Source organism: Salarias fasciatus, chromosome 18 (assembly GCF_902148845.1).
Source record: "Salarias fasciatus chromosome 18, fSalaFa1.1, whole genome shotgun sequence".
NCBI classification, from domain to species: domain Eukaryota; kingdom Metazoa; phylum Chordata; class Actinopteri; order Blenniiformes; family Blenniidae; genus Salarias; species Salarias fasciatus.
The window spans coordinates 20,027,957-20,256,992 of record NC_043762.1 but is presented as its reverse complement, the minus strand read 5'-3'; the positions used below and the strand labels follow the sequence as shown (position 1 = coordinate 20,256,992).

Genomic DNA, 229,036 nt, shown 5'->3' with positions numbered 1-229,036 from the left:
ATCAAAGTTTGGCGACTGGACAACTTACACAGCAGCCACCAATACAAAAATACAATGGTTACTGTACACGAAAGCGACGACACATGCAGTGTTCAATTAGAAAGGAAATAAGACCATATGTAAAATAAGAAATGTCTCAGTAAATAAAATAGATACATTTGTCATTGCTAAGTGCTTGTAAACAAGTAAGGCCTTATATTACACGGTGGATGGCAGCACTTGGTGACACCCAGGTGTTTGGTTGCACCCTTGTCGAGATTGTCCAGCTTACACGCACAGATAAATGCTATCTCACAGCAGTCCAGTGGATAGCACTTTGCTACATGGCTTTAAACCCCCTCCCCTCCCCTTTTTTGAAAAAACCAAAAAAAAAAAAAAAAAACGAGGGCAACAAACTGCTTCGAGCCCCGGCAGTGTTTCAGGACCAGAGAGGCTGCAGCTTGTCAAGAAACATCTCACTTTCCAGTTAATCCTGCAGCTCTCTCTCTCGTCCAGGGCCTGTTTGTTCCTGCAGCGCAATCAAAATGTCTGTTAGTGCAGGATGCATGAAGTCCTTCCATTTTTTTTTTTTCATTTTTTTGGTTACAGAAAGGCAGATGTCCCTCAGAGCGCACCGAGCGCCTCAGTACGCCTGGACCTGGTTCGGCAGCAGCTGGCATCCGCTGCTCACATGGTTCATGACCTTCTGCTTGAGCTGGGCCACTTGCTCCCGGAGGACGCTGGCCGTGGAGGCCAGCTCGGTGTTCTGCGTCTTCAGCGTCTTCACCTTGTCCTCCAGCCGGGAGATGCGCTCCAGCTTCCTCTTGCGGCACTTGGACGCGGCTATCCGGTTCCGCAGCTTCTTCCTCTCCGCCTTGATGCGCTCCTGGTTGTCCATGTCGATGGGGGACAGAGGGGGGCTCTCCCCGAAGCTCTGCATGTCCGGCACGGTCTGCGGCTCGTCTTTCACCGCGCCGACCGTCTGGAGTCGTGACAGCGCGGCCGCCGCCGCCGCCGCCTGCTGCTGCTGCGCGCCGCTCAGATGAGCCGCCGGGGGCGGCGGGAAGGGGATGGTGTCCGTGGAGTAGTTGATGGTGGTGGCGCCCAGCGGACTGGCCGCGTAGCCGTTCAGGGTGGTGTAGACCGGGAGGTCTGACGCCTGGAGCCCCGCCGGGCCGCCGCCGCCGCCCGCCGCCGCGGCCGATCCGAGCAGCTCCAGCCGGTCCACGGAGACGCAGCCGGCCTCGCTCAGCTGGTTCTGCTTGTGGAGGTCCTCCAGCGCCTTCACGAAGCCCTCCGCGAACTCCTGCTCGTCGCTGGCCGACTTGGGGTAGAGGAACTGGGAGGCGGGGTTGCCGGAGGAGACCAGCCCGTTGGACTGGATGATGAGGCGCTCCAGGTCCGGGGAGGTCAGCTTCAGGAGACCCAGGTCCGGGGAGTTGAGGAGTCCGTCCGTGTCCCGGAGCGGGTTCGCTTTCAGCTCGGAGTTCTGCTCTTCCAGGTTCAGATTGATGTCCTTCTTCATCATCGTGCTGTGGGGGTAGAAGCCGGGGAGCCTCGGGGTGTTGAGCGCGGTGCCTGGGTAGAGGCTCGTTTCCATTCTACACCCTCATCAGAGGGAGAGCGGCGCGTCACGCACTCAGGGTCGAAGAGCCGTCACTTCCCGGCATGAGGAAACCATCTGATCCTTGTTTTTTAGCCGATCCGATTTCCTTATTCCACGTTTCCTTCGTGTTGTTGGGTCTCTGGAGGTGTCGCCCACCCGGAGGGTCTCTGGTGCGTCTCTCTCTCTCGCGCGCGCCCTCAGATATTGTCTTTTCCCGATGGCACGACTGCTATGCGCAGCGCCAGACCTCGCTCGCTTTCTAGCCCTAAAAATTCCATTATGTCACTCCAGAGCGCGGAGATTGGCCCAAAATGACGTTGGTTTCCGGTTCGATTTGAATAAGGGGCAGAGCCGGTCTTTATTGCCATGGAGACTTTAGGTAAACTACAAACAGTGCAATGCATTGTGGTTTGATGTCATAGCATAAAAAAGCTCAGGGTCGCCAAAAGTGAGCAGAGACTGGGCGGGGAAGGTGTAAGAGGCGAGAGCCAGGGAAAGGAAGAACACAAGGAACAGGCTCTACAGAAAATGTTCCTCCCAGTCAGGCGAGGCGCAGCCACGGACAGAAAAGAGCAAGAAAGATTAGAATATGACAGAAGACAGTGAGAGGATCACTGTAAAACTTCAAATATGCTCTAACAGTTGTACTTTTTAATAAAAAAAAAAAAAGGTAGACACAACATAGAAAAACATGAAATCTTATGTTGTTTTCCTCCTAAGGAAAGATATTACAAATAAATGTCTATATAAAAAAAACCCTCACATCTCCCATGGAAGATCACTGTGTGCCTCATGACAACAAAACAAGGTCTATTGACGACAAACTACTCCCGAGTCTCTATAAAAACTTCCCTCGTGTCTTGAAGGTGTTTTTTGGTCAACATGAGATAGAAAAAGGGGAAGGAAACAGTGAGGGCAAAATGAGGAAACCGGTTGATTGAAAGTAGTTTGTGGAAAAGGTTCGTGTTCTGACTGCTGAAACAAGCAGGCTGTGTTTTCATGGCTTTCATGGCCGGAGGGGGGATGCACCGCGGCCCGGAGCGTCTGCATGTGTTCCACAAATAGATGCAGCTTTTTTGTGTCACAATGAGACAGGAAACAGTGACATTACAATATAGCGATGAAACTATTCATAAAAGTGTAGTGGATGTAGTGGATTTAAAGGATGAGAGGCGTCGGATAGCTTCAACGCAGCATACAGTAGATATGAGCAGGGAGCTACAGTATGTTGTTCCGCCCAGAGATCCAGAGACGGCTCAGACGTCAGCAGGCCGTCTGCATCAGCACCACACAGCAGAGGGCATCATTAGTTTCCATGGCAACACCGACACTGCGAGTGACGCAGGCGGGCTGGAGAAAGAAAGGTGAATGGGTTGGAGGAGGAGGAGGGGCTCCCGGTGACTGCAGTGCAGGCTGTGGAGGCGGTTGGTGGAGGCGTCGTGTGTGTCTGTGGTTCACAGGCAGAAATCAGTGATGAGCGCCGGCTTCACGACATGAATGGAAGCGTTTGAATCATTCTTCACGTATAATGCCCTGCTGAGCCCACAGTCGGTGGTATAGGATAATCTGTGAGTCATTTCACTGGCCTGGGGTGTGGACTCTCTCAAAGCTGTCAGTGTGAGGCCAGTCCTGCAAACTCAGGTACTGAAGTGTGTTAGAGGTTGTGTGAGAGACAGTTCCTCCCTTCCCCGGACTGAGAGGTATGCTTTGATTGCAGCTGAGAAGGGAGAGGCTTGCTGGGCATGTTGAGGAACGCCCCGAGTCACACTCTCAGCGCTACAGAGCTCACATTCACACGTGGGAGCTGCCCTGCGAGCAAGACCCCTGATCAGCCGTACTGAGGCAGCTGGCTGGGGGTGGCATGTGTATGTGCGTGTGTGTGTGTGTGTGTGTGGCTTGTTAGAGGCTGTTTTCCCTCCTAATCTACAATCTATTTGATCATTCACAGCTTGTATTCCACCCAGATCAGGAATTTGATTTGTCTTTGTTCACTGAACCACAGTGGAGGGACGCATGTCCGTGTCCAGTAGGGGGCAGTGTGATCCTCCACGTCTGGTGTGACGTTTCCTCTCAGCTGTGAGGCAGAAGAAGAGAAAACAGCCAGCGCAGACAATCCCGGGATCTTTGTGCAGGATATCTGATCCCTTTAATATTCATCTGTAGCAATCCCAGCCATACCCACTGAGAACAATGGCCAATAAGAAGAAAGTAGTGGTGACAGGTGAGAGGTCTGGATCGGTCAGTTGGAAGTATTTCTTTATTGTTGCTCCATCGCTGCTGAATCTCACCGATGTCGCCTTTTATTTGTATATGTCTGAGCCGCACAGCTTAAACGATTCAAAGTGTTCAGATTGCATCAGAAATGTGCTTTGGAAAGTAAATAGTGAGCAGGGAGTGAGGCTCGCGTGAGTCCGGAACAGCCTGCCTCTGCTGTGTGTTTACAACTAATGTTTAACTGGATGCAACCTTTAGACTCTGGATGAAGAGTCCCTTTATCACCCACCTCTGTGTGTGGATGAAAGATAAACTCATTCTCTGACTCCAAAATAATTTTTTTTTTTTGTAATTTTTACATCATTTCTACATTTGAATACCAGCGTTGATTCTTTTTTTTTTCCCCCTCAGGGTTTGAGCCATTTGGAGATCATGCAGTAAACTCCAGCTGGGTGGCAGTCCAGGTAATAATGATGATAATAATAATAATAATAATAATAACATTTAAAAAGTGTTTCAGATGGATTTATGTTCTGATCAGCCACATTTTAAATTACCCACACTACATTACACACAGTGTGCAGCTCAGGTTGACCTGTGAGAACCTGCAGCTAACGTGGATGAACGCTGTGTGCTCGCAGGAGCTGGAGCGATTAGGACTGGGCGAGGCTGTAGATCTGTACGTGTGTGAGGTGCCGGTTGAATACCAGGCCGTGCAGTGCCTCCTGCCATCTCTGTGGAAAGAACAGCAGCCGCAGGTATTCACGGAGACAGACACCACTGTATTCATGGAGGCACACACCACCGTGCGCACAAGGCAAATGCAAAAGTCCACGGCTCAGTCCAAAGAGCGAGAACTCTGCCTTTCTGATGTGTGAATTCTTGGTCCCGTGTGCAGCTGGTGGTCCATGTGGGGGTTTCCGGGCTCGCCACGACAGTCACTCTGGAGCAGTGCGGCCACAACAAGGGCTACAAGCGCCTGGACAACTGCAGCTTCTGCCCAGCCTCTCAGTGCTGCATGGAGAACGGTCCAGACTGCATCAAGTCCGTCCTGGACATGGAGACCATCTGTGGGAGGGTGAATGAGTCCAACATGGGGATCACTGTGTCTGTGTCCAAGGATGCCGGAAGGTTAGTGGAGTCGCTCCCTCGGGTTAGGATGATTCCCAGCAGGAGGCACTCTCGACACGTCTGACAGGATCAGTGGTCAGCTGTGGGAGGATAAAAAGTTCAGGGCGTGACGAGTGTTTCGTTTCTCTGTACAGGAGTGTGGAGGAAGTGGTGTTACACAGGCCTGTGTTAAAGATAAGCATGTGTGTTTGTTGTCATCTGGAAAAAAAAATCCCTCTGAGCCCTGTGGTGTGTTCAGCGGTGACAGGTTGTTGCTCCCTTCGTTTCCATCTCAGACTGTGATTGTGCCTTCTTTGGTGTGTGTAGGTACCTGTGTGACTACACCTACTACACCTCTCTGTACCTGGGCCGCGGCCGCTCCGCCTTCGTGCATGTGCCCCCGCTGGGGAAACCCTACAGCAGCCAGGAGCTGGGAAGAGGCCTGCAGGCCGTCATACAGGAGATGCTGACCCTGCTGGAGGGGGAAAACACCGAGGGGGGGGACACACACAACAGGCTCTGCTACCACAAACATTAACACCAGCACGGCCGCCGATCGCCACTCGCAGCTCAACAACACGGCCCAGAGCTTCAGAGCCAGGCTAGATTAACATGGAACAACGAGAAGCCAAAAAAGTTGGGTTATTGTCTAGAAGACTCTCTAATGTTTCAACTTAAAAAAACAAAACAAAACAAAAAAAAAACTCCTTTTTTTTTTTATTCACACAAACAAACATTTCCACTCCTTTATAAACCACTGGCCAAACTTTTATTTTTTTTTTAAATCATATTGAAATTTAATTGACCACAATTTAGTCATTTTATTTTTAAGTTTAAATGTTTTAATGATTTGCTTGATTCATCCCTTTTTTTTTTTTTTTTTAAGAGTCCCAACTTTATTGGAAACGAGGGATTCATGTAGGTCATGTTCCAGGTCCCGATGATCCAGTAGAAAATAGCTAAAATATCTATTTAATGTTAAGTTAATGTTTGTGTGCGTGTGTGCGTGTGTGCGCGTGTGCGTGTGTATGTGTGTGTGAGAGAAACTGGGATTGATGAACATGTGATGTATCTGCCTTTGATCTTCCATGACACTGTGAGAATCCAAACACTGAGACTTCTACGGCCCCATTAATGTTAGTGAGTCATTTATTGCTCTGATGTTCTCAGCAAACCTTCACATGGAGTTTTGGAGTTCTGCACTCTTTCGTTGCCACCGTCAGCCTGTTTCAGGATATTTCTCTTCTCTCTCCGCACATCTTCAGAAACATGCTGTCGTTCCTTTGTGTTGCTTGGATTTGCACCAGAAAACTACGACGACGAGAACATGGTGAAAATGTCAAGATTTGTTCTTCTCAGGGAAAATGTTGCGCATGCAATCACCGTTAACAAATGTGAATTTGTAAGTTCTGTGTATGTGAAACGAGGCTTTGCCAGGCAGAGCCAGTGTATCTGTATTAAAGTCCTTCACACAGGCGTGGCTCCGTGTCTTCCTGTCCGCACTCGACTGGTGGTTTGGCTCAAACAGCTGCAATTATGTATTTTGAATCTTTTATGAATGTCATTCCTTTAGCTTTACACATGTTAAAAAAGTTTTAGTGGTATAAAGGACTGATGGAGACCTGGTGGAGCAGATGATCTCTAACCTGCCTCCTCTCAGGGCCTCAATTCACACGAAATCTTTTTAGCGCAAATTCAAAATGATGACTCTTTGCTGATGTTTCCAGTTTAAGAATAATTAACAGACTTGACAGATATTTAACCAGTTTTTGCTTCTGTGATTAAAATTTTCCATTTTTTCTCACTGAAGTCCCTGAATGTGCTCTCTGTGAAACGTTGAGCAGATATTTCCAAACTGAAAGACACACATCAGGAGTGAAGTTTGCTCTGATGCTACTGGAAGTGGGTGCAGCGCAGCGCGCTTATGGTCCGACAGACCTGCTGAACTCGTTCTGACCTGACCTGAAAGAATCCTGATGAACACAGAATTGAAACCCTGCTCACACATCAAGCAATAGACAAAAAAAACACAAGATAATTTCTCTCTTTTTTTATACCAGACACTGTTATTAGCGTGCCATGGAAACGTTCATTTGTCACACGGCTGATTTTAAACTGTGAGATTCAGATTCAGATTCATTTGGACTGAAGTCCTAATGATCACAGTCAAAATGTTTTAAATGCTTGAAACGTTTTATTTTATCTGATGTGTGCTTAAATATTCATATTTTAAAGTCCTTTGCTGTCCTGAGTGATTTCTACATTTAACACTTTTTTTTTCGAATGTTCATGTTCAACAGGAGCCACAGATGAAGATCCAGCTTTAGCATTTTTCACTATATTCATGTCAAGCCCACCTGCTGTATTTAGATTCACTGTGATTGTTGAGGATATGAACGAAACTGTACAGCCTGCAGTCTGCAGCCTTTACAATCAAGCATTAAACATATTTTTTTAACACAAATATTGTTGCATTTATGGAATTGAATAACTACAATTAAGAATGTTTCACCTTAATCACAAGAAAACAAAATGATGATTGAACATGCAAATTCCACACAGAACGGCCAACCAGACATGGACAATGTGATATACTGCTGAGAGATAAAACACCTCTACACCACCGTGTGGCCCCAGGACTGAATAAAGGCTTTGAAAGTGGCCAATAAATGGCATGAATTATATTAAAATATAAGTAAAATTACATATTTGGATTAATACTGATCTGGATCTCCTTCAAAATAAAAAAAAAAATCTTCTGTCCGCAAATCATTGATTCAATTTAAATGAGAAATTCATTCATAATTTCCATCTTTTCTGATGGATCCTGGACACAAATACAATCTGGTTCTCGCACAAAATTAAACCATATCATCCTTTGCATATTATCTGTTGGCCTGTCAGATTGAAGTCAAGCCTGTGAACATACTTTGAGTAATCCCGTCAAACAAACAAACAAACAAACAAACAAACAAACAAACAAACACAAAGCATCGGTAAAAAATTGCAGTGATGTGGGTATTTGTTTATCGTTACTTCCCCCCCTGCTGGGGAAAGGTGGTTTTGTGGGTTAATCCCCGCATGATTAAAGATAAAAACAGGGATCTTCTCCTCTGCGTTGCATAATGAACTTGTGAGTTTTTATTAGAGAGGACTTTTGTGACCATATAAGACCGCCGTTGTTCCGGTTCTGTTCTCACATGTCTCCTTGCCTCCTTCCCTTCTCTCGCTCCCTCTACGGGACGCGGACGTCATGAGGGAGGAGAGGAGACGAGTGCACAGCGTCAACTAAACGGAACGCGGCCGCAGACGAGGCTCTTCCTCTGTCTGCTCTGCTGTGCTACCATCACTGTGGTCATTTTTCTCATCACTAGCCCGTCTCCGCCGGCCTGTTCCTCCCCGGAATAGCAACAGTTGGTGGATTATTGTCGTAACGTTTTGGAGCAGCGCTCATAAGAGGCCAGAAACATGAGTGTCGAGGCGTACGGGCCGAGCTCGCAGACTCTAACGTTCCTGGACACGGAGGAAGCGGAGCTGCTGGGAGCGGACACCCAGGGCTCCGAGTACGACTTCACCGATTTCACCCTGCCGAGCCAGACGCAGACCCAAGGCCAGACCCAGAGCCAGCTGGACGGACAGGTCAGCGGGCTTACGGGCGACACGATGCGTGTCCCGCTGGGTTGAGTCAAACGTGAATTTGCTAATGTTAGCCAACAACATCGACTAGCATGATGACGCCTTACGTCTGTTACCATGCTTTTATCCCGCTAATGGGCTAGCACGCTAAGCTAACTACAGTTAGCACGCTAGCATGTGAAGAATACTGTATGGACCAGCAGGACATGAAGCAGAGCAGTAAGAATCGGAGTTTATCTCTGCTCATTGTGTACAGAGACGACAACACTGGATTTTAAATCCCGGAACGTGATCCAGTCAATGTACATTATCTCATTGTTGATATGACAAAAACCTAGACTGTTATTGACATGTATGTATTAGTCTGACTATAAAGAAATCTGATTTGAACAGTTTCCAACATGTTGGACTATGTCAGTTTATATAAATAAAAGAGCTGTTTGGGCTACATTCAACAATCAGCTTTATTCAGGCAATCAGTAAACTCTAAATCATCTTACAAGTTTTCTGTAAGTGAGTGAAATGGGTTGTCTTCCAGTCCAGATGTTAGTGGTTCAAACCCCCATCTCACCTTGTCTGTATGTTAGAGATTCTTTGAGCAACACTCTGACTCCCAGGTCTTTCCCCCTCTGCATCCACAGGTGAACGGGCCTGACGGCGTGCTGCAGAACGGAGACGACCCCGTGGTGAAAGCCAGTCAGCTGCTGGCAGAGTTGAACTTTGAAGAGGATGAGGAGGACACCTACTACACTAAGGACCTTCCAGTGCATGCCTGCAGGTGAAGAACCGAAGTCGAGAACATCTGTTCATCCTCTGCAGGCCGTTACCACCCTGCAGTTGCAGGAGACCTGATCGGACCCTTCACACAGATGAAACTGAGGGTGCAGGGTGAACCGATCACATGGTTTAACAGTATAGCTTACAGTATGGTTTTATAGTATAATAGCCTGTGTTGAGTGGGACCATTTCTGACAGGTAGATTTTGTTTAAAAAACAAATGATATAAATGTGAAGATTCATATTATGTGCTTGGATTATTTTCCACAATGTGTTGATGGCCATAGTTTATCTTTCATTTTACTGCTCCTGCTGTGATCACACTGTTCTCTGTGGCCCATGAACTAAAATTTAGTTTGAAACCCTCGATGATTTATTTTAGGGTTTTTTTTTTAATTCTTGTGTGTTATAACTTTTAACAATAATTCTCTCTTTAAAATAATTTTTAATGTTCTTCTTAGTTACTGTGGCATCCATGATCCAGCCTGCGTCGTCTACTGCAACACCAGCAAGAAGTGGTTCTGCAATGGTCGTGGAAACACGTCGGGCAGGTAGGATGATCACCTGCTCCACCTGTTAGTATTTAGTTACTTAGAATTGATTTGACTGTTGGTTTTTATGTCTAGTTTTTTCTTCATTATTCAGATTAAGTTGCAATTTAGGTGAATTTTAAAGTGATCCGCTCTAAAATAAGCCACTACCTGTCATTTAGATTTAACATCAGACTGCATCAGTGGTCAATGATGGGGACTTGCTTTTTACTGTTCATCAAGTTTCAATAAATCTCTTCGCGACATTAATGTCATTTTCTTTGGCCTTTAAATTCTAATTACAATAAAATATTCAGGACACGCTGAGTCTGAGGTGTGAGGGCGCATCAGTGGTGCGCAGGTCACCCTCGCTGTTCTCGCAGGAGGAATCTTTTCATCTGGCAGGAGCCTTCACTGTCATTCTTTTCACTTGTAGCCACATTGTTAACCACCTGGTGAGGGCGAAGTCCAAGGAGGTGACCCTTCATAAAGACGGCCCTCTGGGAGAGACGGTCCTGGAGTGCTACAACTGCGGTTGCCGCAACGTCTTCCTGCTGGGCTTCATCCCCGCCAAGGCCGACTCGGTCGTGGTGCTCCTGTGCAGGTAAAGCCAGTTTCGCTGATCGGAAGGTATGGTTCAATTTCTCGAACCGTGTGTGACGCTGTTGCTCCGGGTGTGCGCAGGCAGCCGTGCGCCAGCCAGAGCAGCCTGAAGGACATCAACTGGGACAGCTCACAGTGGCAGCCGCTCATCCAGGACCGTTGCTTCCTCTCCTGGCTAGTGAAAATCCCCTCGGAGCAGGAGCAGCTGCGAGCGCGACAGATCACCGCTCAGCAGATCAACAAGCTGGAGGAGCTCTGGAAGGTAAACTCACCCCAGCATCCCACTGAGTGCTGTGGCAGGGAACATCCTGGACAGATCGGGAGTTTAAATCGCAAACGCAAGCTTGCTTGCTTGTTGTTGTTCCTGTTTTAGGGTTTGTTTTTGTTTTTTTTAATAAAAAAAAATATTTGAACTTTTAAGCTATTCCTAAAATTGTTTTCATGTGGGTGAAATGCAAACATCATGATTGATTTGTTTTCTACTTTGCTTTATTCACTTTTCATAGTTTTTTTTTTGTTCTTGTTCTTGCTCATGCTAATACTATTTATTCTCTCTATGCTCAAAGAGCTGCTTCTTGCAGACATCTTGACACGTCATATTTAGGAAAAATACACGTTTCCAATAATTATGGCTCTTTTATTGTCACCTGACTGAATAATAAGCACAGACACAACACCGTCATCCTGAAACTGAAATCTTTCCTTTTGTTTCTTCTGCCCACTCTTATAATAGTGTAATGTCAAAATGTCTTTTAGGTTTTTAATTGGCATTAAAGAGTTTGTATCTGATGAGTTAATGTAGCTGATCTATTGCTGTTGTATTATTTGTTATATTATTTTCTGTGTCGTCTTATAACCTCATGTGTTTGTTTTTTGCTTTTTGCCCCCTGACAGGAGAATCCCACGGCCACCTTGGAGGACCTGGAGAAGCCTGGAGTGGACGAGGAGCCTCAGCATGTGCTGCTTCGCTATGAGGACGCCTACCAGTACCAGAACATCTTTGGTCCTCTCGTGAAGCTCGAGGCCGATTATGACAAGAAGCTGAAAGAGTCACAGGTACATAAGAGTCTAACAAAATTACTAATCTGCTTTATATTTGTCACTTCTGTCAGAAATGATCCACTTGTTGGTTGTGGCGATGAAAACTATACCTGTGTTTGTAATGTTTGAGCTTGACAGTGTTGCTGTTACGATCAACAGACTCAAGACAACATCACAGTCCGGTGGGATTTAGGCCTGAATAAGAAGAGGATTGCCTATTTCACTCTTCCCAAGACGGACTCCGGTAAGTACTTCGGTTTCAGAAGTTGTGTCAAAGAAAAGAAAAAGAATGGGCTGCATTTGTGTGATCATTTATCACGATTGTGTCACTCTTTGTCAAAATTGACATTTCTAATAATGTATTGGTCCAATTATAAGATGATTCTAAGGTGATTGTTAACTTTGGAAGACAGTAGTTATGTATACTTGTGGCTGTGGTTTTTGTTCTGAAGAGATTTTTGTGTTTTCTGCTCTTTCGTAGACATGCGACTAATGCAGGGAGATGAGATTTGCCTGAGATACAAAGGAGACCTGGCTCCTCCGTGGAAAGGAATTGGACATGTGATCAAAGTCCCTGACAGTATCCTCATGAGGCCCCAGTGAGCTTCTCGTTTTCACTGGAATCCTGGATTTTTACTAACACCTTGTGGTCCCTGCATGAAACTACAACAATATGAGCAGAATCAAAATACTGACAGTCGACAACTTGAGCTGAACAAGCCAGAGATAGGATCTCGGTAGAAGTCCTTTAAGCAGAGGTGTTCAGGTTCTGTACATAATCACACCATCAGTGAACCATTCACACTCTCCTGTAAAGGAAATTGGGAATCATCCAACTGAATGACTGTGTTTTGTGAGAACATGCAAACTCAGTTTGCAGTTTCCTTGACCGGCTGTCCCAGATTACGGTGATGAGATTGCCATCGAGCTGAGGAGCAGCGCCGGGGCTCCGGTGGAGATCCCCCACAACTTCCAGGTCGACTTCGTCTGGAAGTCCACCTCCTTTGACAGGTATTCAAAAACCAACTGAAAGATTTTAAAGCTGTTTGGAAGAAGTTTTACAAACGGCGTGCGTCTGTCGTTTGTGCTGCTGTCGTCCATCCAGGATGCAAAGCGCCCTGAAGACGTTTGCTGTGGACGAGACCTCGGTGTCTGGCTACATCTACCACAAACTGCTGGGACACGAGGTGGAGGACGTGGTCATCAAGTGTCAGCTGCCCAAACGCTTCACCGCCCAAGGCTTACCTGACCTCAACCACTCCCAGGTGAGCTGGAGGCACGGTTGGAATCGCAGCTGAAGATATTTTTCCTTGTATTTTCTTGTTGATGCACAGATTAATACATGTTGTGCTGCAGGTTTATGCTGTGAAGACGGTGCTGCAGCGCCCCCTCAGTCTGATCCAAGGACCGCCCGGCACCGGGAAGACGGTCACTTCTGCCACGATCGTGTACCACCTGGCTCGACAAGGAAATGGGTAAAAAGAAAAAAACTCTGCTGCACAAGTTATGTGCAGTATTATAAAAAAATCTTTATGTAAACAGCGCTGTTTTTGTGGAGTAGGCTTCTTCTAATATCCTGCAGACAGTGAAGTAACTTGCGTCCTCCTCTGCAGGCCCGTGCTGGTTTGTGCTCCCAGCAACATTGCCGTGGATCAGCTCACCGAGAAGATCCACCAGACGGGTCTGAAGGTGGTGCGACTGTGCGCCAAGAGCAGGGAGGCCATCGACTCACCAGTGTCCTTCCTGGCTCTGCACAATCAGACCCGGAACATGGACAGGTAACAGAAAATTTTACATATTTTAACTTGGCTTCACATCGTTAGTCAGTGATCTGCACAGTCCTTACTTGTCCACGGTCTCAGCATTAACCTGATGGCATTGTTTCATGCTTGCAGTATGCCAGAGCTCCAAAAGCTCCAGCAGCTGAAGGATGAGACCGGAGAGCTGTCCTCCTCGGACGAGAAGCGCTACAGAGCTCTGAGACGCACGGCCGAGAGGGAGCTGCTGATGGTACCAACACTCCACTCCAGTATTCTGTTTGTGCTTGAATTAGATAAACATGTAACCGGATACCGTCGAGTTTCAAGAGCAAAGAGAAAATCCTTCGTTCCTTCTCTCATTTCCAGAATGCCGATGTGATCTGCTGCACCTGCGTCGGCGCAGGAGATCCTCGTCTGGCCAAGATGCAGTTCAGATCCATCTTGATCGATGAGAGCACGCAGGCCACTGAACCAGAGTGCATGGTGCCCGTCGTCCTGGGCGCCAAGCAGGTGGGACTCATAGGAGTAAAAGCCTGAATTTCTAACATTTGGCTTATTAAGGTTTTTTTTGTAACTTTGCAACAATCTGCTGATTTGTCTGGTAGCTGATCCTGGTGGGCGATCACTGCCAGCTGGGGCCTGTGGTGATGTGCAAGAAGGCGGCTAAAGCGGGCCTGTCCCAGTCCCTGTTTGAGCGCCTCGTGGTTTTGGGGATCCGGCCGATCCGCCTGCAGGTTCAGTACCGCATGCACCCGGCCCTCAGCGCCTTCCCCTCCAACATCTTCTACGAGGGCTCGCTGCAGAACGGAGTCACTGCCGGTGAGATGCTTTGATTCGCTGAGTTATTCATGATCACTCCACCCAGGTTACAGCTTTAGTTTTTCAGAAACTCCTCCTGTTGATAATGTGAACAAGCCAAATTAAAAGAAAACTATCCATATGTGTATTTCTGAATAGAGCATAATCACCTGAAGTGACTGCAGCTTTAGGCATGAATAATAATAATCCATAGATCCACACGCCTGCAGCCGCTGCTCATATCTGTTCAGCTCCGGTCCTGAGTCGTTTCCTCTTCCCTCCGCAGCCGACCGGGTGAAGAAAGGCTTCGACTTCCAGTGGCCGCAGCCTGACAAGCCCATGTTCTTCTACGTCACCCAAGGCCAGGAGGAAATCGCGAGCTCCGGAACATCTTATCTCAACAGGTTCCTGCTTAATTCTGACATTATGTTGGCAATATGTCGGCATTTTTTCCCTTCAAGCCTTTTTTTTTTTTTTTTTGTGCCAGTTCTATCTGAACACAGCGAACGTTCACTGTTTCGCAGCCAGTCTCTTCAACCACGATCTATAAATAACACATGCAGTCACTGTGGGCACAGGATATCATTTAGATTTCCATCTTAGGGAAGGTTTTCTGAGTTTGCTGCTCGCAGAAGTACCTCAGAGTAATCCAGCTGATGTGTGAGACTTTTTGAATCATTTTAATGGTAATCGATAGCTAAGTTTGTTTTTTGTTTACTGGTCTGATGGCACTCTGACAAATTATTTCACGGTGAAACATGACCAGAAAAGCGTTTAAGTGGTCTTACATCATTTTCTGTTCCATTTTTAATTTGGACTCTTCCGTGGAAGAATGAATCGCTGTTGCTCACCAGGATGTGTGTTCCTGCAGGACTGAGGCTGCCAATGTGGAAAAGATCACCACGCGCTTGCTGAAGGCCGGCGCTAAACCCGATCAGATCGGCATCATCACGCCGTACGAGGGCCAGAGGTCCTACCTGGTGCAGTACATGCAGTTCAGCGGCTCGCTCCATACCAAGCTGTACCAGGTGAAATGTTACGCTGTCCGTTCCTTTACAGACACATGAAATGCCTCATTTCTGCTGGTGTTCATTTAAATACCAAATCCCTCATCTAAACTTTTTTTTCTTTTTCTAATCCTGTGCAGGAGGTGGAAATTGCCAGTGTGGACGCCTTCCAGGGCCGAGAGAAAGACTTCATCATCCTGTCCTGTGTGAGGGCCAATGAGCACCAGGGCATCGGCTTCCTCAATGACCCCAGGCGTCTTAACGTGGCGCTCACCAGGGCCAGGTGAGCAGCAGCCTGATGAAAATGAGCGATCCGGTGTGATCCGGCTCCCGTCGTTCCTTCCTAATGACTCCCCGTTTCGGTCTGGCTGCGGCAGGTACGGCGTGATCATTGTGGGGAATCCCAAAGCGCTGTCCAAGCAGCCTCTGTGGAACCATCTGCTCAATTACTACAAGGAGCAGAAGGTCCTGGTCGAAGGTCCGCTGAACAACCTGAGGGAGAGCCTCATGCAGTTCAGCAAACCCCGCAAGCTGGTCAACACCATCAACCCTGTGAGTTCAGTGTGTGTGTGTGTGTGCAGTGCTTCTGAAATAATTATCTCACATGATAATAACCCATTCATGAGTATTATTTTTTTTTCCTGTTGGATGTCAAAGACGTGGTGTAAAATTTGCACGTACATCTCGACTGAGGAATGAATTTAAGTCTCGATGCCAATCAGCACAGAAGCTAAAACTATTGATCCGTCATGAATACGAACAGGCTTAAAGCGGCGGTGCCCAGTAGGTCGACTGCAATGAACTGGTGGTGTTGAGAGAAAAACAGATGTGATTGTCAGGCTGAGCGCTCTCCTCCTCTGACTGTCATATGACTATTCAGCCGCAATTGGACTCATTAAAGGTGTTGGATCGATCCATTAGTTAATGTCTGAGCTGAGTGGCTCACAGCAGGGGGTGGGGGGGTGACGGAGACCCTTTGAATCTCCTGTTTCCATAGCGATGGTTGACTGACTCCTAATGGCGTCACTGGTTGCCGTTAGCTGCAGCAAAGGTTTAAGATGTGTGAAGGACGCGTTGCGGTCTTTGTAAATGCCATCCTGTTGGTAGCTCCTCAAGATGTTTATGGTCATTCGGAGTTTGTGTGAAAGATCCATGTAGGAAAAAGCAGTCAGAGTGCATTCCTCTTGAATTTTTTTTGTGTAAGTAGATCTAGTTGCAAGGGTTTTTTTTTTTTTTTTTTTTTTTTTTTTTTTTTCTTTTTCGTAATTGTTGCCACTCCTGGTTAATTGTGATTTTCTTTTTCCTCAGGGCGGTCGATTCATGAGCACAGCCATGTACGATGCCCGGGAGGCGCTCATTCCTGGGTCTGTCTATGACCGCAGCAGTAATGGTAAAGTCGCCCTCTGTTCTCCTCACGGATGTTTGTTGACTTTGGCACTTTATTCCAGACCGTTTTAACGTCTTGTTAGAGTCAAATCAATAAACATACGAATAACTTTCTTTTCTTTTTCTTCCCCATTGCAGGACGTTCATCCAACATGTATTTCCAGACCCATGATCAGATCGGTATGATCGGCACCGGACCCGGTCCGATGTCCTCCATGAACCTCCCCATCCCCTTCAACCTGGTGATGCCCCCCATCCCTCCCCCGGGGTACCTGGGCCAGGTCAACGGCCCGTCTGCAGGTGAGAACAGCGTCAAACTGTCAGCCACTCCCACTTCTTCTTTTTCTCAGTATAAAGATTATGAGTTATCCGGTTGACCTTGCTCAGGTCGCGGTGGCGGAATGAAAGGCAAGTCGGGCGGCGGAGGCGGCGGAGGGACTCGAGGCGGCCGCCAGAGGAACCGCAGCAACATGGGAAACCACAGCGGCGGGGGCGGCGGCCCGGACCGCGGCCACATGAGCGGCAGCCAGGCCAGCCAGGACCAGGGCTCGCAGCCCTTCTCCCAGGGGCCGCTGACGCAGGGCTACATCAACATGAGCCAGCCCTCGCAGATGAGCCAGCCCGGCCTCTCGCAGCCCGAGCTCTCCCAGGTTCGTTCACGCTCCAGGACTCGGCGGGTAAACTTCCAGTGGAAAAGCTCTGAAGGCCAAAGCTGCTGGCGCCAGCAGAGAGAGCGCACAGGAACAGACTGTGGATTTGACCCAAAGATCAGTGGAGATAACAGTAAAATGTACTTTGGAGAAAACATCCACCCCTGAGGGCAGAAGCACATCATTAATCAGTATTTTAGTGTGTTACCTGGAACACCTTACTGCCTTTAATAGAAAGATAAATATGTTTAGGATTAACGCAACATTCTTCCAACAAACTTTGAACTTCTGACTGACGCCGCGGTTTGTGCGCTGCATTGAAGGACTGCTTGTTCTTTTTGCCTCCAGCACTAGTTATTCAGCCGTCCTCCGGCTGTGGTCGTGGTTAAACCTCAGGACCTGCCTGGCAGGTCCCCGATGGTCCAACATAATGAATTAGAATGTAAAGTTATGAAACATTCAGAGAGGACTGTGTATTCCCAGGGTTTGTCCAGGTTTCCTACTTTCATAAAAAGTCCGTGTTCCTCTCTTACATGGAAAGTAATGGAGAACTGTGGACTGCTGTGTCTCATCCCCCCCCCCTTCTTGTTTGTCCCATTATAGGACAGTTACCTTGGAGATGAGTTCAAGTCCCAGATCGATGTGGCTTTGTCGCAGGACTCCACCTACCAGGGGGAGCGGGCCTACCAACATGGCGGTGTGACTGGACTGTCCCAGTACTAGACTGTAAGATTCCGCTGCGGGCTGAGCCGACTCATGGTTTAGGGGGAGTGTGTGCTGGCGGGAAAAGACCTTCACGTTCTGACAGGCACATCGCTGTGTTTGCCTTCCAGGTTGCTGAATCGGAGCTGGGCCTGTGTGAAGCTTAGTTCATTGTGATTTTAATCTGGGTAATAACAAAAAAGAACAAACATGGATACCCGTTTTCCACTGCTACAACCGAAGCACCACTGTGTGAAAGTAACAGGAGAGAGACCGTGAGAAACCAACCAATCACAAGAGTGAGAGCGAAGATGGGAGTAGAGCTGGACAGGAAGAGAGCAAGACGGAGCGAGTGGGAGGCTGGTGGAGGAGGGAGCGAGAGAAGGAGGGGGCACTGCTGCTCACACGCCAAGGAGAAAGCTGTCGTCCTCGCAGCGGCGCAGTCGGAGAGGCCAGACCTTCGACGGGTCGAGGAGGGCGAGAGGTCTGAAAGATTCTGGAGGGAGGAAGGGGGAGGAGGACAAAAAAAAAAGGGGCGACTGTGTCACCTTGTCCCCCTGGTGTGCCCCCGAACCCGCGGGGGTCTGCAGGCGGGGATTGTTGGGAATCTTGCTCCAATAGCCGAGAAAGACGGAGAAGAGGTGTCTCACACAAAAAGTCCTCCAAGCTAACTCAACAGGACGTCTCTGTGACTTGGAGGGAAGGAGGGTGGAGGGACGGAGACACGACTCTTGAAGCAGTTGAAATGGCAACTTTTTTAAACTCAAAGCTTGAATTGAGGCTCCGCATCCGATCACATTCTGGACACCCAGGAGAAACATCCGGCGTTTCGAGTGAACTCACAACGTGCTCGTGACCTTGCGCCTCAAAGAGTTCACCACGAAAATTTCGCGGACCGCCATAAGTCACGGGTCTCTTGCTTTTCTTTTTCAGCTTTGAGTTGGAAAGTTTTCTGAATGCCGGCTGTTTTCACCGTGAGCTCGCGCAGGGGGCCGTCTGTCCAGGCAGGTCTTTCGCTAGGTGGTCTGCAAAGAACAAGTGGTGGAATTGGATCTTATAAGTATAAAAGAAAAACATCTTTGTCTCCAGATCTGAGCTCCAAACATCTCCAGATAGTGAGACAATCTTGTTTTTTTTTTTTTTCGTTGTTGTTTTTGTTGTCTTCTGTGTATGTTTTTTTTAGTTGTGCAGAAGAGTGAGAGGAGGCACTGTAACCAGCTTGTAAGTGAATCGAGCCGTCGTTCTTTTCTGCTCACCTCGAAGCACTGAAGCTCGCGGATATGAATCGCCACCACCGCCGACTGAGAGAATCTCCGAGCACCTGATCGACACGGCGAGGAGTTTTCACTGCAGCAGGGTGAAAACCTCCAAGCCCCGCCCCCCCACATGAGAACAAACACGTTGAAGAGAAACTCCACTTTCACCTCTCCGGACTGTGGTGAACGGTGTGGAGACGCCGTCGTAAAGTCACATCCCGTGTGTGAAATGTAACGTAGGCAGAACCTTGCTTTGGGAGCACGCCTCTTGTTTCCTTTCTTCTAGTTTTTTTTTTTGTTGTTTTTTTTGTTCTTTGTTCGAAAAAGTGTTTCAGTGAGAAAATGAATAAACCGTCAGAGCCGTAGTGCAGTCGTGTTGAGGACGGTGCTGTTTCTTCTGCGACTCCGGTCCCTGGTAGCGCTTTTCTTTGTGTATTTTTATTTTTTTTTTTAATCTAGTGTTGTGAGTTCTCGCTTTCTCGTATCGGTATCTACCAGGCTTTTGCTAAACGCTTTCGACCGCCTCGTGTCCGACGCGAAGCTTCTTTACATCCTGCTTTAACCTCCCGACACAGAAAAGCCACAGAGGAAGTGTAAACACACGGACCAAACGTGAACACTTACTGGCGAGTTGTGAATTCATTTGAATTATTATTGGTCAGATTTACTGTTGCCTCTGGTTATTAATGCTCAGAATGATCCAACTTTATAGAGACCCTTTCCGAAAAGATGAGAATATCATGTAGACGTTTTAATTTCATGATTCCATTGAAGAAGTTAAACTTCCATAGATTCAGGGCCCACAATTTAAACAATTTCCGGTATTTGATCATTTTTATGTCATTTGGGCTTCCAGCTTGTAAAACAGGAATTCAAAAATTTAGAATACTGTGGAGTAATTGAATGTTTTAAACGGACTGCTCCAGCCAACTCGTTGAGAGTCCATGGGGTGTCATCAAGATGATCTGATTTTTTGGAAAGTGTCTGCATCGTTAAACAACCTTCTCCAACATGACTTCAATCAGTTCATTGAGCTCTGGAAGATCATGGCAAATGCCGAGGTTTGGGGCGAAAGAATAGCCCCCAAAGTCCACCCAGTAGTTTGAAAACCCTGTTTCAACCGGTTTCAAACTGAAATCTGCAGAAACGAAACCCACTGTGGTGGAAAAGAATCGGAAGAAGGAAACAACCGTTTGCAGGATGACCTCTGCAACCAAAATATTAGCAACGCCTCACAAACTGTGGCCAAGATATGCTTTAAAACTTTAAATCAGCATTTTAAAAGGCGTTTTAGGATAAATGGCTGTTTTAAACATTATTTTTGCTGTTCTGGAAAAGTTAATTAGATTTTATTTTTCTTTATAATTGGGTGTAACAGTAACGCTGACTGCTGTTGGTGCATCGAAAGCCTACACAAGGCATTGAATTACTGTGTGAAAATAAAGACAACTTGTGCACATTTAAAGTCAAACTTTAAAAATAATTTCACAGTAATTAACTTGCACCTGTACTTTTTGCATGTCTTCTGACTTGAGAGTAGTTTTTCCTCTGCTGTGATATTTTGGTTTGCTGTTTAAACTACAACTGATTTTTCTTTTTTTGCCAGTTGGATGCAGCCTATTTAGTTTTTCCTGTCCTCAAACAGATGTTAGTTAGAAACTGCTCTCAAAATCATCCTGTTGATAATTTTGGAAAAATAAAGTTTGCTTCTTTTTGCTCGATGAGTTTGATTCCAGTGTCATTTCTATTTACAGGTGGACCTGAAAACTAGTCATTAAAGTTAGTTTTTGGACTTTGAGAGAAAAGCCACATTACTTAAAATATTTTTGGAGTTTTTTTTTTTTATAAAGGCATCTTTTTTCAGTCCATGCGTGATATAGCAAAAAATATATGGGAGTTTCTTTGAGAAATAAATGAAGACTCATTTTGGGTGCATGAGAAACTTTGGAACAGTAAGGCACATTTAGACAATAAATGCAAATTACCCCCAATAAGAAGCCTGGAAGGACACTGTAAATGTATTATGTGACATATTTTACAATGCTAGTACTAAACTTATTGAAAAACCATGCATACTGCATGATGACAATCAGATTATTCAGTGATCAGACGTTCAGGCCTCTTTCTGAAACGGTGGTGAAGTCTACATTTACTGGACTCGTTCTGTTCCACTGTAACTACCAGAGCCTCGGTGAAGCAGCTGTTTCGGGCCCCAGAAGGGACAACGTCAACTCACAGGTGGCATGTTTTGGTTCACACTTTGGGCAAATTGCTACAGAAAGCAGAGTTTTATTGTAAATCTAAATTTGCCAATAACAGAAACAAAGAACTTACAAAAGTGACTTGGACTTATTTTTTGTAATTTTTTTTAATGATTAATTTATTTTCCCCATTTTTCATTCAAGGATTAGATTTTATGTTGTTTATGTTCAAGAGGAGAGTCGTACATATCATTTCAGGTTCAGTTTTATTCATTTTGTATTATTTGAATGTTTCCATCAGTGGTCTTTGTTGCTGTTTAGAATAGTTTTGAGGAATCTTTTCCACTACAGTTTCCTTGTTTCACATCATCATTTAGTCACAAAAAAAATGTAATAATAATGTTTTGTTGCTTCTCTTTTCCTCTATTAGGTATAATACTTTTGGTTTTTGGTCCAACAGAGTTAGTAACATTTTTAATACTTCAAAACTAAGCAGAATTCAGAACACAGTAGAGTTATTAAAAAGTAAAATAGAAGTTGGTCTGAGTAAAACTGTAAAGTGACTGAACGCTGCCCCCTGCTGGACAACAGAGGCAGGACCTACATTCTCCACGGTGCCCCTTTAAGTCTTTTTAGGTCATGACTTCTCCTTCAGGGGCGGTAATTCATCAAGTCTTAAAACCGGCAGCAGCGAGCAGACCTCCGAGTTCCCCCCGCAGTCCGGACTCTCTCATGCGGGCTGCCTGACTCGCTCTCCCCGCCGCTGTCAGCCGGAGCGGAGCCAAGCAGGAGGGACCGAGCCGCCGGCTGGGTGAGCAGCTGAGCCCCGGGAGACAAAGACTTCTCCTTCCTCCTCCTCCTCCTCCTCCTCCTCTCCGCTCGGACGTACATGGACGCGGGCTCCTCGGAGGTCCGGGTCCGCGGCTGTGCCTCTATCTCCTCCTCCGGCGGGCAGCGCTGAGCGCGTGGCCGGACTCCGCGGCTCCGCTCCGGGCAGGACGGAGCCCGGACCCCCCGCTGAGAGCAGAAGACCTCCAGGAGCATGAAGAGGGAATAAAAATACTGACAGACTCAACGAGGTTTCACACCGAAATGGGGTGAGTGCTGCTTTGTTTCTGGAGGACAAATATTAAATACTACATTTCCTTTCATGATAAACCTGTTGAGTGTATTTCTACATTTTTCTGTTTTCACTCGGTTTCACCAGATTTATTTAAACAGCAGTCTGTCCTTCAGGAGTTCTTCGCTTTGATTTGAAAGGCAGAAATCTTCATACTTCAATTTATTCATTATACAAAAGAATCTGTCAGAGACATTAAGTAGAGCTAAAATACTTAAGAAAGTGTCAGTTTTCTTAACATTTCCTGTTTGTTAATCCTGATTCTTGCAGAAGAGAAGTCTCAGTCACCTTGTAAGATGTTTCCTCACCACAGAGAAAGGTAGGATTTTACAGCTTGTCCTACATTTGATTAATGAATTAATTAAAGTGTTGCTTAACCAGGTGAGTCATTAAGAGCAAATGGGCTGGAAATAGACACAGCCCTGTGAAGGAGAGGGGGAAGAGGCTAAAGGAGGGCCATGTGTGGGCACGGGCTCATTAAAATTACAGATTCTTTATTTATTTTTCTAATGCCCCGTAGTCTGAAATGATGATGAAAACTACACTTCATTTTGCAAAACAGAATCTTGATGTATGCATCAATCCTGTATAGCTGGAGCCAATCAGCTGAAGGTGAAGGTAGGGACACTCTGCAGGTCACCAGTCCAGCACACACACACACACACACACACACACACACACACACACACACACACACACACACACACACACATACACACACACACACACACACACACGCACACACACACACACGCAATCGCACTACAAGTTGTTTACTGTTAGTTAATCTTCTATATGTGCTTTTGTGGGAGGAAATCAGAGAACCTGGAGAGAAAAACCCAGATGTGCACAACATGCAAACTCCATGCTGAAAGGCCAGACCTGGATTCAAACCCTCAACCTTCCAGTTCTGACATATCAGAGGCTCCTTGAACACAAATAGACATTTGAATAAATCATTCACACTATCAGAGGATTGTGCTGCCTGTACATGAACAGTTCTAGTGAGAATTACAATTTATTTATTTTTTTTTTTTTGGTGAAGTGAGCCCAAACGAGACAAGTTTTAGGACTCTTTGAGCAAACTGATTGGCAGCTGTGGTGGAGGTTAGCAGGCAGGGTGGTCGATCTGACTCCAGGTCAGTGCTCGTCCCACCGTCTGAAAAAAGAAATGCAACTTAAGATGGCAAACACACCTTCAGCAATAATGAGGTTTTGTATAGAAATACAGGTATGAATGAAATATGAGCAAAATCAGACAATGAACAAAACAGAAAAGAAATCCAGCAGCAGGAGGTCAGTGTGTCACTGAGGAGATCGCTTCATCTGCTCATCTTCATTATAAAGACGTAGGACTCTGTTTTAAAGACAAAGTCATTCATTCATTCATTCATTCATTCATTCATTCATTCATCCATCCATCCATCCATCCATCTTTCCAGGCAGTTTTCCAGGCCTGGAGAGCTGAGAGGGTGAGAGTCCATCACAGCTCAGCTTGTAGCTTGACCTTTTTTTATTTTACCTGCGTAATGAAAAGACCTGACTGTTGCTGTTTGCACTTTTTGTACATTAAGAAAACCACAATATATTCTTTTTGAATCAATCCTAATCACGTTTGTTACTTAATCTGCCAAAAAAAATTGACCAACAATAAGTCTATTATAGCCAGGTAATTATAATTAATCAAATTCAGACTATTGATCAGAATTATTACAGGAGTTGTAAACTGAAAATATACCAACACTCCTGCGAACACTGTCAACCATGTAATACAGGTATGTTTCAGCTGGCCGTCAAAAGAGTTCACACATGGTCTCTGACAGAAAATTTTGTTAATTTTAAAAAGTGCATTAATTTTGGAGGTATTTTTTTCCTCTTTTGGACTCAATGTCAACAACTTAGATCATCAAATTTACCAAGCTTGCATGTCTTTTCCATTCTTTACCCAGTGATAAGTCTTTTAAAAGTAGTCGCCTTCACAATCTACAGTTTGAAATCGTGAGACCAAAATGGTAATGATAGCAGAATGTAACAGGTGGATTTTCCATTAAATTTTCCAGATGTATTTGTTAATTTATAAGTATCAAGAAACACAGTTTCCAAAAAATTCACATCAAAATTTAGAAATCTTTACTGTTGTTCAGAGCGAGGCATGTACGAAGAAGGAAATCAACTTCTCTTCGGGTTTTTGTGACACTAACACTCGCCACATGAAGATCGTTTTGGTAAATCCTTAACTGTGTGTGTTTGGACTCAAGTGAAAGTGTGTGCTTGTTGCAATAGTCGAGTTGTGAAAATAATCCACTAAAAAGAGTTTGGAGAGGGGAAAGTGAGTCTTATCTTCTAAAAGCCTCGGTGATGGTTTAAATTTATCCGGCGTGATGCTTTCTGCAGCTGTTCTCTGGATCATCTCACACTCAGCTAAAAAGTAAAGATACTAAACTCTAAAAGGTTTTCCATGTGAGTCATTTAAACTGTTTGAAACCTGATTCTATGCAAGAGCTGTTGCAGCACTCATTTGAGTGAGGAGCTTGTGTAGGCCTGGTTTTCCACGCCCCCCCCCCCCCCCGGGTCACATGGGAGCGTGGCAGATTGTGGGTGTTGCACGCCGTGGCAGGAATTAGTGGGGTTCATCTCAGACCGCCGTCTAATCACCACCAGGCTTTATTGCTATTGTGCCATTAGAGCCTAGTGCTAAGTGGAGCGACGGCGTCCATCTGCTGAGGATGAGGGTCAAGTCAACAAGTTCAAGGAATTCACCAGAAAACACGAGCCGACTGGCACACTGTTCTTTTAGATTATGAGGGATGGCTAACGACTGTCGGGAAACACGTGGTCAAAAAGAAGTAGGACCCCGTCTTGACCCCACAGTCACTCTGGGATCTTATATTTCAAACCTCACAAAAATGGGTGAAGCCAGGACACACACACAGTTGGCCAGTCAGCCTGTGTTTGTCTGTTTGATTCCCAGTTGATGGTGTTTGCAAAGCGCTTCACGATGCTCAGGTGCCAGATTCTACCGAGCTGAGTTTGCGGAGGTCATTGCAAGGATGAGTCAACACCACAAGAGCTGAAAATCTCCCATTAGTTGTCAATAAAAAATTAACCAGCAGCTATTTAATTATTCCGAATGCTAAAAACTGTCTGACGCCAGCTTGTCCTTGAAAAGACCTGAATATAGGAGGTAAAAGACATTTTAATTGTCCTCTGATGTTTTGGGACTTTTGAGTTTGAAGCTGTAGGATTTGAAAAATTGCTCTTCTTGTGTTGTTTGACTTTTTTTTTCTTTTTGTTTTTTGAGATGTCTACCAATCAAGTTCTTGTTGAATGGGTCCAAAATATATTTTTAATGTAAACTTAAATTTTTTTGTTGTTGTGGCAGCGCGCAGTGTGGATGATGAATATGGCTATAATTTTTTTAAACTGACAATTATGCAACCTCAAGATAAAGCCAATTTTAATTAAACCATTTTGTGCTTAACTTCTCACTGCCTACAAGGGGCTTTTTATTCCTCTATAAATCCGAATAAAGCCCAGTTCCGCTCTAAAATGACCATGTAAACGCCTGAAAACTTTATTCAGAATTAAGTTTAAATCCGAACAGACCGGCGGGTTAATTCTCCTTTAGAAGCGGAATTCTATGCTCATTAGGCGCGACTTCATTCTGGTTGTTCTGCGCATGCTCCGTCGTGATGACGCAATTTTCCAAGATGGCGGCCCGCAGTCCACATTTCGAATCGTACAGAGACAATCAATTTAACGGCAGTTTTAAAGTAATTGGATATAATGAAACGAGCGGATTGACGGGCGCTTAACAACGCGGATATTTTCGAAGCTGTAACGTAAAAGTTAACTGAGGAAGAAAGACGAGAAAAACGCTGTTTACTTCCGGGAGACGTCAGTACGTCACGACCGCCCCGTCCAATCAGAACGCTTTGCAGACCCTGACGTGAGAGAGGATTTAATCCTTTGTTTTTCCCAGGTATACACGAAAATCATGAATATAATTGAATTGCTTGAGTCAGAATAAACCAATTCCGAATTAAAAACACCATATAACCACATTCATCATTGCACTGTTCAAGGCATTATACATGTTTTCACTCCCAGACCGTGGGGCTTTGAGGCAACAGGTTCTCCTTGCGATCCATCCCGAGGACTGGATTCACACATTTTCAATAAAAAGCTCTGCTAAGCAGCAGATCCACTCAGACTGAGGGGATTACAGCGGGGGTGATCATCTCCCACACCACTGGAGCCGTCCACACAACATCCAGAATGTGCACAGACAGCATGCTGGAGTTTGTGTGTCACTAATGGGGTCAGATATAAATGCACTGTTACAGACCAAAATAATACAGTTCAGATGGGAATAGCCACAGCATTCTGTCCTGGTTCTTTACCGTTTCACACTTTAACCTGGCACCTTTATGGCAGCTCTCCTCTAGGGATGGAGGTGTTTAGCGAGATCAATACAGGACGAATGCATAAAACAGACTGTCACCCACTTAACCGTATGTTTGCACTGTGGGAGGAAACCCGTGTATGCTCAGCGAGAACATGGTAACTCTGCACAGAAAGGCCCCACGCTTTGTACTGTGAAGCATCAGGAGTATAAATAAGAAAACGTTCTTTCTGTTCAAGGCCAACTGAAGACTGAGAGAGGATCTGAAGCAGTAGATGACCGTGAGCGTTGTAGCTCATCTCGCTCCATGGCAGTCCAGTGAGTTAGTTGTGTGTTTGGGTGTGTTTCCCTGGTATCCAGGATCCGTCTCTGAGCAGAGCGCCGAGGCTGAACGACTCAGGAGAAGGTTCACAGCCCTCCAGTCATTTAGCCGCTGAACCTGAACTCTGTGTGAATGAATGATGCCCGGAAAGTCTGAGAGGAAGCCGAATGGCGATTCCACTTTTCTTCCTGGACTTACAAGATTAGAATAATGAAGGGTTTCCTCTTGAAGCTCAGGACACAGTTGATTCAAGTACAGCTTCTCGATAATTAATCTTTTGCTGTTAATTCCTTCTACCTCAGTTTGAGAAGATTCCAGTTAGAGTTCAGACCTCTCTATGCAGAGTTTGCATGTTCTCTCTGTGAGTTTCTTTCAGGGTAGTTTTGGCTCCTCGCGGTATAAAAGACGTCATCAAGGTGCATTTAAGTTGAGAATCCACTAGAAAGGCATAATTTTCAAATAACTCTAAAAATCTAACAAACTGAGAAAACAGTCTCAGGTCGCTTCCCTTTGCTTCCTCCTCCAGGGAGCAGCCGATCTTCAGCACCCGGGCTCATGTTTTCCAGATCGACCCCACCACCAAGAGGAACTGGATACCGGCCAGCAAGCACGCCGTCACCGTGTCCTTCTTCTACGATGCCAACCGCAACGTCTACCGCATCATCAGCGTGGGAGGGACCAAGGTGCGTGGTTAAACTCCAGTTTTAACTCCAGTCCAGATGAGATGATCGGTTCACATTTTCATCATGAAGCTTCTTTAATCTGAACCAATCATTGTCCTTGTTCAGAAACAGGTTAGAAATATCTATAGCATGAGTGAATAAATCAGCATCCAGAGCCTTTTCTTTGCATGGCGGTGGATTTAGATCATCAGGAAGAGACCACATCACACGCTGAAGGGTGGGGGCAGGGCAGGGGTAGGGTGGAGGGGTCTATCTGATCTCTTCTTAGCACCTCTTGTGTGACCCACATTCCCAGCTCCCAGAAGGCCTTGCGGGGTGGCAGTTGGTCGCTCAGCAGCCCGACGCTGCCAGGACTGGTGTCTGGCTCTACGATAATCTTCGCTGCCGCTGCCTCGGTCCAGCGCGTTACGTCAAGCATGTCACCGCGGAAACGCAGGGTTCATGTAATCGTTGGTCGGACGGTGGAAGCAGGAAAAAAAACGCTTCTTCCTAAGCTGATGCTGCCCTGCAATTCTGGGATTTTAAATCGCTCCATTACTGTAACACCGCAGATGACGTAAAAAGGTTTATAAATAAGTCTGCGCTGATATTTTGTCTTATGTGAAATGAAGGGAAACGGCAGTTTTGGCCGCTTCCCTCTCAGTGAGGTGATGAACCTGGTGGACATGCTGTGACGGTGCGTCTGCTCTGAATTCACTTCAGACAATAGAAATTTGTTATAATCCCATTTTTCTGGACAAAACCAAAACATATGTTCGCTAAACAACACGTACATTTCAACAGGAAAAAAAAAATTACAAGCTAAACGCCAAATTCCCAATAGAGAGATCCTGCTGATGGCAGTTTAAATGCTGTTCGTCTCTTTGGATTTTTAAATGCTTTTCTTTGCGTCTGTCAAGTGGTGAAACTCATGACTGGCAGAGAGTTAAAAAACACAAACTGAAGCATTATGGAACAAAATGAGCCAAACTGTGGTGATGATTTGTTGTCCTTTATGCAAATTAACATCTTTTTTTACCCGGATTCAACTCAGTTGTCTTAATTTATCACCAAGAAGAAAACATCTTGTGAAAAGAAACATTTCAGGCCTTGATTGGGAAACGTATTTCCCAGCATGCACCCCTTTACCACATTATGATAAATTAAGTTTTAAATGCGGGGTGAAATGAGTACTTGTGAGGAATAAAATGTTGAGTTTTAGAACTGTTTTGGGTAGAATGTATTATTCAAAATGCAACAAGGACACATTAAAATGTGTAAACATTTAAATTCAGTGTGAAAGATTTAGAGCGAGTGTCACCTTTGAAATGAAAGCATCTGGATGATTCACGTTAAGGTTCTGGTCTGTGTGTTTTATTTATTTAGTTCTTGCCCTTCATGGAGGTTGAGGTTCTTAATCAGCAGCCTGCTGTAGTTAATCATCTGAGTGGGACTTATAAAGTTTATTTTTCCATCTTAGATTTTGCAGTTTGGTTTGTTTGATCTGTCTTTTTTAATGTTCATGCAGACGTTTTCTGTCTCTGCTTCCACAGGCGATCATCAACTGCACGGTCACCCCCAGCATGACCTTCACCAAGACGTCCCAGAAGTTTGGCCAGTGGGCCGACAGCAGGGCCAACACCGTGTACGGCCTGGGATTCGCCACAGAGCAGCAACTGCATCAGGTGAGAAACAAAAACAAACAAACAAAGGCTGAGTCGAGGAAAACCTGAAGCAGGTCATGACTCGTCCGGTTCTCCCAAGTTTTCAGAAAAGTTCAAGGAGGTGAAAGATGCGGCTCGTCTGGCGCGAGAGAAGTCGCAGGACAAGGAGCTGGCCAACACTGCGCTCACCATCGCGGCTCCTCAGGTGAGTTTTGCTTTTTGACGGAAACATGAGGGAGCCGGCAGAAACGGCACGTCTGAGCCGCTGTGATGGAGTCAGAGCAGCGATGGAGGGAGAGAAAGAAAGGCGGAAGAAATGTGGGCTGGGTCACTTGTCTCGGAGGGAAGCAAAAGTGAGGAAAACTAGGACGACGGTAAAATTATCCCGCGCCGCTCAGCAGTACACCGAATTCAACGCCTTCTACCCAGAAGCCCCTGCTCGGAAACGCTGTGCCGGTGAAAGAGCTCGGTTCTTTCTGATCAGTGGAGAATAATTGCGCGTCACCTACAGCTGCTTGGTCATGAGGAAAATGGCTTTTCTCTTTTGTAACTCAGAACATATTCACAGCCGTGTTCCTCACACTGTGTCTTTATCGATTTGAGATTTAATAAAGAGAAGTGCTTGTATGATTGATCGCCCGGTGAGCGGGACGGAGTCTGAACCCTGTGCTCTGTGCTCACGTGTTTCTCTGTCTTTCTTTGCGCCTCGTGGATTTCCTCCAGTTCTCTCAGGTGAGTCTTTCATTTGGTTTTGCTGAATTTCAGTCATCCCTGATTATCAGACGGCCGTGTCTGGAGGCCTCCGCTCTTCCTCCTGCTGTCAGTTAGAAGCTAACTGAGGCTCGATAGGTTGTGATTAACATTGCGTCAGATAATATCTGCTTTAATGCTTCCATTTAATAACATAAACACTGTGCTAGATGAGAGAAAGTGTTTCTTCCACCCACTAAGATGCTTTTGGATTAGGCAAAGAAATGATGACTGAACTGTAGAAATCCTCATGTTGAAATGAGGCTGAAATGGCTCCGCTTGCTTTTAGAGGTCAGAGCGAAGGTGAGTAACTACGAGCCATGAATAAAACATGATAAGGACAGGATGAAGACGGGCCGAGGAGCAAAGTGAGACAGATACGTGATTATGAGAATGTGTGGAGAAACCAATTTCCAGGCTAATTTCTATACGAGTCTGGATATTAATATTTCCAGGCTTTTATTATTTTTTTTATCTGCCCATTTGGCCTCACATGACCCACATGTTAATAAGTTATTTTTATCCAAGATTAGCTCTAATGCCTCACTTAGCCTGTATTCAGTCTTTATTTGCTCCCGATCTTAACGGCATTGCCATATTGGACAGATTTTCAGTTTGGCCGGCGAAGTGCATTTACTGATGTGTTCCTTAGGACCTCTCGGACGAACTGCAGTCTCCACCGGTGATGTGTGTGAACGGGCCGGAGGACAAGCTGTTCCGCAGCCAGAGCGCGGACATCACCCTGTCCTCTGAGAAGGAGCGCATTAAGAAGATGCTCTCTGAGGGGTAACTGAGCCAAACACACGCGCAGTGACATGTCCTCCTTTTCTTTTACTCATCCACACTTCTGCAATTCAGCAACTAGAGCTTCGCTTGTTGTTTGAACACACAGTTTGGTGTAAATGCAAACAGATTCAGACACTACTGCGTACGTGCTCAGAACAGCACAAAAACTTCACCTTCATTTTAAAACCACTGACCTTAAATCCAATATATTGAACAGTCAAGCACAGAGAGAACATGCAAACTCCACACAGAAAGTTCAGTCTGGCCTCAAACCCCTGACATTCTGACACCACTTACATGTAATAATAACTATCCACATGAGAAAACGTCAGCCGTATCGTAAAATCACTGCGTGCGGCTGCTCTTTAACAGATGATGCGTCGCTTTTAATTTTCCAGGTATTTTCCAGGTTTTATTGAGTTAATGACAATGTTGTCCCTCAGTTTTGGTTTTTGTGAGAAACATTTGTTGATAAGGAGCTGAGTCATACATTACTTTGTATTTTTTTTGTTCTGTTTTAATATCTGATAAGCATCCCTCCATTCAGGGATCTGAGACACCCACAATGCTTTTATGTCCTGCAGTCCAATTATGACAGCAGAAAGCTGCTCCTGAATGGTTGCCATGGTAAACCGCGGCCTGGGTTCAACTTCGAGCCGTAGTGATGTGAGGAGACAGAGTGAAGGCAAAGGATCAAAGATGCAGCGAGAAGCTGAGCGATTTTTCCACACAAAAACTGGCTGAAACTCAATTATCTCCCCTGTTCACCCTGCAAGTGTTACAAAGTGCTCCCACAAATCAGGAAGAGGCTTGCATCGCAATAATTCAGCCTCTTAGAAATCAACAGTCTTTCTGAAAATGATTGTGAGAGTCTCAGTCTCCATGAAACACCAGATGAGGACAGATGTTTCTGTTGGAATAGTTTGAAAAAACATTACTTTCAGTGTGATTTTTCATTATAGAAACTTAAAAATGGTGTTGACCTTCAGTCTGGATGTACCTGCAGCCTGCAGTCGTACATAAAACCCCCTCAACTGTTTTGTAGCTGGATGACGGTGAACGTGTTAACCAGGCCGTCGGTGTTTCATCTTGTTCCAAAGTCTTGGCAGAAGTACAAATGGCTGCTGCTCCACCGCCGGCTTACAGTATTAATCCTCATATATCAGTGCTTTCATGCACCACTCAGTTTTCACGCTGGACTCCCAGCTGAAGGACGCCACACGGCAAAATCAGGTGCGAACAGGAAAATCTCAGAAATGATCCCGGAACGAGGAAAAACCTCAGCATCGCGCCAATCCAGGCGTTCAACTCAAAATAGGTTCCCACCTCCGACAAGGACAAGTTCACTATTTACAAAACTTAGAAAGACGATTCACAGTGAGGGAGGGAGGGAGGAAGCAGAGTCCCCACAGCGTCGGATCGACCTCCTTTTAACGCCGGCGCCATCGGCTCCGGTCCGATCCAGAGCTGACAGCCGCCACTCAGCGCTCCCTGCAGGGAACACACACTGACGAGAGGGGGGAAAAAAGCAAAAAGAAATGTACTAAATATGACCCAGAAATACATTTAACCTTTAAAATGAGTGTAATACAGTTCATAAAGTTGAGTTTATGGATAAATTACAGCTCTTCTAACATTTTGAGCTGTTTTGAGTGATTTTTTTTTTTTATTTATTTTAAGTGGATTGAGTGAATTTAGACATGTTGATTATTTTAATTCTACGTGTCACTTTAACATTTTATTGGTTGACTTTCATGCCGTTATTGTTTTTAACCTTTCATCTTTTTTAGCCTTCATCGATCTTTTCGAATCAGTCTGAAGAGTGACATTAATGCAGACACACGACTCCCACAGCGAACTCCGAGTCCAAAAATAACCTCTGAGCAGTGAGAGCAGCGCGAAGCACAGCAGGAACATGTGGTTCTTATGAGAACACTAAACTGTCTCAACCAGGAACAACTACAGCAGAATCCAAACTGACGGTGCAGTTTAGTAAAAAAAAAAAAAAAAAAAAAAAAGAGGAAGCATTTCTGTTCCTCAACAGCAGTTTCTGCATTCCAGCTGCTCTTTCAAGAAGAATTCTGTTGCCACTTTTCTATGTTATTTCTTTTTATTGGCGGCGAATGATTCTCTGCTGCTCTTCTCTTTACTCCACTGACTGAAACAAGATGATCTCCTGGTTGATTTGTTTATACAGAGGTGTCAAACGTATGGGACGGGGGCCAAAACTATGGCCCGCTGCAGGTCGACTCCGGCCCACGGGAGGATGGGAGCCCCGGTGTAAATGTGCGACTTTCTGTATTTCAGGTCCATTTGCGAGCTGAACCTGGAGGCCGAGCTCTTCACTCTGCAGGACAGCAACACCAAGCTGGTGGCGGCGCTGCACGAGGCCAACGCAAACGTGGAGCAGTGGAAGAAGCAGCTGGCAGCGTATCAGGGGGAGACCGAACGACTCAGAGAGCAAGTGAGTGTCTGAACTCCGAGGCTCAGCGGCGCTCTGAGTTCAGGAGTACTGAGGGGTGTGGGCGTTTGACAGAGCTGCTGTAATAGAGACGAACAGAAACTATTTGTAATGCAACATTTTCATTTTCTTTCCCAAATCCATTTTATCAATATAGCTCAGCGTTCACCATAGGCATCTTGCAGCGTTTCACATTCCAGTGAAATAGAAAGAGATAAGCGGACAACCCCTCCTGAGCAGGCGACAGTGCAGAAGGAGAAAAAAGAGAATGAAATAATACAAAGACGTTTGTTTAAATTTGAACAATTTAAGAAAAAGTATGAAACTGGGCCAAAGGATCTTTGTTTGTTAAGAGTCAGACGCTGCCCTGTGGCGTCCGGATGTCGCTCTGCAGTGACCTGAGGGTCACGGCTGACTGCTAAGGTCGCACGCTACTGTGGATGAGTGGCTTTCCTGAAGAATCAGACGCTCGGGATGTTGATGGAGTGAAATTCGCTGCCGGGCCCGCTGCTCTCCACTTCTGATGTCTCGGGGGGTTTTTTTTAAGTTGTATGTTCAGAAAAAAAGAAGAGAGCAGCACCTCTTCTAGGCCTTGTGACTTGTGACTTTGGCCATTTTTCCCGGAGAGCTTTAGCCAAGGCGCTCTGACGTTACAGTCACCACGAAGGGAGTTTGGTCCAAACACCTGAAGCCCCTGGAGGCTCTCACGTTTGAATTACCTCTCAGGCTCCAGTGGAAGCAGCGGCCTCTGCCCCCTCCTGTTCCCACCCATCAATAAAAGGTATTTTCACCTCGGGTTCCTCTGGGAGAGACCTGCGCTCAGGCTGACAGCTACAAGCCGCTCTGATTCAACACTTTTTAATACCCTGATCCCCCTCCAGCCGCGCGGTATCGATCGCCACGCCTGAAACACCCCCCCCCCCCCCCCCCCCCCCCCCCCGGCGCTCTGCTGCCGTTTCAATAAGAAACGCTGCTCAATATTTTGGTCCCTGTTAACAAATGAAGTGCGGAGCTGGTCTCCTTCGGACCTGCGTGGCTGAGGGGACCAGCTGGCTGGAAATGGTTCATGCCTCAGGAGGGATGTGAGGGAGAGAGAGGGAGAGCGAGCGAGAGAGAGGGAGGTTTGTAGGACAGCAATATCCTACTTTCAAATGCCCCAGTTAAGAAAAATGAAAAATCACCAGAGGGAGCTGGCATCCACTCTTTTCCTTTTTTTTCTCTCTCTCTCCTCTTCTTTTCATCACTCCTCCTCGTCTCAAACATACGTGGCTTAAAATAATCCAGCAGGGGGCATCTTTTGGAGGTGCCCTCCAAAAGATGTGATTTCTCTCACATTCGTGGGGACAGAATGACAGTGCAGTCAGGACGGCGTTGACGTGTCCTTCGTCTCGGCCTAATAGAAAATGTATCAGGTAAAACAAAAAGAGAGACAGAAACTGAACCCCGTAAAGTGTGCGGCATGGAAGCTTCTCTGGGGGGTTTTAGTCGGAGACATCCGGAGGTCAGAATCCTTTTCCCAGCAGGACGTTTTTCCCAAAAGATTTCTTGGAAGAAAATGGAGGAGAAGTCTATTTGAAGTTAGATTTTGTTGGAGTCAGACCAGCTGCCACCTTCAACCACTGAAAAACCTCAACGGATGAAGCCGTCACAGAGAAAAGCGGTTATCGCTTCTGCTTCTGTCAAAATGTCAGATTTAAAGAGCCATTTAAAAGGTTCTCTGCTGACGTTTGTGTCTTTGTTAAAAGCAGTGAAAGTGATTTGCTGGCTGTATTCATGTTCCGGGGTTAGGCTGAGGTCCCACAGTGTTGGCTGTCCACTGCAGGAGACACAGAGGTGCAGTGGTCGGACCCGTCGCCTCACTCATTCAAGGCTCCTGGTTTGAATCTGCCGGCTGACGGTTTACGTGTTCTTCCTTGTCAAAGCAGTGAAGGAAAAGGCTTTCACAGTTTTCTCTGAGGCGAGCTGGCAGAGCCGGTTCAGTCGTTTAAACACCTGAGGGCAGATTTTGACACACCTGCCTATTTCCTATTCTTTTCACACAACTTGCAGACTCTTAAAAAAGCACAACAGCGCCTCCACCTGCCAGGGAAGTGCAGGATATTCTGGTCCTGGGATGCTGTAGACTTCCTGACACTGTTTTTTGACACGGTTTTTATTTATTTTCTAAATGCTACCCAGTTGGAGTCATTTTGTTTGTGTCTCCACATGTGGATCATTTAATCAAACTTTTTTTAAGCTGTGACTTCAGTGATGAGACTAAAGTGCTCAGACAATAAATCTCGTCTTATCTTATTTTATAGAGAAACTTTGGGGTTCACTGGGAATTCTGTGTGAGCAAATCAAACTAAATTTACAGTCACTGGCTGTGCTGCCAGTCGAGTTTGTGCAACAATAAACATTTACTTTCGGTGAGTTTGAACTGAAGCTCTGCACCTTTCTGTTTGTGTGTGGCGAGTTATTTTTGGCGGCGGCTCCGGTGCCTGTTTATACTGGAACAGAAAGAGGAGCAGACCGCGTGAGATACCGCTGTGCCAAAAGTAACTCTTCTTTCTGTTTGTCTGTGTGTGTGTGTGTGTGTGTGTTTGTGTGTGTGTCTTCCTGTGTGTTTTGTGAGGTGGCTGATCTGGAGGCTCACGTGGGTCAAGGACCCAGCGACCTGCTGAAGGATGAGCTGACTCAGTCCCTGGAGGAGCTGGAAGCTCTGCTCAAGGCCAAAGACGAGGTCGGTCGATACTTTTATTCAACGCTGCCGATGTCAGATTTGGAACAAAGAACACCTCGCCACACGTCGGCACAAAGTTATTCAAATCAGCTGATGGATTTCATGTGTTTCCAGGAAATTCACATTTTGCAAAGCAAGAAAGCAGATTACCACGAGATGGAGCACGACAGAGACGAGGCCATCCGCAGATTACGGGTAGGAAGGGCCACTTTCTTGACAACATGACTGTTACCGTTCTTTTGCTGATCTTCTTCAGAAGTAGAAACACTTTGTTATTTGCCGCCTCTGCTCTCCAGGAGCTGGAGATGCGGAATTCAGAGTTGGAGCGCCGCATCCAGAACACCGAGCAGAACCTGAGTAACTCCCTGGAGGACCGGGACCGCATGGACTCCGAGATCCAAAGGGCCATAGAAATTCTGGACATCAAGATCTTTGACCTTAATGATCTCCGCCAGAGCATGGTGAAGCTCATCGACAAATAGGGAGAGACAGACGAGGAAACCAAGAAGATGAGAAGAAGAAGAAGAAGAAGAAGAAGAAATAAAACACGGAGGCCATCCCCGACCTCCTCAAGCACAAACACACCTCGGCTGCTGGTTTTCTATTGGACGTGCGGCTCTAGCATAGGACTCGGTAGATCTAAGGTAACATTCAATGCAATAACCCACCTTTAAGGTAAGTGCTCGATCAATGCTAAATGTTCCATGTTAGTATCTGGTGCTTGCGGTTTTTCCATAACGGTTTGACCTTTTGTACACACAGTGACAATGCAGTACGTCAGTGTGAATAAACACGAGGCCTTGTAGTTTCATCTTCAGCTCAGCGAACTCTCTTTGAATCCTATGAAGGTGGACTTATGAGGATGGGAAACTCGTGGCGTCGTCTTCATCCGTGCTTAACGTAACTGACACAGGAGCGAGCAGCGTCAGTGTGCGAGTCGAGAAGGTCTAGCTTGAATCTTGATATCGACGCCAAAGATCAAATGTCAGGAGCGGAGAGGGCAATAAGGTCATGTGCTTGTTGTTTCATCCTCATGTAGGAACGTAAGAAAGCTTTAACGATTCAGTGAACTGCTGTAGCTTTAAGTTCATGTCAGTAGATCTAATAAGCAGTTAAAATAAGGATAAATAAGTTTTTTTTTCTTCTCGTGATACAATTCAGTAATGCTAAGTTAGGAAGTAAAATTCTTTAAAGTTAAATTGATCACATAATATAGCAGATTTAAGTTGACTTGAGCTTAGATCATGAGCCTTTATCAAAAACTGACTAAAGTATCTCCATGACGGCTCCACATGGCTCTGACTGGTGTAAGTTTAGGATCCTGTTTCTGCCTTCTGTCGCCTCTCAGCACATTTCCTTTAGCTGTGGACGATGTGCCGTCGGCCTTGAGAGCAGCAGTTCTGTCACCGTCTCCTTCAGCCTGGTCTATAATGCTGTACTTTTTCAAGCCTTACTACTGTTTTACACTGGAACTCTGAGCTGATTCCGCGATGGTTTGGAAATAAAGGCAAAACTCAGCAGTCTGTTGTGTTTGAATGCTTCTTATAACCGAGCTGTTCATGAATTCACTCCTGCATTAACCCATCAATTGTTTAAGCATTGTTAAAAATTCAGCTGAAGTTAAATTGATATTAAGCATCTGTAAGAGTTCTTAGTTTCTAAAATGAATATGGATATAAATAAATATCAGAAAGAGTCCAAAACTACCGCTGATCTGGGACTTTTATTTAAGACTGGAAGAACATATCTTCCACTATGTTTATTTCTTAAAAACAATTACAAGTTTGAAACAATAAAAAATCTCTGTCCACGATCTTATTGTCAAAATTATTTATTGATAATATTTGAAAGTAATATATTACTTACTACTGTGATACAAGGCAATATATTACTCGCAAATAAGAGCAATATCAATTCAGCTTTGGCCAGAACACTGGCAATGAGTGAATTCAGCCGTTCACTTCAGCTTCTTCTTGGGCCTGATGTTGCTGCAGTGCCCACACTTCTTCTTGCGGCAGTTGGTGGCGCGTGAATGCAGGCGAGCGTAGCACCTGAGGGCCGAACACACTTTCAGTCTGAAGCTTCAAAACGTGCATAAACCGCGTCACCTGCTCAGCACAACAGCAGAAAACTGAAACCGAGCTAAGATCCACTTTCAGATCCACTCATTTGATCGATTTGTGGTTTAGTCTGTCCACACCTTGTTTTCTGTTCACCGTCCTGTAACATTTTCCATTATCAGTGAAAATGATACTGTGAGTTTTATGGCTTTTCAGTCAAAAATATGCAGAAAGAGTGGAATAAGTGATACAATTAATCTTGTTTTTCCTGTGGAAACTTGACAAAATTGGGCCTGAAGCTTGGAGTCTGCTCAGGCATATTTAAAACTAACCACATTAATTAAATATGAAACCAAAAGTTATTCAAAGTTATCACATTATGAAGCTACTTTGGTCCCATTTCCTGCTAGCTGGTGTCACCAGCCTCGGTTTTTCTTGGTGTCAGTGGTTTGTGTACATACTTGCGGCAGACCATCTTGTCGCAGTTGTACTTCTGAGCCAGCATTCTCATTGACGGTTCGATGATTCCCCCTCTCAGACGGAGCACGAGGTGGAGAGTCGACTCTGAGGAGAAGAAAAACATCGAATAACCATCGAATAAAGGTCCGAGAGGCACACTGACCCTGACGAGATTCAGCACACCTTTCTGGATGTTATAGTCTGACAGCGTCCGTCCATCCTCCAGTTGCTTCCCAGCAAAGATGAGACGCTGCTGATCAGGAGGGATACCTGGGAAATGAAAAAAACACACACAAATAGAGATTTATATGAATTTATTTCAGGTAATGTATTGCTTATGGGGTTTATTAGAATCTGGGAAAACACAGTGGTGTATTTCGCTCCTATCAGCATGATTACCTTATCAATAAATGATTTGCATTAATCATAAATAAAGAGAGCGTTACAAGCTGGAAGAGAAAGTGAGGCTCTGTGGGATCACACTCCAGCGCAGAAGGTGGTGGTAGTGCACCTCAAAAACCCGTGCCACCCGTCAGTAAACTGAAGAAGAGGAGGAGGAAGAAGAAGAAGAGACCATGGACAGAAGGAGCATAACTTTTTTTTTTGTAATTTAACAAATGCACATTTACAAACAAGGCGGTGGAAAACAGAATAACAATAATAAAGGTGCAATTTCAAGAAGTGTATAAAAAGATTGTTTTTGAAAAGGAACTAAGGCTTGCTTTGTAAATCACAGCTTTCGATGCTGTGGACTAATTCTAATATAGCTTTTCTTCCGTAACTTCAAGGGCTTTTAAATGTAAAAAAAAAAATTCCTTGTGAAGCACAAACAAATTAAGTTTTGGCTTGAGATATTTTGATTCATGAATGAAAAGTTTTACCAATGGTTATGATAGAAATAACCAGTCATCCCTGTTACAACTAATACTTACACCAAAAATAATGTGGAAGTGGAAAAATGCACTGTGAATAAAGCTAATCTTAAAATTTGAATATCGTACACACACACACACACACACACACACACACAGATATATATATATATATATATATATATATATATATATATATATATATATATATATATATATATATATATATACATACATACATACATACATATATAGTAAAAAGCTTCTTTTTTTCAAGTATCAATATCATTGGTTAAAACGGATGGAGAAACAACATCTGATGTTACATTCAAGTAATTTCACATTTGATTTTCATGATTTGATAACACCAAGCTTTACATTTTCCATTTTTATATAGTAAATTTAAAGGTAATCTTTCTGTGTTTGAAATAAATTATGGGGTAAATTAAGTTTTCCATCATTCTGGTTTTTTTTAGATATATTTACATTTTCATTTTTTAATCAAATGTCTAGAAACTTAAAAGTATAGGAATTTTTTATTTCTATTTATTTCGTTTTATTTATTTATTACAAATAATACATGTCAGTACAATTTAATAATGGATAGATTTTGAAGGTTTTTTTACCCTTCAGAAATGTAGAGAAAAGCATTAAGTCTTAGACTAATGGTTTTGTGAGGTCTCAGCAACAGATTTCTGAGAAAGTGAATGGAATTTTTTAAAAGGTTTTTGATAGATCACAAAAGTTTAAAAGTGAGTGTTTCATAATGACAGTATGGAGTAATTCAGGTGGTGAAACTAGTTGTGACAAAGGGGTGGCTCCACTACCTGTTACAGCACGTTCTGTGTGCTTTATATGAAAATTAAAAAAGACAAAACAAAAAAACGTTTAATACATTATTTGCATTTACAAGAATAACACCAACAGATATCGAAACGCCCAAAATCAGAGGAAAAAGACAAATGGAAAAGATGATTAGAAGTAACATGACAGGTTTGAGTGAAATAGTTTTACCTTCCTTGTCCTGGATTTTGGCTTTAACATTCTCGATGGTGTCGCTGGGCTCCACCTCAAGAGTGATAGTTTTTCCTGTCAGGGTTTTCACAAAAATCTGCATCTTCACTCTCTGGAGAAGACAAACGATCACCATAAAGAGAAAACTGATCAAAAGGTGCTGTAAGAAACATTTTCCTGTCAGTTGTTAAGAATATAGTTTTCATAATACTATTCCTGTTATAATACATATTACATTTATACAGTGATTCACAGTGTTACAGCAGTTCCAAGAGACTTTTAAATATTGGTACAGTTCATGCTTGAGGTTTTTTTTTTCTTCTTTTTTTTAAGGCTGTGATTTGGAGGGTTTGAGAAGTTGTATGATCAACAGGTACTTACGTGAAGCAGTGCTTCCTCGAAAAGGAATCAGATGGGCGAGACCTGAGTGTATAAAGAGAGAGAAAACGAGTTCATCCAGTCCAGTGATTAACATGGGAACACACCGGAGGCGGTTTCAGCGTAAATATGCAAAGTCGGTTCCGTTTAGAATCATCTGAATTAGAATGGGCCATAAAAGAAGAAAAAAGAAAGAAAGAAATAATGTCAACAGAGGGGATGGGATCAACCTTCAGCTATAAACATCAATGAGGAGCATAATAAATTCCGGGGAAACGCCCAACAAGTCCATCATGTTGCTTTCTAGTCTCTGTGGCCAGTTGTTATGATGCCCCATGTGCTTGAACCAAGCGCCAGCCTCCGCTCTTGAAACATGAAGATAACGCGGACGTACTAAACGCTATGATTCCTGGAATATTCCAGCAGGGGGCAATGAGCCAGGGTCTCATTGGAACTCATTCGAAATGCCGCTTTTCAGAGTGCAAATAGACATATAAAGCGCCCGGTTTCAGAACATGTTCTGGTCTCTATCACTAGTTTCTACAACCGTGTTGGCTTCACCAGACTCTGATTTTCACATAAATCATCTGTTGATTTTATTTTTCAAGTTAGAGTTTTGTCTAAATCGCCCTATTACAGTGTTCACGCAATACAGGATGGACCAATCACATTTACATCCGGTTTCAAATTCAAGTCACGTTATCCGGAAGTAGGCAACCAGAGGACCGCCGCCATATTGGAGTGAAAACAACCAGTGATACACGGTTTCATTCATATTTGGTAGTACGCGTTCGGTGTTCTTTAACCTTAAAAATGTCGACTGATAAGGATTGCAGGATATTGTTGTGTTGTCAGATCAAGTGGAAAGTCTTGACGTAACACTCAAAGACCGATACCGGGAGAAGCTACGGATTTCAGGCTTGCAGGATGACCCATACTTGATTCCAGCCGGCCTGTTCCAGCCAAGCACGGCTGAGACTGAAGAACTCCCCGATCTGGAGTACGCGGAAATTTACTGTCATCTAATCGACAGTTCTTCGGCGTACACTAAAGCAGCGATGAAGGCGTACAAGAGCCTGGGTTCCTACAAGTATTTTGTTTCCGGCTTTGTCGGGGCACTGCGACAGTATCGAATCGACAACACGGACAATGTTCTAGTGAAGTCTATGGTGCATAGATCTGCTAATTCGCATGTCAGTGTTAAACTCTAGGCCCACATGGACTTGTTCATCATGTTGGGGCTTCTATATGTTCGTTTCTGAGGAAAAGCGGTCAACAACAACATTGAAATGGTCCTATGGACAGAACTATAGTAATTTGTTAAAATGCACTTCCCACATTTCACACACATTCTTGTCTTAAAAGACGGTTTATTTAACAAGTTGGTGAGTGAAGACAGCAGCCACAGTAACCCGGTACTATACCATAATTCTGCTGATTTTTTTTTTACTCTACAGAGTGAAGCAGCAGACACTGAAGTTATTAGATGCAGTGTCTGTGACAAATACAAGCCACTGTTTTAAACCAGCAAATTTCTGACATGATTGTTTTAACGTTCCAGATTGGATAGTTGTTTAGATTCGAATAAAAACATTTTCTTTGATTTAGTGTGCACACGCCGCACACGCATGTACCCCCTCCTCCCCTCCAGCCGGCCATTCAAGTGGCCCTATGCCAACTCAATTTGCTGACCCCTGCTGTAGATAATTAAGATGTTCCAGACTTGTTGAGAATGATTATTTTGTATATAGTTGTGAGCACGTGTCTGTCAATTTTTCATTATTTATTTTTTATTTTTTGTCACACACAGGTGATGCATTCCCAGAAGTTGTCAGAGCCACCCTTGCAACCATGGGTAGTAGTGGATGGATGGTACTGTTCAGGTACCATCTGTTCAGGTTGCACATTGCACCTGCATGGCAGGTTTAGGTGAAACCTGCTCACATGTTGGGGCTACACTTTTTGCCCTGGAAGCTGTGGTGAAGATGAAGAGGAACGTTTTTTGCACTTCACTGCCATGCAGTTGGTTGGCACCTTCCCTGAAGAATGTGGATTATAAAGAAGGGCGGCAAATAAATTTTACCACCTCGGGAACAAAAAGAAAGCGAGGACGTGAGTCACAGCCCCGGAAGAAAGTCAAGAACAGGAATATTCCCCCACCAACCCCTGCAGAAGCTGCTTCTTTCTATATATTACTGCACCAGTCCAATGTGAAGTGCGCAATTCTGGCAAATGTTGCTGAATATGCAGACGACCATGTCCCTTAGACATCAGCACTCAGTTTGCCTCAGCCACTGACTGCTCTTTGCACTGCAGAAAACGAGGTTGATCCCAGCAACTTGGACAAGTTTTGCTAAGAGACCTCCAAAAAAATCCACATATCAGAAGAGCAGGTAAATCAGCATTGTTTTTCCTCTACCAGTACTTATGCATGCATTTTACATTTAAATATTGACAAATAGAATTATTCCAAATATTTGTAACTGTGTGATATATAAGAACTTGATAGATATCTAAAGTTTTTTTTTTATATATTTTGTTGTCCTACAGGCCGGCCTAAGCCAACACGAAACAACAAAGTAACAGCACACTCTGGTTTGAACATGGAGCAGAGTAAAGGTATCTCTCTTCAAGCAGCAGCCAGGACCAACCCAGGAAATCCCTCATTACCCAGTATTGTTGTAATGGCATTAATTGCGATTAATTAATGAGCAGTTGTCTGAATTTTTTTTTTAATTGCTATCAATTGCAGGATTAGGGTTTGAAATTGGCTCAAAGAAAAATAGGGAATACTCAGATGGTGGTATTGTTGTATTGTTTAATTTAATGGAATTGAGCGTTTGAATTTAAACCCTCAATATTCTAACAGTGAGATGAGAACAATAGCCACTATGGCTGCCACCAAATATGTAGATGCACATTTTCATGTGAACAAATCTTCAGTCTGATGACTTTGTCAATAAACAATTTCCATGCTAAAATGTCTCATGCTCCACATTAATGAGAGGATAATAATTGAAGCTAAAATAAATTTTAAAATGAAAAGGCTGGAGGAGGGACCTTAGATCGGAGGGACTGAAGATCACAACTCCAGCCCAGAAGGTGGCGGTAATACAAATGCACCTCAAAAGCTGGCGCTACCCGCCCTTAAAGTGAAGAAAAAGAAAGAGGAGGAGGAGGAGGAGGCGGGGGCGGGGGCGGGGCTCGTGCGTGACTCCGGGCGGAAGTAAGCAATGACGCTCGCTGCGTTAGCTTGGTTAGCTTGGTGGGCATGTGAGCTCCGGCCGTGCCACCGTTGCTACACTGTCCTCGGCTCGATTAAGAGACTTCACCGGCGAGCGGCTGACCGCTGCTGCTGTGGAAATATTTTCAGTCTTTGAACAAACTATCATCCGATACGAGAAGGAGACTGATGGTCAGCGAAGACAGCTGAAAAAAATCTGGAAACCTGAAGCACAGACACTGTCAGATTCGATTCTCATCTGTGATCCTCACCAGAGATTTATGCTAATTTATTTGAAGTAGGTGTGTTAATTCATGTCTTCTACTTATCTTTCTGGAGAAACTATTTTCATTTTGAAGTGGATTTCTTACACTCAGCCTGAGCTCGTATGTTGTCAATTAAAGAGAACAGGAGATATCGCACAAAAAAACTGTTAATGTTCATATTTAAATGTGCATAGTAGTAAAAGTATCTTTTCCACACACATGACTAAGCCTGAATATCATTGCAGGTCTGCAGATGGATGCATCACTTATCATCTGAGGTTTTCGAGAGTTTTTTTTTTTTCAGTCTTCGGATGATGTCTGGGAGGTTTCCTGCCTCTTTTCTCATTGACATATATCAGCTACACCCCCACAAATCAGCAGCTTGAACAGCACCAATACGTGATAAACATGGATGGATGGATGGATCAATCAATCAACTTGCCTTAACAGCTATGATATGTTGGTTTAGTGTGTTTTTGACACACATCACATGAAAGTCCTGGAGCTTTTTAAATTTGATGCACACCTGTATGTAGTTTCAATGTTATACACCTGATTCCACTGAGGTTCATCTGTAAGACATCATCATCTCCTCGATTATTTTGGGAGTCTTTGGATGTTTCCATTTAAGAACAAAGAAACATGCCCTGTGAAGGGAAACAAGTATTGTGTACAAGTGAAGAGAATGTGGACTATGATTACTTATAAACAACATTGTATAAATTGTGTCTTTGTTTTACATGTTCCACCACCTGCTGTGTAACAGATTGACCCTCTGGGATGATAAAGTTAACCCTCTATCTCTGCAGACCTGCCACTGCAGCATGTATCAGCAGAAGAGGCCGTCTGCAACCAGGAGAGGATCTCTGGTCCTGAACAAAAACCAGAACCTCCACAGATTGAAGAGAAACCTGGACCTCCACTCATTAAAGAGGAGCGGGAGGAACTCTGCGCCAGTCAGGAGGGAGATCAGGTTGCGCTGAAGCAGGAACCTGATACCTTGATGGTAACTCTGACTTATGGGGAAAGTGACGGCGAGGCAGAGCCACGCACTGAGGAAGCCGGTGTACAAACTCAGAATCAGTGAGACATCAGGAGCTAAAGCCAGTCTCACCCACGTCAGAGAGGTCATGTGATCCCGACACAGGTGAAAAGTGTGTGAAATGTGACGTTTATGGAAAAGCCTTTAAGGACACGTACCAGATGAAGAGGCATTACAGGATCCACACGGTTGAGAAGCCATACGATTGCAAAATGTGTGGTAAAAGTCTCAGACATAGCGATACTTTGTGGGTCCACATGAGAACTCACACAGGTGAGAAGCCGTACGCCTGTAAGATCTGCTGGAAGGGATTCATTCAGAAGTCACACTTAAAGAGTCACATGAGAATTCACACAGATTTCAAGCCATACACCTGTGTGACCTGTGGTCAAAGTTTTTGACAAAATAGTTCCTTGTTGTGCCACATGACAACTTACACGGGCGAGGAGACCTGCTCGTGCGAATTATGTGGGAAAAGATATATGTGTGCAGGAAACTTGAAAAACTACACGAGGAATCACATGGGGGAGTGGCCGTATCTCTGTAACACCTGTGGGAAAAGATTCACTGACTCATCATCACTGAAAATTAATATGAGAATCCACACGGGTGAGAAGCTGTATTCATGCCAAACCTGTGGGAAGGGTTTCCGTCACAGCTACACTCTGTCCACATGAGGACTCACACGGGTGAGAGGCCGTATCTCTAACACCTGTGGGAAAAAATTCTATCGAGCATCAAATCTGATGATCTGAGTTTTATTCAGCAAGGTCATTTGTTATATCATATGAAAAGTCACTCGGATGAAAAGTTGCAGTCCTGAAGCACCTGCTGCTTAAAAATATCTTGAATTCCTTAAAGACAGAACAAAGACGAGCACGACTTGTACCTTTATTGGTAAATGGACTACACTTAGCGCCTTTTCATCTACATTAGCAGAGACCAAAATGCTTTACACTGCATTATCACATTCACCCATTCACACACACATTCACACGCCGGTGGAGGCGGCTGCCATGCAAGGCGCTCAGTCCACCCACCGGGGGCAATTCAGGGTTCAGTGTCTTGCCCAAGGACACTTTGACATGCAAACAGGGAGAGATCGAACTAATAACCTCCCGACTGTCAAACGACTGCGCTTCCCACTGATCCACAGCTGCCTCTATTATTTATTATTAAAAGTACAGCTGCCGTATTTCATTCACTATCAGGCTGTTATTCAGCATTTATTTGATGTTATACAGCGTGAAGTGCCTCTGAAAAAGAAAGTTTTCTTCTCGTGTTGGCACTAAAACTGCACTTTGCTGTTTACCATTGAATATACCAATAACTATAAGCCTTTCAGCTCCCGTGCCAGCCTTTTTTTTTTTTTTTTGTAATATTTCTTTGGATATTTCCAAATTGCAAAGTTCCTCTTCTCTAATAGTTGACATGCACTGTGCTTCTGCACAGTCATGGTGAAACAACTCAAACAGAAAAACACTCTGAAAGGAGAAGCTGATTATTGAGTATTATTAGCCAATTTCTCTTTAATGTTATAAAAAGCAGTTCCTGCAGGCGTTTATCTTTATCAGAGTAACAGACTGACAAAACTTTAAATTGTGCAAACAATAAAATGTTACTTGATAAATGAAATATACAACGTGTTTCCAGTGTTTTGTGAGTCATTTTCTGATTTGTGACTGTTAACATTTTATTGTTTAATGCTCCAGAGGCAAAGCTGACTGTCGTACATGTTTAGAAAATGATCTGTGGATAAAATTTTCTTCTTACAAATCATTTTTATGTTAATATTTTGTTGCTTATTTAAGCATCCAGTGAGTGTTGTAAATATTAATTTCATTGCTTTGTAATAATGTTCATCAAAAGCCACTGTGCTTCCATCAGTGAGTATTTCTTCACATCGGTCATAATATTGTTTCTGTCAGACACAACTTCTTAATGAGTGTTTCAAAAAAGAGAGAGCTGATTATCTTCTTGATGCACATGCAGTGAATATGAATAGTCACAGTGTGGTGAAGGATGTCATGCTGATTTAATCTGTATTTACATATAAACAACTGCTGCTCAAAATAAAGGTCACAAAGTAGATCGGCGGCTTCTTGTTCTTTGGCTGCTCACGCCAGAGATCACCACAGCAGATTATTGTATTACATTCAGATAGAGTCAGAAAAATGCCAACAGAGGTGAGAAGTGGTAAAGATGTTACAGGAGTGAATCCACACAGATGAAAGGCGATATGTTTGTGAAAGACGTGGGAATCATTTCAGAAGCCTCCACCCTTCAGTGGTAACCGTGTGGGAGAAGATTGACTGATATAACGGCGTTGAAAACACCCGTGAAACACATACAAGTGAGAAGCTGTATTCTTACCAATCATGTGGGAAAAAAAAATCAGCTGTGAGGGTAATTTCTTGTCCGGTATGTCAACTCAGGTGAAAAGGAGGAACAACAGCAGGAAAATCATTTGAAAAGAACACACAGATGAAATACCTGCAGGGAAAGATTTATTTCGGCCAAATAATTTCAGTATAACATGCTATCCTTGAGAAACGTGTGAGAAATGATTCAGAGAAAAAGTAAAATACGTATGCAGCATCACATGAAAAAATATAGGTGTGCATTAAACTAATAATACTTGGATGAAAACTTAAGTATAACTTTAAAAAATGATCAAAATCAAATATTCTCAAATTTATACTGACATTACTGTTTAAAATTGCTCTAATAATGTGATTTTATATTTGCTGGATTGCTGCATGTACAGTGTACCAACAGAAGTATTGTCAAGAACAACCAAACAGTTTTTTTTTTAAATACCTAAAAGCATTTATGTATTTTTAGCCACAGTGTCACTTTGGCCACTTTCTGATGTTTACCCTCAAAATCTGTTTGAGTGATTTCATCTGTTGTTATAGTGAAGTCATTTATACTTTACATTCTTTTCTTATTAGCGTTTGGTTAAACTACTTGTATTTAAAGTGTGTTAATAATACCTTTTTGTTCGTATGTATGATAATTCCACAAAATCTTACTCCCCCTTAACCCCTAACTAAAGTGCTATCTTATTGAAACACCACATCTTGTTAATAAATATTCCAGCATTTCACACATTGTTCTTATTTTCAATCTGTTGATGGGGATGTTTGTGGGTAAACTTCTTGCAAGGAAAATGAATTCTTTGATCAGTGAATATGTGTTTGAAGTGACCGGTCGTGTAAAGTGTACTGACATTGCTGAAGGGCTAAATAAATGATTACAGTATGTTTTGGGTGCACGTCCGTCAAATCGCCAGTAGATGGAGCCAGAATACTTTGTGTTTCCGCTGCAGTTGACTTGTCCATGAGCCTCCTGGCTTCGGTCCCAAAAACATACCTTATGAAAGCTCAACAGGTAAAGACACAAAACCACCATTTACACCATGTTTTGTGTGAGTTTTGGTTATTTTACCCGTTTGTGGTTGTTTTAAGCTTTAGTGCGACTCTGTAGTATTTTTCTCCTCATTTTACATGCTTTTCTTGCCATCACATGTGGCTTCATGTCTTTTCATAGACATCTTGTCTTTGTTTACAGTTATGTTTTTTGTTCTTTTTTGTTGGAATATTATGTTTTTTTCTTTTAATCTGTGATTTTTTTGAAAGGGTTTTCGTTATATTACGGCATATCTGTGTGGCTGCACTGCCTTTTTTATTCATTATGCTCTAGATTAGTTGTTCAGAAAGCTTTTTGTTTATTTTATTTGAGTGACTTTTGTTTGTGCATATCTTTGATGCATTGAATTTGTTGGTGATGGAGTCGTGCACTTGCAGTTGTTTCGAGTCAGTCTGTGGCTGTTTTGAGTATGAATAGTTTTGTGGTTCTTGGTTTTGCATGTCACCATGCATCTCAGTCGCCTTTGTTTCTCTGTAGTCATTGCGTAATGATTCTGCATCCTTATTATTAGTTTTAAATCCGTGCCGATTCTGGTTTTCGTTGCGTTATTCTTCCCTGTGCAGCTTCCTGACCCCTGCAGCTGAACCAGGCTCCAGGTTGACGTCTTCCTCTTTCCCAGGTCCAAAGACTTTACTTGCGCGCTCCCGCCGCGCCTGTCATGCGGGAGCGCGCCCGGTCAGGCTCGCTCCCGGCTCCACGGATGGACTTGCGAGCAGCGGCGGCGGAGGCAGAGAGGGGCAGCCCGCCGGAGATCGTCCCAGCGCCGCGTGTCTCCGCTCACTTCCAGCGGCTCGCGCAGGATTTAACAGCACTTCGTGGGTTTCGCTCACAGAGGCAGGAGAGAGAAAGGACTCGCCGCATCACCCGGACCCCGGTTTAGTGGAAGTTTAAAGCCCGTTTCAGCGAACCCGGGAGAGCGGAACAATGAGGGAGAGCGAGCCGGGCTGCCGGACCGCCGCCGGCTGCTGCCGCTGCAGCTAACGGCTAGCTCGGTGCGGCTGGGCGGTCAGAGCGACCAAACTCTCCCATGACGGAGGTTACGGCGACTTTCAACACTTTGTGAACACCGAACCTCGTTTCCACCAGGATAGCGCCCACTTTCCTGGTGGTTCCTTCACTGAGAAGAAGTTTTTTTTGTTGTTGTTGCCTGTTCGGATATGGAGACGGACTCTCTGCCAGGCGACGTGGAGTCTCTGCACGGCGGACTCAGCCTCCTGGACCCCGTGATGGACCGGATCCTGGTGGACACCGTGTCCCAGCAGCAGGGCTGGCTCCGGGTGTACGGTAAGGAGGAGACAAATGGCGGGCAGGTGTGCCACCGGATGCCCTCCAGGGTTTGTCACAGGGCAGGGTCAGCAGGTAGGGTGGGGAGTTGATGCCGTCCTGAGGCGCAGGTAAACGGCCAAGGCCGAGGCCATGGCGCCCGGCTCCCCCAGCTCCCCCAGCACCGGGGGGGAACCGGAGCTGGAGGCTTCTGGAGCTGCTGCTGTCAGCCGGCAGACACACACACAGCAGCGGATTCCTTCAGTGTTCACTCCGGGTCCCCTCCAGAAGGTGAAAGGTCAGCTGCAGACCACCAGCACCCCCTTCAGCCAAGACCCCTGCAAGACCCATGCTTGAAGACCCTGAAACTCCTCTGTTTCCTTTTAACTTTTCAGTACTTTCATCAATATTCCATCCTGAAATAAACCCATCTCCAACACCAGACAGAATCCCTTGTGCTGATCCCATTTTACTGTTCTTGATGGAATCAGTGCAATACTGTATACTTTCAAAACATATTGAATTACACATTCTCGCTATCTTCCCAGCCTCAGGCTGCATAAATTAAATGACAAAAGGATGTAGCAGGAAGTCACATGCTGACAGGAAGTCGAACGTAACTCATTGTCCTGAAGAGGCTTTCATGGCTAACTCATCCACAGTCCACCAGATAGAAATTGAATTTTCAACAAGAAAGACAAAAAAGTTAGAATTATGATGTTATGGCAGAAGAGTATCCACAGACTGAAGCTGTCTTTGAAGTTGTGCCTAACTTTGTCAGATATTGTCCACACAGAGGTCATCCTGATGATTAAGTTAGATTTATTTTCACCTCATGTGAAGGTCACACATGAGGTGAAAATAGGGGGTCCAGGGGTCAGAGCAGAGTTCAGTGTTGCTTCGTACTGAAAAAGATGTCAAAGCCACAAAATCATTTGGGGTTTATCATGAATGTTTATCAAATCCCATACAGTTTTTTTTAATGGAAAGTTCTTGAACATAAACATTTGTGCCATATAGATCAAGTTAAAGTGTGTTCCTTTGGTTTTGAAAGTGGTTGCATTGCAGCCAATACAAGACTCACTGTTTTAGGTAGAAGTTTTCATGGGAGATGCCTTGTAATTTTAAATTCATTTTAAATATTCATGTTCATCCAAAATTTTTACCCACAGCCACTCAAAACTGTAGTCATTTGAATATCAGTAATTACCCCTCTAAAACATGTTAAATCACCATTACACCTGTAAACAAGGAATTTTCTCAAACTTTATATTTGTTTTTGAGAATAAAGAAATCAAAGTTGACAGACATCCCTTGGTTGATGGGGTCAGTGAACGTGTTGAGACTCGTGTTGAGGAGAGTGTGAATGTTCAGACTCGTGCAGTTGTCCAAATATGACGCAGCGACTGAGTGAATGATCCACACCATGACTCAGTTTTTCTCTGGTGACTTCCACATTGAAGGCCAGTGTTGCAGCTGTTGGAGCTCATGTTCCCCATCTGGGACTTCTGTTCCATTTATTTCTTAAATGAACGTTTCAGAAGACACATTCAGCAGCTGTCAAAGGTGTCGTCATGATGAGGTTGTGTTTCCAACCTGGCTGGAGATCATCCGGTCAGCTTCAAGAGTCTTAGTCGTATCGGTGAATAACGATTTAATGAAAGGGTTTTAAATGTTATGTCACTTTTTACAAGTTAAAATGAGAATATCCACTGTTGGAGTGGAGAATTGCCAACCTTTCTGTGTGACGTTTGCATGTTCTCCCTGTGCGTGGGCTTTCTTAAACTGCCTGAAGGTGTGTGTGAATGTCTGTTTTTCTGAAGCTGTCCTGTGGTGGATTTGAGACCTTAACTTTTGTAGTCAGCTGGGATTGGCCGTGGCTTTGAATGAAATAGTGTAAAAATGTCTGAGATGGATAGTTGCTGAGAAAATGAAGGTACATTTGTATAATCGTAGCATTTAACCACAGTGAATTCAATAACTCGGAATTCATGTAATAATATTTAACTATTGTTTGATAACCTGTTAATTCATACTCCCTAATTGGGATTGAATCCCAGATTTCGGTTGAAAATTAAGTTTCCCTTTAGGAGATTTTCTCCCTGTGAAAAGGATTTCATTAAACCAATCGAAAGCCTGCTTTTCAGTTTACAATCCATAAATCTGTTCAAAGTCTATGTAATGTGAGGCAGACCTACTGAAAGCAGCATTTCAGTCTTTATTTCATATTAAGAGGCTTTCTTTCGGTAGTGGTAGTTCCCTGTGGGCTCGATGCAGTGCAGCTATCTGCACTCGCAGCTCTGCGTGTCAGGATATTTGCCCTGCTTCCACCCCCCACCCCCCCATGGCCCTCCCTCCCCGCCCCCCCATGATGTCAGCCGCTGCTTTGTGCCAGTGATCTCACTCAGCAGGACCTCGGCTCTGGCATCAGGTCCTCGCTGCCATCCACTACGACTCACATTCCTCAAATAGATCCGACAATGGGTGCTGTTGCTGCCCTCAGGTTCACCCACCTCAGGCTCAGGGTGGGGGGGGTGGCGTGTATGAGCGGTGGGTCGTGAGTGAACATGGAGATGTTTCAGTCTGAAGTCACTGGAGGGTGTGGTCAGCTGACGATGATGCTACGCTTCTTGAAACATGAGCTCATCCACTTCTCTTTTTGTTAGGTTTTTTTTTTTTATAGAAATGGATGTAATCACAATATGACCAGTGCTAAATAAAAGGTTTTATAATCATAAATGACCTTTTTGACTAGATTGCCGATTGTAAAGTGATAAAGTGAAGAAGTGAATCATTTGTTCAGCTGAGTAAGGTCACCATTGTCAGAGAGACATTTATGACTTCTTGTTAAATATTAGCTTTTTTTTTTTCCCGCAAACACACAGTGAAGATTAATTTCCGTGTTTCTGTGTGTTTGAATTCACAGCGTTCAAAGGCTGAACTCTGTCACTTTATGGCAGTAATTTCGGGCTTCCTTGTAGCTTATTTCCGGAACTTTGTCTTTGACATTTTAACCTCACTGAAGGAAGTGATGGAGAAGTGTAACCATATCAAAATTACACTATTGCAGATATTTGGATTAGAATCTGTGTGCTCGTTGCACTTACGTTGAAATGTGCTGAGAGCATGATAGTTGGTGAAATAGTGTGAGACTAAATGAAAAATGAATAAAGTATGATTTCATGTAAAATCACTTACACACCACTAGCCACTACCAATTAGCTTCATATCCAGGGAGTTCGATTGGAAATTTCAAAACTTTGACCGTCTACTATTAATTTTTTGTTGCTTCAGAAGCATTTTATTTACATGTTTACAGCATAAAGTAATCCTTTTCAATCAAGCGGCTGTTATGAATTGGTACAGCAGTACTAAATTGTCAAAAATGTGCAGTGTTTATTTGTTTATGAACAATCTATATGTAATACCATGTTCCAAGTTAAACGGCTGCCAAAATGCTTCGGTTTGGGTTGAGTTGCAGTTTTGATGAACATTCTCAATTCTCAATGAGGCATTTTTCATTCAGATAAACTGTTAATTAAACTTGGCGATTGTCTAATTATTTCCCCCTTTCTTAATTAACATCAAGTCGCCTCACAAAGGGAAGCGGTTGTTTTGAATCGGTCTCCGTGTCGGCTCAATGAAAGCATCGACGATGTGCATTATCCGGAGAAAGGCTGGTGTATATAAGCCTATTAAAGCTGACTGACTGCAGCCAGGCGCTTTAACACTGGATTTATCCTTTTTTTTTTTCCCCTTCACGCGCCCCTCTGGCCGAATGGGTGCGGCCGTCGTTCAGGAGTTAAATCGGCTCGGATGAACATGAGAACATATGCTTTATAATTTAATCTCGTGAGGGATTAACGCTCAGCCGTGACAGATGATGCAGGAAACAGACGGACAGGTGCCCGATATTATTTCTCACAACGTGACGCAAAATGTGAAATGTCACATCGTTGGAAGAAGATTGAGGGAAATGTCAGTTGCTGTCAGTCATCATGTCCTCTGATGCTGTTTCAATGTGACTGAGGCTCCTCGCTCCCTTTGAAGGGTCAGCGATCGGGGCAGGAGGGTTTCCCTCCATCTGCTCGGCTCTCGGCGGAGCCGGACTCGCTGGTGGCCGGATACAATCCCGCCTGCTGAGACTCTCAGCAGGCGGGATTGGACAGGGGATTGTGGGAGTTTGTTGTTCGCAGGCCAATTCACACCTGATGTTTCAGCAGGAGCGAGGCGCACCGCCGGAGGATTGGACCACAGCCAGTGAGGCGGATGTTAGATTTATGCCTTCTCTGAGGCTTTGCTTGAAAAATAGACTCATCTAAATTCAGGTTTTATTTCCCCCCCCTGTCATCCAGAATCTGAATTTCTTCAGGGTTTATTTTTTTTGAATTTAGTCTTCTGTATTAAGGAAAGCTGTGTGCTGAGGGGGACTTGTTGAAATATATCAGAGAGGACATAAATTTGTTCGATGCCAAAAAACCCAAATCATTAACAAAACTGAACATGTTGTGAAATTATTATTCCTCTTTGATTCTTCAGGCCATCCTCTTCTCCATCCTCTTTTCGTTGGCATTTTCAATTTTGACAGGGGTTTAAACTATAATAATTTTGTTAAAGGCTTCTACTACATGATTAATTTGTGAGAAGCTATGGATTTTCCCAGACGTTTCTCAGATATTGGTCATTTGCACGATTAGAAGGTCGAAGTTGCTGAGCGATACTCATGAGAGTTTAATCATTCGAATGGGAAACTGCTGAAAAGCTGTTTCTCTGACTCACTGCAAGATTTTGGATTGTTTCTCGGCTTAAAATTCAGTTGTGCATTTTAAAAACTGTCAGTTTCTGTTGACTTAAATGACCCGAAGAAGATTTCTGAGCATTTAAAAGAGATTTTTTTAAATGTGATCACTGCAGTCTATGCACAAGTAGAGCACCGCTCTCTGCCAAACATGTGGCTCACACCCTATTAAATAACACTAAGACGTGGTTCAGAACCCCCAGCATAGCATTGTTTAGTTTTATTTGTCTTGGATTCTGTGAAAAATAGTCTGCTTGGAGTGAAAACGCAGTTTGTCCACATTTTGTCGTTGACAGTCCTCATTTCACAGTTTATTTCATTTTGACTGTAAAACGTGGGCTTGTTTCCATTATAGGGGCCAAGTATTACAGCTCACAAAGATAATGAGTTGCAAATGCTCTCCAGAAACTGTAAAACACATTAATGTGAGTTTCTCGTTTAGCAGGGGATAGGTCTGAATAATGAGTTCTGACTTCTCTATCATTGAGCTGATCTCAAGGCAGTTCTTGAGACTTTCGAAAGTCAAATATTATTACTGTCCTGTACTCGATGAAGTGCTGCAGTTTACTGTAATACTTGAGACAGGATTAACTGAAAGAAACATCTTCTCCCACTCTCAGATGTACAGTGTTGAGCTGAAACAGATTTATAGGAGAGATCAGGAAAATCTCTTCTCAGATGGTTCTCGCTGTAGCATTTCAGATTGAGTTGAGCTGGTATTTTGGTGCCTTCACATCAGCCTGCCACTGGGTGAGTGGGTTCAGGTCCATGTCCTGGTCCTGGGGACAATGGAGGCTGATCAGAGGAGGAAATGGAAAGTTCCTTCCAGGCCTGGCTGTTATCAGGATGGGGGGCGTTGAGACAGGATTTCCCTTCTGAAACAAAACAAGGAGCCCAGCTTCACTGGACCAAAATAAGCTGTGTTCTATTTCAGGACACCAAGTGGAAAAACACAGGATGGGAGATTTAAAGACACTCTCTGAGCCCCAGACTGATAATCATTGATGTGATGTTTTCAGTTATCAGTTTCACCATGAGGTGAAATCGCTTAAAAATCCTAATCAGCTCAGAGCTGGAACGCGCAACGCTGATCTTTGTGAAAGCCACAGAAATGTATTTTCACTACAAAACAACCAATTAGTGACGGAGCACTTCGAGCATCATTCTAATGTATCGCCGTATGTTTTCATTTATTTGATTGGTTTGTGGGCTTCAAAGACTGGAGGCATGCAGCCACTTGAACCATCTCCTCCATGGTCTTTTCCACGTGCTCTGACTGCTGTACGAGCCAGAGAGACTGCCCTGATATAGTGCATACAGCATATATGAGTCTCTAAACATGCTTGTTGTGTCTAATCCCCCTTTTCTAAAGTCATTTGCTTTACACCTCGGTTCTACAGAAGCCTTCTCAGCTCAAACTTGTGGCATGTGTCAGGAGTGAACCCTCCACGCTCTGTTTTTAAATGTTCTATCAAATTGGTTGTATTGAACAAAGCTGTTGTTTTTGTCTCTTAAAATTCTATTTCAGATATTGTTTTGAACTGACTGACTCAGTTTTCTGATCAATGATCAAATGCTAAATTTGATCTGAGACTGCCGATCCCAGGTGATGTTTCATGAGCCGAATGATCCCCTCATAAAGTTGTCATGTTTGACTTACCGACCGAAAAAATTTAAATATCTCTTTTTTTTTCTCTCACTCTGTTTTCTGTTTCTCTTCATCAGAAAGGACAAATCTTAGTAGATCAGGCAGGTTATTATTGTTCCGTTATTATTCCGTTTTGCCTCACAATGAGAGGAGTTTGCATGTTTTTAAACAAGTCATGTGGAATGACATAATTGTTTTGTGTTACCTCCAGTCGGTGGCTGTGTGACTGAATGGTCTTTACACCTCTGTCTGTTGTTTTAGGATCCACCCATGGCTCCCGCAATGAAATTATCTCGTGTCAATGTTTGGATTCTTATGAAACACCTCAGCATCCGTGTGCCGAGCTGAGAGGAAGTTTCCTGGTTGGACTGCCTCGTCAGGTGTCAGGTTCTTGCAGTCCTTAAGAAATAATCCTATTGCCTGCTGGAAGTTGGAAAGCTGTAACTACAGAGCAGAAGTGGATCACTGTGTCACCGTCTGCAGATTAAAGCACGACTCGTGAATGTAAATCGGATTAGACAGTCGTCTGCCGCCATCTCAGATGCTACTGCTGACTGTGTTTAGTGATGAGGCAGAAAACCAAACGCTACAGAGGAAAACCTATTTGCAGACACTTGTAGCTAACCATCTTTCAGAGTGTCTGTTTGTTCTTCCTAATGCTTTCTGTTTGCCATGTGCTTCCTCTTCTTCTCAGCTCAGTGAGCACTGCGCGGCCGCACCTCAGGCTCCATTTATCTGTTGTTCTAGAGCTTTCAGTAATGTCACTTAATCTTCCGCTATCTGTTCCCTGAGTGTAGATGCTCATTTTTAAATTGTGCTCTGTTGACACCAGCTCAGCTTTATGACGTGTGCAGTTCAGTCAGCTCCTCCATGGACCCTCAATATCCACATACACTGATGACTGATACAGTAACAAACGGTGAAAATGCTGCACAGACCAAAGGAAGTCCTCAATCAAAAGACATGAGTGCAGACATTCTGAACACTGACAGTGTTTTCACTAAAACGCTATACTTTGAAGATTTGTTGTTAAGGTTAAGTAATCCCTAAGGCTCTATCACTGGATGGAGGCACCTTAACAACTTGTTTGATCAGTTCTCACATCAACACTTAGGTGAAATCATTTGTTGAGTGATAAATAGTGTGTGGTATGATCCAAACCTCTGCCAGTCACTGAATTAGTCCAGTCATGAACTAATTTCTTTCATGTCAGTGAACTTTAGTAACTCCACTTTGACTTTTTGCTTTTTTTTTTTTTTTATAGACTTGATGCTCCTTTAATCTTCAGAGATTTTGCGTCAAGTTTGTTCCCTCATCGAGTGTTTCACATCGTAACACCAATTTCAAGGCTTGTTAAAAGATGAAACACTCATCGGCCGATCATTAAACAGTGAGGCCTCTGGGCACCAATCAAAGAGCTGGAGATACTTAGATTAACGCAAGTTTTAAAGTGAAATTATAACCTGTTTCTGTTAAAGTGCAAACTGGAAAAACAAGTTGTTTTTCCAAACCTATAATGTAGAGAGACAATAGCATCATGATATGGACTTTTTGAGCAACCCAAGCAATCCAATTTACTTCACTGGGGGAGATCTTGAACTTGATCTTGAACTGTCTTTGAGGCCTTGTCTGTCCTCAGATCAGCGAGTGTTGGCTGTCAGCTCCCATGTGTGAATTGCAGGAGACTTATTCCTGAATTCTGAGGGCCAAGTCCCTCCGACTGCTGATTTATTGGTCATTTTATAGCTGCTGGCTATTTTCAACTGGAGGCCGCTGCCGCTCGTTCTTCTCCTGTTTTCCGGCAGGATGAGGAGCGGACAAAGTGGCGCCCGACCAAACAGCATTACTGTGATTATTCAGTTAATAAAACTCTGCAGTTTGCAACAGAAAAAAAGACCCGTAAAACCCAGGCCCGTGAACTTATTTGTCCTATTTATTTTATCTGAATACAAACATCAGATTACATGGTGACTATGATCAATCAGATTAGTTAATAGGCAGCATATCAATGAAGTAAAACCAAACTGCAGGTTTCAGTGTGAAAATGAAAGCTTTAGAGATGCTTAAAAACTGCAATGGTTTTGAGATGAGAGCTGGGAGACATTTATTTTCAGACAGGCCATCAGATTTAAAGGGAAAGCTCACTGTTTTTGAAGTCCGTGTGAATCTGGTTTGGTACAGAATTCTCCCTTTGTGCGTCTGTGAACAGTGTTTACTTGTTGTGCTGCAGGATTGTAACGGACCGTAACCCTCCATGTGATGCTTCTGATTCAGGATTCTTCACAGGATTGTGGATGACAAAAGTGAGGGTTTTCTTCATGAGCAATGGGAATGGCTTTAGAGTTACTCAACCATCAGATTGCTACAGTGATTCAATGAGCCACTCTACACATTTCAAGATAAACACTAATATTTGATGCTATCAGATTTAAGAATGTGATGCTTTCTCTGTCATGTCCTGCATTAACTTGTTTGACTCTTCCTCAGCCCCTGTACTGTTGCCATGCTAGTCTTTTCATGCATAAAATGAGAAAAGCTGTCAGTAATGTTAATATAAAACCACCCAAAAGCCAACCACTTTAGCAACTCCAGGAATCTACAGATGCTACTTCTCACATCTGATTAAGATTTCACTTTTGAATATTATCATTCCAGTTTTTCTGACTTGAATACATGCAGATCGTAATACCTTTCAATGTCAGCGCCTGGCTGTAATCACATTACTCAGGGATGTCGTGACAGGCTGATGTTAGGTGTACTCTGGTGCTTGAATGCTGGAAATTGTGTGGAAGAATTTAACTTTCCCAGTCTGGTGACTTTCTATTTGCTTTCTGTGTAATTTGTATAATTTGAGAATAGATGATTTCAAAATGGAAGTTTTTTTTTTTTTTTTTTTACAAAGGAAAGTAAATTAAAACAAAAGATGCAACCACCATGAGATGTACAAATTAATGCCAAATATAATTATCTTCTCCCAGAATAAACATGCAGCCCAGTTAATCAGATTTTCAGTGATGTATTTTTTGAGTTTTAATGCGACAAGAGCACAGCCCTGGTTGGATCTTAAAGACTTCTGACAAGTGAAGTCTACTCACAGGTATTGTAGGTTAATCAACCAGGTGTTTTGTTTTTAGTTGATCTTCATTTTAATATTGGGATTAGTTGGTTTAGACTCTACTTTATCTCTTGATGTTGAGAGACTTCAAACCTTCTGGCTTCCTGCCAGCTCGGCGAGTCCTTGGCTCTCTCATAAACTCCTCCTCAGCTTAGCCTTCCTGGGTTTTAACTCTGACCTACATGTCGTCTCGTACACCAGCCGCTTCATTATCCAATAAATGCTGATATGTGGGTCACTTGGGGCAGTGTGCCTTTTGAAGCCTAAGTAGGAAGAATGTTTGCTGGAAGATTTCTGCTTTGAACAGAATCAATTTCAGTTTCCCAACTCGTTTCTTTCTTTTAAAATGGGTTGATATTACAATTAACCCTCTAAAAGCGGTATTATGTTCACGTTTTCAGCTGTTACCTGGTGTCTCAGGTCACATTGCAGAGCCCAAGTGTGTACCTGCTGCAGGTATAAATCCAGTTTTAGTGACGCACCTGGAAATGTCAACACAAACCTTCTTGTTTTCATATGGATCAACTAGCAGAGTAACTCTTGTGCAGGGTTTTGCATCCGGCTTCCTCCTTGCGCTACTGCCGAGCGTTTCCATCATTGAAATGATCAATGGAGTGCAGTGAAGTTACTTTGTGTCCATTGTCTCTGAGGATGGGTTTTCTCAGCAGACCGTGTCTCGGCGGGATGTCGCTCCCGTTTCCTGTCTGCACACACAGGCCTCGGGCCTGACGCAGAGACGAGGGGGGCGTTCTCCAGTCTTTATGCATATTTATGAGATCCCAAATTCTGCTGAGTGCTGACACATTTAACTCTTTACCCCCCCCCCCCATAAAACACTGTTGGGTACTCAGAATAAAGTGTGTTGTGTTGCTGGGTCTCTTCCACGCTGTTTCACTTCCAACTCTGTCAAAGTGCAAAAAACAGTTTCTTATGTTTAAAATTTTCAGATAAAGCTTTTTCATGTCTGCCCTAATTTTTTGAGCTGCTTCTGTGTTCCAGCTCATTTTTATTCTTTATTTTGTCTTTGGTGTTGGGTATTTTTGCTTTATTATTGCAGTTGTTTATAACGATTTTGTTGAAGTTGATGAGTCAGATAACATAACTCCTGTTCTTTTGTTTTGTTGCATTTCTGGTCCAAAATGGTGGCTTTAAGAGTCCAAATTGGAACCGTTCTGTTTCCACCATAAAAAAAAAAGAAAAACAAAAGTTATTAGAGTTGTGATATTTTTACATTTTCCACTTTGATATTTATTCATAAATATCCACAAAAACATTTCTTGATGCAATGCTTGAACAAGTTTTAAAATTTCTTAAATTATTCCAGAGATAAAACATAATGGGAAAAAAAAAATCTGGGCAACATCATGATGTTTGCCAAAGGATATACTGTATATGCAGCTGGTTTGTGATTATTTTACATCAAACTGTGTCAGTTTCAGTAATGACTGAACATTATTTCAGTTAGTTACTAATAAATAAGCCACACAGATGACATGTAGTCCACCAAGCCATGCTGAACATGATGTATGATATATTCTATTAAAAGCCTTTGGTTTCCATCACGTGGCACTTTTTGAACTGTATCACCTCTAGAAAAAAATTCGTGGGAACACATGATACTTTCTAATTCCTCATTTCTGAGTTGGTGAAGTGCTACCACAGTATCAATAATAAGTATTTGTGATGATCTACATTTTTGGATTGATTTTTAAAGCCACAGTTTGTCCTTTGATATCAGTTTGTCACTCTTCAGTAAAATATTAAACAGGAAGTAGAGATTGCACACGTTACCGAGGAAAAACAAGACAACTGACACACAAAGCTGTGTGGTTTCAGTTTCCAGGCCGTTCATACGGGAAACCACACTCTGCTGGTTGCTAAAAGCTGAAAGCTGATTGGTCATGCACAGACACCCGACTTCCTCCCTGGAAGACGCTTGCCAGCCACTCGAGCTGAGCTGTTCCTCTACGTTTGAACAGCTCCCCGACCATCGGACTCTGGTCTTCACAAATCTGCCATAAGGGTTAGTATGTCCATGTTTGAGCGCATTTATTGGCGAACCAGCTGCGCCGGCTGTTTTAGAGGCCTCCATCTGCTTCCTGCTGCCTGGAGGAGGCTAGCGATTACCGGACCATGAGTGAGAGTGGAGCAGTGCTTGAGGGTGGTGAGACTTCAGTCCAGGGTCCCTGCCGGGCTTCGGGCCGCTGCCGCTATCACAGGAAGAACTGGCGCAGTCCCAACCCTCAGCCGCTGGACAGATACAAGTGGAGCACATCTTCCCCTCCTCACCTGCGGCAGTTCAGCACGCTCACAAAACCAGCGCACAGGAGCCAGGATCAGCCTCACGGTGCCAGCCCGGCGAAGCCCGGCTCCCTGCGTAGGATCGTCCCCTACCTCCGGTCAGTGTCTGAGCCTGGAGCCAGCGGCAACAGCCATGAGAGGAGAGCCCTCCGCAAGGCGGGATCAGACGCCGTGGAGAGAGCATCCTCCATCAGCAGCTTCATCAGCTCGCTGTCTCGAAGGTTCATCAGAGTCCTGAGGGACGAAGCGGACGCTGAAGACCGAGAGCCCGGTAGGACAGTTCACCCGAAACCTGCCATCTTCTCTTTAGTCTGTCACTTTAAAACAGGCTTCAGACTTCGATCCACTGATAATATCCCAAGGCACTGCCGTGTCGGTGCTTCGCTCTGGCCCAGCAAAGGACTGGTGCTTGCTAAACACCCATTTTGTGAGCCAGGAGCTGATGCTTCGGTGGTGGAAACACAAAAGAACTGGTGATGAGGTCCAAACCAGCAGTGGAACCAGCCTGGGGGAAAAGGGGTTCGAGTCTCCTCGTTATGTTTACTATGCTGCTGATAGTTACTGCAGCTAAAAGTACCTGGAAATCCTGTTTCATGGTTCCAGTAGGTGGAGGTGGGTCCTCCAACACCACACCTATCAAACTTTAGAAACACACAGATTATTTTATAACCTCATACAGCCTTTATTTAGCTCCGTCTCATCATAATAATGTAATAATGCTGCACACATATAAATGTTATAATTCACTTACGTTGGTCACAGCCTTTTACAGATCAGGTGGTTTTATTTTGTTGCTCTGAACAGTTTTCTGAAATAAATCCATTTGTATCCCGAGTAGGACTGTGAGGAAGAGGCTTCCTCCTCCTCTTCCTCCTCCTCCTGCTGTTGCTGCCGATTGAGAGCTCCAAATCGGCCTGCAGCCGCTTCACATAACATTTACATTCACTCAGAGTTCGTAACGCTCAGCCAAACAGCCGGCTTGAAGGTTAAGTTATGCTAATTGCATTTTCCACTCGAACATCACATGATGTTCAGATGAAGTATATTGAGAAGGTAATGAATGAGGGCTTTCATGCAGAACCCCCTGCTCGCTGCACCAAGTGCCATCAGGTTTACAAACTGACCCTTCTGACTTTATAACAGTTGGGTCATTTAGTAGCATGGATGTCAGCTTTCTAACATAATTAACAATTAAAAAAGGGTCTTTTGGTCTAAAACCTCCATGTGACACATGACATTTTTTAATTTTAACCTTATTAAGACCAAAAGTACCAAGCAGTTAAAGAATTAATCCGCACATAAGAATTTGCTCACATTTGTTTTTGGTTTCATTCAGCTGCAGCGTTTCAGTTGAGATTGACAGAACTTTATGAAAGTGTTTTGTCGACAATGGAGAGGAAATAGTTTGTTGAAGCTGTGAAACAGAAATCCCCCTTCGCCAACATCTGCAGTCAGTGATCCCCAGTCAGTTTCAAGGATGGAACTTTTAGACTAAAATACTGCTTAAAGTTCACACTGTAGATTCTGTGTCTCCCGGATGGAAATATTTATGTTGAAGTCAAAAATTTATGACTGTGTAGAGCGGACCAGTGGATCGGCAAACATGCCGACTACGTGTGTGTGTGTGTGTGTGCTTTAAATAGAAGTGTCTGCATGTCTCCTGCCCATGTTCATTTGCAGAAACTACTTTGAAACATATGATCAGAGAGCATCGGTCCTGGTATGAACAGCAGGGAGTCTCTCTGGGTCATATGGAGGCACACTTGAGTTAGAAACCACAAATGAAAAACTGCGGCCATGTGGAGAACCAATTTATCACCACCGGGTCAAAACCAGGCCCGAGACAGACAGCTGTCCAACAGCTGCTTAATAGTTGTTTTGTCTACATGGTTTACTGTTAAAAACGTTAGCGTGCCTGAACCAGAGCGCCAATTTGTTGGTCCAGACCAGGAAACTGCTTAACAAGTGTGAACATTGTCTTGATCCAACCCTACACCAGTCCTCAAACAAGTCAAAAAAAGAGTTTAAAAAAAGAATTAAAACAAAAACACACTACCTGAGCATTTCAGGGTTTAGGGCCTGTCTCAGAGAAGCAGAAGTTAAACAACCGAACTGAAGTTTACGTGTTCGCTTATCTGAAAGCAGCTCCATACTGAAGCCATAAACACTACTAAAATCAGTCGTTAACCAAAGGTTTTTATCGTCGTAGTCTCAGTCTGGATAAAGTGAAGCAATACTGAAACAGCCTTCTGCAGGACACTAACCGCTCTACTGAACTCTGGCTGCACGTGTCTTTGGGTGAACTGAATGTGTTCTGAAAGCAGAGGTTGGCTTCATGTTCTCTCTGTCCGGTCCTGAACATTCGGTGCCTGAGTTGCCAGCACAGTGCTGCCTATTCACCTCGGCGGCTGCTGTTTACCTGCCAGCACTCAGACTGCCTTTTAAATCAGCCGTGCCACCAGTGTGTTTTCTGGCGATACACGCTTTACAGCCTGGAAAAGCAGCGTTAATATTTCATGTGCAGACACATTAGGGACGGCACATTTTTCAGGAAGCGTATTGCTAGAAGCACCGTTTGGAGTATTAACTGTTCTTTTGATCTGATTCCTCTATTTGAACATTTCTTTTGTTGTTGGCGTTGACTGTTCACCTCATTTGCTGCATTTGCACTGATCAGTGAGGCAACACAAATGGTGGGAATCAATTTTGTCCGTTTGTTTTAATTAAGTGTTATTGTCCAATTGTTTTTCATCAGTGTCTTTGTCCTGCCTTGCTTCGATCTTTTCTTTTCTTTTTTTTTTTTTGCACCTCTCTTAGCCCAGCCTCTCTGATTGGTGCATGTATTTCTGTCGTACACGTGTAGTCATCCATCATGTTGAGATGGTGATGATGCATGTTATCTGTCCCCTCTGAGTGGCCTCAGCGAGCCACAGTCACCGGAGCGTTCAGCCTCACCGTAGATTTAATAGCCGCTATGAGGAAGATGAGAAGGATCGCTCCTGTGATCAAGGATGTAGAAAAAGATGTGATTTTTCTGTCTGAACCAGTGGTTTGTAAGAAACGGTCATTTGCGAGAGCTGGGACATCTGAGCTCTCACGTGCACGGAGTGTGAGTCATCTTGATGCGAAGCTGCAGGAATATTAAGACACGATGAAGGTGGTTGAAAGAACATTCTTTAGACAGCGGGAAAGTGAAGAATAGACAACATAAAACTAACAAATACCTGTTAAATTACATTTGATGTCTGTGTAATTGATGTAAAAAAACAAATTTTTAAAAAAAAAATTGACATTTTTGTTGCATGTTATTCGTGTGTGTGAAAGTACTCTTAAACAAACTGACTGACAATTGCATGAAAACACCATTGTGTTTTTAAACCAGGGCAGCAGAATGTATTGCTAATTCATTGTCATTGCAGTATCGACCCTTACAATATACATATTCCAGAAGACTGAACTGCAGTACATTGCGTTTCCATGAACAATGCTGTGATCTGCATTTCATTATATTTGGCCAATCAGATTGAGCTCTGCTGCCCCAGATTGTGTTGACAATGGCTCTTATTGTTCTCCATCAGTGCATTCATACCTGGTGGCTACAAGCCAATTGCACTGCAATCCTGTTAGTCATACTGCAGTATTTAAGATATTTTCACAAATCACCTACTGCATATCTAACTCGTCTCATGCAGCCCTATTTAAAGTTCAAGCATTGGATGATGAAGCCACAAATAAGCATCATAACACATTCCTATGAACATGAAGACGATTGTAAATGGGTTTGTCATTATGCTGTAATCTGCAGACAGTTTAAAATCTGTGTGAGTTGAGTACGCGGTGAGTCAGCAGTGTGTGTGTGTGTGGTGCACAGTTTAGTGCTTGTACCCAGTGTGGGGTTTTTAGGAAATGTGTGTCAGCTTGAACAGAAAGAGACATAGTGTGAAACTTTCCAGCGTGCCTAGTGCATTCTGGGTATTAGAAACCACAGAACACACACATGCACACACGCACAGTTTCCATGTGAAAATGATCAAATAGCGGAGACTAATTAACCCGTGTGTTTGTGTTGTTGTTGTGGCTCAGGGCATCGTCACAGGAAGGCTGTTAATCAGAGGTGTGTGTGTTTGTGTGTGTGTGTTTTCTAGGCTGACCCAGAGGCCATGAGCGCTGCTCTATAGTGAATGAGCTGTGTGTTTCCATGTTTTTTCTGTATTTGTGACGATTTATTTAGATAGTGACTTCAGTCTGGCTGTCTATTCACACCTTCAGACTGCGGTTAAAACTCTGAGCTGCTTTTTACTCCATGGCTGCTAGTAGTGTAAGACACTTAAAAATGTTATAAAACTGCAGCCAGTCTGCTTTATATCATTTGAAAGCTGTTTGTACATCTGTAGCTGAACAATTCTGAAAGCTTTACCTCGTCTTAACTAGCATTAAAGTTAGATTTGTGCTCACATAGAAACAGCACAGACATGCTGAGACTTGGAATTTGCTCCATCAGGGATGCATGCGTTCAGCTGGTCGAATGAATAAATGGAAGAAATATCTGTTGGTCATGTTCATGGATATTAAGTTACATGTACTGAGGACTGCTGGTGCTTTCAGTGCTCGACAGCCACCCTCGGCCTAATTTGATGCAGTCGAGCTGGAGCCACTGGCCACGGTTACATGATGCTCTTTAATTTGGAATTAATTATTCTCAATTGAATAATTTAAAATGACAGCGTTCTCCTTGGTGTTTACGTGGAAATGGTAATTCCTAATTAAGGTTTACGTAGAAAACACATTTATTCGCCTTTATTAAATTCCGCTTAACATCTCAGGGTTAGGAAGGCCTCTGATTGGACAGGGTGGTAGAGGAAACATATTACTGTCAAACAAACTCCAGTTCTTGCATTTTTTTTACTTTTTTTTTTCTCAATTAACTTTGATTCTACAGCTTCAAAATTTCCACATTTTTATACTTCCATCCATCCACACCTTTCAATATATCTATTATTTCCAAAGTTCCCATTATATAAATCCTCTCCATTCAAGTCCAGCGCTGGCTCCGGGCGGCATCGTGGAATATGTGTATCGTTATGACAGGACACGGAAATGAACCTGCGCACAATGACCAGAATAACTTAAGATGGAATGAAAGTACACATGGTCTAGGAATTATTTAATTCCACTTTAAAGTCAAAATAAACCAGCCACTTCATTCAGGATTAAGTTTATTTTGGAACAATCGTTTTAATTTGTAGTTAGGTGTTTACAAAGTCATTTTAAAGTGGGGTTAAGTTTTATTCAGAATGAAAGGGCAATTAAATCTTATGTAAACGCAAATGTAAATAGACTTTATTGAGGCTTTTAGGCCCCAGTCAAGCTGGTAGAGTGATCGTCTTCCAAATGAAAGGTTGCAGGTTTGATTCCCCGTCTCTTCCTGTTCACATGTCGAAGGCAGCTTAGAGGTTGGAGAATCGGACTGAGGATTGGGAGTTCGCGGATGTGAATTCCACATTGCCACTGCACAGTCACCTCTGTGGCTCCCTGAGAAAGATCCATGACTCCCATCAGCTGCAGTGCACCAATGGCTGCACCTGCACCACCTTGGACACAGGATCAGTCACTGCAAAAAAAGAATTTCCCCAAGGAAATTGATTAAGTATGATTGTTGAGAAGTTTCCAGGTCTTTTTTGGGGATTACCCAAATAGTGTTGTTTAAAAGTGTAGTTTAATCTGACGTTTTGTACTGGCATGTGATGTCAGTTTCAGACAGGTTGAATTTCTTTCTGCTTCGCTGCTTTGTTTTTTTGTTTTTCACTTCTTCCAGTTTCACTCTCAATAAATGAAAGAAATGTTTGTTTCCACACTTTGTTGTATATAATGGGAATTCAGCTTTAAGTTTGGGGTAGAGGTCTAGGCTCCTCACAAACTTCGAACAAGTGCCTGTGCATATGACTCCCTTTTGTATGTAAATGTTCCCTTCACAATAAAAGCCCTCCGTAACAAAAGGGGTCCTGAGCTCATTAACCTTTCAACACAGTGACTTGAAGTAAGTCTCCTGCTGTCAGTTGGGTGGATCACTTCTGTCGATCTGAAAACATGGTTAGTCATCTCATCAGAAGAGTTCCAGAAACTCTGGAATGGGTTTGGGAGTCATTTAGGCTTTAACTTTTCAGGCGAAAACAAATCGTCTTTTTCCATTTGTAATTACTTCAGTGTTGACAGGTTCATCTCTTGGACACCACTTATCATCCCAATTTATAATTTACAGTTAAATTTTTGAAGACTTAGGATGCTCATTAAATTTTGACACTTCCAAGATGTCAGCACAAAATCTGTAAATGATTGTGATTTCAGCAAGATTAATACATTGGGAGTCTTTTCAAGACTGTGATTAAACATGTAAAATTCAGCAGTACATGTGATTAGAAACACACTCTGCTTGCCTTTGTAGGTTTATGTAAAGTCCCAGGTTCTGTGTTTTCTGTTTTCTGTTTTTGTATTTTGAGTTTAAAGTTTAGGTATGTCTGCTCATGTTGTCTGAATGAGTGAAATCTGTATTTTGCATGTAAAACATTCAGAGGATTTGCTCTTCTGGATCATAGCAGTGAAGGACTAAAGGTAGCTAGAATTCTTGAATTCTTTGTTTTCGTATGTTTTGTTGTAGCAGTGTCAACTGGTTTTTGAGTATCTACATTTGACTGCAGTACATAATGTGTTCCTGTGTACACGCTGACAGAGCACCTGCTGGTGCTTTGATGAATATTCTGTTGAAAAAATGCGGAGGCACTGAGAAGGAATGAAGGTAAAACTTAAGATTTCATACACATGACAGTAAACTCAGTAATAAGCTACATTGTACACTTTATTTGCCGTCATATTCTGCATTCCTGTCCTTGTATTTTGAATAGCAGAGATGCTCTTTCATATATTTTTATTTATTTGTCTTGAAATGTCTAATTTCTGCTGTTGTCACAGCATTTCTTTCTGTTGTTCTTTTGGTGAGAAACAACAGACCTCCGACATACATGGCTCTTTGGAAGCGCCCTCCGTCCTCTGCTGCTCCCGTCAGTCTGATAGGAGGTGACACCGCTGTTCACCTTTGACCCCTGAGACCGACCCCCCCCATGCATTCAGTCGCCTTGATTGACACTCGAGTGAGAGAATCTGCTTTGTAGATGCAAATGCAGGAGTGTCCTGCCGATGTCAGCGCGTTTAAATATTAAACAGTCACTGTCGCTTCAGGCCGAGCAGCAAAGAGCCGCCGTGGTGGAAAAGGTTGAGCATGGGGCCGAACTCGAAGATAACAAAATCTTACTGATTATAGGTTTTTACAGCACAGTCCCTCTGTCTCTACTGAGGTTCACGTGTTTTACAAAAGCAGCAGGTAGTGGAGGCGCAAATATAGTCTGGTGGATTCATCCAGTTATCTTCAGCTGATTTCTATGTAAAACTAATTGCAATATTTTTATTTTTTTCAAGAACCGTGAATGTGTGTTTATCCTGCTGTTTTTGGAGAGGATGCTTTTGAAAGCCTCATCAGTCTGCCAATAAGGAGCTTTTTCTATTACCCACTAAAAAACATATCTGCTCCTGGAGCCATTTATTCTAGAAAGTGGAGGGGTCTAAAGATGGAGCTAAGATAAAGTGAACAAACTGAAGTTATCCGAAGTGATAAACTTAAGATGGGAACAGACGACATGCATCTGCTTCAATGTAAAGATTTTTATTTGTTTGTATATTGCTCTCATAGTGAGATTCTTGAAATTACTGAGAGTTAATGTAGATTGCAAAAATGAGGTAACTGAAATGCATATAAACAACATTAATGTTTTGACTATTGAGAAATCGTTTTTGCTTTTTATGCAGGGAAACATCTTGATGTTGAGATCAGCCAATGAATCACACATCCTCCCTGTGGTGCTCACAGTTCTTATCTATTGGACACTTCCTGTACCCTGATAACTCCAATCTGGTATTAGTTACATAAGCAACTGTTTGCTTAGAAGGAGCTGATATGTTAATAATATATTCATTATTAGTTTGCACAAACTGAACAATGACACTTTCATTTTTGTAGTTTTGAACCTAATAGTTGAGTACCAGCGATAAACAACCCTCTCTGAAATCCCCAGGGTTGAAATGTCATAAAGCTGACCTCCAGCGCAGATAAAATCTGTCCCAAAGTGTCCCTTTAAGTGGCGTGTGGAGCTGTTACCAGAATAGTGTTGATGTTTCTGTGTGGCTGAGCTGAGTGCTGTGTCTGTCCTCTCCGGAGAGCCTCTCTGCTTATCAGAGCGGAGCTGCAGCCTTCGCTCACAATCAGCTGCTGCAGGACGAGATTCGCCTGCCGACACTGATTTATTCTCCGTCCAGACCTGCAGTCAAAGAGCGCGCTTCATACGCCACATTTTTAGCGTTCAACAGCCCGGAGAGCAGCAGTGACTGACGCTGCCTTCTCCCGGTTTTTTTTTTTTTTTTATTTGTTAACTTTTGTTTTACGGGTTCTGTTACTAATGGGCTAAAAATGAGCTGCTGTTCAGCTGTAAATTACAGGATGTTTCCAGAACCTCCCACACAGCTGAGAGCCGATTTCATGGGAATGGAGCTTATGTGAGTTACCACATGTACAGAGGTTACGCTACTTTTCAATTGCTTTACATTTTTCAGAAGCGAAGTTTAGAACCCAAAGTTGTTCAGATCATTGACCAATAGGGTAAAATGAAGTTCTATGAAGTTCTGTCTTCCAAGTTTTCCATTTAAATTTGTGTGAATCCAGTGATTTGAGAACAATTAGTTGTTAAAATTTCACTCACAAAGATTATGAATGAAAAGCTAACTTATATTTACATGTAGCTGTACTCTAAACACAAGTCGAATGGGCAAAAAAACGTATTTAATTTATGTTTCAGCCAGAATATTAAACATTTTACTATTAATATGTCATTTTCCCCCTTGGTTTTCCTGAAGTGGAAGTAGCAGGTGCAGATTTGACAGTAAATCCAAACTATTTCAGATGGAACTTCTACATTGGAGGAGGGCCTGTGAGATACGAGAGCTCTTAACAGTCGGCGTTTAACACATGAAACAGATGAGATAATGATGGCGCTGACAGACTGTTTCCCAGCACAGATCCTCAGGGAGGAGACTGAACACAACATCCACTCTTCTCAGCTTCCCCCCCGCTTTTCTTTCCTTTTCTTTTCCTACTCGATACAAACACAGTTTCTCTGTCGGGGTCCGATCTGTTAATTGCTGTAATTTCCTCACTCACACAAAAGCTCGTCCTCGGTCTGTTTCACACCTCAGTCAGAGCTGGTGAGGCTCCTCTCAGTTTGAAAGGTGTCAGTAAAGACAATTTTCATTTTGTTTTTAACTCTCAAAACAGGTTTCACAGGTCGTCATCTCCCTCGGAGCCACATAAAAATAATCTTTTATTGCAGTATAGATTCTATTCTTGCACTTGAGGAGTGTTAAATCGAGCCAAAGATCTTTAGTGTTATTACGCTGACTTTAAAGTTTAAAACATAGAATTTTCTTTGTAAGCAATATGACAAAGTGCCGATGTGACTGAAATTGTGTGAAGGAAACACTTGGATTTGGTTCGTTCAGTCCTATAATGGGACAATCCTGTATGATCCGAGCAGAGCAGCATGTGGAGTTTCTTCCCACAGCCGTCGTTTGTGTGCATGTCAGCTACGTAATTTACCACAAGCTGCTTCACGTGTGCTCGTAATAATTGGCAAAGCTCAACTAACTGAAGATATTGGAAAAGTTGAAAGTTCTAATAAAAAAATGTGAGATCTTGTGCACATCTCACGAATGTGACAGAACCAGACATTATGGGATTGATCCACTGTGTAAATAAAATGATGGATTTGGTAAATGCAAAACTGCACATCAATCTGACCATTTTGTTCAGTGTTTATGGAAAACAAGCAATTTGATCTTTCAATAGGAAGTATTTATTCAGACTGACAAAGTATTCATATCAACACGGCTAATGATGGTTGTTTGGATTTGGTCAGATTATCTTGATTATTCTTGCAGTTTGCACGTTTGGCTTGCTTTGAACAAGGGTGACCTTAGGGCCTCATTGTGTGTGCGTCAATAGAAGCTGTATGACCTGTTTCGTAGTGTGTACACTGCGCTATCTGCTCCGATTTGTTCATTTGGACGCTTCCTGCCTCTGAGACCATCAGTCATTCCTCTAACACAGAGCTGTCACCTTGCTGTTCAGGCTATTTACTGCTCTCATTTGGATTATTTTCATAGGAATATCCGCTTTCACCAAAACATTCACTCCTTCAAGTCAGCTGTGGAGGCGATGTGTTTTCACAAGTTTGGCATCAACTCGATGCGAGGACGTTGTTCTTGGAAAAAGTGAATGGAAGGAAATGCACGCTTTCAGTGTGACAGTCATGGTGCTCAGTTTATCAGGCCTGGAGAAACATCATAACAACTTCCACAAGCAGGGACAGGTTCTTAATATAGAAGTACAACTTAGCATGTTACAGACAAGTCGTGTCTTTTATGTTTTCATTTTTTGTTTTTTGTTGATGGACCTGAAATGAGAAAAAAGTTCACTTGAATAAATGGAAAAAAAGTGTATCCAGCAGATGTGCAGCAGGTGTTCCTTCTTGTAGCGACGTGAGTGACGTGAGTGTTTACAGTTTGCAATAACTTGGAACAATTCTTCTGTCCTGTTTGAAACTAATGTGGGCTTGCTGCAGAGCTTATGTTGATGTCTGGGAAAGAAAGCCAGTTGGGAGCTGCACCTTCTGCTGCTTTTAAGCTGTGCGTGTCTTTGTGTGTCTGCGTGTGTGTTTTCTGCAGTCTGGGTCAGTCTCGCCGACACACCCCTTTCTGTTCTCACTATGGTTTCAGCCCCCCTCGCCCCACAAACCCTCCGTCTTCCTGTTGAATGGTCCCATCTTGATAAAGCAGTGATGTGATGGTTCTGCTCTGCGATTGGACGAAGGCTGCTCTGTTTACACGTTGCTATGGCTACCAGGGCAGGGGAATATACAGGTCGATAGACAAAGAAGCCTGTGTGTGTATGAGTGTGTGTGTGTGCGTGCGTGTGTGTATGTGTGTGTGTCCCTTTGGGATCTGCTGTGGTTTGCTGGTTTTACACTTCATGAGTTTGGTGTTTTTGTGGCACATGGAGTGTAATTGCCGAGTTTAATTGAGATGAAACTTAGCTGCACTGTTAATGTGTAAGATGATATATGTTGTTCATGCTGAATCAGCCTCCTGCAGCTGCTGCAGAAAAAGGCTGTGTGTTTTTTTCTCTCTGAAAGATGATTGAGAGGCTATCTTGCTAAACAAACTTTCCTTTGTGATGCTGTTTTTTTCCTTGGCATGCCAGTATGCAAACACTGAAACATGGTGTTTAATGATAGCCACAGTTATTATCTTTCTCCTTTGCAAAAGCTTCAGAATGTAGCTTGTGCTGGTTGTGAAAAATGCAAAAGTTGACGGTGCTCAGTGAGGAGTTTTCACAACATGGGTGGGCAGAGATTCATTAAATGGTATTGAGCAATTTTGGAAATGCTGTGGTTGATCTACATATAAAATATGTGACAAAATCCAGCTATTATATATATTTTAAGCATGCAATGGACATAATGCGGAGAAAGCAGTAAATAAATACATTTACGTGACTGTTGATCATTTACTTTTCTGGTTATGACGTAACTCAGAGAAGAGAGATGTTCCTGTTCCTAGTAACTAATTTCTCTGGAAGCTTTTTAGTGAGTTTTCAGAAGAATTTGCTTGTCCAGTTTCGTTACGGTGCATTCAGGTGCAAGTTTGCAGGTGATTCACTCAGAATAGCAAGTCGTTAAAGAAAACTTGTACTAGAATAAACGTGGAGTTTGAAATCCTGAAATAGCTCACATAAACATAAACAGCAGTGCGAACACTGAGAACATAGGGCCTCAGAAGCATGATGAGCATGTAATGGAGTTACGCTGTGTGTGTATGTGTGTGTGTGTCCAGTCTGTGGACAGGTGGCAGACTCTCCCTACTCTCAGACATTCCTGGTTGAAGTTTGGCCAGAGTCGAGTTTCTCTTCACACCAACGCATAACCCCCACAACACCTGAGAGAGACACACACACACACACACACACACACACACACACACACACACACACACACACACACATATCCTACTCATGGGAATCATCCATTCCTGCAGGTGTATTGCCTTGCATATATGTGTATACGGTATAGTATGACCGATGAACCTCTTGGTTTGACTTGATGTTAGCGACTACTATTGACCAGCAGCTGTCCTTCATAGTGAAGACAAATACTTTAATTGTGGCTTTGAGATCTACTTGATTTACTAGATATGTAATGATTAAGTACATTTAAAAAAATGCTACAGTGACTTGTGATTTGACATTGGAGTTCTGGGCATAGATTTTGACCTTCGTCCCATTTATGACCCAATCTTGCTACAGCCGCAACACAAAATCTAACGTTGTTGCGTCAGTAGACGTCGTTTGGCCCGGTTGATGTACATTGGTGGGCCTGATCGTACCACAACACAGTGTTCACACACCCAAGTCATGATCCAAGAAGTGTTCAGCTTGAACTGAGGTTCGATTTATCTGACATTTGGTAATTTCCTTAGGGGTTGTTTACACTGAGACTTTATGACTCTGTCACACGCCGTTCTCCGACTGCTTGGAGCTGCAGCAAAGGTCGCACATTGCTGAATCAAGGGAAAAGTTAAATATCAAGATATCCAGTTTTGTGTTTGTGTTGCCGCCTCACTAAAACACAAGTGTAACTCAGCTGCTGAGAAGCTCTTTGCAATTACAGTGGATCCATCACTCAGAAAAATCGTTTTCATGCTCAGGCGTGGCTGTGCATCCATTTCTGGTGCTCTTGACCTTTCACCAGGCCAGGACCGTCCAGCAGCCTGGACAAATATAGAAGCTTAATCTCTGCGGGCAGGGAGGTGGCAGAGAGAACTTCCTGTGGGCCGCCGCCTCGCTTTGATCTAGTGTACACAATAAAACTGGATCATATTTTCACAAACAGAGGCTGCAGCCAGTCATTAAACTCAATGAAGCTTGCCTGAAGTTAGAGTTAAGGTTAAATGACAGTTGCGATTTAAAACTAGAAGGACTCCTCTCTAAAGGTCACATACGTCTTCAGTTCCTGCGAGCAGCAATGTAATCTAGGGGAGCAAAGCTTTATCTGATTGGTCAGTTATGTTGACATTTAGAGTACAAATGAATAGTGCAAAGACACATATAATTGATTGCAGTTTAGTCACTTTTTTCGAGATGATGTCATGATGAATCTGCTGTATGTTATGCAACTGTACCAGATCAGACCCCAGTCCACGGGAAGGTAAGGATGGACACATACTAAGTAATTAAAGTAAATGACTGAGATTTAGTGACAGATTTCAAGGTATTTAAAATATTTAGTTCTTACTTGATGGTTTTGAATGACCACTCATTCTTTTCTCTTTAGGCCTCTCTGTCAATTCAATTCAACTTTATTTGAACAGCGCCATGTACAATGCAGTCATTTCTCGATACTTATACAGAGAAAAACCCAACAGTTCCACATGAGCAAGCATAAGTGACTGTGCAGAGGAAAAGAGAATAATGTTTTCAGCCTTTATTATCTTCACAGCTGCATTCTTAGTCTGTTAAAGGGTTGCGTGACAGCTGGCCGAAGCAGGATGGCAGTTCAGGCAGGTACGGGAAGTTATGTAAGGCCACCGGTGGCGTGCCTCTCAGGCCGCCGTCCCGGCTCTGCGCTGCTCCGGAGGGATCCACGTGTCTCATTGGCAGCAGCAGACTTGGGATCTACTAATTAGCTGAACTGGAGTCTCCCCATGCTGCTCCCTCACAGAACAGAGAAACCGTCCAATTAGTCGTCTTTTCTTCTTGTTTGACCGTTACTCTTTCACTCAGCGGCTCTGAACAGGAGCAGGTGTGACTCTCACCGGTTCTCCGGGGGTTTCTTCTGGGCCTGAGCTTTGACGTGGATGATTTAGTATGCAGCCAGAAATAGGCTGCTGGAAACGTAGAAGCTCAGCTGCTTTCTGCACAAACGCGTCCTTCCTCAGCTCCGCCGCGCTCGCCTCACATGGCCCTCGTTCATCAAGCTGCTGCTGCTGCGACTGCACCGTGAGCCAGAAAAGAAACTTCGCATTAGTGGGAAGGCAGCGCAGCGTTCTGTCTCTGTAGGGGGAGGCAGGGGGGTTCCCCACAGCTGAGTGTTTCCTCCTCATTTTCCTTCTTCACTGGACTATTGTGACTTCATGTCCTTTTTTCCCTCGTTGTATGTCTTAACCTTTAAAAAACACCACCGATGCAGATTTCCTCATTTGGTTTTCTCTGTGACGTGATTCATCAGCAGAAACATGAAGCAGGTCCTTCAAACTTCCCTTTTTCTCGGTAACTGCTCTGAAATAAACCCTACAGGAGACTAACATGAGTCAGTCATCCACTTTCAGCTGCTTGCAAAATGCTGCATGAATGGAAGAATTGAAGGTACTTTCTGATACTCTAACTACAAACCTGTGTGAATCCACCCCATCCTTCCACCTTCTATACAGCTTTTTTCAACTCGGGCTTGCAGTGGCTGTTCCCGTCACACCGAGGGTTAAAGCAGAGTCTCGGCAGGTCAGAGGAAAGTCAGAGAAAACCCGCAGACACATAAGGAACATGCCACCAGAAAATCCCAGAACTGGAAGTGGGGTGGTCGACTTATCGCTACCTCACCTAACTTTATGACACCAGTTTATTGGTTTTAGTAGACAGTGTGTTTTGTGTTTTTGAATAATCCTAAAAATTCATCAGTTTGTTAGGGTCAAATGCACTATCTTCACAGACGAAGCCTCTTAATTTAAGATGATTAAACGTTTTGAATTCAGTCAAATTGAACTACAGATCAAATTGTGTGAACTTGAGAAAATGATCCTCATATTTGTCTCAAACTATAAAATATGATTCGTTTGTGATTATTTAAAACTACCGGTATGTAAATGGATGACATGAAGGAGCTTCCTGTGTTTGTTCTCCAGCCACACTAAGTGCAATAAAACATCCGTCATAATCAATTGCAGTCGTTATGTGTGTATGTTTGAGCGTGTGAAGCGTTTACCTCGCCAGACAAACTCTGAATAGTCCCAGCACAATGGGGCGCAGTGAAAGCACCGTCTGTTTACGCGACAAGACGTCCACACGCAAACAGAAGCAGCTTTTCTTCCAGCGTTTAACACTGATGTATTGTCCAGCACACACACACACTAAGACAAACAGCTCTCTGTCAGGCACTTTGTTACCTTTGGGTGGGGGCACTGGTGGAATACAGGTTAGAGAAGTGGACTTGAGTTGGCAGGTTTGAATCCTACAGCCAACAGCTTACTGCTGCGGGTCCCTGAACGAGCCCCTGGACCCCCACCCGCTGATCCGAGTGGGTCAACATATAGTTCACTAAAAAAAGGGTTGAATGAGTGATTTCCCCAACATTGTTCATTAAATATGCTGTAAAAAAGTATCTGTGGGAAGGTGTCAGGTGTAAATATTTCCTTTGATAATAAGAAAACTTTCAACATGGCATCCTGACTAAACTTTGATGTCAACTCGTGTTTGATTTCCCATCAGTTTTGTGCATCTGATCATAACCATTGTAAAAAAAAATAAGAATTTTGTCTTTTTTCATCCCGAAAGTGAAATATTGTTCCAAGTAAATTAGGTTTATCGTACCATGCTTGACCAAGAAGATTATGCGTTGCAAATGAGTTCCTTTCATAGGTGAAACAAAAATATTTGCTCATTATTTTATGCATCAAACTTTAAAAGCAGTCAACAAACATCAGGCCAGTTTGACGGAGGGGACAGACAAGGTACACAATTTGGGTTAAAAGTTTGGCTTGAGGCTGCATGGGATGTGTCATGTGAACTCTAAATTAGATTTAATTAATTCATTAGGAAAAAGCAGATTAATCACATCAAACAGTTGCAGCCATGTGTGTAGCATTCAAATCTCAGAGGAGTTTTGACTGAATTGTACAACAATAGCTGAAACATGTTGAATATTTTATGTCAATATTTTCTTTCAGTACTTAAAAATGTATCTTCCTCCCATTACCACTTGAGAAATGCCACAGAATAAACCATAAGAATACATAAAAGAGTGATTCTCTACATAGACATTTTAATTGAATAGTGAACAAACCTGAATTGTTACACAGTTCATTTGTTGAATAGGTTAATGTGATTCACTGTGTCACTGATACAGCACACTGTTTCTCTGGCGTAAGTGTCTTTCTAATTGTGCATCAATCAGATCTTCTCAGTAATTATCCGAGGCTCCAGTCACAGAATTTCTCTGCAGCAATTTTGGCTCCTCAACTGACACCAAGATGAAAAGATCAACCTGCCGTTCAGCAACCTGTTTTTCATCTGCGACAGATTCGGGGCAGCTCAGGAGGACTCTCTTTAACGTGCAGCGACACGACCTCTGACCTCCACTGACTCTGTGTTTGACGGTGTCAACTGAGATCAGACATCACTTTCATTTTTAATCCTTCTGCCTCTCCTTCTGCTGCTGGTTCCCTCCTCCTCTCCGCCCTCCTCCATGAGGGGCCCAGGTTTAGATCCACGGCTCCCTCTGCAGGTGCAGTCTGGGCTCTGCAGGCTTCTTGTTCTCCAGCGCTGAGCCCAGTGACCTCTCCCCATCCCATGACTTCTGTCTGGGGCCGGTCAGATGACTGTCGGCTTCCAGCTGAACTCCCTTCTCATTTTTTCCTGGATGAGATGCTTCTCATCTGATCCAAACATCTGATGCTGACTTCCAGGAATTACGGATATTTTTTAAAAATTTTATTTTGCAAGTTTTTTTTTTGGCACATTTGTTTTTCTCTTTTGTTGAGTACCCGTTGAGCATTTACCTTGCATGTGGGAGATCAAGGTTTGAATCACAGTTGCATCAGTGAGGGTATTTCCCCAAAAAACTATCCAACTCTAGTCTACACTACTAACATCCTGTTTCATCACACTAAAAGAGAGCAGCTGAACAGACTGATGATAATCAATGCACAAAGCTCCAGCACCATCCAGCCTGTGCTAGGATAGAAGATGAATAAACAGAGGAAGGTGCTCACCCTGAGATCCCTTTGAAATATTCAGATTTTATAGCCACTTTTTCACTTGGGTCCTTGGAAAGAAAGAATAAATAAATAAATAAATAAATGATGCAAAGCCCTCTCATCTTCTCCAACAGAAATATAAATCAGTGTTTTTGCCAAAGCAAAGTTTCATAAGTGTGGAACAGCTGTAGAGTGGTTTGTGGTTTTGACTGGGATTGAGAATACCCCAGATTAAAGTCTAGTTCAGGGACTTCTGTGTGTGTTTGCAGGGTTTTCAGCATGTCAAGCCATTAGACATCTTAGTGTTCGTGGTGAAAGTAGATAAAAGTGGTGTCATCAAAGTTTGAAGAACTTTCAGAACTTTCAGATCTTCAAAGCTTTTGTGATTTATGTGTCAGAGACAGACCAACGAATCGGCTCATGTCAGCTGATCCCACATGTGATGATTGAACACAACAGGCCTGGGTCTGATCTGAAGGATTGGGATTAATTGGTGAGGTTCAATATCGTTAGTGGGACCTGTTAATACATCAAAGTGCTTTTTCTGTGAATTTCCACATTTTACCTACTCAATTTTTTCAGGAACCATCCACACATTCTTTAGTTAAATTAAGATACAGATTGGAGTAAAAGTAATTATTGGGCTTCTTTGAAGAGCAGAACTGTAAAAACTCTGTAGTTCACTCAAAGAACTGAAGTAAACATTATCCCCTAAATGAAATTCTAGGGAATTTAAATAAATTCTATTTATGATTTTTCATTTCTGTTTTGCTGTTGTAGTTTTTGAAATGTAAAAGATGTGATGGCACGGAAGAGATCTTTTAGATAGAGGTTCTTGTAACTTTATGTCTCTGGTCTGATGATAGTTGTTAACTGGAAGGAGCTTCATTTCTGACTTTGACTTTTAGGTTAATAATAATGAAATTTGAGTTGCAGGTTTATTCTCATGGATTATTTTTATGCACATGATCTTTGACTTCTTGGAATGCCACAAATTTTGTAAATACCACTGATTACTCACAGCCGGCAAATGACTGAATTCTTATCCTTTTTTTGCAGTTTTTCTGCCAAGTGTGTGTCATGAATGAGCACACTGAGATGTTATGGGTTGTGAGTGTCTGGTTTTCTCCATATTTGGCTTCAGGAATGTCTCTCTTCAGTGTCCAGCAGCAGTGAGAGCCTCCACTTTCCTTCGTAGCCAAAGTTTAATAAACAGTTTTGGATTAAGCCGCCAGAATGTACTTGGGTGAAGTGTTTCTAAGTGTTTCCGTCAGTTGTTTTGATGTGTTGTATGAAACTCTTTGCTGTGTGTTTTCTGCTCTCAGATGTTAAGGGTCCTCCGGCTCACCGGTTATCCTGCGGTCAGAGTCCGTACACAGACAGTGGCGCCTGGGAGAGGAAGTTCTGCATCCTGACTGACAGCCAGCTCATTCTGCTTAACAAGGATGACGAGGTCTGTCCTGGCTGGAGCTTTCATAGATCGGAATATATTCATCTTTTGACCCACTCTGACGCCTTTTTCTCTCCTCTCCTACCCGTCAGGCTGCAGGTGAGGCTCAGGAAAGCCCCACAGACTCGCAGAAGGGCCGAAGCCTGCGCAGGACCGTCAGCGTTCCCTCCGAGGGACAGTTCCCCGAGTTTCAGGCAGCAGAGGGCGCTGCAGTACTAGGTAAGGAAAACGAAGCAGGGGCCGTTCTTCTAACCATGACAACACACTTGTTTGTGCTGCGAGTTGTTTCCACTGTTAATCCTGGACGGGGAAAATTAGGGCTGAGTAACGTGTCTTTACGCAACAGCTGAAACTCTGTGAGAGGGCTGGTGTGTGTGTGTGTGTGTGCCTGTGTGTGTGTTGCCAAGCCCAGCAGTCATTATCAGGATTAGAGTGGAAACAAAAGGGCGGATGTGATGATATTCAGATCATGGAGGAGGAATTTTGTGGCATGTAGCAGAGCTGCAGCAGTGTGTCTGCGTTTCTGTATTCAGGAGGATGAAGTTATGTTTTTGGCAATAAAGTGAGGTTTGAATGTGATTTTGATGTTTTGTTTTTTTCAGGTAATTTATGTTTTTGTTATTGCTATTGAAATGGATGACTATATCATATAGTTTAAGAAATATTTTTGAGCGCAAATTTTGTAATCTACTATTTATCACCTTTTTTTGGACAAACCTCCTTTTGTTTGATGCTATGAATAGATTTTTAAATTACATCCTGTAGTGTGTAATCTGAAAGCCATAGGTCGGATGCATTGCAGGTGAAAGACTTTTTTTCATCACTGAGTTTCCCTCAGACACGGCAACATGACACAGCAATCACATGTCAGCTGACATGTGAAGATTAAAGCTTTGTTTCACTTGTTGGAAAATCCTGGAGTTTGGGAGAGCTGCATGTCAGTTTTACATGGGATTGAACAGATGTGCATGTTTTCCTGGAATTAAAGAACTGAATCAGTTTTTCCTCTGGGCATGAGGTCGGTGTCACAGTTTGGGACCTGCAGTGGTTGTTTTTTGCCATCTCTGTCTGTGGTTGCTTTAAATTAATAATGTTTTTTTTTTTTTTTCTGTCTGTTTGGTGGGTCACCTGAAAACAACTGTCTTGAGAACTATTAAGCTGAAACTTTCCGTTAGATTTTACAGAAGAAACTGAGCCATGAGTTGATGTTTGTGTTTTCAGGCAGCGGTGAGTCGGTTCTGCTTGTTCAGGTGGATGTTTTCCTCGTCTCTTATCATGAGGTGTCTGGGCACAGCATGTAATTTTGCAGCCCTGTGTGGGAACGTCGCCTCTGACCGGGGAATGTCTGAGGACAAAGCGTCCAGTGTCCATCAGTCCGTCTGAAGGAGCTGCGCTGACCCCGCTGCCCCCTGTGGGACGCCCGGACTCAAGGGATTCCCACCCTCAGCTGCAGGGGTCCAGACCCGGTTTTACATGACTGTGGCATACTCTGCAACCGGAGGAGTCCTTCAGGAAACGACACGACACAACACTGAAAAGCTGAAAGGCTCCGAGTCGGACCCGAGTCCCAACCACGAGGTTATTGATCAGTTATAGGGTCTGATGGAAAAACGTCCTGCTCATTCAGCCACAGAGAAGCTCATTCATTCACTGACCCCCCCTAATCCCCCTCCACACCCCTCCTCACCCGCCACCCACAGGCCGTGGGGGAAGGAGGTTATTTATATGTTAATCTGCCCAGTCTGCCCACACAAACAGGTCTCCGGCAGCCAGTTTGAACTGGGTTCATACTGTGATTATACAGGGTTTGAACTGGGATTAAAGCAAACTGTGTGGGTGGATCTGACTGCATTTAGAGAGGCTTTAGTCTTCATTTATATTGCCTTTTTAACATGCTAGACCAGTTTAATATAGCAGAGATTGTTTCGACTGAATGCCAGTGTGTAACAGATTTATATGCAGTAGGATTGATACTAGATTAGCACTTGGTTTCTACAGTTTGATGTAGATTTTTTTTTTTTTTTGCTTTGTTGATGATGTTCACGTTCGATTTTTAGGAACCGAGCCCGAGAGCGAGGTGGCCTCAACTGAGGCCACCTTGCCTGAGGGCAAGGCCTCTATTGTTCTTCGTCCGTTTCTTTGTTTCTTATTCTCCTTACGCGGCTTCAAACCCCAATTTGACCCCCTAAACATGCACGAAAACTCACCAAATTTGGCAGGCACAACCAGACTGGCGAAAAATTTTATTAAGTGGAAAAATTAACCCCATAACCCAATTGGTTCTCTAGCGCCACCTAGAAACAGTAAAATTAGGACCATTAGGAATGTCGTAGAGAGATCAAACCAATGCTCATGCGTTCATCTCATCGAGATCTAAAAATCTCTCATTGACAATAATGACCTAAATCCAACAGGAAGTCCGGTAGTTCCCTTTCAGTGTAAAATTTGGCAAAAAAAATGACTCCTTAAATTAAACATTACCTTGTCTGAGACCGCTTGTCGTAGAGACGTCAGAGTGGCGTGAAATAATAGAGGACAAGTTTCTCTTCAGACATTGTTAAAAACTTTTTCAGAAGTCTCACAGTGTGGATGCTGTTAACCCTTAAAGTTTGAAGTCTGAAAACCCACTTGAAACACTAAAATGGACACTGCGTCCCGCACGAATGTCGTAGAGAGATCAAATCGATGCTGATGCGTTCGTCTCGCCGAGATCTAAAATTCATCAATTGACAACCTTGTCCTAAATCCAACAGGAAGTCCACAATTTCCTGTAAAGTCAAATGTGCCACAAAACACTTTTCACCCTCAAAACACTAACATGGTTTTTTTTGTCCCTTCACAATGTAGTACAGAGATAAAAAGAAACATTAAGGTGTTCGTCTCGTCGATATCTGCAACTTTCTCACTGACAACCATGACCTAAATCCAACAGGAAGTCCGTTAATATCCACTTTCAATGTCAAATTTTGCTCAAAAATCTTGCCTTCTTCACCAATTAAGGCTTCCCCTGTCAAAACTATAAGTCTGACTGCTCTGAAAACTTTTGGAGTGAAAGACAACTAATTTTGCTTATCAAATGGGGTTTTTTGCTCACTTTGGCCAAAGGGAATGGATTCCCCAGCTGTTTTTTACCAAAGAGAAATTGTGTGTTTCTGCTCTCCCACTCTAACAACATGTGACAATTTTCACCATATATGGGCATGAGAGCTTCTTTCCCTGACCTCAAAGACAGGTCAGGATGGATGGATGGATGGATGGATGGATGCACAGACAGACAATTGGATGTATGGAATCACGCTGCTCTGACATTCACATGGATATATTGGTGTTTGCTAAAGTGGAGCAGACATGACTATAAAAATAAGAGCCTCACACCCCTTCAAAATAAAAGTCACATTTTTGCTAATTATGACATTTTTAACAAAATAAGATAATTTGGGGTTTAACAGTGTTAATGGAAGCATGTGCTAATTTTCCAAAATAAAAGCCCAACAGTTCTTCAAAAGAAAAGTCAGTTTACAACAGAAAATGAGGTCAAGTCATGAAAATGGATGTTTATGGAGTACCAAGGGGTTAGCCGGTGATTATGACAGCATGTACTACCTTTCCAAAATAAAAGCCCCAAATTCCTTCAAAATAAAAGCCCGTTTACAACAGAAATTGAGGTCAAGTCATGAAAATGAATGTTTATGGAGTAGCAAGGTTCCCGATGACCTGGACTTCGGTGCTAACAGTTACATGTTAGTGGATGGGAGATGCTAACATCTACATGTTAGTGGATGGGAGATGCTAACAACTCCATGTTAGTGGGTGAGACATGCTAACAGTTACATGTTAGTGGATGGGAGATGCTAACAGCTACATGTTACTGGATAAAGATGCTAACAACTCCATGTTAGTGGGTGAGATATGCTAACAGCTACATGTTAGTGGATGGGAGATGCTAACAGCTACATGTTACTGGATGGAAGATGCTAACAACTCCATGTTAGTGGGTGACAGATGCTAACAGCTACATGTTAGTGGATGGGAGATGCTAACAACTCCATGTTAGTGGGTGGACATCTGAGTCGCGGACCGGCAGAGGCTCGGTCCCGCCCAATGCCGCTTGTGGCTTTAATTAATTTTAATTTTAATAATGAATTTATTTTGAGTGGTACTGTATGGTTATGCTGTGGTTGGCACTGAAAATAATCAGTCCTTGCTTTACTGATTTGATATCAATTGGTTTATTGCTGAATCTGTAAATGTGATGTGATTCATGACAAAATGACAATTTTTTTCCTCTAGAATAATCCCACATGGTTTAATTCTAGATTAATGTATGAGTTGAACTGAGATGAATTTAACCTATGGATTTATTGCACATTTTTCTCTGGATTTAAATGGAAAACTCTTCATTGTGTTTCAGTTAAATACTCAATCCATACTGAGTCCAGTTTTGTATTCAGACTGAGCCTAATGCTGGGTGTTAGTGCTTTTGTGTTTATATTTATGTATGTTTTTGGGATTTAGGTTTAAGTGTTTTTTCGCAGTAGGCTTTCTCTGGTTTTGGTGAGATTTGAAGTTCTTTGGGAGCTGTATTAATTCTGGATTTCACTTATAGTCTTTTTTCCTGATCTATTTGCTGATGTGGGGCTGAACTTAGTCCAGAGTGTCTTCATGACTTAACCGGCGATCACATGTTTTTATGGTTTCGAATCATAATTACAGCTTGTGCCAACTGTTGATTTGCATTGTTGAGTCTACCTATAGTTGTATTTGCTGTTTCGTGTTTTATTTTGGAATTGTTCACAGTTTATTACCACCTTCACAGTTGCTTTTAGCACTCAGATTATTTCGGTTGGATATTGATTTTAAAATTATTAAGATATGACGTTGAATTTGAGAGGGAATGAATGAGGTTACAGTATTTGAAGTTAAAACTGAGTATATGCAGTGTTTGGTGATATCTGACGTACCCATGACATGAAGACAATCATATGCAGTGCTTAAAATTAGTGTTTGTGAAATTACACCTTCGGTTTTCCCTCCTTTTCGTCTTGATCTGCTCCCATTTCTTTGTCATCACACGGGGAGCGTGAGCTGAAGCAGTGATAGTAGCTGAGAGGTAATTTTAGTCCACTGTTGTCAGAACAGTGTAATTACAATGTTGACTGACTGCTCATTAACTGTCTCAGCTCTGAGACGGCTGCCGCTCTGCAGCACAGCACACCATCCTCGTCTTTCCTCCTCCTCCTCCTCCTCCTCTTGTTCACGTCCCGCTCCGCGCTCAGTTTTTAGTTGCTCGACCTCCAGGTCTAGATGCCAGCAGATGAGAACGCTGATTATAAGAAAGTGATCTGCATGTGAAAGCAGTGGGAGGCCCCGGATGTCTCGCCTCGCCCCGGCATCGGTCTCACCTGTAGGCCATGGCCCTGCGGTGACTGGGAATGCTTAGGTTTTACTGCTTCAATGGAAATATTCAAACCAACAGCAACATGTAAGCAGGTTAATGCCAATCCTCAATCACAGGATTTAATATAGTATCACCTTTACAACTGATTTTTAATGCTCCTAGTGGTCAGATGTGTTTATCTATTCGTGGAATTTATGTTTTGGATGCAACACATTCAACAATAACAGATCACTTAAATTCCACTCAGTCATATTATGATACCTGCTTTGTAGTATCATCATGTCACCAGACTAGGATGAAATGTAACTCGACCCCTGGAGGAAAAACTACGTACCGTACAGCCTTTACTATTTTGATCTTTGTTTAGTTTTTAGCTGGCTGATATTTGGAATTTTCATTACATATGATATATCTGTTCTTTAGATGAATAAAACTCAAACCGTGACTACATCTGACCTTTAGTGAAGTGTTTGTTGGCGTATGTACTTAATCTGGAGGACTGTAAGAAGTAATCTGGGGTGTTGCGGTTCTCTGAAAGTTAAAGATACCTGAAAGTTTATATGTAGTTGTCCCTCAGCGAATGGAGAACAGGAGCAAAAGCTTCAGTCTCAGTGTATGAAATGTAGTTTTGGTCGCCTGTCCTCCTCAGTGGTTTCATAATAAGTTGCTCTGTGGATCTGCAGCATTCCTGTCTGCCCTCCACCACCTGTCAGCCCGCCACAATGAAACCACACATCCTGCAGCAGCCTACCTTTCACAGTTAAAGCCCTGAGGCAGTCAGGAATCCAGCAGTAGATTTCACTAACAGCTGAGTTTGTCTTACTGTTCTTGGGAAAATGAGATCAGTTATTAGACTCATTGAAAGTTCATCCATAAGAAAAATTTATCACCTTCAAAAGCATGGAAATAAAATTTGGGGGCTTTTTATTTGATCTGATAATGATGGAATTTGGCAAAAAAAAAAAAATCAAGAATTAACTATTTCATAATTCCTCCAAAAATAGTTAAAAACTGTTTTGTAGTCCAAAGCAACTTTATTTAAATATTTTGTCTGACAGAATAAAAAAAGAAACTTTTCACTCTCTTTACTAAGTTGGTTCATGATAAATGAATGAGTACTTGCTTTAAGTTTAAAAATATACAAACTAGTGTTATTTACAATAATGATTTCCATGGTTAGCTTTAGATCATATCGATTATCCAGAGTGTTGACGAGCTGTGCTTTGTGCAGGTGCATGCAGGGGTTTTATTGTGAAGGGCTGGCTCGAGCGTGTGTGTGTGGCGTTTGTGTTGACAGAGTGAAACTGCATACACACACACAGACACACACTGAATGCTCGCAGCGGACATGAGGGAGCGTGTTTCAGATGGACTTTTCTGGTGAGTCTCTCTAATTTTTGTTGACTGAGCGGAGCTCCGGAGCTCAGGCGGCGGCTCGCGCCGCGGCTTCAGTCCGCCTCTCCGCTCCCTCTCCGCGGCTTCTCTCGGTCGGGAAGCACGCGTGAAGTTTTCGCGGAGTCTCCGCCCGCAGAAACCCGCAGCTCCTCAGTCCCAGACTGGAGGCTGAGCGCAGGTCAAAACCTGGACTTTTCCGTTACTCGCTTCAGACGGTCGGATGATTTTTTTTTTGTTTTGTTTTTTTTGTCAGCAAACCTGTGGATGGGGATCAGAGGATTAATAATGCAGAACTGCAGCTACACAAGAACCAAACACAAGATCTTCAAGTTTACATCTGTCTGGTGTCACTTTATGGAGAGTTTTCACCAACATTCATGCATTAAAGACAAAACTCAAGAGGAAAATACTGCTTTGTGCAGTTCAATGCTAGATGGATGGATTATCCATTTCCTAAGTAGTTTGACCTGTCTGCACCTGTTGTTAGTTATTGGTGACCAGTCCTACAGGCTGAAGTGATGGCAGGTTTGCAGGACAGAAGAAGAGAAACTGCTGATGGAGGGAAAATCAAAGTCATGAGGGCAAATATGGATGAAATAGCTTATTCCAGACAGCACATTGTTGCATTATAGAAAGCAGGGTTATGTAAGTATCACAATGGATGTAATGATTTGGTTTAACTATTTGGTTTTTGTGTTCAAAGTGAAACTTTATTGTTGAATGCGTTTCATTTTCACCATGATAACAGGAACCCCCTTTTGCTTGTTAAAACATATTTAACTGTTCTGAAACATTGCATCACAACCACTTCCTGTGTGCCTGTCAGATACTGTTACCTGTCAGCCAATTAGCCTTCTGAATTTATAGTGAGTAAGTTCATTCATGGAGTGAAACACTGAGCAGTTCTGTGAGTCCCGCCTCCTCGTCTGATCTGAGATCTTTTCTCAGGTCAGTGTTTGCAGTGAGGAGACTCATTCGGGGAGTTAAAACATGAAGAAAATTTGTGGCTCGATGTGCTCATCACATGGACACACAACGCAGCAGACAGTCTGTTGCGCTCTGCATTGAGCTGAACTTCTCTGTCTCGCTCCCTGTCTGCTTTCAGCCGGTCTGTGAGTCTCATAGTTCTCTGGTGTCTTTCCACTCGCCTCCTTGTGAATCAAATTTCTTCCAGCTCCGTGCACTTGACTGCTCCTCATTCTTAACGGATGCTGTGACAGTTAGCCTAAATTGTGGCGCAGCAGCTGTCCCAGGTCCAGTTATAATTAGATCATTGTGTCCCAAATTTGCTTCAGATTACTGTACTTTCATCTGACGATGATCACAACATAAATCACAGCTCCCCATAAGGACTGTGAATTTTCTTTTCTTTTATCTTGCAGCCAGATTTTTATTACGCTTAGTTGGTTACACTTCGGTAAAGTAATAAAATGTAGCAGCAATCATCATCAGTAATCCTCTGTTGCCTCTGGACCCATCAGGATTGTCAAACCCAGACACAGGAAGGCCGTCACGGTTTGGGAACAATGAACAATCGCATTGCTAGCAAAAACTTCAATGTTTCTGGACTCATTGCAGTTGTTCAGATGTTGCTGTGCTCTAAGTTTATCAAACAGTTTCAAAATATTAAGTTTAGTCATCTGAAATGATGAAAATCTTCCAAAACTGCCCCGCTATCTCTGGTTTTCAGCTGAGTCAGCATCTGTTTCAGTTGAAAGTAATTCTGTTTCTATTACATTTTGACCTTTTAGAAAGCCGTCGCTTCCGGTAAATGTGCAGAGAAGTGATTCATGTTATTGTGGGCCTGTGCAGCTTCAAACTGCGTCCTGATGCTGATGCAGAGAGGGTTCGCCTCCTCGGGCGGCTCTCGCTCTGTATAATTGAGGCTGCGAATGTGATTCCCCTTTCAGTGCGTCTGACGCCGAGGAGCTTAATGAGAGCGGTGTCCTTGTTGCAACATGTTGAGCTGAATCGTTAGGCGGCCGGTTGACAGATTGACCCTGGAGTAGATCCATCCATCCTGGAGGAGGCCGCCCGCCTCTCTGCAGTCACTCTCACTTTCCTGTTTCCAGCTGAATGGCTTCAAGTGATTGAAACACTCGAGACTGCACTTCCAGATACAAAAATGACCTGAAAATACATCTGCTGGTGAACTGTTTCAGCTCTGCATGCAGCCTTCCTGGGTTGCACACTTCTTGCTTTCGGTGAACTGGTTCCCAGTTGAGTGTAAGGGGATCCCATTGCTGCTCCTAATGAATTCAGAGGAATGTGAAGTGATGTGAGAGGAGGCGGTCGCCACACGCAGACCCAACCAGGCTCGGCAAACAAAACTGGTTTCATTATGCGAAATGAAATTCTTTGAATATTTGTTATGAAAGCAGATCTGTGGGACCGTGAGGCTCAGTCGACAACAATAAGTGAGCCATAGACAGTTTAATATTTTAAAAACACTGGTTGACTTTATTTTAGGACATTTAGGAGTCTCTTAGAGAAACATTTTGTTTTTACTTTAGCTGATTTGTCGATGTCAGAATATAGAACAAAAACATTTTATTATTCTGCCTGTGTTGTTCTAATTTTGAATTACTGCAATTTAAGATGTAGTAAACAATGTATTTGCAAGTCATTTAAGATTGGATTATTGCCAACAAATCCCAGTCAACGGCTTTGATTATCAAGTCTGCTTTTTTTGCCCTCTGAGCAGTACTGTTGTTTTTCTGCATAGGTTCCCTCATCAAAAACATTTTACATATAAACCCAATGCTCAGGAATCTTTGTTTCTGACATTTTTTCCATCCTATACTCAGCATTATTAAATGAAGTGTTCTGAACCAAGCTGATGACTTTTCTAAACTGTGTGACTTTGTACACTGCCTCTTTAAATCCTGTTCGACATCGTTTGTAGTCACTCGTATTTGTCTGTGGAGCTTTTTCCACATGAACCATCAATAACATTGTGTCCACAAGAGAAAATCGGGCGCTGAACTTTCATGTTTCAGTTGGATTGACAGAATTGATGCTGTTAGATCAGCGTCAGCAACAACGAACATTGTGTTTTTTTGATGGTTCATGAAAAAAATTTCAGTGTTGATCATCCAAACAGTATAATGCAGGGTCGTACCAACGTCTCAGAATACTCCGTTGTCTCTCTGGTGTTACAGCCTTTATAGCTGTTCAAGAAAAAGGCTTTTATTGAAGAAAAGAAACATAGTTGAATTTGAATTGATAAAGTACGGTACTGGTCAAAAGTTTTAGAACACCTCAGTTTTTCCAGTTTTTTATTGACAGTTATTCAGTTTGTTTCATTGCACTGTGAAAGGAAAGCATAGAGCTTTCAGGCTAGTTTGAGTTCAAAAAAGAAATCACTGAATCTCTTTATTAACCAAATTCCACCCTTAAAGTGACACTAAGGAACTTTTCAACCTTAATAAATCATTTTAATATCTTTTGTGATGATACATCGACTTACAACTAGCTGAATGACCCCTCTGTCACGGCCTGAGGGCGTCAGTATTGCTTTCACTTGGACTAAGCAACTGTGGGGAGGGTGGTAGGAACCCTGCACACTAAAAAACTCCAAATGTGCGGACTGTTTTACCGCATGCGTCACATCATGATATAACATTGTTTAGCCATCATTAGATTCATTACTTCGTTGCTATCAATCCTTCTCACAGCCACTGGAAACAAATGTAGGCGAGTTCAGTCCGACAGCATGCCACCGGGAGCAGCATTTTACTACCCCACGCGCTAGGCCTCATGGGAACTGTAGTATTCGGTCAGGCAAAACACTACCGCTTTTGTCCACTGGCGCCGCCAAAATCAACCAAAACTGAAAGTTCCTTAGTGTTGCTTTAAGCTTGGACTCATCCAAGAAGCGACCTTTTTTCAGATAGAACAGCTGAACACACCAGTGGCTTTCTTTCTATAATGGTAATAAATTTTTCTTCTCAAAGTTTTTCCCAACTCTGCTGCAGAAGTTCCCATAAAGGCATTTTCTGTCATGTTCTTTCCAAATCAGCTCCATAGGGTTCAAGTCTGGAGACTGTGCTGGACACGCCATGTTTTCAGGTTGCTTTCTTGCTCTTTGTTTCTTAATTCTGGCTGATGTACAGACATTCTGTGTAAACCACCAAAGATTTTAGCCTTCAGTGTTGTTGTGTTGTGGCTTTTGGTCTGTCAGACGTTTTCAGCATGCCCTTTGGTGGTGAAGGAAACTGCACTCTCTGACACCTTGACATTCTCTGAATTTCTCTTAAAAAACAAAAAAACAAAAACTACTTTAAGTATTATGATGGTCTGTCTCTGTTCCGTTGATTGTTGCATTTTCTCACCATTACAGCAGTACACTTAAATATTGTTCAGCTGATGCTCACAAGGGTTTGGTACCCTCAGCGTGGTTCAACACTTTCTTTCTTTATGCAGACAGAGGGGCTTGTAAGTAATCCAGAATAGTTGTGACACCTGGAAGATTTAGTAGCACCACGTTTCAAGACTTGATTATCCTCCACTGCTGCAGAACAGCTTCAAATTCTGAAATGTACATTATTTCCAGTTTTCAGTAACCTTCCCTATTTAACCTCTGGCAGTTCAGCACTTACCTTTGTGCCACTTGAAGCTATTTATTGGACTTGAACAATTGAATTGCAATAAATAACTGGAAAAGTCATTGTGTTGTAAAACTTGTGACCGCTCTGAGGGTATCCCAATATTGTTTAGAGTTTAGAAAACCAGGCATAATCATCAGCTTCAAGAATAAAGGAATTTCAAAAGCTTTATTCACAAATGACTGAATTGCCTTGAGCTGTGTTTCTGCCACGAGTTCTTTTCAATGACTTTATAATGTGAATATTCATCTGCAAAAAAAGAAAAAAAGGATCCCCAGAAGCATTCTGTGAAATCTCCACTTCTGTCTCTTTGTGTGGAGTAAAAGAAGGAAAATATTTTCACTGGGTGATGACTTATTAAGCTTTTCGAGAGTCAATCTCAATGATTTCCTCTTTTCCAATATTTCTTCTGAATCTGCGTCGCTATTTGTGCACTCATTGAAACTATTTGCAGCATATCTTAACATTTTTGGCCGTTAATCCATAACAATATTTAATATCTGAAGGATTTGGAGATTCAGCCAGAACTTGGTCAATGGAAGCTTCTTGACAGTAAAAATAATTAGATTTCAGGCTTCATAATTCAGCACATCGACTATTCTATTCTTTGATTTGTGATCTTGTCCTCCATCGTCCTGGTTCTTATTTCCTATGAGCTTGAACGTATCAGGCTGTAGCGGTTAAAAAGTCTCTCTAACGGATTGTAAGTTCGAAGACAATGAGCTTGAACAGTTAATGTAATCACTGTGATTACAGCTTTACAAAGTGGAGCTGTTTCCCCCCAGCGTTGTGTGGCATCAATAAGATTTAATGAGATGAGAAATAATGGAGAAACAGGAGAATAATTAGGAAGTTGCTACATTCATTTATCTTCTATACTGCCTTTTCCAACTTAAGGTTACAGGATGCTGGTGCCGATCCCAGACTACGAATAAAGGCAGGGGATGACAGATCACCTACTTCACAGGGCAAACACACAGAGAGGCAAACAGTTCTTCACACGCCTATGTTTGCAATGTAGAGTGAGCACTTGACCTCAAACCCATGTTTATGAACTGTGGAAGAGTTTAAGTGTGGAGTACAAGGAGAAAACAATCGTATGCTCAGGGAGAAAATGAGTCGAGTGTGAAAAGCTTTGAAAACTGTTTCTATGTCATATGTTTCTATTTGAGGCAGAATTACACTGGCACGTGAGTTTTATCTGTAAAAACAATAGAAGACTCTAGCCCGCTGTTTTTTTTTTTTGTGTGTGTTCTGTTCAGTTCCAAATCAAAAATTACAAAATGTACCACTATATGAAACAAGGAAAAGTAGATCTTAACAGGTTTAGTACGCCGGAAGTAGAGAATATCTTCAGATTTCTTCTGGGAAATTTGCCAAAGTTACTGATCAGTTTTTTTTTTTTTTTTTTTAAGGTGCTGATTTATTTACTGCCATATAAAACAAGGCAATGTAGCACCTCTAAACTGTTTTAAAAAGCTGGAAACAGAAAATGTGCTAATTTTTTCCAGCTGGAAAATCACCAAAATGAGTAATCAGTTTTCAAAATAGCTGCAGGCTCTTTTTCTGTCAGAGGATGTCTGGCTGTCGGGGAGCCGGAGCTCCACCCTTTCAGCTGACACAAAGGTTTCATTGAGCCGCAGACTGTATCCTGTGTGTCAGGTGTGTCAACTCCCGAATCAATGAACCGGAGTTCAACACGGGTCGGTCGCCAGCATTCCCAGAATTCCTCCCGCCGCTGTCTGATGACATCACACCCTCTCATTCATCCTCATTCAGCGCACAGCTTTCAGCGCCGTGGCAGAGCTCCGCCCACACCCCGGGGTCAAAGGTCTTCACCAGGCAGTTAGTGATGTGTTCTGGGAAGGCTGGAGAAGTGAGGCTTGTCACAGAGGTTATACTGCAAGGTGAACATTCGTTAAGTAACAGTAATGTTCTTCCTGTGATCCTCTCGTGTGAGCAGATGGAGTCTATCGTCAGGTATTGACGACTACAATCAGTCCCACTCAAGGAGTTGTTGGTTGTAAGAAGAGCGATGCTCACATCTGTTCACTGAAAAAACAGTTGAAATGTTAATGGAGAAAATACATTGAACAGAAAAGTTGCTTTATTCATTTCAAAGCATTATAACACAAGAGATGATCGGATTTGCCTTCTGCTTGGACAGAACAGTTCTCATAGTGATAGAAGGGAAAACTAAGAGATTCATGGAAAGAGCCTGTAGTTATCAGTGAGTTTCAACTAATGAGTTGACTGAAGTACAGTTTGCACATTTTGTTCTCAAAAAAAAGCTCTGTCTGTGCTGTTCAATTAAAAAAAAAAAGTGTGATCATTGGGGTTTTGAGTTGCTTGTGTAGATACCACAATAATCTTGTGACTGCATTGAGCCCAGCACAAAGCTTTATTGTGTTAGGAAGGAAAGTGTTGTTGCATTATCTGTATCAAGATACTTTCCAATCCCAACATATTTTGATCCAGGTATGAAAATTCAACAGGCCTGTAAAGAGCAGTTTTCTCTCTTTATCCAGATCTGAAGAAACAGCCTAGGAATCACAGGACTCAGTTATTTAGAATATGGATTAAATCGAAAAGGTGGTTTGAAATAATAATTTAAAAATCTATTTTAAAAGCACAGCCAACATGAACAAAAAGCCCAACCAACAAAACAGCAACAAGCCAGATGTGAGCAGACAGATGTTCTACTGCAGCTCAGAGGTTCATCGGTCTCTGACATGATTATAAGTCAAGTTCCCGAAGAAAAAAAAAAAAAATCATCCGCGCTACCGTTTGTGAGGTTTGTCTTTTCTTCTTTTGAATTACAAGACTTTCTGTATGGAAACAGTGGTTCAGCTCTCAGAACACTGACAACCAGGCTGACGGATGAATTTCTGCGACACCTGATAACATCCTCTCTGCTCGTCTCCGAGCTCGGCCTCGCTCTGCTCTCCGGATTATTTTTAGCCGCGTTTTCCCACGAGTGTTTCCGGGAAGCTCGATAACTACAAATCGACACGCGAGTCCCTTTCACCCAGAAGACCTCGTGGCTGCTGGAGGGAGGCTTGAAAACGTGGCTCCACTCCTGGTCTGAAAACTAATACCTGGAGTCTCTCCAGCAGACTCGGCTCAGTGAGAGAAACCGGTCCAGAGACGCTGGGTGTTAAATCCCAGCCAGCTGGAGCAGAGACACAGCACACGTCCTGAAGAGAAGACGCACCGGTTGTACCTGTGAGAATGGACAGTTTAGTCCAACGCGAGAGCTGGAGTGTGTGTTTCATGTCCAGCCAGTCTGTGAAGGTCACGGTGTCACTGTCAGCCCAGACTGTGGTGAACACCCCCGAGAAATTGATTGAGCCAAACTCTTCTAATCAATATCTCGTTAGCATCAGACAGAAGAGGAGGAGGAGGAAGAGGAGGAGGAGGAGGATTTTGAAAGCTTGAGTGGATTGATGATCAAAGAACAGATGGTTGTTGGTTTGATCTCCAGACTGCTCAGAGGACTCACTGATTGATTACATCAGTTGTTTCGTTATTGTATGTGTTAATGGTGCATGATTATGCAATGAATGAGAAGAGTAATTATTTGCTTCAACAAAAAGATCCCAAATATTTAAGAATATTTATCAGTTTAGTTTTTATTGGAAAAAAATAAAATGATTAACCTGATACAATACTTTTACACTTTTGCAACACCTCATCAAAGTATTTCGTTTGTTTTCAAAGTGAAACTTAAAATAAGAGTCTTTCACTTGCTGGATTTCATATTAAACATGTGGTAACTTCACATATGATTCAGCAACTAATGTGGCGTCTGTGTCTAAAATCTTTTGTTTAAACCATGTCAAATATGTTTAGTACATTCTACAAATGACTTCCTTGCACAGTTTACAGTGTGAATGTGGAGGAGTGAAACCCTGTTGAACTGCTGCATGAACACCGTGCTGTCAGTGAGTGCTTTGGGATTGGAGATGGCCTTGTTGACAGAGTAAAAATTATGACATGAAGTTGCAAGATTCGTGGCATGTCGGTATTTGAAAAGATGTTTTTGAACAACCCCCAAGTTAAGAAGTCATCACTTTCTGTTCTTGAGATACATGTATATTTATTATTTTAAACAGATTTTTGGATGATTCGCTCCTCAGCTGTTTGTTGGACCATAGCCACGAGGTGACTGTAATCACAGCCTCAAAACAGTAATCTATTGTAAACTCAAATGAATGAATCTGAAAACTGAATATAATATTGTTGTTTAAAGGTAAACCAATAGGAAGTGCATTTCATTTCTTATTGTGCATATATCCTCTGTTAATTGACATGAAGAAACCACGCACAAATAAACGCTTATTTTCTTATTCTGAAACAATTACACTTGATTACTCATTTGCATTCCTTTTCAGAAGCTCTAAATACACAATATAGATGTGAACTTTCCTCCAGCTGCTGTCACTGTTATGACCCTCTTCAGGCTTTCTTCCTTAATCTTTCTTTAAAGCTCTTGTCTTTGTAATTCGTTCTGCCCTTCTCAGTGCTGTCATAAACAAAGACACTTGCGTTGTGGATGATTTCAGTGTGACGTTCAAATGACTTCTCATCCTGACTTATTGTTATACTCTTCTTTGATATTTAAATATCATAAACATCCAGCCTGTTGTGAAGAAAAGAAATACCGGTGTTGCTTTTCTATGGAGAAAAACTTATCATCTAGAAAGGCAAGTTAACAGAGAATCAATCACAAACAGGACAACATAATGATAACCACTGCAACACTGTGCTGTAATTTTCACCCGGCAGAGATGATGTGGTTTTTATAGAAACCAAGACATCAGCCTTTTTACTGAAGAGGGATCTTTTTTTTTTTCTACATTGATTAAGAATATATGACTGCTACAGTTTTGTTTTTCTGCAAGAATATTCAACACTGTAATAAGAGGCTGTTGATTGAATATATAAGACATTTAGTGTCGCTGTTACAGGTCACGGATGACATTGCTGTACTGATTTAAAAAAAAAAAATCATCTTTGCCTGCAGTGCTGATGCTGTAATATCAGTTGTAATATCACACACACACACACACACATGTTTGTACAGCTATATGTTGTGAGGACATTCATTGACATAATGCATTTCCTAGCCCCTTACCCTAACCCTAACCATCAAAACTGAATGCCTAACCCTAACCCATACCCTAAACCTGACCTAAACCTAATTGTAACTCTAAACCAAAAATGAAGTCTTAACCCTCAAAAAGGCCAAAAAAGGTGTGTCAAATAGTGAGGACCGGCAAAAATGTCCTCACTTTCCAACAATTGTCCTCACTTGTAAGGTTAAAAACCCAATGTCCTCACAAAAGGTCCTCACAACATATAGCTGTACAAGTACACACACACACACACACACACACACACACACACACACACACACACACACACACAGAGCCACAGTTAATAGCTGAAGCCCCCTGAGTTGTGTCCCACATCAGTCGGCTGAAGGGAAACTTATTTAGTAATTATCCTCAGTGTGCAGAGATAAACGCCGCTCTGGAGGAGAAGAAGCAGAAGAAGAGAAAGAGAGAGGCTGAGTGAGGCGACTACTGTGCTGCTGCAGGGAGAGAGAGGAGAGGAGCGTCTGCAGAGCACGGGAAGACACAGAGAGGAGAGAGGCACAGTGCAGTCGGAGGATTGATTGAATAAATGCGGTAAAACCTCAGCGCTGAGAGAGAGAGAGAGAGAGGGAGAGAGAGAGAGAGAGAAGGGGTTAGAATTACTGCTGAACAGAGAGAGGTAGAGATGGGAGAGGTGGGACCGTGAAGGAGAAGGATGCGGTGCTGAGGAGAGAGGGGCAGGTTGGCCGGAGGAGGAGGAGGAGGAGGAGGAGGGGGAGAAAGATGTTCATGGGACGAAGACGGACGTTTGCTGCTTAACCTCATTGGCTGACAGGTGGCGGCTGCTCCGGCCAATCCCGTCTGACTGTGTGTGTGTGTGTCCTCTCCTCAGATGATGGGGAACAGCTGCGATAGAGGTACCATCTCCCTCTCTCTCTCTCTCTCTCCCTCTCTCTCTCTCTCTTTCTCTCTCCTTCAGTATGTTTCTGTCCATGTCATGTGACCGACCCGTCATACTTTGCCGTCCGCTGCATGTTGCCTCAACTTTGTATCGGCGGTGATAAAAACCGAGCGGTGTGGTGATGGCAGTGCCTGTCATTGCTGCTCTCCTTCCATCATTGAGGGGTGTGTGTTTAGGGGGGAGGATGGGGAGGGAGGATGCATGAAAGTTTGGCCCTGGCTTCCTCACAGTGCCGCGTGCATGCAGCGAGCATCCTCCTGCAGCTGGAACTTGATCCGGCTCTTTGGGGGGAAGCCGGTAAACGCTGACTGCTGCTGCATGTTGCGTTCACTGTGGCTCGGTCATTACTGTGTTGCTGATCGCTGCCCTGTTGCAGGAGGGTTATACGTTATGTGTTCCCATGGCATGTTGCTGTCATGTCGTTGCCACATGGTGCGTCTTCCTCAAGCAGCACAGCTGATTGAGGACTCACTGCAGGTCTTGAAAAGTCTTACAAAGCAAAGACAGATGGAATTTGTGTTTTAGGTGGTCTTCTCAAGTCCGAACTTGGCTTAGTGTGGATTCACCATGAGACGTTGCATTGCTGGAAACATTTAAGTGTTGCTGGTTTGTCTGCTTTAGAGTTGTTTTTAGTGTTGCTATAGTTGCCCACTGTTGCTAATTATCCTCTACTGACTTGTCAGTAACGTCCGAGCAGCAGTCACATCCAGAACTTAACTGCAGTGACCTCGGATGACTTCGCTGCTGAGTTCACTGCAGAGGAGGAAAAGGAGCCTGAACTGAGCGTTAAAGTCAAAGACCTGCAGACTGAGTGACTGACAGACGTTTAGTTTCTGAGCCACGAACACGAGAGTCTGCATCTTTTAGATGTTTTTGGCTGTTTTGATCCTTCAGTCCCTGTATGAACTTTTAAAGAAGAAACTATTCCTTCACAACTGAACAGTTCCTTTAATCAAAGTTGATTAGAGTAAATTCCAACCTCATCTGAGAAAACAAAGATGTGCTAAGTACTGTGCTGTGAAGCATCTTTATTATTATTCCTTTTCTCCTTTTTAGATATTTTTCTTATAAAGAGAAATAGCTTCCTCTTAAATGTATATCATGCACATACCCCCCCAAAGAAAAAGCGTTCTTCTCAACTACTATAAGATTGTGTAGTGTTTCTCTCCCGTCCATTTGTCTATTTCAGTAATTTGAACAGTATGTTGCTGCATTTATTATTTATCTATCAGTCTGCAACAGCCGTCTGCCACCTCCTTTTTCTCGTGGTCCAGCAGTAGACCACACACATGAAAGGCCATGAAACATCGCTCTGAAAAGATACATTAATTCATGGAATGCTTCATAATTGTATTGCTGGAAGGCCCGTAGTTTCTGGTGATGTGCAGATTCATGAGCAGCATTTCAAATTTCTTATATGAGTCAGCAAAAATTAAAGTTCCCACATCTGAGATGTTTGACTTCAGTTTTCAGCAAACTTTAAAAGTAGTGACTTATTGTACTTTGTCAATTATTAATTTTAATATTTGCTGCTTTAAAAGACATCTGTTTTTCAAACCCCTGCTTATCAAGGTAGTGCAAATTACTGGATGGTCACAATAAAAATATTCAGTTGGGAGGATTCAGCTGATTTCATTTGTACTGAAAGCAAAGAACTGGATCAGCAGAAGTATTACATGTAGAAGAGGAAGGTGACTGTCGTTTGACGGCTGCAAGAGGACATTCGAGCCGCACAGATCAGTGTTGGAGCTGTTTCTTTTTTTTCTAGTTTATTCTGTTCTAAATTGACTTTGTATTGGGTTTTTTTTCCTATCAGCTAGTTTCTCTATCCATCCACCTTCCATCCATTTTTATCTGACTGAGGATTGTGGGATCCAGGAGCAGATATTTGGTGACTTGGGTGAAAAGCACTGGACAAACTGGACACATCGTCAGTCCAACATAGGACAAACAGACATAAGGAAACTCTAACAATGACCTTCGGGCAATTTAGAGTCGGTAATTACCTTCAAATGCAGATTTTTGGAGAACATGCAAATCTCATACAGAAACCCTCAGTGAGATTTTCAAATGTGACGCATGTTAAATGAAATGTTTACCTTATGTCCTTTTTTTTATGTTGGCACTTAGCAGATTTTCAGACACCTAGTGAGTCTTTAGTCCATAGGAAAGCTAATTTATGCTACACTGTGTGCTCTTAAAGCCAAGGGTGACTTACATGGCTAGTTGAGCAGAGGGCTGCTGCTGCTGCACAAAAAAGCTTTAAGCTATCAACATACTTCATTCAACACAAACTTTGAATTTAGCCTGAGTGTGAAGGGAAAATGTATGTAATGCACAATATTATGTGTTTTATAGGTTTCATATGAAATTATAGGAGATACACCAACAAAGTTCTCTTGCTGTTTGCCATTCATGTCCATGATTTACAACTATCTTTAAACGTGGTCCAGCTGCAGTAACCACCACAGTGTCCTCCAATCAGATGTCCTCCGCCTCCTCCACCATGTCTGAAAATCATCAGTCGTCCTCCGTCGTCCCGCTCAAGCTGAGGCTGTGCTTTCTGATGATGGTGAAGTTAAAAAGGAGAAAAAAAGTTTTGTGGTTATTTTAACTCTCTTCTCTCTCTCTCTCTCTCTCTCTCTCTCTCTATCTCCCTCTGCCTCTCCCTCTGTCTCTCTCTCTCGCTCTCTGTCTCTCTGCAGAAGTGTCTTCGGAGCGTTCTCCGAGGAGGAGGAGTATTTCTGGCCTCGGGAGTTCAGAGAAGAGCGTTACAGTCGACAATCCAAACTCGTCTCCCTTCAAAGTGCCGGTGAGTAACAATTGCTTACCTCTGACCTCTGCTGCTTCGGAAACAGAAATTGGAATTATCTGTCTTTTTTTATAAAATACAGAAAACAAATGATAATGGAATTTATAGCTAAAAAAAAGTTGACACGGTCCCCTCCTATTTTTAATTTGTACAGATTCTGTGCTGTCATTTTATAGTTGATATCTTTACCGAGCGCTCCAGAATCAATGCTGCTTTCCTTCATGAGGATGCTGACCCACCTTGAGCCACCTCACCTGAAGCAGTTGTTTCTCCTGCTAATACAGCATGGCACCATATATTTCATGGTGCCAACATAAGGACTGGGTTTACTCTGAATTAGTTAAACTGAGTTAAAACAATCCTCCATCTATATAACCTGTCATGGGTTTCTCTCCATCTGTCTACGTGAGTAAAAGCAGCAGCACTCGTAATGTCTGTAACCTGATTAACACATTCAGAGCTCTGCTCAAGTGTACCTGAGGGATTACTGCAGGTAATCAGAGTACCTCCATGTCTCAAAAGCGAAGGAGCCTGAGCTCGGCTATTTTTGGCTGACAGACAGATGAAGCACGGATCTGAAATCATTTCATCTTCAGCTGTCAGGAGCCCAAACACGCCTGTGTGAAGTGTGAGGGTGGATATTTAGAAGCTTTCAGAGGTCAAACATCTGCAGCATGAAGGGACTGGTGTGATGGGAGGGAATCAAATAAAACAAAAAAACAGTTGGAATAGGTTCATTCAGAGGTTTTGTTGTGATCAGAGTACTACATTCAGTTCAGTTTAAATCAGCTGAGTGTTTAGCGGATTAGCTGCGTCAGGTCGATAGTTAAAGTGAAGTTTGATGAATTCCTGTACAAGTTTTTAAAACTCTTCAGAAGACTTTGTGAAGTTAAGTCCTGACCTGGTTCGGCTTACAGTGTTGGAGAACGAGTCCAATTAAAATGTCTTGTCTCTCATTTCTGAGTCAAAGCCATCCTCAGTCTGTGACAAGTTGAGTTTCGATATGTCTTCTTTGGCACTAAATTTGCGTTTCTGTTTTGACTCTATTCTTCAGTTTCTCTTGTTTTTGTCCGACTTGTTGTCGCTGCTGAGCTGCTGTCGTCAAGAGCAGTGTGAAGCAGAGTTGTACCGTTGTGCAGAGAGTCACTGCTGAAGCGTCACAGACAGCTCTCAGGTCGTCGTCTGAGGAAAAGTATTTTTAGTTTCAGCCAGATGTCTTTGCAGCGATTCTTCTTACTGTGAATTCAACCGGAGGGCATGTTGGGAGTTCAGTTAAAGTAGCAACAGGAACTCAAAATCACCCAGTTGTCTATCATCCGTTCACATCTACAAACACTCCACTAAATTACTGATCGCTCTGTCCCCTAATCCACGGAGACCAGTAATGATCAATGATCAATCAATAGCTGTAATCGGCTCGTTCAGTCGGAGCACAGAGTCATCAGCTTAATGACACATCCGGCCTGCAGGGATATTTTGGACATGTTCGAAGTGTTCCTCCCTCTGTGCAGTCAGTCTCTGGCAGGACGGATCTTTATTCTGGTGCATTAATGGGAGCCAATGAGCCTGAGGGGAGTTTGTGGGGGAGGGCAGGAGGGTGAGAAGGAGGAGGAAGAGGAGGAGGAGGGAGAAGGAGATGTGTTTGAGGATATTATTATCCCAGGAAATGAGGCCGCTCACTTGTGCGGCTCTGCGAGGGGCTTTTTGTTGTGACAGAGGACTCTGGGACTTGAAATGTTTGATCAGTTTGATCAATATCAGCTGAGTCAGGAGACTGAGCCTTGTATGATGAGCTCTGCGCCGGAAGGAGAGTGTGTGTGGTCAGAGATAACGGGCTGATGAGGATGGAAGAGTTGAAACCTGGTGACCCAGGTCAGCGTTCAACCTGAGGGAGCTGCTGTGCTCACATAGCTCCACCCCATTGGAGATGCAATTATTCGCTTCATGCTCAAACATAAGATTAATTTTTATACTCCTAACAGCAGAAACCAGAGGTAACCTGTTGGATGCTGTTGGTAGACAGCTGACTGAGCCGGTCACACCGTCAGGTGTGCGCAGTGAACGGTGACTCGGCGGTCAACCTGAGGACGATCGGCCGGCTGCAGGAGCTCTCTGCTGCGGCTAACAAGCCGTTCAGAACAGGAGCGCTGTGTGAGGAGCAATTGAGCCGGAGCACGAGAACGACAATAACTGCAGGGCAGGAGGTCTGTGCGAGGAATAAACGGAGGACACAGCAGACTGTAGACTGGATGTAAAGAGGAAACATCTGAGAGCGTTATTGACTTCGCACTGTCTAGATTGTGTGTGTGTGTGTGTTTGTCCATACATCTGTACCTCGTTACTGGCTTGTTTAATGGTAGCCATTTCAAATAAATATCTGAAAAAACACGTGATTAAAGAATACAATTTGAAGTACATTGTTTCTAAAACAAGATTCGTTCGTTAAAACATTTTTTTTCCAAATATGATCCATGCAAAGGGGAAGTGGCCTGATAAGCAAAGTCAACTTATGTCTGCGTCAATCACAGTACTGACTGAGATCAGCTCAGTGCGCCAGCGCTGCGTCTTGAAGTAGTTGTTGTGACGTGACTTTTGTTCTTTGATTGGCAGATGGAAAAATCTGGGTTAAAACAAGAAACGGCAAACTTTTTTGCTGCATAAAATTTGCATTTTGGATGAAAGTGCTCGAAACAGAAAAAAGACAAACAAATACAGAGACGGACCAAAAAACTCACTGTGTCACAAGCTTTCTGCTCCTGCAGAACATTAAAATCATGGTAGTTTTTTATTTTTTAGTTATGCTCAGATTGTTTGTATTATTAACACCAAAAATCTGGAGCATTGTTATATTTTTCTTCCATAACCAAATTCTACATTTACAAACCCCTGGTTTCTTGCAGTAACAATGGGTCTGACCGCAGCAGCGTTGTTTTTCATAATCATCATAGTAGTTTTCTTTTCTGTGCTGAAACCAGTTCAGGAAATGGCCTTTGCTGAACCCTCGACAGCGAGAAACAACACTTTAATATAGCGGAGTGTGAAGCTGTGCACCGCAGAGGGACACAAAGTCGGTTTCAGGTCTCTGTGCAGAAGTTATTTTCCTCCGTCGGTCTGCTGACATCAGGCTTCCGAGGACACGAGGACGTCTCCTCCACCTCCACCTTTTTCCTCTCAGCCAAGCTGAAGAGAGAGCAAAAAGCCGACATTCCTCAGCTCTTCACCCAACCTGGATATCCTGGTTTTGAACTGTGTGCCTCACTCTGTTCTCCTCTCAGGGGTTCTTCAGCAAACGGCTCAAAGGCTCCATCAAGAGGACAAAGAGTCAAACCAAACTCGACAGAAACACCAGCTTCAGACTCCCCTCGCTCCGGCCTCCTGATGCCGACAGGTAATCATTCACCCTCTGATACTTTCTACTTTCTGAAGGTCTTTATTAAACTACTACAGTGGGTGTAGCCCGTGCGCATTAATCTGTACATCACCGACCAGGGATCCTGCAGCTCCCGACACCAGCAGCAGAACATTTTCATCATAACTGAACAGTCAGCAAGACAAAATTGGCTAAATCCTCCGGTCCACTCACAGCCTGATAAATACATACTCCGCCCCGAGGCCGGCTGCTTTCAGGCCTGCAGTTATGTGTTCAGGATTTACAGGATGTCCACTGCAGGCACTATAAGCTGCCAGATGGCCTGTTTGACTACTCTTTTACTGCAATTTCCTCTTGTTTATGGTTGCTTGTTCCAACTTCCCCAATCAGCAAACCCAAATGATATGTGAGCATTAAAACAAAAAAAAAAAAACAGCCTAAGTACATGTGCTGGAGCTGGAAGTCAGCCTTTATGATGACATCTTGTAGTTGTGATTGCAGCAATGTGAAAGACAGACATTAACATTAAATACAAAACAACCCTATGTATATAACTGTGTTTCGACAACAATGGCTGCACACACAAGGACACTAGAAATGATGAGCTGCTTTAGTTTGCTTGCTTGGCCTCTCTTTGTTGAGAGAACACTACAGTATAAACTTTCAAGCTACTTTTTCGCTGTATTTTTTCATCACACAGGCTCACTTAATATCTGCTGGGTGTAAGAAATTTGTCTCTGCTGATCCAGACGATGTGCTTTGTTGGAAAAGTGCTGCTGGAGTCAAACGTGAGCAGCACTAGCAGTACTCTCGGAGCAGCTGCTGTTATTGTTGTTCATCTGCTCGCACACACGCTATTTACTGTGACCATAGCGTGCATGTGCTGTACGATGTGTTTCAGGAAAGTTGTACTTTCTCTCTGTTCACGAGGAAACAGAGGCTGGTGCATTTGGAAAACCTTGTGCTCTGGAAGCTGTTGCCCAAAGTATCAGCTTCAGAGATTCTCAAAGCTTCTGTCACGTAGCTGAACAGCCAAAACACAACAGAAGTTTACTTGTTTTTTTTAAAAAAGTTGTGCAAACTGTGGTTTAAATATTGCAATGAAAGAAGTTTTCCAAGTACTAAAAGCCATCACAGGGACTTTTTTTAACCCCCGAAGTCTCTGGTCGGTTGAAAGGTTTCAAATGTTGGTGGTTTTGTCTCCAGTGCCTAACTTATCTGGCCTTTATATGAGATGACTGACTAGCATTCGCTATATGTGATTCTTCTGCCTTATTAAAAAAACCTCCTGTTTACCAGCGTTGTTGTGCCTCCCACAGGGTGTGGTGAGGTGCACAGTGATTAGACATTCAATCAGAAATTTGTGTGTGTGGCTTTTTTCAGTTGAATCCATCAATTGGCTGCATTTTGACAGAAAATCGAGAGGATAATGAAGAATTATCAGGAGTGTATTTATAAACACTGATAGTGAATAATGATGATCACCCTTTGTTTTTAAGATTGGCTTAAATAATTAAATCTTCTTATTTCCACATTTTTGACTTCTTTAGTTTTCAGAATCTTTTTTTAAAAAGGTGCATTTGAAAATGTAAAACGGCGGACTTCTGCAGCCTCCAGCCAGCTGCTCCCTTCAGTTAAATCAAATATATCTGACTGTATCTATAATGTCCAGCCTTCATGTTGATCATGTAAGCTTCCATGTAAACGGCACTCGTCAACTTAATCTTTCACTTTCACTCAGAGCACAGTGGCAAAGATTAAACAAGAGGAATAAAAGGGACTTCATGTTTTTTTTCTCTGCTGATTAAAAAGTTATGTAAGGCTGATTTTAGGCTGTGCGTCTCAGAACTCGCTAAAATACAGAAGCAACTTTGATGCGGGGAAGGATGCTGTGCTGTTTGTGCGGATGTCAACTTGTCCGCTCCATAAACAAACTGAAACTTCAGAGATTCGGCAGTGCAGGGCACTATTTTTAGGGCCAGAGCTCTTTAATGTGACAGTGACGTTGCCAAACTTAATTAAGTCTCATTTATCAGCGTGATTCGTGCACTGATGTCTACTTGTTTGCAGTTTGACGTTAACAACAGTGACCGTGTTTAGTGGAGAGTAAAACCGCCGCGGACACTGCAGAGTTTGACATTTGCCAGTTTTACCAGTGGTGTTTCCTTAAGCTCTGTGTATAAATCTGCTGACCGACTCGTCTCCTCTGCAGTGTTGTCTCAGTGAACACATTTACAATGCAATAAGCTGTGATCAAAAACAGCCCAAGTTTAATGCTTATTCTCCTTCTACGGAGGGATCTGGTCTTTCCATCGCTTTTATTTATTTTTCTGATCGTCCTCCCTGAATTAGAGGCGTAATGCATTTCTAGTCATTGCTTTTCCTATTTCACCTGGCTGATTTGCATAAAACTCCCGGGACTTCAGGAACCTTTTCAGTTCTTTGAAAAGAAGTCACTGAAGTAATGGTTGTCGGTGCTTTTAGCCAAGATGTGGGTTTTGTGGTTAGTGATGGCGTCCTGTGTGAACTAGATTGTAAAGTGAGCGCTAATACTCCATGTGTATCAGTCTTGTAAGACAGCAGCCGCTTAAACCTGAACTCTCTTCTGCTGCTCTCAGTGTAAAATGTCTGACAGGCGCTTGCTGCGCAGGTGACCATAAAACCACTTCTCCTCTGAAATCCGCCGGTTTGTGGCTTTAGTTCCAAGCAGGCCGCCGCTCACACACTTGGGTGGGTCAAAGTGAAGGACAGCGTGCAGCGATGAAGGCTGCGGAGCCTGTGTGTGTCGTGGCGGCAAGCAGTCAGTTTGCTGATGTTCGCGTTCATTTCCTGCCTCGTTTCTGGCGGCGCTGTGTTTCCTCCGGTAACGAAACCCAATCAGCGAGCAGTCAGGAACCCTCTGTCTGTCTGGAACTTTAACAGAGTCACTTTTTTTCTTTATTAAGCAGGAGTTTGTCGGTTCCTCCTCCTCTTCCTCCTCTTATCCTTCCTCCTCCATTAATCCGGCCGGTCTTCCCAGCACTGGCTGGAGATGGTTTTACTGGCAGGCCGGCTCTCCTCTCCTACTTTCCTCCTCACTCCTTCACTCTGTCCTCACTCTGCAGAGGTTTTGTGGCTTCGTGCAGCTCGGGTTTGCAGCGTCGCTCGTAGTGTCGGCAGACAAGCTTGTTTTAAAAAGAATGACAGACGCGTCTTTCCTGGAAAACATTAAATCAGATGACAGATCAGTTCAAGAGCAGAAGCCCGCGAATGTTTTTATCATTCTGTTAATTTCTTCATTTTTCATTGGTCAAGTTTTATATTGCCGTTTTCCAAAAACTACAAATGCTTCCTTTATCAGTCATTATTTACAGTCTTCGCCAACGTAAAGTCAATAAAAGTTCTGAAATCAGAATAACGCTGTATCTCCCTCAGTGTGTATCTGGGATGTAATGTCACTCCATTATGATGTGGTTGGCTCCTCGGTGAGAGTTCTGGCTGAGTTTCAGCTTCAAAATGCACAAATGTCCACGTCGGTTGTTTGTGTGTCCTGACACGCACCTCTGCACAACATCTGTCCTCCGCTGTGTGTGTGTGTGTGTGTGTGTGTGTGTGAGGATGCTGATGCACAGAGAGAGCGAGCACGTACAGATTTATAGCTGGCAGAATGTCAGCCAGCTGGACAGGAGGATAATGCTTTACACACACACACACACACACACACACACACACACACACACACAGACTCTCAGTCCACTCTGAGCTCCAATTCCTGATGGACGGCTCGTCGTCTCTCCTCCGCAGAGCTCGAGCCGCTCAGCTCTCAAAAACCCTGAGATTCAGGTAGGATGCTGTCTCTGTGTGTGTGCGTGTGCGCGTGTGCGTGTTAACTATTTGGCCTTCATTTCTCAAAGGTCCAGGTGTTTCTTTCAGGAGTCCTCCTCTTGGATGATGAAGTGGTGAAAAGATTCTGACAGCTGAAGTTGCGCGTCTCCTTGTTTCTGCAGCTTCCAGCAGGTTGAGTGTTCGCTGTGTCGGCTGGGAGAGGAGACTTAATCTATGTGCTCTGATTGGTTACGTTATGTTTAGGTACAAAAAACTGCTTTGGAGGAAAATTCAGAAACATTTGACCGATGCTTGTTGATGCTTTGTTATTCTATAGAGGGAATTAATCATTGAATTAATAAATGCACAAGGTCTCTTGGAGCCGATTGCATGTCTGTGTGCGTCTCCCATTTACCCACCATTTGTCACGTTAAAAAATTCAACCAGTTTTCTGCAGTTTTCCCCGAACACCCTGCACGGTTCACAGGCAGTTCAGTGGTACGACGGGAGCAACTTCATGACTTTTTAAATATGCACAAAGCACCGTGTGAGGATTTTTCTTCCATGCGTGAACTTTTTCAGTAGTTTATCAGTCAAAGGTTGGCTCTGAGCGATACAGCTTGAATCTGCCCAGTCAGCGCTGCAGCTGAAGTCCGTACTGATGAAGCGGTCTCAGCTTTGACTGCGTCCGACCTGCTGGGACAAGTTCTCCAAGACAAACATCAGAATTCAGCCGCAGCAAAAGAAAGAGGCGCCGACGAAGGGTTTGTGTTCAGAGAGCTGTATTAGAAACATAAAACTTACCAGAGTAAGTCCAATCTGTGCTGAGGACTTTTCATTTTGGGAATGATGGCGTCCGTGCGTGCGCGTGTGTGTGTGCGCGGGCGCGGTCACAGCTCAGTACTATAAGTGCTTCCTCCTCCTCCTCCTCCTCCTCCTCCTCCTCCTCCTCCTTCCTCTGACAGAGTGGATCGAGTTTCCATCCTAATGCGGGAGACCAGCCCTTCCTGAAACTCTGCCCCTGCGTGTGTGTGTGTGTGTGTGTGTGTGTGTGTGTGTGTGTGTGTTTGTACGCCGTTAACAGGTCGAGCGTTTGTATTCTGAAATCCGTCTTATGTGATATTTATCGGGAATATTTCCTTTCGTTAATACACAGATTTACTGTGGCTGGGTGGAAAAGCGTTGCTGTGAAAGATTGCATAATGAGGCTTTGAACAAATTTATCTTCTGAACCAAATTGTGTATTTTAAATTCCTTCACCTCTGTTTTCATCCATACCTGCCTGCAGTCACCTGGATTAGTTTTCCTCTCCCGTCAGACTCTTCTGCAGTGATCGAATTAACCTGGTGCAGAATGAGAAAACCGTGCATCGACTATTTAATCGTGAAATCTTTGTTAAAAACACGACGTCTCTAAATGAGCCACTGGTTTTCACACAGCTGAGTGTGAGAGATTTTAATTGAACCTTAGATCTGTGTGGTTGATGTGTTTACTGCTGTCTGTGACACAAGCCTGATGTCGCAGCATCAGTGTTGATCTGAGTCCACTAATCCCGCTTTACGTAACTCATCTGACACAGCAGCGGGATTACACACACACACACACACACACACACACACACACACACACACACACACACACACACACACACACACACACACACACACACACACACACACACACACACATTCAGACTGATTATTTGACGAGCTGGTTTCCGGTTTGAGAGAATGATCACTGACACTGTTGAAACTTGAAAATCACTGAAGTTACTGTAAAACAGTTTTTCCACAAGATTTTGGTTTTTCTTCAAAGATTGAAATGTTGAGTGTTTGCGTGGACACACAGACGCATCAGCATGTTTGCACCTTTGAGACGGCAGCAGTCACCGAACTTTGATTTTAGTTGATCTGTTTATTTATATGCAGTGTTGAAATACTTTTTGAAAGCAACAGTGTAAAATGTGAAACATTAAAAACTAAAGGTTTTTGAATCGATAAGAACAATTGAGTGCACTTTGAATTGACTCGACACACAGGTATGAATTAATTAGATTTTGATTCAGTGTTTATATGAACAAATGATATTGATCCAGATTCACAGATGTAGCAGGAGTTTCTTCGAAAAGGAAAATAATTATCTTCATAAAAAGACTGTCTGGTTAATAAAAACCCTGGACGTGGTCTTCCTCTCATTGCTGTCCCTGGTGAGACGGGGCAGTAGTTAAACACCTGCCTCAGCTCTGAACTGCGTCACACCCTGCTGCCTAGCGCCCGTCCTCCTGGCAGACGGCGTTTCTGTGGAAATGCTCCCAGGGCCTCAAACGATTGGCCATCCCAGGACTTTTGTTTACTGAACGCCGGACTGTAGGGAAAGCTGGAAAATCGAAGGCGTTGCTCACCTCGACGGCGCTCCTGCTGCCTGCCGGAGGGTCGAGGAGGGAGGACAGGCAGCGGGAGGAGGGATGCTCTGGGGAACCCCCCTCGCCTGGCTCTGTGGTTGTTTTTCGTAGGTATTACTGCTCTCCTGCTTCACTGTTGGCAGCGACGGCGAGGAAGTTTTGCTGCATCAGAAAACACGGAGAGGAGCTGCTGCTGCAGCCTTCACTCGCTCAATCCTCATGTTTGGCTTGTTTTCTTTCCTGTCCTGTGCAGATCTCGTGGGCTCCCAAAGCTGAAGGAGTCGACCTCCCATGAGTCTTTGCTGAGTCCTGGCAGTGCAGTGGAGGCTCTGGACCTGAGCATGGAGGAGGACGTGTTCATCAAGCCTCTGCACAGCAGTATTCTTGGACAGGAGTTCTGCTTCGAGGTGACAAAAACTCTTATTTACATCTTACTGGGATAGAAAGAAGCAGATGTTGGTGGTAAAATATATCTGATTAATGCAGTTTACTGCTGAGATGCAGTTCATATCACCACTTGGTTTTATTCTCAGGGAAATATCTCTGCATAAGTAATTGAAGAAATTCTTGATAAAAAAAATCTATAAACTTGTAATCATTTGTCCACTGGTTTTTGTTCTCTTTTTCTTATCAGATTATGTAGTTTCAACAATAACCTTGTTGAACTTTCATTTTTATTGGTTACTAAGTGATTGTTTATTTTACATCAAGGTCAAAATAACAAAAAAAATCCAACAAGCACTTCATCAGCTTTAAGAAAAAGAAGCAGAGAAAATAAAAGTCCAGTTTTCCCTGTCTCTACTCCATGTTTGGTTTGACTTGTTTGATGTAGCAGGCCTGATGTTCTGACGTTCCTCTCCATGTCAGGTGACGTACTCCGGCGGCAGCAAGTGTTTCAGCTGCACGTCGGCCTCCGAGAGAGACAAGTGGATGGAGAACCTGAGGAGGACGATTCAGCCCAACAAGGTGAGAGGATGAACCGGAGGATCTGTGCTCACTGCTTCGTTTCCACCGCTGCTTTACGCTTCGTTTAAAGCTTCAGACACGTCCAGCAGCGCTGGCTTTGAAAAGTGCGGTAGCTTTCGCACCGTTTTCCGTTGAGTAAATCACGTTCAGCTGGAGCCGTTTCGCCACGAAAAATCAGCACCTTCTGCTGCAGAGATCCTTCCAGTCTGAGACGGTTCATCCTTCCTCTAGCCTCATTCGTTTATTTGTGTGTGTTCGTGTTTTCAGGACAACTGTCGGCGAGCCGAGAACCTGCTGCGACTGTGGATCATCGAAGCCAAAGACCTTCCGCCCAAGAAGAAATACTTCTGCGAGCTGTGTCTGGACGACGTCCTCTACGCCCGGACCACCAGCAAGACCCGCCACGACAGCCTGTTCTGGGGCGAGTACTTCGACTTCTCCAGCCTGCCCGCCATGCGCAGCGTCACCGTGCACATCTACCGCGACGTGGACAAGAAGAAGAAGAAGGACAAGAACAACTACGTGGGCCTGGTCAACATCCCGGTGTCGGGCGTGACGGGCCGGCAGTTCGTGGAGAAGTGGTACCCGGTGAGCACGCCCACCACCAGCAAGGGCAAGGGCGGCGGCCCGTCCATCCGCATCAAGTCCCGCTTCCAGACCATCTCCATCCTGCCCATGGAGCAGTACAAGGAGTTCGCAGAGTTCGTCACCAACAACTACACCATGCTGTGCTCGGTGCTGGAGCCCGTCATCAGCGTCAAAAACAAGGAGGAGATGGCGTGCGCGCTGGTGCACATCCTGCAGAGCACCGGCAGGGCCAAGGTCGGAACCCGGCGCTCGACAGTCCGCTTCAGATCCACCAGAGGGGGGAAAACGCTCCGTGGATGTCAGATGTGCCTTTAAACATTTTTGTCGTTTCTCAGGACTTCCTAACGGACCTGGTCATGTCCGAGGTGGATCGCTGCGCCGACCACGACGTCCTGATCTTCAGGGAGAACACGCTGGCCACCAAGGCCATCGAGGAGTACCTGAAGCTGGTGGGGCAGAAATACCTGCACGATGCACTTGGTGAGCGTCACTCAACCCTACAGCGTGTGTCTGAACACACGCCTGCAGCTGCTTGTGCTTATTTATGAAACCCTGATTGGTTCTACATGTGTCTGACTCTGGCTTGAGCCACTTCCTCCTTTTTTATACAAACAGTTTATGAACTCTGCAGGAAAGACGTCTTCCTCCTGTTTGGAGAATCCGTCGTCATTACAGTAATCAGGCCAGAACACAGACATGCCTGTCTCCTGTAGACGGTACAGACGGCTCTCTGACACGTTTATCTAAACACAGCTGATTATTTAACAGTCGGTACAAACTGGTGAATTATGTCCTCCGCTGAAACTTTCCGTTCATCCATCTTTAATACCTCTTCTAATGCGGATCCCAGCTGATTCTGTCATGAAAAGAGGAAAACTCGATTGTCTAACTTCACACCTGTCAGGTGGAGTTTAATGTGAATCAGTATTTCAACCACATGTTATCAATAACCTCTTGACTGAGCTTACTTGAACACATCATTTTGACAACAAATACCTGTGAAAACATTGATTAATAATCATGTAAAGAAGACCACACTGCAGCAGCATCATCCTCATCCTCTGCTTGACTCCGCCGCGTTGAAACTTTCTGGGACGCTTCAGAGGTTGAGGAGCAAGAAAGCGAAGCAGCTTAAAATAGTTGAGTGTGACAGAAGAAGTTCGAGACCTGCAGGATGAGCGCGGCGCCGCCTTTCATCCTCTCAACTGCTGATAGTACAGCGAAAAACCACCAGGAGTTCGGAATCACAAATGTCCCCCCCCCCCCCCCCCCCCCCCCCCCGTTGATATTTATAGCTTCCTATCTGGGAATAGATGATCAGCTCCTGCAGTGTGTGTGTGTGTGTGTGTGTGTGTGAGTGTGTGTGAATCACGAGTCGCCTGCAGGTTTCCTCTGTCTCGGCATCAAAGATTCAGCGCAGCATGTCGGCCATTAAACAGTCGTTAAACGCCACTCCAGCTCCAGACGCACTCGGAGACTTGTTAAAGCCTCACGGACACAGACGCTGTAAAAACCCAGCTTCTCTGCAGACAGTGAACACATCGCCATTTATTAGACAGCAAAACCCAAACCTGAAGGCGTGTTTAGAATCTAAAGGCCCGTCTGTGACCTTTAACCAAAGTTAATCAACAGTCTGTATTATTATTATTATTACTAGTATTATTATAGGGAGCATCTCATTGTATCTACAGGAAATGTAAACTTTTCAGTTTTATTTAATTATACAAACTAAATCACTTTAATTTAAATTTTACTGTCTGTAAAATATGAAATGTTAATAATTTTGTATAATTTTATCAACTTTTGATACGGAAAACTAAAATAGTCATGATTATTCTGTAATACGTTACTAAAAGCACGTCTTCGATTTCATTGTGTTTCATTAATGTGCTTATTTTATTACTCGGAGGTTTTTCTCTTTATATCTGAGGATTTTCTGTCCCACAAATAAGATTCAGGGTGATTAAAGATGCTTGTTTCATTCTGAAATGAGTTAATACTGAACCAACTACAGTCAATAGCATTAAATGGCTTCTGGAAAATGAAATGACATAAAGAGTCAGAGCTCTGGGATCTGCAGCGGTGATTCTGGAAGGAAGCCCACCGAACACTCTCTCACTGTGTCTCCAGGCCGCCGTGCAGCTGGAAAACGTGGTTTTATTAGAATTAGAAATGTATAAATTCATCATTAATAAATGTACTGCTGTGAAACAGAAAGTAGATTCTCTGAACCTGGTTGATTCAGTAGTTTGGAGCCAGGTTTGGATTATCTGGCTGTTCCTTCGTGTGTTTCCTCATTCCGCGTCTGCTTGCGTCTCCGTCCAGGCGAATTCATCAAAGCTCTGTACGAGTCGGATGAGAACTGCGAGGTGGATCCCAGCCGCTGCTCCGGCGGCGACCTGCCGGAGCACCAGAGCAACCTGAAGATGTGCTGCGAGCTGGCCTTCTGCAAGATCATCAACTCCTACTGGTACGGCGGCGGCTGCTCCGCACAAACCCAAAACGTGACCGCATCAAAGGCTTGAGCTCTGGAGGCTCTGCTGCTCCGCCGGAGAGGTGCGGACGGCGCCCCCTGCTGCCGCGGCGCCGGACCGGCAGCAGTGAGTCAGCTGAGGCAGGCTGGATCCCGGTGAAGCCGCTGCTTCCCGTTTGACCTTCAGCCCGCAGAGTTTCGTTAGAGTCGCAGCAGATGAGGAGGCGTCGCCGCCTCGGCTCACTCCGGTCACTCTGAGAGGCAGCCGAGTTTGACATGCTTCATCAGCGCGATGAAAAGATGCTTTTAGAGGCTACAGTCGATTGAATTTCACTGAGGTCAGTCCGCTCTGCCGTTTGGATCGTTCTTCCGTCGAACCGTAGGAAAGGTGTCGGCAGAGCAGATTCTGACCCGCTTCATTCTGAGCTCGGCCTCATTCAGACTTCTGTTGCATCAAAGAGACGAAAGCAGCAAAGAAAAATGATGTTCTGAGATTTTTTTCTCCTGACTGATGATTTTAACTCTTTATAGAGTAAAGACAGTTTTCATAACAAATGTTTGGTTTCATATAGATCGAGATTTATCGAAGATCTGTTGGAAGCACAGAGGAATCATCTATCATTATTGTTCTTTTTTTAAATTTTTATCTCTGAAATCAAAATAAAGGAAGAGTCTGTCATGAGCAGGTCAGTCAGGGATTAAAGACGGGATGAGTTAATGTTCAGCAGCGCTCGCAGGAAGCGCCTGATGAGGAAGTAAGCGACATTATTTCTTCCCTCCAGACGTATTAAGAGGTCTGAGGGGTGGATAAGTGTTTCAGAAACCGGATCCTGACGCTCGGCGCCGCTTCCTGTCTCCACAGCGTGTTTCCCCGGGAGCTGAAGGAGGTGTTTGCGTCGTGGAAGCAGCAGTGCGTGGCGCGCGGCCACCAGCAGGACATCAGCAAGCGCCTGATCAGCGCCTCGCTCTTCCTGCGCTTCCTCTGCCCCGCCATCATGTCGCCGTCGCTCTTCAGCCTGATGCAGGAGTACCCCGACGACCGCACGTCCCGGACGCTCACGCTCATCGCCAAGGTCATCCAGAACCTCGCCAACTTCACAAAGTGAGTCAGCGAGGCGCCGCCCGCGTCCCCCTGCCCCCCCCCCCCGGCTCCAGTCCGACCTCCTGAATTTTGCCGTGCGGCGTTTTTCAGGTTCGGGAACAAGGAGGAGTACATGGCCTTCATGAACGACTTCCTGGAGCACGAGTGGGCCGGAATGATGCGCTTCCTGTCGGAGATCTCCAACCCGGAGACGCTGTCCAACACGCCGGGCTTCGAGGGCTACATCGACCTCGGCCGCGAGCTGTCGGTGCTGCACGGCCTGCTGTGGGAGGTGGTGTCTCAGCTCGACAAGGTACCGCCGTGTGTGTGTGTGTGTTGTGGAAACTGACACACATCTTGCAGTGTGTTTGTGTTGATAACGTCGTGAAGAGTGCGAGATGTTGAGCAGGATGAGCCCTGCAGGCGGATCAGGTCGTCAGTCATGTTGGGTTCAGACAGTTGGCGCTCATGGTCGGTTCTGATCAGCGGGTTCAGTTCTGAGCTCATTGATCAGCGATCGGCGTCTGTGTGTGTCTTGACTCTGGACGAACACCAGGAGGTCACATCAGTCCATTTAACCACATTAATGCCGCGCGGCTGAACCTCACAGCATGGCCTGAACTCCCAACACCCCCCAACACCCCCCCCCCCCCTCCATCTCCACCCTGCCTGCCTGGAAGCCCCGCCCCCCCCTCCGCCCGTCCCCCCCGGAGCGGCTCTGCATGGCGCTGCTGTGCCAGATGTGCTCTTATCCAGTAGAAGCATGTTGTTTTTAGTGGATTTTGGTTTTGTTTCCATTAAGTTTCCCTCATGTTTTTTTCCTCCTCTCTTCCTCTTCCTCCTCTTCCTCTCCTCCACCCCCCCCCCCCTCCCCCCCGTTCCTCCCCCCCTGCTCACTTTCTGTTGTTTGCCACCATGTTGGTTTTTCTGCTTTCCTGCCACCACATCCACCACCACCGCATCCTGGTGCTTTCATTCAAATCACACACACACACACAACACACACACCCAATACACACACATGCGCACACACACACACGCACTGCGACTCCAGGGTGAAAATTCCTTCCTGCAGGCCACCGTAGCGAAGCTGGGCCCGCTGCCGAGGATTCTGGGAGACATCTCCCGCTGCCTGGCCGCTCCGACGCCGGTGCAGCAGCAGCTGCGGCGCTTCCAGGATCATAGCTCCGCCCACAACATCAGCGGCAGCATGTCGTCGGGATTACAGCGAATCTTCGAGGACCCCGCCGACAGGTGACCGTCCGGACGCTTTGATTGGCTGATTCACCGGTTTCCTGATCAATAAACGGCGAGACTCTGTCTCCTTGCAGCCGCAGCGACGTCCGCAGCCTGCAGTCGCCGGTCGGCGAGCTCATGGAGGGCTACGGTCGAGGGCAGCGCCCCCTGCTGGCCCAGCAGCATCCCTCCGTCCGCAGCAGCTTCTCGGACCCGGAGGAGCGAGACGCCCTGCTGCCGAACGGCCGCAGCATCTCCCTGGTGGACCTGCAGGAGGCGCAGCACCCGCACGGCCCGGCGCCGCCGCCGCCGCACCACGAGGCCCCGCCCCGCCTGGGCCGGGCGGGCTCCCAGGCCTCCGTCGGACACGGCCCGCCCCCGCCGACCTTCCCCCACTCCAACCCCGTCACGCCGCAGCCGGCGCCGCACCAGGCCAGGGCGGCGGCGCGGGATGCGCAGCCGCAGAGCGCGCCGCAGGCGCGGCGGCCGCTGCACCCGTCGCTCGGCCAGCAGCGCAGCCTGCAGCCGCTGTCCTTCCAGAACCCCGTCTACCACCTGAGCAACCCCGCCCAGCGCCCTGCCCACTCGCCGCGCCGGGACTCCAGCTCGGAGAACCTGAGCACCGAGAGCTCGCACAACAGCCACAGCAACTCCGACGACTTCGGCAGCCAGGCGGGGGTCAAAGGTCGCGCGGCCTCCAACAGCAGCCTGGACGAGCTGGGCAGCCGGCGGAGCACCCAGAGCGAGGACTGCTCCACGCCGCGCCGCCGCGCCCCGCCCGACCTGCCGCCCGGCGCCGCCACGGCCGTCGCCGTCCCGCGCCAGAGCAGCACGGCGGGCACCGCCCACATCGTGAAGGTGGAGCAGCAGAGCCGGGGAGGGGGCGGGGCCCGGACGCCGCGCTCCCACCCGCACAGCGCGTCGCTCCGGAGCAGCAGCAGCGCCAACACCGAGCCCACGCCCACGGCGGCGCACGCCAGCCGCCAGCAGTCCGCCTGCTCCGCGGAGAACATGGCTCCGCCCCCGAGGAGCGCCGCCGTCAAGCCGCCGCCTCCGGTAAGGCGGGGTCCGGCTTCACCCGGCGGCGGGGAGCCGGGCGCCTTGCTGACGTGCGGCTGCGTGCAGGTGGCGTCTCCGGTGGAGGCTGTGGCGATGTCCCCGGTGGAGCGCACGGCGGCCTGGGTCCTCAACAACGGCCAGTACGACGAGAAGGAGGAGGAGGGGGCGGAGCCGAGCCGGGAGGACGGCCGCAACACCGAGAAGGTAACGGGACGCCCCGCCTCGCCGGCCCGTCGCCGCGACGCCCGGCTGACCTCCCCCGCGTGTCGGCAGTACGAGACGGAGATCTCCCGGCTGAAGGAGCGCCTGCGGACGTCCGGCCGCCGCCTGGAGGAGTACGAGCGCCGCCTGCTGGCGCAGGAGCAGCAGATGCAGAAGCTGCTGCTGGAGTACAAGAACCGGCTGGAGGACAGCGAGGAGCGGCTGAGGAGGCAGCAGGAGGAGAAGGACAGCCAGATGAAGAGCATCATCTGCAGGTGGGCGGCGGCCTTCATCGTGTTCGTCGCCGTCATCCGGGTTTGGCATCCCATCGGCGTCTCAGGCTGACCTTTGCCCCCCCCCTGCCGCAGGCTGATGGCGGTGGAGGAGGAGCTGAAGCGTGACCACGCCGAGATGCAGGCGGTGATCGAGGCCAAGCAGAAGATCATCGACGCTCAGGTACGTAGTACGACGCCGCGGCTGCACCCCCCCCACCTCGCTCGGCTCGGCTCGGGTTCAGACAGGTCAGAGGTCAACTCTCCCGCCTCTCACCGTGTCTCCACTGATTTCAGGTCAGTAACGGATGTGAAATAAACCCATCAGGCAAGTAACTGTAGCCCCGCCCCCTCCCCCTCCCCCCCTCCCCCCACACGCTGGTTTTCAAACAAACTTTATTTGACGAGTACAAGCGTCAACACGCTTCACACCTGTTGGAGCAGCCAATCACAGAGCAGCAGCAGCAGCAGCTTGGCCCTGCGGCGCCCCCTGCTGGACACGGCGTGCTGGCGTGTTGCGCTCTGAGCTGCTGCTTTTTATTTGTTTGGCTGCAGATCTTCCTCCTCCTCCTCTTCCTCACTCCCTCTGAAGCAGCACAGCTTCCTGTTGACAGGACGTCCGCAGGGCTCCGCTCAGGTCCACTCAGACGTTTCCCTTTTTTTTTTTTTTTTTTTTTTTTTAATTTCTGGCTGTTTTTTTTTTTTTTTTTTTTTTTTTTTTTTTTTTATTCCTTTATTTTGGCCTCGTCTTTTTATGTTTTCGGCTGCTGCCCTCAAACCTCCCGTTAAACTCTGCCGCCGTCGGGTCAAAACCACGCCGCCACCGATCATCGACTCCCGCAGCGTTTGAACATCCAGGATGTTCAATGAGAAACACGTCAGAGCCTCGGATGCTGAAGTTGTCCTCTGGAGCGTCTCTAGAGAGAAACATCCCACTTATAACCTTCTAATTCGGCAAAGAAGCTGCTTTTAACTGTAAATTTGAGTCCAAAAGTAAATACTTCGAGGTTTATGAATTTGTATTTGTCATGCCGATGGAATCTTTATCTTCTTCGTACAAATATATGAATAAATGTCGCGAGTCAATAGTTTTTACAAATAAGGTGCTAAATTAGTAGTTTGAGTCTGAATTCTGAGGACAATTCAGGTTCTTCTTCATCACATTCTCCACCTCAACATTCCTGAACTTTATAAAGTTTTTTTTTCCTCTCGAAGTGGTTTTGAGCCGACCGTTGCTTCTCGCCCCCTACAGCCGTCACTCTGACTTCATGCCCCGCCCCTTTTCCCCTGTGTGTTCTGTCCAATCAGGAGAAGCGGATCGGCTCTCTGGACGCGGCCAACTCGCGGCTGATGCTGGCGCTGGCTCAGGTGAAGGAGCGCTACAGCACGCCCAGCCTCCGCAACGGCCTGTCGCCTAGCAACCCCACCAAGCTGTCCATCACCGAGAACGGCGAGTTCAAGAACAGCAGCTGCTGATTGGTCCCGCCGGGGCCGGAGGGGGGGCGGGGCTTCAACTAGATTTAAATATGGAGAGTCTATAAATGTGTGTGTAAATACTGAAGTTTGACCTGTTCAGTGTACAGAGTGTGTGTGTGGCTGAGAGAGAGTGTGTGTGTGTGTGTGCGCGCGTGCGCTGCGTCATAGAAGCACAGTGAGGAAAAAAACCAAAAACAGAAATTTACATTTTCTAATAGAATTTTTTATGGATTTTATTTGAAGCTTCTGGTTTTTATTGATTTCCTTTTGAGTGGATTTTTTTTTGTTTTTTTGTTTTGCTGTTTCCGGTTTTTTTTTTTTTTAACCTGATAACTCGTTTTCGGGTTTTAATTTATTCCTCCCCGTCGTGTTGCTGATCTACTGAACAGACTCCTGGAGGATCCGTCTGCTGTCACAAGTTCAAATAAAAGCTGCCTGAAAGTCCTACCGCCGTCTAGCGTTTCCATGGAAACCGAAAACTTCCAACTCTTTTTGAACTCCTGCATTTTACAATTCTGATGTAGAAAACACAGCAGATCGGGATGGAATCTTCACACTTCAGAGGCGGGTTTTCTTGTTAAGATTTTTATTATGCTTAAAAAAGAAAATTAAAAGACAGAGGAGGTGGTGATTGAAGAAAAAAAGAAAAAATATATATATTCATATTCAAATATCTTTATACTTTTTCTATTCATATATGATTAACAATGCAAAGAAAATAATTCCCGTAGTAGTAGTGCTTAAGTAAAGTTCAATATAGACTTTTATTATAACAAAATAGGCAGTTTACCGAGAGGGTTAAATATCTGTCAAAATCTCATTGTACAAGAATCGACACTGGCGGACGCCCGGAGCTGGCAGCTCGTCTCCGGGCGCGTCCTCGCCCGTCACATGATCGACATCGTTTCCGTGGTAAGACACTGACGATGCTGTCGGACGTCGCCGTGACGTCCGGCGGGGTTCCGGCTGACGCCGGAGGGCGCCGACACGACATCAAACGCACCCAAAACACGACGGAGGAAAGGTTTTAATTATGTCAAGAGAAAAAAAAATATGACTGAGCACGAAAAGTAGTTTGTAATTAAATAAGAGCATCCTTATTAATTTAAAACTAAGATCATTCACTCGTAATAAAAATACACTTTATATAGTAAAATAACTGTCCATTCTTGTGATTTGATTTAAGCTTTTATACCATCGTAACAAAAATATGTTTAATGATTTATTAAATATTTATCTTTATACTTACTGAGAAAAGTACTCTAGTTTGGGTTTAATATAATACTCTATTTGTTAAATTTAGTATTTTCCTTTGTTATAGTCTTAAAAAAACCTGTGATCACAGTGATATTTCTACTTTTCATTCAGCAGAAACACTAAAGTGATTTTTGTTTCACCTATTAGTATAGAGGATCTTCAATCTCATTTGAGGCAGTTTTATTTTCTGTGTAATAAAATAATGCTTTAATAGTTTTATAGTAGTTTTTCTAAGTAAAGATAATATCGGCTGTCTTCCTTTGGTCATTGCACTGAACTTTAATCGCTCTGAGTTTATATTTGTCTATTTCTTCTGGCTGGTTTCAATATTAAAGTGACTTGTGTGAGAAATGGAAATATTTCCGGAGCGCAGTCACATTTTTTCCCTCTCTCCAAAAAACTTTTTAAATTTAATTGTTGGATTAAAAACATCCTTTATAGAGACTCACAGTTCTCAATAAGCTATTTAATGAGTGTTGGTGCTGTTTGGTGCGGCGCCCTCCAGTGTCAGAGCAGGAACACTGCAGCGTCTCCACGACGTCCGGCGGCAGTGAGGAGCAAAACAAACTTAATGTGAATCAAGTAAAAAAAACAAAAAAACAAAACCTACAAGAGAAAAATCGATGAAATGAGCGCAGAAACTGAGGAGAAAAGCCGTGACGTCAGACGCTGAGGTGAAGGGGCTGATGGGAAATAAACGGGGAATAAACTGACATGCTGTTAAAGCTCAAACGTGCAAAGTTTTGCTTTTTGTGTCTCCGCTCCCTCCGGCACGACGGACGGACGCTGCCTGAGACTGAAACTCCGTCCACCGGCTCACCTCACAGGACAAAAACAAACAAACGAACAGGGGCGGGGGGGGGGGAGGGGGGAGGGGAACCCACAAAGAAAAAAACAACAGAAAAGGTGGGATCTGCTTCGTACGCTTCAGGGTGTCGCTCTGTCCTCGTCTTCTGAAGTTCTCCTCCCTTAAACATTAAGGAGCTGTACCAGAAGTCCTCAGACTCTCCGTGTGCTTTACTCTGCCCGAGTCCTCGCCAGGCAACAGGAGGGGGGAGGGGGGAGAGGGGGGGGCTCTTCCTTCGAAATGAAACAAACTGAACCTAAAGACGAGGAGTCATCGGGGGGGGGGGCTTCATAACTTCTCCTTGGACTGAACCCAGATGAACGGACCCGACTGCTCCTCGATGATCTGCTTCACCTGCTCGTAGATCTCCTCCAGGGTGTCGCCCTGCACGATGGCTGCACGCGCACACACACACACAAACACAAACACACACAGTTCTTCAGTTTTGGTTGAATTACTGCAGCTGTCACATTGATGCTGTCCTGGTTTTACTGCAGCAGTGTTCAAAGAAGTCTGTGCTGCCCCCTGACGCCCTGCAGGGGGCAGCACAGCTCATCACTGATAAAACCCCCAGAGGAAGCAGAGCAGGAGACCTCACCTGTGAAATGCTCTGTGAACTCCTGCTCCAGCTTGGTGGCTCGGTCGAAGGTTTTCCTGCCCTGCTCCTCCGTCAGACGCTTGTTCATCTCCCTGCAGGAGGGAAACCGTCAGAAAACGCAAAGCCCTTCCTGTACGGCAACGGCCGGCGAGCCGGGACTCACATGATGTTCTCCACAGACTTGGGCTTGATGAAGATGGCGATGGGGTGGAGCAGAGCCAGCTGGAGCCTCTTGATGGCGTTCCCCGACACGTCCAGGATGCAGTGCTTCCCCTGAACCCGGCACAGAGAAGAGACGTGAGCGCGAGCCCAGACGCCGCTGGAGCGGCGGCGCGGCAGTGCGCTACCTTCTCGGCCACCTCCCGGACCGACTGCACGCTGGTGCCGTACAGGTGGTTGTTGTACTGCCCCGCCTCGATGAACTTGTGGTCCTGGATGTCTTTCTCCATCTGCTCCCGCGACACCATGAAGTGGTAGTCTCTGCCGTCCACCTCGTAGTCCCGCTTGGGCCGGGTGGTGTCTGAGGGACAGAGGGGGACACGGCCAGCTGCAGGGGACACGTCCTCATCTCACACACACACACACACACACACACACACTCCACAGAGCCTTACGGGGAACGCAGGATCCAAACTTGTCGGGGAACTCGGAGATCAGGTCGTCGTTGATCCGGTCCTTCATCGGGCCAAGGATGATGACGGGACGCGTGTAGTTAACTGTCAGAGAGGAAGGACCGTCTGTGAGGTGAACACACGTGAACACACACACACAGACACACACACAGACACACTAGACTCACCTTCCTGCTGGACGACGGGCTCGTAGGACAGAACGTATTCCTCCTGGCCGCCTGGAAACACAGACACAGCGTCCTCAGAGCCGAGTGACGACAAGTCCAGCAGCACAACGATGGGGGGGGGGGGGGGGGGGGGGGGGCTGGTGCATTATGGGAGGAGAGTGATGGGAGCTGGCGTCTCACTCCGGATCAATACAGCATTAATGTGATTCCAGACGACTGCAGCAGCTTGACCTTCACCAGGTCAGAGGTCAGCCTCGTCCTGGTTTGAACTGAACTCTGAATGACTCCAGCCGTCGCTTCTACTCCGGGTTTGTCTCTGTGTTGCGGCACTTTAAGGGATTTTCCCAAAACTTCTCAGACTCCCTTATTTTTCAATGTGATTCAAAGTGTCGATTTTAATCAAACGGCTGAGACGAAAACCAGTCCATGCTGATAAATCTTCACTCGTGGCTGAAGCAGAAGATCTTCCATTTAAAGTGTTTTAACCAGCAGATCTCACAACATGCAAATCTGGAGAGTGACTGATGATTCGGACTTGATGTACAAATGTTCGCTTCAGACTTCAGAAGAGCTCAGCTCTACTGTCAACGGGAGCTGAAGATCAGCGGCGGCGTGATTTAAGAAAGGAGCTGAATCCTTCAGAAACATGTGAGCGTCTCCTCCAGACTCCATGCAGCAGTGAGGAGAAGCGAACAGGCGCAGGCGGCGTTCAGGAGCGTTAGCAGCTTCAGAGTCAGTGTGTGAGGCCATGCTGATCTGTGTGCGTGTGTGTGTGCGTGCGTGCGCTCATCAACCACATCAGTGAGGGGAGTTAGCGGTTAGCGTCGTTAGTGCTTTCCCGTCGATTGTCACACTTACGGTAGCTACTCTCACTATCGCTGGCGTTAGACGTCACGTGTTCTGAAAACACAGCAGAAGACAGAGAGGACAGGCCGGGTCAGCCGGGGGGGCGGGGCGGACCGGGACGGGGGGGGGCAGAACCGCCTTTCACTGATGCTTCTGCCCCCCTGAGACATGAGCGACGCCTGAAAATCTGAGGCACAATAACTTTCCCCCCCGACTTCATGTGAGTCGTCAAAAACCCCGGAGGAGAGCCGGCCGGAGTCCAGCAGAACCGGAACACACTCCAGTCTGACTACACTGCACGACGCCTCAGACAACGAGACACACACACACACACAAACACACTTCAACTGACCAACAAAGTCACTTTACAAGCAAACAATTATCTGGACAACAGGAAAAAGCTTTTAACAACCTGACGGCAGCTTCAAGAGCAAAAAAACAAGCAAAAACCCTGATTTACTAGCATCATTTTTCCCAGCACGATCCAACATTTTAGTGAAAAATCTCAATAGCAGGTTCAAAGACATAAATCCAAAACTGGTAGGGGTGTGACGAGACACTCAGCTCACAAGACGAGACAAGATCCCCCTTTACTTTTGAGATAATATATGACTGGAGAAACAACAGTCACAAAACAATACGGGCGCATTTTGTGCAAAGGTCAAATGACGGAGCATCCTAAAATCCAAGTGGCAGCGTCCCCTGGAGACAGCTGTCTCTTTACAAACACATGCTATGAGGACTAAATAGAAGACATGTTTAAAATAAATGAGTTGGAGCTCATTGCTGAAAATGAATGGTTCAAAATACCAGTGGACACATGAAAAAAATTCAGTAACTCAGTAATTCTAGGAAGTTTGATAGCTGTAATAGCTAATGAAGAATTTTCTATTGATTATTGATAAGGGTATGAATAATTGTAAAAAAAAAAAGAAAAAAAAAGGCGCTTCTTATACATCATCTTATCAACTTTTGGAAAATGTGTGTATTATACCTTGCAAATAAAATGAAATAAACTTCTTTCTTGACTAAAAGTAACTTTGAGCCTAAATTTGCCTGAAATAAGAATAATTTCGGGGTTGTGTGTGCAGTCACAGGACATCATGAGGACGACTCCAAATAATGCAGTTCGTACACCAGCCCTTTAGAGGGCGCTGTGACTCTGGAACGCTACCAGAAATACACCGGAGAAGAAGGCTCGCAGCGGCGCACACTGCTGCGCTCTGTGAACAAACGCAACACAAGAAGAGAAAACTTAATTACACTGACAAACACCAGAAGCTTCTGCGGGACGCTGGGAAGACGGATTTAAAAACTGTATTTTCAAGCATTCTGGTCGTTTTTTCCCGTCCGCGCTACTCCGTCAGCTGTGCTTACAGTCTGATAGGCTTCTGCCCGCGTGACAGCTTTTCACCTAAACGAGAAATCTCGTCATGATTTAATCTCGCGAGATTTCGTCACACCCCTAAAAACTGACTAAAAGCATCGGAGCTTCTAAAGCAGAGGAAGAACCATTTATTTCTAATGTATGATGTTTTAAGGGAGATATTTTATTTAAATATTTTGTTTAGAAGCAGGTTTTACAAAACACAATTCTGAGCTCTAGATTTTCTGACTGTTCAGCTGGATCAGATAAAATTAGAAGTTTTTAAAGACTGAAATATGGCGTCATTTTAGTGCCAAAATTCCGCGCGCAAAAAAATCATAATCGCGCACAGTTAAACCACTCTCTGTGCGCTCGCGGTCACTTTTTACGCGCGCGACATCACTTTTTGTTTGCGTGCGAGCTCTTTCTGCGCGCGCGGTGACATGTCTGAGCTGTCTGCTCGCGCGGTGGTGTTGAGTTTTGGCACTCAGGGGGCGGGCTTTGAGTTGACGCCACTCAACCCCCCTCTCCTTTGTGATTGGTTGCTCTAAACTTCTACTGTCTTCAAATGGGTCTATTACTTTTGTGACTTATGAAACTTATCAACATATCACCTGCTCAAAACAAAGGGAAAAAAAAAGCAAAAGTACTTCACTGATCCTGGCATAAAATCAAATGAAATCTGAGAGAGAGGGAAAAAGACAGAAAAAAAGGAGAAAAAATTAACTATAAATGTAGGATAGGTATAATTGAATAACAGATATAAACTAAATAACATAATTAGAGTTTAAATATCATTTTAAGACAGATATAATCAAATAACAAATATAAACTAACAGATATGAATTAGATAATTTACATATAAATCTAAGACTTAAATAAATAACAGATATACACTAGCAGATACAAATTAAATGTAATTAAAAAAAATCTAAGACAGATTTATAATTAGATGAATAACAGATATACACTAACAGATATAAATCAAATATAATTTACATATACATTTCAGACAGATAGCCTTGATGGCTCCATGAAAACGTTTTTATTCCTTCTTTCTCCCCCCAGGAAACAGCCAGGTCTCCTCCACAGTAATCAAATCACTGTATGGAGGTTATGTTATGTGAATTTTACTCCTCAATTTTCCAATTCTGCCGCCAAACGATGACTACCCGCCCTACTTAACCTCTGATTGGCTCTGACCGGAAGACAGTAGACGTTTAGAGGAACCAATCACAAAGGAGAGGGGGGTTGAGTGGCGTCAACTCAAAGCCCGCCCCCTGAGTGCCAAAACTCAACACCACCGCGCGAGCAGACAGCTCAGACATGTCACCGCGCGCGCAGAAAGAGATCGCGCGCGCACAGAAAGTGATGTCGCGCACGTAGAAAGTGACCGAGAAAGTGAAAGTGAAAGTGAAAGTGACCGAGAGGCATCGCGAGCGCACAGAAAGTGGTTTAACTGTGCGCGATTTTAATTTTTTTGCGCGCGGAATTTTGGCACTAAAATGACGCCATACTGAAAATCCAAATTTCTCAAAGAAGAGCTAAGAACGAAACTCATTCATCACTATCAATATGTGAAAAGCGTGAAAATAGTGCATCTGAAGACAAAATAAAAGTAAAGAAATGTGTAAGATGTGTTTTCTTGTTTTCTATTTTTTTTTTATGCTGCACTTTGTTTCCAGCTCTGAACACCAGTTTGTCCTCCAGCTGAAGATTTTCGATGTTTGGTGCAGAAAATTTCAACGAAGAAGAAATTCTGAATGAACAGAAGAAGAAGAGAAAGGAACTTCAGTGTTTTAATTTCTCTCAACAGCGTCATGATGAAAAATGTGGATCTATCAGATAATTCACAAGATTTACAGTATTCAGTTTTTTTCCCCCTCTGGGAGATTGTGGGTAAAATCAGAGACGAGAAGAAGATGCAGCAGACAAACACCACAGAAGAAGAAATGAGCTGATGAGCCCGACACCCTGACAGTGAAGCACTCTGAAGGATCCACCGAGATCTGCCAGGAGGAGGAGGAGGAAGAGGAGGATGGAGGGACAGACTGTCCACCAGCAGCAGCTTCACCCTCTCCAGACCTCCACATTTTCTGAAGTTTAATGACAATATTCCAGGACCTGAAAAACTAAACCTGTTTTAAAACGAAGATAAAAAGCCTGAAGTCTCACCGCCCGGTTCTGTCACAAACTGAACCGCCTGTTCCAACAAGCACTGCAAACTGGGAACATGGTTTCTTCTGGGGTTTGCATGTTCTCCTCACGTTTAACAACTGTCACTAAGAGCAAAATAAAAACACGTCCACTGGACGCGGCTGACAGAGGAAGCTGGTGGACACAGAGAGGATGATGGGAGTTTTTTTTGGAGGGGGGTGAGATGGGGGGGGCAGACTTACTGTGGCCTTTGGACAGCATGTCGTCGCTGTTGTCCTGCAGTCAGCAGAGCCGAGTAAACAAGGAGGACACAAAAAACAACAACAACAACAACCACAAGGAGACAGAGTTACTGCGTTAGAGCGACAGACGCAGCCGGGCCGCACGGCCGCAGGGCTGCCCGCCACGCGCCCTGTCGCCGTGACGACCGGCGTGCGTGCAACACGCCGCCGCCAGCTGATCTCTCGTCCTTTCGCCGGCTGTTCCGGAAAGACCCCGCCCCCCCCAGCCCTCCCACCCCCCGCTCAGACAGACGCGGCGCTCTTGTACTTACGGTCAACGTCGCTGGTCTCCTGCTCGCTCGCCTCTTTGCTCTTGTAGAACGGAAACTTTCGGGAAAAGAGGTTCTTTTTACGCTTGTCATTGAGAGACTGCTGAGGAAGAAGAGGAGGAAGAGGAGGAGGAGGAGGAGGGGTGATGATGGAACAAAAAACAAACGATAAAAGAGGAGGAGAAACGGGCGATGAGGAGGTCTGACGACCAGAAGCTTTCTGTGTGTGTGTGTGTGTGTGTGTGTGTGTGTGTGTGAGCCTGACGATGGACAACTTAAAGAAATGGCTTTCAAAGTTAGGAAAATAAAACGTTTGAGGTCATTTTTGGGAAACAAAAAGTTTCAGGAACTAGTGATTATTAAAAAAAAAAAAAAAAAAGCCTGAAAACTTGACTCATTCAGTAAAAACGTTTTGTGTCAAAATTTAAATAAAACTACCAAAAAGCATTCAAATGGACTAAAAATACTCCTGACTCCAACTTTCCTGATTCAAGTGGTTATTCTGGTATTCATGTTTTTAAAATGTTCAGACTCAATCTTGACTTGGTCATTTGTTGCACTGTCTGCTCCTAGCATCTTAAAAATGTTACTGAATTAATTAGCTGTTAATTCAAAGTGCGTTTGTGTGTGTGCGTGTGTGTGCGTGTGTGTGTGTGTGTGTGTGTGTTCAGACTGAGCCGTTCACTCAGTTTTCACCTGAACACACTGAACCTGTAGACTGAGCGATGTGGAACTTTCAGAGTGTCAGAGGCAACAGTGAAGGGAGGAGGAGGAGGAGGAGGAGGAGGAAGATGATCAGGCTGATGACATGCAGGGAAACGGCAGCTAAAAGCCGAGGGAAGCTACGAGCTACGCCCGCTGATGGAGCTGTGATTCCTGGGTGAGTTTGTGTGTCTTCATGCTGCTCCTCTTTACGAGTTGAGCAACAAAAACATGAAATAATCCCCATGAGGTGGAGACAGATTATTTTATTAAACAAAACCAATATTTGTTCTCTCGTTCTACTGGTGTCGGTGTGACGTTTCGCTCTGAAACTGAAAGCGATTCCAATCGGTGCAGATTTGGCTTTCCTATAAACACTGGCAGCTGTTTCAGCGTCTGTCTGCAGAGCAGGAGGCGAGACGGAGGGTCAGACCGCATGCTGCACATCACTGAGGAGGAGGAGGAGGAGGAGGAGGAAGAGGAGGAGGAGGGGGTGAGTGGTGAGGATGAGGAGGAGGAAGGCTTCTGTGAGCAGGAGGCAGTCAGACGTCAATGTCAAGCGTTTCACTCTGTGAGGAGGCGCGGCGGGGGCGGGGCATTGGGGGGGCGTGGCATGCATGTGTGGAGCCCCGCCTTGCTTCCTCCTCGTTACGTCTGTTAGAGCGGAGGGGCGGGGCTTGCAGTGGGCGGAACGTGGCGACGCGTGTTAAGGCGGCACACGGATTTAAAATGTTTTTACGGTGAGTGGGAGGGGGGGGGGGCGCTGCTGCTGCCGCTGCGGTTTGGAGAAGAAGAAGAACGTCGCACAGATCGACGACAGCATGCTGTTAAACTGGCTCGCCGGTTTAGTCGCACATTAGTAAGTGGAGATCAGGTGGCTGCGGCGCAAAAACACACACTTCATCTTCACAGTCTGACAAGAAACCACCAGGAAAGTCTCTGGCAGCTGAGATCATGCAACCAATCAGAGCGGCAGACGCTGCAGGCTGCCTGCTGCAGAGCCTGCAACCCTCTGGAGCTGCTGGAATAACCTCCACACTTTCTTCTGTCATTCATCAAATTCATACTTTTAAAGTGACGACACTTTAAAATGTTTACAAAACCGCATTTCTTTTTATGTTTTTTTTTTTTATGTAATGCATAGTTTTGTTGTAAATTTATCGGACTGAAATTGTTCTGCAGGTTAGAACCAGCTGCATGTGTGTTAATTCATCAGGTCCTGTAAATGGAGCAAAAAGGTTTTGATCCAGAGTGACGTTTCATATATTATCTAATCACACGCTGAGCTTTACATGGTTTTCTCAGGAGAGACTTCTGTGGATTATCTCTCTTTATGATAATGCTCAATAAAGTGAGCTCTTGTCCTGAGGGGGAGTCTGAACTGCCCCATAAAAAACTAACTTTTTAAGATTCTTAAAAACTCCTCAGAATCGGTTCTGATGTTGATCAAAAAGGATTCCCGCTGTTTGGAAAATATTTCATCATTAAAGCTGCGATCGGACTCCGGTTCAGCTCCAGAGGGTTCAGACGGTTCTGTCAACGTCAAACGGTCTCATTTTCTACCGTGAATATTTAATATAATGAATATACAGTGGGACAGACTGGAGGACTCACCCCTCGGTCTCGAGACTTGGCGTTGAACTTGACCGTCTTTAACCTCGCCCTCTCCTTCTTCTCCACCCTGGTCAGAGGTCAAACACAAGGTCAAAGCTCTGCCGTCACATCAACCTGCAGCAGAACCTTCATCTGACGGCAGCAGAATAGCAATCTAGCTTTAAAGACCAAAACACGAAAGGTTTGAAATGTTTCACTTTTTGTGTCACGAATGTAAAACATATGAAGCTTCAGAATAAAAAAACAAACTAGAGTGAAAATTGTGTCTGACCGCCTCTTGCTGGGGATGACTCCGACCTCCTCCACCTCCCCCTGTGCCGTCAGCTGCCGGGCCTGCCACCACTCGTCGTCGGAGGCGTTCACCACGTGGAGGATGTCCCCGAACTTGAAGTTGAGTCCTTGACTGGGCAGACCGGAGTCTCTGGTCTTATCGTAGTCAAACAGAGCTCTGAGGCAAAAAAGATTCATTTACATTCATTCATTCATTCATTCACACAAAAGACTGAGAATAAACAGGGTAAGGTTGTCCGAGTTCCAGACAGTGCGGTGTGTCGAGCGGCGTCTCCTCACCTGACGTACAGCGACCTCTTCTGACTCGTCCGCAGAGACCCGGAGCCCGAGCTGATGCTGCTGTTCATCATCTGCTCCCGCAGGTCGTGGATCTTCGCCTCGAAGCGGCTGTACTCTGAAAATCACACCACAGCGTTCACTCGCAAGTTCAGCTCCAAGGGAAACCCACCGGTCAAATCAAAGCTGTTTCTGAGCTTCCACATTTCATTTTTAATTGAATCTTCGATCAGCATCATGCAGCAGTTCTCGACTCTCAGCTGAAAAATACTTGATGTCCGACTGAACCCTGCGGTAAACGGTGTTTCCAGTCATTCTCCTGAGTCTCACCCTCCGGCCTGTAGTGGGCGATAATGGTCACCGTCTGTCCGGCGTTCTTCAGCGCGGCGGCGGCCTGCTCGTGGGTGGCGTTGCGGAGGTCGACCCCGTTTACCTGGAAACAAAAAAAAAAATAAAGAGCACAAACCCCCAAAACTCGTAACAGCTTCCTAACACTGAGCTGAGGGTTCTGCCCAAAAACCCATTCTGACCCCTGAAGCTGGACGTACCGAGACGAGTCGGTCTCCTTTCCTCAGCTCTCCGCAGAGATCCGCCGGTCCTCCGGCGAGGATGAACGAGATGAAGATGCCCTCTCCGTCCTCTCCGCCCACGATGTTGAACCCCAGGCCCGTGGCTCCTCTGTGCAGCACCACCTTCCTGGGCTCCCTGTCGGACCACACACACACGTCACGTGACCTCACACACGCAGAAGAGACGCCCATCAAAACCTTCGCTTCTTCATTCGACCAAAGTCTTTTCATCACAGAATTATGGGGGAGAAATCAGTCGGTTAATGTCTATTCGGTTGCAAGTTACAGCAACTTTCACGGTTAGTGTCTGTCTTGGTCTCTGTATCCAGGAACCACACTCAAGGTCAACGCCAGCAGCACAATTATGCAACTCATTTCCACTTAGTGATCTAAATATTGAAGAATAACCAATCAATGGGAGCGTTCAGTTTCATTACATCTGGGTTTAACTCTTGGTAACTTCAGCTCCACCCGTTAATAAATCCCCGGATGCAACTTGGAAACCTCACTGCAGAGGAGCAGAGGGCAACCACATCCTGCAGCTGCATGTTCGGACCAGCAGAGGGCAGAATAGCTGTGGTGCAGCATCAAACTACAGTTCAGCTCTCTTCAGTGAGGAAATCATCCATATCTGTTTTGGGGAGGGAAAACAGCTTATCCCTTCCATCCAGGACTTAGACAATCACTATCAGAGAATGAGTTTAAAGTTTGTTTAAATATCTTTCCAGAAGAATTTGTTGAGCTTCTCTGCATCCTGGTAAAATACGTATTAAGCTCATTATATATTACAGCCATATCGCTCAAATGGATGAAAAGTCAGAGCAATAAAACATACAATCTGTGATCAAACATGGAAAAAGTTTCTCACAGTACAGTGCACCACTTCTTATTGGTTCTCAATCAACTATTCCGCTTCTCCCTGGTACTGAACCAGATCCCTTCTGTCTGCAGGGATCAATGCTGCTCATAAATCAGCAAAAATAATAAATCTGAATCTCAAAACCTTCCGTCAGATGTGAATGTCTGTGTGTGTGTTCTCACCGGGTGACGTCGTCATCTCCCAGCATGCTCTTCGGTGTCGGAGAGTAGCGTCCCGAGGATGCCGGCAGAGGAAGGGGCTGGCTCAGGAAGTTTGGGGGGCTGATATGGTTCTCCATGTGCTGGGAGTACGCTGAGAGAGAGTAGAAGAAGAACACTCAGTCTGACGAGCCTGGCACTTCCTGTGAGCTGCGACGGGCAGCGGGGTGTGTGTGTGTGTGCGTCTCTGCTGTCAGGCTCCTGTTACTGTCTGTTTGGATGGGGCTGGCTGACGCTGCAGGGGGCCGTAAAACTAAACTATTAGAAACCGAAGCTGCTCTGAGCTGGAGACGTTCACCTGACGCAGCTGGAGAAAGACTGGCAGCTTGAATGCCATATTTAAATTAATCATTTTAATGCTACAGCTGTTTTTATAAAAAGAGCAAGTATCAGAAAACGAAAAGACAAAATGAATAGATGTCTTTATATCACCGACTGCTGATAACCAGAATAGTTGCTGACATTTTCCATTTATTTAACTAATTCACTCATATTTAACTCAGGAAGTGTCTGCTTGGTTGACTGTTCCTCTGTGTAGTTCTGTCACTTAAATTGAGTCATTCAAAGAAGCTAAAACAAAAAGAGTCAGTTTTATGAACTTAAGGGCTAAAAAGTACAGATATCAGTTTTGAGGCAAATGGACTAAAAGTTAAAAGTCATCAAGAAATAAGCAAAATACCAAGACATTAAAAAAGTTTTTTCCTTGAAGGTACAGTGTAGTTTAAGAAGAGCTGCGGGTCAGTGTGGGTTTTCTCAGGATACCCCCCACAGTCCAAAACCACATCTGTGACTCTCAACAGTGGTGTGTGTGTGTGTGTCTGTGTGTCTGTGTGTGACCGTCTACTGAACAGGGTGTAAACTGACATCCTAAAACCAGATGAGGCAGAATAGAAGATGGATGAATGGATACAAAGTAACAAAAAAAAATTAATAAAAAAAACGCAGTGAAAATATCTTAGAAAAAGCTTAAAAGCACTTAGTCTGGTGGCAGTGCTGAGTTCAAGTATTAATACTACATTCATTTACAGATATGGGAAGAAATGAGCAGAATCACTTGGACTGGAAAGCATTCAAACTCTTCCAACATTTCCCAGAATTCCAGGCCTGGAAAACGTCTCTTTCAGAGAACTTTGATTGTACTGGGTATGGTCAGATGACTGAACCGGCATCTTGTTGATATTTAACCTCATTCATGCTTGGAGCAGCGGCGTCTTGTTCGGAACTTTCTCAGCCTTCTGGTCTTCAGACTAGAACAAAACACCATTTCAATTCTCTTCTTCGTGAGTTATCAGCAGCCACAGTGGGAAGTTCCATCAGAGGTTGTTGCAGGATTTAATAAATAAAGCTTTCCATGCGAGCTGTCAGAGATCACACACTCTGGCGGGATGTAATTCCTGTCATCCCAGTCTTTATTTGATGGGTCAGCTTAATGCAGCCAGTATCTGCAGCGGGGGATGATGGGATGGACGGCTGCGTCTGTTTTTGCCGCCGCGGTCGAGTCGGGGCACACTTAACAGAATTATTTCCCATTCATTACCTCTGGCTCAGGCCTCAGCTGTCCGCCGCGGCCGGACATCATTATACATATTGCCACGACGGCGGCGGCGGCGCTATGGGGAGCCCGACCCGCCGGAGCCCATCAAGCAGCTCAGCGCTCTCTGATTGGATTTGCTACTCGTCCTTCACGCGTCTCAACCTCAACGTGAGCGGCGGCAGCGGCGGAGGATGAGGAGGGGGTCTGTGATTACAAGCAGAGGCTGAAGCTCAGGGGGCCTGATGGCGTCCAAACGGCTTTCGGCCGACTTTAAGCGGATGAGATGCAAAAAAATGTGACGACCGTTTCACTGCTGAGAGCCAGCGTTCACACATGGCCCTGTGCTCGGAGACACAGATCAGAATCACAGTTTCTGCTCTTATAAGAACCGTTTGGCTGCAGTATTTCATTTTCCTGCGATCTGTGACATGTCTGCAGATAAAGTCAAACCTCATCAAAAATAAAGATTCTTGACTCTGTATTTGTTTTTTTCAGACTTCAATCATTCGGTCAAACGAACAAAAGTCAACAGGGAAGAAATAATCCACCCACCCAAACCTGGGTCTGAACATTAACCTGGCATCGCAACTAACAACCCAACTAACTCAGCAGAGCAGTAACAACAACGAGCCGCATGCCGGTGACAAATGAGGAATTAAAACAAAGAAAATGACTTCAAAGCTCCACTTTGAGCGCTCACGATTAATAAACTCCACAACAAAAAAGATGAAGCAACAACAAAATGTCTGTTTCATTTAGTAAGACCATAAAATGTGAACTTCATACCTTTACCCTACAAATTCAATTAGCAAATGCAAAATATGTTATTACGGCTTGAAATTCTGCCAGATTTACTTCACTGAAAAGCTATGAGATTAAAGAGTGCAGAAAATTCATGACTGTTATCAGTACTGGTACAAATTCTCTCAGCAGCAGTGGTTTCATGATGATAGAAACACTTTTTAAACTCTCCCCGCAAATGAAAGTCAAGATTTTGTCTGGCTGGTCGCAACTCCAATAATTTCACAGAACTGACGAACATGTCTGACCGAGAGGCCTTCACAAAACTCAAAGAATTTCTAATTTTCCTCAATTTCACCAAGAGTTAAAAACGCCCCTCAGCACTGAGGATCGTATTTTTACAGCGAAGCTGAATCTTCTATAAACGTGTGGTAACTCAGGCTCTCAGACATCACCCACTCAGAATCATGAGTCTCTCCGTCCAGATTAGTCTCCAAACAACCTTTGTCAAAGCTGCAGGTTTTTAAATGTGAAAATGATAAAGCGGCTGTAGCCTCTGTTTACATCCATCCGGCTGCAGACCGCTGTGATTTCGGCAGGTTTTGGCTTGTCGGCTGACATATTTTTCCAAAGCTGGGCAGGATGGTAAATCGGTCATGGCTGGATCGTGACGGGAGGAACAACAACAACGTGCTGCACCAAAGACAGGAATTCATCTCAAATCCAAACCAGCTTGTTCAAACATTTGTGCGGCGGGCTTTAAAGCCGGCGCCAGGCCGCTCCTGTTCCTGCTGCCTTCAGCTTCTGTTCAGCTGCTCTCGGTTTGTTGTGCGGTAAACCCGCGCGTCGCACGTCACTACTTTGTGAATGAGAATTCCTGAATACAACAGAATAATGAGGAACACGAGAAAAAATCAGATCGGCTGACTGTGGAATTTAAAGTCCTGACTCACAGTTGGTGAGGTCGGGTGGGGCGAAGCTGTCGTTCATGAAGACACTGTTGGGTTTAGCCACTTTCAAGTAGACCACGTCGGGAGTGTTTTTCAAGGCAGTGACGGCGTGTTCGTGGCTCACCTCCTCCAGGCAAGCACTGTTCACCTGCAGGCAACGGACAGACAGACGGGCAGCGGCTCAAGCAGAGACCTCAGGCCTCGTTTTTGGACTTGTTGCACATAAATACAGCATAAAACGGGACTGTGAACAATGATGGCGTCAAAGTGGTTGAGTTCTTACAGCCAATAGTTTGTCTCCAATCTGCAGCCTCCCGTCTTTATGTGCCGCTCCACCTTCGATGATCTTGGTGACGTAGATACTGTTGTCACCCGGGATGTGCTGGTTCCCGACTCCGCCCGCTATACTGAAGCCAAGACCTGCGACACACACCGGGAGGGCGTGGAGGATCAGTCCTGCGCTCATGTCGTCCAATTGATTACCATTAAAAACAACTCAAGTGCAACAGATTAATGCATTTCATTCATTGTAACAACCTGAAAATTCATGTTTGGAAATTGGACTGTGGGAAAAATTAAGCCAACCACTAACCTGTAACCATCTCATCTGGACAAGTAAATAGTGAAAATAGTTTCAAACACCAACATCAAGCTGACGTGAAAGAAAGATTACAAAGTCACCAAAAACAACCACAAAGACTCAGAGAACCGGACTCTGAAGAACTCAGGCTTCCTGTTTACCTTTGGGTCCCTTCACCAGCTTGATCTCCATCACTTTCTCAGAAACGGGTTTTCTCCTGCGGACGTAGAGCCGGACCAGAGAGCCCGCCTCCTTCAGCGCCTCCACGGCCCGGCTGTGGGTCACGTCCCGGACGTCCACCTCATTTACTCTCAGGATGACGTCGTTGACCCTGAAACACAGGAAGCACAAACCTGCCGGCCGTCAGTGCGCCGTCCCAGCTCCGGGTTCTAACCTCCTCAGTAATATGTCAGACATTTGTATGTTAAATTTATTTCACACAACTCAAATCTAAACCCTTAAAAAAAACCATACTTTAAGTACAAGAGAAAAGGAGAGGAGAGAGCAGATATGTTGGAGGAGGAGCTGTAACTGCTAAACCACATTTAAAAACACTCAAATGACCTTTTCCTCCCACTTTGATTCCCCATTTGAACTTGAGCAGGTCTGCCAGCACGAATACAACCAGTCGTCGCTGCGGTTAATGAGGCAAGCAGCTGAAAAAGGTGTAAGGAGTCAGAACTTTTCATCAGGCTGAAGGGAATCTGATCTGGGTCTGGATCCCACATCCCATCCTGTCCCACCATCATCAGACTCCACAGGATGCATTATGGATGGAGCGGTGACAGGCGGCGCGTCGCTGCAGGGGGTTCTGGGTATCGGAGGACACCGGCTCTGGCTGCACCCTTCTCATCGTACCCTGTGGTGCTCAGAGAGCCACCCCCCCCCTCATCAAGCTGTACGTCAGTGTGGAGACCCCCGTCATCCCAAGGCATTCTGGGAGTTGAAGTGTTCGGGGATCAACAGGGATCTTATTTTTATTGACTAATTAAACAACAAACCAAAAGCCATCGGTTTAGATTTCAGTTTATTTGCTCCTTTAACTCCTCATCACCACAGTCTCACCTGAGTCGTCCGTCCTGGGCCGCCGCTCCTCCAGGTATGACTTTAGTGATGAAGATACTCGGGTCTTCGCCGATGTGGGGGTTGTCGGTGCCGCCTGCGATGCTGAAGCCCAGACCCGAGTTTCCCTGAGACACCCGAAATGACCGATAAAAAAAAACCCAAAACAAAACGCACATTTAGAGTCACATGAAATGACAAACCCGTTTCCAGTCGACCATCAGCTTCACACAGAGGCCAGATCAGAAACATTTAGTTCCACCTGAACACCGGCGGCTCAGCTGGATTAATTCAGCGTTAATCTCATCAGTGCAGTCGTGTCACACTCACTCTGCTCAAAACAGCTACTGAACTGTTCGATGGTCTTCAGCCGTTTCCTCTGCGGCATTTATCAAAACCTGGCATCAGCGCCTTCAAAGTGATTAACTGACATACATCTATCAAAAGCCTGGCGTTGAAGGACTTAAGTGACTGGAATACAAGGTGTTTTAGCAGAAAACGTTTTATTTGCAGCGGCTGAATGTTAACGTCAGCACATTTATACAGTAGGTGGTGCATAAACAGGAAATCTTAAAATATTTCCTGAGTCACGTTTCATGTTTGTTCCATATATCACATGATTTCACATTTACTGATCAAAACAAGTTCTGGTTTGATTTTTCTGAGCTATTTTAGCTATTATGAAGGCATGTGTAATTTATTAGTCAAATATGAAGGGAACTACTAACTGTTACTAAATACATTCGGAGCAAGTTAGTAATGGATGAAACTAATAGCACCAACTTTTTATTACTTCTTCTTATCAACTCATTGGGATACTAAATAGAAAAATCCCAAGAATCCTCAGTAAAGCCTCCAGTTCATCGACATTTGCTCCCTGCAGTTCTAAATGAAACGACATTAAGGCGGATTTGTTATTTGGGGACGGCTGCATTGAATCTGAATATACAAGGAAAGTGTCATAAAAGATGGAGTCATATTCAAAGTTTAATTTTCAAGCTGCTGCTGTTGTGCCGAGTTCTGCATTACAACAAGGAGATGCTGGACATTTAATGGAATGTGTTTTACCTTTTTTAGATAAAAGCTGCAGTTTCTTAAAAAACAAGATTTTGTCTGTAAATGCGCGCGTCACCATCTTAGGTTTGGACCAACTCGGTATTTTCTGGAGTAGATGAAAATAGTAGGATTTCCATGTTCAAGGTGATAAATATATCAGCTGGTGCAAATTATGTGATGCTTAGCTTTTGATAGAGGAATCAGATCTCCAGGTTTGTGTGAAATCTTAAGCAGATGTAGGAAAAAAAAAAAAAATCTAGAGAGAGTGAGCATCAAAATTGTTTTAGTGAAGATTCTGTATATTTATTTCTGTATCTTAAATACATTTTTTAAATGTTTTCACATTACTGTATATGATAAAAGGGAAACTGCAATTTTAAGCACCTGTAGCAGCTTCAAGCTGTGACATTTAAATAAAATACGAGTTTGGAAACACGTCTTTGCTTCTGCGACCAAACAGCAAGGCCTGCAGCTCCTGTGCGACTCAGCTGGCAGTGATGTGTTTTGTTTTGTTTACGCTGCACTGATGATAATTTGCACTTGAAGAAGCACAGCTGAATTAGGTCGACAACAAAGGAGGCTAGACGATAATGATATAAAAAGATAATACCACGGGCAGGATAAAACACAGCTGCATTAAAAGAAACTGTGAGAGGATAACAAAAGCACCGCTATGGCGGAGATCACTTGGTGTGTCCTAATTTCACCAAAATCCAACCAGACATTCAGACTGAAAGTCCTGCAGGTTGTGAAAAGGACGCGCTCTGGAGTCTGGAGGAAGTCGTGGGGATGACATGCACAAAAGTGAGGCGACAAAGTCAGAGACAGAGCGGCGGCTGTCGGCTGCGTCGCCGCCGTGAGTTATGGACTGCAGCTCGGTTATGTCGCTCGTAAAGACACGGCAGAGTGAGGGCGAGTCAATCTGCTAACAGCACGGACGTGATGGAAAGTGAAGATTACAGAGAAGACAGTCTCACCCTCTCCAGCGTGATCTCCTCGTACTCATAGTCAGCCTCCGTCCCGTTCACCTGCACACAGAACACTGTCAGACGAGTGGAACACACACAAGAAAAATTAACTTATTTTACGCAGCTCCGAAACGAGCCCGTTGCGTCCAGTTCCAATCTACGTGAAAAACGCCAACATGTGGCCTTTGTTCAATCCGTGGCTGTGGGAGGCTTGTCAGCAGACGCAGCTCACCTGGGCTTCCTGTTTGCCTTTCTGTTTGTAGTTATGTATCCTGTGTGATTTGGTATGAATAAATATCTGGGTTTTTACTTACTTCCCCGCCTAATCTCTCTCCAATGAGCTGGTCTGTGATGTTATCAACCAGCAGTAAACCGTCAATACTCAGGAAATGACAAAGAACATTCACCATCCAATGCACCGGGGAAGAGGCATTAAAGGACTGATTTAACAACAGAATCGCTACTCTGTTTGAAAACACCTCTAATCATCAGAGAACTTTGTGCAATTTTTCTGAACTGATATTTGCTCTGAGTTTCTTGTAATGAGAGCCGAGTCAACCCGAGCAGGACGCTTTCTTCAACATAACATCATCTCTGTCTTTCTGGAAATTAAACTGGCAGAGGCAGTGTAGGGATCTGAGCAACAGCAGCCAACATATTGAGCATCTCAAAGTCAATCAGAGGCCAGATGGCTTGTTCAGGACGCGGAAGATGATTTCATCATCTGGATGAGAAAAGAGCAAGATGAGGACGGACCGCCTGCATCTCGGCACAGGTTTACACAGAACGTCTACTTGTACTGTGACTGACCCATGCAGTCTGCCTGTCAAAGCTGGTTTAAACATTGCTCACATAGTCTTAATTCATTTTTCTTATCTTGAAGATCATCACTTCTTGCCAACCAGTTCTGGACACTGTTAAACATTTATTTTTTTAAACTACTATAACCTTAAACACAGAGCATCTTAATGGAGAATAAAAAACAGCTGTAATTCATTTAATCTGACAAATTCCTCTGCAAGAGACAAAAGAAGGCGAACTTACATATGGAGGCGTATCCAAGCTTTCTGTGTTGACCACCACAGGGGGAGGATTGGCCTGAGGAGAGACGAACACACACCAAAATGTTACCAAGGAAAACCTTTCCACAAACATTCAATCGAGCCCCCCCGAAGTAACCCCCAAAAACCTGAGCTCCACCCCCGTAACCACAGCACACACCGAAGCCAGGCGCTCCGCCGCGGTGCAGCAGATAAAAGGCAGCGCTGACATTACAGATTGACTCTCCTCATGATGCTACGGACCAGCTGAGGATAAAACAGGAAGCCAGTGGATTTGAGCAGAGATTAGCGAGGACAGAGCCCTACATACATGGTGGTATTTCACGCTGCAGAAGATGCAGTGCTGAAGCATGAAGCCTGAAATCAATCAAATCAAATCCTGCAGGAGGCAGAGTCTGCTCCTTCACCTCGTCCTCCTCTTCTCCCGGCTTTAAACTCTGCCTGATTCACTCACTCGTTCTTCCCCGCTCGCTCACTTTCTGCCCGGGAGGAGCCAGATGGGCTCTTAAAAGTCAAATGGGGGAAGTGTGGCATTTCTCCCACTGTTTCTATCTCTAATCTGCTTCACTCCATCAGAGCCACAGCTGGACGGCCGACATGGAGCTAAAAACTCTGCGCAAAGAGACGAGCGGCCAGAAAGATGAAAGCTATGGATGAATGGAGCAGAGAGGAAGGCAAAAACAAATAAACATACAAACAACAACAACAACAACAAAAATAAAAGACCTGTGACGTCGTGGGGATGATGGTGGTCTCGGCTGGGATTGGTGGGATTGGGATCACAGGGATTATGGGAGAGGAAGGCGGGGCGGCTTCGGCCTGCTGAACAATAGTATGGTGAGGGGTCACAGGTTAGACAAACAGTGCAGCACAGATGAACAGCAGGAGCAGGAGAATGGGAGGCATGGGGCAGGAGGAGGAGCAGGAGGCGGAGGGTGCGCATATGACTGACGGGCCGCTTGCTTGGGTCAAGCTGTGGCGCCAGCCGGGAGGAGCTTGACCGGGGGTCTGCGGCGTGGCGCGGCCGGACCGACGGGCTACCTGGGGCTGCTGCTTTCAGACCAGCCTGATGCGGCAGCCCCGCCCATCTGCAGCCGGGATTAAAGTCATACTATCTGACCTCTGCGTGTTTGCACGTGTGTTTGTGTGTGCGGGTAATCCTCAGTCCCTCGGTACAGCCTCGGCAGGGGCGGGTGTGCTTTTTGCCATCATTGAAAAGCAGCAGATATGTCAATCGGGGAGAGCACGGAGTTACATTCCCGACTGTCGCTTGACTACCAAGACCATCCGGAGGGGAAGTCATCGTTTTCTCAAAACTCTGCAGCGCTCTGAACTTCAGTGTTAAAGTAATCTATTCGAATTGGGTAAGCGCACAAAACAAAGAAAAGTATGAGTAGGGAAACTCCTGTCTCCCTACTTAACTTCTTTTTCCCAGTGCTGCCAAACGAACATGGAGCCTCCTGTCATCGAACTCAGTAGTCATGAAACACAATGCTCCGACACACTAAAGGAATCAGAATGCATCGATGTTTTGGTGAACATCAAAAATTGATCCAATCAATTTGTTAACAAGAAAATAATTTAACAGAAAAATCTCATTAAAAATAATGTATTTTCTTTTGCCTTTTCTGGATATTTGCGTATTTGTTATCAATGCCACAAGCTCTTCATATACAAGCACCATATAATCTTCAGAGCTGCACACCAGTCTTCTCACGCGTTAAAGCAAGAATACAGGGGAACAACCGAGAGGCGCTCTTCAGCGATCTGACCTCTATTATGCAAGAGTGGGACCTCGTGAAGCTGCTGGCAGGAAGTGCCGCCGCGTTTCGGACAGGCTTAATTGTTGTGCTGCAGCAGCAGAACCGATAGAGCCCATGGAAAACCAGCAGCCACTAAAATTAGCCCGGCACATCGACTGCATTGATCTGCCAGCCCTACTTCTGGAGCGCCGCACGGAAAGCTGCTCACAATGGGGCTTAATTGCTCCCAAAAGATACAAACTGGGCTTAACAAAAGCAGTGGAAGCAGCAGCGCGCAAGGGTGTGAAGTCTGGGGTTTGCACATATCGGGAGGTAATAGACGGGAGTGAAGGCGGGATCAGAGGGGAGAAGCTTAGAGGTCAAAGGCGGGCGAAATAAACTGAGCAGTGTTTCCAACGTAAACCACTGCACAAAATCTGTACAAAGATACCAAAGCTCAGGAAATGAGTTATCTGACCTCAGCAGACTATTCAGTTCCACATAGCAGACGTTTGCTACATGTTTTCACTGAATATCTTCAGGGTTGGTTAAATTCTATTGTTGTTCAACAATTAGAAAAATGACAATCCAACTATTTGTTAAAAAAATAAAATAAAGGATCATATTAACTGAATCAATAAATGTCTATTTAGCTTCCTTTTCTTCAGGTCTAGACCCTTCAGCCCCCCAAAATCTGGAAATAAATCCAACCTTAAAACATCTTTTATAGCAGCCATACTCAATAGCCTCCTGCAAACCCCTGGATTGTTTTCAGTGTTATATGCTTTTATTTGTTTGTTCTTCTCTAACTGCATTTCAACACATTACTTGTGTACAATGAGCCTGGGTGTCTTGAAAGGTGCTGATGAATAAAATGTAGAAATGTACAGCAAGTCACGGCAACTTGCACTGTAGATTTGGGTAATTTAGTTGTTCTTGTTGGATGCCCTCCGGGATGCAACACGGCGAACTTTCGGAAAATGGCTCCCAAAGTAGGACTTTTCAGACGCGCCCGGGTTCCATCTTGAACAGACGGCAGAAGCGCGGCTACTGCGCACCGCCGCCGTGATCAATAGTTCTCCTCATGGACGAGTAGATGGACAATAAACACGGTGGCCTCCAGACTGGCATGATTCTAGTTAGGAGTTTTATAGTTGAGTCACCCATAAAAACAATCCAACTTTTTTTCATGTTCATGCAAGTTTTCACTAACAGCCTGTTTCTCTGGATAGAAATGAAAATTACACAAAGGTTGTTTCTGAATGACCCCAAACCCTCCTGTATCATGTGTAAGTAGAAAGAATTATGAAAAAAATCTGCCGCTGCTTCAAGTATAAAACAATTCAGTGGTACACACTCAGCTTGGAAGATAAATGTAGACGTCAGCGCAGGAAAACAAGCGTTTGGCTTGAAGCTAACAGATGTCATGACAACAGTCGCACATGGACTCCGTATCGATTCTCCATAAACCGACACGTTGTAGTAACTCAATCTGCCCTCTGTGACAGCGGGTCACACACAGCAACACAAACTGCAGACTCACCGCTGCACACACCAGTGGAAACAGAAAAACTGACAGATGCATCAACGCTTTGAAAAGCAAAACTGTTTTAAGTTTCATTCCCTCCTAAATAAAGGCAGGGATGTCATTTTTGCTGCCAGATCTCCTTGTCACAGAAGTCACACCCAATAAAAGCCTCGTTTCTCCTCGATAGGTCTTGTTCTTCCCAGGGTTCATCTGAGTCTTTCCAGTCATTTTACCTTTTTCCAACCTTTCTTACAGTCTGGCAAAATTACAATCTTGGTAAGGAAAAGCCCTTTTAACAGTACAACATACTTTCAAATGCATTAAAACTTATTGAAAACTAAGTGGAATCAAAGAACACTCCCTTGTTCGTAGAAAACTGTACAACACAAATATTGCCAGAAGCATTGTTAAAACACAGGTCGTGTGAAGAGGGAACCAAGTCTCAAAACCAAACAAAACAGCATTTTTTTCCCTCAGTCTGACTCCAAAGTACAATCCACAGGGTGACAGCTCTCACTCTCATGCTGATGGCCTCTCAAAGTGACTGTTTTCTACAGAATACCTGTCAAACTATGTTTTTAACTCTACCCATAACTATTGGCAATGTCGCTCAACAACATCTCCAACTTTGAACTGTTGTACTCGGATATGCAACACACTATTTACCGGTATTCAGAGGTACAAACTGTTTAAGTAGTTGTTGGTACCAAAGCCTTTTTGTGATTCCAGTTGATGCCTTGTGTTTTTTCTGAGGTTTGACTAATTTCATGAGAAGTCTCGATGCTTCAACCAAATAGAATATTTGATTTTCGGCCTGAACTGCGACGATCAGCGTCAACAATGAGACGGCAGAATGAACGTTAGATGCCGCAGCTGCTGCGATACCTTGTTAAAGGCGAAGGGCACCCAGGGAATCTCCGCCCTGCTGACTTTGGCGGTACTTTTAGTCGGGCTCTTCTTGACGCTGTCCCGCAGGTTCAGAAAGCGACTGCGGGCCCGGCAGGACGCCGGCACGGTGCAGGCGGTGAAGGTGGACAGGGTTGCCTGAACTTGTGGATGACTGGGCTGCCGCCGCTGCTGCTGCTGCTGCTGCTGGCGGTGCAGCTCGATGGCGTGCTGCCTCTGGAGCGGGTGCAGGTGGGCTATGGACTCCTGCAGGTTGACCCTTGACACCGTCTTCTCGGCTCCGTTGACGGCCCTGGAGGTGAACTCCTGCCGGGGGTAATGCGTGGTCATCTTCTTGGAGGAGATTCCCGGCTGAGGTTAAATAATAGATGGCGGGCGCTTCCTTGGATCGGGACAGAGTTTTTCGATTTGGGACACTTGACACATCCCAGCTCCCGTGGCGTTGCCCGGCCGCCTCCCCGCTCTGTCACAGCACAATAACAGTCCCTCCCTTTGTGACGCCCTCCCGCTCGCCTTCTCTCCTGCTCTTGACGATTAATTGGCTCCAGTGAGCGAGGCACATGTCAGCGTGGAGGGGGGTGGGAGGCCGATCCACTCGCTGCATGAATAATCGATGTGGCCCCCGGATTCAGACAGCGGCGTGGATGTCGGTCGGTTGAGGGGGAATGCGACTTGTGGCTGGCAGCAGGCAGGAAGCTCCAGTTTTCACCGGGGTCCTCCACAGCGGCTTTTAGCCTCTGCTGAAGATTTAAAAAAAAAAAGTCTCCTCATGATGAGCTGCTATTGATGCTTCTAAAGACATTGTTTTTGTTTTTTTAATTCTGAGAATAAAACTACAGGACTAAAGCCTGTGGAAACATACTGATGAAAATTCAACCCAGCAACAGAGAAAACTTAAAACAAAATAAATTGTTGTACATTTTAGTTGACTAAAGTATAAAAGCATGTCCTGTGTGACGGGTGCAGTAATAGGCAAACACGATGGAAATTTAATTTACATCAGAATCAAAGTTATTGGACTTTATGTTTGAGCCATTTTCGCTGTTCGGGAATTTGTGAGGTTTGTTTTTATTCTCGCTGATCAAGGATAAAGAGTCAACATTCCTCAATCAGTGTGGTGGCGATCTAAAAATACGACTATGAAACTTTCATAATGGAGCAGAAAAGCAGTCAACAGAAAGGCTATTCTCTCATCGTCTTCATATTTCTTCAGTGATGCCCTCATACCAGTGCTAGTAGTTTCCACAGGTAAATGCTCCCATACCGTCCTGACCTGACGCCACTTTACAGCAGCTGGATTTCAACAGCAACGAGAGTAAAGCCAACATCAGACGATGCTTTATCGGTGGGTGATGAGGTTGCATATTGGTAGGTGAAGGAATCAATAACAATTGTTTCCGAGCCTTTGTCGATGCTACCAGCGGCTGTGGCAAAGTTTCACACAGCCTGTGATTCACACCACGGTAGTGGGACTGATCCACTCATTCATTCATTCATTCTGCACAATGCTCGTGTTTCTGCAGAATGTTCTCAGACGTGTCCCAGAAGCGGCTCAGCGCTTTGTTCGGTGGACAAAGCACACAAGTCTATTTGTGATGGAAGTCATGTCAAGCTGCACAGAGGAATATTGGGCCAGACAGACAGTCTTACATGAGGGGCAAAATGAATCCAGTCATTTACAAATAAAGCATCTCATATTCACAGTGAGGTTCACTTCCAATTCACTGATTAGCATTAAACAGAAAGCATATTGGCTGATGGTAAGAAACACACTGCTTAAAATGTAAGTTATGATTTCATTTTTCTCAGTGTGTGACAGTAAATGTATGACTCGTACACAGATACGCCGATTCACTGGGTGGTCAAACATCTTCAGCGACACAGAACAAGAAACTGTTAGAAGAAAGGAGCTGCTGGATGAATTATATAGATGCAACAGTGTCTCACCGTGCACTGTTAAAACCTGTCTTCAAACATCCAGGAACTGCACGGCGCTCAGAACCCTTTGACCAGCATATTTGTTCCGATACAGAAGGATTTCTAGCATCCAGGATTGTTGTGAATGGAACATAGAGCGTGCCCCAGGATAACCCACATCCCGCTATCGACATGTCAGCGGGCGCCATGCGGCTGGACAGAGGGTCTGGTTTCATAAGTGGATTTAAAAATCCAGAGCCAGGAGAGTTGATGCTCAGTGGGAGGAGAGTTTCCAGCCTCCGCTGCCTACGACACACCCACGGTTAGTAAGTGTTGTGACGCCATCATTAATGTTTTGACCCATGCTTGAGTTGCTGAATCAAACATCTACAGACCTAAATTCAGTGGGATGCCTTGTGTTAAGCCTGCGGACCTGAAGAGAACTGACCCCGTTCATTAAACATCCACAAGACCGAAACTGAATCACAAAGTTCATGAAGACAGAAAAGAGAGCGCTGATCCAGCAGACAGTGTAAGTTCACACACCCAGACCGCCTCACTACCCCGCCATCGCCCAGTGTTTCCAGCTACAACGTGACTCCGCACTCTGAGAGGTGCCAGGCCGAACAACCTGCTGAGGATCAGGACCAGAGCCCGAAGCGTGTGACTGCAGCTCCACCTACAGGTCACACACGGTGACACACACAAACGTACAAACACACACACACACACTGCTACAGTGACCATCAAAAAGCCCACACACAACCAACAACATTACAAATCAACACCAGACGATTTTCTCATCCAAACAGATTTTGATTCATCAGTTAACATCTCATTAAGATTCATTTTTCTTTTGAGACTTCAAAGTGATTCAGTCATTCAGATTTTGTGTTTCAAAAAAACAAAAACAAAAAAAAACTAGGTTTTTAATCTAACATCTTCAAATTTGAAAGCTGTTCGTATCTTTGGTAGGAGATGAATTATCAATGATAGTTTCAAACAGCGTTGCTTGTAAGAATAGTGTAATAGTTGTGTGCAGGTGTTAGTTGTGAGTAATCTGTGTTATGCAGAATGTACTGCTGTGATGTGGTGTTGATATGATTCCAACCCGAACGGTTTGACTCTTTGTTTCACTGTAGTCTTGTGGGCATTTATATGTGTACTTGAGTCTCGAACCACTTTTACTACAATGACAATAAAGCACATTGCTGAGTATTTCATCACATTGTTTAAACAAACAGATGTAAGTCATCAGTTTCATTGTTCAAACCCCACAGTAAACAGATCAAGTGAGTTCAAAAGGAATGCCTTTTTTTAATGTTAAGCATGAGTTTTTAAAATTACCAAATTGTTCAACAAATTACTTCCTGGCCTTATTTTGATTGCATAGTAGTCTAGTTATTAAAATATTAAAAGATGGTTGAACTTTTAATTGGATACACAAAAAAATGACAGATTGTGAAAAACACAATAGTTCTGCTAAACTGTAATTTTCCCTTCATTCCATCCCCCAACTACTCCCTGGCATGACTCAGAGGTCTTGGCTGCCCTCGCTGATGACAGGGAATATCAAGATGTTCAAATCGGCTGAAATCAGTCTTAACACCTGATCCAAGTTGGTAAAAATACAGAGTGAACTCAACGTAGAAAATCACACTGCAGAGTGCGAATCGGAGTTTCTCAGCATGTTTGCTGCACACCGTTCAGAAGTTCCCTCTGAGAAACCGATCACGGCATTACTTTCAGCTTTAATAACAGCAAACCTGATACATGACAAAATGTTCATCCCTTTGACACAATTGAGTGAAAATCATTTGACTTCTGAAATCCAAAAATTTAAAGGTGCATTAAGGAGTTTTTCAACTTTAAAAATACTTATTTTCCACCATAAATATGTTACACATTTTTAATGATGTGCACAATGTGCCCTGACATATTCATTGCAAGTACCGCGAACAGCGCTTAATTGTCACTTGAACGTTGCAGTGCCAGTCCGGCTCCAGAATTTTTTTGGGGCGAATTTGTCCGCCATTACTCCGCCAGATGCTTAGTGAGCAACAACTGAGCAGGCTCTTCCAGAAAGTAAGAAAAGACTGGCTTCTAGCACTGCCACAGCTCCAGCACAGACTCTACCAGGTAAAAGAAACGTAAATCTTACTTGAGCGCTACTAAAAGAGCGAGGAAGGAGTTCCTCTCTTCCGTGCACGCAAGCCACAGGCACGAGTGTTTCACTAAGCTGCATTACGCCCAAGGCCTGCAGGGGGCGCTGTTTCGCATAAAACGTGCAAACTCCTTAAGGCACCTTTAACTTAAATCAGTTGATGAAACATTAGTCAAGGTTTTGTAGGTTTGAAAACTGTTAAAAGTTACCATTTGAGCAATAACCATGAACAGGACCTTTCTTATTTTTATATACCGGTATTCAGGAATAAAAAGACACAGAACGAGCAAATTTTGACATTGTTTGAAAATTTAAATTTAAAAGATACAGAATTAAACTGAACAAACGACATTTTTGACACTACTACCACAGAAGTTGTCAATCACAGATTTAACAGTTCCACGACAGAAACATTACAGTTTTCTTGTCTCTGTTTATTTATCCAGACAGCTGGTGATGCAGAGCAGCAATGTTTCCAACACTGGCTAACAAGTGGCTCGAATGACTCACAATTCAAACTTACAGGAGCGTTCATCGCCGCCAGTCAAAGTCCTGACAAACGCTAAAACGGTAAATCCTCACCGGTGCATGCGATGCGTCAAAACTACGAACAGCCGCACTGATGCAAAGTTTTGACTAATAATGTTTAATGAAAGGCTGGCATCAGCTCATTCTTCAAATAGCTTCACCTCTTCGTAATCGAAACAATTTGCCGTTTGCGCTGCGTCATATTCACAGTGAGTGAAAGTGAGCACGACAAAAACAAACTGACTGAAAACTACATCCAGTGAGTAAATCCCTAAATAAAGTTTTATGTAATGCACTGAGACAGTACTGCGGGACACTGAGACCCTTCTGGTGAAGCCAGGATGACGTCTGAGGCAGAAACACAAACTCAACAGGTGTGCTCCTGCTTCCATTATGTTATATTTATAGCATGAACATTTTGATAAATCCATCCAAACTGATATTAATGCATTATCAAATACACATTTGATGTTAATTGTACCAGTTTCCCATATATTCCTCATGAAATTGAGGGTCCAGCTTAAATGTTAAAGAAAACTAAATTAACAGCAGCGAATAACTGAACCAAACTGAACTGCCAAGGAATTTAGTTCTTTAAGAAACATGGACAATAAAAGTCTGTTAAATTGAGTTTTCCCTCTGATAACTGGATTTTGCTGCAGGTTCTACTTTCATAGACATACTTGTTACCTTAGAAAATGACGTTACTTTAATGAATGTCTAACGAGAGGAAGGGAAAAAGCACGTGGTCATGCGGTCCCAATACTGTAGCAAGTCTGTGCTCATGTATGTTAACATGCGTGTCTGAGGCAGTAAACAGGGAGGTGGTGGGGTAGCGCTTCGTGTCAGGAGCCTGCAGGTTGCTAGGCAACGCTGGTGGAAGGCATGTGCTACTGCAGGGGTTCCTTCACATCTGCCCAGAACATGCTGCTGCTGCTCATGCAGGTAAACGTTTCCACTTTGAGTCACACAGACTCATGGAAAAACCTGAACAGGCTGGAAAAGATCTCCCCATCCCCAGACCCCAATACCGACACTGAAAAACTCCTCCTCTGTTCGAGACGAGGGAGATTCCAGCTTCACATCATCATCATCATCATCATCATCTGATACGAGCTCTGGAACATTCAGCAGCACTGTGTGCGTTGGTGTGTGTGTTTCCTCAACTGATTCCTTCACACTGAAAAGACACACCGCAATCTCACATCCAGTCGATGAGCTGTGACACATTTAGCCCAGACCCGCTCACAGACGCCGCAGACTTAACAAATCACCTCAGACCTCCAACAACACACACACACACACACACACACACACACACACACACACATTCTCACAATAGACCGGCTTCAACTGACAAACACGACAGCACCAGACCACGCAGGGTAAACATGGACGAGGGCGTTTCTCAAATGAAACCAGCTGTGGAGGCTTTATGCGTGAATCCTGATCCAGCACATGACGCAGTAGCGGCTCCTGTTGCAACTTTTACACATCTGCTTCATCCAGCCGCGTCACACAGCAGACAGACCGATTACAACAACACACACACGGCAGTCAGAGTGCAGGATCGTCTATGCACACATGTTGTAGAAAATGAGTCACGGTGCAGTGCCTTCCCCTACGTACTCACTTTGCTGAGGATTCACGTTTCTTTTTTCAAATGGGTGGCAGTGGCGGTGGAGGAGGAGGGGGTGACCGACCTACCAGTAACCGCCGGTGGAGCCGCTTGGTTCTCCTCAGGGTGCCCATGATGCGGCGGCCCATCTTTTTAGCGTACCACACAGAGTTGAGCATGCTGCTTGTTGCTGCTGCTGCTGCTGTGGTGAAGGTGGTGGTGTGTCGCCTCCTCTGCACCTCCTCCACTCACTCCTGCTGCAGGCTGGCGGAGGTGGTACTGGCTAGAGAGCAGACGATGGGAGGGAGAATGTAGAAAAGAGGGGGGGCTTCACTCCACCTTTTCTGCCCCCCTCCCTCCTACACCAACTCTAGTCCTCGTCACAGGCACATACAGGAAGGCTGCGGAGGAGCGGATGGAGGTGACCAGATGCTGCGGCGCTGCGCGGCGGCGCTCCTCGTCCTGTCAGCTACGTCGTAGTCAGAAAACGGGAGTCATCAGACACCAGACTGGAAGTGGCAGGGGGGGAGAAAAGGAGAGCCGAGGAGCCTCTGGGGGAGAATTAACCTCCCGGGGTGAGAGAGCATCGCTTCGCAGGCAGAGAGCGAGCAGCCGGTCGACCAGCCACCGTCTGTGAAGCAGACAGCAACAACAGACTGCAGGGCTGACGAGAGGACGCGCGTGTGTGTGTGTGTGTGTGTGTGTGTGTGTTTTTAAAGAGAGAGCAGGCAGGGAGGAAGTTAGTCTTCTGCTCTCTTCTCTCTGCAGTCTGGAAGCACCACACAGTTCCTTTCCTTCTCCTCTTCCTCCTCCTAACCTCTTTTTTTTTTTCTCTCAGCCCAGAGAGGATTTGGTCCAGCTGACCTTTGTCCTACTTCTGTCCTCACACTTGGAGTCCCCTTCCAAAAAAATGAGTCAGCAGGGGAAACTTGTCCCAGAAAAAATGCTGAGCTCTCACGACAGTGACGGACAGCATGGAAGATCAGTGGAGCCACTGTCAAGATAGCAGCGGGTTTGTTTACTTGCTGGAAAGCTAAAAAGGACACACACCGGTAATGTTTGTTTCCTCGATGCTTTCAGAACGGTAGAAGTCCAATAAAGTGACTTGTTTGGGGATTCATATGCTGCCAAACTGAAACAAGTAGCATCACCTTTTCTCTCAGCCTCACTGCTGTAACAGAAGCAGCCACATAACCAGCTAATTACCAGACAGACAAAACCACAACAAGCCAACATCAGTTTGTCCCAAACATTCACAGCAGCCCGAACGCTCCACTATGTAGACACCTAAATACGCTCCAACTTGATATTGACCGTTTCCTGGTACCAGATGTAAAAGCAACTTTTAGTTCAGTAAGTTTGATGTCAGATGACAAGTGATCAGGTCCACAATAACTGACACCAACATGAACGTTCCCACAGGAAGAACACGGTAGTTTTGTCCTGAAACACTTTAAGCAGATGACACCCTCTTCTCTGCTAATGTTGCGTGTCGCATGCCAATGCAGGGAACAAGAGACCAGATGCCAAATTTGACTGTGCAATAGTCGCATTCTTTTTCACATTTAATAGTAGCATAAAAGCAAGTTGTCTTCCTTGTATGAAGCACTGGTATCCCTCGGCTTTTTGTCTTATTCTTATAAAGAAGATCACCATTATTAGATTTTGTCTATTGAATAAACTGCACAAAACTTATCTCACATTAGTCTAACACAAATCTATTTCACACAACCGATTCAATATAACGTAATTTTATTTTGCCACCATATTCATCTCACTGGCATTGTGACAGCGTTTCACCGTGTGATGTCTTCAACTTTCTTTCAAGAGCAAAAAATACAAATTCAAACCAATGAAAAAGATGTTTTATACTCATTTTTCTTTTGAGATTGTTTTCTTAAAATGTTATGATAGTAGGTTTGGGTGGTTTCATGGTTTCAAAGTTTAATCTCAAGAAATGCTAAAGAGTGAATCTGGTAAAAGAGGGCAAGAACGCGTGGCTGAAACTAAAATAAACAGCTCAACGTTTTCATAAAACATTTTCAGGGTGAACAGAATTTAAGGATGAGGGGAATTTTATGATGCTAAGAGCTTCTTCAGGAAACATCAGCAGCAACTTAATGGCAGATGCTTTGATAATACCTCATTTATTCTTTGATTACCCCGTGTATTATTTTTTATTTTGTACATTAATGCGTTTTTGAAGGCACTGAGGAACTAATACATTTTTGACACACTGGTGAAACTGGTGAAAGGGCAAAGAGTTCACTTATTCCCCAAAAAAGTAACACTTTAAGTTCTTTTAAGTTTAAGTTTGCTGGTCATGTGACTTATATAAAGAAGCATCCAATATATCAAAATACAGTATACTGATAAATACTGATACTAATACATACAATTAGTATGTATTTTCAAAAAAAACAAAAAACATTCTGAGCAACTGATGAATACAAGAAACCATGATGAGATGAGGAGCGAGTTCCTAGATGGTTGTTGACGAGGCTCATGGATACTGCAGTCACCAGTGCACCTGTACACCTTTTCTCCTCTTCTTGACAGATGCAACCCATTCAGGTGTGACTTATATTCCAGCAAATACGGTAAATGTCTCATAATACCAGTGTTTGTCAAACCCTGAGACAAGTCAAAATCTCAACTATCTTCAAAAGACTTCTGATTTTCTATCTTGTGGAGGTAAAACAATATTAAAAAGTACTCTCCACATTTAACAATTCAGATTTAGAACTTAAACCTTTAAAATAAATCTATTATTCAAGTGTCAAATCCAACTCCTGTATATCCTTCTGCTGACCAGCTCAATTGTTTATCTTGAAAACAAAGCAGAATTCAGAAATCTTCATAAATCCACCTTTAAGAGGTTTTCTCCCAAATTCTCCACCTTTCCCTGCCCTTCCTGGAATGACGCTCGCCCCAGCAGCTCATGGTTTCCATGAAATTCCATCAAGCTGTAAATAGTGCTGGGCAAGCATCCCAGCATCCTTTGCTGCAGCATGAAGAGTAGCAGAGATGAGATGATGAAGGAACTGCATTAGAGACAAGTCATTTCATGGACTCTGAGTCCTTTGTGCCAGTGCTAAATATACCTCGGAGCTGCTGTAAATCTTCCTGAACGGGAGGCCAGCCGTTCTGTGTTTTACTACGACCCCCATTCCCTCCACCCAGTTACAGAAAGCCTCACTAAATCTGTCCTTGTCCTTCGGTGCAGGTTCAACCCCCTCCTCCTCCACCACCACCACCGCCGCCGCCTCCTCCATTTTCCTGCCGTTGGGATTTTCTTTGTCGACATTCATCTCCTGTGTTGCCATGGCGCTGCTGAGGAGAGCAAATGAGAGGCGGAGGGGGGAAAAAAAAAATGAAAGGGATGACTTAAAAAAAAAAAAAAAAAAAGAGGGGGGCGGGGGAGCGTACAGTACGTCCTCCCAGCCCTCGGTGTCTTTGTGGGATGTGACGATCCATTCATCGTGTTATCGCGCCGGAGGTGTGGGAGATAGGTGAGTGCTGACGTCAGGCCCGGGGCGGACGCTGCAGATCAGACGAGGAGAAAAAGATGATGGGAAGATTTCTCCCACCAAAGACTGCAGACTGGTGGCTGCTGACGAAGGCGGAGGTTTGGAGGTCCGGATCAGTGCTCCACCCAAGCTGCTCTGCATCAACTTAACATAATTTACAGCTGTGTGTGAAGTGTGTTGAGGTGAGAACACACCCTCGTCACTCTGTGGTAAAAAAATCTCCGTTTAGTCAGTTCAATAGCAGCTCCAGGAGGCTGCGGGCTACATGCTGGAAGGTCGCACGGGGGCTTTGAGTCCTGCACAAACAGTGTATCCAGACAATAAATCCAACATTCACTCCTCCTAAAGGTCAGATGTCACTTTATGGTCTTATTTAAGATCATTTTAATTTATCATCAGACCCAGAAAACCCAGGAAACAGACAGCAGTTAGATATACGTGATCTGGTAAGGAACTTTCCCACTTCCGTGAAAAACTTTCAGTAGGCTAAAAGCAGTAGAAAGAATTTTCTCAGCGCTCCAAACAAATTCCTAGACTACAAGTTAATGAAAGTTCAGCAACTATCAGATACAACAGAAGACTGAGTCTTTCTTGATAAATATTAGGACAGTCAAGACATACTAATCACAATATAAGTAAAAAAAATACCTCCAAGGGTATTTCCAAAATAATGGTGGTACAAAACCAATCTTATCTATCGATTTGGCATTATTTCCACATTTTTGCATCTGAAAAATCTAAATTAGTTTAGTAGAACCTCAAGTTAAAAAAATACAAGTATTGATCGTATTTCCTATTTAATGTTTCATACAGTTGTCAATGGTGTCATACTGCAGACTCCAGTAACCACATCACAGAGGCGCGATGGATAAACCTCTACAAAGCAGCAGTGCGTTGCGGTCACGTCACAATATAAGTCATAACAACTGATAACACAATTTGAAGAGATATTCCAGCCTCTCGGAGTCCACACAAGTAGTTTAAGAAAAGAAAAAAAATAAACCTTCCACATTGACTCGACATGTAAAAAAAGTCGAGCATACAGCAGCTCAGTCTAAAACAGGTGGCTCATGTTCCAGGTCTTTTCTTCATTTCTTTTCGTGGACCGATGAATCAGGATGAAAATCACCAGCAGGTTTTGATGGAAAAAGCATGAGATCAAACTGACACCGAGAATCTCTCAGCAGCCTTGTGCTGACTTGATACAATAAATCCTCCACAACTTTACATATATAAACAAAGCATTGCTGTTGTTGTTTTTGTTTTTAAAATGAAGTTGTGTGTGTGTGTGATCATATTTCAAACCAAACAGTGCACAGATGAAGCAACAGCGGCCTGCTCGCCCGCCAGGGCCTTTAGACACGTTCAAAAGACCGATTGGTCAAGACAGAATAATCTGACCACCTTTCAACATCAAGCAAGCTCAAATTAGTGTCTGAACAAAGAAGCATTAGCAGCAGAGCTCCTGCTTCGGCTGCTGCCACATCCCTTCAAACTAAACTTAGGGGAAACGCTTGTTTCAAAATAAAAAGCCACTGGACTCAAGACGTTACAAGCGAAGCCTTTCAGTCCTGTAACCTGCCCGCTGGTTCCTTTATGTTCACCGACGGTCCTTCTTTGGACCACTTCTGATCTGCAGACCAGGAACACCTCACAAGAGCAGCAGTGCTGAACCTGCTCCGACCCTCTCATCACCATTCAGTCCTCATTCAAACGCTTAACTCCTGAAAATCTTTATGCTTGTTTCAGTCTTTTCTGCTTCAAACTCTTTCAACTTTGAGGACAAAATGTTTGTTCAAGCACCAACAGGTCGCATTATAAGGTGATTACCAGTGTTACACAGTTCACCTGGAAGTGGTTAAAATATTCAGGCGGTGCCATATATTCAGAAAATCTGATTTTTGTTTAAAACTAAGCCCAAACATGTCGGTGAAACGCAGGTGTCACAAAGCATGGGCCCGGCATGGAAAGGTGGAAGGAGGTGGGGCGGGGGTTTACCTGGATCGGGGGGTAAGGGTTGGAGGAGCAGGAGGGGAGGGAGCTGTCCTCTCCGAGGGGGTAGAGGGTGGAGGGCGTAGGGGAGGGGAGCTCCGGATGATGCTGTCCTAACACTGAGGAGCCGTCAAAGATGCATTCCAGAGCTGCTACCTACAGGATAGAGGAGGAAACGGTGGAGCAACAGCGGGAGTCTTGGAGAGGCACACAGCGCAGGAAAAGCAGGAGAGAGGCAGTTTGAAGAGAGCTGAGGGAGAGGAAGGACAGAAGGATGGCTGGGGGGCAAAGGTCACGATTTGGATTGTGGCTATTCGCACACCTTTTCTTCCAATGAACATTTTAAACACATTTAATTTGATTTCATGATGTTCAGGCGGATCTCATGTGCAGACTCCATTTAAAGCTATTTTCAGACATGTGGCTCCCTAAAGGTTTAGGGTAATGAAATCCATCCATCCTCCATGCTGCTCTCTCCAACTCAGGGTCGATGGGTGCTGCTCGCCGGTAAATCACAGGGCAGACTGAGACAGAGACAATCACATCTCCTGTTCTGCAGGCACCAAGTAGCTCAAAACGGGTTGTGAGAGGAAACCAGAGGAGAGAGAAAACTCATAAACGCACAGGAAGAACATGAAAACTCCCCTCTTTGGCAGTGAGATAATGTGTCAAAATACGAGCCCTGTACAACAGACTGACGGAATGTCTTCAGGAAGCCCAGAGCAGAGATGGTCGTTTCAATAAAAACTGTAAAGCCTAAAAAAGCATCTGATGAACTGTGGGAGGAGGGTCTTTTCCAAAAACACTGAATATATATAACAACTGTATTTCAATTGTAATAAACGCAGACACAAGACATTTGGATCAGTAACTACTTTGGCGAAAAAGAAAGGTGATTCTGATGCAGCTGCTGTGGAAAAGTCTGCTCCACCACCATATCTGATGTGCTTAGACGTTTGAACTGAGTTGATCTGGTTTTTTTGTTGAGTTGCATTTGTTTGTTGGCATTTTACACCGAGTAACAGAAGAAAACCAGATCTCACTGAACGTAACCATTTTAAAAATTACTCTGTATATTTGGTCACAATACAGTGATGTTGGTAAAATTAGCTCATTTTATAAGTAGAATCACTCAAGTTTTTTTTTTAGGTGGTGCAGTGGTAAGCTCTCAGTCTGTAGTTTGAGTCTGGGCATGGGACTTTCTTGAGTGGAGTTTTCATGTTCTCTCTCTGAATTTGTCAGTTTTCTCTGGGCACTCTGGTTTCCTGCAACAGTCCAAAAACATACCAGGTACTCCTGAGGTTAACTGATGGCTCTAAACTGAACGAAGCCAGGAATCTAACTGCTCTGTCTCCCTGTATTTGTCCTGAGTTTCTGCCTTCATGGATAATCTACTGCTTCAAACAAGACAGACACGAATAAAGCAGTCCGTTAGAACGGATGAACAACTGGTCTTTCTTGGAGAACTGAGTGTTTTCGTTATTGAATAACAGTTTTAATATCATTATGACTGATAACATAATTATTAATGAATTGTTTTGCGCTGTTCTACAAAAGTGAGAGGAAGACTACTTTCAGGTGAAACGAAAATGAAAATGTGAGAGCAAATAAACAGATTTGATTTATAATAAAGATACATATTTTAATTTAAAAGTCAAATTAATTCTCCGAATGGTCATGACAATTTTATTTGTGGTTTTAGAAATGTCTCATTTGTGACTGTTGGGCACAACAAACTGTTTCTTAAAACTGAGAGACACATTTAAACAGGAACAACATTCCTCAGACAAACACTGAAACATGATGTCTTCATGGCTGCTTTGGATCTGTACATGAGATAACATCAGACTTAAGTTTGAGCAGGAAACTTTTGCTTTGTGGGGAGAAAAAACGATAAACAAGGGAAAAGCAGAGAACGAGAGCGATGAAAGAAAACAGTCAGCGATGTGGAGGTAAAGAGGTCAAGCTGAGTGAGGGATAAACTGACGGAGGAGGAGGGGGAAGCAGGACAGCGCTGGGTCTCGACACACAGAGGCTGAATGTTAACAGCGACTCAAGCTGCTGCCGACCGGTCGAAGAAACAGAGCAAACCCTGCATGTTGGCTGACAGGTGCAGCAGGGAACCGATCGCTAATCAATGAAAGCAGGTGCTGACAAGTTTTAAAACTGATCTCATCAAGGAGAATCTGATGTGCTGAATGCATTAACATATTTAATACATATTGATCAGAATATTAATTCCCTAAAGTTACTTGACACCAGAGATTGTGTTGACCACAACAATTCAAACAATAACATCAAATCTAAATATATTTTATTTAAAAGCAGAATGCTTTGTCCATACTTCACTTTTCAGTTTCATGCATTTTGTGTTTCATTGCAGCATCAGCCGCTGCTTCAGACGTCGCAGAGTCGCCACACGATGGCGGCAAAGCTCCACTGAGCGGCGCCGCAACATCAGCCGAGTTTATTCAGCATTAATCTCATCTTGTAGACTCTGCTGCCTGACCACCATGGCGTAAATAAAACATTAACTCCTTGTAAAATATTAGATCGCAGCTCACCAGCAAAACAGACAAGCCCAGATTGATCACACAATTATGTTTTATACTGTATTAAAATATACTGAATACTGAAATAAGCTTTAGTCACTTTGAGGTGAAGAGACCATTTTCTCATTAGAGCTCATCTATGAATAACAAAGCATGCTTTTCACTACAGATTTTATGTACTTTAAATACTTTTAACATGAGACAATTTAAACAAGTATAAGCAGAGTAAGATCAGCAGGAAGTGAGGCATTCAGGAGCGTAGGATTTTAATGTTTTCAAAATGCTCATTGCTCAGAGTCGACTACATCTTCACACAAGTTAAGTTTTCAAACTGAAAAAAAAAAACAGACTGAATGTTTCTGCTTCAGGTTGTGATTCAGGTTACAAATCAAGCCTGGATAAACTTATTGCTGAATTGACTGCTGAACAGTGTTCAGAAAACCATGAAGAGAGGCTCAATTCAACAGTTTTCTGCTTTCAGTACATCTGGAAACTTGTCTTGTTGAACTTAATTTTTCTAATTTTTTTAACTTGTATGTATATTAAAAAAAAAGCAAACAATTTCTTCAAACTTTGAAGCAAGTCCTTTCAGAAAGTTCCTTGATTTGCCTTAAACTTGTTAAGTTACACTTTTCCCCATCCACCTTTAACCAGTCACACTTTATTAAATTTTAACTTTTTTCTATGACTATTTTGTCCAATTAGGAAGATATTTCACATGAAGGCAACTTTTTTTTTTTTTTTTAAATGAATGTAATTAGCCAACTCCCAAAACAGAAAAGACACACTGAGAGGGAAGACCGGTCAACAGATGTAAAGGAAATTCATGACGGTAGGGAAACACAGACAGATTTCATCTGATTATGTGAAGTTGGTGCGATGCTCCATCAACAAACACAAAACTGGCCACTGAGAGCTTCACAGGAGGCCTGAGCGACGACGGACAGAAACACACCAGCGGCTCATAGGAGAGGTATGGAGAGCGACATGAACAGGAAACGAAGTCACGTGACGGACTGCACAGACGCCAAATCCTCCGTGGGAATCCATCGGTAGCTCGGATCTTGTGGAAGTGTTGGTTGTTTTAGGAAGTCGACACTAACACACTCCAGCACGAGTGATGTTTCAGCCTGGACTGCGAACGTAGATCATCGATCACTGACACAGCTTCACTGCTCGTTCTGTGTTTACAATATGAATACAAAGTGCTAAAACGATCACATACAGGACGTTTTCACTGTCATGACCTCAGAAGCTCTGATCTTCTAATGACTGATAAAAGACCATCTAAATTCCTATTGTTGTATTTCAAGACCAGCTTCTTCCAGCCGCGAGATAAAGAGTCTGCAAAGTACAGGCAGCTTTACAAATGCTTCAAAAGCAGTTAAAAATCTCAGTTCTTATCCTGTGTTTTTTTTTTTTTTGTTTTTTTTAAGCCTGAACACGTTTTTCTTTTCTCAGAATATTTTATGAGAATGAACATGTTTTCAACAGCAGATTCACCTGCTGTGGGGTAAAATCACTGCCCTGTCCACAGGTAAAAGGCTTCTTTGTGGAGCCTTATTCCTCCACCTGCTGTACAAAGTCGACCATCTCAATAAATCTGGCGTCTCCCTTCATTACTGCCACGGTCACTAGAGGTCACCGCCATTCTAACTTCAAACACAATAGGTGTGATCAAGAAACCTGTGATCACTGAAAGTTGACACACTGCATTGCTCGTGTAAGATTGTTCCCACCTGCCGACCCTGGAAACTGTACCGCTGGAGGCTCCGAGAGGAACCCGGACCGGAGGATTCGGACATTTAGTGCGTGAGATGATGTGATGTGATGAAACTCACTTAAGAGCAGCTTCAACGTTTCAATGATGATCAGACGAAGGCAACAAAGAGGAGCACAAATCCCCCTCCTCTGTGTGTGTGTGTGTGTGTGTGTGTGTGTGTGTGTGTGTGTGTGTGTGTGTGTGTGTGTGTGAGTACATGAAAATACATTCAATTCTAAATACAGAACACATGAAAAGAGACAGAGAACAAAGAGAAACATACGAAAGGCGCCAGACTTTACCAGGCATGACAAAAGTTTTCATCTAACCTCTGCTGCTTCACTTCTACTGTGGAGTTTCCTTTCAAAAATTAATCCAAGTCTGCAGAAAGAAACTAAAATGTGGTAAAACTGTGCCTGTGGCTCTTGGGAACCATGAGTATTGTTTATCTTAATGATTCATCCCCTCAGTTATACAAAATGGTGTAAAGAGTAACTGTAGGAGATGGAAGAAGTCGACACTTTCCCTTTGAAATACATGCTTATACATGTATTTACTGTTAAAAATGAAGGGATTCTCTTGGAATCTTCTATTTGAGTGCAGCGGTCAATCAGAAGACCAGCTGAGTGTCGATGGGGAGCCGCTGTTTAATGAGTAAAGACGTGAACTCTGCTGTACAATCATGTCAGAGGATAAACAGAGAGAAAAAGGAAGAATTGATCGTCAACAAAGAAACGGCACTTTGCCTCCTACCTTCATAGGTGAGATGTGAGCGTGCGTGACATATCCGTGCACGTTCTCTATCTGGGACAGGTTCTTCTCTGCTACCTGGACGAGCTCCGCTCCCCCGGCCTCCTCCGTCAGCTGGGGAGAGCTCTGGTCTTGTGGGGATGAGTCCTCATCATGGTGCCGGTACTTCTGTCACACCAGGAGCAAAAACAAACGAAACATTATCAACACTGCAGTTCCACTTCAGGGGTTATGAAGCATATAAACACCGTCCAAGAGGAAGAATGCATAAAATGCAGTATTTAGGCAAATGAGTGAAGGTTTTCAGAGAACAATTTACTCCAAAATGGGACCGATTTGCAGTTTTGACTCAGAAAATCGAGGAGTTCTCGCAAAAATGACAGACTCAAAAGGGTTAAAAGCATAATTCTTCTCTGCTCATCTGACTGCTTGCTTTTCTTGACAATATGAGGTGAGTCACGCACAGCTGGAGCACTTCAGGTCTCGCTCGAACATAAAATTCTAGTGACTGACTCATCGCCACAAAGACGACTGGCTATGATGAAGTATGAGCTTCTTTGATACAAAAGACAAAGCTACATGAGGCCTGCGGACAAGAGCAGTGGAGGAAAAGCGTTCTCATCGATCATTTAAGTTCAGGGCTTCGCCGCTTCTACTGCTGCTTGAAGAATCTGAATTTTTGGAGTGTTTTGATCAAATATAATGTCGAAAACCCAATTCAAACATAATCTTTCCAGCTTATTTCAGCTCCATGACAGGCTGGTAGAGCAGCAACAACCTCTCCAAATCTGAGGCCATTCTAACAAAACCTCCACAAATAAAACTCAGCTTATACGAACATATTTGATACAATAACCCGACACTGGTGAAAAGCCATAATTAAACTTCTTCCGTAAATTCCTAGTATGACAGACTGAACCCAGTTATGATCACACTTTCCCATTTCTGTTTGTTGTGCAAACAGCACATCTTGATATAAGAACACTGAACAGGGCCTTTTTCCCCCCAGAAGCTTGGACCGTGTTGCACATAAACATCGTATACCAGTCACTGACACTTGCATATTTACGTGGGCAGATATGACTGCAGCCAAGTCATCAAAAGCAGCAAAAGGCATCTGAGCTTCGAGGGAAGTTCTCCAGCTGAAAAATACTCGCTTTAATTCCTCAGCACGAGTTGTGTGACTGCAGTAAATGCTACAAATACACTTAGCCGCACATATTCAGCAGCAAATAATCAGCAAACCAATAAAAATGTTTTCTTTTACTCCGGTCTTGAAACGTGTGGATGATTTACTGAGCTTTGAGAAATCTGTAGAGAAACACAGTTTAAATGCTTGAAGGAATTTTCAAAACTTTACAGAGCTATCTCTGCAGACGTCATGTAACAGAGGATAATGTCAATCTATTGATTAAAAAAAACCCCTAAATATTCATGAGCGAGGGTTTTTGTAAACAAAATGGAAAGCCAAAAAGATTTTCATTGAGAAAGTCATGCTCTCACCCAGAACCTCAGTTCAAACATCCAGACCTGATATGCACCAATCACTTCCTCTCAGCAGCAGTGAGGAAGCCTCGTGGGCTCCAGGGGTCGGTATCAGGGAGGATGGAAGTCATATTGTGTTGTGTGTGTTTTGTGTAACTTGCTGTGGGAAGGACTGGCAACACTTCAAATATGCAAGGTCACATTTCACAGCCATCACCCCGACACGGCGCTCAGTCAGGCCAGAGGAGCAGCAGGCGGGGTGAGACCTGCCAGAAGGATCACCCCCCCCCCACCCCCTTTCCTCAGCAGCTCTGTTTTCATCATGAGGGGATAACGTCTACAGAGAGTACCCGTACGTTCTGACACAGTCTAACCATAAATGTAATTTATTGGGATTAAATGTCCCTCTCACAAGTGAAGCAGAGCTGCCAACTCTCATGAATCAGAAGTGTAATTCACACTGTTCGCTCTGAGATGAGACACTGAGGAGGAAAGTTCGGTTGATGTTGGACTCCTTCAGGAATTTGACATGAGATTTCATCATCAAAACAGGAAGTATGAAAGAAACCAACATATAAATGTTTTCTATAACTAATATTTGAACAAAATCATAGGTTAGGTGAGGAAACATTTTTCCTGTTCTTCATTACTGAAGATGAGCCAGTTGAACACTTCAGAGCACGACACTCGCTCAGATCAGTGAAACCTTGGAAACTTCCTGCAGCGACTTCAAAGACATTAATCCGAATCTGAACCGGATTATACCACGCTTGATTGGCTGCAGCGTTGGCGCCGCTGGCAGGTTGGGGGATAAGCTGTTAACACTCCCGGGATAGGCAGGTTAACAGGGGCTCGTGGGGAACCGGCAAATGGCAGCCGCCAACCGAAACATCGGGGGGACGCAATGGAGGAACATGCTGCTGCGACCTGGTCAACAAGCACAGCACAAAAGATGTTCCTGAATGTCTCACGCTTAAAGCTTCACTTGTCCCGTCAAAGAAAACAGTATGGACTGATGGAAACACAAGGATGAGTGAAACGTCGTTTCACTAACGTTGAAATAACAAACCAAGCATAAAGGCATCCTAAAACTCACTAGGCCCAGTATTGAGCAGAACTAACAGCTATTAGCTAATCCTACCAAACTGTAAGAAAGTGCTTTAAAAAACCCGCTGGGAAAAAATTTAATCCAAAAATCTAAATAAGTTAGCAAAAATATTTATCATAATGTCAAAATTTGAGCGCTGAGTGCACAAAACACTTTATTCAAGATGTCAATATTGTTTGGATGCCAGCAAGTAAGAGTAAGTCGTATCGAATGAGAGAGAAAAGAAAAAAAAAAAAAAAAAATCGCCTTGTCCGCACAGCGCTGGAGTATTAATACCAAAAACACTCATCTCAAAGAAATGCATTTCAGGTGTTCAGTTGTCAGATGGTCCTAAATCTACCAGGATCAGCTCCAGAACTACAATGCAAGTGCAACTGAGCAGTGTCGATGGTGAAGGAAAAGATCTTCTTTTTTTAGAGGCAATCAAAGAGCGGCAAGATGAATTTTGGATGATTAACATCAACACAAAGTGCTTTTAACTTCTGCACAGTATAACATACTTAAAACACAGTGAAGCCTAACAAAGCCTGACGTCTGATCGCTCAAACTCTTACAGGTCCTAATACTTGTTAACCTCGGCTGACATTTTCGAGCCTTAGAAGTTTACAAGCTTTTTCTGCTGCCAGACTTCAATGAAAATATTTATTCTGTTGGTCAGGAGGAACAAAAACAGGAAAATTACAGTAAATCCTTATGTTTTGACACTTAATAGACAAAACTAATATTCTAAACAACTGATAGCGACAATTATTATCGCTGTTTAACGCTAAAATGTGACGCAGATCAACTAAATCACATCGACTGAAAGAGAATAATTCAGCAGCTGAGCAGAGCCCGAGCGGCAGCACAGCTCCTGTTAATCACATGCTGTCAATCATTTCTCACTGGAGGACGTCTGACTCACAGTTCGCCACAACATTTCCTGATCTACAGCTGCACCGTTTCTTTACTGGCACAGACATCCTCTGAAGGATCCCCGTTTCTTCTGAAGAGAGACGATTCAGAAGGTAAACCAGATTCACCAACAATTCTTGGCTGAATAATGGAGGAGGATCTGCATAAAACTCAAAATGCTAAATCAGAATAACCGATAACGTGACACGGATCATACATATTGACTCATGATCACTTGAATAACCTGACTGCAGATATTGGATATTGATTTCTAGTGGGCGCGTAAACAGACTTATTGTTTTTAAAACTTGGGCAGCAGCAGATCTGAACAGAACCTGGAGATATCCGCTTAAAAAGCAGGTGTAAGAAAGTGACAAGCACCAAGACGCTAAACCGTGACGATCAGTCTGATTGTCACCATTATCCCTCAAAGTGAAAGCTGCGGGAAAATAAAAATGTATGGGTTTCCGTACACTGTTCTGTTTGATATGCGATCAACGCCGCTGAGATGGCAGTAAGGGTAACGGTAGGAATAAACATAAGAGAAGAAATCATTGAGTTTCTATGTGACATTAAAAACAGAAACGATGACAGAATTGCCTGATGCATTATGGAATCCGTCTGTCACAGTGGCAGGTAGAAGAAAAAGATCAGCTGCAATCCTGGTGCAGATTAACACTCTCGATGCTAATGCGAGTCTGATGCATGAGTTTGGATCCTGAGCTGCATCCACAGTGATTTCTACTTTAATTACTGATCTAACTGTAAGGGAATTCCCTTCATGTCGGGGGCAGAAGCCACAGATTAACACTGGAAGACAGATTATACTGCTGAAGTCAAAACAACCTCTTACCAGCTACGACTGCACCATGTTAAGAAGGGGTTCATGACTTCATATAATCCATGAGGCTGTCAGTGTGACCATGGCCTGCAAGTATTTAGCACCTCTGTCTTTCAAATGGGATTCAGGTGGGACCGGACTGCGGTGCCGGGTCGTGTGACGAGGATCCCTGAGGACCCCAGGAAATATTGAGGTGGGTAACGTGCTGCCGTCAGCAGTCCCTGTGTCAAAGAGCTGATTAAGTGAGGTTAGCATGCAGCGACACCCATGTGCAGCGCCTTTACTGAGCTGTGGATACAGCTCCTCATGACACAGGCAGGTTTGAAGAGGCACACTGTGCACACTCCCACCCACATCTGGCTGCTTGTCAGACGCAGAGGACCAACATTATCAAATCAGAACAAATTGCTCACGAGGAGTGACAAAGTGAACATGCTGGGTGATTGCCAGGAGACTTTACAGTTATATTGTGTAATTTCTTCTCCCTCTGCAGCGCATTCCTGAAAATGGTAAATGGATTCAAATTATTCAGCAGATTATAGCACTTTAACAGTCTCAACACCCCAAACAAGATCCATCACATTTGCAGACATTCTCACATTCGAGCACCGATGTGACAGCTGCTCTGGGAGGTGGGGTTCAGTGGAAACAGAAATGGGGGACAGGACGACTCAGGTTGGGATTTTTTAAACAAAGCTGTCTGTACCGACTGAGCAACAGCCGCTTCATCCTTACAGATGTTTCCATTTCAGCATTTAGACTCTTCAAACACTGTAAACAAAACAACAGTGCTGCACTTGATACTTATATCAATCAGAGGAGTTCACACACCCGCCCCTCGGCTGTTTCTCACAACCTGCAGGTGAGTTTCGATGCAGGAGACGCGAGCACACTCAACAGCTTGAGACTGAATTTTGAATAACTGCCCGGCAGCAGATGGAGCGGCGTTAGGGGGGCTGCAGGCAAACGGAGCAATCATGACACACAGGGCAGCAAAAACCTGAAACACTCCTCGTGCGAGGACGGCTGACTTACAGAGGGAAGCCGGTTCGAGTCCCTCCGCGGGTTACAGTGCTGCATTCCCTCAGCCCACACAGAATAAATCTGCCCGTACCGTCTCCAACACATTCACTAACTCAGCACTGACCATCGCTGTCTGACGCTAAATGTGGAGGGAAAGAAAAGGAAAGAAACAAACGGATCACGAGTTCAATGAGGCGCTGTGCCTGAGCGGAGCCCACTCACTGTGGACAAATGGAAATGTAGGTGTAGGAGGAGGCGAGGAGGTTTCCAGTGATGACACTGTCTGCTAGGAGAGGGCTGCCCTCTCCCCCTCCTGCTCCTCGTCCTCCTCCTCCTCCTCCTCCCTGAGAGAGCTGTTGAGGAGGAGGAAGAGGAGGAGAACCAGGAGGAGGAGGAGGAGGAGGAGGAGGCACAGTGCCGACTCCCGCCTGCCAAAAGCAGCTATAAATAGGAGCATCAGTATGGAGCGGATGTAGCAGGATGTTCAGCAGGAGGAGGAGGAGGAGGAGGAGGAGGAGGGTTTCTGGATGATTCAGGAGTGAGATGAAGAAGCTGGGAACAACCAACAACAATCTGACTGCCGAGTCCAAAAAGCCTTTTTTCTGGGCTTTGACATTCACTTTGCTGCATTAATTATTAATTTTCTTCTCTGAATAATGAAGTGATGAAACATGTGAATATCAACTTTATTCTTTCCATTTTCTAATCAGCATTGAGTTGAATAAACAAAACACTGAGCTAGCTGAAGAAAGGTAATTATTTGTAACAAAGAATAATTTCTTACCGAACAAGCACAGTTCATTATTTGTTCTTGTGAAATTTGTGACTCCTGTAAACATTTTCTCCTGTTGATTACAGGACATTTTATTTGAGATGTTGTATCAACCCATTTCCCACAATTTGAAACAAAAAAAATAAAGAAAAAATTGAGATCTTGGCAATGAATTTTTCACAGATCTGAGAGGAATAAACTGAAGGATCTGTGAGAGCTCTGGCACCTCGTTCTGGTGTCATTAAGCGTAACGTGAAAAGTGGTACAAGAAAACAACAGAAAATGTTGGCTAATTGAAGCGGTGTGATGTGTTGTATCGTTCACAGGGATTCCTGTAAACGCTCATCTCAAGAAAACAACACACAGTAAAGGCAATAACTCAGCTTTGCTGACCTTACCACACCACAACATTTCATAGCTCAGTAGTATTATAAAAAGTGCATTCCACGGTGTAAGTGTGGCAGAAGGGGCTAATTTAGCCTGAAAGTGGGAGATGTCAGGGTTTTTCTTCAATGTTGTGTTTTTTTGAGTCAATCGCGGTCTGGTATCACTCGGAGTGAGGAGCTTGTTAGCAGCAGGAAAGAGTGGGCTGCTGAGAGGCGTTCAAGTTAAAAGTGTTGAACACGTGTGCTTTAGAAGAGCTCACAGCCCGGCACTGCAAAACAATGATTAGAACTCTTAATTTTGGAGCTTTTAAAAATGGACTCATCACCCAGAAATGTGCATTTGGATTGCGGGAAGCAAATCATATCAAGAGCTGAACTGAAAACAAACTTTTGGATAAAATAGAACAGCTTGTCCGCTCAAAGCCTGAATTTGTAACATTTCATTATTGAATCGCTTCAATCGGATTCATTCAACACAAAACACAACAGAGACAGATCTGGCCCCGTATTCAGGCACACGGAGCCATTAGAGGGGAAGCTGGACTGGAGTGATATAGTTGTTTTTTGCTTTCTGTGCACAGTCTGCCAGCTTGTCTGGAGGTTTGTTTTCAGTTTAATGACGTGCAAAAAACAAAAAAAAAACTTCAAAACGCAGTGGCATTGTCAATGTATGAAACTCACAGCGGCTTAGAAAACACTGCCTGTGGTGAGTTAGTGCCGTCATTCTGGCCCTTTAACAGAAAAAAAGACAAACAGCGATGAACTCGAGTGTACTTGAAATGAAACTCCCCATTGACCTTTTGCCCTGCTGGCTCTGATTGGACAGTCACAGTGCCTGCGGGCGTCGGGGTTTCAGCGCCATGTGGAGTGACGCGTCGGCCTCTTACCCTTTGGACGCAAGGGACGGCTCGGATTAATGTCGGATCAGGACTTGATATCTATTGTTAATCTGAGGGATTGGGGAGCAGTGGCGATCGTAAATCTCAGACTGAATGCTAGACAGTTCCATTGAAAACATGTGATTAACCACTCTGCTGCCCTCACTACCGCAACTTCTGCTCTCTGACGGTTTGATTGCAACTAGTCTTAATTAAGCCCCATTGATCAGCCGCCATCGACTGCTTTCACAGCCACACACTCGATAGATTGTGCCGGAAGTTATCAATCGTAGAGCCGTAGAGTATTTAGTGAGCTGCTGCTGTTGCTTTTTGAAATAAGAGGGCTTGAATATCAAGTCCTTTTCCACTAAGAACTCGGTAACAATCTGAATTTGCTTTGTACTTCAGCCCATTAATTTCCACTCAGGTCAATCAGGATTCATCAACAACAAAAGTCATGATCCAAACAATCGTTTACAGGCCTGACAGTCAAAGATGAGGTAGATTTATGAAGAACCTCTTCCCCCCCCCCCGTGCGTTGCCGAGCAGACGCCGTTAACCCTTTACTGCTCAGGTTGTGTCAGGAAGGACATCTGGCGGGAAAACTTGTGCCTAATCATGCATGCAGAAGCGGCACAGTCACGAGTTTCTACAACATCAGCGGTGGTAAAAAGACGAAAACCTTTTTTTGAGATATCGACTCAGATTCTGAAGGCTAACACTTGTTTCAGACAGAATTTGAATTGCTAGAAAAGCTTTCCTCTGTCACTTACACACCAATTACTTCAGGAAAAGGTTATCCGAGGGCCAGGTAGAGAAAGGACAGGCAGAGAAAGACAAATTACTATGACAAAGCAGTTGTTTCATGAAAGATTTAAAATACAGTGGAAGCCTGATTCTTGAATTGGCTGAATCCACAGAGGACAGACAGCTGGATGGATCAGTATCTTCTCACAAGTGAGGAATACATTAGTCGGATTAATGCATGTTTTGTTTGAATATTTCTTCGACCTCATTTACCTGTCTGCCTAATCCAAACAAAATACAGAAGAAAATACTTTTCTTCACTAAATCAGATGTTGAGTCTATTTTTGGAAAACGGCTTTAACCTGCACCTTGCAAAAATGTGTTTTGAAAACATAAATCTCAGGGTTTTATCAGTCAGTGAGTCTTAATAGTAAAATCATGTTAAAATTAAAATTTGGAGTCTACTATTGCAGCTTTACCAGAAAGAAACTTGTAAAAGAAACAATGTGTTTGAAGGTTCAATTATAAGGCCTAATCGTCACTTAAATGTTTGTCATATCACTCGTCAGCAGCACAAATATTAGTGAGTTAGTGTTTTTCCCATGTACAAGATGCCACTCAACTCTCATACAGCCGCCAGCTGTCGGAGCAGCAGCGATGCCAGACAGCAGCACACCTGCGAGAGCGCTGCCCAGGAAGACAACCATCCTACAACCGTGTGACTGGAAACGATTAGGTGTCGTTTCACGAAAGCAGCGTGGTTTGGCAGGATGTTCATCAAATTAATGAAAACAAGGTAAGGCATGAAGGCGACTTCTGATGCTAGCAGAGCTAGCTAGCCAAGCTCAGGCTAGTCTGTTATCCTGATGTTTGCAATGTGCATTTTCCTCACTATGAATACCTTTTAAACACATGTATACTTTGCTGCTTTATCATCAGTAAAGATTGCTTCCTTTGTTCTGAGAACAGTCACAACACAAGCATATCTAAGGAAGATGACACTCATAAATCATTGGAATATAGATAATATGGCCAATTTAATACTAGAGGATTAGAAAAGCATGTTCAGCTAGAGAGAAAATATCGTACGAGGAGTAGCAACATTAAGTAGATGTAATGTTTCCCTACATAAAATATAAATGAAGTTGCATCTTGTGCTCATTAAAAGCATTGATGGCCTGAATCTCAGCAAATGAACGAAGAGGTGATGCTACACTCACCGTTCTGCACGTGTGCAGTTTCAAGGCCGGTAGTTTAATAATAATAATAATAATAATAATACATTTTATTTGTAATGCATGTTATATTTAAAAATCAGAAAGTGCTACGCAGCAGGAGAAGTAAAGCTTTTAAGATATTTGAAGCAATTAAAGCCTTACATCAGCTCTTAAACAACACATTTCAGGAAGAATGTTTTAATTACTTGGCCAGAAACTGTTAAATTGTGACTGTTTTCAGACCATTTATTTTGTTCAGATGAGTCTGAATCTAAAATTTTGAGTTTAGTAAACAGAGAAATTTGTCCCCAGAAACATCTCTTATTTCATATCTGTACGTTTCTCAGTGTTCCACTGTCTTAGAGACCCCTCTAAAAATGCCTTAATATTTCACGGACTGATGCAGAGAAGCACGAGTGTGAGCAGGCCGAGCCCTGACGTGTCTCGGCTGACAGGAGCGCCGATGTGGGAGTGAGCTTTTGCTCCGTTGGTGTTTCCCTGCAGAGCACATGTTGACCACACATGCACGTGCCCGCCAGCCTGCTCCCGACGTTGCCCGTGTGCGGCCAATGACAACGCAGCGCTGCAGTGGATCCGGCCTCTGATTGGCCGGAGCCACCGAGGCAGAGACGATGTGTGGCTGGCTGGGCCTATAACGCTGCGTCGGGTCAAACAGTAAACACAGCAGCTCGGTGACAGCGAGCAAACCAGGGATTTCTTCCCCTTCAGCTGTGGTCTGGTAGGCACAGAACACGAGGAGCAGCAAGAGCCGAACCTGCTCTGAGTTTTCGGCATCTGAAGGTTTCGGATCAGATGCTGTGTGAGTCTGAGCTCCAGTGCAGTTCCAATATTCACTGCCCTGCAGGGCTTTCTGCATTTCAGATGTGATGTGGTTCATATTTATCTCTGAAGCAGTCCCCAGTTCAAACAATCTTATATAAGAAAACATCAATTTAAAGCAATAGCTTGATGAAAATGTTGTCCTCACTACAACAAGTAAAAATGGTGCACAGAACAAATGAGGTGTGAATGCACCAAGTCTGAAGGATTATCCTGCAAACATAACGTGGACCAATTGTAGATTTTTTTGTATATCAGACTGTAATTGACACTTTTTCTTCTGGAAGCACAACCAGAGCAGATTGGCTTCTCTTTTAAAAGCGTAATGCTGCAAAGCAGAAACAGAGAAAAAAATAAATAAAAATCTGAAGCAGAACAACATTTTATCTCAAATACATAAATCTGCCAGTCAAGAAAGCAAATCTGCAATTGCTGTTTTACTGGGCTGTCACTTCACATGACTGAACCATCCTGATTATTGAGATTAAGTGCAGACATTTTCTGGAATGGAAGGAACAGTATCTTCAAGCTGTTTTTGACGGGCAGATCATGGTTAAAAAAAAAAAAGACTATATGAACCCTAGCACGCTCAGCGACAGGCTAACATTATGGGAACAGTGGGATGAATGTATTGTTGATGTTTGTGAGAATCTATAAGTCTGCAGTTTCAATTTCAACCTTTAGGAACATTTTTGAGGCTAAACTGCAAAATGACCCCCAAGGCAAGCAGCTTACAATCCCCGCTTTTCAATAGCAAACTCTGAAATTAGGGTGCATTATGGGACGCATCCAGGACACAAGCTAGAGAATACTAGTTTGTAGAGTCAATTAAAAAAAAAGTTTTTTTTTTTAAAAAATGCAAAGAAATTTTCTCAAGGCAACAACTTACACCAGATCTCAGCGTCGAGCTCAAGAACTTCAGTCATGCATTTAATAATTCCTCAGCAAGTTCTCCGATTAAGGTGCATTATGGGAAATATTGGAGGAGATTTGGAGCTCAATGAACACACGAGCATATAATGAATGTAGAGGCTCGTGAACAGCCAATTTTATATTGAAGTCATGTTTCTGGAAATCAACAGTACAAAAGGACGGGTGAAGACGTTACACTCGAGGACAAGAAAAAAAGGAAGTCATTGTGAAACTAAGTGGACATTTATGTTCAGCTACAAATGGACCAATCCTGCATTAAGAGTGTGAGAGCCTCAGATTCGAATCCCTTTAGTGACATGAAGGAAATGGCTTAAACACTAGCCAAGTCTAGGGTGCAGTTCCAGACTTTAAAAAGGAACACAGACAACCATCATCGCCAACATGCACTACAGGACGCGAAGAAGTGGTGTGTAAGGCTGCAGCGTTGTGAGAACCCTTCACCTGACTTCAGCACTGCTCTCAGCTGTCAGGCGAACATGATGGATGATCGTTGAACTCATGAGTTGGAATAAAAATTGAAAATCGATTGCATTTTGAGGTAATTTCTGCACAAAGTTTCTTTGTGAAGAAGCCAGGAAGCAAATTAAACACGACAAAAAAAAAAAAAAAAAAAAAAGTAAATGTTAGCAGCAGTGGTCAGCTCTCTGATGCTCCTGAACTCTGACCCATCTACCTTGTGGATTTCAACATCTGAAAAAGCAGAAATGAACTTTGGCCCCTGTGACACCGTGCCCACACGCTGCCGAGGACGTCCCCGCTGGTGGACCTCGCTCGGGACACTTCCACCCACCTTGCAGCCGAACATGAGGGAGATGGTGCTGTTGGTGCAGGCCACCTTGCAGTGGCACAGCATGGGAGAGAAACACTCCACCTTCTTGGTGCTGGGGGACATCTTGTCGGCGCCGGGGCAGTTGGCCGACAGCCGCCTCCTCCGGGAGCGCTGTCGGCTCCTCCCGCGCTGCCGCCCTCCTCCGCCGGCCGCACATCCTCCTCCTCCGCCTCCACCTTCCGCCTCTCCACCTCCTCCACTGCTGCTGCTGCTCCCTGCTCTCACCATCCGCCCTCATTCCTCGCGTCTCTCCATCGCGGCGGGGAGGAAATGACTCCCAGAGCTCTTCCCACATTCAGGGAGAACCGCCCCCCTCTTCCCCGTCTCCGCTGACCCCTCCCTCCCCCTCTTCCTCCTCCTCCTCCCGATTCTTCCTCTACCGGTTGAATATATTCCTCTCCCTCTTGACCTCCTGTCAGGCACTCGTCTCGACTCCTGTCTCCTGCTCTCTGGACTGTTTCCACCTCTCTCTCTCTCTCTCCCTGTTGCGTTTCCTCTGCACTGAGAGTGATGATGCTGATGATGAGGGCTGGGAAGAGTGAGGGCTGCTGTGCATTTAGTGTGTGTGTGTGTGTGTGTGTGTAGCTTTGCTCTGTGGGGGTGTGATTGGTCTCGAGGGAGCGGGGGAGGAAGAGGAGAGAGAGAGAGAGAGAGAGAGGTTGGTCACATGACTCATCGGAAACGAGGAGGGTTGAACGACAGATAGAGAGAGGAAGAGAGCGAGAGAGAGAGAGAGAGAGTGTGTGTGGGGGTGTATCCTCAGGGAAGTTAGAGTGATGTAGGACAGAGTCAGTGATGTGGAGGAGAGGAAGAGGAAGAGGAGGAGACACAGACAGAGGAAAAGGAGGAGTAAAAGCAGGAAGAGGAGGAGATGGCAGGAGGAAAGGAAGAGAGGAAAAGGAAGAAAAATAAAGGAAGTAGCAGAGAAAGGCAGGAGAAAAGATGAAGACAAGTCAAAAAGGAAACAAAGGAGGAGGAGGAGGTGAGGAGGAGGAGGAGGCAAAGGAGAAGGTGAGGATAAGAACGTGTCATAAAAGAAGGAAAGAAAATGGCCAAGAGAGGAAAAGAAGAGGATGAGAGATGGGAAGGAGGTACAAAAAGAGGAAACAGTTCAAAGGATCAGACAGCTTGGTGAACAAAGAGAAGAATAATATGAGAAAATAGAAAGAAAGTAAAAATTAAAAAATGATTTCAGGTTAATGTGTGAGAGAGAAAAGACAATGAGGGAAGATGAAGACAGAGGCAGAAAAAAGGGTTAAATTGAAAGAAACAGGAGTGGGAAAAGATAATCTGGAAGGAGATGATGCCAAGAAAAGAAGTAAAACCAGGAAGCAGAGGAGACAGTAGGACTGTGGCTGGAGGGAAGAGAAGGCATGAAGCTGTCAGACTCAGAAAAGACAGGTAGAAGAGGGAAAAGTGAGGTAAGAGGAAGAAGAATTAAAGAAACTGGAGGAGGAGGATTATTAGACCTGACAAAGAGGAGAAATCAAATTCCTTCCAATCATATGCTCCCATCAGAGACTCTGAAGATAGCATTTCAAATACAACCAGAAAATATTTCATAGGTTTCCCCTCATAAATTGGATTTCAAGTGTTTTCTCGTCAGTGCTTCCTTCATTCTTCAGGTTTCAACTGGAACTAGAACAGACGAATCTACAGAGAGCTCTCAGCCCACACAGACAAACTGTACCGGAGAGTTTATTTCAGTCCAGAGCGGCAGAGAGGAAGAGGCACAAACTCACATCCACACCACATCAGACAGAGGCAAATCACCCGCCGATAGATCAAGCAACACAATGAATGGGGAGGCTGCACAACGGGTGAGGGAGACGCAGCGACAGAGGCAACACAACGGGTGACAGACTGGGCAACACGCTGGGTGATGGAGGGGCAATACAGCATGTGAGACGGAGGCAACACACCTCGCGATGTATTGGGGAAACTGTCAGATGGGCAGAGAGGTGCCACGCTGGGTGTGGGGGAGTCAACACACACAGGGAGACGGAGAGGCAACACACCAAGTGGTGGATGGAGACGCACAGCTTACAGCGCCCTGTGACAGGCTGATTACAGTCATGTTAGAAGAATTGTTCAAAACTATCAGCTTCTGACGTGAAGCCATAAATCGAGTCCAGTCCTGAGAGAAAAAAAACAACCAAACAAACCGTCAGAGATGAGACCGAGCTGAGGAATTTCAGCAACACGCCTGGTTATCTCGTTATCAAATAGATTTGCTTGAATAAATAAAGCTTAACCGACTCCCTCTGAACGCCACCTTCAGCAGAGGAAACGCCACAGATTTGATCGGGGGAGCGAGTAAGATTAAGAGGCAAATTCTGTCCTGGGTGGAGACATCAGGAAGCACAGATTCCTCCTGAGACCGACGCAAACTACAGAGCAACTCTGTCCGTCAGCTGCATCGGTTTGTCTCTTTATCTGCAGGGCTTTAATTGGGCCACTTCCCTGCAGGTCCACAACACAACACACACACACACACACACACATACACACATCCACCCACTGTCTGTCGCACTCCTCCGCTCAGGGCCTTAGTCATTCCGAGTTAAGAGGAGATAAGCAAAAATGTGAGAAGTGAAATGAAAAAGAGGATCTTTGTACCATTATGTTTGTCGGCAGTGATACTGCTTTAATATATATATATTAAAAAAAAAACTCCAGTGATTGTTTTGGGGGGTTTTTTCTAATCCCCCAAGTCATTTTATAGGCACAAATGTTTCATTAAGGCCTTTCTGCTTGGGAAAAAAAAAAATGGAGATGGTGAAATCGAAATATAGGTTGATGGTGTTTTCTGTTTTTTTTTTTGTTTTTTTTTTTGCACAAGTAACACCATAACACCATTTCACGTGGGGGCAAGAAAAGCTGGCAAAACCAGCTATTTCATGAAGGAGATTTAGGACATAGTGCATGCTTGTGGGCAAAAGGACGGCCTCGGTTTTTTTATTTGTGAAGTACTTTATGCTGACTTTTTTTTAATATGCAAAAAGGTTGATTAGTTTGATAAAAATGAAGCATTAAGTTGGAATTGAGAGCAACTCTGGACAAAGTTACTGAACTTATCAAATGAACTACAACAGACACGTAACTCTTCAACAAAACAGGATTAACCGTATAATAAAGCCCAACCGAGGGAAAACACTGTGATGTATGAGTGTATATTGCCATGTTCAGTTTGTACAATCAATTAAAGCTATGAGATTCTCAAATGAAAAACCATCAGTCATGTTGGCACATCTCTCACAACGTGGAAGAGATCAGGTGCTTTAAAGAAAATAACCTCTTCCTACTGTTTACTGAATTATTCGAACAGCTTAGAAACAAAGCAACGTGGAAATAAACTACAACACCCGGCAACGGGCTGTAAACAAAGTTTCCATTTAAGTGAATTATATTTCGGACAGTTTGCACCAATTACCTTCCACGTCTGTGTGCTGCTGTCTGAGCTCCTCATTATCAAAGCCTGAGTCAAGCTGCACACACACTCAGTGGCACGCATGCGTCACTCGACGTGCGCACACACACACACTCCTCTGACTCCTACTCAAACACACACACAGAGACAGAGTGCAGTCCAGCAGTGCAGACTGAGTGTTTGCAGTGACAGTGATAGCAACTGACAGGTTCAGATGTGACGGCCTCCTTCTAAATTTACCCTGCTGCTTTTTACACATCGCTCCCTACGCACAGTCCAAACACCAGCGCGCATCTCACCGCGCATGTCTGTGTGTCACAATCTGGATGTTTAATTAGGACCTGATGTGACCCCAGTGTGTACTGCACCTGGGATGTGGGTCAAGTCCCACTCCCAAAAACTGATCCAGAGGATTCTTTTTACGTAGAAAGAGTGGCAAGAAACACACCTGCTGGTTTGAACCTGCGGGTTGATTAATCAATTCACATAGGTATAATCAGAATTACTTATTTCAAGTTTAAAACTGTATTATTACAGGCCTAAAAACAAAATCTCAGGAATCTAAGGTGAAAAAATACAATATTATGTTCATTGCACCAAAAAAGGCAAGAGGATTATTCCAAAACTTATTACATCTTTAGCTATTGCGGCTCCTCTATTCTCCTCTTACCTTTATATTATGGGTGCTTGATTTAATTTGATTTCACGGCTGCAAAACTGTCAAAAATGTGCAATGAGTCAGTACCTTGGCATCTTTTTTTTTTTTTTCCAAGAGGACATCAGTATTTGGAGGTTATAGTGTGATGCATGCCCCCATGGAGGCGCATTGAAGAAAGTGTTTGTCTTAAAAAGTTCCCGGTTTTAAAACTTGACAAATCGAAGGTGCAAATTTCAACAACTTGGTGTGACAGCGCCTGTAAAAGAGAGAAGTGAGCAGATGCTTATTCATTCAATACTGCTGTGTGTTTTAAGACTGTGCCGTGTGTGTGTGTGTGTGTGTGTGTGTGTGTGTGTATACATGATAAAAACCTTGATTTCACAGCTTGCCGCTGCTTTATTTTTTTATCATCATAAATGGTTTTGTAGTTATGATGATGAGAGGTGCACATACCGAATTCCATCAGTGCTGAAAAGAAACGTGAAATAATCTACTGGGCTCTTATGTCTAAACAGAACTTTGTAGATGTTAATAAACTCCCATCAACAATTCAATTCATCCAGAAAAGAAGAATAATCCCACATTTTAAACACTGCAGGCAGTAAAACACTAACATGTGACTGAGGTGATGAATCTTTTCATTAGAGAAACTTCCACGTTATTCCACTAAACGTGTAAACACAACAGAATCAATCACAAATGTTCATCATGACAGTTTGTGCATGTGAAGATGAAAATAAATACAACAAACAGCTGTCAAGTGTATCAGTTATGCCACAGTCACAGCAACACTTGTGGAGGTGGCGCCGCCTGCTGGACACAATTATATTTGATTCAAGAGCTTTCCTGACAATAATCTTCACGGGAACATGAGTCCAAATTCCAAAACCAAATCCTTCATCAGAAGTAAAATAAAGCTAAAGAATCCAAGAAATACTCTAATAATTACAGTAAATCAAACTAAGAAGAATAAAGTGAGAAAAATCAGCACGACATCAGTCAGCACCTCATTGTGGGATTATGTGATCAACGTGTTTGATTTGGCACAAGTTTTACAACGAACTGCTTTCTCTGACACGACCTGAGAAGTTGGATGAGGGTCTTTCTCAGGGACTCACAGCAGCGACCTTCCTGCATTTCAACCAGATCGTTAGTAGCTTGTCTCCACAACCTCCTGGCCACCGCTGCTCCCTTCTTAATAATATTCAATCTCATAAAGTACAGCTTAGCGATAAACAATACTATACATAAACAGCAGGGGGCAGCAGACCATCAGCAGACTGACACTGCAGCTCCTCAGTCATTTGCTCTATCAGGCATTTATTCCATCCATCACCACTATATCTGACTCTAAAACTATTTATGTCAAGCTCCATTCACTATCTTACTCTATCTGGACAATCACATATTCTGGGAAAAAATAAAAAAATGTCTAATTTCAACACAATGTAAATTCTATGGGACGGCTCAAATCACTGCTAACTTCAGGAAGAATTTCAATGAGCCTCAAACCTCTTGTGCACTGATGTGTTTGCGAAGTGATGGAAGTAAGTTTGTGGCATGAAGGAAGTGTCCCGTCTTGTGGTGTCTTTCAATGGTGAATTTTAATGCAGAATTTCCTCTTGCATTTCTGGTAAAGCAAGACAACCTCCTTATCTACTTCTCTTTGGCCATGGTTTTACCACCGCCACTGGAAACGCAGCTTATTTACGTTCCACAAGGACTTTGTGTTGAAGAACGGTGAAACATTAGCTCTGCCCTCAGGTTGGGGAAGGGCCTCTGTTTACATTCTGTCTTTTATCACAGCAGTTATAAACATTCAGGTAAATTCACAAATCTCACCTTATAAAAAAAAATATAGATATTCTGTGGAGACCCACAAACAAACAGTTATCTTAAGTTTGTCTAGAGGTATCACTGGAGGAATTAGAGATTTTCTTTCCCTCTTTCTTTTTGAGACAAAGTAGCACCGAAGGCCATCAGGGGGCTTTGAGGGCGTTTTCACAAGCACCACAGGTGAGCAGGTTTCTTCCACTGTAATGATTGTTCCCATGAAAGAAGCCTTCAGCATCTTTTATCATCCAACCCTTTGACACAGATTTGTCCTTGAAAGACTTCCTGGATCACAGCTCACTGTCTCAACTGCACCTAAGACTGCACACCTGCACTGCTGCAGCCCTTTAAAAGGAAAAAAAAAATGACTGGCAGATATGTTCAAGTCCCAAAAGGCATTTGGCAGCAACTTCTCGTGTGCATGTCGACCCAGATGGCGAGGCGTAGCCCTGAGGTGGGGAGGGAGGGAGGGAGGGACATCAGAGCCATTCGAGGTCGTATCTAAGCTTCCCTGCGGTATCTGTAGCGACTCGGTGCCACTCCCTACCCAGAATCCTCTGTGCACAACAGCTCCAAGAGGGACACACAGCAAACAATGCTTTAAGGTAAAGAGTAATCTAATTGCCTGTTATCTCACAAGCAGTTCAATTTATTCTGTACTTGTATTTCGTCTGGTTTGTCAAGTTAAGTCAAAGATTTTGGTTCACATGATAAAATTAATTGTATTGCCTGCATCTAATGAGGGTAATCTCTAGTTTTTTTGCATTACTTTATGCCTTTTTATTTTCAGTAAATATACTGAGAATCGATTTAAAGCTACTCCGTAAGATCAACTTCGAGGAAGATCCCTAATGGCACATCGGTGTTGGAGGGACCCTGAGCAGATTTACGACCGCCAACATGGTTTCTGACATTTGGACATAAAATGGATTCTTATCCAACATTTTATCCACTAAAGCGGTTTGACAGACAAACACTACTGCAGATCTGATCCATGAAGGAAGGCCGCAACAGCATCACAGAGTGAATGGAGAAATATGCCCGGACCTGAGCAAGCTCAGTTTCATCTCATTTGGTGCGAAAACTAACAAATACGTCATCAACACATCTGAAGACAATGTAAATATGCTAATATATGATCAAATACTGTAGTACAAACAGATAAAGAAAATCTGTGTAAGCTTTTTTATAAAAGTAAACTATTTTGAAGACAGCTGAGATCATCCTAGAAACTATCCAGATATGTAAATGCAGTTGGTCTTACTTTTCTTTTAAAGCCATCTTCCAGTAAAACAAAGGGTTTAAAAAAAAGGGCAATAAAGGGAGTATATCCAAGAAATGGTGCAAAAAGCTGTAAATCAAAAGTGAAGAAAAACAATCTGAGCATGAATCCCACATTTATGAGCAGGATGCAACCTGCTGAGTGAGAAGACTGAGAACAGTGAACGGACACAGTGGCACAGTGACCACAGGAAGCCCTCCAGCTGCTGAGCAGATGTTCGGATCGCAGCAGGACTGCAGCAGTCTCAGGTGGACGCAGTGCGACCAGAGATCAGCATCACGCTGCAGAGTGCCACTGAAGCCAGAGGAAGGCAGCGGAGCTGCAGAGGGGAAAGTGGCACATGGAAAAGCTCTTAGTGGAACACAAGCAGAGGAAGCCAGAGCTTTGTAATCGGTTCTCAGAGGGGAAAGCGCTGAAGTCAATCAAAACGTCAACAGCTTCCTGTTCCGTCCGCCGCCGCCACCAACACAAAGAGAGGCGGCTGCATCAGAGGCCGAAGGAAAACAAAGCAGGCGAGGAAAAAGCAGCTGGAGGCCAAGAGGAGGAATTGTGCTGTGAGGGAAGCCCTGGTCCTCCTGCAGTATCACAACACTGACTCCGCAAAAGAGGCTCTCTCTTCCTGTTCCAGGACACTCCACCATTTCAATCAACCTTTATTCCAAGTAGCTGACTAATCTATTCAAAACTTTCCAACCAATTTTCTGACAGTTGGGGAAGTTCTTAGTTCATGGTTGTTGACATAAAGCTTTTAAAAGTCTCCTGTTGCTCAAATGTGCAACTTAAGCAAAGTGCACTTGTCTTATGAATCCGTCTTAAACAGCAGCCACAGAGCCTCATCTTCCTTTGCCCAGATTTTCTGCGTTTGCCTCTGTGCTTTCACCATGGTAATGCTCACCAAGCTCTCTCCACACACACAAGTTGAGATAATAATTGATAATGGACATGTAGGTCATCACAATTTACATATGTAAATATAAACACAATTATGTACGCTGTCAATGCATTATATATGCAGCAGATACAACCATATCCCAGCAGTGACAGTGTACAGTAATGCACTCATACCACACTACATTCATCAGGTCTGAATAGGAGAACAAAGCAATGCTTATTTCATCCCGCCACTTTCCATGAATGCAAAGTGCATGGAAACAATTCATCCCAGCTCAGTCAGCCTTTCACAATATGTATAATGTTTATGTTTTAACAGTGTAACAAAAATCTCAGTTTGCTGATTCATGTGTTCCTAAATCAAACACATTTCATCCGTCTTCAAAGCAGCCTCAGTCTGAACAGCCAAGTCTGCTTTCATCTGACTTTTACATCATAGATCACATTCAAACACTAAATGAAACCAAACATCCATTAAAACGTCTGTACTGAGCCTCTGCTCCACAAAGGACCATCATTAAAAATGAGGCTCTCTTTCTAAAATTCAAGACTCAGCAAACTGAAATGTGCATTCTTATGACTTCAGTTCTCAAAGCGTGGCTGTGTGTAACGTTTCTTCTGCACATGCTGGTCACCTCAGGGTCGCTTTTTTTTGCTCTTCCACTAAAATAAAGGCTTTTTTCAGGTCACCAATGTCAATCAGAATCTGTTCTTCATGGTTCACCTGGATGAGTAAAGTTTGAATACTGAAATTAAAAAACAACCTCAGTTCCAGATCTGCCATGATCAGGGTGGTCAGGATGATCATTCTGTATATTTACAATATACAGAAGTTTTCCTGAAATTCAATATTGAAAAATACAATATTGTTTACATCAATAGTTTTGTTGCATTAAAATGTTAGTTTTAAGATTTGCTATATTTCCCTTCTTCTCTCCTATCTCACTCTGAAGTGAGCTGCGCTGGAGGTTCCACCCCTCCCTGCAAACTCACCCTGCTCACATCTCATGTCTGTAGACAGACGGACATAAACAATAGAAACGTTGAAGAGGAGGTGATGGGAGCGATCTACCGATGGGATCATTAATTAATGAACACACTGGATGATTTTACAAGTCACTCAAAAGAGGTCTACGAGGCAACTGGTGATTTCAAACATCCAGAAAAATGCAATCTGCACAGAATGCAAAAAACTGCCTGAGTGTTTCCGTCAGGATTTCTGTCATTGCATGAAACCCTAAAAATATATTTAATTTTTGGCACTTTTAACAATTTATCTAGAGAATCTGCATGTTCATTCTGTGCAGCAGGAGGTTAATAAAAGAACATGGGTAGCAGTTTGTTTGGAACTTCAACCCAGAACTGCTTTTGTGGGAAAACTTTGAGAAAATAAAGGTTTATATCGTATATCGCCATTTTGAGAACAAAAAGACACATTTTAAGGCCATATCACCCAGCCCTAATGGCAAGAAGACAGCAGAAAGTACAGATATAATAAAACTTTATTAGGACATACATCTTTTGGTTAACAACTAGCAAAATATCCCGTTAAAGTCCTCACCATGAAGTTACAGAAATTATGCTAAAAAAAGTGACGCTCATCAAATATTTAGCCTCTAAGCCTAATCTTTCATTTCAGTGTCACATCTTGCTTAAAAATGGAATTCAATCATGTTAAACTTCGCATGGTTTTCATCTTTTCCGCTGCCTTCATCTGTCCCTCTCTCTAAAACACACAGAAGCACAAAGAGGAGAATCCATTATTCAACACGGCAGAGAGCGAGAGCGGGCTGCCGCAGATATGACAGCTCAGTTTAATATGCAGAGAAAGAAAAAAAAACACAGAGATTCTCCATCAGCATGGATGCAGCTGGGGAGGGGGGGGGGGGGGGGGGGGGGGGGGGGGGGCAGAGGAGAAGCAACTATAACACTCCCAAGATCAGAGAGGCAGAGGAGGAAACGCGCCTTTGCAGGCAAAACCATCAACCCCAATAGCACCGTGTTTAACTAAGAACTGCTGAGATCCACAGAACCAGAGGAACGTGTGAACAGAGGCAAGAAAAACAGATGTATGGGAGAGCATTAGTGGGAGAGATTTATTTTTTTAATGGATAAAAATATGTTTCATTTCAAAGGGTGAAATGTTGCTACGGGGGGAGAAGCTGGTTGAAACATTTACTACTTCACTACATCAGTTACTATTTCATATATTGAAACTCACAGTCGCACACATTTTCTGCAATATGAAGTTTACAGAGGAAAAAAATTGTGTCTTGAACGTTATATTGACCTAATTTTCAGTCAGAAGGTAACAAAGTCAGAGAAAAGAGTTTATATCACAAAGGTAGCTTTGCTTCCATGCGATCTGCATATATGAATCTTTTTTCCCCTAAAAACTCTAGGTTTTATGATAGAAGAACCAAAGCAATGACTTGAAGACAGGTTCTGATTATTTGCTCCGAGCTGAATTTATCTGTCGATGCTGAACTGTTAATAACCTGAATGCATATTTCCAGATATTGAGTGTATTTTTCAGAGTTTTACACAAATAATCATGATCATTGTATCCTGGGCTATAAGCTTTAAAAATAAAAAAAAAGGCTCATAACCAACATCAGCAGCGTCCTTGTAAACCTCTTCACTATCTTCAAAAACTCAGATGACCGAGGTCGAACTGTCTGGGAACACCATTCAGACGACACACTGGTTACGGCTCACAATGAATGACACAAACACAGAAAACACTCAAAGCAGACGATTTTGCTTTCATTTCTCATACACATAGAAGTGGAGACCACAGTTTCTTCCACATGCAGACAAACTGCTCTGCAGCATCATACTGAGGTGGCATTAGGTCGAGCTGTCTTCATTATGTTTAACAGATGAACAGCATGCGACAGCTCAGGATTTAAATTAAATCATTCAATTTTATTGATAGTATAGAATTGACTTAAATATGCATAAAATGAGTTTTAACCTTAAAGTTATGCTTGAGATCAATCCTGAAAACCACACTGGTTTGTATTTGATTTGCTTATGCTGCACTTACTCAGGGACTTGTATGGAGTTACATAACTGAACATCCTGGCAACATTTTTTTTTTCTTTTGAGTGATGCTTTAGGGGGCAAAATGAGATCAGTAAGAAAAACCCTCCCGTAAGAAATTTGGTGATTTATTGTTGAGCTGCTGTACCCAAACATGGCATCGTCCCCAGAGAGCAAAGGTCACAGCATCCAGACAATGCACCAAACAAAAAGGCAATTTCATTACTCTCCTCCTCCCTGTCTGTTTTCATCTCAACGCCCTGCCCACGCCTTCCCAGCATCCTCTCCGTTCCTCCTCCTCCTCCTCTTCTCTAACCTCTCCTTCTGTTCTCCTCACCTCCCTGCAGTCTGCTGGCACCCCGCACTGCGTGTGTGCGTGTGCACGTGTGTGTGTGTGTGTCTGCGCGTGTGTGTACACGCGTGCATGTGTTTGTTTTAAACACGCCTGGGTGCTCCTCCTGGCCTGGATCCTCCTCAGGGGGAACATCAGCTTCTCGCAGCACACGGAGAGCTTTTAAAAATTCCTGCTGGGGCCTCGGTGTCAGTCAGAACAGGCTCCTCGCCGCAGTCAGCGCCACAGCCGGACCCGAGGAGCTGAGCCATCCGGTCTATACGACTGCATGAAGACACATCTCCTCAAACTAAACTGCAGACCTCCCTACGCTCCTATTGTGGGTCCAAGATAAGAATTTGTGCAACCTGAAGGTCCAAGTTGCAACCAGTTCGTGATTCATTCACGTCAGTGAAAACTCGACCGCCTGCCACGAGCCACAGTTACTGTCATCGACGAACAGTCGTCCTTACAGCAGCACCAGACTGCAATTTTAAAAGTGTGTGGTGGGAAACTGGAGGGTCGTCCTTTAATAAAACTACACCGGCTGGTCAGTAGTTTCATCTCAAAAATGAAAACAAGATAGAAGGGGGGGAAAACGGCATCCAATAACCTCACTGGAAAACCAGGGAAGCTTCTGGTAACTAATTACTGATGGTCAAACAAAAAAAACAAAAAAAAACATTTCAATTTGTCAGCTAGTCTAAAAATGAAAACAATGGGTTTTCAACAGTCAAAATTGAGCACAATATTTCAAACATTACCCAAAAATTCAGGATATGGAATCAGTCATTTGAAGCCTTTAATTCCTTCACTGTCGGTCACACGGTACACTGGAGGTTATCAGGTTGTGTTCCGACTGTCCAGGAAGCAAAACACATAGCGCTTTTCTACTTTAGCAGCGTTCAAAATCTGATACAAGGTTGTGATTAAAGGCTTCGAACAGCTCCTAATACACACATGCTTCTGAGAACAATGTTTAAAAAACAAGAATAAATCAGCCTCAATTGTCTTTTTTTAAACTGGAAATTTATTTAATTTATCAATTTTTAAACTGAAATGTTTGTTGAGGAATCTGTAGCGAGGAACATCAGTCCTCTCTACCTGAGCTTATCGAGCAGCAGACATGAGAACCAGGAGTCATTAGCTCAGCTTCACTCAGATGTATTTGGAAATGTCATTTCGTCCAATATGATCGTTTGGGGAGCTTTAGGGTGGAGACCGAGAGGTCAGGACCTCTAATTTGTCCTGTAGAAATATTAACGCTCGACTTTTGACCTACGGAGTTTAAAGTCCATTCCTTTAATCCTCTGATCACATCTAGACTAATTCTTTTCTTTTCAACCTGCTCAGATGTGCTCAGACAGTGACTCTGGACCGTAAAGGTTTACCGCAGGGTAATGTGAGCCCGCTGTGTCGCTGCATCTCCACTGACCTTCACACTGGACAGAATCTGACTGAACATGACCCTTGACCCTCAACGCATGAAGTGGAGCTGAAATGTTGTTTCACAGGCGCGGCAGCGTATCGCCTCGGTAGCCACGACATGAGCAGAAATCCTATGTATTTTACCAGAGGGATAATTCATATTTTAGTTTATGAAAAACTTTTAAAAATCACAAAAACCTCAACAAGATTTCAAAAAAATATTCTTATCAATAGAGAACTGGCCGTGACATGGAGAATCAAACTCAAATTAAAGACATTTAAAAAGGAGTAAAGGTTAGAATAAGGTTAAGTCACAAGCAAATTACAAAACCAAGTAAGAGAATCAAACTGAAGGTCTCTCAATCTGGATTTCAAAGTTCTCAATGAGCTCCGCAGGTCTGTCATTCTGCAACATATTTAAAGTGACAAGTGCAGAGTGTCCTCCAAGAGTCAGTTATATTCACCACATATTCACACAGTTCCAGGCGATGCAGAGGCATCTAACAAAAGCATTCAAATCTAAAGCACAATCGAAAAGATCAACAAGTTAACATCAAAAAGTTATTTTTACATTTCTACACACAAAAAAGCACTGCTTGCTACAAAAGAAAACAATTCTGCTTCAACACTTTCATAACGTTCTCCACAGTGTTTAATCTTCATGTTTTACTGAAGATCCGCTTGCGTCTTCCAAAAACTGGAAAATCATGAAGGCTTTGGCTGCCATTTAGAACAAGCTTCAGCTTAAGCACCGAGGTTTGGACAGCTGCAAAGTGACTCTGTTTTTTACTCGATAGGCTTCACTTGAACTATCAGTCCACTTTAATTAAAGGAGGTGTGATGAAAAGAAAGAAAAGAAAGCTTTCCTGGGGAAAACCGTGGACACCGAGCAGTTTGGGCAGCAGAATGAAGCTTCTCTGGAATGGATGCTAGAAGTTACTTCAACTTTTTACATGAAAGTGTTTACAACATTTTACAAAAAATAAATGAATAAAAATAGAGCACACCATAAATGAGCAGAGTAGTTTCAATTTCACTCACAAAGTTTACTTTCAAAATTTAACTTGAAAAAATGAAACTTTTTCAGATGATTAAAAGGATTTCTTCATACTAATCCATTTGTTGATGCAGGCATTCATTAATATTAAAAAAAAAACATTTATAAACTGTCTGCCAGCTGCATTAGGTTAAAATGTATCCTGTGATGTTATGATTCACATTTTATATTTCTGCTTAAAAAAAAAAAAAAAAGACCAGCACCTGTAATTAAACCTGTTCCGAATGAGACAAGCATCTCTGTGCGACCATTACTGCGCCTTTCCCATAGAGAAATAATGTTTCAGTTTGGGGTTGTTAACCTGCCGGGTTTCAAAAATCACACTGGCATCTGTGTGCATGTTCGGTGTTCTCCTAACCAGCTGTCGAATTACAGCAAAAAGGAAAGCATGCCGGAGCTCCTAACCAGGTGTCAGATGTGACTGTAGAGAGACACGTGACGCGGTTTACAGACGACCTGCTGCAGAGCGGCGGGGGGGTTCGGGGTCGAAATTTCTGCTGTGTTAGTTTTCCAGTAGCGGGTAAAAATGCAAACAAAGATCACTTTCAATCATCGTAATCTGTCTCAATTACAAATAGATATACTGCTTACATTACTGTCATTCTGCTATTTATGTATAACAAACAAACAAAGTGAAAACAAGTCTGATAACTAATTTAAAAAGTTATTTTGCAAATGATATTATACAAGGTACTACAAAACATTACAAAGAATCAATATTCACAAAAACATCAAATCAATAAAGTGATCTTCTTCCAGAAAATATTACTCGTATTACTTGAGAAATTAAAAAAAAAAAATTACATGAATTACATGAAATAGGATGCCTTTGCTGTGACGACATGTTTGCAGTTCTTGTTGAAGTCTCTTTAAAGCACAATTGGAAAAGCAAATGTGACAGCGGCCGCCTGAGCCAATAAGTCAGCGTGGCCTTCAGCTGCAGCAGTATGTCATTAACATAAATAATTAATTCCCGTTTTCCCACAGGAGCAAAGATGAGTTCATGTATCAACAGACCAGAATAATAAAACTGCCGCCACGTACGCTCCACCGCGGTCTGACAACAGAAGCCTGCAACAAATGAGAGGAAAGCTTTGCGGGGAGCAGCTGATCAGCATTCCTGGTACGTCGTGCAGTCCTGGACAACTGGAGGAATGTACGCCGGAACCGTTTTCACAAAGCAACATATCACGACCGTCTTCAATTGTGATGCGAGGGACCATTTCTCACTCTGACCGACAGAAGAGCTTGCATTTGAAACAACATTTTTCGTTATTGGTCCAGAATTTGTGCAACTACAGCAACAAACAACAACAACAACAACAAAAAACATTGAAAATCTCACTTCTGTGACACAGCTTTCAAATAAAATGTTGCTTAATCAACGAAAAAATAAATAGAAATCACAGCCCAGGTTTGGCCTTGTCAGCTACTGCTGCACCTGCACACTTCAGAAGCACCGAGACCTCAGAGTGGTGCCGCAGCACAATGCAGAGCGTAGATCCTCTGGGGATGCTCCTCATTTCTCTCAACTCAATGAAATATTCTATTAGCATTATTCAACCAGACTCATAATAACAAAAACCATCACTTTTAAAAGTTTGATGAATTTATACTTAGGTATTTTAAACAACTTGCTAAAAGTATTAATAGTAACAGTATATAATTTTGCAAGACCATTGTGATGATCTGTATTATTGCCTTTAACATTACTAGCCTCAACATGGTGAACTAGCCAGATTTCATTCATTGCAGGTTGTTACATAAGTGCGTGGATTGATGTGGTGATGTTGTTCCAGTGGGGTGACAGCCTACAACCTACGGTACACTGTTTTCATTCTGCCGAACCACGCTGGTTTAGCAAAAGACATCTATTATTTCCCACAGCAGATTTAAACTGCTCAATCGACTGGAGCCATGAAACGGGGGGGCTGCTGTCTGACAGCACTGTACCCACAACCACTGCTGGGTGGGTGGAGGACAGCTCAGCAGCCCCTTGGATAAATACTTCACGAAAAATGAATAAATACAATCCCTGGCTAATATTTCTGGTGACCAGTAATGTCTGTTCCTAAAATTCCCCCATCCACACTCACTTTTTTTCTGTGCTTTGGTGGAGGCTTTATTCCACTTCTAAAAACGGCGTTAATACAGTTTCCCAATAATTACTTCGCCCATTCCGAGCGTCAAAGAAAAAGTCCATCAGCGTTGAGTGCTTCTTCCAGTAAAATGAATCTTGGGACTGTGAAGGGAAGCTGTGGCACCTGCTGAAACGTTCACCGCCAAGCAGCGGGTTCGAACTCAGAGCCGTACTGTAGCAAAGTGGAAACGCACCACCGACCGTCTTTTCTTTAACAAACTCTCATCTCGCAATTCCAATACGTCTTCAAGAGTCTTCGGAGTGGACATGTCCTGATCTGTCTGAAGCGGCGAGTTCTGTATTTAGACCGAGCCCAGTGTGTTTGGTCCTGCTGAGCCACACAGCGGCGGCTCGCGCTTAATAAGGAGCTGAAAATAGTCCCAACACTGAGGCGCTGCCCTACAAACACACACAGGCTGCACCTGAGGCTCCAACACCTTGTCTGTAGGGGTTAGATGGGTTGGTGGGTGGGTGGCGGGGGGCAGATTAGTACTGCAGGGAAAAAACACCAGTGCCATGAAGGTTGATGGTTCAGATCCCCACTGGCATAGAAGGCGACGTTCAGGAAGATCTTCATGTTAATCAATCATAATACTCATTATTGGTTATTACAACCAATTTAAACAAGGTAAATTCAAATGATGGAAACCAATTATGGTTTTAAAGAGATTTGAGCATTTTAAAAAAAATGCATGTGAGTAAAGTATGAGTCTGTAAGTTGTACGACCTGGTATATAATGTAAAATGTATGACGTGTTTGAATAATATATGATCACTTAAACTATATGACACATACAGTCACATGGAATGCAAATATGACGTAAAATCACAAATATTTAATACTTTTAGATCTTTTTTAAAATTTAAATAGGAAGAGAAAAGTCATGCACTGAATGAAAATATCTGTGTTCAAATGAAATTTCATATTGTTCCCTTGTTTTTGCTAGTCTGTGATTTTATCAACACAAACTGAAGCAAAGAATGAAGTATTCAAAAATGATAATCACTTAAAAGTTATCTTAATAATTGGTTCTGTGTTTCTAAATTGTATCTGTTATCATTTTTCATTTACAAAAAAAAACTAGAAATTGTAAATCTGTACCTTCCCACAAATAAAAAAAAAAATACCCAAAATTCTGGTGCTTTTTGTGATGTAATGATTAACGACAGATGTGCATTGGTTTCGTGGGTTCAGAGGTCGTCCACCGAGTTAGATGGTGGCAGTGAGGGTGACCGGCGATGGGAGGAGCAGCTGGAACCGCAGCGTTGGAGTTACGATAGCTGCAGTAAAACTATTACGACAGGAGATCTGTTCTGACCACAATTAAGAAAACAGAAGAAACATCAGTAACTGGCAGCCCGCAGGCTGATTGTGGACTGTTTGCCTTCTTTCCAGCCCGTAACGCAATTTCCAAAAAAGGTGATGCAAGAAAGCGTTAACCAGAGGCTATTGCATTATAATTAAGGTCATCTTACTCCAGACCAACGCAGCAGCTCTGGTGTCGAAAACTAAACAGTAAGCATGACCAAAAGAATCAAATGAAGACACCGTCCTACTGATTCAGGTTGCCTATCTGTAAAAGAATCATTCTGTTCAATCAACAATCCAAAACCTATCAAAACTACAACCTGAAGACTAAATGAGGAGCCAGCATATTTCTAAAAGTACAGCCATGTTTAAAGTAGAAACATCATTCTGTTTACTGGCACTGCCCCAAAAAATCAATTTGATGCTTACAGGAGGACATTTTAGGAAGGAAAAAGTCAGAGCGAGAGATGTTCAGACCTGAAAGCAGATCAGACGCCGCATAAAGACACGACGGCACACAGAAACAGGACTTTGGAAAAGGCATGACAGCCTGAAAGGACCCCGACACTGACTCCTCCACTGAACATCAGTGACTGGGCAGACCAACAGCTCTGCAATTAAGGCTCAAAGAGATCAGAAATTATTCTACAAGGTCTGGGGTAAAAGAAGACTTTTTAAAAGAAAAGCAGTTTGTTAAATTTGTTGTTTTTGATCATCTTTCTTTGGGTTTCTAACTTGTTATGGCCACAAGGCTTAAAAACATTAGAGCTGCCAACTCAAAGTTTCTCATCAGTTCATCACACATTTTCTGTGAATACATAATTTGCAGATGTATAGTACTTTATTTTAAAAGAATAAAGAATATGTGTCCAAGAAGAGGATGCCAGTATGACCACTTTGAGGCACAACTCCCAGAGGTGCCGCAACCTAACACTCAAAAAAAAAAAAAAAATGAAAACCCAACAAAATTCACAAATACTGAGCAAAATCAACACAAAGATGAAAACAGAGTGAAACTATGTGGGAGAGAGCTCATCGTTCAGCAAAGCTCTCTCGCCACTCTGCTGAAGTCACTTCAGCTAAGTAAAAAAAAGGAAGAAAAAAAAAAAGGAGGTCCAAGGTAATGTCCATTTCCAGCCATCACACAGCTGAGTTTTGCTTTTTCAAGAAAACTTACATTTCCAGAATGCAAAGGAGCATTCAAGATCAATCAACTCAGACGTGATACAGAACCAAAATATCTTAACATCTTATATCTTATTTTACAACAAAATTCATATTGCAAAGCTTTTTTCCCCAGATATGGACAAATATCTCCAATTTCTGTAACCCAAAAAAAAATCAGACAAAATACGTTCAATCATAAACTATTCAACCAGATGAGAAAGGATTCACTCCCAACATTGCTCCTCACTGCCTGGATTTGTGAAATGTCAAACAACTAATATTATAATGATTATTTCATCCTTAAAATCTTTGAAAATACAGATTCAACTATAGAGTGCTGTGAGGATGATGCATTTCTTGAGGCCAAAGCTGAAGTTGGCATCATCCTTTTTTCCCCCTCAACGCGTTGCTTCCATTTGCTTTTAGTTTACCGCTGAAAATAAGGTTTGCAACAATCAAAATGTTCTACTTGGATGCAATCGAAACAACTAAACTGTGAGGGTCGAATGAACTGCTTGATACAGGCTAGCCCATGTTCGCCATGATGCAACACCCGGCAGTGTGTGTAGTTACTACATGCCACTGGATAGCAAGCTCTTCTTTTTAGACTTTTAGGGCTCAAAAATGTGTGGGGTTTACAAACATATTTTGAAACTTAAAAAAAATTTACAGAGCATGTGTTAAATACACTTTATAACAAAAAAACAAAAATGGAAATATTGTAATTAAGTGAACTGAATAGCACAACAATAATAATACTTATGTAGCTGCCTGTTTTGTTTGTGGCTTGGCTGGTAAAGTGCTCCTCTTCTCAATCTGAAGGTCACATGTTCAATTTCACATACTGTAGTGTCCTTGAGCAAGACACTGAACACCAAACTGCTCCCAAAGGATGAGACGAGCGCCTTGCATGGCAGCCGCCTCCATTCGTGGGTGAATGTGAGGAACATTGCAAAGTGCTTTGGGGGCAGCTCGAGCGCTGGAAAAGCACTGTTTAAGTGAAATCCATTTACAATTCGCTCTTTTGACTGATTGACTGTAGAAACAGTATTTGAAAACTTGAAGCATGGCAAACAAGACAACATCACTATATGGTGGGAGAAAAAAAGTCAAAACACACTTTTATATTTTATACGATGTCTTGAAAAACCAATTAAAACACACAGAAACCCTGCAAAACATTTAATATATATTGCCCTAAAAACAACAATTTCTCAGAATATTTCAATTTTGCCATGTCGGTTCTCCAAACTGGAAAAGACCAACACAGCAGCTCCAGATTTTCCTGGAGTGCTAAAAGCTTTTAATGACAGCAAAAGGTCACAGACTCCAACTGCTCTGAGAAAACCCGTGAACTGAATCACTACATTAAAATACACTACAGCAGAGGGGGTGGATCAGACCACACAGAGCAGAACTTCGCTTTGTGAACTATTTAAGTGTTAATAATGCCACTAAAATAATGTACAATCTAAAGGTCAGAGGAAACTGCCGAGCTTTTATATGTAATGTTGTTCCATCAATAATTCCATTAAGTAGACCTTTTTTTTCCCCATTCAGTACGTTGTTTGAAACAGCTCTTTCACCTCTTTTACAAATTATGTAAAAAAAAATTTTTTGATTAGACACCATCAGGAATCAATACACGGATTAGCAAGGATGGTGTAAGAGACTGCGGGGGCGGCAGATGTATCAAACTAAATATATATATAAATTACGAGCTGAAAAAAACTTATCACTGCTCATTCCGGACAAAACCAAACTTCGATTGTCAAATAACACGAATAAAACAATTCATATTTAGGCACAATCACAATACTGTAAAAACAGAAAGGCGACGATTATATGTCCACTCTTATATTTAAGTATAATGCATTATGATATCGCACAAATCATTCATAACCGTCCTCTACCAGACTCGGTTCACAAATCGTCATATTTAACGGAGAAAACGCGGTCGGCGTAATGACTGGACCGCTTCTAAAAGTCGATTTTCCACTAAAACGCGGCGCAGTATTCAAGTTGCGGGCGAGACGAATTGAAGCCCGCCTCTCATTCAAGTGAATTAATCGTTTTAAGAGTGCCAGTACTGGTAATAAAGCAGTATTTTCTTTCGTTACCTTAGTCGTGACGATACAAATGCAGTCCATCGTTCCGAGCGCGGAGCACAGCCCGGGAACATCAGCATCTCATCTCCGCGCCGTCCGTCCCGCAGCGAGCGCTCCAGCAAAGCTCTCTTCAGAAAAAAACGCACACTTTCACACACCCACACACCGCTTTCTACCCGCGACAGAGTGCGTGCTCACCGCAGAGCCACATCATAGCTGCCCCGGTCTTCTTTCATCCCGGTGAGCGGAGCTCAACGTGAGCAGAACTCACCGGACTCCGCTCCCACGGACTGACGCTGCGTTTAACAGCCGTAGGAAAAAGTAATGTCTCACAACACTTGTCACGATGACGACAAAAGAAGCTGGACTCTGATACACTCCGATCCGTTTCAGATAGTTCTTCAAGATGAAATAACCACGCAAGAAAAAAAACTTAGAACTCCATCGTCATTCTTCATAGTTTTCGATAAGGTTCAGATGGCTTCCGCAACAAGAAACCACGTTTCCAAGAGCACGTGAACGCAACAATTAAATACCTGTACTCTTTGATTGCGTAATTCAGACTGAAGGGACCATTTTACCTTCCAGATGAAGCTTTGAAAAATCAGAGTGTGAATACAGTGTTTCTCACACACACACACACACACACACACACACACACACACACACACACACACACACACACAAAACTGGTCTCTGGTTAACTGGTTAGTTCAGCCGATTAACCAAACAAGATATCAAGCAAACAAGATCATTTGAACATGTTCCTTTTGTAAACTAAATTTTCACTAAAACAAAATGGCTTGAATAGGTCATGAGAAAGGTCATGTCTTAATTATAAGACCAACCCCCAAAATGTGTCCAATGTTACTCTTTTTGACATTCACAGCAATGTCAAGCATGACACATTTGATGAGAAAAGCCTTTAATGGAATGGCAACTAAATTTTTTCTTTAGAAATATCTCACTATTTTGGCATTCTACCAAAAAGATATTTTTTTTTACAAACTTTGGCTGAAAATGGTTCAAGGCAAAGGTTCAACACCATTTTGGTTTTGGTCATCAGAACATTAATAAGCGATGACTTGCTTACACAGTGGAATCATTGAAAATAATTATCCAATAATACTGCTAGTTATCTGCTAATCCCAACAAACAAACTGCGGAACACTTTAATATCAGAGAGACAGAAACATTCCTACATTATAAAAATCAGATAAACCAGTGAAGCTATCCGAAAACACTCGGATCGTTGAATGATTTCACCAAATCAAATCCTTCATTGTGCGGTCTTGTGTCAAGTCTTTGAACGCCACACACACACTCGACTCACTTCAGTAGCATGGGAAATATTCTCAGCTTTCATTCTGTGCTCAAAGTCCTACTGCACCTTTAAAGACACACAAACTGCTGGTGATTACATGTATGAGTCAACGCCAAATGGCTGAAGAGGAGGAGAAGTAGGAGGAGGAGGAGGAAGAGTGTGCGTCGCAGCAGCAGCAGCAGGAAACGAGGCAGCGTGGGTGAGTGGGAATCACAAGTATGAATATTTCACAGTTCCATGGATCCGTCATGTGGCCACATCTCCCCTCCTCCTTATGTGTGTCATCATTATCATTACCATCATATGGCGCGCTTCACATCATCTTATACAACTTAACACGCCACAGGAAGTGATGTCAGCGGCATTTTACACAAAAACTAAATGACAATTGTTTTTCTCAATATAGTCTGTCAACAGTTTTTTTATCCAGTTTGCTTTATTTCTATTGTCTCTCCTCTCTTTGCCTTTTGAATGCTCTTTTCTCTTATATTGGCCTTTGTTTTGTTTTAACCAGTTCATAGATAACAGGCAGTAGGGAGCCAACAGATAAAGTGGTTATACAGAAAAATTAAAGCAGACGGAGGGCTTTGTGGATGATGAGGTGGTAATTTCAGGTCGGGTGGAGTGTCGGGTCATGTTGGAACTTTGACTCATCAATACGGGACTGTTTTTTTTGCTATTAGGTAATTTTATCTGGGTACATATTTCCAACACACGCTGAATGTCTTTGTAAAACTTAAAGCTCATATAAGACTTGTGTCAATGAATACAATGGCATTTCTTGCATCGTTTTCAACATTCATATATGGAACTGAATACAGTAACAGTAACCAACAATATTCCACTGAATGCGCCGTGTCTTCCACAGCGATCCAGCGCCATAAACCACCATGTGACTGAGATGCGTCACGTTGCAGAGCAATGGTGTCGGTACCAGATCTGTCCGGGGCCCAGAGTCTACACCCGGGAAGGAGCAGAGATCACGAGGTCACATGCGAATTGCAGCATCTCGCGAGATATACTATTGCTGCTAAGGAAACAGGATACTTTTGTGTTTCCATCACGGGTAAGTAGGATACTAGCTGCTTACTTTTCATTTCATCAGTTGTGTTTAATGATGAGTAGTACTTTTTGGAACCGTATGTTAACAATGTGGATTAAGAATCTGAGCCTGTAAATGTTTTTAGCGGCCTTCCTCCACTTCCCCGCATGTTGGCTGCGGCAAGCGCAGAAAATCGACTCTGGCTATCATCTGCGGTGTGCCTGCAGCTTTTCGTCTTGCAAGTAAAATGCAGCCGTACCACATCCAGTGGAATAACGGCCATTACCTAGTATGGGAGCTACTTGTTACTGCAGAGCGACACAACCGGCAGAATATGGGCTTTAGATTTGACAAGTGACCGTTGGCAAAGTGCTTCTGGAAAAACTGTTTTATTAGGAGGACTTTTGAAATTGTTTTATTGACAGTTTCAGATAAAGCCTGAGCAGAGTGTAGGACTCAGTTAAATTTTATAAGATTTTTTTTTGGACCAGTAAAATGTTTTACTGCCTGATAAGCAGGAAGGTCCCAGGTTGATGTCTGGATTTCAGCCAGAGAACCTTTCTGTTTGGCGTGTATACATTCTCAGTGTGCAGGCATGAGTTTCTTGGCCGTGACCGTAAATTGAGCGTGGGTTTGAATGTGACTGCATGACTGTCCCTGTGATGGGCTGATGGCTTGTCGAGCAGACACCCTGCCTTCACCCGCCATCACCGACAGGAACCAACTCCAGAGTCCTGCAACCGAAATTCAAATAAAAGCTTCATAGAATATGACTGACTTGTTTCGAACGGCTTTTTTCTTGTTTATTGAAGGTGAGTGTTTTCAAAAATGGTTTACCACCTGATCAAACTGGTCTTGGTTTCAGACACACTTGCAGACTAAACCAGGGTTTCTTTCAGTAGCAGTTCTAGAGACTTGGCTTTGGATTCCAGCAAGACCGAAGTTTCGTTAAGGACTGTTTTAAAACTGATTTCAGACCTGCTGTTACTGATGTTGGAACCCGATGTGCTCTGAACTCATTTTGCAGTCAAGCTTCCACAGCTTCAGTTGCAGATTAAGTCTGTCTCACTGGCTTCTGTGCCATCCAGACTGATTCTATGGTGTCAAGCTGGATTGATGCATATAGTTATGGAATTGTCTTGAGCAGTCAAACACAATCACCAACAGTAAAAACTGGAGTTGAAACCAACGCCGAGGTCAGTTCAGCTCACACTCACGTACTTCAGCTGACAAAATTCAAGTATGGAGAGATGAGAGGATGATCAATACGTTCCAGGGCAGCACAACATGAAAATATACACAGGAACCAAAAGAGTCGGACTGCGACCTGAACTGAAATCCACATCAACCACCACCAGGACGGTCCAGAACACCAGTACATCTCCAGTTGCTGCAGAGAGAAGCCAGAAACTCAGCACACAGTGCAAAAACAAATTCCACAAATGAAAAACTCACACGGTTTCCTTACTGACTTAACTGCTATAGATTCATGATGAAAAGATATTTGGGTTGATTTAACCTGCAGGTAACTTTGCAAGTATTTTCGATTGCAATATCAGGTTCATTTAAATAATTGTTTAAATTTTCTGTTTCTTTTTCCTTAAACAATATAATCATTTCTTTTAAGAAGATAAACATTTTACCTGAAATTTTATTACTGCAAACAAAACTTGAAGAGATAAAAGATATCATCTAATTCAATTAACACAACTGAAAGGGAAGTCAAATTTCAAACTGTTCATGTTTGATCCATTAAATTCAGATAAAGCTACGGATGGAAATACCTGAATTACCGCTGTATAATTTCATTACACTTAATAACTTTGGTTTCTGTGGTTCCATGAGCTCCAGATCCTTCTGTGATCGTTTACTCAGTCCTAAAAGAAAAACTTGGTGACTAATAAATGAGTTGGGAAGAGCCAAGGCACTTGAAGACAACAATGAAATATATTCATTGCTTTCTTCAGAAAGATCTCCAAAATGATGGCATTTTTCTGCTATGTCTGAATTTTTAAATGTCAGCTTTAATTATTATTATTATCCATCGAATTATCCTCTTATGCCATTTCCAAGACTTTTAGGTGCTTTCAACATTCATGCAGCAAAGCTCTGGATCTTACTGGTAAAATGTATTTATTTCATCGTTATGATTTATTTTACTTTTTAAACACCTTCAAGCAGAAACCAAGACAGTGTGTAGTTTATCGTGAACCTTAAACTTGCATCGGGACTTGAACACATTTATTTACTGACTTTACCGAGTTGGAACAATGGGAAACTTTTCAATTTAAAGTTTCTTTTGTTTTCATGAATTTCTTTCAGCAGAAATCTTGCCCGTTAGAAATGAAGCGTCTAACTTTGATTGTGCAACGGCTGAAGTGTGTCTGGCCACAGCTCTGAGGACAGGAGGTGTACTGTTCAGAACCAGCAACATGAACCAAAACGAATGAAGCACGATGAACCATGACCCCTGAGACCCAGCACAAATCATCTCAACGTGTCGCTGCAGCTCTTCTCTTGATTGGCTGATTCTTTAGGTCTCATGACAAAAACGTAGAACGTAAAACCAGAGAGGAAGCCCCACCGACAAACAAGCTTTGGCTTGAAAACAATTCAATGAAAAAAAAAAAAAAATTCAAAAAGCTTGACGCCGGCCACAGTTTGGTCAGAGCTGTATGTGAAAGTGGAAAAAAAAAAACAACACATATTGATGAAATCAGTGGTTTGTCACTTGGTGATGAAAGACAGCGACTCTAAAGAGAACAAAGCATTTTTTAGAACATTTTTTTTCTAATTACATGATGCTGTTTGAGTTTGAGAAAATTCAACAGCTTAAGAACATTAAAACAAGATTTCTGTGTCATTAAATGAAATCAGAATAACAACAAAGACAAATTGCTTATAAAATAGTAATTTCCCAATCCAAATAGTTCATATTCAAATAAAGACAGGGCAGCCGGCTCTCTGGTTTCATCCCACTCACAGTCAAACTTTAGATTTGCAAGATCAAACCACAGCGACACCTTGAGGTTGTAAGGACCAACCTGCCCCCCCGCCCCCGCACCCACCCACACAACACCCCCCTGGATCCAAACCCCTGCACCCTCCAATGGTCCCGAAGCACATGAGGACTGGATGGGACATGCGGCGAAGGTGGACGACACCGACACCCCCCTCCTCCCACCAAACAGCAGCCTTCCAGTACTTACTTGTCCGTCACGGGCCGGCGTGCGTTTGGCCTGTGCCAACGTGTGGAGGATTTCGTTTAGGAGGGGGGAGTCCTGAGAGGGTGGGGGGGAGGGAGGGACGACGAGTGTTTACAGTCAGAGAAAGAGGAAAAAGAGAGAAAGCATTCAATGCAAACAGCAGAGCAGGCTCAGACTGGATCTGCACATCGTTTATACGCCGTTTGTTTTCAGGCCGTTTCGGTGCCAGATGGAGGAGTTTGTCACAGTCAGCAAACAATTTAGCAGCTCGCACACTGGAGAAAAAAACACTTTTCATCTGTTCTCCATCCTATTTGTTGTGCTTTGTATCATAACATTTTCACAGTTGGGTAAAGTGGGGATGGATTCTGTTCTGGGGTGTTTTCCATTTTGCATAGCTGTTGTGTGACTGTCAGAGTGGTGGCAGAAGTCTAAAAAGGATGCGATTCCCTCACTGTGCCAGGAAAACAATGGTCACTCTGACTCTGAGCTGCTCCCGAGAACACAAACTGGACTTCATTCGGCCGCTGCAGAGGGGGGATCCAGGAGCATGCCCATCTCGAGGATCGTTGTTTTACAAAAATTACAAAATAAAGGCTCAATCTCACGCCGATATAATGCTTCAGAAAGTTAAAGCTGAAATAAAGAGTGATTTTGTCTCAAGTGAAAGTCAGGCAGATCTGACATGAGAACAGATTGTAGTTTAAAAGCTCCGGTCTTGTGTCGAACAGTGAGAGACGTTCGTCAGAGATTTTCCTTCAGGAGTTTCATGACTGCCATCCGGCTAGACCGTGTGTGACCAGATTCAGCCGCGAGAAACTCATTAGAAAAGCAGCAGATAAACAGACACCAGTGCTGAACCACGTCGGACTGTAATGTGAAATGCGTGAGACGACATCGGGCTTTCTGAAGCGTTTCATTATAAATGTATGAAATTCAAGTGATTTGGGGCAGGAAGGCATCGAACCATGTCCTTCAAGGTACACATGTGCAGAACTCTGGTACAGATAGCATGTGGACAACAGCAGGATCATGGAAGGTTAAATCCTCATGACTGGAATACCACGACAGCAAAGAGCAAATACAACTTTATGACCTAAAATAAATGTTTGCTGGAAACTACTTTTATCAAATCAGGAAATATCTCAGGCTCCGTGGCTTAAAAATCAACCCTTTCAGCAGCTGGTGAATGAATACTGAACAATGGAACATAATTATTTTCATGATGAGTGTGAATTTTAGCAAAAAGAGTCAAATGAAGATGTTGAAGGCAGCAGTTAAAGTCAAGTGACTGACGATGGGAGGAAACCCATCGTCCAGTAATCCAACCAGTCGGCGAAACAAACAGGTAACTTCTGAAGCCCTGCGAGTCTGACATCTGGATCCTGTCTCCCAGGATTACAGACATACTGGTGTGATTCAGCTGCAGCCAACTCGGCTCTTTCATCCTCTGGAAAATTAATGCAGTCAACAAAAGGAAAAGGGCTTCATTTGCAACAGCGATGTGCAAAAAAAAAAGAAAAGAAAAGAAAAAAGAAAGAACAAGGAGCTCATGACCAGATGGAATGAGAGGTCAAAACAAAAAGGGTAAAAAACAAACGCACACACCGAAACCATCCTACCTGCCTCGATGTGACACATTTCAGCTTTCTATAAAGAAATCTGGGATGTCTTTATTCTATTGTAGTGTAAACACTGCAAACAGGACAACACTGTGATCCTCACTGAAAGAGGAAGATGTTCATTTCAAACAAAGATTACTGGAGGTTTCTCTCTTGAAATGTAAATAAATCATGCTAATCTTCAAAAATGTCATTTGTAACTTCAGTTAACAAAAAAAAGTATTTCACTGGATTTAGCTTAATTCCGTGACAGTGCAGTTCGCTCAGTCAAAGGTCGTTCACAGTTGAGCGGGACTGTAATCTTTGCTGAATCTTCCTCAGACTGTAGTTTGGTTTAATGCTTCATGCATTTATTTTAAAAACAAAAGCTGCTCTTTCCACAGTCATGATTGTTTTTATGGAGCGCCAGCTGCAAACAGGAGCTCATGTCAGACATATAAGCCACAGCAATCAGAATATTTCCTAACCAAACAGTTGACTTTGTCCCCTCTATGCGTCCAGACAACAGCTGTGTGCTGCCGTTTCCTCCACAAACTTCAGCTTTTAAAAAAATCAATTTCATACAAGGATGGAAAATAACATTTTCTGGATTATATTCCAATTTCTGGCTAATCCCATAACGCTATGAAAACACAGGATTAAAGAGGAAAGAAAGAAGCCTGCTGAACACAAAGAGCGGATCGCTTTGTTTTAGTAACGTCATGTCAGGCCGGGACGCCGACAGACTGTTTATCTTTCCCTTCACTAAACGACACCGCGTTCATCTGGAGTAATCGCTGCTTATACACATTTTTATTCATAATTACAGTCATGTCTCAGGGGAGAGACACTGTTTCCCGCAACACTGAGGTGAAACCAGCAACACACCGCATTCATGCTGCACATCTCCCGGATTATTTAAACCTGCAGCTCATCGTTTTCATTATGTTGAGCACGTGTTGGGTTTGTCTCTGTGGTGCCATGAGGTGGTTTTCTTGTAAATGGTGCATAATTGAAAGTAAATTGTTTTGCCAATTCTGCCGATCAAAGGAAAATAAGCGCTCCAGACCAACGACACTCAAAACTAATTGCTGCCTCTGAGTGATTTTGATTTTTATCAACTCTTATGAAACATAAACTCTTTCAGCAGCTCATCATGTTCAGTGGCGGACCCGTCACCGTTGGTGCAAATTACAGCATGAGGACGGATTTATATAAAACCCAGACTTCAGTCACAAGTCAAAACCACACAGCTGAAAGGTTGCATGGTCCAACCCCCTCTTCCTTTGAGCAGGCGCTCGCACCGGACCCCACACCTGCCCGCTTAGTCAGCAGCTGCAGACACGTCACCGAGACGCCAGAGAAGCAGGAAAAAAAAAAAAGAAAAGCACCTGAGTGGAAGAAGCAAACAAACAGAAAGCAACAGAAAGACGAGGAGAGCGGTGACACAGCAGGTCAGGCTTTGATGTGTCTGACAAGACGATGAGAGAGACGGAGGCTCGCCGCCACCTCGCCGTCACGACGGCGATCCTTTCCCAGCCTCACCTACGGTCTGCGTGCTTCGAAACGAGGACAGCCATTTAACAGCCTTTCTTTAACAGGCGTCACTGACAGCAGGGATGCTGGAGAGTATTTTAAGGACGACTTATCAAAGTGAGTTTGTGTTTTTTGAGCTTTAATCTCAACCCCAGTGAGTTGATGAAACCTCGGGCCAGGAAAACATGGCAAAATTAGTGATGCTCCAGAAAAGCAGGCAGTGATCTGAATCAAACACTCATGACTAACAATTTGATGGACGGTGGTTAAAAAAACCTGATTTTCCCTCTTTTCGCCATCATCTGCTTCCAGTAAAGCTTTATCATGTGAAAGAAAGCAAAAATGTTTGCAGACTGCCATGACTCAACAACATTAAAAAAAAAAAAAAAAAAAAAAAAAGACACTTTCTCACCAGAAACTCAGTTTCAAAGAAACTTTCGGAATGTCAGACAACAACTCGGCCTTGTTTGTATTTGAAACACATGGTCGTGCTATTGTGACAGTTTGAGACTATGAGAAGCATTTCTTTACTTCATGGTGCCATTATTAAAGCTTTAAACAGGCAAGAGAGATAAGTCACACTGTTCCCAAACCGTCACAAAATCTTTAAAACCAGAATTGTGAAATTCTGTTTACTGTTCAAATACAGTCAAATTTGAACTCAGCTGGGTCGGACCAGTTAAATGACAGCTCAATAGGCCATAAATATCAAATACAAATAGCTGAATAGTTGAAAATTCTTTTAATAATGTCACAAAATTGTTGTCTGAAATCCCGTCTGCCACTGAGTATTTACCTTCAGACTAATGCGGGCAAAAGCATGTTGCCTCTCAAAACACAAGACGCCTGCATGTCCACCGCCATGAACCTGCACAGTGTGGTTCTGATGTCGGTGGCCGATCGGGCGTCATTAAATCTTTCGACTACGAGCATCACTGCGATCTGCTGATGCACTCACAATATATCAGTTATTGCGACAGTGATGCTCCGCATGTCGTCACACTTGGCTGATCGGATGGAGCCGTTCACTCTACACACTCGCTAAATCTGAATGTCAGTGAGTAAATAAATGTGCACAGAAGGCCCAGATACTGGTGTCAATTAAGAGCAAGAGAAGGAGCACTGTTATTGGTAAGAACAAACCCTTTTATACAAAATAAAGGGTATTTTAAATATATAAATGAATGAACTTAATTAAATATCTGAACATTTGAGCTTTGAACATTAAGGAGGTGTCCATTCTGGGTTGTTGCTGTTTTCATTGTATTAATGACAGAAACCTGCCCATTTACCAGAGTACAGGTGTTTTCCAGTGAAAAGAGTCAAATAAAACCTTTAACTTTTACTCTATATAAAAACATGGCTAAAAATGTGTTGAAAGGAATACAGACTAGAGCCACTAGAAAAAATAAATCTCACATTGTCGTACTGTTCAGGCCAGTGAGACAGCATCACTTCCATGTGTTCAGCAGTAACAATAAATGTCTACAGTCAGTATGACATGTGAAATCATTTCCTGTTTCACTTTAGAGCATTGGTTACCTTTATACCTGTCAAAGAGATGCAGCTGCTGCTAATTTGATGAGAAAAGCTGAAAAAGCAGGTGACTGTGTTTGTTCTGGCTACGAACGTCACCGCTCGGTCCGAACCGGCTCCTGCACACACCGGCTTCAAAGCTTCAACTTCAGTCATCTTCCTGGAACGTTCGGAAAGGTGTGATCTATTTTTACTATCTCTATTTTTACAGAGGGCTGTTTTGTCTCTGCACACGAGAAACGGCATTAAAGAGAGCCGACCAGTTGGAGAGGCGTGAAAACAAGCCGAGTGTCTGGTGAGGCCTGTCCCTCGCCAGCGGCTCTGATGACGGCCGAACCTGGCCAGGCACCGCTCAACACGAGCTCCCCCGCTCCGTTCTTACCTCGATGCTGGTGCTAAGGCTGGGCAGAGTGTCCGAGGTCACCGTTGTGCTTTGAAGGCTAGAGAAGTCCCACAGGTTGACGGGCGCCATGGGGTCCGCCCCTTTGGAAGACTCCACCCATCTCTGACTGTCCAATAAGGTCACTTCGTAAAATTCCTGGATATCTGAGGAGACAAATTCAGATTGAGCATCACTGTTTGGTGTCTCTCTGTCATGATATGGCCCCTCTTCTTCTGCAGATCACCCAACAAGAGGTCAGTTCCAGAGACTTTCTCACCGGGTTGTCCAGAAATCACGATGTGACCTTTGAAAGCACATCCTGACATTTGCCCCTACTGTCTGCCTCCGTCACACAGGCCACAAGTACAACATGTTCACTTTCTGCTGAATATCAAATCAAGAAGTAGTTTTAAATAAAATAAGTAAACTGGGTTTGTGTGCAACAATACAAAGCATGAAGCAGCAACATTTTCAGGTCAGAGAAGGAATCAAAAATGCTTGAATCAAAGCTTAATCTCAAGCTGCAGAAGCAACTTTGATTTACTATGTTTTGCTGGATCAGAATTCAAAAGATGGGAGGCGGGGGGGAAGGTGAGTCCCAGAGAAGCGTGGAGCAATATCAGCAGGAGGAGCGAGTCCCGGAGCAGCGGCAGGTCGGTGAAGGTCAGCTTCAGCTGTTCTAACACTCATCAGGTTACGCGGCGTCGAGACGACACGAGAACAACATTAACAACATACTCGACCCTCGTGTGTCATTAAATACATGCAAGTCGTGACGGAGGAGAGCAACTTCATTCACAGCAGGTGCACGAAGAACAAAATGCATTATTCAATTTAAAAAGAAAATGAAAGAGCTGGTTCACATACCAACATTAACCAGCACCAATAAATAGAGTAAATACAACTAGATCAACACAATCCTCCAGAAGGAGTCATTTATCTCAGAAGAATGGCTCGAATTATGTGCTCAGAAGGTTTTTGGTATTTAATTGTATTTGTAAATTTAGTCAAACAAAACTCTCTTTTTTAAAAGAAAAAAAAAACGTTTTTATGCCAAAACAATGATACTGTAGACAAGAAAAAGACACTTCTATTACAAAGCTAAAAAAAATGTTTGATTGTGCAAACATTATCTGTTATTTTACATGAACTGTTTTCAAAAATGAAATGTCAACTTAGGTTTCCCCAAAGGGGATTTTAGACATTTCAGTTCCTTTTTTGTTGTTGTTGTTGTTGTTTAAATGCTCTCGTTGCATCATGACACCGTTAAATTCTCATTTACAGTCATATTTTTAAAGTTTCATTGTGCTGAAGATGACATTTTCATTCACGTACATTTTTGATCTGATAAGCAGATTAACATCATGCTGTATTGTAAATTAGCTCTCTGAGAATCACAATCCTGTTGACTGATGGATTGACTGATTGATCCGGTTGTCAGTGTTCATTTAGGTGCACATGCAAACAAAATCATTGTTTTGAAGAGTGTCATTAATGCAGACCTGGAAGCAGCCATTTAGCAGGACTTCAACGTCAAATCAATACGTGCAAAACAAGTAAAATGAATTACTTCCATAATCAGGTAGCTGTAAGAGGTGACCTGGAATTCAATAAGTTTTATACACAGATGGAAACTCTGGGGAAACATGTCAAACAAAGCTGATAAAGTGAACCTGCAGCATGATATATTTCTTTAACTGAATAATAGAGGACAGCTGTAGCTACTTTCATTTGGCAAAAAATCTAACAAAAAATGTATAAGCTGTGTCATTTTGAACTGTATGAACAGATCACACTAAATAACACATGAATGTACATCAAGTTTCTCAATCCAAGACCACGAACAGACCAGGACGGATTGATTGTGTGACTGATATGAGAACGTGTCTTCAGTCTCTCCGCGGACGTGAAGCAGATATTGTAAGAGGCCTCCAGCCTGGTGGCCACATGCACAACACGCAATTTTATTTTTGGACACAATCCTGAGGAGAGCTGACAGAGAGAGAGAGAGAGAGAGAGAGAGAGAGAGAGAGAGAGAGAGAGAGAGAGAGAGAGGCAGAGCGGAGCTAAAATAACCGGGGCTTTCTTTGGCTCAGCGGGCCAGCTGACCGCCACCCGGCTGGCCGGCACAGATGTTTCCCCATAAAACCAACAGATCACCACTTCAACAGCTCCGACGGCCGTGGCCTTTAGCTCTGTTCAGCGCTGGGTCCCCGTCCTGGATCAGGATCACACTGCCGCCAGCTTTTCACCTTTGACTTTAACGTGACTGAACCATAGAGCTTTTCATTGTATTCCTTCATAAGTTTCTAATTTAAAAATATGGGTTGATACCATCAACCCAACCAAAAAGCACGCTGAAATAACTCATGACTGCATCAGAATTTTCTGATGAGAAAAACTTTATTTTTAATCACAGACGATGGCTAATCAATAGAATGCGCCTGTCTCGTATTTGAGATTTAGATACGCTTGAGAATGGTGGAACCAAACACAACGGTCTTACTGTGAAATGAGCTGTAGTTGGCATTTTTAAAAAACTAGGAGTTTTTTAGCTCTTCTAGTTTGTGCACGAGACACAGTCCGGCTCATATTCTACAATAAAGTCCTTCCTATTCAGCAATCCATTTAATCCATGTGATGCAAGACGGCAAATAAAGGTCATCGACGAAATTCCTAACCCGATATAAAATAAAGAGGTTAACTTTAAAGCCGACGAAGGCTCACATTTTAAACTGGCCTCATGTGTCACAATTCATTTGCGTTTGGAGGAAAGGGCAAATTCATTTAAAGTTTGTTTTAAGAGCTGACACAAGATTGTGTGATTGTGACCTATAGCCAAAATTAGTTCAGTGCAACCAGACCTTCATTAATGTCACTTTTATAGCACAGAATATGAGAACCAAAGTAAAGTTCAGCAGCACGCTAACCAGTTTCCTCATCATACAGACCGACTCTACTGCAAGCCGACACTGGCAGACCGCTCGGCCCGGCGGCTGGAGCTTTTTCACGTTACACCATTGTAGCTGGAAATGCCACGAAAGAGCTGGAGGTCATTCTTTTGTCTGATCAGCTGTATTGCATTTTCTGCAAACACATCCAGCCATATGAAATACAGAATTATCAAATAAAAAAACTGTCAGTCCATTTTTGACACATATCAATGGGGAACAACGCTTACATCAACATAAAAGACTCAGATTCAATTTGATTTTTTTTTTTTTCCCCCCCAAGTTTCAAAAAGCCTTTTTAAGACAAAACATGAAAGAAGCTCCTCTTGCTCTCTCGCCATTAAATCTAACCTACAACCATCATTGCTAGAAAATGCAAACTAGGACCAGGAGCCACTCTGCAGTGTGGAGAAGCAGTTCTGCCAACTCGCCCTTTCACAGTAAAAACTTTTCAGCTGCTGTAATAAACGGGAAATGGATTTCACTTATATAGCACTTTTTTTCTTCTCTCCTCACTTTAGCAGTTTCCAAGCACTTTGCACTGTTAGTCACGTTCACTCTCACACTAACTGGAGCTGCAGCCAGGAAAAGTCCTGGCTCCTCGCCCTCCACTGCGTATGAAGACACTTCAACATATAGACAGAGCGAAAGGAGGATCGAACCACCTTCCATCTGTGGTCAAGTAAAACTGCATCCACTTTCCGCCACGACCCCATCAGCTCTGCTCTGAGCGGAAACCATCATAATGTATATTTCATAAGCAGCATCACAACGAAACCATCCAAACCAGTGAAAACAAAGGCATAAACAAAGGTGTGTGGTTTGGTTTCTCGCTGATATTGGAGCAGATTACATAACACACTTTGATGACTGGAAATAGCTCAGAATATCAACGCAGCTCAGTCTGATGTAAGACCTAAAAATACAAAGTTCCCTCTTTGAGTCTGTCTTCTTCAGAACAGTAATAACTCTGAGCTCCACACAATCGCCGCAGTTTTCAAGATACGCACTCAATTTGGGTTTCTGAGCCACAGCACTAAATAAAAACTAAATGTCACAACTTCTTCATTTTATCCTCCATCAAACTTTCCAAAGCATGAGATATTTACTGTATTGGTTCAATGGTTCAAACAAATCATCTTTTTTTATTATTGTGGAATAATTTTCTTTATTCTAATCCCACTGCATTGATCTATTGCTTATCTTAGTGTCAGATTTTTAATATAACAAACTTTTATACTGATTATATTACAGCTTTACTACTTTTTAATGAGAGTTACTTAAGATTTTTTCAGTTTGTGTCATTTGATATCTGGACCAATACGATTTTGATTTAAATTTGGTGTTATGAAAAAAAAGAGGTCTTCTGGAATTGATTATCATTGTTTCAATGCACAGCAACAATGTTTAGCAGTCTTCACAACGAGCCACCTGTTTATATCATAAAAAAGAAATGACACCAATCTGAGAATGCTGAATGAGCTTTAGTCCAGTTGAAAAAATAAAACACTTTACAAGTGTTACCTTTTGAAAACAGACCAAATCTCTGTTGAGCATCCAAAAATCTGGCATAAAAAAAACTAAAATTCACAGGATTTGTTCATATTTATGACTTGGTGCATTGCATCAGTTTGACCTTCTATTTTTGTTTTATCATTTCATTCACTGATTCGTATTCTCAAAGGCCTTTTTAACAACTTTTACATTTTAAAGACTTGTCTCTGACTAACGTCGAATGACTTCTTTTATCTATTTATTTTTTTAACTTGATTAAATTTGCAACCTCATTCCATTCTGGTCTTTAATTTGAATTTTTGGTTTTTTGGGTTTTTTTTGCCTCGACTTGTTTTAGTTTGTAATTCTTCCATTAAACACTGAACTGTGTTTATGAAGTTTGAAGTTTGATTCCATGACTGATTATTATAATTATTCATCAGTTGATCCAATTTCTACAGTGCTTCTGACAGTTCGGGGTTGAGGAGGAGTTTGAGCCGATCTCAGTCGACAGCGTGTGATCAACACTCGTAGTTCTGCCGTCTGTCTCGGTTCAAAACTGGAAAACTCACGCAGGCACAGACACAGACAATGCTGAAAGGCTCAACACAACAATTCATCAGTTATCAATTAACTGTATGGATTTCAAACCGTTTGGAAATGTTAAGTTTGTCTCCCTCTATTGCCCCAATATTAATCAGATGACTGGAAGCAGTTTTCACTCGGCAGTGTGACAGAGGTGGTTCGGTCTGAGACCTTAAACACAGCACTGCATTGATGTCCAAAAAAAAAAAAAAAAAGACCTCTGAGGGAGACGTGGAGATCAATTTACAGTGATTGTGAACTGGTGTGGACCTCTGCGCTATTGTAAAAACAGAAAATATTGCATATTTTCCCTTTAAAAAAGTTTTTCAAATCAGGAATTAATGTTTTTGTAGAAAAAAAAATAACATTTTCCAAAAAGCCCAAACTGCAGAAAGAGAAATAAATCAAATATCAATAAAGCAGTATTACAGAAACAAGACTGACATTTTTAAAATCACATTTGTCAACCACAACAAGCTGTTTAGTTCCACTGCTACCTACGGCCTGCAGAGAAAATAAGATATTCAGACGATCTCCAAGGAAAACCCACTCGGTGTGTGGACTTCACCCACTTCCAACGCTCGGCGTGACACAGGAGCGCTCAGTTGCTTCAGTCTAATAAAAGACCACACCTATTTGGACGGCTGTTGCCACCAGAGCCGCAGCCCTCTGTGGAAAAAGCAGTACAACCTCGCCACGCCCAGAGTGAGCAGCACAGATCAAACGCTCATTACTGCTTCGAGTTACACTTACAACCGAATAACTGGAACAACTGAAGCACACACTGCGGTGTGGAGCCAAATAAAAAAGGCGACCAAAATAACACCCTGAACTGTGAGAGGTGCACAAAATCTCAGTGAATATTTAACTGACATATTATGATTGCTACATCCAAAGTAATATGAAATACTGTTGAACCTTGGTATTCGAGAGGTTTACTTTTAATTTTTTTCTAACAATTTCTGTACGGAAACTAAATTTTCCAAATCACAAATCAAATTAAAAAAAAAAGAAAACACTAAGTGGTGTGGTTGTTACTCGGCATGTCGTCAGTGTGAGCATCACCATCAGCATCCCTCTGCGAACGGACGGACGACAAACTTGTCGCTCAGCTACCGTGAGATATATAAAGGCTTGTGAGACCATAAAAATAAAAATTATATTGACAACAACAAAAGACATGAAGACAGATAATACTGAAGAGTGAAAATTATATTCGTGTGATCTGACTTTAACTTCGGGTTTCCAAACAACAACATAATTTCAGCTTCATTCCATCCGCCCAGCTTCTGCAAGAAGTCGCTTCAATTTGATTTTTATCCAGACAAAAAGTCACAACATATTACGAGTCATTTCAACACACGAAATCTGCTGAATGTATTAAAAAAAAAAAAGCTTTATTTTCAACCTCATGAAGAGATCAAAACATTTTATATTGTTTTATTTGAGAACATATTTTTCAGTTATTGAACAAACGGACTTTGAAACAACTTTAAATGTTGTTCTGCCTATGCAGGGCTCATCAAGTCATTTATTGAGATGTGGCTACACTGACAGACACTGAGCAAACATTGGAATCCGGCCCTTTCAGGAAACAGTAACATCTCACACAAACAAGACACACACAACCCCAAAAAAAGTTCAAACTTTACACTCAAAGGGAGCTGTAAAACTCATCCTCCAGCTCCATAAGACTTTTACTTTGACAAAGTAAAACATGGTTTGGGATCCAAGTGAAAGCTCATTGATCCCCAGATAATCACTGCAGCCATGTTTCTGCTTCTGACCTATAAAACAGCTGAATTTTGGGCAGGAACACCCTGCTGCCCTCAGACACACTGCAATTAGCACAATATAATCTCAATCTTTAGCGCTGCCAATTTATTAAATTCAAAAGACTGATTGAGCACCATCTGCTTCCGCGAGAGAAATCAGGCCAGTCTGAACCGAAAGAATGAGAAGAAAAACAGAAAGTGCAGCTCGCCACACTCCGAGCTAAGTGGGGAGGGTGGGTGGGGTGGATTATGGACTGGGGGTAATCGTCGTGTCCACAGAGGGATTACACCATGCTCGGCCCGCTGCAGACATCTTTTTTTCGGGGAGTTTGGCAGATTGGAAACTGCGTGGCAGAGATCTTGTTTCCCCCCCCCCCCCCCATCAGTAACACTCTGATGTGTGTGTGTGTGTGTGTGTGTGTGTGTGTGTGTGGGGGGGGGGGGGGGGGGGGGGGGGGGGGCATCAGGGTGAGCGTGACAAGACGTCTGGAGCAGAATGACGGACCAACGCTGCAGCAGAAACTCCAGAGTCACAGGGGCTAATTTCATTAAAAGTCACAAGTCTTATCGGACATCAGTGGATCCGAGACGAGACAAGAAAGTGATGTGAAAAAAAAAACCCAAGAGGAACTAATTCTTGTGTGTAATTGAACCACAGTACAAAACTGAAACCAAGATAAAGCTCATTGAAAGCAGAAGCTCACAACAGAGACACGCTTGTTCAGAGGGTAGCCGTCACTTTTAACTTCTGGAACTTCCAGCTTCCTGATGACTTGATTCGAGTTCGGATAGTCGACCAAAATAGGTTTTTTTTCCCCCCCTTGCTCCTCTTTTTTCTTATCTGGCAGATTTAATAAAAGATGAGAAAATGGAAGAAATCATTGATAACTGATGGTATTGTTTTATTCCGGAAGAAACAAACATTGTAAAAATACAGATGACCACTTGTCCGGGCAGGAGGCGTCAGTTGAATCTGGTCAGCTGGACTTGGTCGAATGTCTGAGACGACGCGAAATGAACTAGTTAAACAGTCGACTCTGACTGGTTCAGCAGTCTTATTATTACTTCAAACAGCCAAACAAGCCGCTCTCCACATCCCCCCGGATATTAACCAGCCTTCCTTCTTCTAAATTACAAATGAACTATGATTAGTGTCGACTCCGCTTTACAAGTGGCTCATTATCCAAAGTACAGTTTTAATGTTGAATCATTACAGGTAACATGGAGAATTATCATTTATTAGCCCTGGTTAGTTTACTCAGCCACTGATGAGACGAAAGAAAACCACCGACACCAACGGAGGAAGTTCATTTATGAGCTTTTTCTAAAAGTCATTAAAAACCAGCCGACATGATAAGACAAATGTTTGTGAGTCAGTACAGACGAGTATAAGAAAAGAAAATATCTTAATCTTTTTTAACAAAACAATACAGGTTTACTCCTTGCACGTCTGCTCAATTCAGCGCAATGATACATTAAAAAAAAAATCTCTAAAATAAACCAAAGCAGTGCTCACACTGGGCTGGACTGAAGTTAAAAGGAAAAAATAAATAAGAGGGAGAGAAGATCACACTTCGTATTTAAACAAATCTCCAGCCGAACAGCTGTAATGTTGAGTCTGAAATATAAACTCGACACACAACAGGGCTGTATAATATCTAACGCTGGATTATTGTTAAGTGATTTTAACTTGCTAACAACTAACAGCCTTTAAAGTGAGTAGAAAGAGCTGAAACAGCGAGTGAAGCATCACTCCATGTGTTTGGCCCACGCTGAATTCATCCTTCAGACTTTAATTAAACCACAGCAGTTTGTTTGTACTGAGAAGAGCTTATTAGAGGAATCTGTCCTTTTATTAGACGCACACCAGGGTGCAGATGGCAGCTTTCACACTTTCTACTGAAAAACTGCACTAACGCAGCAATTTTACCAGAACAAATGTGACAAATGTCCACACAACCTAAAGGTTAACTCTGGCCAAAAGCACACGGGACTTTCAGTTAGAGGCACTTTGCTTTGAGGAACTAAAAAGGTTCCTGTTCCTATTGCTGCCTGTGTTCTTGTCCCAGCCTTAAGTATTGTGTGTAGAGTTTGATGGACACCAAATCTGAAACATTTCCAAAGATTCCCTGAGGACACGCCGCTAGAACGGCAGCATAAAACCAGAAAATACAGCGGTCTCCGTTTGTACGACTCAAACAAATTACACAGCACTCGGTCTTACAACCTTTAAATAGGTTTACATGTTCTTTACTTGCACTCCCCTCGTCCACAGCTCGGTTTATGTACTGATTTCATGCTGGAAAAATGTCCTGTTCATCACACACACTCACCATAATTTCACAGAGAGCACACCAAAAAGGGGAAGACAAAAAAAAAAAAAAACACACACATACCACTCTACTTAGAAGCTTGTAAGTGTATTAAAGAACGCAGCTGTTGGCTCAAATCATGGCACCTCGCTGACTGCTTTCACTCAATCCGCCTATAATGTTTGAGGTCGGGTTTTTTTAAATGAAACAGACTTTAGCTGCTCTTTGTGATCAATGTCGAGTCTTTATACTTCAGCTGCTGATGAGCCGAGCGCGGCCAGTCAGTTCATGCAGCGCAGTGGAAAAAAGATGTAGCCTTGAGACACAGTGAAAGCACCAAACACACACACACAGCTTTTCTGTGCGTTTACTTTTCATTAAGCTCCTGTTTTGTTTTACACCTCACCCTGTCATTCATTCACCTTCGACTAGACAGCTGGGGAGCTTCAGAAAAGTCAGACAAAAATCACGATGGGGAAGAATATTTAGTTACTGCAAACCGATAAAACGAGCCTGGTGTCAGGACAAAAACCAGCAACGGAGAAAATACGCAGTGAAAAGGACGGCAGAGAAAAGAGCAGGAAACGGGCCACTGAGCTCGCGCCGATGATCTCCACTCATCTATTAGTGATGAAGACGCAGAGAGCAGAAGTGAACTGGATGTTTGCAGAAATATGGTGGAGAAACGCCGCCCCACCCTGAACCAGCCCCATTCCTGTGTGGAGTAATGCCATTCATAAATACCACCGGGGATATTTACACAGTCGTAACAAATACTGTCAACTGACTGAACGGTAATCTAGCAGAGGCGCAGCGGTGAGGTGATGTTTAACAGCCAACCTAAAGGATTACACCGAATCTCAGACTCGCGTCTCCATTAATATTTAATCAGTGACATCCGTTTCCTTTGTGTTGGTTTCTCTCATGACACAGAGCGAGTTAAGCCATTACATCACCCAATAAATCCCGCAATTACTATTGACCGCACAGAGTATCATTAGCATAAGCACTTAGAGCAATCAGATCAGTGCAAAGGGGGTTTAATTTGTCACAGCTCGTCAGCGCACTGGGAACAACACGATGGAAACATCGGGTCTGACAGACGATCAAAACACGCCACTGATGGAAACACTAATTGAGGGGAAGACGTTTATAAATGTGCATTTAATTGGAATATTTGAGAAACTAAAGCTTGTGTAAAAACTGAGCCAGTTTGTGAGTTAGGTTCAGATCCCCATGACCTTTAAACCGAACCACTTCAATCTAATCCCTTCATCCTTTAGGAAAATTTGAGGAATTCCCTCAACGTTTTAACTAAATATTTCCTTCTCAAAGCGAGGAGAAATTCTGAACTTTGGCCATAGCAATGTGCTACAGCGCTGGTCTGAATGCAGGATATCTTTATTATAAGATGATACCCTCCACTCTCTTATAGAGAAGACTCAAATTTTGGAAATGGAAAAACCTTTCTCTTAACATTTCCCATGTGACGGAACACGGGCACATGCACAGACACACGTGTAACCTTTGGTTGGCAGTCGATTTGTTTGACCATCAATAAAACAGAAAAACAATATCATCCATATTTTGAAGTAATTATTTAACGACGGAAATCAATGGAAAATTTCAGCGAAAATAAATCCTAACAAGAAAAAGAAAAAATCAGACTGCAATTCATACATCTACCGACCACTCAAAACAAAGAAAGCTGCCACACACTGAGAAAAGTCCTGGACAAAAGAAAGCAGGAGTGCTGGGAAAGTCAAACAGACCCGACCACATTCCTGCGACACGGCATCCGTTAACCCTGCAGCTCTCCGCTGACTCCAGTCCCGTTAGCTGGCAGTGAAACACAACACTTCCAAAGAGACAACAGTTAAAATACCACAACGCACAACCTGGAGGGAGGCAGCCTGCAGCGGGGCACCTTTACAAGGAAAGCAACCACGATTCCGCTTCGCTCTGTACTTTGTGCTCACGAACCGAACAGAGTTAATTACAAACCAGCATAAAATTACGGCGGGCTGCTCTGTCTGCAGCCCACCACACCAGCTGAATTACAAATTACACTGAACAACAAAACATCGCCGACAGCCAGTCACTGAAATAAATACTTCTGAACTAAGAGTCCAGACCTTATTACCAGTTCATCAGTCTTCACGCAGTCATGTATCAGACTTTCATTACCACTTAATGGAGGTTTTAAACTTTGTCTTAAATGGATCGATATCAGTCCTCCTAATGCAGACCTCATTTTTAGAATTGAATTTCAATCTGTTCGCATAACAGAAATCACAAGACAATCGATCAGGGCAAGTTTTAAAGTGCCACAAAGACTTTACAACGGCAAAATTAGTCCGAACAGAATGCAGTCTGTCTCCTGTGGCGTGAGGAAAAAGACTAATTGGAATGAACTGATAAATGTTTAAATCAGAAGATCAGCAGCATGTCATATGCACACAACTGCACTACATACACAAGGAAAAAAAAGGCAAACAGGCTCCACAAGATGCTGAATTAACTGTAAACCGGCATCAACACTGATCAGCAGATTGATGGGAAATATGCTTGTTTTTCACGATAGACGGGTTTCAGGCTTGTACCTTCTTTGATTGAGAGATTTAAGTACACTCTGTCGTTATTCCGCTCCAGGAGTCTGTCACATCAATTAGTGTTTTATTGAGGCACAAAGTCGCTTAAAAGTCATGGCGCCATCTTACAGCAGTGCACGACCCAAGCTGGAGCTGGAGCGGGCTGTAGGTTTAAAACAGTGAGGGGGGAAATTTAAGGAAACAGATTTTACTAAATCACAGCAATTTCTCCCTATTTTCACCTGAAAAATGAAAAACAAGCCATGAAGGCTTTGTCAGAGAAAGGTTATCATGCGGTTCCTGGAGCACAATCGACTCAATCACTTGTGCTTTAACCTCCACAGTGCTGCAGCTGTTGCTGCAAGCAGTGTACATTAACCACACTTAAGTCAATCTGGCATTATTTATTAGCCAGATGCTGAAAATTGACAACACACCTCATCATGACAATGACCTCAGAAGATCTGCTTCCTCTAAGATGAAGGTAAACACGTCTGGAAGTCAGTTAAATTCATCACTTTAAATTCATTAAATTGCATAGATACACCAAATGACTTTTTTCTTCAACACTGACCAACTAGTCTTAAGTTTCAATAACCAATAATGTCCGTTTTACCAAGTTCTGTGTCTTGGGGCGACACAGCTGAGCAAGAGTGAAGGCAGGTTCCGCCCTGGACAGGTCAGCAGTCCATCACAGGGCAAACGCAGAGAGACAGAAAAGCTCCAATACAGACTGACGTGCACGGCCACAGGAGCACCAGAGAAAACCCGTCTGCGCAGGGTGCACTCACACACTCCACAAATAAAGGCCCAGGCTGAATTTGAACCTGCAACCTTCTCAACAATCAGGCAAAAACATCAAATAACCCGAGGATCACATGGTCCCTTCTTTCTGTGGGAGGCTGCTGGGAGACGGATGCACTGACAATCTTTATGGCCTCTCACCCCACTGCGAAACACTGACACAGAGGAAACAAGCACAAGGACTCCTGTGGCCATGGTGCCTGTTTCGTTCTTTTCTTTCTGTCAGACCTACATTGCCAACAGAGTCACAGTAAGGAGGTGGCCACAGACACAGACCTTACCCAGAAAGCCTTAGCTCACGTCTGCTTTCCCTGCCTGATCTTATCACATCTTTATCAAACTACAAGCTGCTACCTGCACGATTTTTGCCCAACTTGCAATGGTTTGCTAAGCTGCTGTCTTCTCCCCAAGCAGTCACTGAGCTATTGGTACAATCACTTGAGTACGATAGCAGGCTGATGCATCATTCCCAGGATGTATTAAAGCTGTACTTGTGACCAGAGGACAAGTTTATGCTCCAGCACACAACTTCAGGACCGCTCCTGCACTTCCAGGAGTTTCAGCTTCCTCGTCAGGGATGAGGATCAGGGTGGTTTGAAGCACATTCAGACTGTGCCAATGGTTTTCGGACACCGTACCTATGAGAGCCTGGAAGAGGTTGCTCTGGAAGATGTCGATGACCCTCTGGATGGAGTGCCGGAGCTGCCGGTCCTCGGTGTGGTTCAGCTTGGCCCGGTACTCCTCCAGCAGCAGCAGCGCTCGCTGTGCGTCTGGACAACAGGACAGGATAGTAGAGGGAGGAGGAAGCAGCAGAGGTGAGTCGGGGATACGACGGAGCAAAACCCGGGCAATGGATGTAAACTGATCTGAGACACGATGGCAGCAGAGAGCAGCTTCGACACAGGCGGAGAATCAGCTGCTTTAGTGCAGCAGTAATCCCTCAAAGCTGAAACGCCAAGCTGTACGGGCTACTGCTTTCTGTAAACATGCAAATATGAACACATTCAGGACTAAATGCTGACACGACAGTATTAATAAGGTTATGTTCATTCAAAGAGCTGATTTCACAAGTAAATCACAGGATGAGAAAACCTGACAACACCTAAAAACAAGAAGACCCACAGTGACACAGGTCGAAGATTAATTACCCAAATTTAAGAACTTATTGCTCACTTAAAGCCATAAGCCTACTTGTAGGCCAAATCAGATCATTTTTTTCCAAAAACAACAATGATTCATCTGTAATTTGTTTTTCTTTAAAAAAAAAAGAGAACACATTTGTCACAATAAAAATGCCAAATTTTCAGCTGTTCAAGAAAAACAATATTTCATTGCAATGTTTTGTTGATTCTATCTTCATTTTCCCGTCAATACATCAGGTGCACTGTAGAGGGAAGCAACAGGTCAACAGAGAATATCTACACAAAATGCAATAAACAGATGAGAAACTTAATGCAGGATTTCAAATAACAGCTGAGACACCAGTGATGCTTTCAGATTTGCTTAAATGAAAAAAATCTAAGAAAAAGCAGAGGGAAAATGAGAGAAAACTAAGGCATAGATCAGTCTCTAAATTGTGTTTATAAAAAAAAAAAAATCTGTGAAATAGTTCAAAAAGTTCAAAAAGAATCCAGAGTTTTTTTTTCATTGGCAGAAACCACAGATTTTTTAATCATTTTTAAGATATGCAAAGCTTACACACGGGGTCAAATAGAGCATCAAATCTGTATATAAAGGGCATCAAAAAGTCTCTGACTGAAACAGGCAAAAGGAAGTCAATGAAATGCTTCACAAGCACACCGTCTAACTTATGTTTTCATCTCATCTTCATTCAAAAATGAGGAAGGTGAATTTCCCATGAAAGCACTGAACTAATCAAGTTATTGCAAATAGAATTCCAAGTCTTTTTTTTTTTTTTAACAAAATGGGCGTGTCACATTTTATCTGCAAAGGAAACTACCTGGTAGTCCATCTGTAAAGCATCACAATACTGATTAGACAAACCCTCCCTGGTTCCAGTCTATCAGGGATTTGTTGGACCTGCTTTTGACACTTCGCTTTGCCCCCATTTCTGGCTTTAGTCTGAAAAGCAGCGTATTCAGAGGTTTTCATGGCCTACAAACCTGAACTCTCAGCCTGATATGCTGACATTTACTCAAAGCTTATTTAATCTCCTGGTAAACACAAAATGAAATTGGTAGTAATAACTGTGATTACAAAGACAGTAAAAAAAAAAAATACTGGAAACTATCATTTCAAAGCATGAGATTTCCCGTTAATTCACTTCGCACTCAGTTTATATTAGAGCTTAACTCTTGATTGTGCAAAGTTGATTTTTTTACAGACCTCATTTCAAACTCTTTCCACTTCAAATAAGTATAATTTAAGATTTCAGAACCACTAACAGGCTAAAAGGCTGCTTCTTCACTGGTTAAAGAGCAGTCTAAATGAATACTCTTGTGTAGCTAAAATAAGTTGTCATTACAGTTCATAAGCTGTCATTACAATGGGGTTTCATTTCTTCAAACTAATGGTTTAAAATGCCAATACTTCCAAAAGTCATAATCAAACTAAGCAAAATGTGGTCAATGATTATAAACCCCTTTTGTTTTAAGGACAAAACAACAAACTTAAGATGCATCTCAAGCTTCAAGAATTTACATTTACAAAACAGTCCTTCTTGCCAGTGTGTGTCATTGCCCGCTCTCCTTTTCTAGATGTCAAAGCACTGGAAGGAGTTAAAGTTTAAGTTACTTTTACTCCAGCATTTGTCAGCATTTCATTGCCACAAATTTACAAAGAAGGTTACCAAAATCACGACGACTAAAAGTTTAAGATAGTCTTACACTCTAATGAGCAAAGTAATAGATTAAACTGGGAAGTTACAAACCGAACCGCTGTGTCCTTTATGAAAAGGTCAAAGATGCTGCAGGAGTTTCAGGCTACATCACTACATTAAAGCAACTCTTTAATGAAAACTATCATGTTTTTATGGATAAATCAAGTTTCTTCACATCCCCGGGAAGCAGCAATGGTTTGTGAAATTCTACAGTCGCAGATTGTCTGATCATGTGCAGGCAGTTAAAGTCCTTGTAAATATTTGATTAATATTGGAGTTTATTTATAGTTGGGCTGCTCTCCAGACAAGGTGCCCCACATACAACTTGGTTAGCAGCGGCGGCTAGCCGGCTAGCCCCACTTTGAGCCACTTCAGCCGGCTGACTCGGCTCGGCACGGCACGGCTCGGCTCGGCAGAGCCACGGGGAGCCGTGCGGGCCGTCTCCGGGCCGAGTTGGAAGTGTGTTCATGTGTGTCCGCGTTTGTTGCGGGTCTGGTACTCCTGAGTTTCTCCTCGGCAGTTAGCCGCTAGCCTGCTAGTTAATATGTTAAGTGAAAGCGGCTTACCTTTCTTTCGGACTGGCATGGCAGGGACTGGCTCGGCTCGGCTCGGCTCGGCACGGAGCTGCTGGTGCGTCAGCCGCATACACTCCCCGCGCAGGACGGGGTATATCGATTATTCCCCCGGCTGTCCCCCTCGCTGTCACCGCTCCAACTCGGGGCTGAGGGAGAAAATCCCTCCACGACGACACCAAGTTCCCCCCCTCCGAAAACAAGCCTCCAAAGTCCCTGTCACGTCCTGCGGAGACCGCCGCGCGCAGTCCCGGCGAAACTACGGAGGAGGAGACGCACAGGAGGAGTCCCGCTTCAAACTAAGGTCCGAGGAAAGCAAGTAAAAAAAAAAAAAAAAAAAAAGAGGCGGACGAGGAGCTCCGGTGAGGCTGCCGACTCTCCGAGCTGGACTTCCCCGTCAGAGAGGCTCCGTGCGCCGGTGTGCGGCACGCAGGCTGACCGCGGCGGAGACGCACGAGCGGCGGTAGGAGGGGGGGGGGGGGGCAAAGTGGAAATGTGGCTTTCAACACCTGGGACGTGTTCCGAGTAAACTCCAGGAGGAAAAAAAAGAGTGTTTGTGTGCAGACTGCCAGCCAGGCGGTGCATGCATGAGCTGCCCGCCGCTGCTGCTGCTGCTGCTGCGGCTGCTGCGGTGGAGGAAATGACCCGCTGCGGAGCTCTGCTGGCTCCTTCACAAATAAATAGAAAAACAACACAAAAATAAAAACTTCAAAGTCCAGCCTGGTGGCACGCCTCAGCTCCAGCCGTGCCAAGCCTTCGCTGAGTTATCCCGCACTGGTTCGCACACTTTGTGTATTTTTATTCCCAGTTCAGTCTGCATTCGTGTCAAACTTCTCTCTGCATAAATCCCTCCTCTGTTCTCTTCCTCTGCTTCCTCTTTTTTTTCCAACTCTCCTTCTCCTCCTTTCTTTTTCTTCTTCCTCCCTCTTCTTCTTCTTCTTCTCCTCATCCACCACCTCCTCCTCCTCCTCCTGCACCTCCCCAGGTCCACAAATTCCCAAACTTTCCTCCAAAATGGCGTCTGGCGGAGCTGGAAATGGGAACCATGTGATTTCCAAAAGCCTCCCCCTCCAACCTGCCGCCCAATCATGCAGCTCACCTACAAGACCCAGGGAGGAGAGGAGTGTCAGGGAGGAGCAGGAGGAGGAGGAAATGAAAACTTTTGCTTTCAAAGAAGGACAAGGTGACAAGAAAGAGAAAAAGAATGAGGAGAAACAGAGCTGGAGGATGACGAGTGACAGATGAATAAAAGCAAGACCTTCGGTGCACAAAAATAAAACATAAACTGTAAACCTCATTAGATAGCTCGACAGTTCAAAAAGGAAACGTATTCTAATGTTTTCCAGTCCAAACATACATACAATACAACAAAGACACTACAAAGAGTAACTTCCATTGTGGGAAATCCAAACGAATAAAAGAAAACACTGAAAAAGAGGAGAATACATGTGGATTACCTACAACGCTCCTTCACCCTGGGCAGGTCAACAGTCAATTATAGAGCAGAGAGCCACACGCTTACATTCATGCTCATGGCAGTTTAGAGTCACCAATTAGATTTAAATACATGTTTTGGGATTGTGGGAAGAAAATTGAGGTACATAGGGAAAAAAAAATCTCAAAGGGAAAACATACAAACTTGAAGTAAACTCATCTCTGAAACTGCTGGTGGCTGTGAGTGTGTGCGAGTGTGTGTGATTGTCTGCGTTTGCTCTGCGATGGAGTGGCGACCTGTCCAGGGTGTTTCCCTCCTTTCACATACACACTCGACTGATATTGCCTCCAGTGCCCTGAAACCTTGAGTTGGATGAGTGTACTGACCGGACTTTGGTTTCAACACTGCGTAATGGACTCATCAAGAGAATGAAAAATGTACCAATGTGTCTCATTACTGTGTGAAAATTTCCAACTAGTAGGCTTAAAAAGTGGACCCACTTGATCTGAGTCTGTTTGCTGAACACCAGGGTGAGGAATGAGAGAACACCTAACACAGCCTCACCAACAGCTTGTTTTAAATCAACAAAATGTCAGTGTGTCTGAACTGTGACTGACATCTCATTGTCGGTCTGACATTTCACTGTGACTGTGACCCCTCAAGTGCACTCAGAGAGCTGTACTTAAAGCATTTCCCGATGTGTGTGCTGCTCCAGTGCTCAGCAGATAGCAGCTGTTTTCCTTCTCAGGTCAGGACGAGTCTGCCAATGAACGAGTTTAGTCTGAAAGAAATCTGAAAAGCATGCTTTTGTCTTTGTTCAATACATTTTGGAGTAACTGGATGATGCCAAGACAGAAGGTATCTGATCTGCTTCACTTGCTGAGATGCCTCCTCTCTGAAAACGTGAGAAAGCTAACCCTACACCTCACTGGAAACTTTCACTCATGCAAACATACAGGCACTTTGCATGTTAAAGACTGAAAGATGTCCTCACTAATGTTTGTCACAGATCCCACTAATAAAGGCAGAAGCTCCCTCAGGAGGGCAGAGCAGTCACGACAGCAGCTACATAGTAAACCAGGCAGGTTTAGAAGGTAGAGGTAATGGTTATCACTCTTATCTCACAGCCAGAAGGCCCTGGTTTGGCTTTTCTGTTTTGAATTTGCATGTTCTTCCCATGTGTGCATGGATTTACCCCAGATACACAAGTTTCCTTTAGCAGTGTAAAACGGTTAACCATTAGGTGTCGTTCACTATAAATTGCTTATGTATGTGTGTACTGCCTTGTGATGGACTGGTGAGTGTAACCTACCTCCACCCACACAGCTGCAATAAGCTGCAGCATCGTGCATTTCTGAATAGGATGAAGCAGTATAGGAGGCGGATGGATGGATACCTGGTTTCACTCACGGCGTCATTTTTGGAAAAAACAAACTGTGATTATATCAAAAAAATGTGTTTGAATTACTGCTGCAGTGTGTTCACCACAATGGTCTTCTGTGTCTAAAAACATGACTCTGAAATGTATTTTTGTCAAGTAGCAGTGATTCATCAAATCCCCATAATTTGAGCAGGTGTATTTATCTGGCTGGAAATAAAAAAAAAAGGTTGAGTTTGAATATCTGAAACTAACCAACATTATGGTTGATGTCCAGGTTCAAATGAATAATTTTCTTTAAAAAAAAAAATAATATTCTCTGCTTCATGAAAGAAAATAATGCACCTTTGAAGGTTTTGTTGTGAGAAGTTGGGTGTCGGGGGTCACGCTGAGAATCCACTGATGCACAAATCCATCCAGCGGTTACTATAAAGATGAAACACCCTCCTCCACCTCCCCCTTCTGTGAAGCAGCCCTCTTTGTCTCTTTTTGTCTCTCATGTTGTCTCTCATGTGCTGATGCAAACCACTCCACGCTTTGGCCCAGATTAAAGGGAGCAGTTCCGGTGAAAGGAGGAGGCCTTTATTTTTAGACGGTCATGTTTAATGAATGACCTCGCCGAGAGTCTCCGGCTCGTCATATTGAAGCGCAGGAGTTGGGGGGGGGGGGGGCGATCTGCTCACCGGCCGTCACCTCGGCGCTGGTTTAGAAAGATCCAACTGGGACAAAAAGCAGAGATGAGGCTGAGCGACATGCAGCTGATCGATAAGAAGTAGATGGTCTGGCTCTGGAATATCATCGTGTGCTGGTAGAAATCTTACCTGTCATCTAAAGCAGAGCTTCTCGACATCAGTGGGAAGCCTCAAGTCATCATGATTTCTAATCGAGGTTAGAACTCAAAGAACCTCATAACACTATATCTGTAATAGTTTCTTCCTTGTATTCTGTAGTGGCAAGTTCCTTTTCTTTGAGAACTAACTCTTTAGGGTGTTTAGTAGCCCGGTGCTTCTTCAAACTTTCACCTCAAAACCTTCAGCTGTAATTTTGTCCACAGCTTCAATGAAGCCATGTTCCATCTGATGCTCTTGGTTAGTTCACTATTGACGCAAACACTGAGACATAACAGCTTTGTGCCATGTACACGGTTCCAAATTCGGAGTTTACACGACTAAAAAAAATGTATGATTTGACACCAAGATCCTTAAAATAGGACAAGCCTTTGCAATTTCGCCTTTGCAGTTTCATTGTGAAATGCAATATCTTCCATGTAGAATTTTTAGATGGCTAATGGGTTGTATCAAAAGAGAAATCCCCGAGGAGTATGTGTGCCAATTGTGGTGATTGTTTCTGGAAATGAACAATTCTCCTGAAATTTGCAGTTGCCTGCTCAACTCCTTCAGGGTCATGGAAGTCAAACCACTTCATTTAGAGGCGAGTTGGATTTGTGTAAATTATAATAATAATAACTGTGTCATTTGTGTGAAACACAGGCAGCGTTGTTTAGTTTGTCATGTTGTTTTTAACAGAACAGATGTTCTTGTCAGGGAAGCAACAACACTGTCCTGCTCTTATTTTCATCACGCCTGTATGAAGTAGCAAGATTATCGGTTTTATTTCCATAAATTATCACTTTTTCGAAGAGGTGTTTTCAAACTGGTTTGATCAAGATCCACATTCTATTATGCCAATTTGTGACTTATTGTAATCACAGAAGCCATCATCTGATTTTCATTAGAAATCACCAACCACGTTTATAATAGAGATAATCTGCGCTTGAGAGCGGCAATCTGTAAATTACATTAATAATTGCAACTGAACAAGACGAGGCTGATGCGGCCATGTCCTTTTCTGTTTCCATTTGTAAAACAGATTCTTTTTAAAAACTGTCATCGCCTTAGAAAATGTAAAAAAAAAAAAGGAAAAAAAAAGAGAAGGTTTTTCTTTGGTAAGCAAGACAGTTGTACAGTTTAATCTTTGGAATCCGTTTTAGCAGAGCCGAGCACAGCTTGAAGTGAGGAGTCGCGTTTGCATAGCTTCATCTTAACACTCCATCTCCAATCTTCAAACAAACTTTCTGACAGATGAACTGAAGCTTGCATGAAAAGAGCAGAGTCAATGTGATCACATTAATCAGATGTTCAACCAGAAGCACAGATATAGACTTTAAAAAATCTTTCTAAAAGGGACCCATCCCTTAATCTGAACACCAATTTATACGAAGAACATGTTGAGATAAGGGGAAAAGACGAGATTCTATGATTTAATTAAAACCCAATTTGTAGATGTTAGGCCTGGTCAGGGAACTTATTTGGCTGATACTAATTGCGCTCTCGAATTGATCACATCTTTCTGATTTTTACAGAAAAGGTTTGTAACTTTGGAATATGATAAACAGTATGCAGGGTGCACACCCTGCACACACAGCTGAAACTCATAGCATATGATACACAACTTGACCGAACTGAGAACATGATAGGAATGGTTGAAAAGAGATATTATCATTTGCATGAAAAACAGGCCTGATAAGAAAGCACTCAGAATTTAACTTGGTATTGATGTGTTTCTCCCAAATAATGGTTAACTGTATCTCTGTTTTAATGGCAAACGGGCTGTTTCTCCACAGAACGACTCACAAAAGGTAACCATGAAGTCAATTTACAACAGTTCCAAGATAAAATCTTTATTTCAAAAATAGCCTCAAAGAACACATAAAGAAAATAACCAATACTCCTCATCGATTCTGCCTAATTTTGACATTAACTTTCGGTCCGACAGCGGTGATCCGACGCAGCACTACAAACATGTGGAAAGGGGAGAAATTATTTGTCCATCTGCAGTGTGTGAGCGCTGCTGTCTGATGCTGTAATGTGATTACCACACATGTCATGTCAGTTTTTCATCCCGATCTGGACAACATGCTCATAATTAATCTTGGCATAAATCTGGACTTTGGCAGCCTGAGCCAGTCTCTCACAAACACACACACACACACACACACACACACACACACACACACACACACACACAAGCCAATAGAGAGCCTTGTTTACTGCTTTGCATTGACGTGCATTTATTTTCTGTGCTTGTTTGTTTCCATTCATTACATCCTGATGCTCTGGTTCATTTTTTATTCATGATATCAACATATATAAGGAAATGTATGCTATGGAAAGGAACCCCCCCCCACCCCACCAAGTTTATTTTTTCAAACAGATATGTCAGAGGAAACGACTGACTGTGCCTACCTGAAGGTGCAGGAGAGAATCAAAGCAAAATGTATTGATATTTGTTGATTTGCAGTTTGTTCCACTAAACTGTGTTTTTAGAGGTTACAAACCATGAATTCCACTTTGCTCATTATTGATGAATATTTATCGTCGGGATGCATTTTGGATGAAGCACTGGTGGCAGAGGCTGCTGGGTAATCCTGCCCGGTCCCCTGCTAGCCTGGATGATGATGAAAAACAGCATCAGGCTTACAGTATTTGTGAATGGACAGATGGCCTTGGACAAGCTTCCATGCTCCAACTCCTTCACCCAGCCTGAGTGCAGAGACTCGGGGCCTCGGGCCTGTGCGTGCACACAGGGGGCCAGTGTTGGTTCACAATGCATTGTCTCATATGATCCACAATGGTACGGCAGTGTCTCTGCATAAGCTGCTTCGCATTGTGCGTCTTGGCTCCTCTCTGCGGCGGAGCAGCGTCACCGGGGATCTTGGACGGAGCGTGTGCTGTTAAATGCGCGGCGCTCCCTCCAGTCAGCTGACCGCTCAGCCAGCGTGTTGGAGCTTCAACAACGAAGCTTTTGTCACCGCTGACAGCACAAACCCGCCGCCCAGAATCACACCGTTGTCCCCCCCCACCCTCCACTCTGGCTCCCTTCACTCGATCTGGCCAGCGGCTCGGCTGCAGCGCCCAGTTCTCCCGCTGTCACCTTAAAGCCACACGAGATGCAGAGATGGCTCACAACAGAGGGGTGAAACTGGCAGACGCTTGGCAAGGATCAGTCACCCAGAGGGCAGGAGGAAGAAGATTCACACTGCAGTGGCGATACTATCATCCTCCACTGATTCCCATTTGTGTGTGCTTAAGGTTAAAGGTCACAAAAAAATATCTCTCACAGTGAGGAAATAAGCTTCACTAGGGAACAACTGCTGGAGGCTGGAGTACCTCAGGCAGAGTGACCTGTACTTTCTCCAGACATGAATCCCACAGAAAACCTCTGAGATCAGCTGAGCGGCCGATTAGAGGCTCTTAACTCTGAACTCCAGAACCTCACCAATCGGACTCGCCCTTCAAGAAGAGTGGGACGTCTCAGCAGACAATACGTCCACTTGTGGACAACAGGAGACGTCGTCGTCAAGCTGTAATTGAAGCTCAAGGGCCCATGGCAAGTTAGTGAGACTTTGTTCTGGTAAAGCCAACATTGTCATTTTGATAAATTGCTCGAGATGAGAAAATCTCAACTACATGCTTCTCCTCAAATGCCCTACTTTCATCATCAAATACCACTGCAGTGTGAACTTTGTCAAATTATGTCTTACTTTTTCTGTGTAGTCACAAGGTTTGCAGTGCCTGTTTGCGGCTGCAGAGCAACAAGGAGCTCCATGTTTTGTGTTTTTAAGCCATATAGAGCGAACCCCTAAGCTTCTAAAGAAACTACCCGTGCACAATACTCAGAGTATTGATTCAAGAGCGCCCCCTGCTGGACAATGAGACCAACTGCTACAAATGGTTTTCTGAAACATCTTTGTTGCTCCTGCATTTCTCTGCAGGATTAAAGCAGATTAAGACATCAGAGTTCAGGTTCACGTCAAACTACTGAAGCTGAAAGATTACCCCATTTCTATAAAACTGCATCAAATTTCTCTCAAGAATTTCAAGGGATTATTTTTTGTAACTTCTTTAGTTTTGAGGATCAACTTCAACGGTATTTTGTGAAAATTACAGAAAGTAAATTAGCAGCTTGCTAGACTAAATATTGAGATGCACATATTACAACATATACATGTAGAGATGTTGTGTGTGCATGACAATCATAAAAAGACCGACTATGTTTTTGTTAATATACAAATAAAAAGGAGAGCCTTAAAAAATCTGGAAAAAGCAGTGGTTTGTGGTCTCGCCTCACAACAGGCAGGTCCTGGTTCAAATCCTGATGGGGCTTTTTTTGCGTGGAGTTTGCATGTCCACACCAACGTATGTGTCAGTTTCCTCCAGACGCTCTGGTTTCCTGCCATGGTCCAAAAATATGCATGTGAGACTATCCTAAATTGCCCCTAGATGCAATTATGTCTGTGTGTTTGTCCTGTGATAGACTGGGGTCCTGTGCTAAAATGATAAAATTTGAAAATACCTAAAGA

General features: G+C 43.7%; 7 protein-coding genes across 42 annotated transcripts; 4 read left to right on the top strand and 3 right to left on the bottom strand.

Moving 5' to 3' along the window:
- Positions 1 to 489: 489 nt before the first annotated feature.
- Positions 490 to 1,812, bottom strand: LOC115405976 (transcription factor jun-D-like). The gene has a single exon (XM_030115804.1). It carries the CDS (start codon positions 1,577 to 1,579, stop codon positions 623 to 625), a length of 957 nt encoding a protein of 318 aa, XP_029971664.1. The 5' UTR covers positions 1,580 to 1,812; the 3' UTR covers positions 490 to 622.
- A 66-nt stretch (positions 1,813 to 1,878) lies between these two features.
- On the top strand, positions 1,879 to 6,370 carry LOC115405978 (pyroglutamyl-peptidase 1-like). 2 transcript variants are annotated; one of them, XM_030115807.1, is made up of 6 exons: positions 1,879 to 1,964; positions 3,660 to 3,806; positions 4,211 to 4,263; positions 4,441 to 4,557; positions 4,698 to 4,930; positions 5,237 to 6,370. In XM_030115807.1, the coding sequence occupies exons 2-6, from the start codon at positions 3,776 to 3,778 to the stop codon at positions 5,445 to 5,447; spliced, it is 645 nt and encodes a 214-aa protein (XP_029971667.1). In that variant the 5' UTR covers positions 1,879 to 1,964; positions 3,660 to 3,775; the 3' UTR covers positions 5,448 to 6,370. The 2 variants fall into 2 exon arrangements, with proteins under 2 accessions (XP_029971667.1, XP_029971666.1); XM_030115806.1 differs by lacking the exon at positions 1,879 to 1,964 and having other exon boundaries at positions 3,617 to 3,806.
- A 1,838-nt stretch (positions 6,371 to 8,208) lies between these two features.
- Positions 8,209 to 20,771, top strand: LOC115405973 (regulator of nonsense transcripts 1-like). The gene is made up of 24 exons (XM_030115798.1): positions 8,209 to 8,548; positions 9,187 to 9,323; positions 9,784 to 9,873; positions 10,289 to 10,456; positions 10,537 to 10,717; positions 11,350 to 11,511; positions 11,656 to 11,740; positions 11,978 to 12,076; positions 12,399 to 12,507; positions 12,602 to 12,761; positions 12,853 to 12,971; positions 13,110 to 13,274; positions 13,392 to 13,506; positions 13,623 to 13,766; positions 13,862 to 14,075; positions 14,341 to 14,458; positions 14,926 to 15,082; positions 15,202 to 15,344; positions 15,439 to 15,613; positions 16,370 to 16,451; positions 16,586 to 16,747; positions 16,835 to 17,097; positions 17,701 to 17,823; positions 17,931 to 20,771. The coding sequence occupies exons 1-23, from the start codon at positions 8,378 to 8,380 to the stop codon at positions 17,818 to 17,820; spliced, it is 3,339 nt and encodes a 1,112-aa protein (XP_029971658.1). The 5' UTR covers positions 8,209 to 8,377; the 3' UTR covers positions 17,821 to 17,823; positions 17,931 to 20,771.
- Positions 20,772 to 21,941: 1,170 nt separating this feature from the next.
- Positions 21,942 to 37,668, top strand: LOC115405974 (homer protein homolog 3). Of its 4 annotated transcripts, none has more exons than XM_030115802.1 (11): positions 21,942 to 22,353; positions 22,647 to 22,695; positions 27,630 to 27,786; positions 29,319 to 29,450; positions 29,530 to 29,634; positions 30,153 to 30,161; positions 30,853 to 30,965; positions 33,273 to 33,429; positions 36,041 to 36,148; positions 36,263 to 36,343; positions 36,445 to 37,668. In XM_030115802.1, exons 2-11 carry the CDS (start codon positions 22,673 to 22,675, stop codon positions 36,628 to 36,630), a joined length of 1,071 nt encoding a protein of 356 aa, XP_029971662.1. In that variant the 5' UTR covers positions 21,942 to 22,353; positions 22,647 to 22,672; the 3' UTR covers positions 36,631 to 37,668. The 4 variants fall into 4 exon arrangements, with proteins under 4 accessions (XP_029971662.1, XP_029971659.1, XP_029971663.1 ...); XM_030115799.1 differs by having other exon boundaries at positions 30,832 to 30,965; XM_030115803.1 differs by lacking the exon at positions 30,153 to 30,161 and having other exon boundaries at positions 21,943 to 22,353.
- Positions 37,669 to 37,963: 295 nt separating this feature from the next.
- On the bottom strand, positions 37,964 to 41,145 carry LOC115405979 (ubiquitin-like). The gene is made up of 5 exons (XM_030115808.1): positions 40,935 to 41,145; positions 40,554 to 40,665; positions 38,851 to 38,937; positions 38,670 to 38,772; positions 37,964 to 38,199 (listed from the first exon to the last, which is right to left on the bottom strand). Exons 2-5 carry the CDS (start codon positions 40,654 to 40,656, stop codon positions 38,106 to 38,108), a joined length of 387 nt encoding a protein of 128 aa, XP_029971668.1. The 5' UTR covers positions 40,657 to 40,665; positions 40,935 to 41,145; the 3' UTR covers positions 37,964 to 38,105.
- An 8,439-nt stretch (positions 41,146 to 49,584) lies between these two features.
- On the top strand, positions 49,585 to 120,233 carry rasal2 (RAS protein activator like 2). 6 transcript variants are annotated; one of them, XM_030115715.1, is made up of 19 exons: positions 61,648 to 62,290; positions 80,466 to 80,593; positions 80,683 to 80,809; positions 100,756 to 100,862; positions 104,138 to 104,250; positions 110,691 to 110,844; positions 111,305 to 111,403; positions 111,671 to 112,225; positions 112,327 to 112,471; positions 114,317 to 114,461; positions 115,327 to 115,566; positions 115,657 to 115,858; positions 116,600 to 116,799; positions 116,877 to 117,837; positions 117,907 to 118,044; positions 118,114 to 118,316; positions 118,410 to 118,497; positions 118,611 to 118,641; positions 119,622 to 120,233. In XM_030115715.1, the coding sequence occupies exons 1-19, from the start codon at positions 61,852 to 61,854 to the stop codon at positions 119,729 to 119,731; spliced, it is 4,185 nt and encodes a 1,394-aa protein (XP_029971575.1). In that variant the 5' UTR covers positions 61,648 to 61,851; the 3' UTR covers positions 119,732 to 120,233. The 6 variants fall into 6 exon arrangements, with proteins under 6 accessions (XP_029971576.1, XP_029971575.1, XP_029971574.1 ...); XM_030115716.1 differs by lacking the exons at positions 61,648 to 62,290; positions 118,611 to 118,641 and adding an exon at positions 49,585 to 50,178; XM_030115714.1 differs by lacking the exon at positions 118,611 to 118,641 and having other exon boundaries at positions 61,649 to 62,290; positions 116,621 to 116,799.
- Positions 120,234 to 120,346: 113 nt separating this feature from the next.
- Positions 120,347 to 221,848, bottom strand: dlg1b (discs large MAGUK scaffold protein 1b). Of its 27 annotated transcripts, none has more exons than XM_030115719.1 (27): positions 220,856 to 221,174; positions 218,089 to 218,220; positions 204,939 to 205,102; positions 199,887 to 199,958; positions 161,683 to 161,847; positions 156,622 to 156,771; positions 141,417 to 141,509; positions 140,674 to 140,727; positions 139,639 to 139,689; positions 137,609 to 137,733; positions 136,705 to 136,874; positions 136,247 to 136,383; positions 135,967 to 136,111; positions 132,703 to 132,832; positions 131,641 to 131,827; positions 131,423 to 131,525; positions 131,096 to 131,210; positions 130,797 to 130,973; positions 130,526 to 130,592; positions 128,213 to 128,312; positions 124,149 to 124,190; positions 123,291 to 123,341; positions 123,106 to 123,207; positions 122,839 to 123,011; positions 122,655 to 122,764; positions 122,492 to 122,583; positions 120,347 to 122,288 (listed from the first exon to the last, which is right to left on the bottom strand). In XM_030115719.1, the coding sequence occupies exons 1-27, from the start codon at positions 220,932 to 220,934 to the stop codon at positions 122,182 to 122,184; spliced, it is 3,093 nt and encodes a 1,030-aa protein (XP_029971579.1). In that variant the 5' UTR covers positions 220,935 to 221,174; the 3' UTR covers positions 120,347 to 122,181. The 27 variants fall into 27 exon arrangements, 24 of the variants coding, with proteins under 24 accessions (XP_029971579.1, XP_029971580.1, XP_029971581.1 ...); XM_030115720.1 differs by having other exon boundaries at positions 128,213 to 128,309; XM_030115721.1 differs by having other exon boundaries at positions 131,641 to 131,797.
- Between the last annotated feature and the right edge of the window lie 7,188 nt (positions 221,849 to 229,036).

What these genes read in the sequence shown, in the direction of transcription:
- LOC115405976 (XM_030115804.1), bottom strand. Translation starts at nt 1,579, where the DNA reads ATGGAAACGAGCCTCTACCCAGGCACCGCGCTCAACACCCCGAGGCTC.
- LOC115405978 (XM_030115807.1), top strand. Translation starts at nt 3,776, where the DNA reads ATGGCCAATAAGAAGAAAGTAGTGGTGACAG. An exon ending in GAAGAAAGTAGTGGTGACAG is followed by an intron (nt 3,807 to 4,210) that starts GTGAGAGGTCTG and finishes TTTCCCCCTCAG; the next exon opens with GGTTTGAGCCATTTGGAGAT. An exon ending in GGAAAGAACAGCAGCCGCAG is followed by an intron (nt 4,558 to 4,697) that starts GTATTCACGGAG and finishes TCCCGTGTGCAG; the next exon opens with CTGGTGGTCCATGTGGGGGT.
- LOC115405973 (XM_030115798.1), top strand. Translation starts at nt 8,378, where the DNA reads ATGAGTGTCGAGGCGTACGGGCCGAGCTCGCAGACTCTAACGTTCCTG. An exon ending in CTGACCTCAACCACTCCCAG is followed by an intron (nt 12,762 to 12,852) that starts GTGAGCTGGAGG and finishes GTTGTGCTGCAG; the next exon opens with GTTTATGCTGTGAAGACGGT. An exon ending in GGTCAACGGCCCGTCTGCAG is followed by an intron (nt 16,748 to 16,834) that starts GTGAGAACAGCG and finishes GACCTTGCTCAG; the next exon opens with GTCGCGGTGGCGGAATGAAA.
- LOC115405974 (XM_030115799.1), top strand. Translation starts at nt 22,673, where the DNA reads ATGTTTCCTCACCACAGAGAAAG. An exon ending in AAGAAGATGCTCTCTGAGGG is followed by an intron (nt 30,966 to 33,272) that starts GTAACTGAGCCA and finishes TCTGTATTTCAG; the next exon opens with GTCCATTTGCGAGCTGAACC. An exon ending in CCGAACGACTCAGAGAGCAA is followed by an intron (nt 33,430 to 36,040) that starts GTGAGTGTCTGA and finishes GTGTTTTGTGAG; the next exon opens with GTGGCTGATCTGGAGGCTCA.
- LOC115405979 (XM_030115808.1), bottom strand. Translation starts at nt 40,656, where the DNA reads ATGCAGATTTTTGTGAAAACCCTGACAGGAAAAACTATCACTCTTGAG. An exon ending in AGACTATAACATCCAGAAAG is followed by an intron (nt 38,773 to 38,850) that starts GTGTGCTGAATC and finishes TCTTCTCCTCAG; the next exon opens with AGTCGACTCTCCACCTCGTG. An exon ending in GACAAGATGGTCTGCCGCAA is followed by an intron (nt 38,200 to 38,669) that starts GTATGTACACAA and finishes TTCGGCCCTCAG; the next exon opens with GTGCTACGCTCGCCTGCATT.
- rasal2 (XM_030115713.1), top strand. Translation starts at nt 61,852, where the DNA reads ATGAGTGAGAGTGGAGCAGTGCTTGAGGGTGGTGAGACTTCAGTCCAG. An exon ending in GGACGATTCAGCCCAACAAG is followed by an intron (nt 111,404 to 111,670) that starts GTGAGAGGATGA and finishes TCGTGTTTTCAG; the next exon opens with GACAACTGTCGGCGAGCCGA. An exon ending in ATACCTGCACGATGCACTTG is followed by an intron (nt 112,472 to 114,316) that starts GTGAGCGTCACT and finishes GTCTCCGTCCAG; the next exon opens with GCGAATTCATCAAAGCTCTG.
- dlg1b (XM_030115719.1), bottom strand. Translation starts at nt 220,934, where the DNA reads ATGCGGCTGACGCACCAGCAGCTCCGTGCCGAGCCGAGCCGAGCCGAG. An exon ending in CCCACCCGACCTCACCAACT is followed by an intron (nt 132,833 to 135,966) that starts GTGAGTCAGGAC and finishes ACTCTCTCTCAG; the next exon opens with CGTACTCCCAGCACATGGAG. An exon ending in TCCGGGAGGTGGCCGAGAAG is followed by an intron (nt 122,765 to 122,838) that starts GTAGCGCACTGC and finishes TGCCGGGTTCAG; the next exon opens with GGGAAGCACTGCATCCTGGA.